The following is a 287,512-nucleotide window of genomic DNA, read 5'->3' as shown; positions in this document are numbered from 1 at the left end:
ACTGTGGCACAACTGGAAACAGAATAATATTTGCATTATAGGAGTCCCCGAAGAAGGAGAAAATGAGCAAGGGTTAGAAAATATATTCAAAGAAATAGTGACAGAAAACTTCCCTAATTTGGTGAAAAAAGAAGGCATTCAAGTTCAAGAAGCACAGAGAACCACAAGTATGAAGAACCCAAACAGGCCCACACCAAAACATATAGTAATTAAAATGCCAAAAGTTAAAAACAAAGAGAGAATCCTAAAAGCAGCAAGAGAGAATCAACAAGTTACCTACAAAGGAAACCCCATAAGGCTCTCAGCTGGCTTCTCACAAGAAACACTACAGGTCAGAAGGGAATGGCATGAAGTAATCAAGGTCATGAAAAACAAGGATCTGAATCCAAGACTACTCTACCCAGCAAGGCTATCATTTAAAATAGAAGGTCAAATAAAGAGCTTCCCAGGCAAAAAAAAAAAAAAAAAAAAAAAGGCTAAGGGAATACATGAGCACCAAACCAGCACTGCAAGAAATGTTAAAAGGACTGCTGTAATTAGCAGGAGAAATGGGAAGAAAAATAGAGCCACACTAAACAAAAATGGCAATAAATAAGTACATATCAATAATCACCTTAAATGTAAATGGATTGAATGCTCCCATAAAAAGACACAGAGTAGCTGATTGGATAAGAAAGCATGACTCATATATATGTTGTTTACAAAAGACCCACCTCACAACAAAAGACTCACATAGGTTGAAAGTGAAGGGATGTAAAAAAATCTTCCAAGCAAATGGAAAAAAAAAAAAAAAAGCTGGGGTAGCAATACTCATATCTGATAAAGTAGATTTCAAAATGAAGGCCATAACTAGAGACAAAGAAGGCCGCTACATAATATTGAAAGGATCTATCCACCAGGAAGATATGACCTTGATAAACATATATGCACCCAATATAGGAGCACCAAAATATATTAAAAATCTTCTGGAGGACTTCAAAGGAGAAATCGATAGCAATACAATCATTGCAGGGGACATCAACACCCTGCTGACATCACTGTATAGATCCTCTAGACAAAAAATAAGCAAGGAAACAGAGTCTCTAAATGAAGCACTAGACCAAATGGATTTAATAGATATCTACAGAGAATTACCCCCCCAACACTACAGAATTCACATTCTTCTCAAGTATACATGGGACATTTTCAAAGATAGACCACATGTTAGAGCACATACTAAGTCTCTACAACTTTAAGAAGACTGAAATCATATCAAGCATCTTCTCAAATCACAATGGCATGAAACTAGAAATCAATTGCAAAAAGAACATACAAAGACATTTGAACACATGGAAGCTAAATAGCATGTTATTAAACAATGAATGGGTCACCAAGGAGATCAAAGAAGAAATAAAAAACTTCATGGAAACCAATGAAAATGAAGACACAACAATACAAAATCTATGGGATACAGTGAAAGCAGTTCTGAGAGAGAAGTTCATAGCACTACAGGCCTACCTCAAAAAGCAAGAAAAATCTCTAATAGATTATCTCACCTCACAACTTAATGAACGATAGAGCAAACAAAAAGAAAACCACAGAGCAAGTAGAAGGAAGGAAATAGTAAAGATCAGAGCAGAAATAAATGACATAGAGACAAAAAAAAACAAAAAACACAATTCAAAGGATCAATCAAACAAGAGCTGGTTTTTCGAAAAGATAAACAAGATTGATGGACCCTTAGCTAGACTCACCAAGAAACAAAGAGAGAGAACCCAAATACACAAAATCAGAAATGAAAGAGGAGAGGTAACAACTGACACCACAGAAATACAAAAGATTGTTTAACAACTACTATGAACGATTATATAGCAACAAATTTGACAATCTAAGCAAAATGGACAAATTTCTAGAAACACATAGTCTCCCAAAACTGGATCAGGAAGAGATAGAAAACTTGAACAGACCAATAACAACAGAAGAAATTGAAGATGTAATCAAGACACTCCAGCAAACAAAAGCCTAAGCCCAGATGGCTTCATGGGGGAGTTTTACCAAACATTCAAAGAAGAACTAATATCCATTCTCCTCAATCTATTTCAAAAAATTCAAGAAGAAGGAAGACTTCCAAACTCGTTTTATGATGCCAGCATAATTCTAATTCCAAAACCACAAAAAGACACAGTAAAGAAAGAAAAATACAGGCCAATATCCCTGATGAACATAGATGCCAAAATCCTGATCAAAATACTAGCAAATCGGATCCAGCAATACACGAAAAAAATCATCCACCATGACCAAGTGGGATTCATCCCAGGGATGCAAGGCTGGTACAATATTTGCAAATCAATAAATGTGATACACCACATAAATAAAATGAAGAATAAAAACCACATGATCACATCAATAGATGCCGAAACAGCCTTCGACCAAATCCAGCAGCCATTTCTGATAAAAACGTTCAGCAGTTTAGGAATAGAGGGATCATATCTAGACATAATAAAGGCCATATATGAAAGACCTACAGTCAACATCATACTCAATGGGCAAAGACTAAAAGCATTTCTCTTAACAGGAAGAAGGCAAGGATACCCACTTTTGCCACTCCTGTTTAACATAGTACTGGAAGTCTTAGCCGCAGCAATCTGACAGAAAGAAAAAAAAAAGGATCAAAATTGTAAAGGAGAAAGTAAAATTGTCATTATTTGCAAATGACATGATACTATACATAGAAAACCCCAAAGACTCCATCAAAAGTCTACTAGACTTAATAAATGAATTTGGCAAAGTAGCAGGATACAAAATTAACATCAAGAAATCGATGGCATTCTTATACACCAATGATGAACTTACAGAAAGAGAAACTAAGAAAACAATCCCATTTACCATTGCAGCAAAAAATACCTAGGAATAAACTTAACCAAAGAAATAAAGGACCTATTCGCAGAAAACTACAGGTAATTGAAAAAAGAAATAGAGGAAGATATAAAAAAGTGGAAGCACATACCCTGTTCATGGATTGGGAGAATTAACATCATTAAAATGTCAATTTTACCCAAAGCAATCTATAGATTCAATGCAATCCCCATCAAAATACCAACGGCATACTTCACAGAATTAGAACAAGTACTTCAAAAGTTCATATGGAACCAAAAAAGACCTCAAATAGCCACAGTAATCTTGAAAAAGAAGAACAAAGTTGGAGAGATCACATTACCAGATTTCAGGTTTTACTACAAAGCCACTGTAATCAGAACAGCCTGGTACTGGCACAAGAACAGGCATATAGACCAGTGGAACAGAACAGAAAACCCAGAAATGGACCCAAGGCAATATGCTCAATTAATGTTTGATAAAGGTGGCAAGAGCATACAGTGGAGTAAGGACAGCCTCTTTAATAAATGGTGCTGGAAAAATTGGACAGCTACATTCAGAAAAATGAAACTAGGCCATCAACTTACACCCTACACAAGAATAAACTCAAAATGGACAAAAGACTTAAATGTGACTCATGAATCCATAAAAATCCTAGAAGAAACTGTAGGCAACAAAATTTCAGACATCATACTCAGCAGAATTTTCACTGACACATCACCTAAGGCTATAGAAACAAAGGAGAAAATGAACACATGGGACTACATCAAACTCAAAAGCTTCTGCACAGCAAAAGATACAATCATCAAAACAGAAAGGCTACCCACTGTATGGGAGAGCATAATTATCAATGATATATCAGATAAGGGTTTAATTTCCAATATATAGAAAGTGCTCATATGACTCAACAAAAGGAAGACAAAGAACCCAATTAAAAAATGGGCAGAGGAACTAAATAGACACCTCTCCAAACAGGACATACAAATGGCTAAGAAACATATGAAGAAATGCTCATCATCACTAATCATCAGAGAGATGCAAATTAAAACAACAATGAGGTATCACCTCACACCTGTCAGAATGGCCACCATCAACAAATCATCAAACCACAAGTGTTGACGAGGGTGTGGAGAAAAGGGGACTCTAGTGCACTGCTGGTGCGAATGCAGACTGGTGCAGCCACTATGGAAAACAATATGGTGTTACCTCAAAAAATTAAAAATTGAACTTCCATTTGACCCAGGGATTCCACTTCTAGGAATATGCACTAAGAAGTCTGAAACACCAATCAGAAAGAATATATGTACCCCCATGTTTGTAGCAGCACTATTTACAATAGCTAAGATCTGGAAACAGCCCAAGTGTCCATCAGTAGACAAATGGATAAAAAAGCAGTGGTACATATACACAATGGAGTACTACGCAGCTGTAAGAAAGAAAGATCTCTTGTCCTTTGAGAGTACATGGAGGGACCCGGAAAGTATCATCCTAAGTGAAACAAGCCAAACAGAGAAAGACAAGTTTCATGTGATCTCACTTATTGGTAGAATATAATGAACATAACAGTCTGAGGAATGAGGTAGTTCCAGAGTCGTGGGAGTTGGGTACAGACTAACAATCCCCAGAAGAGGGGGTGGTGGGGGAAAGATAAACCACAGAACTCACATGCATGTATGCATGAACAGTGGACATGGACAATAAATTGGGGAAAGGGCAGGAAGGGAGGGAGAGGGTAAATCAGTGGGGGAAAAAGGAGAAACATCTGTAACAAAAATCAATTAATAAAATTTTTTAAAAAATTTAATTAATTAATTTAATTTTTAAAATTAATCAATTTTTGTTACAGATGTTTCTCCCCTCCCACTGATTCCCATCTCCCCCCTCCCCGCCCTGTCCCCAGCTTTGTTGTTTATGTCCATTGTTAATGCATACGTGCATATAAGTTCTATGCTTTATCTCTCCCCCATGACCCCCTCTTCTGGGCATTGTCAGTCTGTACCCCACTTCCACGTATCTGGGAATACCCCCTTCCTCAGACTGTTATATTACACAAATAAGTGAGATCATATGATACTTGTCTTTCTTTGTTTGGCTTGTTTCATTTAGCCAGGTCCCTCCATGTTATCTCAAAGGATAAGAGATCTTTCTTTATACAGCTGCGTAGTACTCCATTGTGTATATGTACCACTTCTTTTTTATCCATTCATCTACTGATGGACACTTGGGCTGTTTCCAGATCTTAGCTATTGTAAATAGTGCTGCTACAAACATGGGGGTACATTTATTCTTTCTGATTGGTGTTTCAGGCTTCATAGGGTATATTCCTAGAAGTGGGATCACTGGGTCAAATGGAAGTTCAATTTTTAACTTTTTGAGAAAACACCATATTGTTTTCCATAGTGGCTGCACCAGTCTGCACTCCACCAGCAGTGTACCAGAGTCCCCTTTCCTCCACACCCTCGCCAACACTTGTTGTTTGATGATTTGTTGATGGTGGCCATTCTGACAGGTGTGAGGTGATACCTCATTGTTGTTTTAATTTGCAGCTCTCTGATGATTAGTGATGTTGAGCATTTCTTCATATGTCTCTTAGCCATTTGTATATCCTGTTTGGAGAGGTGTCTATTTCGTTCTTCTGCCCATTTTTAAATTGGGTTCTTTGTCTCCCCTTTGTTGAGTTGTATGAGCACTCTCTATATATTGGAAATTTACCCCTTATCTGATATATCATTGACAATTATGCTCTCCCATACAGTGGGTTGCCTTTCCATTTTGATGATTGTATCTTTTGCTGTGCAGAAGCTTTTGAGTTTGATAAAGTCCCATGTGTTCTTTTTGTTTTTTTTTGTTTTTGTCCTCACCCAAGGACATTTTTCCATTTTTCCATTTTTTGTTCAGGTAGAGTGGGAGGGAGAGAGAGGAACAGAGAGAGACAAAGAAACATCGATGTGAAAGGGACACATCGAGTGGCTGACACCCACACAACCAACTAGGGCTGTGGACAAACCACACCCGAGGCACGTGCCTTTATTGAGAACCAAACCTGGGTCTCTTGGGACAGCAGGCTGATGCTGTAACCGCTGAGCCAAACCGACCAGGGCCCATGTGTTTATTTTCTCCTTTGTTTCTGTTGCCTTAGGTGATGTATCAGTGAAAATTCTGCTGCAAATGATGTCTGAAATTTTGTTCCCTATATTTTCTTCCATGATTTTTATGTATTCATGAGTCACTTCTACGTCTTGTATCCATTTTGAGTCTATTGTTGTGTAAGTTGATGGTGTAGTTTCATTTTTTTGCATGTAGCTGTCCAATTTTCCCAACACCATTTATCAAAGAGGCTGTCTTTGCTCCAGTCTATGCTGTTGCCTCCTTTGTCAAATATTAATTGAGCATATTGCCTTAGGTCCATTTCTGGGTTCTCTGTTCTGTTCCACTGCTCTATGTGCCAGTTCTTATGCCAGTACCAGGTTGTTTTGATTACAGTGGCTTTGTAGTATAACCTGAAATCTGATAATGTGATCCCTCCAACTTTGTTATTCTTTCTCAAAATTGGTGTGGCTATTTGAGGTCTTTTTTGGTTTCATATGAACTTTTGAAGTATTCGTTCTAGATCTGTGAAGTATGTCATTGGTATTCTGATGGGGATTATGTTGAATCTATAGATTACTTTGTGTAGTATGGACATTTCAATGATGTTAATTCCTCCAATCCATGAACAAGGTATGTGCTTCCACTTTTTTTATATCTTCCTTTGTTACTTTTCCCCCCCAATAACCTGTAGTTTTCTGTGAATAAGTCCTTTATTTATTTGGTTAAGTTTATTCCTAGGTATCTTAATTTTTTTGCCACTATGTTAAATGGAATTGTTTTCTTAGTTTCTCTTTCTGTGAGATCATCATTGGTGTATAAGAATGCCATCGATTTCTTGACGTTAATTTTGTATCCTGCTACTTTGCCAAATTCATTTATTAAGTCTAGTAAATATTTCATGGAGTCTTTGGGGTTTTCTATGTATAGTACATGTCATCTGCAAATAATGACAGTTTCAATTCCTCCTTTCCAATTTGGATCCCTTATTTTTTTTTCCTGTCTGATTGCTGTGGCTAAGACTTCCAGTACTATTTTAAATAAGAGTGGCGAAAGTGGGCATCCTTGCCTTGTTCCTGTTCTTAAGGAAAATGCTTTTAGTTTTTGCCCCTTGAGTATGATGTTGGCTGTAGGTCTTTTATATATGGCCTTTATTATGTCTAGATATGATCCCTCTATTCCCAGATTGCTGAACGTTTTTATCAGAAATGGGTGCTGGGTTATGTCGAATGCTTTTCCAGCATCTATTGATATGATCATATGATTTTTATCTTTCATTTTTTTATGTGGTGTATCACATTTATTGATTTGCGAATATTGTACCAGTCTTGCACCCCTGGAATGAATCCCACCTGATCATGGTGAATAATTTTTTAATGTGTCACTGGATCCTATTTGCTAATATTTTCTTAAGGATTTTGGCATCTAGGTTCATCAGGGATATTGGCCTGTATTTGTCTTTCTTTGTAGTGTCTGTATCTGGTTTTGGAATTAGAATTATGCTGTCCACATAAAACAAGTTTGGAAGTCTTCCTTCTTCTTGAATTTTTTAAAGCAGTTTGAGGAGAACGGGTGTTAGTTCTTTTTTGAGTATTTGGTAAAACTCCCCCATGAAGCTATCTGGGCCTGGGCTTTTGTTTGCTGGGAGTGTCTTGATTACCTCTTCAATTTCTTCTGTTTTTATTGGTCTGTTCAAGTTTTCTGTCTCTTCCTGGTCCAGTTTTGGGAGACTGTGTGTTTCTAGGAATTTGTTCATTTCTCTTAGATTGTCGATTTTGTTGCCATATAATTGTTCAAAGTAGGTGTTAACGATCTTTTGTATTTTTGTGGTGTCAGTTGTTTCTTCTCCTCTTTCATTTCTGATTTTGTGTATTTGGGTTCTCTCTCTTTGTTTCTTGGTGAGTCTAGCTAAGGGTCCATCAATCTTGTTCATCCTTTCAAAGAACCAGCTCTTTGTTTCCTTGATTCTTTGAATTGTTGTTGTTGTTTTTTTTTTTACTCTATGTCGTTTATTTCTGCTCTGATCTTTACTATAGTCTATTAGAGATTTTTGTTTTTGTTTTTTGAGGTAGGCCTGTAGTGCTATGAACTTCCCTCTCAGAACTGCTTTTGCTGCATCCCATAAATTTTGTGTTGTTGTTTGTTCATTTTCATTGGTTTCCAGAAAGTTTTTAATTTTTTCATTGATCCTCTTGATAACCCACTCGTTGTTTAATAACATGCTATTTTGCCTTCGTGTGTTCAAATGTCTTTGCATGTTTTTGTTGCAATTGTTTCTAGTTTTATGCCATTGTGATCTGAAAAGATGCTTGATATGATTTCAATTTTTTTGAACTTGTAGAGACTTAGTTTGTGTCCTAACATGTGGTCTATCTTTGAGAATGTCTCATGTGCACTTGAGAAAAATGTGAATTCTGTGATTTTTGGGTGTAATTCTCTGTAGATATCTATTAAATTCATTTGGTCTAGTGTTTCATTTAGAGTCTCTGTTTTCTTGCTGATTTTTTGTTTAGAGGATCTATCCTGTGATGTCAGCGAGGTGTTGAAGTCCCCTGCTATGAGTGTTTCATTTAGAGTCTCTGTTTTCTTGCTGATTTTTTGTTTAGAGGATCTATCCTGTGATGTCAGCGAGGTGTTGAAGTCCCCTGCTATGATTGTATTGCTATCGATTTCTCCTTTGCAGTCTTCCAGAATATTTTTAATATATTTTGGTGCTCCTATATTCGGTGCATATGTGTTTATCAAGGTTATATCTTCCTGTTGGACAGATCCTTTTAATATTATGTAGTGGCCTTCTTTGTCTCTAGTTATGGTCTTCATTATGAAATCTGTTTTATCAGATATGAGTATTGCTACCCCAGCTGAAGATTTTTTTCCATCCCTTTACTTTCCACCTATGTGAGTCTTTGTTGTGAGGTGGGTCTCTTGTAAACAACATATATATGAGTCATGCTTTCTTATTCAATCAGCTACTTTGTGTCTTTTATGGGAGCATTCAATCCATTTACATTTAAGTTGATAATTGATATGTACTTATTTATTGCCTTTTTTGCTTAGTGTGGTTCTATTTTTCTTCCCATTTCTCCTGCTAATTACAGCAGTGCTTTTAACATTTCTTGCAGTGCTGGTTTAGTGGTCATGTATTCCCTTAGCCTTTTTTTTTTTTTTTTGGTCTGGGACGCTCTTTATTTGACTTTCTATTTTGAATGATAGCCTTGCTGGATAGAGTAGTCTTAGATTCAGATCCTTGTTTTTCATAACCTTGATTACATCATGCCATTTCCTTCTGGCCTGTAGTGTTTCTGTTAAGAAGTCAGCTGAGAGCCTTATGGGGTTTCCTTTGTAGGTAACCTGTTGCTTTTCCCTTGCTGCTCTTAGGATTCTTTCTTTGTATTTAATTTTTGGCATTTTGATTACTATGTGTCTTGGTGTGGGCTTGTTTGGGTTCTTTTAACTTGGGGCCCTCTGCTTCTTGAACTTGAATGCCTTCTTTTTTCAGTAAATTAGAGAAGTTTTCTGTCACTGTTTCTTCAAATATATTCTCTAACCCTTGCTCATTTTCTTCTTCTTCGGGGACTCCTATGATGCAAATATTATTCTGTTTCCAGTTGTCCCACAGTTCTCTTAAGCTGTCTTCCTGCTTTTTAATTGTTTTTTTCCTTTTGGTTTTCTGATTGGTTGATTTTTTTTTACCCTGTCTTCTAATTCACTGATCCAGTCCTCAGCTTCCCCTACTCTGCTTTTTAGACCTTCCAATGTGTTTTTCATTTCTGATATGTCATTCTTCATTTCTTCTTGGTTGTGTTTATTTTCCAACTGGTTGATTTTCAACAATTCTATGTGTTTACTCATGATACTCATGTCCTTACACATGCTGTTGAGTTTCCTCAACATCATGGCTCTAAATTCTAGTTCTGTTAACTTGCTTAACTGCACCTTATTTATCTCGTCTTCTGTAGAGGTGTCTTGTTCTTTCATTTGGCTTTTGTTTCTGTGTTTCACCATTTTGGCTATCACAGTGGGCTTTGGAGCCTGCCAAAATTTCTCTGTGGGTGTTGGTGTTCTGCTGTTTGTGGCTCCCTCTCCTGGGTTTGGATGAGCCGGGGAGGACCCACGTTCAACACCACTGTTGAGTTGCTAGCCCAGGAATGGTACAATTATCCTCTAGCTTTCTGCCTGGAGGCTATCAGTAGCAGTTAGTTGAAGAGCCTTGGCTTCTCAATTGAGTGAAAAACTCCCTCAGGTGTTCAGCATAAGGGGATTTCCTGAGGGTGGGGTTGATGCTGGTTGTTAATGGGCCTCAATTTGCATTTCAATGGCCACCAGGTTGGTTTGAATCTCTGAGGTAGGGGCCTCTGCCTCTCCCCAGAGCCCTGGGAAGGAGTAAGATGACCACAGTCCTGCATGGCCGCAACTCAGCTAATGCTCTGAGCGCCCTCCAATGCCTGAGTGTCCCCACACTGTTCCAGTCCAGTCTGCCCTCCCTCTGCTGGAGCCCAAGGAAGTGGCTCTGGCTATTTTAGCCTCTGTCCCGGCTCTGTGTTGTGGATCCACTTGGGAGTTTCACCCGAGGGCGCTGCTCACAGGTAAGGCCGCTGCTGTATGTGGTCTCCCAGCCTCACTCTTGTGCCTCCACAAGCCTACCAGGATCCATCAGTGTCCCTGGTTAATATGGTCCTCTAAGCTGCTATTCTGTTGCTTTTTCCTGAAGAGTTGTCTTTATTTTCATTGTAATTCCAGTTTGGTCCTGGAAGATGTTCTGTGTAGCTTCTATTCACTCTGCCACCATTTTGGAATTTCCTCCCTTTGTCGAATATTAATTGAGCATAATATCTTGGGTCTATTTCTGGGTTCTCTGTTCTGTTCCACTGATCTATATGCCTGTACTTGTGCCAATACCAGACTGTTTTGACTACAATGGTTTTGTAGTATAACCTGATATTCAGGGTTGTGACCCCTCTTACTTTGTTCTTTTTCCAGATTGCTGTGGCTATTCAGTGACTTTTGGTGCCCTATAAAGTTTTGAAGTATTTGTTTTAGTTCTGTGAAATATCTCATTGGTATTTCGATGAGGACTGCATTGAATCTATAGATTGCTTTGGGTAGTATGGACATTTTAATGATGTTAAGTCTTCCAGTCCATGAACAAGGTATATACTTCCACTTTTTATATCTTCCTCTATTTCTTTTTCAATGTCCTTTAGTTTCCTGAGACAGGTCTTTTACTGCTTTGGTTAAGTTTATTCCTAGGTATCTTAGTTTTTTTTTTGCTGCCATGGTAAATGGAATTGTTTCCTCAGTTTCTCTTTCTGTGTGTTCATTGTTGGTGTATAAGTATGCTGTCGATTTCTTGATTTTAATTTTCTATCCTGCTACCTTGCCAAATTTGTTTATTAAATCTAGTAGATTTTTGATGGAGTCTTTAGGGTTTTTTATGTTCAGTACCATGTCGTCTGCAAAAATGACAGTTTCACTTCCTCCCTTTTATTTTTTCTTCATGTCTAATTGCTGTGGCTAATCTTCCAGTGCTATGTTAAATAAGAGTGGCAAATGTGGGCATCTCTGTCTTGTTCTTGTTCTTAAGAAAAATGCTTTTAGTTTTTGCCCACCGAGTATGATGTTGGCTGTAGTGTTTTCATATATGGCCTTTATCATGTCAAGATATGATCCTTTTATTCCCACATTGCTGAGCATTTTTATCAGAAATGGTTGCTGGATTTTGTCAAATGGTTTGTCAGCATCTATTGATATGATCATATGGTTTTTATCTTTCATTTTGTTTATGTGGTGTATCACATTTATTGATTTGTGAATATTGTACCAGTCTTGCATCCCTGGGATGAATCCCACTTGGTCATGGTAAATAATTTTTTAATGTGTCGCTGTATCTGATTTGCTAATATTTTGTTAAGGATTTTGGTATCAATGTTCATCAGGGATATTGGCCTGTAGTTTTCTTTCTCTATAGTGTCTGTATCTGGTTTTGGAATTAGAGTTATGCTGGTCTCATATAATGAGTTTGGAAGTCTCCCTTCTTGAATTTTTTGGGACAGTTTGAGGAGAACTGGTGTTAGATCTTTTTTGAATTTTCAGTAAAACTTCCCTGTGAAACCATCCAATCCCGGGCTTTTGTTTGCTGGGAGAGTCTTGATTACATCTTCAATTTCCTTAGTTGTTATTGGTCTGTTCAAGTTTTTCATCTCTCCTGGTCCAGTTTTGAGATACTATGTGTTGGTGGAAAGCTGTCCATTTCTCCCACATTGTCCAATTTGTTGGCATATAATTGTTCATAGTATTTGTAAATGATCCTTTCTATTTCTGTGGTGTCAATTGTTACTTTTTTTTCATTTCTGATTTGGGTCCTCTCTCTTTGTTTCTTGGTGAGACTAGCTAAGTGTCAACCAACCTTGCTTATCTTTTCAAAGAACCAGATCTTTGTTTCATTGATCTTTTGAAAAAGTTTTTAGTCTCCATGTCATTTATTTCTGCTCTGATCTTTCCTATTTATTTCCTTCTACTTGATCTGGGTTTTTCTTTTTGTTTGCTTTTTAGTTCTTTAAGTTATGAGGTTAGACAATCAATTAGAAATTTTTCTTGTTTTCTGATGTAGGCCTTTAGTGCTATGAACTTCCCTCTCAGGATTGCTTTTGCTGCATCCCATAGATTTTGCATTGTTTTGTGTTCACTTTCATTGGTTTCCAGGAAGATTTTAATTTCTCCCTTGATCTCGTTAGTAACCCATTTATTGTTTAATAACATGCTATTTAGCCTCCATGTGTTTGAATGTGTTTGTTTTAATTGATTTCTAGTTTCATGCCATTGTGATCTGAGAACATGCTTGATATGATTTCAATCTTCTTGAACTCTGGAGACTTAGTTTGTGTCCTATCATGTGGTCTGTCTTTGAGAATGTCCCATGAGCACTTAAGAAGAATGTAAATTCTGTAGTTTTGGGGTATAATTCTCTGTAGATATTTATTAAATCCATTTGATCAAGTGCTTCTTTTAGAGTGTCTCTATCCTTGTTTATTTTTTGTCCAGAGGTGTGAGTGGGGTGTTGAAGTCCTCCACTATGATTGTATTGCTGTCAATTTCTCCTTTGAAGTCCTCTAGAAGTTTTAAAATGTATTTTGGTGCTCGTATGTTGTATGCATATATGTTTACCAAGGTTATATCTTCCTGTTGGATAGATCCTTTCAATATTATGTAGTGGCCTTCTTTGTCTCTAGTTATGGCCTTCATTTTGAAGTCTATTTTATTGGATATGAGTGTTGCTACTCCAGCTCTTTTTTCCTTTTTTGTTTACTTAGAAGATATTTTTCCATCCTTTCACTTTCAACCTATGTGAGTCTTTTGTTGTGAGGTGGGTCTCTTGTAAACAACATATATATGAGTCATGCTTTCTTATCTAATCAGCTATTCTGTGTCTTTTGATAGGAGCATTTAATTCATTTACATTTAAGGTTATTATTAATATGTACTTATTTATTGCCATTTTTGTTTATTGTGATTATATTTTTCTTCCTAGTTCTTCTACTATTTTCAGCAGTCCTTTTAACATTTCTTGCAGTGCTAGTTTGGGGCTAATATATTCCCCTGGCCTGTTTTTTTTTCTTTTTTGGTCTGGGAAGTTCTTTATTTGACCCTCTATTTTAAATGATAGCCTTACTGGATAGAGTAGTCTTGAATTCAGATCCTTGTTTTTCATGACCTTGATTACTTCATGCCATTCCCTTCTGGCCTGTAGCGTTTCTGTTGAGAATTCAGCTGATAGCCTTATGGGGGTTCCTTTGTAGGTAACTTGTTGCTTATCTCTTACTGCCTTTAAGATTCTCTCTTTCTTTAATTTTGGGCATTTTAATTATTATGTGTCTTGGTGTGTGCCTATTTTGGTTCTTCTTACTTGAGGCTCTCTGTCCTTCTTGTACTTGTATGCCCTTTTCCTTCGTCCATTTGGGGATATCAACTGTCACTATTTCTTCAAATATATTCTCTAACCCTTGCTCATTTTCTTCTTCTGAAACTCCTATTATATGGCTGTTGTTATGTTTCATGTTGTCCCACAGTTCTCTTAGGCTGTCTTCCTGTTTTTTAATTGTTCTTTTCTTTTTGGTTCTCTGATTGGGTGATTTTTTTCTACTCTGTCTTATAATTCACTGATCTGATCCTCAGTCTCTTCTACTCTGCTGGTTATTCCTTCCAATGTGTTCTTTATTTCTGCTATGTCATTTTTCATTTATGATTGGTTGGGTATATCTTTACTCATGTTTTTGTGCTTCCTCATGATTATTACTCTGAACTCTCTCTCTCTGATATTTTGCTCAATTTTCTTTCATTTATTTCATCTTCTGTTGAATTATTTTGTTCTTTCATTTGGTGTTTGTTTCTTCATTTCACAATGTTGGCTGTCTCAGTGGGTTTTGGAGCCTGCCCAATTTTCCCTGTGGGTGTTGGCATTTCTGCTTGTTGTGGCTCCCTCTACTGGGTTTGGATGAGTGTGACAAGACCCATGTTAAACACCACTGTCAAGTCTTACTTCCTGGGTAGATTTGCAAGCCCAGGAAAGGTTCAGTTATCCTTTAGCTTTTTAGTCTTAGTTACTTGATGAGCCTTGTGTTGCAGCCCTCAACTGAATGAAAAAAAATCTCTTGGGTGTTCAGGGTAAGAGGATTTCCAGAGGGTGGGGTTGATGCTCACTGGCTGTTAATGAGTCTCAATTTGCATTTCTCTGTCCTGGCCTGGTGGTGTTAAATTCCTGAGGGAGGGGCTGTTGCTTCTCCCTGGGGCTCTGGGAAGGGACTCTGAGTAATATAGCTACAGTCCTGTGAGAAAGTGAATCCAAAAACAAACAAACAAACAAACGAAATGCCTCCCACTGCTGTCCCAGCTCTCCAAGCTCCAGAGTCTCCACACAGTACCAGTGCAGTCTGCCCTCCCTCTGCCAGAGCCCAAGATGAGTGGCTGTAGCTAATTTAGTGCTCTGTCCTCACCCTCTGTGTTGTGGAGCCAGCTTAGGATTTTAACCCCGAGGGAGCTGCTCACAGCCAAAACAGCTGCTGTCTGTGGGTTCCCAGCCCACTCTCTCATGCCTCCACAGTTCCTACCAGGCTCAATTTAGTGTCCTCTTTTCTGAACATGATTATACATGTCCTCTCCAGCTGCTTTTTTTGTTAGTATTTCCTGATGATTTGTCTTTATTTTAGTAGTAATTCCAGTTTGGTCCTGGGAGATGGTCTGTGTAGCTTCCATTTACTCCACCACCATTTTCTAATCATCATGTGTATTACATTTTAAAATCATTTTTTATTTTTCAATTACAGTTGACATACAATATTATTTTAGTTTCAGGTGTATGCCCCAGTGATTAAACATTATATATAATCATAAGCGATCATCCTGATAAATCTCATACCTGTCTGATACCATAAATAGTTATTAGAATATTATTTACTATATTCCCTATGCTTTTTGTGACTCATCTTGTTTTGAACTCTCTGCACTTCCTGGACTTGTATGTCTATTTTCTTCACCAAATAAGGGAAGTTCTGTCATTATTTTTTCAAATAGGTTTCCAATTTCTTGCTCTTTCTCTTCTTCTTCCAGTACCCCTGTGATGCAAATGTTGATATGTTTGAAGTTGTCCCAGAGGCTCCTTACACTATCTTCATATTTTTGAATTCTTTTTTCTTTTTGCTGTTCTGATTGGGTGTTTTATCTTTTCTTTTTCTTTTTCTTCTCTTTCTTAACGAAGACCCTTTAACATTTCATGTAATACTGGTTTGGTGGTGATGAACTGTAGCTTTTTCTTGTCTGGGAAGCTCTTTATCTGTCCTTCAATTCTAAATGATAGCTCAGCTGGGTAGGGTAATCTTGGTTGTAGTTCCTTGCTTTTTGTTACTTTGAATATTTCTTGCCACTCCCTTCCGGCCTGCAAAGTTTCTATTGAGAAATCAACTGACAGTCTTATGGGAGCTCCCTTGTAGGTAACTAACTGCCTCTCTCGTTGCTTTTAAGATTCTCACCTTGCCTTTAACATTTGGCATTTTAATTATGATGTGTCTTGGTGTGGGCCTCTTTGTGACTCATCTTGTTTTGGACTCTCTGCACTTCCTGGACTTGTATGTCTATTTCCTTCACCAAATAAGGGAAGTTCTGTCACTATTTTTTCAAATAGGTTTCCAATTTATTGCTCTTTTTTTTCTCCTTCCAGTACCCCTATGATGTTGATATGCTTGAAGTTGTCCCAGAGGCTCTTTACACTATCTTCATATTTTTAAATTCTTTTTTCTTCTTGCTGTCCTGATTGGGTGTTTTTTACTTCCTTATATTCCAAATCACTGATTTAATTCTGATGCTCAGCATTCTCTTCTCTACTGTTGAGGTTTTTTTTTTTTTTTTTTCATGTTGTTGAAGTTCTCACTAAGTTCCTTGAGCATCCTTATAACCATTGTTTTGAACTCTGTATCTGGTTTTGCTTGCCTCCACTTCATTTAGTAGTTCTTTTTCTGGAGAATTCTCATATTCTTTCATTCGGGACCTATTTCTTTGTCTCTACATTTTGGATGCTTTCCTATGCTTGCTTCTATATATTAAGTAGAGCTGCTACATCTCCCAGACTTGGTAGAGTGGTCTTGTATAGTAGGTGTGCTGTAGAACCCATTAGCACAGTCTCCCCAGTCACCCAAGCTGGGTGCTCCAGGTGTGCCCTGTGTGGGCTTGTGTGCACTGCTCTGTTATAATTGGTCCTTGATTGCTGTGGGTGTTACTGGGAGCGATTGACCCCCAGGCCAATTGGCTGTGAGGATTGGCTGCAACTGCTGTACAGGATTCAACCCTGTGGAGCAGGACTTGCTTCAGAGGGGCTTTGTTACTCACTGAGTCTACCCCTTGAGTGTGTTGCTCATGGAGGTGGTAGAGTTCTAGTCCAGCTTGGTCTGAAGCTGTCCACTGGGTGCACTGACTTGGTCCTTTTGGGATGTTCAAAGTCAGCCCTGCCTGTGCCCTGCTTGGGGACACCTGGCATGAGCTACAGAGCAATCTGCAGATGGCTTCTACTTGTGTTGGGTTTGGAGGTGCCTGGGAGAATAGAAACTGTGAACCAAAGTAGGCCACTGCTAGTGCTAGGTCTGGAGCCAATTAACAAGAGGTAGGGGGTATGCAGAGGCCAGATGCTGCTTGTTTGAGAGATTTTTAGGAAAGTCCAAAGCATGAGACAAGAGAATACAGTTGTATGGTAAAACCACTGGAAACAGCTTGGATAAGCCTGAACGTTGGGTGAGGTGGGTTCTCAGGAAATCACCAGAGTGGAACAAACAGTGTAAACCAGGTTGATGGAGACTCAGATATGGCTCCTGCATGTTGGCTCTGTGTGTGTGTATCTCAGAAAAGGAACAATGGCCTCTGCCAGCTTTTTTGTCTGGATTAAAGCTGCTCTCCCAGCTCTTGCCCTGATGCCAGACAATTCAATTCCTCCTTGTATGTCCCTGGTTCCTTTCAAGCTGCTGCCCCAGTGCAGGAGCTCAGAGGGAGTGAGTCCGAGTAAGTCCATGCACAGGCCCTTTAAGAGGAATTCCCTGAGACTCTAGAAGAAGTCTGTCTCACTTAGCCACAACCCCCATTGGTTTTTACAGGCAGAAGTTATGGGGACTTCTTTTCCTGGCACTGGAACACTGGGCTGAATGGTCTGGTGTGGGGCTGAGACCCCTTGCTCCTCAGGGGAAACTGCTGCAGTCAAGATATCCCTCCTGATTTTAAGCCACTACACATGGGTGTGGAACCAGCCTAATCCTTGTTTCTACCTTTCCTACCAGTTTGGATGTGGCTTCTTTAAATATCTAGTTATAGGACTTTTATTCAGCTAGATTTCAGGTGGTTCAGAATGATGGTTGTTTTGTAGTTTAGTTGGATTTTAATGTGGTTATGAGAGGAATTGAGTTCTGCATTTACTGCCACCATATTGACCAGAAGTCCATGTGGTGTATTACATTGATTGACTTTTGTATATTGAACCATCCTTGCATTCTGGAAGTAAATCTCACATGGTCATGCTGTCTGACCCTTTTAACATGCTGCTGGCCTGGGTTTCCTAGTATTTTGTTGGCAGATTTCTGCATCTATATTCATAAGGAGTATTTATCTTTAGTTTATTTTTCTTATGATGCCATTTTCTTGCTTTGGTTAACAAGGTAATGTTGTCATCAAAATGAGTTAGAAGTGTTTCTTCCTCTTCAGTATTTTTTGGGAAGAGTTTGAGAGAGATTGGCATTAATTATTTATTTAAATGTTTGGTAGAATTCACAATTGAAGTAATCTGTCCTGGGCTTTTCTTTCTTGGGAGGTTTTTGATTAGTGATTTACTCTTCTTACTTGTTATAGGTCTATTCAAAATTTTAATTTAATCTTAAATCAGTTTTTGTATATTTTGTATTTCTAAGAATCTGTCTCTTTTATCTAGGTTATCTAATTTGTTAGCATAGAAATTTTAATAGTATTCTCTTACAATCTTTTTTTTTTTTATCCTCACCCAAGGATATATTTTTTTTTGTTCAGATAGAGTGGGAGGAAGAGAGAGAGAGAGAAACATTGATGTGAAAGGGACACATCGAGTGGTTGCCACCCACATGACCCAACAGGGCCGGGGACAAATTGCAACCAAGGTATGTGCCCTTAGCGGGAACCAAACCCTGGTCTCTCTGGACCGCAGGCCAATGCTCTAACCATAGAGCCAAACTGGCCAGAGTAAATCTTTTTTTTTTTGAAAAATCAATAGTAATGTCTTCATTTTTATTTCTGATATTGGTAATTTGAGCTCTCTCTCTCTCTGTCTGTCTCTCTCTCCCTCCCTTTATTAATATATCAGTTTCCAAAGCAGTTGCCATTATCTCATCTCCACAAGTCAAATGTGAGAATTTCTGTTGCTCTATATTATAGCAACTTAGCGCTGTCAGCCTTAAAAATGAGCTGTTCTATAATGAGAACCACATGTGATCTTAATTGCACTTTCCTGATGGTTAGTATGGTTGAGCACTCTTTCGTGTTTATTATTTGCATATTGTTTTATGTGAAGTATTGTTTTTCACACCTTTTTCTTTTCTTCTTTTTTAAAAAAATCCTCACCGGAGAATATTTTACCATTTATTTTCAGACAGAGTCGGAGGGGGACAGAGGGAGAGAAAGAGAGAGAGCCCTGGCCGGTTTGGCTCAGCGATTAGAGTGACGGCCCATGGACCAGAGAGGCCCGGGTTAAGTTCCCGCTAAGGGCATGTACCTCGGTTGCAGTTTGTCCCCAGCCCCGGTTGAGGTCATGTGGGTGGCAACCACTCGATGTGGCTCTCTCACACATCAATGTTTCTCTCTCTCTCTTCCTCCCTCTCTCTCCCTCTCGCTCTTTCTGAAGATAAATGGAGGAGAGAGAGAGCGAGCGAGCGAGCGAGAGAGAGAGAGAGAGAGAGAGACATCGATGCGAGAAAGACACATCAATTAGTTGCCTCCCACATAACCCTGACCAGGGCTGGGGACCAAACCGCAACTGAGGTGTGTACCTTTGTCTGGAATCAAACCCATGACTCTTTGGTCCATGGGCTGATGCTCTAACCACTGAGAAAACTGGCCAGGACTCACATCTTTTTCTTTTTGATTTATAGGAATTTTTTGTATACTCTGGAAATGAGCCCTTTGTCAATTCTATTTTTGCAAAGTACCTTCTCTCACCCTGTGGATTACCTTTTTATTCACTGAACTGGTGCCTTTTGTAAAACAGATCTTAATTTTAATGTAATTTAGCAATAATATTTAATTTAGTAATACATTTAATAATATTTTTATTTATATTTAATATTTTGTGTTAAAATTTTTTGGTTACCATAACATAAATAAATATTCTCTTGTCTTATTTTCTAGATGCTTCATTATTATTATTTTTATTGACATATTAGAGAGTCAGAGAGAGGGAGAAGGCGAGAGAGATGGAAACATCGATGAGAGAGAACATTGATTGACCATATCTTGCATGCCCCCCACTGGGGATCAGGCCCACAACCTGGGCATGTGCCCTGACTGGGAATCGAACTGGCAACCTCTTGTTGCATGGGTCGATGCTCAACCACTGAGCCACAATGGCCAGGCTCTAGATGCTTAATTGTTTTACCTTTCACTTGTATGTGTTAATTCTATCTGAGTTGTAGTCCCTTCTTGCACGAATACCACACTGTCTAAATTACTGTAGCCTTATACCAAGTTTTCATATCTGGAAGAGTAATTCTATTTTCTTCTTCTTCTTGATGCTTGAACATGGGCAAATGCCCCCTTAGATATATACCCAACATAAATGCACAATATGGGCACAGAATGGCCCTTACAAGAATGCCCCAATTTCCTTCACAAACTCATATGCAAAAGTTGTAATGAAAATATTAGCAAGGGGGTGATGGGAGGAGGTAGAAAAGTATAAAGGGAGGATAAATGGTGATGTTAGAACTTGATTTGGGTTGGGGAACACATAATACAATATACAGATGATGTATTATAGAACTGTACATCTGAAAGCTATATAATTTTATTAACAAATGTCACCCCAATAAAACCAATAAAAATATAAATAAATAAATAAATAAATAAATAAGAAAAAAATATTATCAAGCACCCAATAATGTATAATAAGGTTAATAGGCATAGGAAAAGGTGCTCAACATCACTAACCATCAGGTTAGTGCAAATCAAAACCACAGTGAGGTAGAACCTCACACCTGTCAGGATGGCTGTTATCCAAAAAACCCACAAAGGATAACAGGTATTGTTGAGGATGTGGAGAGATTAAAACTTTTGTGCACTCTTGGTGGAAATGCAAAATGGTGCAGCTACAATGAAAAACAGTATGGATTCAAACCTTTCTATCGACCACTCCTTCTTCTAGGTATAAACCCAAAATAATTGAAATCAGGATCTCGATGAGATACCTGTACTTACACGTTCATTGAAGCATTATTTACAAAAGCAAAAACATGGTAACAACCTAAGTGTCCATAAACAAATGAATGAACAAAAGGTAGTATATCCAGAGAATGGAATATCATTCAGCTATACAAAAGAAGGAAATTCTGACACATGCTATACTGTGGATGAACCTTGAGGACATTATGCTCAGTGAAATAAGCCAGACACAAAAGAACAAATATTGTGTGGTTCTACTTATATGAGGCCCCTAGAGGAGTCAGATCCATAGAGACAGAAAGTAGATGGTGGGAACCAGAGGCTGGGGCAGGGGGATGGGAAGTTAGTGTTTAATGGGAACAGAGTTTCAGTTTGGAAAGAAAATGAGTCCTAGAGATCTACTATACAGCATAATGCATATAGTCAACAAAACTTTATTATATACTTAAATTTTTTTAAAGAAGGCCGGTAGGCTGGTAGGTTAAATGTTCTTATCACACACAAAAAGGAAGGAAGGAGGAAAATTTTAGATGTGATGATTAAGCATGTAGCATTGATTATGTGAGTTTTACAGGTGTTTGCTTATCTTCAAATTCATCAAGATATATACATTAAATATGACCAGTTTTTTAAAACGTTTAAATTACAGTTAACATTCAGTGTTATTTTATACAGTTTTTATATAGTTTTAGGTATACAGCATAGTGGTTAGACATATATATAATTTACGAAGTGATTTCCCCAGTAATTCTAGTACCCACTTAGCACCATACATAGTTATTACAATATTATTGACTATATTCCCTGTGCTGTTATGTTCAGCTTTTTTTGGTTGTCAGTCATCCCTCAATAAAATATAAATGTAGGATGTTTTAACCACTGAAAAGAAAAGGGATTTCTCAGTTCTTTCTAACTTCATGATACTTGATTTGTTTTTGTTCCTTTTGGTTAGTAATTTTCATTTTGGGGAAAGTATGAAAATATGTTTTATTCTAAAATGTTCTTTGGTCAAACAGATGCTGCCTAAGAAAAAAATATGTAACCAAAATTTCACTTTGACCACTGTGCAGAGAACGACCTGAAGGGGGCGAGAGTGGATACAGGAAGAACATTTCTCAGGCTTTGGAACTGAAAAAGAGTGAACAGCCTTAGAGTTTGATAGATTGAACTTATAAATTAAAGTGTCTCCAGCCTGGCTGGTGTGGCTCAATGGTTGAGAGTCAACCCATTCACCAGGAGGTCGCTGGCTCAATTCCCGGTCAGGGCATATGCCCAGGTTGTGGGCCCAATCCCCAGTGGGGGTCATACAGGAGGCAGCCGATCAATGTTCTCTTTTATTGATGTTTCTGTCTCTCTCTCTCTCTCCCCCTAAAAATCAATAAAGAAAAAATAAAATGATAAAGTGTCTCTGGAAGTGTCCAAAAGAATAGGAATAAAGCAGGCTCATTTCTGAACTAAGTGGTAGAAGACTGGAATGAGAAAAAATAATAATCCAAAACAAAGCAAAGAAGGAGAGAAAAAGCAATAGGAAAAAAGAAGAAACAATCATAAAATACAAAATAAATCCATATGTATCAGTAATTGAAATTAACGTAGCTGGTATAAATCTACGCTGTTCCATGCAGTGGCCTGTGATGTCATGGAGTACCTGAAATGTGATGGTCTGAATTTTGAAGAGATAACATTTTGGATATGTTCCTAAATAAAATATATTATTAAAATTAATTTCACCATTTTATTAATTTTTTATTAATTTTGTTACAGATGTTTCTCCTTTTCCCCCCACTGATTACCCCCTCCCCCTCCCTCCCTGCCCTGTCCCCAGTTTGTTGTCCATGTCCACTGTTCATGCATACATGCATATAAGTTCTGTGGTTTATCTCTCCCCCACCACCCCCTCTTCTGGGGATTGTCAGTCTGTACCCCACTTCCACGTCTCTGGGACTACCCCATTCCTCAGACTGTTATGTTCATTATATTCCACAAATAAGTGAGATCATATGAAACTTGTCTTTCTCTGTTTGGCTTGTTTCACTTAGGATACTTTTCAGGTCCCCCCAATGTAGTCTCAAAGGATAAGAGATCATTCTTTCTTACAGCGGCGTAGTACTCCATTGTGTATATGTACCACAGCTTCTTTATCCATTCGTCTACTGATGGACACTTGGGCTGTTTCCAGATCTTAGCTATTGTAAATAGTGCTGCTACAAACATAGGGGTACATATATTCTTTCTGATTGGTGTTTCAGACTTCTTAGTGCATATTCCTAGAACTGGAATCCCTGGGTCAAATGGAAGTTCAATTTTTTTTTTTTTTAATCCTCACCTGAGGACATTTTTCCATTTTTTGCACAGATAGAGTGGGAGGGAGAGAGCGGAAGAGAGAGAGAGAGAGGGAAACATCGATGTGAAAGGGACACATCGAGTGGCTGCCACCCGCACGACCAACCAGGGCCGGGGACAAACTGCAACCGACGTACATGCCCTTAGTGGGAACCGAACCCGGGTCTCTCTGGACCGCAGGGGGATGCTCTAACCGCTCAGCCAAATAGGCCAGGGCTTGAAGTTCAATTTTTAATTTTTTGAGGTAACACCATATTGTTTTCCATAGTGGCTGCACTAGTCTGCATTCCCACCAGCAGTGCGCTAGAGGCCCCTTTTCTCCACACCCTTGCCAACACATGTTTGATGATTTGTTGATGGTGGCCATTCTGACAGGTGTGAGGTGATACCTCATTGTTGTTTTAATTTGCATGATGATTAGTGATGATGAGCATTTCTTCATATGTTTCTTAGCCATTTGTATGTCCTGTTTGGAAAGCCATCGATTTCTTGATGTTAATTTTGTATCCTGCTACTTTGCCAAATTCATTTATTAAATCTAGTACATATTTGATGGAGTCTTTGGGGTTTTCTACGTATAGTATCATGTCATCTGCAAGAAATGACAGTTTCACTTCCTCCTTTCCAATTTGGATCCCTTTTATTTTTTCTGCCTGTCTGATTGCTGTGGGTAAGACTTCCAGTACTCTGTTAAATAAGTGTGGCGAAAGTGGGCATCCTTGCCTTGTTCCTGTTCTTAAGGAAAATGCTTTTAGTTTTTGCCCATTGAGTATGATGATGACTGTAGGTCTTTCATATATGGCCTTTATTATGTCTAGATATGAATCCTCTATTCCCACATTGCTGAGCATTTTTATCAGAAATGGCTGCTGGATTTTGTCGAAGGCTTTTTCGGCATCTATTGATGTGATCATGTGGTTTTTATTCTTCATTTTATTTATGTGGTGTATCACGTTGATTGATTTGCGAATATTGTACCAGCCTTGCATCCCTGGGATGAATCCCACTTGGTCATGGTGGATAATTTTTTTGGTGTATTGCTGGATCCGATTTGCTAGTATTTTGATCAGGATTTTGGCATCTATGTTCTTCGGGGATATTGGCCTGTATTTTTCTTTCTTTGTAGTGTCTGTATCTGGTTTTGGATTTAGAATTATGTTGGCCACATAAAACAAGTTTGGAAGTCTTCCTTCTTCTTGAATTTTTTGAAGTAGTTTGAGGAGAATGGGTGTTAGTTCTTTTTTGAATGTTTGGTAAAACTCCCCCCGTGAAGCCATCCAGGCCTGGGCTTTTGTTTGCTGGGAGTGTCTTGATTACCTCTTCAATTTCTTCTGTATTTATTGGTCTGTTCAAGTTTTCTATCTCTTCCTGGTCCAGTTTTGGAAGACTATGTGTTTCTAGAAATTTGTCCATTTTGCTTAGATTGTTGAATTTGTTGCAATATAATTTTTCGTAGTAGTTGTTAACGATCTTTTGTATTTCTGTGGTGTCAGTTGTTACCTCTCCTCTTTCATTTCTGATTTTGTGTATTTGGGTTCTCTCTCTTTGTTTCTTGGTGAGTCTAGCTAAGGGTCCATCAATCTTGTTTATCTTTTCGAAAAACCAGCTCTTTGTTTCATTGATTCTTTGAATTGTTTTTTTTGTCTCTATGTCATTTATTTCTGCTCTGATCTTTACTATTTCCTTCCTTCTACTTGCTCTGGGCTTTTCTTTTTGTCTGCTCTCTAGTTCTTTAAGTTGTGAGGTTAGATAGTCTATTAGAGATTTTTTTTTTGTTTTTTTGAGGTAGGCCTGTAGTGCGATGAACTTCCCTCTCAGAACTGCTTTCGCTGCACCCTATAGATTTTGTGTTGTTGTGTCTTCATTTTCATTGGTTTCCATGAAGTTTTTTATTTCTTCCCAGGACTCAGCCGAGGGCATAGCACTCAGCCGAAGCCACAGGACCCAGCCGCAGCCGCTGGACGCAGCCGATTCGGGGGCAGCTTCCAACCGAGCCCCCTGGTCCCTGCCGAGTATGTGCGGCACCCAGCTGAGGGCGTAGCACCCAGCCGAGTTAGCAGGACTCAGCCACGGTAGCGGGACACAGCTGAGGTGGCAGCAGCTGCCAGCAGAGTCCCCTGGTCCCAACCAAGTCCGTGCAGCACCAGCGGAGGGCTTGCACCCAACCGAGTTCGCAGGACTCAGCCGCCGTAGCCAGATGCAGCCGAGGCGGCAGCAGCTTCCAGCTGAGTCAATTTCACCATTTTAAAAAACCTTTTAATTATGGCTGCTAGAAAAATTTAAATTACAAAGATGGCTTACGATACATTTCTATTGGACTGCGTTGATGTAAATACTCAAATGAAAAGACAAATATTGTCAGATTGGATAAGAAAAATTAAAATCCAGAAACATGTTTGCAGTTAAATATAAACAATATAACAAGTTGCCAATCGAAGATGTAAATAGCCATAAAGAAAGTTAGTTTAACCCTGCTATTATCAGATAGCATAGACTTTAATGTAGAAAGCATTACTAGAGATAATTAAGTCTCTGTTGTGGAAATATAACAATTCTAAATGTGTGTGTGCTTAAAAACAGTTTCACATCAATGAAGCAAAAATAACATGAGAGAACTACTCAAACATGTGGATGCTAAGGGTTGAGATGTGGTATTAGTGTAAAATGCAGTGTAGAATTTGAAGACCTGGAGTAGGGGGGAGGAGAAGAATGTAAAATACTGTCTTGGCAGGGTTGCTCAGTTGGTTAGAGCATCATTCTGTACACCAAAAGGTTGCTGGCTCGATTCCTGATCAGGGCACATACCTAGGTTGTGAGTTCGGTTGCACATAATGGAGGCAATTGATCAATGTTTCTCTAACCTCTCTCTCTCTCCCTCCCACCTGCTCTCTAAAACCAATTAGAAAACATATCCCCAGGCGAGGATTGAAAAAAAAAAAAAAGAATGTAAAATACTTTGCATTAGATCATTACACCACCAAAGAGAGAGGTTTTTTTTTTTTTTTTATCCTCACCCGAGGACATTTTTCCATTTTTTGTACAGACAGAGTGGGAGGGAGAGAGAGGAAGAGAGAGAGTGAGAAACATTGATGTGAAAGGGATACATCGAGTGGCTGCCACCCGCATGACCAACCAGGGCCGGGGACAAACTGCAACCAAGGTACATGCCCTTAGCGGGAACCGAACCCGGGTCTCTCCGGACCGCAGGCGGGCGCTCTAACTGCTGAGCCACACCGGCCAGGGCAAGAGAGAGATTTTTAAAGCACCTCTCTTGAGCTTGATAGCTTAAGCAGACAAAGTAAAGGTATAGATTTCAAAAATATAATGAACATGCTTGGTCTCATGGCCACATATATGGAACATTAACAGAGCTGCTGTAAAATACACAATAAAAAGGTTTGGGGAGCTGTTGGGAATGTTAAATGGTGCAGTCACAACAGAAAACGGCAGGGTAATTTCTCAAAAAATTAAAAATAGAATTATTATATGATCCAGAAATTTTACTTCTGGGTCTATATCCAAAAGAATGGAAAGCAGGGACTTGAAGTGATATTTGTACACCCATGTTCAGAGCAGGGTTATTCACAACAGCCAAAGAGTGGAAACAACCTGAGTGTCCATTGACAGATGAATGGATAAATAAAATGTGGAATATATCTACAATGGAATATTACCCAGCCTTAAAAAGGAACGAAAGTTCCTGACACCAGCTATAGCATGGATGAACCTTAAAGGCACTATGCTCAGTGAAATAAACCAAACACAAAAGGACAGATGCCATGTGGTTCCACTCATAGGAGATCCCTAGAGGAGTCAGATTTATAGAGACAGAAAGTAGATGGTGGGAGCTAGGGGCAGAGGGAGGGGGAGGGGATAGGGAGTTAAAGTTTAATGGGGACAGAGTTTCAGTTTGGGAAGATGAGAAAGTTCTGGAGGTGGATGGTGGCGACGGTTGCACAACAATATGAATGTACCTAATGCCAGTGAACAGTGTACTTAAAAATGGTTGAAATGGTAAATTTTGTTATGTTCGTTTTACCACATTTCACTTATTATGAAATAAGCCAGTCAGAGAAAGACAAATATCACATGATCTCAGTTATATATGGAATCTAATTAACAAGATAAACTGATGAACAAAATAGGTCTAGAGACATGGAAACATGGAACAGACTGACAGATGGCAGAGAGGAGGGAGGTGGGAGTGGGGGACTGGAAGAGATTAACCAAAGAATATATATGCATATATGCATAGCCCATGAACACAGACAATGGGGTGGTGAAGGCCTGGGGTGTGGTGGGGGCTGGGTGGAGGGAGGTAAAGGGGGGGGAATGGGAGACATCTGCAATACTGTTAACAATTTTAAAAAATTAATTAATATAAAAAAAATGCTTGGACAATCTCTTTCTCCTTCTTTCCTTTTCCTTTGTTTTTTTTTCAGTCCTCACTTGAGGATATTTTTCCATTTATCTTCAGATAGAATGGGAGGGAGGGAGAGAGAGAGAAACATTGATAGGAGACAGACACATGACCAGGGCTGAATCCCGCATAAGCCCAACCAGGGCTGGGGACGAACCACAACCAAGGTACATGCCCTTGACCGGAATCGAACCTGTGACTTTGGTCCACAGGCTGATGCTCTAACCGCTGAGTCAAACTGGCCAAGGCAGAAAGGACGTGTGGCTATTTTGCTCATTGGCACCAAGAACTAACAAACGGGCATGAGAAGCTCAAGACTTATAATATGGAAAAGGAAGAAGGCAGATAAAATTCATTAACAAAACAGAACACAGGAATGCAATGTTTTTCTCTCTAGAACTGAATATCATTACATATTAAACTTCTGACCTGTAGCCAGAGTAACACTTAGAGGAAAATGCATTGCCTTACATGATAATCAATGAACTAGGTATTGAATTCAGAGTGTTAGAAAAATGAGAAAAATGCGAACAACAGCAACAGAATAATGCCATAGAAAGCATGAGGAAGGAAATAGTCAAAATTAGGGCAAAAAATTTAGAAAACAAACACATAATATGGTCAAGTTTAGTTTCTTGAAAAAAAGAGAAAAAACTTCTAGTGACATTGATCAAGGAAAAACAAAGAAAAGATGAAAATTAAAAATATTAATGATGAAAAAAGGGGGCCTAATTATGGAGTCTGAAGAAGTTGAAATAAGAATACATGAAGAGCCCTGGCCAGTTTGGCTCAGCGTTAGAGCGTCGGCCTGTGGTCCAGAGAGACCCGGGTTCGGTTCCCGCTAAGGGCACGGACCTCGGTTGCACTTTGTCCCCGGCCTCATCGATGTTTCTCTCTCTTCCTCCCACTCTATCTGAACAAAAAATGGAAAAATGTCCTCGGGTGAGGGGAAAAAAAAAAAAAGAATACATGAAGAAAGACTTCTGGTCAAGATGGCAGCGTAGGTAAATGCGGTATTAAGTTCTCCCACAACCACATCAAAGTTACAACTAAACTACAGAAAAACCATCATTCAGAACCACCTGAAATTGAGCTGAATGGAAGTCCTACAACTCCGAAATTAAAGCAGCAGCCATATCCAGACCGGTAGAAGGGTCGAAGGCGTAACAGGCTGGCCCCACACCCACGTGTGGTGGATAAAAATCAGGAGGACACCTTGGCTGGGAAGGTCCTCCCTGAGGACTGAGAGGACCCTGTCCCACACCAGGCACTCCACTCAGGGTTCCAGTGCCAGGAAGAGAAGTCCCCATTACTTCTGGCTGGAAAAACCAGCGGGAACTGAGGCTCAGGGAAGTTGAGGTGGCTGGAGCCCCAGGCAGCTCCTCTTAAAGTGCCCGCACACTAACTTACTCGGACTTGCTCCCTTCAAGCTCAGAGGGGAGGCAGCTCGAGGGGCACCAGAGACATACAGGGAAAAACTGAGCTGTTTGGCATTGGAGCGAGGGCTGGAGAGGGGGCTTTCTCCTGGACAGATGTGCTGTTAGAGGCCTTTGTTCCTTTGGTGAGCCCTTCCCTGGGGCGGCAGATAGCTGCTATACCTGGGACTCACACTGGTTGCCCTGCCCTTGTGATTCCCTGAGGCCCCGCCCCACCCAACTTTCAGGCCCACCCAAACTGCTGCCAGTTGCTTTACCATAGGATTGGATACTGCTTCAGGTTTTCCTAAAGTCTTTCAAACAAGCAGCATCTGGTCTCAGCGAGCCCCATACCTCTCGTTAAGTAATACATAGAAACAAACACAGGGAGGCAGCCAAAATGAGGAGACGAAGAAACAGGTCCCAAATGAAAGAACAGAACAAAACCCCAGGAAAAGAACTAAGCAAAATGGAGATAAGCAACCTAACAGATGCTGAGTTCAAAATACTGCTTATAAGGATGCTCAATGAACTGAGTGAGAACCTCAGTGAACTTAGTGAGGGCCTGAGAAGCATAAAAAAGGACCAGTCAGAAATGAAGGAGGCACTAACTGAAATAAAGAATAATTTACACAGATTCAACAGTAGAGTAGGTAAAACCAAGACGTAAACCATCGATTTGGAATATAAGGAAGCAAAAAACACCCAATCAGAACAGAAAAAAGAAAAAAGAATCCACAAAAACGAGGAGAGTGTAAGGAGCCTCTGAAACACCTTCAAGCGTGCCAACATTCGTATCTTGGGGGTGCCAGTAGGAGAAGAGAGAGAACAAGAAATCGAAAACCTATTTGAAACAATAATGGGAGAAATCTTCCCTAACTTGGTGAAGGAAACAGACATACAAGTCCAGGAAGCACAGAGAGTCCCAAACAAGATGAACCCCAAGAGGCCCATAACAAGACACATCATCATCAAAATGCAAAAGGTTCAAGACAAAGAGAGAATCTTTTTTTTTTTTATTGATTAATTTTTGTTACAGATGTTTCTCCTTTTTCCCCCCACTGATTCCCCCCTTCCCCTCCCTCCCTGCCCCTTCCCCAGATTGTTGTCCATGTCCACTGTTCATGCATACATGCGTATAAGTTCTGTGGTTCATCCCTCCCCCACCTCCCCACTTTTTAGGAGATTGTCAGTCTGTACCTCGCTTCCGCGTCTCTGGGGCTACCCCATTCCTCAAACTGTTATGTTCATTATATTCCACAAATAAGTGAGATCATATGAAATTTATCTTTCTCTGTTTGGCTTGTTTCACTTAGGATGATACTTTCAAGGTCCCTCCATGTAGTCTCAAAGGATAAGAGATCTTTCTTTCTTACCGCTGCGTAGTACTCCATTGTGTATATGTACCACAGCTTTTTGATCCATTCGTCTACTGATGGACACTTGGGCTGTTTCCAGATCTTAGCGATTGTAAATAGTGCTGCTACAAAGATGGGGGTACATATATTCTTTCTGATTGGTGTTTTATGCTTCTTAGGGAATATTCCTAGAAGTGGGATCACTGAGAGAATCTTAAAAGCAGCAAGAGAAAAGCAGTGAGTTACCTACAAGGGAATTTCCATAAGGCTGTCAGCTGATTTCTCAAAAGAAACTTTGCAGGCCAGAACGGAGTGGCAAGAAATATTCAGAGTGATGCAACGCAAAAACCTACAGCCAAGGTTATTCTATCCTGCAAAGTTGTCATTTAGAATTGATGGCCATATAGAGAGTTTCCCAGACAAGAAAAAGTTAAAGGAGTTCATCACCACCAAACTGTTATTATATGAAATGTTGAAGGGTCTTTTTGAAGAAAAAAATAAAATATATGAACAAACAAAATGTCAATAAATACATATCTGTCGACGAGGGAATCTACAAACAAAAAAAACAGGCAGAACAGAAACATTGTCATGGATACAGAGAATGTTTTGTTGGTTGCCTGGTGGGAGGGGGGTTGGGGGAATGGGTGAAAAAGGTGAAGGGGTAAAGAAGTACAAATTGGTTGCTAGACTGACAAATCTCAAAGGGAAGGGGGTTGGGGGAGAGAAGAAATAAACCAAAGAACTTATATGTATATATGTATAACCAATGGATGCAGACAACAGTGTGGGAAAAGGCAGGAGGGGGCAAGAGTGGGGAGGAGGGGGGTCAATGGGGGAAATATGAGGAACATCTGTAATACATTCAACAATAAAGATAAAAAATTTTAAAAATTAAAAATAAATAAATAAAATAAAAAGATTAAAACAAGAATACATGAAGAATTATTTTATTTATCAGGGTGGCATCTATTCACCCATAATTGTGAAAATGTAGATAGAAAACCCAAATTTCTAGAAAAATATAGCTTTAAAAACCCAAAACTAAAAAAAAAAAAGTCTAAACAATTTAAAACTCATTAAAGAAATGGAGTAATAACTTGAAAACCTCCTCCACAAAACAAAAACAAAAACAAAAAACAACACTTCTCATAAATAAGAACCAGATTCAGATGTGTTTACCAATGAGTTCTCCTAAATCTGTGTAACCATTAGTGCTAACCATATACAAACTGCTCCAAAATATAGGGAAGAATACCCATACCCAGTTCCTTTTATGAAACAGCATTGCTTTAATACCGAACCCTAAAATTAGGATAGTATGAGTTGGAAAAAAATCTCAGTTGGAAAAAAATCTCCCTCCCAAATGCAGATACAAAAATCTTATATAAAATATGAGTAAATTAAATCCAGTAATGTATTTAAAAATACATCCAACTGTCCATCCGCTCATCCATCTATTCACCCACCCACTCATCCATCCGGACACTCATCCATCCACCCACCCATACATTCATTCACTTTCATTTATCTACCTATTTATTCATTCATCTCCTACCCATCTAACCACCCATCTAAACACCCATCCATCTATTCATCTATTCGTATTTTTGTCTGTCTGCCTGCCTGCCTATTTGAATGATTTTAGAAAAGGGATTTCATGGTCTATTAGTTACCTACTAATGCATAACAAAACACTCTGAAACTTAATCATGTAAAACAATAACTGTTCTATTTGCTCATAGTTCTGTGAGTTGGCCTGGCAGGGCTTGACGGGGCTGGTTTGTTCCAGTTCCACAGGAAGGAGCAGCTCATCTGGGGCTGGTGGAAGTACTACGTCTTCCCTCTCATGCCCTTCACCCTCCAGAACCTCTTTGTTCACCCATTCTCTCTCACAGGACAGCTACATTTCTCCACATGGCTGCTCAGGGCTCTGAGAAGGCAAAAGTGGAAGCTGCTAGACCTCCTAAGGCCCAGACCCTAAATTCATGTAATGTCACTTCTATAACATTCTATTGGTCAAAATCAGTCACAGTTCATTTATTCGACCATTATTGCTTGAGAACCTACTGTGTATTATGCAGTGTTTCGGGTTCTAGTGATTATAGGTGAACAAAACAGACAAATTCTCTGCCCCCATGAAGCTTACCTTTGGTTCTTGAACTTTCTGTTAAGTAGGACTCCATGTTCACTCTACTTAACATGTAACGCAGGTCTGAGGTCTTCATTTCTTCTGGGTGACATTTTTCCCCACCCGAATAGGGAGAGATTTTCTAGACACTCTTAATCAGAATGGACTATATTTCTAAGCCTCAGGCTCTGGATGGAGCCTCACTTTCCCTTCCTCTGTGTCCCATAGAGCTCTGTCAGCAGGGTTATCAGCTTTTCATCTCTTGCCCCAGAGAGTCTACTTCTGGGATTAAACCCCCTGCAACAACAGCTCATCAGTGTCACTCTGGCTTTAATTTCTCTCTTCATTTTGGCATTGAGGGACTTTTCTTTCTTCTTTGCAAGCTTGTTTATGTTACAGTATTTTGTTATACTTGACTCAGCACGTCTATGCATTTGTAGTACAAACTGGGTCTGTATGTGTCAGCTGAGGCCCCTCTAAATAGACTGGGTTTCAAGGAAACAGACTCTGAAATAGAGATTCGCATGCTGGAGGGTAATTGCAAAATGCTGTCAGGTCCAGCAACTGTAGGGAGGTGAGGGCGGCAGGACCAGGCAGATGGTGAACTTAGATGTGGTGCAGGAACACACAGGCTTCAGTGGATCTCATGGGCCCTCTGAGGCTGGACAGTTCTTCAGAATTATCCCTACTTATTCCCCCAATTCTGACCAAACCCCAAACCTCCTGATCACTTTAAGCTTTTGGAGATTGATGCCAGTAAGAGACTCAGAGGTTATTCCTGGTTTCCAACATCTCTCTTGGGAAGGAATGAACATGCAAAGTCAACTACTGCTTGAATGGGGAAAGGGATAATGGGAATAAATAATGATAACATTAACAATGGTGGTCAATGTTATTGACCTAGTCTATGCTAGTACCCATGTAACAAAGCACTTGGCATATCTTAACTATGCCCAGGTAGTGGGGGTTGTATTATAAGGTATGAAGTAGTGGAGATATTATTATCTACATTTTATAGAAAAAGAAACTGAGACAGAGAGAGATTAATTCAGCTGCTTAAGATCATTTAACCAGTAACTGACAGACTGGGGATTTATATAGACTCATTACGGTGAAGGGACTTGGCCAGGGTGACATATGAAAGCTCCCAAGGAGAGTGGAGAGCTAGCCCTCAGGGCCAAGTTTAGGTGAGAATGTCCTGAAGTAGGAGGTGGAGCAGAGTGTGGAGTAGAAAGGATGAGGCATACAGAAAAACTGGTTGGAAATCGTAGATTTAAAGTCCTTCAGGTCCCAGGATGGAGATCAACACACATAGGCTCAAAACCTTTCACCCAACTCTCATCTGAAGGCATCCAGAACCTGTGAGAGGAGGACCCTCTGCACCAAAAGACACACACGAAGATGTTCATTCATCACAGCATGTGTATAATACTATGAAACAAACAGTGTGTTCATTAGTAGGGGAGTGGATAATAAAATGGGTCTATGCATAGCCCTGGATGGTTTGGCTCAGCAGTTAAAGCATTAGCCAGCGGACCAAAGAGTCATGGGTTCAAATCTGGTCGAGGGCACGTACCTCAGTTGCAGCTTGGTTCTGGCCCTGTTTGGGAACATGTGGATGGCAACCAATTGATGTCTCCCTCACATCGATGTTTCTCTCTCTCTCTCTTCCTCTCCCTCCCTCCCTCTCTATCTGAAGATACATAGAAAAATATTCTTGGGTGAGGATTTTTTAAAAAATGAGTCTACTCGTAGGCTGGAGTACTACTTGATAGATTTAGGAGTGTGGTTTAGGGTAAGGCCTCTGAGACCAGAGGCCTCCACCACTTCCTAGGTGAAGGGCCTTCAGTTATTCACCTCCCTATGCCTCCGTTTCCTCTTCTGTGGTGAGGAGACAATCATTGTGTCAACATCATAGGGGGTTGTGAGGGTTTAGAGATGATGCCTGTTAGGCCCTTGGCACTTGCAAATCACTGAGCAGATCGGGTGTCAGTAAGCTTTTTCTGTGGATAAGGACAAGTGGGAGTTTCCAGAATTGCTACCCTACACATCCCTTGCCCACCAAAGTTGTCCATCAAATGCAATATGGCATCACAGTGGAATGGCAGAAATTAGTGTCACTCTAGAATGTCTAAAAGCTTGGTGATCAGAGTGTTAGATAACTCGGGGATGAGGAACTGGGTTACCCCATCAGGTAAGCTGCATCAATCAGCAGAGCACCAGCTGAGGGTGGAGGGACTTTAGAATAAATGGGTGGTGGGGGAGGAACGTGATGAGTATAAGCTGAGGTTACTAGATTCAGCTGCAGCTGTGGCTCATCCCATTTACATCCATTTTCTGGTTGGAATGAAGATGAACAGGACTCCTGCTGTAGCTTTCTCTAAATGAAGCAAACCTCTTTACAAAGCAGGTGGAACCAAGTGGCATGAGGGCGGACTGTCATGGAGCCGTGATGTACTACCCAGATCCCTGCCTGCTATGTGAGTTGCTTTGGCTCCTGTAACAAGTAACCACACATTTAGAGAAACCAGTTCTCTTCCAGCCCTAGAGGTCAGAATCCAAATCAGTTTCGTTGGACTAAAATCAAGGTGTCAGCAGGGCTATATTCTTTCTGGAAATTCTAGGGATAAATCTATTTCCTTGCCTTTTCCAACTTCCAGAGGCTACCTGCATTCCTGGCTTGCCGACCCTCCTCCCCCGGCAACTCCAACCTCTGATTCCACTGTGCACTTCCTCTGACTCAGCCTCTCTGCCTCTCTCTTTCACTTGTAAAGATCCCATCTCCAATGCCTCTCCCTACCTTCTCAGTCAAGAACAAGATTACCTAGGACAGGTGGAAAGAGAAGTCTTGTATTAATTTGCTAGGGCTAGTAAAGTACCCCTAACAGAAGGGCTCAATCAACAGAAATATAGTCTTTCACAGTTCTGGAGGCTGGAAGTCTGGGACCAAGGAAGGAGTCAGCAGGGCTGGTTCCTTCCGAAGCCATGACTTGTTGATGGTCGTCTTCTCCCTGTGTCTTCACATGACCCTCCCTATGTGTGTGTCTGTGACCAATCTCTCTTTTAAAACAATTTTTTTCTTTATTGATTTTAGAGAGAGAGGAAGGGAGAGGGAAAGAGAGATAGAAACATCGATGAGAGAGAAAATCAATTGGCTGCCTCTAGCATACCTTCCACTGGGGATTGGGTCCACAACCTGGGCATATGCCCTGACCGGGAATCAAACCAGAGACCTTTTGGTGCATGGGTCAATGCTCAAGCACTGAGCCACACCAGCCGGGCTGTGACCAATCTCTTTTTATGACACCAGTCATATTGGGTTAGGGCCAACTCTAATCACCTCATTTTACCTTAATTTTTCTTTTAAAGGCACTATTTCCAAATACAGCCCCATTCTGAGATATTGGGGCTTAGAGTTTCAACATATGAATTTTAGGGGGCACAACTCAGCACCCATAACAAGGAGGAAGTTCCTGTGTCCTGCTTTTGGGGGAAAAAAACCCAAAAACACTGGAAACATGGTGGGGTTCCTTGTTGCATAACCCAGAGGTGTTGCAGGTCTCCAAAGAGGAAATGACTCAGTGGTATCTCTGGGCAATTGAAGCCACAGAGAGCCTCAGAGAGTTTCTTGGCCCAAAATCAGCTTTATCACCAAAAATTGGCCAGGTTCAGTGATTGCACCATTCTCAACAGGTCACAAGTAGAAAATGGGGAGCTGATGGATTGGAAGCAGATTGACGCTGGCACACATGTGGGTCTGTAGATTGGGGATCAGATTGACCCCTCCTTCACCTTTGATGCCTTGGCATTTCCTGAGCTCCCTGGAATTTTGACACTCTTGGGAAAGGAGCATGTGGGGAGGGGTGGTTCCCAATTGACTGATATCAACTTCTTAGCACCCTGGTGCAAAGGGGTCTTTACATAAATTAAATTGTATTAGGAACAAAAAGGAAGTTAAATTATTTACATTCCTGGTGAGTTGAGAATCATGTGTCCTACACATGTGTGTTTGGGGTCCCACAGAGGAAGACTGGGAAAAGGATTTGGAGATAAAGCCTTCCTACTGACACCTTGATTTTAGTCCCATAAGACTCATGTCCGACCTCTGACTGCCAGAACTGAAAAATAATAAATTAGTATTGTTTTGCCCTGGCCAGTGTGGCTCAGTATGTTGAATGTAATCCCATGTAACAAAAAGTCACTGGTTTGATTCCTGGTCAGGGTACATGCCAAGGTTTGGGATCAATCCCCAGTAGGGGGTGTGCAGGAGGTAGCAAGAGATTTTTCTCTCTCATCGATGTTTCTCTCTCTCTCCCCCTCTTCCTTCCTCGCTCCCTAAAATCAATGAAAACATGTTTTTGTTTTTTTTTATCCTCACCTGAGGACATTTTTGCATTTATCTTGAGATAGAGCAGGAGGGCCCTGGCCGGTTTGGCTCAGTGGTTAGAGCGTAGGCCTGTGGTCCAGAGAGAACCGGGTTCGGTTCCTGCTAAGGGCTTGTACCTCGGTTGCAGTTTGTCCCTGGCCCTGGTTGGGTATGTGGGTGGCAGCCACTTGATGTGTCCCTTTCACGTCGATGTTTCTCTCTCTCCCTCCCACTCTATCTGAACAAAAAATGGAAAAATGTCCTTGGGTGAGGATAAAAAAAAGAGAGATAGAGTGGGAGGGAGAGAGGGAGGAAGAGAGAGAGAGAAACATTGATGTGAGAGAGACACATGGAGTCGTTGCCACCTACACGACCCCAACTGGAGCGGGGACAAACTGCAACCGAGGTATGACGTACGTGCCCTTAGCGGGAACTGAACCTGGACTTCTCTGGTCCACAGGACAATGCTCTAGCCACTGAGCAAACCGGCCAGGGCTGAAAACATTTTTTTTTAAAAAATTATTAAAATATATTAATATTGTTTTAAGTTACTAAGTTTGTGGGAATTTGTTACAGCAGCAATAGAAAACTAATGCAACCATGAACTCTTGTTTTTCTTTATTGATTTTAGAGAGAGAGGAAGGGAGAGGGAAAGACAGATAGAAACATCGATGAGAGAGAACATCAATTGGCCACCTCCTGCATGCCCCCACTGGGGATCGGGCCCATGACCTGGGCATGTACCCTCACTGGGAATCAAACTGGTGACCTCTTGGTGCATGGGTTGATGCTCAACCACTGAACCACTTCTGCCAGGCAGAACTCTCATTTTTCTTGAAACTCATAGTCATCTCAGGTTGTTTTCTCACCTTTGATGAAGCAGTGACTTAACCTCTTTGTACCTGGACTTCCTCATCCATAAAACAGAGATCATAACAGGATCATTGTGAGAATGAAATGAATTACTGTGAATTAATGCACTTAACAGTGTCTGGCACCCAGTAAGTACATTAGAAGCATGACCTATAATTAATGGTCATTATTACTTTAAGAAAAACAACTGTGCCTTGGCTGGTGTGATTCAGTTGGTTGGGTGTCATCCCATGCATCAGAAGGTTGCCAGTTCAATTCCCAGTCAGGGTATATACCCAGGTTGCAGTCTCGATCCCTGGGAGGGGGCATTCGGGAGGCAGCCTATTGATGTTTTGCTCTCACATCAATGTTTCTCTCTCTCTCTCTTGTTTCTGCTTTCTAAAAAAAAAAAAAAAAATCAATAAAATTTTTTTGGAAAAGAAAGAAAGACAACTGCATAGTCTGGTGAGAAAAGGCAACTGACATTCAGCTTCCATGTGGGAGACAACTGGGAGTGGTGGAAACTGCAGTGAGCTGGTGAGCTCATGCCTTCTCCAAAAGGGATAGCCACTACCTATCCCAACCTGGGTTGTTGTCACAGTTTGCAACTTTACAAGAAAATCCAGAAACCCTGTATTTGTCCACTTGCAAAGTTTTGTAATGTTTAAAATTGGCTACTTATTCCTGTTTTAAAAACACACCCAGTGACTTGATGTGGCCTATGAATGAGAGGTCACCTTTGATATAATAGCTGAAAAGAATATGAAATTTAAATGTGCAAGTGACTATAATGATGCTTACAAAAAGAGTATCTACTAAGGATTAAAGAGCTCCCCGTGGGCCAAGCTCTGGAAAAATACTTGAAGGCTCAAGTCATTTCATCTCACAATAACTAGGGTAACATAGGGGCAACTATTCATCCTGTTTTACAAATGAGGAAACTGAGGCCCAGAAAAGCCAAGAATAGATGGGAAGTGACATTGCAGGAGTATTTGAACCCAGGCACTCTGGCTCTGGCATAAGAACCACTCTGTTTCTCTGAGAGGATGCATCTCAGTGTTTGAATACAGTACTTTTAGCAGGAGGGGCAGAGCATCATAGTAGGAAATTAATAAATGACTTTATCATCATTATTTTCACTTCTGCCACCTTTAAGTCTTGACAAGAGATTAAGAGAACGGGGGAGGGTTTCCTGCCAAGGGCCTGAGTATGGTAAAATTCAGGTCCCAAAGAAGAGTTAATTGGGGTGGAGGGAAGGGTGAAATCTGTAAAGACACTGTAGCCCAGTAAGTAAAAGCGGAAATTAAGTAGATAAACTTCTAAGAAGTTGAAAAGTAGGTTAGTGGCCTGAGCTAAGGACTTCCTGCTCCCACACAGTATCTGAAACCCATCTGGGTGCCCTGCTGCAGCAGCCTGTGAGCCTGCAGGGCTCTCTCAGGCTCTTCCTCCTTCTTCCTCTTTGTCCTTCCCTCTTTTTTCATACCCCTCCTACTCCTACCTATCCTCCTTACCCCCTTCGCCTTCCTCTCTCTCCTTCACCTCAAGGTTGGGAGGCCACTTACAGGAATGATCTTTGAAGGCTAAACTTAGTGAAAGGTTCCATCCCCAGGCGGAAGTTAGTGGCTGAGATAAATGCTTTGGCCCCACACCTTAGTCTTCTCATGAAAGCCACAGAAACAGAAAGACCATGATGAGGGTAAAGGAAACTCCAGCGGGGGGTGGAACCAGGCATTTGGGGCTGTCCCATCTCCTACCAGCCCAGTAAGGGCAGACAGACATGAAGCCCTGTGTCCTTGCTGGGGATGGGGGTGGGGACAGCATCCCTGCCTCTGTACATCAGGAACATGGGGACAGCAATAACTCCTGCCCAGGTGTGTATATAAAGATGTGACACAAGCCCTGGCCGGTTTGGCTCAGCGGTTAGAGCGTCGACCTGCGGTCCTGAGAGACCCGGGTTCGGTTCCCGGTAAGGGCATGTTCCTCGGTTGCAGTTTGTCCCCGGCCCTGGTCGGTTGTGCGGGTGGCAGCCACTCGATGTGTCCCTTTCACATCGATGTTTCTCTCTCTCTCTGTTCCTCTCTCTCCCTCCCACTCTACCTGAACAAAAATATGGGAAAATGTCCTCTGGTGAGGATAAAAAAAAAAAAAAAAGATGTGACACAAGATGTCTGGCAGAGGAAAAGCGCCTGAGAAACACTCTTCTTGGTATTTCTAAATCACGTACGACACTCGCCCACTTACAGAGCTCTGACTGTGTATCAGGGGCTGTACCAAATGGCTTTTCCATGACTAATCTGATTCCATCTTTACAACACACCTAGGAGGCAAGGTCTGTTGTAATCTCCCATTTTACAGATGAGAAAACTGAGGCACTGAAAGGTGATAGGACTTGCTCAAAGACACACAACCAGGAAGTGGTGGTGTAGAACTGGAACCTAGTATTGTCAGAATGCAAAGCCTGTTTCCTTCACCCCGGTATCAGGCAACAATGACAACAACAATATCAACAGCAATAATAATAGTAGTAATTTATTCACCTCTGGGGTCTGAGTCCTCATCCTAGGGTCCTTGGAAGTAAGATTTCTCTCCAGCCACACCCAAGTATATGTTCATTTGCACAGATCATCTGTATGCATATTATTAGTTCCCTTCCCCCCACAATCTTCCCATGATTCCAATCATACTGAGCTTCCAGACTGCTACTCTGTACCAGATGTCTGCAATAAGGGTGCTGGGCAGGATGTAGCCTCCACTTCCTCAGGAATTGTGGATTTGAGGGGAAGGCAGACCAAGGCACTTATCCATAAAGTGACCTCTATGCATCATTCCATCTATTCCTCTGTCTCTACAAGCAATGCTTGCCTTAAGACTAGACAGACCCAGATACAACATTTGCCATTTATTCCAAGACCAGTGGTCAGGGGCTCAGGGGTTATAGACAAAGTCTGATCCTCAACCCAAGAAGTGTTTGTCTTGGCTGAGAGGAACTACAGGCTGTGTGTGTGTGTGTGTGTGTATGTGTGTGATGTGTTTGTCATCATGATGTTTATATGTGATGAGTCTGACTGTGAGGTGGCATGTGGAAGACGGATGTGATGATCATGTGTGTGACTGTATGGCTCATGTAGGTGCCGGGAGTTGTGATGATGACTTGTGTTATATTGTATGTGGTTATCATTCAGTGTCAGTGACTAAGTGTTTGCAATGCCTTGAATGCGATTGTGTGAGAATCTGATGCTTTGTGTCCTCGAGTCTGTGGAGCTGTGATTTTATAGGTTTCTGTTCTTTCTCTCTCTCTCTTCCTTCCCTTCCTCCCTTCTTTCTTCAAATATTTTCTGAGTGCCCATTGTGTGTCAAGCCTGGCCTGGGCACTGGAGCATAGCTGTGGTGTCCTAGCGAGATGTGACTGCTTAGCAGTGCCTGGATACAGCCAGAGACTGATAATATTTCAGTAGCCAGAAACCAGCCATGGTGGGAGCATTTACACCATGGAAATGGGCAAATGCTAGGAAGGCTCTCTCCTCTCAGAAGAGCTGGTTCTTAAACATTTACCAATACATCCCTGTGCCTGTGTCTTTTAGTGTAACTGGGTGACCAGGCTGAGGTGTGGCCACAAGCCTGTGGGTAGAACTTGAGTGTGACTGTGACTGTGAGTGGGGCTGGGCTCTCCACATAGATGAGTCTGGATGATAAATTCCCCCCACCTCCGCCCACATTTGTGAGGGTGGGGAAAGTGAGGTTTCCTGTTCTCAGTCAAGTCCCTGGACCCCCAAGTCCCACTTTCCTCAGAATCAGAAGCATACTCACCCCACCCTCCTTCCTAAATATCAGGCAGGTTAGCTTTATCCCGTTTGGAGGCCTCCAGACCCCAAGTCTGTGGGTCTTTGTTTCCAGCATTGTCTGTGGCAGGGTGTGCAATTTCTCTTGGTCCTCTCCAACCTCTAAGGGTGGCTGAGTTTTTGGCCCCTGGTGGTGCCTGATGACTCCCAAGCTGCCGAGTTTTAGGGTTCCTGGGATATCCTCCAAAGTCAGGTTTTCTGTCTCCTGAACCTCTGTGGTCAGGCCCCCATCCAATCCACCATCACGACTTCCTTCACACCATGAAAGCCCCGAAGTAGGACCGGGTGCCATCACGAAGTCGGATCAGGCGCTCCTCTGGCATACGGACGACCACCTCCTCCCCAGCATCAAGGTGAACCACGCCACCCAGAAAGCTGCTGTCCCACCAGATGCGGGTGCTGGTCCCTCGCGCACAGGGCGACCGCCGGCTGACCAGCAGCTCCAGCTCCTCTGGATAGCGAGGCGTGCGCTTGTAGAGGCCGTGGGTGATGGGCAGGCCGTTGGTCAGCCCCTGCGGGCAGCCCACACCACCCAGCTGCACCTTGGAGTAGATGTAATAGTAGCCAGCTCGCGCAACCACTAGGGCACCATCACGGTAGTGGAAGTTCCTCAAGAAAGCCAGGCCCAGCTTTGTCTCCCAGAGCAGCGGGCCCCCTCTGCTGGTCAAGCTGGAGTTGGCCCCTGGGGAGGGAGGCAAGGGGGACTGGTCAGCACATGCCCCACACTTGCTGTGTGAACTTGGGCCCATCACCACCCCTCTCTGTGCTAGGCTGTTTGAGAACTTTCTTTGTATTAATCCACTTTATCCTCTCTTGCAGGCTGGGAAACCGAGGCACAGAGAAGTGAAGTCACTTGCTTCTTACATCTTAACTCATCTTGTTGCCCTCTTGCAGGCGGGGAAACTGAGGCACGGAGCAATTAAGTAGCTTGACAAAAGCACCAAAACTTGTAGTGGAAGAATCAAGGAATGGAGGCAGAGCCCACCCCAGCCTAGCAGCCTTATACCTCTGTGTGCCTCAGTTTCAATCTCAATAAAATGGATAAATGGATTGTACCTGTTTAGGAGTTAATGAATTAATATGCATAAAGTGTATTATGGTGCCCAACATGTAGTAAGCCCTGTTTACAGGCTTATTCAATGAATAAAATTAGAAATACATGTGCCTGTGCTCTGGGCAACTCTGAATAGATATTGAATAAATGAATGAATACTCTGACATGTGTGTCTGTCTGGTCTTCTCAGGACACCCTGATCCCCACCCTGTGCCAAGATCCAGGGACCCCTCACCTGTGAGATGTGCTGCTGGATTGGCCTGGCGGGACTTCCGCCCTGGAGAGAGAGAGAGGTCAGAGCTGAAGGTAGTATAGGGGGTAAGGGCCAGCCTCCCAGAGGTCATCAAGTCCACCTCCTGGTGTCAACCTCACTCTTTCCGGAGTGACCCAAACTTCTGCTTCTCAGGCTTGGGGGAGGGGCACCTGTGGGACGTTGGGTCCGTTGTGCAAATCCCATTGGGCAACAAGGTTGGGAGCAGTGTGGGAACCATCCCACACCCATCCTTGGGGACCAGGACCCTGACTCACCTTGTACCAGCTTCTTCAAGGATCCTGCACCTTGCTCCTGAAAATGCAGAGGAGCCCAGAGTGAGGACCTGTGGGGCTCATGTCCTGGCATCACTCAAACTCACATGCAGACTATGGTTCATCATCACCCTCAGATACACACCCAGAGCCAGGTGTACCCCCTTCCCCCACCCATAGTAACCTTGTAACTACATGGTGGCTCAGTTTCCTCCTCTGTAAATGGACATATGAAAAGTGCCTGCTTAGGATTCAATGAATTCTTATGTGCAAAGCATATCATAGTGCCTGGCACTCTATAAGGGTTTATTCAATAAATAATATTCATGATATATAGACATGTGGACATAAATACCAACGTGACACTGGGCACTTAGGTGACACTGACAAGACACACATTGACACAGACATATAGATGCATGGTTTATGGAACCAGGTGGTTCTGTGACTCATAGAGACCCAAAGAAAAAGACAATGTCAACCCACGGGGCTTGGACAGGCAAAGGCATGGACATGTGGGTGTGTGTACATAGGACAGCAGCACAGTCCATGTGGACACGTGGACATGCACATGTGGCCACCAGATCCAGACACAAAGGGAAAGACCTAGAGACACAGTACACAAAGTCTTGACCGCATGGGCATGACATGGGACACACAGATGCACAGGTGATACCAGCAGACACACAGTCACATCCACGGCCAACTGAAACCGACACAGAGAGATTCTCAGTGATTTGGACAAAGTGATTAGCAGCAATCCCAATGATAGTGATTAGGAACGGCTAATAATAATTCACGATGTCAGAAGGTCGATTGCAGGGGCAAAAGACAACAAAACTGTTTTATAAACATTAAACTTGCTAAGAGACTAGATTTGTTCTCAAATTAGAAGAAATGATTATTATGTGACACCATAAAAATGCTAGCTAATGCTACAATAGCAATTATATTGTAATTTAAATGTATCATATCAATACGTTGTACATCGTAAACTTCCACAAAGTTGTATGTCAGTTATATTTTTATTTTATTTTATGTTTCATTTAATTTTTTTAAATATGTTTTTATTGATTTGAGAGAGAGACATCGATGTGTGAGAGAAACATCAATTGGCCATCTCCTACACGCACCCCAGCCGGGGATCAAGCCCACAACCTGGGCATGTGTCCTGACCAGGAATTGAACCAGTAACTTTTCAATATACAGGACAATGCTCAACCAACTGAGCCATACCAGCTAGGGCAGTTATACCTTAATTTTTAAAAAAGGAATGTTGGTTTTTATTGGTTGAACACTTGCCATATGCCAGCCACCACGGGCACAACATACACAATATCGTATTTTATTCCAAGATGGACACTCTCATTTTCTTTTTAAAATCCTCACCCAAGGATAGTTTTCTATTTTTCTTCAGATAGAGAGGGAAGGAGGAATGGGGAGAGAGAGAGAGAGAGAGAGAGAAACATCCATGTGAGAGAGACACATCCACTGGCCGCTTCCCGCATGACCCTAACCAAGGCCGCTATGAACCACAACCAAGGTATGTGCCCTTGACCAGAATCAGACCCACGATTTATTGGTCTGCGGGCCGACACTCCAACTACTGAGCCAAATCGGCCAGGGCTCGTACCCATTTTAAAGATGAAGAAATTGAGATTCAGAGAGGTGAGTGAATTTGCCCTGGGCTGCTACAAGTCTGTCCCCGACCCTGCATACCATGCACAGAGACACACAGGGACACTGGAGACTCGCCTGCTTCCAGCCTCCAGGCCCCACTCACCTGCAGTGGAGTGACCATTTTCCCCACGCGCCAGTGCAGCTGGAGCAGAAACCAGCCCTGCACCATCAGCCCAGCCACCATCATCAGCAGCAGGAGGCCCAGACTCAACTTGGCGGCACTGCAGGGCTGTCTCCGGGCTTTGCTCTCCAGCCTCCTGAATGGGATGTCCATCTGTCCACCCACCACGAACACTGAGGGCTGCACCACTGTCTCCTCCATGCCTGCGTGGATGAAGCCCTAGACACTCAGGCTAGGTTTGCACAGCTGGGTCCTGCGGGCTAGGAGGAAAACCACAATTGCCCAACACTCCTGGGCTTCGCACGCTGCAGACAGGCACTCGTGGGTCCTGGGCCTGCCTTTAGAGCTGGGGTTTGGCCCCTCCCCTTTCCCCCTTGTCCTCCTCTTCTTCCTGTCCCTCCACCCCCACTGGCCTCATCTCACTCTCACTCATAGTCTCTCATACTTTCCAGAGGCAGCTGAAGATGTGACTCAGGTGGAGATTGCAGAGAAAAGGTCCCAGCTTTCCCTTCTGGCTGCTTCATTCACTCCGTTGCCGCATATTAACTGAGCATCTCCTTTGTGTCAGGCACCATTCCAGGTGTGGGGGCACAGACATGAACAAGAGAGACAAAAAAAGTCCCTGGTCTAAAAGAAATCCTTTTCTAGTCAAGTGAGAAAGACAATGAATCCAATAAATAAGAAAGTAATACATAGTGCTTTAGACTGTGATAAGATTAATGGAAAACACAAGAGTGGCTTGAGTGTGTGCATGTGTAAGTTGGTGTGTATATGCGTGTGTGTACATACAGGTTGTGCATGGGTGTGTATTGTGTGCATGCATGCATGTATATGCTGTGTGTATGTGTGCATGCATCGATGTGCATGGAGGTGTGTGGGGGTGCAAGCCTGTGTCTGTGTGCATGTTCACACACATGTGTGCATGTATGTATGGTGTGTGTGAATGCAGGCACGTACAGGTTCAGGCATATGTGTGTGCCTGCATGTATTCATGTGTATAAGCATGTGGGCACTTTAAGTTTTAATAGGAACTTAAAGTCATGGGGTGGAACCACTGTCCATACAGTTAAATAAGCCCAAGGCCTGGGAGTCATTCTGGACCTTATCTTTATCTTGTCCCCCACTTCCCACCTTTCAGCAAGCCCTGACGATTCAACCACCAAGTCAAGCCTCAAATTCAGCCACCTGTTTCCATTCCGGCTGCTGCTGTTACCGGCTGGAGAATGAAAACTTGGTTCTTATCATTTGGGCTACTATAACAAGACACTCTAGACTGAATGGTTTAAACAACAGACTTTATCTCTCACAGTTCGGGGAGCTGGAAACCAAGAAGAGGGTGTCAGCTTGGTGGAGTTCTGGAGAGAGCTCTCTTCCTGACTTGCATATGGCCACCTGCTCACTGTGTCCTCACATGGGAGCCAGTCTCTCTATCACGTGTCATCTTCTAAGGGCACTAGTCCCATCATGAGGGCTTCACTCTCATGACCTAATATTCTCTCAAAAGTTCCACTTCCAAATACCATCACACTGGAGATTAGGGACCTACATATACATTTTGAGGGACACAAATATTCAGTCCTTAGCACTTAGCTATGGTGCTAGTGTTACCAGCGAGATGACGAGACCTCGGTTCTTGTCTTCTTGAAGGAAAGATTTCAGTCAAAGCAAAGCAAGCACGAATTTTTTGGCCACAGTTTCAAAAGCACAGTCTGGACAGTGAAACACGGAAGGGCTTAGCATAGAAGCAGCAACAGGAGAACCTAGGCTAGGCAGCTTTAGCTCGCTGGCAAGTCAGAGAAAGGGGGCCTTGGAGACAGGTTCAGGGGGTTGGCCCCAATGAGCTGCCACTGCCCATTGCTCCCCTGGTTGCAAGTCTCATGGGGTCTCTTAGAGGTAAGGGGATGCGTGCCTGTGGGAGAAAGAGCGGGGTAAGGGGAAGGCACAGGCGTGCTCCCCAGAAGGAGAGTGTGCGCTGGGTCCTTTGCATTGAGGGCATTTATCTTTCCCTTGCAGGCAGGAACCTTAGGGGAGGTCTTAGGGAAGGGTTTTAGCAGAATGCTCACCAGCTGCCAGGTGTGCTCCTTCAGGGCCGTGGTATCCACTGATGGGCTGGCACCAGGGCAGGGGATCATTAGTCATTGCCTGAGGCAGTCATGCCATCACTTACCTGGTTTTACTGCTTTTCTGGGCCTGGAGCTGAAATACAACGGCAGCTTTTCCTCTGTAGGGAGGAGAAGTCAGGGGGTCACAACCACGTGACTAACAATATGGAAGGTCAGGGGTTCCAAACTGCATGACCAGCAATATGCTAGCAGAGGAAGGTGACTTGGGGGGTGAGGTCCTTGTACCCCAGGTTTGCCCCTTGGTAGGCTTTCTGCCCCAATGACCTTCTGTACCTGGCCCATCCTCCTTGCTCTGCACATGTCTGACTAACTGCCTAGTACTTTCCCCCTCAAGAATCTTGGCTCTGAATTCTTTCAGAGGTCCTTGCTCTCTGTCTGAGGGATGATGAGGCCTGAGCACAGAGGAGGCTGTCTGCGGTGGTGTCTCGGGGCGGTATTTCCTGAATACAAGCAGTGCTGTAACTTGGTGAGGACAAGCTGTGTCACAGATCTCAGTGTTCCTGGGGCAAGAATTATGACGGATGGTCCGATAGAAGAAACCAGTTTTAGTTCTCTAAAATTCCAAGTCAAAGAATGGGAGTAAAATAAAACATTGGTTTGGAGGGCTCCAGACATGTATTTGAGAAAATCAGAAAAATTTAGGGTCCAGTTTAGTTCATAGGTGAAAAATAAAGCTCTTAACTGAACTGGAGACTAATATCCACAACTGGGTATTAAGGAGTCTATTGAAATACAATTACCCTAAACTCACCTTTATTTTTATCAAAGAGCCCTATTAAGACCAATGTATTTCCTGTAGTATGTCTCATTTTGATTTGGCCTGATTATTTGCATGAACACAAGAATGGCAATTGATCATATAGGCTTTCAAATCTGCTTTGCTGGAATCTCACAAGGAGTCTTCAGGTTGAGTTTTAATCGGCCGCTCTGGGTGCAGAAACTAAGCCACACAGTTGCCATCTGGTTTTGGTTGCAATAGCTATTGGTTTGGGTGCATTCTTCAAGTTCTTGAGGTCCCCAAAATGTCTTGAAGTTCCTTCCTTGCCATCTTTCAGGAAAGCGACCTTCATTCCTTAACGGGAAAGACTGTCATGAACCGTATGAATAAGCAAGGTACCAGGCTATTTCTGCCGTGGGCTTGTATTGGCTTTAAAGTCAGCGTTTATTCCTTAAGGCTTTCTGGTGACATCCAGAGTCTAGGCATGCCTCTTTCAGACATGACATTCCAGTCAAAGTCTTGGTTAACAAAATCACTTATTACCATGGTACACTCATTAAGAATTGCCAAATTCTAGGCTCTAGAGGAATCAGGTAGGGAGAAAAATACACAATTCACCAAATTGCTTTGAAATATAAGTCTCCTTATATCTAGAAAGCAAGAAGAAAATACTTGTCCTTTTAACAAAGTAGAAAAGAACCAAACTCGAATTCTGTATTAATTTCCTTTTGATCTTTAAATTCATTTACTAAATTAAGTTCAACATTTAGCTCACCTATATAATTTCCTTTCAAGATTTCTCTGAAGAAACCTTCTACAACTTTCAAAACATTTTTACAATTTTCATAAACCTTCTTACCCATTCAGAAATAACCAATTTTAGAACAACTCACTTTCTTCTTTTTCCTTCATAAAGTTTCTCCATACCTTATACTTTCTATCACCAAACCATACATTTTCTTTCTAACTTAATTTGAATTCTTACTCTTCGAAACCTTAATTTTTAGTAACTACTAAAAAGTAAGCAATTATTGTTCTTTAGATTAGCAAATATACTTCATAAATTCTAGAAACATAGGCTCCTCCATTGGCAAACACACTCACACTTTTAAGAGATATATTTCTCATAAAGCATAAGACATTTATTAACAGCTCCAAATCTCTTTTCTAGCTTTTTTTTGGTAATAAAAGGCCAAAAGTAGGTGAACTTAAGACTTGTCTAGGAATTCATGTTTAACAGCAGAAATAAGTTAATTTGATCTGCTTGAATAGCTAAGATTTTTTTCCCCCCTTTCAATAAGGATTACCTCCCAGAAACTTGCATTTTAAAAGATGACCTAAATAAGATTTGGTGGGCTTTGAATTGTTTTTGGAGCCATACTTCTGCCCTGTAAAGATTTCATTTATAAAACAAGGACAATGGTTTTTAACACCTCAAGAATTGGGTCACCACCCAGTGTTGTCAAAGGACTGATGAATTCACTCATTTTGGGGCCCTGGCAAGTAAGGGCACATATGGGAGGCAACTGATCAATGTTTCTCTCTCTCACATTGATGTTTCTCTCTCTCTCTCTCTCTCTCTCTCTCTCTCTCTCTCTTCCTCTCCCTAAAATCAATAAAAATATATTTTTAAAAAATCATCCAGGTAGTTTATAGCTTAGGGTCAGCTCTGAGAGCCATAAAGACAGGTATATGGGACTTCTGTCCATTTCCCTGGGACTGGCAAACAGGTCTAGCTGCAAGTCTTACAGAGGTCTGCATTGTCCTTAAGGACACAGAGGCTTGGACGTACAGGAATTCAGTCCATTTTCCCCGAAGATGGCAGAAAAGATTAGCTGGAGAATGGTGTTATAATTAAGGCTTCCATTCTTGGGCCAGGCCTCCTGGATCCCCAGTTTGTATTGGGGCCATGCTGGATTGTGAAAGAAGACGAATCTCTTTTTCTGTAGGTTTTGGGAATCAAATTTTGACCAGTTCTTAAGGATGCATTCTAGAGGTGAGCCCTGAGGAATGGCATGTTAGTTTCTCATCTGGAAAAGAATACAAGAGAATATGAGAGAAACAGGCATACCCATTTCTCCCCACCTGGAATGGGCTAGAAAGACAGCACCCCCTGCACGGTGACCATTTCTGCACTCAGCTAGCCTTAGTGTGTAACCTCAACCCTGTCTCCTGCCAGAGCCCATTCATTCCTAAACTCACCTTTGGGATCTCCTTCCTCTCTGACTCCCAATTGCTGGGGTTTGGGTATACACACTAGTCTTGAGCAACTGAGCTCACCAGTGTGTCTCTTGACTTTCTCATTCGTTGTGAAATTCCAGCAAAGCAGATTTGAAAGAGCCTATATGATCACTGCTATTCTTGTGTTCGTGCAAATAATCAGGCCAAATCAAAATGAGACATACTACAGGAAATACATTGGTCTTAATAGGGCTCTTTGATAAAAATAAGGGTGCGTTTAGGGGGGTAATTGTATTTTTTTTCTTTATTGATTTGAGAGAGAGAGGAAGGGAGAGAGAGATAAAATTATTGATGAGGGAGAACATCGATTGACCACCTCCTGCGTGCCCTCCACTGGGGATTTGGCCCACAACCTGGGCTGTGCCCTGACTAGGAATCGAACTAGCAACCTCTTGGTGCCTGGGTTGACACTCAAACAATGAGCCACACCAGCCAGGCAGAGGGGAAATTGTATTTCGATAGACTCCTTAATACCCAGTTGTGGATATTAGTCTCCAGTTCAGTTAAGAGCTTTATTTTTCACCTATGAACTAAACTGGGACCCTAAATTTTTCTGATTTTCTCAAATACATGTCTGGAGCCCTCCAAACCAATGTTTTATTTTACTCCCATTCTTTGACTTGGAATTTTAGAGAACTAAAACTGGTTTCTTCTATCGGACCATCCGTCATAATTCTTGCCCCAGGAACACTGAGATCTGTGACACAGCTTGTCCTCACCAAGTTACAGCACTGCTTGTATTCAGGAAATACCGCCCCGAGATACCACCGCAGACAGCCTCCTCTGTGCCCAGGCCTCATCATCCCTCAGACAGAGAGCAAGGACCTCTGAAAGAATTCAGAGCCAAGATTCTTGAGGGGGAAAGTACTAGGCAGTTAGTCAGACATGTGCAGAGCAAGGAGGATGGGCCAGGTACAGAAGGTCATTGGAGCAGAAAGCCTAGCAAGGGGCAAACCTGGGGTACAAGGACCTCGCCCCCCAAGTCACCTTCCTCTGCTAGCATATTGCTGGTCATGCAGTTTGGAACCCCTGACCTTCCATATTGTTAGTCACGTGGTTGTGACCCCCTGACTTCTCCTCCCTACAGAGGAAAAGCTGCCGTTGTATTTCAGCTCCAGGCCCAGAAAAGCAGTAAAACCAGGTAAGTGATGCCATGACTGCCTCAGGCAATGACTAATGATCCCCTGCCCTGGTGCCAACCCATCAGTGGATACCACGGCCCTGAAGGAGCACACCTGGCAACTGGTGAGCATTCTGCTAAAACCCTTCCCTAAGACCTCCCCTAAGGTTCCTGCCTGCAAGGGAAAGATAAATGCCCTCAATGCAAAGGACCCAGCGCACACTCTCCTTCTGGGGAGCACGCCTGTGCCTTCCCCTTACCCCGCTCTTTCCCCCACAGGCACGCATCCCCTTACCTCTAAGAGACCCCATGAGACTTGCAACCAGGGGAGCAATGGGCAGTGGCAGCTCATTGGGGCCAACCCCCTGAACCTGTCTCCAAGGCCCCCTTTCTCTGACTTGCCAGCGAGCTAAAGCTGCCTAGCCTAGGTTCTCCTGTTGCTGCTTCTATGCTAAGCCCTTCCGTGTTTCACTGTCCAGACTGTGCTTTTGAAACTGTGGCCAAAAAATTCGTGCTTGCTTTGCTTTGACTGAAATCTTTCCTTCAAGAAGACAAGAACCAAGGTCTCGTCATCTCGCTGGTAACACTAGCACCATAGCTAAGTGCTAAGGACTGAATATTTGTGTCCCTCAAGATGTATATGTAGGTCCCTAATCTCCAGTGTGATGGTATTTGGAAGTGGAACTTTTGAGAGAATATTAGGTCATGAGAGTGAAGCCCTCATGATGGGACTAGTGCCCTTAGAAGATGACACGTGATAGAGAGACTGGCTCCCATGTGAGGACACAGTGAGCAGGTGGCCATATGCAAGTCAGGAAGAGAGCTCTCTCCAGAACTCCACCAAGCTGACACCCTCTTCTTGGTTTCCAGCTCCCCGAACTGTGAGAGAGAAAGTCTGTTGTTTAAACCATTCAGTCTAGGGTGTCGTGTTATAGTAGCCCAAATGCACCAGCACGTGAAAGCACTCACCATTTCTTGCTTGACCTGTTGCAGTAGCTTTCCAGCCAGACATTCTGCTTTACCTCCTGGCACCTTATAATTCATTCTCTATCCTCTAACTAGTGTGACCTTGCTTATTTATGTATTTATAGTATATTATATTATATTATATTATATTATATTATATTATATTATATTATATTATATTATCTAAGGTGAAAGTCATATATCATAAAACTAACCATTTCAAAGTGAGCTGCTCAGTGGCATTAAATAATTTTGTGCAACTCTATCTAGTTTCAAAACATTTTCAGTGCCCCCAAAGGAAACCCCATAGCCATTAAGCAGTCACTTCCCATTCTTCAGTCTTCCCAGTTCCTGGCAACCACTAGTCTGTGTTCCTGCTCTATCAAATTACCTGTTTTGAATATTTCATAAAAGTTGAAACATGCAATGTGTGGTCTTTTGTGTCTGGCTTCTTTCACTGAGTAGAATGTTTTCAAGGTTCATCCACATTGCAGTGCTTTAATCCTTTATTATGGGTGAATAATATTCCATTGTGTGGCTGGACAACATTTTGTGTATCCATTCATCTGTTGATGTGCATTAAATTTTTTTTTAAATCCTCACCCAAGGATATTTGTGGGAGGGAGGAAGAGATAGATAGATAGATAGATAGATAGATAGAGAGAGAGAGAGAGAGAGAGACGTAGATGTGAAAGAGACATATTGACTGGTTGCCTCCTGCACGACCCCGACCAGGGCCAGGGACAGACTGCAACCAAGGTATGTGCTCTTGACTAGAATCGAACCCAAGACTCATTGGTCCTCAGGCCAATGCTCTAACCGTGGAGTCAAACCGGCCAGGGCTGTAGATGTGCGTTTAAACTGTTTCCACCTCTTGGCTACCGTGAATCATGCTGCTGTGAGCCTGTGTGCACATATACTTGGCTGAGGACCAGGTTGCAATTCTTTTGGGTACATAACTAGGATTAAAGTGGCTTGCATTTGCTTTTAAACATTTAAGGCAGCTCTCATCTCTCCCCTGCTTAAAATCTTCCGGTGGCCACCCATTGAACTTAGCAAATTATGGTCCATGGGCCAAATCAGGTGGATTTCCTACTTCTGCACAGCCAGAGGAGCAGCTCCCAGGTGTTGAGCATAGTGAATTGCAGAGACACAGCTGGGGTGTCCTCTTCTGCCCCCTAATCTTCACTTTGCCTCCTTGACCAGCAGCCAAAACCTGCCCGCTGTCCACAGTCTGTGCTAGTCACGCTGGCCACCACCTACGTGTTGGAATGTCCTCTGTTGGTGACTGTGAGGCACTGAGTGGATGAGTCTCATTGTGGGGGTGGGTGACTCAACATATCCCCTTTCCTCTGGCCAGCTAGTCCCGATGAGACGGCTGGGCCTTGGGAGAGATAGGCTGGCTGAGATCTGGAGCAGAGAGAAACTGGTCTTGGGTGTCACCTCTCACCCTCTCCCACCTGCTTGGACTGCCAAGCCTCAGACTGATCACTCTTATCCTTTGAGACGACATGGAGGGACCTGGAGAGTATTATCCTAAGCGAAACAAGCCAAACAGAGAAAGACAAATATCACATGATCTAACTTATTTGTGGAATATAATTAACATAACAGTCTGAGGAACAGGGTAGACCCAGAGATGTGGAAGTAGGGTACAGACTGACAATTTTCAGAAGGGGGGCGGCGGAAGAGATAAACCACAGAACTTATATGCATGTACGCATAACTGATGGACATGGACAACAAAGCTGGGGACGGGGTAAAGGGGGATGGGGAGGAAGGTGTCAATGGGGAAAAAAGGAGAAACATCTGTAACAAAAATAAATTAATAAAAAAATTAAATAGCTGCATAATGTTCCTTTGTGTATATGAACCACAGCTTTTTTATCCACTCATCTACTGATGGACACTTGGGCTGTTTCCAGATTTTAGCTATTGAAATAGTGCTGCTGTGAACATAGGGATACATATATTCTTTCTGGTTGATGGTTCAGGCTTCTTAGGATATATTCCTAGAAGTGGGATTACTGGTTCAAATGGCAGTTCCATTTTTAATTTTTTGAGGAAATTCCATAGTGTTTTCCATAGTAGCTGCACCAGTCTGCATTCCTACCAGCAGTGTACTAGAGTCCCCTTTTCTCCGCACCCTCACCAGCACTTGTTTGATGGCAGTCATTCTGGCAGGTGTGAGGTGATACTTCATAGTCATTTAGTGACATTGAGCATTTTTCCTAGGTCTCCTGGCCATTTGTATGTTTTCTTTGAAGAAATGTCTATTCAGGTCCTGTTTGTTGAGTTGTATGAGTACTTTATATATTTTGAATATTAGCCCCTGATCCAATGTATCATTGACAAATATGTTCTCCCATACAGCAGGTTCCTTTTTCATTTCGATGCTGGTTTTCTATTTAAAAAAAAAAAAATTTTTTTTTTATCCTCACCTGAGGACATTTTTCCATTTATTTGTACAGATAGAATGGGAGGGAGAGAGAGGAAGGGAGAGAGAGACAGAAACATCGACGTGAAGGGACACATCGAGTGGCTGCCACCCGCACGACCAACCAGGGCCGGGGACAAACTGCAACCGAAGTACATGCCCTTAGCGGGAACCGAACCCGGGTCTCTCCGGACCGCAGGCCGACGCTCTAACCGCTGAGCCAAACCGGCCAGGGCTGGTTTTCTATTTTTTAAAAATATGTTTTTATTTCTCTTTAGAGAGAGAGGAAGGGAGAGAGAGATAGAAACATCAATCAGCTGCCTCCTGCATGCCCCCCACTAGGGATCGAGCCCACAACCCGGGCATGTGCCCTGACCAGAAAGTCAACCTGGCCCTCTCAGTCCATGGGATGATGCTCAATCCACTGAGCCACACTGGCCAGGCTCAACACCATTTTTTGAAGGACTGTCTTTACTCCATTGTATGTTCTTGTCTCCTTTATAAAATATTAATTGAGCATAACATTTTGTGTCAGTTTCTGGGTTCTCTGTTCTGTTCCATTGGTCTATATGCCTGTTCTTGTGCCAGTACCAGGCTGTTTTCATTACAATGGCTTTGTAGTATAATTTCATATCTGGTATTGTGATCCTTTCCACATTGTTTTTCCTTTTCAAGATTGCTGTGGCTATTCAGGTTTTTTTGTGGGTCCATATAAACTTTTGGAGTATTTTTTCTAGGTCTGTGGAATATGTCATTGGCACTTTAATAGGAATTGCATTGAATCTGTAGATTGCTTTGGGTAGTATGGACATTTTAATGATGTTGATTCTTCCAATCTATGAACATTGTATATGCTTCCACTCTTTTATATCTTCCTCTATTTCTTTTTTCAATGTCTTGTAATTTTGTGAAAACAGGTCTTTTATTTTCTCAGTTAAGTTTTTCTTAGGTATCTTAATTTTTTGTTGCAATGGTAAATGGGATTTTTAGTTTCTCTTTCTGAGTGTTTGTTATTGCTGTATAAGAATGCCATCAGCCCTGGCCGGTTTGGCTCAGCGGTTAGAGTGTCGGCCTGCGGTCCAGAGAGACCCAGGTTCGGTTCCCGCTAGGGGCGTGTACCTTAGTTGCAGTTTGTCCCCGGCCCAGGTCGGTCGTGCGGGTGGCAGCCACTAGATGTGTTCCTTTCGCATCAATGTTTCTCTCTCTCTCTCTGTTCCTCTCTCTCCCTCCCACTCTACCTGAACAAAAAATGGAAAAATGTCCTCAGGTGAGGATAAAAAAAAAAAGAACGCCATAAAAAAAAAAAAGAACGCCATCAATTTCTGCTTTTTTTTTTATATCCTCACCCGAGGACATTTTTCCATTTTTTACTCAGATGGAGTGGGAAGGAGAGAGAGGAAGGGAGAGAAACATCGACGTGAAAGGGACACATCGAGTGGCCGCCACCCACACGAACCAACCAGGGCCGGGGACAAACTGCAGCCAAGGTACATGCCCTTAGCGGGAACCGAACCCGGGTCTCTGCGGACCGCAGGCTGATGCTCTAACCGCTGAGCCAAACCGACCAGGGCCGCCATCAATTTCTGAATGTTAATTTTGTATCCTGCTACTTTGCCAAATTCACTTATTAAATCTAGTAGTTTTTTGATGGAGTCTTTAGCGTTTCTATGTACAATATCGTGTCATCTGTGAATAATGAGTTTCATTTTCTCCTTTCCAATTTGGATGCCTTTTATTTATTCTTCTTGTCTAATTGCTGTAGCTAAGAATTCCAGTACTGTGTTGAATAAGAGTGGTGAAAGTGGACATCCTTGTCTTGTTCCTGTTCTTAAGAAAAATGCTTTTAGTTTTTGCCCATTGAGTATGATGTTGGTTGTAGGTCTTTCATATATGGCCTTTATTATGTTGAGATATGATTCCTCTATTCCTGCTTTGCTCAGAGTTTTTATCAGAAATGGGTGCTGGATTTTGTCAAATGCTATTTCAGCATCTATTGATATGCTCATATGATTTTTATCTTTCATTTTTTTTATGTGGTGTATCACATTTTTTGATTTGCAAATATGGTATCAACCTTGCATCGCTGGGATAAATCCCACATGGTCATGGTGAATACATTATTTGCTATATTGCTGGATTCGATTTGCTCATATTTTGTTGAGGATTTTTACATCTATGTTTATCAGGGATATTGGCCTGTAATTTTCTTTTTTTGTAGTGTCTTTATCTGGTTTTGGAATTAGGGTTATGCTGGCCTTATAAAATGAGCTTGGAAGTCTTCCTTCCTCTTGAATTTTTCCGACTAGTTTGGTGTGAATAGATGTTAGTTCTTCTCTGAATGTTTGGTAAAACTCCCCTGTGAAGCTGTCTGGACCCGGGCTTTTGTTTGCTGGGAATTTTATTGACTACTACTCAATTTCCTTCGTTGTTATTGGTCTATTCAGGTTTTCTGAGTCTTCCCGGTTGAGTTTTGCAAGACTGTATGTTTCTAGGAATTTGTCTATTTCACCTAGGTTGTGAAATCTGTTGGCATACAATTGTTCATTGTATTTTCTAACAAGCCTTTGTATTTCTGTGGTGTACTTTGTATTTCAGTTGTTACTTCTCCTCTTTTGTTTCTGATTTTGTTTGATGCCTCTATCTTTTTTTTTTTTGGTGAGTCTGTCTAAAGATTCATCAATTTTCTTTATCTTTTCAAAGAACCAGCTGTTAGTTTCATTTATCTTTTTTTTTTGTGTGTGTGTGTGTATGTGTGTGTGTATATATATATATTCATATATATATATTGAAACGAATATATATATATGAATATATATATATATATATATACACACACACATACACACACACACACACAAAAAAAAAGATAAATGAAACTAACAGCTGGTTCTTTGAAAAGATAAAGAAAATTGATGTTTCTATGTCATTTATTTTTGCTCTGACCTTTATTATTTCTTTTCTTCTACTTACTCAGGGTTTTTCTTTTTGATCACTTTCTAGTTTTTGAAGTTGTAGTCTTAGATAGTCTATTAGAAATGTTTCTTGTTTCTTGAGGTAGGCCTGTAATGCTATGAACTTCCCTCTCAGGACTGCTTTCACTGTGTCCCATGGATTTTGTGTTGTGTGTTCATTTTCATTGATTTCCGGGAAGTTTTTAATTTCTTCCTTGATCTCCTTGGTAACCCATTTATTGTTTAATGACATGCTATTTAGCCTCCACATGTTTGAATGTTTTTTATGTAATTGATTTCTAGTTTTATGCCATTGTTATCTGAGAAGATGCTTGATATGATTTCACTTTTCTTGAACTTGTAGAGACTTAGTTTTTGTCCTAATATGTGGTCTATCTTTGAGAATGTCCCATGTGCACTTTAGAAGAAAGTATATTCTGCAGTTTTGGGGTGTAATTCTCTGTAAATTTTAATTAAATCTATCTGATCTAGTTTGTTGTTTCGTGTCTCTGTTTCTTTGTTAATTTTTTGTCTGGTGAATCTATCCAGTGATGTCAGTGGGGTGTAAATCCTCTACTATGACTGTACTGCTGTCGATCTCTCCCTTGAAGTTCTCCAGAAATTTTAAAATATTTTTTGTTGTTCCTGTATTGGGTGCATATATGTTTACCAAGATCATATCTTCTTCTTGAATTGATCCTTTTAATATTATGTAGTGGCCTTCTTTGTCTGTTGCAAGGCCTTCATTTTCAAGTCTATTTTATCAGATATGAGTATTGCTATCCCAGCTTTTTTTTTTTCATTTGCTTGGAAAATGTTTTTTCATCCCTTCACTTTCATCCTGTATGAGTCTTTTGTTCTGAGGTGGGTCTCTTGTAGACAGCATATATATGGGTCATGCTTTCTTATCCATTCAGCTATACTGTGTCTTTTGATTGAAGCATTTAATCCATTGACATTTAAAGCTATTAAAGCTATTAATAGCTTTAAATGTCAATGGATTAAATGCTTCAATCAAAAGACACAGTATACTTATTTATTGCCATTTTTATTAATTATGTCTATGTTTCTCTCTATATATTTCTTCTGCTTGTTACAGCAGTCCTTTTAACATTTCTTGCGATGCTGGTTTGGTGGTGATATATTCCTTTAGTTTGTTTTGTTTTTGTCTAGAAAACTCTTTATTTCACCTTCTATTCTGAATGATACCTTGCTAGATAGAGTAGTCTTGGTTTCAGATCCTTATTTTTCATTACCTTCAATACTTTATGCCATTCCCTTCTGATCTGTAGTGTTTCTGTTGATAAATCAACTGATAGCCTTATGGGAATTCCTTTGTAGGTAATCTGTTGCTTTTTTCTTGCCGTCTTTCAGGTTCTCTCTTTGTTTTTAATTTTGGGCATTTAAATTATGATGTGTCTTGGCATGGGCCTCTTTGAGTTTTCTTGCTCGGGGCTCTCTATGCTTCCTGAATTTGTATGCCATTTTCCTTTACCGAGGTGGAGACGTTTTCTGCCACTATTTCTTCAAACAGGTTCTTCAACACTTGCTCACTTTCTTCTTCTGTTAGTCCTATGATGTGAATGTTATGTTTCATGTTCTCCCACAGCTCTCTTAAATTATCCTCCTGTTTTTTAAAAAATAGCTTTTTTCTTTTTGGTTTTCTGATTGAGTGATTTTTTTCTACCCTGCTTTATAATTTGCTGATCAGATCCTTCCTTGGCTTCCTCTAATCTGTTGTTTATTCCTTCTAGTGTGTTCTTTATTTCTGCTATGTCATTCTTGACTTCCAATTGGTTGTTTTTCATTGTTTCTATATCTTTACTCATGCTGTTGAGCAGCCTTTTAATCATTACTCTGAATTCTATACCAGATAACTGCTTAGCTCCATTTCATTTAGCCCTTTTGGAGAATTCTCTTGTTCTTTCATTTGGGACTTGTTTCTTTGTTTCACCATTTTTACTGCCTGTTTGGGTTTGTTTCTATGTATTAGGTAGATCTGCTGTGACTCTCCGTCTGGGTAGGATGATCTAATGTCATAGGTAACCTGTGGGACCCAATTGTGCAGTGTCCCTGAGCACCAGACCTGGATGCTCTAATATTGTCCCTTGTGTGCTTTGATTGGTATTGCCCATTTGTACATAAGCTTGACCTGCTGCCTGGCTTACAGTGATGCTCAACCCCCAACACAGCAAGCAGGCTGCTGTGCAGTTACTTATCATGTAAACTGCAATTCACCTTATCAGAGTTTGGAGCCAGCCAAAGTCTCTCTGAGGATATCAATGATGTGAAGTTTGTGGCTCTCTCTGCTGAGGCTGGATGTGTGGACCAGACCAAGCTGAACAAGATCTAGTTTAACTCTCCTGGGGCAGAGTCACAAGCCAGGGAAAGATTCAAATTACCTAGAGGTCCATCTCTGCCAGCATGGTGGCCGTTAGTCTCAGCCATTTAATGAGCCTTAGGCTGCATACTTCTGCTAGATATAAACTCCACCAAGAGGGCAGGGTGAAAGAAATTTCAGCATGTGGAACAATTGCTCCCCACCCCATGCTAAAGCTGCTTTAATGGAAAAACTCTTCCTGAGAAAGATGGCTTCTGTACCTTGGGGGAATGACTTAGCACAGGGCTCCTGGTGTCTGCCTTCCCAGCTCACTCCCTAGATGCCTGAATCCCAGACTCTTCTCATGCAGCTCCAGTCTACTCAGCCCTCCCTCTACTGGGGTCCAAGGTGAGTGTCTGTACACAAATTTATTGTGATGGCCTCAGTGAGGGTGCCTGTGTTTCCAACCATCTCTCTCTGCCAGACAGAACCTCTGGTGCTTTTCACAGCCAGATCTTATGTGAGCACCTTTACTGGTTCTAGGTGCCTACTCTGGACTAGGCCACCCAGCTTGGGGTTTAGACCCCACACTTCTCAGGGCAACCTTCCACAGCTGAGACATACATCCCTCTGGAATTCTAGCTGCTGCCTGTGGGCGCCACGTCAGCCCTCTTACACCTCTGCACTTCCTACCAGACTCGATGTGGGCTCCTCTTTACATCTTTGGTTATAAGGGTTCTCTCCAGCTAGTCTTCAGTTGGTTATTCTGAATGATTTTTCTATATTTTAGTTGTAATTTTATTTTGGTCCTGGGAGAAGGTCAGTATAGCTTCCATTCAATCCACTGCCATTCTTTTTCTCCTCTTGAATTCTTTTTTCTGCTGGAAACCTGATTTTTTTTTTCTTTATCCCTTCAATTGATTAGATGAGACCCACTCACATTACCAAAGGTAAAGTGCTTTTTTGTTTTTTGTAAATCCTCAATCGAGGATATTTTTCCATTGATTTTCAGATAGAGTGGAAGGGAGGGAGGGAGAGAGAGAAATATCAGTGTGAGAGAGACACATCAATTGGTTGCCTCCCACACGACCCTGACTGGGTCCAGGATCAAACCTGCAACCCAGGTACATGCCCTTGACTGGGAATCTAACCCATGACACTTTGGTCCACAGGCCAACGCTCTAACCTCTGAGCCAAACCAGCCAGGGCTCAGGTAAAGTGCTTTTAAAGTCAATTGACTATAAGTATGAATCCCATTAAAAAGAATACCTTTATAGCTACATTTCTGATATTTCACCAAACAGTTGGTGTTCATGGCCTAGTTAAGTCCACATATATGATGAACCACCCTTCCATCTAAATGACCTTTCTCGGTGACCTCATCCCAGGCAAGCCTTCTCATGTTGCCCTGTTCTTTCTTCCTCACTGTCTGAAATCTACTCCATGCTGTCTTCAAAATATTCACAGCCTAAAACCCTCATGCTCAAGCAAAACAAAACCCCATGTGTTAAAGAAATGAAGAAAATGGACCCCAGGGCCAGAAGAGGGGGAAATAAGCAAGATGGACATGGAGTAGGGGATGGAAGACAGATATTAGCTGGAGCACCTAGTAAGTGATGAGGGTCTTTGAGTCTCCCTTCCACAGAAGTCTCTGGCAGTTGGGGGCTGGAGGAAGCAGTGGTGGGTTGTGAATGTGTTTCTCCATAATTCTGGAAGTGCGAGGTAGAGGTTTCTAGGACCTGGGGGTTTTAGGGCAAGGGGGCTGTGTTGGGGTAAATTCTAGGCTGAAGGGCTTTTTCCGTGATGACCTGATCTAGAACCCTGAGCTTGGATTCCACCCTCAACAGTCTTCGAGAATCTAGTGGTTAGATGAGGCCTTTGGAGCCCCAGTTTCACTTGCCAACCAATAGTTCCACTCAACCTGGTGGTTATCATCGCTACCCCGCCACCCCATGCAGTTCTGGTGATGCTGTGACCGCAACAGCCCCTGCACTCTCTCCTCAACTGCTGACTCATGCCTTCCCCTCACTCACTCAGGTCTCCACTGGAAATATCACCCTGCCTGCCCCTTACTGCCCCCTCCTGGGCAAGTCACCCCACTGGGTACTACAGGAGCATTGAGGAGTCTCCTCAGGCACATCCAAAAGTGGTGACTGGGAAGGTGGGGTGAGCCTAGAAGACAAAAGAGAATGCAAGTGAGATAGCAAATGGAGATAGTGAGCTGCGAATGAGGCACAAACAGGAGGATGAAGAAAACAGGTGAAGATGCAGGTGAGAAAGGAGAGCAGGACTGTAGGATGGTGATGCTGATGAAAACACAGGTAAAGATGCTGCAGAAGGTGCAGGTGAGAAGGCAGGTAACTGTGCAGGTGGGACTATTGGTGAGAATGCTGATAAGAAGACAGGAAGAGATCCAGAGAAGGATGTATGTAATGATGCAGGTAATAACTCAGAGGAGGATACAGAGAAAATACACCTGCAAAAGAGGGTGAAGATAGAAAAACTAGTGAGAATCTAGGTAAGAATGCTGTTCAGCCAAAGATAAGCATACATTTCCAGATGAAGATGTAAATGGGAGCCAGGTCGGGAGGCAAAAAAGGGACAGTGGATACAGGAGACTGTACAGGTGAGAAGACAGTTGAAATATAGCTAAAGATGCTGGTAAGAAAACAGGAAGAGATCCAGAGAAGGATGTAGGTAAAGATGCAGGTGAGGACCCAGATGAGAATACAGAGAAAATACAGTTGAGGATGCAGGTGAAAAGACAGGTGAAAATATAAGTAAAGATATAGGTAAGTTTACAGACAAAGATGTAGGTGGGGGGCTGCGTGAGGATGCAAAATGTGCAGGTGGATATAGTCAAAGAGAAGAGAAGAGGTAAAGCTTCAGATGAGAATGTGGTAAAAAATTCAGGCGAGGATGCGGTAAAGAGGGTATGCAAGTAGGTGAGAACTCAGGTTAAGGGGCAGTGAGCTGCAGGTGAGAATGGTGAGGGTGTAAGGGCAAGAATGCAAATGAGATCTCTTGGAGATTTCAGGTAAGGACAGAGCTGAGACACAGGTGAGGCAGAGACCACGGCTGCTGCTTTCTCTCTCACAAAGACCTCCAGACTTTGGGAGATCACATGAAATACAAATGAAGCTTTATTGGGGGGACCATGCTGGGGGGTCAGTTGGGACAGCCAAAAACGACCATGCTCTCTTTGAATTTTTTCAGGTCATTGCACAGTGCCTCGTTCACCTCGTCTTGGCAGTCATCGTCTTCAGGCCACAGCTCCACCCAAGTGTCCTTCCCAATGATATACTTGATTCTGGGGAGAAGGGACAGTTGGCAGGTCAGAAGGGGCAGGTGAGGAGGGGCCCCGGGAAGGGTGGTGGAGTGAGCACACACATGCGCAGGGCCTGCACTCACTTGGATTTCTCTCCCCACAGGTCTGAGGAGACGCCCCACATGAGGTAGTGTTTCCCCTCCTGCAACTTCAAGGCTGCTCTGCACTTGATGTGACTGATGAACCTGCGCTGCTGATTAGCCTGCACCTCATCAGTGCCTGGAGGAAGGAGAATTAAGCCGAGGAGGAGTGGAGGAGAGAGGGGAAGGCAGAAAGGCAGAAGGCAGTGCAGGGCTGACCTGATTTGATGACCTCCTCGATGACCATTATGTACTCATCAAAATCATCTGACAGCTCCTTCTTGTGCAGCCTGGTCTTGTACACTGCAGGAGAGGGGAGGGCCAGCATGGGTCATGGGCAGGGTTGACAGCAGGGCACCCTACTTGCAAGCGTATCTGGGCACATGGCTCCCCCAAGCAGATACATACAGGATTGCAGTCCATCATGCTACAGTTTCTGCCTCCCCCAGTAACTCAGGCAGCCATATAGGGTCATACAACCACCATCTCACATACACAACCAAAGCCATGTGCACAATTACAGCAGCACACAACTCATCATATACACAAGGAGAGTTACTCCTATCCATTGTTACCATCTCACACAATCATGGCTACCCACAACCACAATCTCACAAATACACACAACCACATCTATTCACAGCCACCTTTCTTCACACTCTTACACATACCCAGTCCAATCATAATCATGGTTCCCCATGCAATCATGGCTGGGGAACAACACACACACACACACACCAGTCACCCACAACCATAGCCTGAAACACAGCTACATGCAGACATGGCTACTCGCAGCCAGTCACACACACAACCATGACCACACCTACAGTCTCACACACACCACCACAGCCATACACACCATCACTCACATACAGTCACACATGCACGTGCCTTCCCCACCCTCTCCTCACCATAGTCTACTCCTGGCTCGCAGGCCTTATCCAGCCGGTCTTCTGAGGTGACCTTGTCCTCCGAAAAGTGCATGAAGCAGTTCTCTGTGGGGTGGGTGGGCAGGGACATGATCTAAGCCCCCCTTCTCACCCAGGGCCCACTACCCATGGGTGTGGCTGGCCCCGGGGCCATCCCCCTTGGTGTCCACTGGGTGTGAGCTTCGGAGCCCCTTGCACCCCCCCATGGAAGTGGGGTCCAGTGGGCGTGGCCTGCCACTTCCTGGCTCCTGTGCACTCACCCTCAGCACAGCGGCACATTTCATTGTGGCAGAGTTTGCTCAGCATTCCTTCTTCCTTCTCCGGGTGGTAGAACCGGGTACATGACTCATCTGTGGGCGAAGGTGTTGTGGGGCATCAGAGAACTAGGGCCTCAGCCCAAGACCATGCCTGTGGGGCTCAGATTCCCAACTCCAGTCCCTCAAACCTGGAGATGCTAGGGCTTGAACACTAGGACCCCTAGGTTCCCAACTCAATGAGCCCAGGGACTCCCAGACCCCCAACTCATAGATGCTTGGGACATTCAGACCCCAGGCCCTAGGTTGGCCACTCACCTAGGTTGTAATAGGAGTACACCTTGACTGCCCCAGGCTGGATAAGCCCCACGTTAAAGAATTGGTGAATTTTGAAGACTAGACAGTCATCATGTGCGTGTGAGATCTGGAAAAGGAGGAGGTGAGTCAGTGGGGTGACATGGGAGGAAGTCCAGCATAGGGTAATGGGGGCTGGAGCAGTGGTGAAGTGAAGGAATCAAGGAGGGATCTGAGTGGGGAGGATGAGGGGCAGGAAGTGCAAAGATTAATGAGCAGTTCAACAAATCTGTTTTCTTTTTTTCCAAGGCTCATGGCTAGATTACTCTTCACAGCCTCCCTTTCCATTTGGTGTGGCCATGAAATTGAATTCTGGCCAACAGATTACTATCTGTACCCATAGAAACATCCCATGGAGCCCTGGCCAGTTTTGCTCAGGGGTTGGAGCGTTGGCCCGCAGACCTAAGGGTCTCAGGTTCAATTCTGGTCAAGGGCACGTACCTCAGTTGAAGTTTGGTCCCTAGCCCTGGCTGGGGTCGTGCAGGAGGCAACCAATTGATGTGTCTCTCTCTCCCCTTCTCTCCCTCCCACTCTATCTGAAGATAAATGGAAAAATATCCTTGGGTGAGGATTAAAAAAAAAATCCCGTGATCATCAATACTGCATTGTATGTTTGAAAGTTGCTAAGACAGTAAATCTTAAGTTCTCACCACACACACATTATAACTATGAGGTGGTACATATGCTAACTAACCTTATTGTGGTCATCATTTTCCAATATACATATATCAAATTATTACATTGTACACCTTAAACTTACACGATGTTATATGCCAATTATATCTTAATAAAGCTGGAAAAAAATAAATGAGGAGAAAAAAATGAAGGAAGGAAGGAAGGCAGACAGATGTGTGTCTATGTGATAGACATGTATATTTGGAGAAAAATGCTAACAATGAACTTGGGTAAAGGGTGTATGGAAATTTTTTATACTGCTCTATAATTTCTCTGTAAGGTTGAAATTACATAAAATATTAAAAGTACAAAATTAAAATACAAAAAATTAAAAAACCCATTTCATGCACAATCAATCCTCTTTTCTTCTAGAAAGAATGGATTGAGCAGAGGACAAAGACCAATGGAGAAGGAAAAGGCCAGCCACATGTGGGTCAAGATCCCAGTAGAAGCTTTACCTTGTCCAGGTAGATGATGAGAGTGTTCTTGTTGGAGAAGGCCTTGTCATCCAACTCATACTTAGAGATGTATCTGTCAGTGCCAGTGGCCAGCTGGAGAAGGGATGGGCTTGTGAAAACCCCTCCTGGATATCCTTCCCTCCCACAGCCTCTTCCAGACCCCAGGCTCTTTCTCACTGATCCCAGCCTGAGCCCAGGATTTTCACACCTTCTTGAGGTCAGCAGTGTCGGGAGCAAAGCCAGTCATCATGGATATGTCCAGGATGGACATAGTGGCATCCTCGTCTCCCAGGTACCTGGATGGGGCAGGGAGAGAGGGGTTGAGTCCCAGGCGGGATCTGCCCTAGGGATCAATGCCTGGACAAAGGAGTCTGATCAGGGACGGAGGCTTCTGCTTCTCACACAGCCACACCAAGGAATGTTAGATCTTAGGAAACACTCCCCCAAGGGGAATAGAGGAAAGGTGTGTAATGGTCAAGACAACTAACTGCTCAGCCTCTGAAGCCCAACTACATGGGTTCAAATCCCAGGTCTATGTGACATTTGATGAGTCATTTGACCTCTTTATGTCTCAGTTCTTCTGGAAAATGAAGACAAGAATACATGCAGGTCTCACTTTGCATGATTCCATATTGTGGTCTAGCTCAATAACACCAGTCCCTTAGCAACAAGGTTCTAATTCCAGTGCCACCATATATTAATCATGATGGATTGCCTAAAGGACAAATCTAGTTGCATGCTCTTCTGTCCACCAATCACTCCACAAACAAATGTGCACCAGTCAATGACCAGTCACATCACTTCTCCTAACTCTGTCGGTGATGGGTCACTGAGCACCAGCCAGTCAGCTCATGCAGTGGTTGTTACTTCCTTCTCTCTCAGTAAAAACCCATGTGAGATTTTACCAAAATGGATAATCGAAAGGGAATTGGCCAACAAAGATATAAGTGCAGCAAAAGAAATGAAGAGTGGTAACGCTGGGAGTGAAATTTCAACAGCACATAAATGGAGTCAAAGAAGAAATCGGCAGATTGTGGGAATGTGGTCATGGCTAGTCTCACTTGCTACTGGAGAGACCATAATGTAGCCAGAGGAACTCAGTGAAGTTCATAAGTGAAGAAAGTGGTTGTGATAGAAAAAAAAAAAAGAGGTCCCAGAGGAAGTGGACACTGGAAAAAAAACTTCACAGTGAAGAAACTCTCAACTACCTCGTGACTTTGAAAGCTCAAGGGATTAAATGTGGGACATTGACCCAAATTTAGAAGGGAAGAGGCACTTCAAAACATCATAGAAAAGAAGCTTGCTCCGCCCTGGCCGGTTTGGCTCAGCGATTAGAGCGTGGGCCCATGGACCAGAGTGTTGCAGGTTTGATTCCAGTCAAGGGCATGTACCTGGGTTGCAGTTCAGTCCCCAGCCCTGGTCAGGGTTGTGCAAGGGGCAACAGGGGAATGTGTCTCTTTCACATAGATGTTTCTCTCTCTCTCTCCCTCCCACTCTATCTATCTGAAGATAAATGGAGAAATATCCATGGGTGAGGATTACAAAAAAGAAAAAGATGCTTGCTCCATATCATAAGTGAAACAGAGAAGAAAGGAGGCACTGTTCAAACCAGAGGGCTTTGGATAAGTGCTTTACAAAATAAACAAAACCAACTTTAATCTCAAGGTTCTAATGTTTTAAATTACAGTGCACTAAATAAATACTCATCTTACTATACTTTTCATTACTTTATACTTTTATAGCCAGCAGTATGAGAGCTTTTGATGTTGTGATAAGAAATAATGTAAAATTCCCGAAGCAACTGTAATCTCCCTTGTTGATTATTAACATCACTTTGCACCGTCTCAGCTTATGTGGTCATGGCTAGTCTCACACCACTGTGCAAAGTACACACTGCTGTGCTGTCTACCTCCTGGAAGGTGCTCAGCACTGTACTGGGCATTTAATACATTGCTAGAAAGTGTTAGGTACCACAGATATTATTTATAAGAAGTCTTGCGAGAGACAGAGGGATGATCGTGATGAATCCCAGTGACCCATCTCTTACCTGGTACAGATTTCAAGGTACATGGTGCTCTTGGCGTCCTGAGGCTTCTTGACTAGAAACACAGAAGACAAAAGGATGGGAGGGAGCTGCGTCCCGAATCAGGAGCAGGGCAGATACTAGAATGGCAGTGGGGGAAGGGTGACAGATAGGGTCTTTATTCCTTCTACCTGATTCAGGGGCTGGTCGTATGTTAACCCTGAGGTCAAATTTCTTGCACTGGGCTTTGCCTTTTACCTTGGCGTGATACATTGTCACCACCTGGATAGATGGGAAGGGAGATGAGTTGTCAGCCTACTTGACTTGGGAAGAAAAGGATCCTTCTGGGTCAGAGGGGCTGAGAGAAGGTGGTGAGTCAAGCAGGTGTGAATTCCGTTCCTTACCGACAAGGTGCCTTGTCCTTTCCCTTTAGCTGTTAATGTGAAATCCTCGTTTTCCTTGGTCTGCAGAGAGTAGGGAGAAAGAAGAGAAGGTGTTGGGAACCAAGCCCTCCCTTGGCTGCAATGGTCACCTGCCTTCCCTCCTGCTTTCTGCAGACTCTGAATGGCACAGAGGATGAGAGCGAGGAGGATCTGGCCGGGCAGCTGTACCTCTTCTGACCGCAGGAGGCTAGCGGAGTCCCATTGGATTCGGTGTAACACCGGAGCGCTGCGGCTGGGCAGGTTAAGGGACACATCCAGATTCAGTTCCTCGTGGTCAGGGACATCCCTCTGGTATTGGGCCAAGGCTTGGAACACCATGAAAGTGGCCTAGAACCCATGAGAGAGGAAGAGGGTGATCTGGGAGACCTAGAAAGCAGTTATAACCCACTGGGGGATAAAGAGGCTCAGCTTAGAGGTGGGCCACTGAGACTGTGGTCTAAAACCCACCAGAGGGGTGAGAATAAGACTGGGGGTTGGTGAATACTAAGGACGTGTTCTAGAACTCTCTGAGTGAGAGAGGCTCAGACTAGGGCTTGGTGACACTGAGACTGTGACCTAGAACCAACCAGAACATAGGGTAATATTAGGAGTCATTAGACACTGAGGACATCTCCTAGAATTCTCCAAGGGACAGAGGCTTACACCAGAGTGTGGAGACACTGAATATGTGTATAATACACCAGAAAGTCCAGGCATAAGATTGAAGGTCTAGTAACACTAAGAATGTGGTCTAGACCCATCCAGAGAAAAGAATCTAAGACAAGGGTTTGGAGACACTGAGAATGTGTCTAGAACCCATTTGTGAAATAAGAATAAAGTCGGAGCCTGGAGACTGGAGTTGAGCATATGATCTAGAATCCAAAAGTGACACTGAGCCCTGACCAGGTGGCTCAGTTGGTTGGAGCGTTGTCCCATGCACCAAAAAGCTGTGGGTTCGGTTCTCGGTCAGGGCACACACCTAGGTTGCAGGTTCAATCCTCAGTCAGAGCGCATACAGGAGGCAATCAATCAATGTTTCTCTCTCTCTCTCTCTCTCTCTCTCTCTCTCTCTCTCTCTCTCTCTCCCTTCCTTTCTCTTTAAAATCAAGAAACATATCCTTGGTTGAGGATAAAAAAAAGTGATACTGAGAATGCCACCAGAGAGAAAGGGGATTAAACTGAGGCCTGAGATTGCTAGACTTGAGGTTGAAACCATGGTCTAGAACCCAGCAGGGAAAGAGACAGACTTTGACAATGTTCTAAAAAACAGAACAAGGTCTAGAACCCACAGTAAGACAGGTAACACTGGGAGTCTAGTAGAACTGAGCACATGGTCTAGAACCCACCAGAGGGAGAGATGGACTTGATGATTCCCTACAATAATTGAGAATTGGTCTAGAATATGCCAGTGAGACAGGATAAGATGAGAAGCCTGGTGGAAATAGGAACATGGTCTAGAAACTATCAGAGAAAGGCTCACACCTGAACCTGGGCTCTGAAAACAAATTCTAGACACCAGGAGGGAAAGGGAGGCTCAAAACACAGCTTGGGGCATCTAGAATTTAGTCTAGAATCCATGGATACATTTGCAACAACAATAAAAAAAAACACCAAACCTGATTTCTCAACTTCATTCCAATCAACTGCCTCTCTTTGTCTCAGCATCATATCCAGGAGGCCAGTGGGAGGCCAGGGGAGGTAAGGATGCAGTTGCCTGGGGGATGTGGAACCACTTGCCTGGGTGGAGCCATAGCCACCTCCATAGTATCTCTGCTCGTTGAGCCAGCGCACGACAGGAGGCACAGAGTCAAAGTCTCTGAGCAGCAGCAGAGCCAACAGGGCATAGGATGTGGCCTCCACATTGTAGAGCTTCTGGCCAGGCTCCTGCCAGCTGTTCTTATCTACAAGAGAGAACACCAGCCCCCATGCTCACTGCTTTGTCCAGCCTGGAGATAGCTCAGAGAAAGCTCAGAAAAGAGACTCCTACTAGACCTCTTGATGTTCAGGTATCCTAGCTCACATCTGTGGCTCTCAGTCTGCTGGTTCCTGCCTCACTCTCTTCCCTCATCAACCTTTACTGTTCCATTTGAATTCTGAACTGCAGCCCCACTGATCTATGGGAGGAGATTCCTAAACTTGCCATGTTCATTCTTACCTCTGAGACTTCGCATATTCTGTTCTCTCTATTTAGAACACTTTTTTCTCCATCTACCCCTGGTTAATTCTTACCCACCCTGCACAGTTTGGCTTCAATGGCACCCTAGGACAGAGTGAGGCCCTTCCTTCTGTCTCTCAAAGTATCCTGTGCTTCTCCCATCCCAGCACTATGATACTCTACAGAAATCTATTAACTCATTTCTTTCCACAACTGGAGTGTGAGGCCACGATGGCAGGGGCTGTACCATATTCACTGTGATGTCCCAAGTGCCTAAGAAAGTACTTACTGCAGAGACTGTCACCAAGAACCATTCCTTCCTCTTTCTGGGCACAGAGTTGAGCTACATCTCCCAGATGCCTTTGGAGGTAGGTATGGCTACATGACTGAGCTCTGGCCAATGGAATGCGCATGACAATTGACAGGGTCCCTTCCATGCCTAGTCCACCTCCCTTGCACAGTCTTCCTGACTGATTCCCCTTCTGCTTGGATAGAATGAATTCCAAGGCCCTGAAGTGGCACAGCCATGAAAAGATAGAGCCTGGGTCCCTATATCACCGTATAGAGGAGAGCTGTCCACAACTTGGGATACCCACACCATGCTAGTACACAGCAAAAAACAAACTTCTTTGTGTTAAACAGTATACATCCAGATATGTTACGGAAGTGCCCATAAACTTGATAAGGTGTCATCACTGGAACCAATGATTGAGTGCTCACTATGTGCTACTCATTGTGCTAAAACCCCTCTGCCCTTATCTTATCTAATCCTAATTACCCTTGAAATAATGATAATGTTATTAACAGTACTGAAGGCAATAACAACATCAGTGCTGGATCTCTTACCATGTGCTAGACCTTCTTCTACCTGCATCATTCATTTAATCTTCGCAGCCATCCTATGATATAGGTATCATTTTATACACAATGTCCACAGAAATGAAGTAAACTGTACAAGGGCACACAGTGAGAATGTGGCAGAGTGGGATTTAAATTTGAACTGTAAAGTGTCTGATGTCAGAGCCCATGTCCCTGCTTCTGGATCATAGCAAGTACTCAATAAATATTTATTTAATAATGCAGTGGACCTTCTTGTGTCACTTACAATGAGGACTTTTCACACCTAGAGCCACCCACCCCAGCGCAGCTTAGTGTGATCCATGCCAGCTCAGCTTGGAGCCATGCAACCCAGCTTAAGATGGCTACCTTCAAACCCCAGCCATGCATCTTCCCTTACCCTGCCAGGCTGCCTCTCACCTGTGGCTGTGTTCAGAAATTTGCTGAGGAGGGGCTCCTCCAGCTTGCCCAGCTGGGCCAGGGCATAGCCAGCAATGGCCACAGTATATGCTCTTTTCAAGTTCCTGTAGTGGGCTTCAAGGAAGTCTCCAGCCTTTTTGATGCTGCCCCTCAGGCTCTATGAGAAAAAAGATTGGGTACTCTGGTCAGGTGGGCATCGTTGTCACAGAGAGCTGGCAAGGATCACTTAATCACCACTTCCTGGGCACAAGATTTCTGTCCTTGGGACATATCTGTCTTGAATCTGTCTATATTTGAGGGTTTCCCAGACATTTTAGCCCCATGAACTGCTTTGTTGGTGAGTACCTATCATGTGCCTGGTACAGTCTGTACACCCAGTGTGCTAGTAAATGTTAATAGCCAGCTATCTAGTCAGTGCAGGGGCAGCAGCTAGTTTCTTGATTGCTAATTATTGTAGTGTAAATACTCCCAGTATGGCCAATTTAAAGCTACCAGTGTGACATACCTTAACACGGAGTGGGAAAGAGATGTCCCGAATAGGCATTCATGAGCTAGAATGAGCCAGGGTTAGCACACCACTGGGTCCACCTACTATCTAACCATCATTATCATCATAGCTAACATTTACTATGTGCTAGTCACATATCCACTTATTTTACTTCAAAATCCTATGAGGTAGTTTTTATTTTCATCATTATCCCTATTGTGCAGATGAGAATGCTGAGACCCAGAGAGATGAAGTGCAGAAGCAGACATGATTTGTAGTGTTTGTTGATTTCCATAGTGTAAATACTACCATTGCCGATTTCAACTTACCAACATGGAGTCACTGACTGTAGAACTGGAAAGAGATTATATATAGTATGTCCACCATATAGGTACAACAGATATAAATACCTTAAGAGCATGGATAATGATAAAAGGTAGTAAAATAACTAAGAAATGATTAGTTTTGAGTGTTTACTACCTTTGTTGTCGTTCTTTTTCTTTACTGATTTTTAGGGAGAAAGAGAGAGAGAGAAACATTGATTTGTTTTTCCACCTATCTATGCATTCATTGGTTGCTTCTTGCATGTGCCCCAACTGGAGATCAAACTGGCAAGATGGGACAATGCTCCAACCAACTGAGCTATCCAGCCAGGGCTGCTACCTTTGTTTTTATGTGTAGTGGTTAGTCTAATTTATTTAAATGTAAGTTTATATAATTTAATTTTTAATAACAATTGCATTCAACAACCAACTTGCAATATTTCTGGAATATTAACCATTGGTTTTCTCGTGCTAATTCCAGCAAGCTCTTTATTTGAACCCCAGCAGTCTGGTTCCACGGCCTATGCTATATTCTGTTATAAGGTTGTTGTGTTATAGTAGACAATGTCACTATGCTGTAATAGAAGCTAATCCTTTTGCCTGTTCTCTGTCTCTCCCATATTTACTGTTGACTTTTGTAGGGACTTCTCCTCTTTCCTTTCATTCACATGGCCACAGTGGAAACGATCATATTTGCCCAGGAAGACCTACTTCCTGGTCTCAGCTGATTGGTCCAGAAGTGATTACCTGACCCAGGCTGAGCCAATCAGAATCCTTCCCTGAGAATCTGGAAGCTCAAGCCTTGGTCTGGCTATCTCCCCAAGGAAAGCAGCTATTTTCTGCCAGACAGGCTGGGTGGCAGGAAAGCTGAATTACTGGGCAAGAAGAAAATGAAAGACACAGGAGGGAGGAACAAAGCATGATGGTAGAATCCCCAAGGCCACTTTCATCTTTGCACTTGATAAATTCTTAGATTCTTAAAATAATTCCCCCATTGACAGGGTGGGGCAAAAGTATGTTTATAGTTGTTCATATGGAAAATACTACAATAATTAATAAATAATTACACAAGAATAAACTCAGGTTGTGTGTACTCACAACTGTAAACCTACTTTTGCACCATCCTGTATTTTTGTATAATGTAAATCACATGTGTGTTACATCTAGAACAACTCAGAAAGTTCTAAAAATACAAATATTATTATACCCATTTTACAGATGCACACACTGAGGCCCAGTGAGGGGAAGTGCCTGAGAGTTATGATCTAAATTCAGATCTGTCTGACTCCCCAGCCCCAGGGCTGTCTTTTTTCTACCATAATTTATTTCAAATCTGCAAGGTTTGAACCAGCAAGGCCTGGGTTCCTCTTGGCCATTAAAGGTAACAGCCTTCTCCCCTCCATCTCTTTTCTGGGGTCCCATGGAGGGTGATGCAGCTGATGAAGCTGAGATCCTGAAGTTCTCTACTTGGAAAGTTAAAGTTCAAACAATCCAATCTCAAAATCCCGAAACAAAGCAGATGTGGCAATTATAGAACCTCCAAGGTTGCTGTGCCTGGGTAGGGGAGGGAAGGAGGGGGAGACAGGGCACACTTACGTTGACCTGTTCCTCACAAATATCTTTAGCCTCCTGCAGCGCGATGAGAACGAAGGCCGTGAGGGCCACATCTTTCTCCTCAGCATTCCTGACGCCACCCTAGGGTGTGGAGCAAGAAGTAAGGATGGAGTCACCAGTGTGTCCCCACATGCCAACCAACCCCCTGTAGGATGAGTGAGGCAGGGCAAGGCTGGGTCTCTCCCCAGAGTCTCAAAGAGGATAGAGGTAGCATGCCAAGCAGTGGGAACAGCGTGTGCAAAGGCTCTGTGCCTGGCAGAGCAAGGCTCCAACCAGTTCAGATGGAGTGTGAAGAGGGGGGAAGGCTGGGAGACTGGAAGCCCAAAAGGTCAGGCTGAAGCAGTGGTTCTCCAACTTGAGCACACAACAACATCACCTGGGGTTGGGGGGCTTATTACAACTCCAGTTCCTTGGCCCCACCCTCAAAGTTTCTGATAAAGTGCATCTGGGTTCCAGCCCGATAATGTAAGAAGCTTGCAGCTGATGCTGTTGGCCCAAAGACCACAGTTTGAGAACCACAATTCTAAGTAGTTCTCAATTTTGTTTTTTGTTTTTCAAAACAACGGGGACCCAGGGAACTTTCATTTTGTGTTGGACTCTGAGGTCTCTGGTTTTTGCAAAAAAGTGTCACTCTTGGCTCCTTTATTTCTCTGTCCGCTCCTATGCAGGGGACTGGGCACATGGCAGGTGGAGTCTTTCTCCCGTCCGTGCTGTGACACTTCGGGGCTCCTCTCTGCAAGACTGCCCTAAATCCCTGCCTCTTACAATCATTTCTTGGTGTATCACAGGTCCATCCTCCTGAAAGACTCCATCAGGCTTCTGCTTTTCCAGGATCAGCCACTTGACAGCCCCACAGAGGACATCAGAGTCGATGGCAATAAGGTTGGCAGCCAGGGAGAAGACCTTGACCACGTAGGCTGTCAGCCTGGGGGTGGACATGAACATGAGCCAATTGGCTCTGGGATCCAGAGGCTGCCATCTCAATCAAACAATGAGCAGAGAGGGGCAGGGCCTGCTCAGGTGTGCCCCGTTTTCCATGCCAGGGTTCAGGACCCAGTGCTGCTTGCAGATAGTGCTTAAGGACCACTCTGACAGCGGGCATCTTGACTCTGCAGGTGGAGGGCTCGCATAGCACAGGGCTGTGTGAGGGAGGCTAGCCTAGACCACCCCAGGCTGGGACCCAGGCCCTGTTCAGGAGGTGCAGGCTCACCAGGTGCTTGATGGCCGGTTTAGGAAGGCTGCAAAGGCCTTGTTGTTTTGCCGGAAGGCCAGCTGCTGGGTGTACCCTGCAGGGACGAGGAAAGAGGGAAGTGTCACCAGTGGAGGCAGCGGCTGGTGTGGGTATGTCAGGGAGGAGAGAGGCTTAGAGAGGGGACAAGAATTCTGTGACGGGTGAGACAGGGATTCAGAGAGAAAAGAGGGGGCTCTGGACCAGGAGGGATGTCTGGAGGAGAGGGGAGCTTAAAGGGGGGAGGGACTCTGAAAGGGTGCAGGGATCAGATTGAGGAGCGGTAAGGAGTTCTCAGTGGAGAGGGGCTTCAGAGAGGAAAGGGTCCTCAAGGGGGTTCAGTGGGGGAGGGAGCTCAGAGGGGCCAGGGTCCCAAAGAGGGGAGAGAAGGTGGTCTCAGAGGAAGGGCAGGGCCTCAAGAGGGGTGGAATCTCAGAGGAGAGTGCTCAGAGGGGCCCCAGAGTGGTGGTCTCCAAGAGGGGAAGGGGACATACCCTTCTTGATGAGCTCCAGGGCCTCCTGCCGCTTGTCAAGGCCAAGCTTTTCCCACTGCTCCGTGTGGTCCAGGTAATGCACCGCGATGACTGTGGGCGTCACTCCAATCATGTTCTGCTCTCCACAGCCCGAGGGCGTCACAATGAGGTGCTTCAGCCGCTCCCCATCAATGGCATCCTCTGCCATCTGGGCCACTGGGGTCCCTGCAGCCAGGAGGAAGGGTGGTGTTCAAGGATCAAGACCCACTATGGGGTGAGGAGGGTGGGGGCTGCCCTCGGCTTTCCCAGGTTCCAATGGGCCAGGGCCAGAGTCAAGGACAGCTGGAGGCTGGAGGCATGTTACTGAAGGGGGGTTTGTCCCTGGGTCCTCTTCTTCCACCAGTAGTAAAATAATTTCAGGAACAGCTGTCATGATTACTTCTATCATGCTTAATGCTGTTTGCCAAGCTCTCTTCTAAAAGAACACTATATATAGTATCTCATTTAATTTTCCCAACAACTGTTAGATACAGATACATTTGCCTTCATCACAGATGAGGAAACCGAGTATCTACCCGAAACCTAACAGCTCACAGGATGCAAGGTGCTTTTCTAGCTCCTTCCTGTGTCTTCTCGCCCCAGTCCTCTATCCTAGGCAATTGGTTCCAGAATTTCTGCTCTTGAATTCTATCCCTTCTCATTTAAACTTTTGTCAGCAGAAGTTATTTGCTGAACTAAATACTGCCTGGAGCCTTCTATGAACAGATCAAGGAGAGACTGTTCTAGCTAAAGTGAAGGAGAAAGACATCATAAATACTCCCAGAAGTAGATGGAACTGGGCTCCCTCCTCAGGGGTCATGGCTCCCACACCTTTCTGGGCCCCATGGGTTGGACCAAGAGCATCTCACCCTGCAGGAGGATCCTGGTTTCCGACTCTGTGTCTGGGACTTGGTCACTGAGGTCTGCAGCCTCGATCTCCTCGCGCTGCTCACCGTCTGTCAGTTGAATGGGAAACACCCTTGGCACCGGCCTCCTTCACCATTCCCTGCATCGCCACCCGGGCCTCACCCCTCTCCTGCAGCTGACTCACTTTGGCCCAGGTTTTCTGGATCAAGTGTGCGAACGGCCACAGTTTTATTCACTCTGATTCCTTCTGGCTGGACAGTGTTGAGGTAAGGAGGAGTCAGGTGAATAAAAAGGACAGAGAGAACAATAGCTGGTTAGCAGGGTACTGTTCTGGGGATTACTATAGCATAGGCATGATGGCATCCACCTGTCTTAGCTGTGTGATCGAGAGCTAGTTACTTAACATCTCTGTGCCTCAGCTTCCTTCCTTATAAGGAGGTGGCAATAGAAACATCTATCTCTCACACTGTTGTGCAATTCAGTAACAAAATTATAAATTAATAATAAAATGACAAAGACTTTAGAAATCTTCCTATGTGCCTAGAAACTTTCTTTATTCAGGTTAACTCATCTAATCTTTTCAATAGGGTGCCAATGTTATCATTCCCATTTTAAAGATGGGTAAACTGGCCCTGGCCAGTGTGGCTCAGTTGGCTGGGCATCATCCTGCACACCAAAAGGTTGCCAGTTCAATTCCCAGTCAGGGCACATGCCCAGGTTGTGGGCTCAATCCCCTGTAGGGGGCGTGCAGGAAGCAGCCGAGGGATGTGTTGCTCTCACATTGGTTTCTCTCTCTCCTTCTCTTTTGCTCTCTCTTTAAAAATCAATTTAAAAATCTTAAAACAAAACACAAGACACACAAACTTATAAAGATAGGGAAACTGGATAACAGAGAGGTGAAGTAACTTGCCCAGAGTCACACAGCTAGTAGACCAGAACTGCAGTATGAGCCTGGTAGTCTGGATCTAGAGTCTATGCTTAACCCAGTGCCTCTCAATAAGTTAAATAAAATAAAAATTAAATTAAATTAAAAAGTAAAATAAATTTAAAAATAAAATTAAACACAATAATTAAAAATAGCAAATGAAATAAAATACAAAAAGAAAACATTAAATTAAAAGTTTAATTAATTAACTAATTAATTATTTTTATTAATCCTCACTGAGGATATGTCTTTATTGATTTTTAGAGAGAGAGAAAGGGAGAGAGAGAAACACTGATATGAGAGAGAAACATTGATTGGTTGCCACTCACACTCTCCCCGACTGGGGATCAAACCCACAATCTGAGTATGTGCCCTGACTGGGAATTGAACTTGATACCCTTCGGTACATGGGATGACACTCTAACCACTGAGCACACTGACCAGGACTAAAGTTGACTTTTAAAACAAATGATTAAAATAAATAAAATAGCCCTGACCAGTTTGCTCAGCAGTTAGAGCGTCGGCCTGTGGTTCAGAGAGACCTGGGTTTGGTTCCCACTAAGGGCATGTACCTCGGTTGTAGTTTGTCCCTGGCCCTGACTGGGTTGTGCGGGTGGCAGCCACTTGATGTGTCCCTTTCACGTCGATGTTTCTCTCTCTCTCTTTCCCTCTCTCTCTCTCCCTCCCTCTCTATCTGAACAAAAAATGGAAAGATGTCCTCAGGTGAGGATAAAAAAGTAAATAAGCCCTGGCCGGTTTGGCTCAGCGGTTAGAGCGTCGGCCTGTGGTCCAGAGAGACCCGGGTTCGGTTCCCGCTAAGGGCACATACCTCGGTTGCAGTTTGTCCCCGGCCCTGGTTGGTCGTGCGGGTGGCAGCCACTCGATGTGTCCCTTCACATCGATGTTTCTCTCTCTCTCTGTTCCTCTCTCTCCCTCCCACTCTACCTGAACAAAAAATGGAAAAATGTCCTCGGGTGAGGATAAAAAAAAAAAAAAAAAAAAGTAAATAAAATAAAAGGCTGTGCATAAGTACTTAGGACAGTGTTAGGGGCTATTTTAATTAGTATCAAAGACCCAATTCAAGTTCTCATATATCTTCAGATAAACCTTTATTGTGGATAATGGATGATTTTGCCTCCCCAGAAGCCATTCTCCTTTTACCTGATAATAAATCCCAGATTTTTCTTTGCAGATCGAGTTTCTTCCCTTAGTGTGCTGATAAGTATTGAACATCCAGCTCGCCAGGAAGAAAAAAACCCTAATTTGCAATGCTGCCAATTTCCTTGGTGTAAATATCCACTGTGATGGATTTCAAGCTACCAGTGTCAGTGAGTGCAGAATTGGGAAGGGCTGCGCAGGTTCCAGCGATACTGGGTTTTCTTTCTTACCAGTGCCTATGCTGGGCCATACTAGGGCCCAGGGCAAAAGAAAAAATGTGTGCCCCTAAGTATATACTTTAATGTATTTTTTAATGATAATATTATTCCAGAAATTTAAAGTAATTGAAAAAAATATGAATTTGCTTCCTTTAAAGCCAGGAAAGAAAAATTATAACATTCTGGTTTGGTTACGAATAAAATATTTCAACATGAAATCACACTGTTTTAACACGTTTGCTTTTTGACGATTCAAGGTTTTTTTAAACTACTTTAACAATTTAGGGAAAAATTAATCATAAAAAAAATCCTCACAGGCACGTCTGTGGGGGCACTCACTTATCCTTTTCTAAAATATGTTTTTATTGATTTTAGAGAAAAGGAAGGGAGAGGGAGAGAGCGAAGCATCCATCAGCTGCCTCCTGCATGCTTCCTACTGGGAATTGAGCCTGAAACCCGGTATGTGTCCTGACCAGAATTGACCCAGTAACTTTTTGATGTACCAGACAATGCTCAACCAACTGAGCCATGCCAGCTGGGCTTAAAATATATTTTAATGAAAGAAATATATATTATTTATATATTATTTATCTTTATTGCTGAGGTTTCTGGCACTTCCTTAAAATTTGGTGCCCAAGAGGAATGCCTCACTTGTCTCACCCTGATCATGGCCCTACTTTTAAACTTCTAGGACTCCTAACTTTCCTAAGCTGGACATTAGACAGTATTAGTGTCTCAGCCTGGAGCTCAAAACTGAGTTGACAGCACGAGGAGAGCAGTCTTTCCTGAAGGACAAGAGTCAGCAGGTACCCCAAGGACTCACCACGACCTTCAGAGTCTTCTTTACACCGTCGCTGAAGAAGAACTCATAGACAGTGGCCTTGACCTCCACCTCCTGCAGGCCAATCTTCAGGGGCACAATGACATAAGGCACAGCCACCGAGGACATAGGAGGGATGTATACAATCTGCTGGTGACGCTTCTTGGCAGTGGCCACGCTGCAGAAGGCCGGATTGTAGATCATTTCTACTCTCACCTGCCAGGGAGAATATCAGGTCAGGGGCATGTGCCATGGTCCTCCTCTCCAAGACTCCCTTCGTGCCTCTGCTGCTCCAAGGACCCACCTTGAGCCTATCTGTTTCCCGGTAGTTGTAGAGGATGGCTCGGATCTCCACCTGCTCGTTACGCACAACAGAGTAGGGCAGCCGCAGGTCAATGAAGAAATCTTGCATAACTCTCACCTCATAGGGGTCAGCCACACAGATCCCTGCCCAGGGAGAACAGAACATGAGTGTCAGGGGTAGAGGGTGGACAGGATGGCTAGGGTCCAAATTCAGTTTCAAGTTCCTGCTCCTCTCAGGGTCTCAGGGCTTACCCCTGACCACGGGAGCTGTCTTGAGCTCAGCCTGTCTTTGCAGAAGCCCATAAACTAAACAGTGTTAATGGTGATGAATTACAGATGATAGTGGTGGCTGGCAGTTGCCGTGATTTAGTGATTTCTTTGTCATTTTACTCATCCATAGATGTGGAGGAGGAAAGTGAGCCAGCCTAACTGAAGGGCCCCTATCTGTGCTCCCCAAAACTGTGTCCCCAAGCCCCATGTGGTCACTGGAGACTTGAAATGTGGCTAGCTCAAATGGGAACTGGATTTCTACTTTTATTTCATTTTAGTTAACTCAGATTTAAACTTTAAAACTGGTGCTTGTGAATATACTGAAATCATATATTTTCCAAGGGTAACTTGGTAACTTTGATGCAATGTAAATTATATTTCAATTTACAAAATGATGCTTGATTCAGTGATTGGAAAACCTTTTAAAGTATGTTTGGAACAACTCAGGTATGCCAATCTTTTTCAACTACAAATTTTATGAATACTAAAATAGAGATAAAAGTATTTCCAATGAAAAGTTCGAATCCTAATTGGGATGCACTCTAAGTATAAAATGCATACCAGATTTTGAAGGCTTAGTACAAATAGAAATAAATCATTAAAATGTTTGACATCTTGCCCTGGCCGGTTTGGCTCAGTGGTTAGAGTGTCAGCCCATTGACTGAAGGGTCTCGGGTTTGATTCCCAGTCAAGGGCATGTACCTGGGTTTTGGGTCCGAACTCGAGAGGCAACCAATTTATGTGTCTCTTTCACATTGATGTTTCTCTCTCTCTCTCTCTCTCTCTCTCCCCCCCTCCATCCCTCCCTCTTTTCCACTCTCTCTAAAAAGCATTTTTTTAAAAAAGAGAAATTGCCAGAAAATTTCAATTCCTTCCATTAAAAATAAGATAAACAAAGAAGCAGAATTTTTAAATCTTGAAGCCAGAAAAGTACTATGATAATAAAGTGTAATTTTTAAATATTTTATAACTAAACAAAATGATAATACAGTATAATAAATTCTGACTGTGGTATAAATAAAATATTTACACTTAATATTGTGAGTTTTAATACACCTGCTTTTTAATGTTTTAATATTTAATCTTTAAAATACACATAGAACATGCATATGGGTCACACCTTGTTTTCCTCTTGCCTCAAACTCCAATATAGTTTGGCATGGCTCTGGTCTCTGTTTAAAATTTGGATATTTTATTCATTGTAGATTTTTTTTTTTTTTGCATTCACTTTTATTTTTTAAAAACTACTGCTCATGCCCTGGCTGGTTTGGCTCAGTGGTTAGACAGTTGGCCTGCGGACCAAAGAGTCATGGGTTCAATTCCAGTCAAGGGAGGCAACCAGTTGATGAATCTCTCTCTGTCTCTCTCTCCCCCTCCCTCCCACTCTATCTGAAGATAAATGGAAAAATATCCTCAGGTGAGGATTAAAAAGAAAACAAAAATTATTGCAGTGAAATGTTATTTATCTTGACTGACTTTCTGGCACCCACTCAGATTTTGCACTAAAAGTGCATGTGTTACTTTCCTCACCCACTCCAGGCCTTGCTACACACCATCTATATTTAGCTAGAGCTCCCCAGGGTCTCACCCCAGCTGTCAGTGGCCAGGGGCCAGGTACACCTTTTTATCATGCTTCACAATCTGACCACTGATGTTTCAAACCCCATTTCATCCTGCTTCTTTCTTTTTCTTAATCGCTTTATCCACTATTATGTCAACATCACCTCCTTAAAAGTTTTGTGGTTGCGAATTATTCTGTTCGATACTACAGTAGTGGACCCATGTCATGATACATTAGACCAAACCCATAGACTGTACACCAAGAGTGAATCCTAATGTCACCTATGAACTTGGGGTGATCACAACTGATTATAACAAATGCACCACTCTGGTGGAGGATGTTGACAGTGGGGAGGCTGTGCAGGGGGCTGGCAGAGGGTATATAGGAAATCTCTGTACTTTCTGCTCAATTTTGGCATAGATTTTTAAAACATTGATTTGAGAGAGAGAGAAAGAGAGAGAGAAGCATCAGTGTAAGAGGAACATGAATCAGTTGCCTCCTGCACTCTCTCTGACCCAGGATCGAATCTGAAACCTGGGTATGTGCTCTGATTGGGAACCACCACTATGGGATGATGATCCAACCAACTGAGCCACACAGGCCAGGGATTTTCTGCTCAATTTTGCTGTGAATGTAAAGCTGCTTTAAAACTAAAATTAATTTAAAAAATAAAAAGCGCTGACACCCACAGTCTAGACACTGATGCACTCTACCGCCTACCCAGTAACCTGAGGGTGGAGTGTCAGTCACCAAGAAACAGGGGATCTTTGGGATGGATGAGAAAAAGAAAATGCCCAGGGGCCTTGGGGGACTGCCTCTTGGGAACGAAGCCCCAACTCTCACCTTCCTTATTGGACAAGCTCACAGCCATAATCTCCCAGGTGGTGATGGAGTCTTTCAAAAACACCTTCACAATCTTCGTGGATACTCTAGAGGGAAGAGAAATGGGGGCATTAAGAGAAAATGTGGTGGAGTGGAAGAGTGGATATGGAAGGGCCCCAGGGAACAGATTAGAGGGGAACTAGGGGTGAGCACATGGAGGTAGCCCACCTCTTGGTTTTTCTAGGTTGGGTTGAGGAGTTCCACTGTAATTCCAGAAAACAGAGGAGGTTGGGGTGCATGCAAATTAAATGATCTGGTCTAGGGTGTTGGTAGGAACTGGCCTGGGGGTGGGTTGAAATGGGAGGTATCTCAGCTTTACCCATTTTTCTCTGGCTCCTTTAACTCCTCAATGGTCCACAGCCAGCTCTCAGGAAACTGGCTTCGGGAAACGATGTCTTCTTCCGGAATAAGGTCCTCATCCAGGTCACCTGGAAAGGTGAGGGGCAATCTGGGTTTAGAACAGACCCACTTGCTGTTCCCTGAGGGGTTCCTAGCATCGAAACACACACGATTACATGATGACTTTTGGGGTATATTGCCTTTGAGGGTTCCTGCCTCCATATAAATATTAAAAGTCATATCTTACAACTGTGCTGATATAAAGGCAAAGATAACCCAGGCCAGATTATATTCACTTCCCCTGATTTTCAAAGCAACAAAAGCATCTATGTAAGCTTCTAAAGGTGTCATGACCCCAGGCACAGTGCCTGCTATGTCTGAAGTTACATTGGTCCTGAGAGTGACCAGGTGAGCAGAGAGATTCCTGATTTGATGGGGACCTTGAAGAGTGGTTGCCACCAGCCCACCTGACACCATAGGACCAGTGGACACTCTGTGTCAACACAGACCAGTGCACAGTAGTGGAGCTCCCAAGGTGCTGGTCGCGGAAGCCACAGACAGCCCGGAGCCCTGCACCATCCCCCATGGTAGCAGCCTGATGAGAGTCAAGATATATCCCCAGCAACAGAGGCTGGAAAGCAGACATCCATCCCCAGGCAACAGAAGCACAGACCAGCAGCTGAGACCCATCCCCAAAAACTACAGCAAAAACTGAGCAGGAGTTGAGTCCCACGGGGCAGCAGCACTCCCCAGCCTCCAGCGGTGGGACCTAGGGCTCCACAGAGGCCTGTGAGGTCCAGTAGCCCACAAGAGCAGTGGGAAGCCGGAGCCCCAGAGAGACTGGTTCGATCCAGCTGCCCACCCACGAGAACTGCAGGGTGCGGGTGCACCAGAGAGGCCTGTGCGACCCAGCAGCCCATAACATAGGCATAGAGCCAGGTCCCCAAAGGGATTGTGCGATCCAGTTACCCGTGGGACCTGCAGGGTGCAGGGGCACCAGAAAGGTCTGTGCAACCCAGCTATGCACAAGATAGGCATAGAGGATGTGAAAATGGAGGCGGAGTGAGTAGAAGCTACCCAGATGATATCCCAGGACCGAACGGGAATTACAACTAAAATAAAGACAAATCCAAGGAACAAAGCAACAGGAAAGCAGCAGGATAGGACCATACAACCAGGGACACTGGTTGGATCTGTGGAGGTATGAGAGGGTGGCAGGTTGGGAGTCCACGGACAGCAGCAGTCTTAACTGTGAGCAGCACCCTAGGGGAATAAAGACCAAGCCCGCTCCACAGCTCAGAGAGCCAGGACAGAGCACTAAAATAGCCATAGCCACTCACCTGAGAGCTACGGCAGAGAGAGGGCAGACTGGGCTGGAAATCTGTGGGGACACCTGGGGTTTGGAGAGCACTCAGAGTTTTTGCTGAGTTGCAGCCACAAAGGACGGTGGCCAGTGTGCTCCTTCCCCGAGCTGTGGGGAAAAGCAGCAGCACTTCCCCCCACCCCCCCGCCGCCTCCGAGATTCAGTCTTTCCCAGTTGAGGCAAAGATATGCAAATTGAGGCTCATTAATAACCAGTATCTATTCCACACTCTGGAAATCCTCTTATGCAGAACACCAGGGCTACATTCCAAGGCACTGAGTAACTGAGACTACTAGCCACCAGGAAAAAGCTAGAGGATAATTGAACATTTCCTAGGCTTGCAAATCTACCCAGGAAAGTAAGACTTGACAGTGGTGTTTAACATGGGCCCACCCAGGCTCATCCAAACCCAGTAGAGAGCGCCACAAACAGCAGAACACCAACACCACAGGGAAAATTGGGCGGGTTCAAAAACCCACTGAAATAGCCAAAATTGTGAAACAAAGAAAGAAATCCCAAATGAAAGAACAAGAGAACTCTATCGAAGATGAGATCAATGTAATTCAGCTAAGCAAATGATCAGAGGTAGAGTTCAGGGCCATGATCTTGAGGAAGCTCAACAGCATGAGTAAGGACATCAGCACCATGAGTAAAGATATAGAAACACTGAAAACCAACCAAGTGGAAATGAAGAATGACATAGCAGAAATAAAGAACACATTGGAAAGACTAACCAGCAGAATAGACAAAGCTATTAGAAGAATAGACAAAGAATTAGAAGACAAGGTAGAAAAAATCAACCAATCAGAAAACCAAAAGGAAAAAACAATTAAAAAACAGGAAGATAGCTTAAGAGAACTGTGGGACAACTGGAAATGTAACAACATTCACATCATAGGAGTCCCCGAAGAGGAAGAAAATAGCCAAGGGTTAGAGAATATATTTGAAGAAATAGTGACAGAAAACTTTCCTAACTTGGTGAAGGAAGAAGGCATTCAAGTTCAAGAAGCACAGAGAGCCCCAAGTAAGAAGAACCCAAGCAGGCCCACACCAAGACACATAGTAATTAAAATGCCCAAAATTAAAGACAAAGAGAGAATCCTAAAGGCAGCAAGACATAAGCAACAGGTTACCTACAGAGGAAACCCCATAAGGCTCTCAGCTGACTTCTCAACAGAAACAATACAGGCCAGAAGGGAGTGGCATAAAGTAATCAAGGACATGAAAAATAAGGATCTGAATCCAAGACTATTCTATCCAGCAAGGCTATCATTCAAAATAGAAGGTCAAATAAAGAGCTTTCCTGACAAAAAAAAAAAAAAAAAAAGGCTAAGGGAATATATTAACACCAAACTAGCACTGCAAGATATGCTAAAAGGACTGCTGTAATTAGTAGAACCAATAGGAAGAAAAATGGAACCACACTAAACAAAAATGGCAATAAATAAGTACATATCAATTATCACCTTAAATGTGAATGGTTTGAATGCTCCGATAAAAAGACAGAGTAGTTGACTGAATAAGAAAGCATGACTCACATATATGTTGTTTACAAGAGACCCACCTCACAACAAAAGACTCACATAGGTTGAAAGTGAAGGGATGGAAAAAAATTTTTTCAAGCAAATGGAAAGCAAAAAAAAGCTGGGGTAGCAATACTCATATCGAATAAAGTAGATTTCAAAAAGAAGGCCATAACTAGAGACAAAGAAGGCCACTACATAATATTGAAAGGATCTATCCAACAGGCAGATATAACCTTGGTAAACATATATGCACCCAATATAGGAACACCAAAGTATATTAAAAATTAGGAGTTCTTCAAAGGAGAAATCAATAGCAATACAATCATAGCAGGGGACTTCAACACCCCGCTGACATCACTGGATAGATCTTCTAGACAAAAAATTAACAAGGAAACACAGACTCTAAATGAAGCGCTAGATCAAATGGATTTAATAGATGTATACAGAAAATTACACCCCAAAACTGCAGAATTCACATTCTTCTCAAGTGCACATGGGACATTCTCAAAGACAGACCACATGTTAGGGCACAAACTAAGTCTCTACAAATTCAAGAATATTGAAATCATATCAAGCATCTTCTAAGATCACAAAGGCATGCAACTAGAAATCAATTGCAACAAGAACATGCAAAGACATTTGAAAACATGGAGGCTAAATAGCATGGTATTGAATAATGAATGGGTTACCATGAAGATCAAGGAAGAAATTAAAAATTTCCTGGAAATCAATGAAAATGAAGACACAACAACACAAAATCTATGGGATGCAGCGAAAGCAGTTCTGAGAGGGAAGTACATAGCACTACAGGCCTACCTCGAGAAGCAAGAAAAAATTTCTAATAGACTAACCTCACAACTTAAAAAACTAGAAAGCAAACAAAAAGAAAACTCCAGAGCAAGTAGAAGGAAGGAAATAGTAAAGATCAGAGCAGAAATAAAAGACATGGAGACCAAAAAAAAAAACAAAACAATTCAATGGATCAATGAAACAAAGAGCTGGTTCTTTGAAAAGATGAACACGATTGATGGACCCTTAGCTAGACTCACCAAGAAACAAAGGGAGAGAACCCAAAAACACAAAATCAAAAATGAAAGAGGAGAAATAATAACTGACATCACAGAAATACAAAGGATTGTTAACAGATATTATGAACAATTATACAGCAACAAATTTGACAATCTAAGCGAAATGGACCAATTTCTAGAAACACATAGTCTCCCAAAACTGAACCGGGAAAGATAGAAAACTTGAACGGACCAATAACAACAAAAGAAATTGAAGATGTAATCAAGACTCTCCCAGCAAACAAAAGCCCAGGCCCGGACAGTTTCACGGGGGAATTTTACCAAGCATTCCAAGAAGAACTAATACCCATTCTCCTCAAACTAGTTCAAAAAATTCAAGAAGGAAGACTTCCAAACTCTTTTTATGAGGCCAGCAAAATTCTAATTCCAAAACCAGAAAAAAACACTACAAAGAAAGAAAACTACAGACCTCTATTTCTGATGAACATAGATGCCAAAATTCAGAACAAAATGCCTGCAAATCAAATCCAGCAATACATCAAAAAAATTATTCACCATGACCAAGTGGGATTCATCCCAGGGATGCAAGACTGGTACAATATTCACAAATCAATAAATGTGATACACTGCATAAACAAAATGAAAGATAAAAATCATATGATTATATCAATAGACGCTGAAAAAGCATTCGACAAAATCCAGCACCCATTTCTGATAAAAACACTCAGCAATCTGGGAATAGAGGAATCATATCTCGATATAATAAAGGCCATATATGAAAGACCTACAGCCAACATCATACTCAATGGGCAAAAACTAAAAGCATTTCCTTTAAGAACAGGAACAAGACAAGGATGCCCAGTTTCACCACTCATATTTAATATAGTACTGGAAGTCTTAGCCACAGCAATCAGACAGGAAGAAAAAATAAAAGGGATCCAAATTGGAAAGGAGGAAATGAAAATGTCATTATTCGCAGATGACATACTATACATAGAAAATCCCAAAGACTCCATCAAAAAATTACTAGACTTAATAAATGAATTTGGCAATGTAGCAGGATACAAAATTAACATCAAGAAATCGATGGCATTCTTATACACCAATGATGAACTCACAGAAATAGAAACTAAAAAAAAAAATCCCATTTAACATAGCGGCAAAAAAATTAAGATACCAAGGAATAAACTTATTCAAAGAAATAAAGGACCTAGACTTCTAGTAAAGATGGCGGCGAAGGTAAACGCGGTATTGTGTCCTCCCACAACCACATCAATGTTACAACTAAACTAAGAACAACCATCATTTAAAACCACCTGAAATCAAGCTGAATGGAAGTCCTATAACTACAGAATTAAAGGAGCAGCCACATCAAGATTGGTAGGAGGGGTGGAAGCGGAGGGGCTGGTCCCACACCCATGTGTGGCAGATAAAAATCAGGAGGCTACCTCGGCTGAAAAAAAATCCTCCCTGAGGACTGAGGCGCCCGTTCATGGTTCCAGTGCCGGGAAGAGAATCCCCATAACTTCTGGCTGGAAAACCAGCAGGAACTGAGGCTCAGGGAGGCTGATGCGGCTGAAGCCCCAGGCAGCAACTCTTAAAGGGCCTGTGCATGGACTTATCAGATTCACTCTCTCTAAGCTTGGAGGGGAGGCAGCTTGAGGGGCACCAGATACACACAGGGAAGAACTGAACTGTTTTGCATTGGAGTGAGGCCTGGAGAGGGGGCTTTATCCGGGACAAACATGCTGTCAGAGGCTTGGGGCAGTGGACAGCTGCCATATCTGGTTGCCCCGCCCTTGTGATTCCCTGAGGCCCTGCCCCACCCAGCTTCAGGCCCACCCAAGCTGTTGCCAGTTGCTTAACCATAGGATTGGCCTGTCTTGGATCCTGCTTCAGGTTTTCGTAAATTCTTTCAAACAAGCAGCATCTGATCTCAGCTAGCCCCATAACTCTCATTAAGTAATACACAGAAACAAACACAGGGAGGCAGCCAAAATGAGGAGACAAAGAAACAGGTCCCAAATGAAAGAACAGAACAAAACCCCAAGAAAAGAACTAAGCGAAATGGAGATAAGCAACCTAACAGATGCTGAGTTCAAAATACTGCTTAAAAGGATGCTCAATGAACTTAGTGAGAACCTCAGTGAACTTAGTGAGGGCCTGAGAAGCATAAAAAAGGACCAGTCAGAAATGAAGGAGGCACTAACTGAAATAAAGAATAATTTACACAGATTCAACAGTAGAGTAGGTAAAACCAAGAAGCAAACCATCGATTTGGAATATAAGGAAGCAAAAAACACCCAATCAGAACAGAAAAAAGAAAAAAGAATCCACAAAAATGAGGAGAGTGTAAGGAGCCTCTGAAACACCTTCAAGCGTGCCAACATTCGTATCTTGGGAACGCCAGTAGGAGAAGAGAGAGAACAAGAAATCAGAAACCTATTTGAAATAATAATGGCTGAAAACTTCCTTAACTTGGTAAAGGAAACAGACATACAAGTCCAGGAAGCACAGAGAGTCCCAAACAAGATAAACCCCAAGAGTTCCACACCAAGACACATCATCATCAAAATGCAAAAGGTTCAAGGCAAAGAGAGAATCATTAAAGCAGCAAGAGAAAAGCAATTAATTACCTACAAGGGAGTTCCCATAAAGCTGTCAGCTGATTTCTCAAAAGAAACTTTGCAGGCCAGAAGGGAGTGGCAAGAAATATTCAGAGTGATGAAAAGCAAGAACCTACGACCAAGATTACTCTATCCTGCAAAGCTGTCATTTAGAATTGATGGCCATATAAAGAGTTTTCCAGACAAGAAAAAGTTAAAGGAGTTCATCACCACCAAACCATTATTATATGAAATGTTGAAGGGTCTTTTTGAAGAAAAAGATAAAATATACGAACAAACAAAATGTTAATGAATACATATCTATCGGCAATTGAATCTACAAACCAAATGAACAGGCAGAACGAAAACTTTCTCATAGATACAGAGAACATTTTGTTGGTTGCCAGATGGGAGGGGGGTTGGGAGAATGGATGAAAAAGGTGAAGGGATTAAGAAGTACAAATTGGTTGCTAGACTGACAAACCTCAAAGGGAAGGGGATTGGGAGGTGGGAAGAAATAAACCAAAGAACTTATATGTATAACCAAGGGACATAGACAACAGTGTGGGAAAAGGCGGGAGGGAGGGGGGCGGGAGTGGGGAGAAGAGGGTCAATGGGGAAAAACGAGGAACATCTGTAATACATTCAACAATAAAGATTAAAAAAAAAGAAAAAAGAATACTTAAAAAAAAATAAAGGACCTGTTTTCAGAAAACTATAGGCTATTGAAAAAAGAAATAGAGGAAGATATAAAAAAGTGGAAGCACATAGATTGGAAAAATTAACATCATTAAAATGTCCATACTACCCACAGCAATCTATAGATTCAATGCAATCCCCATCAAAATACCAATGACAGACTTCACAGAACTAAAACAAATATTTCAAAAGTTCATATGGAACCAAAAAAGACCTCAAATAACCACAGCAATCTTGAAAAAGAAGAACAAAGTTGGAGGGATCACATTACCAGATTTAAGGTTTTACTACAAAGCCACTGTAATCAAAACAGCCTGGTACTGGCACAAGAACAGGCATATAGACCAGTGGAACAGAACAGAGAACCCAGAAATGGACCCAAGGCAATATGCTCAATTAACATTTGACGAAGGTGGCAAGAGCATACAGTGGAGTAAGGACAGCCTCTTTAATAAATGGTGCTGGGAAAATTGGACAGCTACATGCAAAAAAATGAAACTAGGCCATCAACTTACACCCTATACAAGAATAAACTCAAAATGGATAAAAGACTTAAATTCATGAATACATAAAAATACTAGAAGAAAATGTAGGCAACAAAATTTCAGACATCATACGCAGCAGAATTTTTACTGATACATCACCTAAGTCAACAGAAACAAAGGAGAAAATGAACACATGGGACTACTTCAAACTCAAAAGTTTCTGCACAGCAAAAGATACAATCATCAAAATGGAAAGACAACCCACTGTATGGGAGAGCATAATTGCCAATGATATATCACATAAGGGGTTAATTACCAATATATATAGAGTGCTCATACAACTCAACAAAAGAAAGACAAAGAACCTAATTAAAAAATGGGCAGAGGAACTAAATAGACACCTCTCCAAACAGGACATACAAATGGCTAAGAGACATATGAAGAAATGCTCAACATCACTAATCATCAGAGAGTTGCAAATTAAAACAACAATGAGGTATCACCTCACACCTGTCAGAATGGCCGCCATCAACAAGTTATCAAACTACAAGTGTTGGCGAGGGTGTGGAGGAAAGGGGACTCTAGTGCACTGCTGGTGGGAATGCAGACTGATGCAGCCACTATGGAAAACAGTATGGTGTTACCTCAAAAAATTAAAAATTGAACTTCCATTTGACCCAGCAATCCCACTTCTAGGATTATACCCTATGAAGCCTGAAACACCAATCAGAAAGAATATATGTACCCCCATGTTCGTAGCAGCACTATTTACAATAGCTAAGATCTGGAAACAGCCCAAATGTCCATCAGTAGACGAATGGATAAAAAAGCAGTGGTACATATACACAATGGAGTACTATGCAGCGGTAAGAAAGAAAGATCTCTTATCCTTTGAGGCAACATGGAGGGACCTGGAAAGTATTATCCTAAGCAAAACAAGTCAAACAGAGAAAGACAAGTATCATATGATCTCACTTATCTGTGGAATACAATGAACATAACAGTCTGAGGAATGGGGTAGTCCCAGAGACGTGGAAGTGGGGTACAGACTGACAATCCCCAGAAGAGGGGGTATTGGTTGAGATATAAACCACAGAAGCATGAACAATGGACATGAACAACAAAGTTGGGGACATGGCGGAGAGGGAGGGTGAGGGGGAAAATTTGAAACATCTGTAACAAAAATAAATAAATTAATTTTTTAAAAAAAAAAGAATGTGAAAGTCACAGAAAGACTGAAGAGTTGCTGGGGCTTGGACAGATATAAGGAGACTAAAGAGACACAACCAGACACACAAATGCAATGTGTGATTCTGAACTGGATTCTTTTCCTACAGAGGGAAAAAAAAGTGGCAAAATTTGACTGGAGCCTGTGAATTAGATGGTGGAAATGAATCAACATTTATGTCCTGATCCTGATCATTGTGCTGTGTTTTTTAGGAGAATATCTTTGCTTCCAGAAATGCACACTAAACTATTCAGAACTGTGGAGGCATCAAACAGTTCAAGGGGAAAAGGATTTTTAATCTGCACAACAGTTTGTCTCTAAGTTAAAGGTTGTTTAAAGAAAAAAGATAAGTATTTTTGCATTGGTCTGCCAACAAGTTTCCCAATCCTCCTTAGGTTTTAAGCAGAGGCATTGTTTTCTATTACTTTTCATCCTGTAACTGATACCGTAATTTCCCTCCGTTTCACAAGGCCACTCACACTTGCCTTTGCTCGTGGGACCACACTGATCAACACAATTTCTAGTGCCAATGACAGACTTTTACTTCCCCCCACGCAGTGCATTCCCCGGCCCCAGGACTCACTCCGGGCCAGCTCCAGGTCGCTGTCCCGGGTGTGCTCCAGCCGCAGCTGGGTGATGTAGTTGCAGCAGTCCAGGAAGGCATCTATGCAGGCCTTGTCATGAAGGATGAACTGTGTCCGGCGCTGGCACGTGTACTGCATGAGGTTCTCCCGCATGCCGTCTTCGCAGCACTTGCGCAGTTCCTTGCTCTGGTATTCACCGGCTGTGGGAGCACACACCCTGGTCATGCCCCTCTCAGGGCCTCCTCCTCCCACTTTGCTGGGATTTCAGTGGACAAGGTGCAAGGGTCGGGGAGGTGGATGAGGGCTCCCACCTTTGCCTATCCTCTTCTCCGTGAGCTGCGACTCTGCCGAGCGGCGTCGCCGAGCGGCTGGTTTCGGGCATGCCAAATCTGAGGGGCAGGTGGATGGAACAAGATGGATTAAGCACCAACCCTCTGTTATTGGTTTACTCCTCATAGTAGCCATGAGGTAGGAGTGTTATTGCCCCCATTTAACAGATGAAGAATCTGAGGCTCAGAGAGGAGAGCAATTTGCTAGTTGGTGGTAGAGGCAGGACTTGAACCCAGGGTCTCCTGATCCCATCTGGAAGGCAGAAGTGCTGCCCTTCCCTGGATATCCACTGGTTGACTCCTCACCTGACCTCAGGTCAGTCTTCAGGTCTTTGTTGGTCTGGAAGGCCAGCCCTGCATCCGTAAAGACGCCCGCATAGTTCTTTCCACTACCTGCTGTGCAGCCAATGTCTGCCTTCTCCACTGTGTCCCAGATCTGCAGGGTGGGGAGGGGGTTAAAGGCAGGTGGAGGCCAGGCCAGCAGTGCCTGCGTCAACTCACCAATACATCCACCCAAGCTCAGCTCACTGTCCTCATCCCTGTCTCAGACACTCCCCAGTAGATGATTCACAGTGTGCTACTGTTGGACTCAGCTGTGCCCATTGCCTTGACCATCCCCAATGTTGACCGTGTCTATCCATATTTCCATCTGCAACTTGAACTTCAACCCATCCCCACGTCTGTGTCCATTTTGACTTCTACACTCAACCCACACCCAACCCTATATCATTGGTTCTCCCCAGCGCCATTTCCACCTCAACCTAACACCATCTTTGCCCCTCTGCCATCTTTTACCCAACCTCAGTAACATGGGGACATACCTTACTCTGAGTCAACCTGTTCTTCTTATTCAGCACAAACACGCCCTTGTCCACGGCCACCAGCCCCACTCGAGCCCCTTGGTTACCCTCGATCTTGAGCGATAGCTGTTGTCCTGGTATATACTGCTGCTTTTCCTCCTTTAGGGCACTTTTCACCACCAGCTGTGAGGAGATTGGCGGGGCAGGAGGGAGAAGTTAGCCCAGCAAAGTCCCAGACTTGGTCAGTAGAGGACAGAGGTCTTGTCTGGAAGGAGAGAAAGGTGGAGACAGAGGGAAAAGAAGGGAGACACACAGAACCAGCACCAGGTAGAAAGTCAAGGAAAGAGAAAATTGGGAGCAAGAGAGATACCGAGACTAAGACAGGAAAGAAAACAAGATGGAAAATGAAAAGACAGAAGCAGGAACTCTACAAACAGGGGAGAGAAATGGATTCAGAATGATCGAGAGAGGCAGAGACAGAGAAAGCAATGGCCAGGCAGAGAGTCTCAAGATGGGCACAGAGACTCAGCAATGCTTACCTTGCCCATACACGAGTCCTTAACATCCACCCACACAGAATCGGCCACCACCTCCCACCGGCCATTGTTGATCAGCGTGTAATAGGCCACCAGGCGGAAGGAAGGAATAAAGTCTTTCGTGATGGGCAGAAGCAGCACCACCAGGTCCTGGCCAACTTCTCGCACCTGCCGTCCCACCTTCAGCAGCTTGCCCTTGTTCATGATCTGGGGGGGACAGATTGGCATAAGGATCAGGAAGACACGAGGGAGGATGGGGGGATCTGGAATGGGGTAGGGTTCCAGAAGTGCTGGAGGAGAGGAAAGGGGGACCTGGGAGTTGTAGGAAGCCACACACCAGGTAGGTGTAGTATCGGATATTGTTCTGCTGGTTGGGGTCCATTCGCAGGTGAAAGTTGACATTGAGCGTATCCCCTGGCTTGAGTTCTTTGTGGGAAATGGAGAGGTGCAGGTAGTTTTTGGAGTTGCCCATCGTACTGTAGGGTAGGGCCTGCATTGTATTGGTGGCCTGTCGTTCCCTCGGAATGCCATCCTTCACTGTGCGTACCTGAGTAAGGAGAGAGGGATGCATGCTGGTCTATCCGAGATGTCCACATCCTAATCCCCGGGACCTGGGGACATGGTAATTTTTATGACAAGAAGAACTTTGCAGATGGGATTGAGTTAAGGTCTAGATATGGGGAGACTATTTTAGGTTATCCAGGTGGATCCAATGTCATCACAAGGGTCTTTATGCTCATGAGCCCGGCAGCTGTGGCTCAGGGGATTGAGTGTCATCCCATGGACTAAGAGGTCCTGGTTCAATTCCAGGTCACGGCACAAGCCTGGGTTGCTGGCTTGATCCCCAGTAGGGGGTGTGCAAGAGGCAGCCAATCGATGTTTCTCTCTCTCCCTTCATCTCTCTCTAAAAAAAATCAATAAAAACATATATTTTTTAAAAAGACATGCAAATGACAGGAGGGCCCTGTGTAAATGGCAGGAGGACCATCTATCCAGATGGCAGGACCCCCCTGTGCAAACAAGAACTTCTCTATGCAAATGAAACATCTCTGTGTGAATGGTAAGATCCATTTATGCAAATTAAAGGACCCCACTATGCACATGACAAGATCCCTTTGTACAAACATTAGGACCCTGCTGTACAAATAAAGTCCTCTGTTTCCCTGGTGTGGGGTCCTGTGGTTGGTGCAGACTTACAGTGATGGGCAGGGGCTGCAACTCCTTGGGTGTGTTGATGATTAGCTTAGCCACACCATCATCCTGTGTCAGAGAGGGCACTTCGGAGTTCTGAGTCACCACAGGGACGTGGCGGGCTGGGGAGCCATCAGGATTCGTCACAAACACCTGTGGGTACAGGGGAAAGTGGAGAGGGTTCAGCAGACCCAGAGGCATGGCCAATGCTCAGGAGTGGGGTGGGGGGGGTGCAACCTCGCCCTGGGTCTCACCATGAGGTCAAAGGGCATGGCAGGTTTGAAGTACTTGGGTGTCTTGGTGAAGTGGATCTGGTAGGGGGAGGTCACAATGGGAATCCCGCTGCGCTCAGCTTCCACCATGTCGCTGCCTGAGGGAGCCAACTGTGAGGGTGGGCTCCTGGGCTACCTCCAGGACCAGGCCTCTCCCCTCAGATTGGACCCTTTCTTCATACTGGACCTCCCTCCTCAGACTGGGCCTCCCCATCAGATCGATCCCACCTTCATTCTGGGCGTCCTCCCTCAGGGCACCTTCACTGAGGGTCTCTCCCTTCTGAGCGGGCCTCCCCCATCAGACTGGACTCCACCTTTGTTCTGGGCCTCCTCCCTCAGACTGGGCCTCCTACCGCAGTTGGGCCTCCCTCTCAGACTGGACTGCGTGGTGGTACCCAGCCTCCACCTTCAGCCCAGACCTCACCTGACTGCAGGATGACGGTGACAGACACGTACAATGACTTTCCCACTAGGGCCTCCTTTTCAGAGGGCTGCACTCCATCCAGCAGAACCTTTCGGCTCAGCACAGCTTCCCCAGTGCCATCCTGGATCTGGGGTAGGAAATGAGGGCTCAGAGATGGGGAGGGGCTCAGGTGGAGAGGGGATTCAGAAAGGAAGAGGGAGGGGTTCAGGGTGGAGGAAGTTCAGGTGGGCCTCTGGCAGGTACCAAAACACGGGTGAGTGACTGAGACAGCGAAATCCTCTGGTCACCATCCTGGACCCCAAAGATGACGAAGGCTGTTCCATCCACATTCTTCCCATACAAGAACCTGCACAGCAAGGAGAATCTCAGATTCTCCTCTCCTGAAAAGCTGAGTCTCCCCCCAAATTTCCACTGGCCATGATGAGGACCCAGAATCCCCAGCCCCTCACCTCATCCTCACCTGGCCCTCACCTGGTCTTTCACCTGGCCCCTCACCTGGCTGTAATGGTGACCTCCAGTCCATTTGGGTCATCAATATAGTAGAATTTCTCTGCAGGCTCCACTTGGACCTCGAAACTGGGCAGCACTGTGGGGAGAGATAACACTGGTGTGTGGGGGGGCAGCCCTGGGCCCAGCATTATGGGGCCCCACACCCTGGCTCCCTCCTTCTCTTACCATATTCCTTCACCTCAAACTCAGTGGAGAAGACCTGCTGTGGCGAATCTTCATAGTGGGCTCGTATCTTCCATTGCCCCATGCTGTGGGGAAAGCAGGTGAGTGACCTGGTCAGGCCTGGCAGCCTCCCGCTCCTTCTTCTGGGATGGGGGAGCCCCAAACCCCCTCTTGGAGGGCCTGACATACTTGACCAGCTCCGGGATATTCCAAGACAAGGGCAAGATGCCATTTTTGTTTTGAGAAGAGAGGGGGTCCCGCTTGATGGGAATGCCGTCGGGCGTCTATGGATAGAAAGGGAGGGGGTGTGGCTCTTCAAAGACCAGGCTTAGCCCCTGGGCTCTCCTCTCCCTCTGTGTCTGGACACTCTCTGTGTGTCATGTCTACAGAAGCAGCAGTTAAGAACATGGTCCTGAGTTGGTCAGCTGGTTTCAAATCCCACTGTGCCACCTACAAGCTGTGTGACCTTGGGCAAGTTAACTTCTCTAGGCTCAGTATGCACATCTAAAAGCAGGAGAAAATTATAGCCCCTACAACAGTGGCTTGGGACATAGTTCATATAAGCAGGAGCTCATTATTATGAGTGTCCCCCTGAATGCTAAGGATCACTAGAATTTATTACCTACTTTGTGCAGAACCCAGGGCTAAGCATTTGATTTGTGCTAAGCCATACATAATTGCCTCTGTTCAATTTTTTGTCCTACAAGAATAGCCATTTTGTGTCCACATATTATTTCATTTCTTGCCAACAAGTAAACATTAGGAGTCATCAAATAAAAATCTGGTTTTCTGTCTTCTCTTGGAAACCGGGATAACTGTGGATACTACACTCCTGTTGGCACAGGTAACATTTTGCTTCTTCCTTTCTCCCTCCCTGCCACCTTTCTTCCAGTAAATTTTTATTAAGCCCCCCATATGCAAAGCGCTTTGTTGAATTCAGGAAACAAGACTCCAAGCAAACAGATAAAATTCCTTCCTGTAGGGAATTTAGGTTCCACAGAGGTTGGTAGAGAGGGCAATTAATGAATAAATCCAATTTACAGATGCCAAAAGGATGGCAGGAAGAGAGGAGAGTGAAGTGCATGTGTGAATGGAGGGGGTTGCAATTTTATAGGATGCTCAGAAAGGCCTCACTGTAAAATTGGGACATTGATGATATTTGAGCAAAGTCTTGAAGGAGATAAAGGGCAAGTGGTGTGGATATTTGGAGGAAGAGAGTTTTCTGGGCAGAAGGAACAACCTGGGGCAGGACCACGCTTCTTGTGTTGAGGAACAGCCAGGAGGCCAGTGTGGCTGGAGCAGAGTGAGTGAGGGGGAGAGAGGGAGGAGATGAGGACAGGGAGGGGACAGGGGAGGTCCTTCTGGACCTTGTAGGCCACAGGGAGGACTTGCACTTTTATCTGGAGGGAGGTGGGAGCCCTAGAGGGCTGTGGGCAGAGGAGGGGCTTTACCTGACTCAGGTGCTCACAGGTGCCTCCTAGCTGCAGTAGGCAGAACAAACTACTACATAGAATTATGTCATTTCAGTCTTCAGATGAGAAAACTTAGGCTCAGGAAGGTGAATGACCTGGCCAGAGTCACAGGGACCAAGGTTTTATCTGGAGCCGGAATCCACAGGAGCAAGCTTTGCTCCATGCCATCTCCCTGGGTCCCTGCCCATCTCTAGGTCTCTGTGTTTGTGCCTCTATATATTTCTTTGCTTTGGGGTCTTTTCTAGTGTCTCTTTCTCTGTCTCAAACTCTCTTTGTCTCTCCTTGAATCTCTGCCCCAAGTGTGTCTGGGGGTCCGCTGGCTGGTACCTCAATGCTGACAATGACTGTTCGGCCCACGGGCAGCAGCTTGTTGTCCACGGTGAAGATCCGATAGAGGACTGGGAGGTGGTGGGAGAGAAAAGGACAGCTCGGTGAGGCCCCGCCCCTCCCAATGACCCAACCCGAGCCCTCTGAGCCACCCACTAGCCTCCTACCTGTGGAGCCTGGAGTATAGATGGTCTTGTCTGTCTGGATGAAGAGATACCCGCTCTGAAGGCTGACTAGCACCTCCTTCTCCACCACAGTGGTACCGAAGGACGCATGGACAATCACAAAATTCTTCTTCTGTGCTTTTAACTCTTTGCTGGCCGGGATCTAGGCATGAATCAGGGTATCAGAAGAGGTTTGCTCCAGGGCCCTTTGCCCATGGTCCAGCCTCTAGGCTGGCTCCACAGCTGCCCCTCCTCACAACAGAACCTGCCCATTACTCCTGGTCTCTCTGTTTTGAGGAGAGGGGAGTACTAGGGGAGGAGGTAAGGGCAAGAGAGGGGCTAGGGGTCAGAGATAGGAATGGAAAGGGGGAATCAAATAGGGGTTCAGAGGATGGAGGGCTCAGTAGTGGAAGGGGCTCAGAAAGGAGGGGGCACAGAGATGCTCGGACTTGGAAGAGAAGGGACTCAGAGTGGGGGAGGGGCTCACAAGGGGCGGGGCCACTAAAAGGAGAGGCCCAAGCAGGGGGGAGACTCGAAGAGGGGAAGGGTTGCCTTGGCCAGTGTGACTTAATTGGTTAGAGAGTCGTCATTGTACACCAAAAGGTCTTTAGTTTTAATTTCCTTTCGGGGCACATACCCAGGTTGCAGGTTCGATCCTGGCCCCAGTCAGGGCATGTGCAGGAGGCAACAAATTGATGTCTCTTTCTCTTTCTCTCTCTCTCTCCCCCCTTCCTCTCTCTCTAGAATCGGTGGAAGCATATTCTCATTAAGGATTAAAAAAAAAAAAAAAAAAGAAGGGAAGCCCTGGCTGGTTTGGCTCAGTGGTTAGGGTGTCGGTGCACGGACCAGAGAGTCCCGGGTTTGGTTTCTGCTAAGGGCATGTACCTCAGTTGCAGTGTGTCCTTGGCCCCAGTTGGGGTCGTGCAGGTGGCAACCACTGGACAATGTGTCTCTCTCACATTGATGTTTCTCTCTCTCTCTTCCTCTTTCTCTCCCTCCCGCTCTATCTAAAGATAAATGCAAAAATGTCCTGGGTGAGGATAAAAAAAAAAGGGGGGGGGAAGGGCTGAGGAAGAGCAGGCTCATAGTGGAGGGGCTCATATGGAGAGAAGATCCATAGAAGGGCAGAGGGGCAGCAGAGCCGGGCTCCAGTGTGCACCCACCTTGATGTTGACAGTGTTCAGGTAGTCATTGGCGCTGGTCAGGATGGTGTTCTCTCTGGTCAGCACCTGCTTCTTGGCTGGGAAGTCGTATACGATAACCGTGACAGAAATGTCTTTTTTCAAATTGTGGGCCTCTAGCACCACTGTCTCCTCGTTCTCTAGCCTCAGGATGTTAGGGGTGATCAGAGAGAACCTGCCAGAGGAGTACACGGGGTCATCCCAGGGACCTGACATTCCAGCCCTCACTGAGGTCTGCACCAGTCCCCAGTCCTGGAGGGGATCCAGTGACCAGCAACAGCTCAGGGACTGCAGGCTCCATCAACCCCTGAAACTCAAAACCACAACCAGCAAGTCCCCCAATTCTCTAGACTTCCAAACCCACAATTGGACAACCCACATACTTACTCCTGAAATCCTAATCCCTAAATCTTTAAATACACCAATCTCTAAACACCCAGACCCTCAGGCATCCCAAACTATACATACCCAAACTCCCATGTACCAAACCTTTAAATTCCAAATTCTTGTACATCCTAAGACTCTACCTAAACCTCTATCACCCCAGGCCTATAAAAACAACAATCCACCCCCAGAAGCTGACATAAACCCATATCACATCTCTACAAACACTGAAACCCATCAATCCTAAAACTGCAAACAGCCAAATCCTCTAAAGCCCAACCACCTCATCCACAGAACCACCAAACACCACATGCACCCTAAACCTACAGATGCCCAGTTTTATAAACATCCACCCCCAATCCATAAACTTGCAAAGTCACAGGCAGCCCTCATTTATTTACATTCCAACCCACTAACTTCTCCTCCACAGACACACAAATGCACCCTGAATTCTACAAGGACCTGAACCCAAGAATGCCCACTCCCACCTCAGAAGTCGCCTTGTTTAGGGTGGGGTCATGACTACTCACATAGGGTCCCCAAGGGCCAGGGGGAGACAGGTCAGCAGCAGCAGCAGCAGCAGCCTGGGACCTGAGGCAGGCCCCATGGTACAGGGACAGTGGAGGGACAGAGGGACGGAGGGACGGAGGGAGAGGATGGGGAGGAGTGAGCAGAGGCTGTTGGAGGCCCCCTTTTATCTGGCTCCCGCCTTTCCCCCACTCAGCCCAGCCCTCTGTTCCCTGTGGCCTCTCCCCTCCCCGGGGCTGCCCCAGATTTCTCAATTCTGTTTCCTAAGTTTTTCAATTTCCTGGGCCAGCATGTGCTGGGTAAATAACCTGAGGACATGTCCTCTTCCAACATGAAAACCGTTGCCCCTGCCCTAGCCTTCCTCGGGGGCAAGGCCAGTGAGTGAACAGGGACCTTTCCCTGTTATACCCACTTTGTAGCAGAGGAACATTGAGGGCCAGACACACACCCCAATCCCGACCTCAGATATCTGGGCCTGGCCCAGTCTAGTTTTGTCCATGCGTTTATTAACCAAACACTTCCTACAAATCCATCTCCATGTTGGTAGCTAGAGTCCCACTTCCAGGGTCTTCCATGCTGGGGTAGGGGTGGTGACAGAGTCCAGCCCAGACACTCCTAGTCCTCTGGAGTGTTATCTCAGGTGGAAAAGAACTCTGCTTCTTGGAGGGTCGGAGGGGTCTTCTTGGGCAAAGGGACATTTCAGCTGGGCTTTGAAGTATGCATTGAAGTTCACTGTCTAGGTGAGCATGTTTTCTAGGGCAATTGGAGCCTGGAGCTCCCTTCTCCTACCCTTGTTAGGATGCCTGAATAGCTATGAAGATTTAAAAAGTCATCTTTGAGGAATGTATCCATTGATAACTTTTTTAAAAAAATATTTTTTCTTTATTGATTTTAGAGAGAGAGGAAGGGAGAGGGAGAGAGAGACAGGAGCATTAAAGAGAGAGAACACTGACTGGCCGCCTCCTGCGTGCCCACAACCTGGGCATGTGCCCTGACTGGGAATCGAACCAGCAACCTCTTGGTGCATGGGTTGATGCTCAGCCACTGAGCCACACCAGCCAGGCCCCATTGCTAGCTTTTATATTTGTCTTTCATCAGCATCCTCTTAGGATATTATTATTATTAAAAATTATATTTAATGTTTTATGTAAATAGGTAATATAATTCATATGATTTAACATTTAAAAGGTACAAGTGTAGCCCTGGCTAGTTTGGCTTAACGGTTGGAGCGTTGGCCTGTGGACCAGAGAGTCCTGGGTTCGGTTCCCACTAGGGGCACATACCAATAATAATATAATAATAATAAATAAAAGGTACAAGTATATATAGGGAAAAGATCATTTTCTTCCTGGGCCTGTTACGAGCCATCCAGGTCCCAGACATGACCATGTAATGAAGGATCATGTTTTTTTCCAGAGATATCGTTAACGTTTACAAATATTCACAAGTTGTAGGAACAAAGATTGGCATGCTCTCTCTATATTATTCTTCCTCGTTTCCTTATTAGCAGTTAGAGACTACTGATTACGAGTGCACACAGAATTTCCTTGTTCTTAAAAGGACTGCCTTATTTACACTGTGTGAAAGTCACCAGCCTCCATCTGATGGACAGACTTCCATGGTTACAAAACATACTTTTGCCAACGAGTTATAAGCCTGTGTCACTTTCCAGCTCTAATACTGATTAGTGGGATCAAGCTCCTGAGAACCACTCTGAGCCTGTTTCCCCATATCAAATGGGGTTATCACATTGCCCACTTCACATGTTTATTTGTAAGGAAAGGAGATGACCCAGATCAGAGTCTATGTGCATTGGTAATCTTACTAGATAATGCTGAGTTCCCCTCCATAATTGTATTAATTGATACTTTCTGGCCCTGCAGAAAACTATCAATGTCCCCACTGTAAACCTCACCCCTCCATGAGGTGATGTGAGCAAAGTTTGAACTTTTGCCTCAGTATCATTTTAATGTGCATCTATCTGATTCCCAGCAAGATTGGGCATCTGGGGTAGGGGGTGTGTGAAGTCAGGGCATAGTATTTGGGGATCCTCATTCCCGGAGGGCTGGTTTCCAAAGCCCCATTGAAGGGGTTAACGGGAAACCGGTTCTGAGTTCCTGTAAACCACGCTCTTGCTCTTTTCCTGGCTATGCCTCAATGCCCAGAGCTGGGGGGAGGCACTGAGAAAGAGAACAAATCTGGACTCTGTCTGCTGTGATTGCGACAAGCTTTCTTTAGAAGAGGAGACAGAGTGCAAACATGCTTGCTTTTTCTCAGGAACTGGGCTTGAACTTCTGAAACTAGGGCAGGGATGCCTGCTAGGATTCCCCAGCCTCCCAATGCTGCCCTTATTTTCCTCCCTTATTCACCTCAAACTCCTACCCCATTTCCTGATTTTATTACAGCCTTCCTTGTGCAGGCTTTGTGGTTTGACAGCTTTGAGGAGTTCCTGGCCTGCCCTGTCTCCCTGTGGGGCTTGGTTCCTCCTTTCTTAGAGCCTCAGTGAATCCATCTGAATGATGAGACTGCTGATAATTCTTGCTTTTTGGACAATTAAAGGAGCAGAGGAGAGATGTCTCGGACTAGAGGGATGGGGGGGGGGGGTGTAGCAAGGTACCCACTGGGAGGGACAGAGGTAGCTGGAGGAATGCTCCTTGGCTCTTATGTGTGAAGTTTGGGAGGGGGATGGTGGACAAGCTAAGCCAGAAGGGAGGGCGGAGGGAAGGTGGCTTGTGAGGGGACTTCCAATTAGTAGGCCCATCTGGCCCAGCATTTGGGCATGGAGAGCAGTAGAGCGAGGCTGCCTGGACAGACACTAAGTGGGCCACCTGGGACGTACTTGTACTAACAAAGCTTGTGTCATTTACCTGAAATTTAAATTTTACTGGGTGCCCTGTATTTTGCCTGATAACACTAGCTGGGCTGCAAGGAGAGAAGAGGAAGAAAGTGGAGATGACTTCTGGGTAGGCCGCCTGGGCACCCCTCCCCCATCCCACACCTGCCTGGGTGCAGTAATCTCCCTGCTGCGCTCCACCCTATCCCTACAGAGGCACCGCCAGGTCTGGAAACAGCAAGAAGCCCCCCTCACTCCTGGCCTCCTACTTCCAAGACAGGATCCTTGCTACACTGCTTGCCAAGAGTTCCCCTCCACGACCCACAGCCAGCCCTTCCCCTCCACCCCACCATGCAGCCTGGTCTTCCCCCTACCCCACCACCCCATTCATTACTCATTAACTGGTAAGTAACCTTGACCTGATTGAATCAATCCATCTGCCCTATGGCTCCTGTTCCCCATGCTTTCATGCTCACTCAGCAGAAGCCTGGGCACCAGGTACCCTTATCTTGGAAGGACGGAGTGGGCAGGTTTTGATTATAGCTTTGACTTCACCCAGCCTGTTCTGGAGCTGTACACTGGACGTTCACAGTCATGTACCTCCCTTCAAGCCTTGGGGTGACAAGCAGGTGGCATTAGGTGGCATCAGGCAAACAGAATGCTCAGCGTGGCATCACACACATAGCAAGCGATGGACATGCTTGAGCCGTAAACTTATTTGTGCCAATACCTGCTCCTCCTCCCTCTTGCCTGATTTCTTTGACAGCCCCAACAGGCCTCCCAGCCAGAGTCCTCACCTCCTCCCTCTCCCTCACCCTCTGTGCACAGCCCTCACCAACTGCTATACTGTCTCTTCAAGCCCATACCTTCTCTCCACCCCTGTGCTCCCTGGCCTCCTTGCTTTAGACTCAACTCCTCCAGTTCATTTACATCACATTAACTGGAGATTCACCCCTAAAACACACCTTTGTATTCCTTCTACAAAGTCATGATGTACAATAATACATGATGTGCAACTGACAAATGTCTCCATGAGGACTAGCAGCATCTTGCCTATTTCATGTATCTGCTTTATTTCACCTGCCATAGGTGCTATTTCTATCCCCACTTTACAAATGAAGAAGCTGAGGGCTTTGGCCACTTGCTCAAGATCCTCTAGCTAGCCCTGGCTGGTTTGGCTCAGTGGTTAGAGTGTCAGCCTGTGGACCAAAGAGTCTCAGGTTCAGTTCCTGCTAGGGGCACATACCAAAAAAATTTTTTAAATTAAAAAAAAAACCATATCCTCTAGCTAGTAAGAGCTAGGATTTGAACCCAGGCATCTGGACTCCAGATTTGTGCTCCTAAACTGTGAGCTTCTGACTGCTGCTAGAACAAATGACCACAAGCATGATGGCTTAAAACAACACCTATTTATTGTCTCATAGTTCTGGGGGGCAGAAGTCTGAAATCAAGGTGTCGGCAGGGCTAGTTCCATCTGGAGGTTCTAGAGGGAGAATCTGCTCCCTGCCTTTTCCAGGTTCTGGAAGCTGCCTGTGTTCCTTGGCTCATGGCTTTCTTCCATCTTCAAAGCACATCACTCCAGCCGGTTTCCATCATCACATCTCATTCCCTGACATTAATCCTTCTGCCTCCTTCTTATAAGGACCCATGTAATGACATTGGGCTCACCTGAATAATCCAGAATAAGCCCTCATCTAAGATCCTCAATTTAATCATATCTACGAAGTGTCTTTTGTCATGCTGAGTAACGTATTCACAGATTCTGGAGATTAGGATGTGGATATATTTGGGGAGCCATGACTGCCTACCCCAGAATGCATGTGGATAAAACATCGACCCTGTATGGCCATATCCCTTCCTGCTTTAAACTTGTCCTTGGTGTCCATGGGTCCCAGCACAAAGTCCAAGTGTGTCTGCCTGTCTTCAGGTTTCTGCTAGCTGCTTTTGTCCTCCATTGGTCCCAACCAACGTTACAGCAGGACTTGCAAGCTATTCTGGGCTTCTTCACCTTGCTCACCCAATTTCCTCACTCTGCAATGCCTTCCCACTTCCTTCTTTGGCTGGAGGATTTGTTCATCTGGGCCCCAGTTACACTTGTTTCCACTAGCAGGAAGCCTTGACCCCAGCCTGGTTCCCAACCCCTGTCCTGTGCCTGCAGCCCCCATTGGGAATGTTTCTCAAAGCTTCAAAAGGGGTCGTGGGTACTCCAGTTTAAGAGCGGGGGGGGGGGGGGACACAAAAGGCATTTTCGGAGTCTGTCCACAGGTGTGTGCACAAGTGCATCTGTAACCTTAGGTCACTCCTCGAGTTTCAGCAATCCACAGAAGGTTAGGCTACGTTGCTGGGCACTGCACTGAGCCAGACACTCATATGTGATACTCAATGACTCTCAGTTTACATGTGAGGAAACAGATTAAACCATTTATCCATTCTAGAGGAGGATGTCCATCTTCTTCTGAATGGGCTCTGGGAACACGGCTCCCAGGGAGTTGGGTGCCTTATGTGCACCGCCACCCCCCCTACTCACCCCCCACACTCTGGGTGAGAAGCTGGAGTGAAGAATGTGTGTGAGCAGAGAAGGAGGGTGAAAAAGCATGGTCCGAGATGGAGGGATGATCACAACAGCTCCTGCCCACTGGCTGTTTTGACTTTGGCCAGGTCTTGTGGAACCCAGAATCGGAACCCAGAATGGGTCATTCCAGAGGCGCACAGCAAAGCGGGCTAGGAGCTGAGGAGTGCCAGGCCCCGCCCCCGTGGCCCCCACCAAATCCAACCTCCAACCTTCTGGCCCCACCCCACTCCACCCCCAGGAGCAAGTGCCAGGCCATCCCCAGGATTGCCAGGCCCGGTCCACCCCACTTCTACCCAATCCATACCCAACGCCCCAGCCCCGCCCACTCCCCGCCCTGGGCTCAAGCTTGCTCAGGGTTGTTGCCTGCCTGCTGGAAGTTGTAACCTGTGGTGAACAAGGTGTGAGTGGAGCCCTCACAAAACGAGAGCTTGGGCAAGGGTGGGGGGCTCAGAGGCACTGCAGAAAGAGGGTTTAGGGAGGGTGTGCCAAGGGGCTATTTGTCCTCCCCTCAAAACGTCCCTCATGAATGAGAACGAGGTTCCTGCCATAGCATAGTAATGCCGAAACACCTTCAGCTTGGCCAGGTTCACTGCCACTGAGGGTGGGCACAGAGAGTGGGGGTCAGGGGCAGAGGCTGGCAGCAGGCCCAAGGGGAGAGGGATGGAGGTGGGCTAGGGACAGGGAGGACATAGGGCACAAAGTCTGAAGGGGGATGTCCAGCAAACAATGTAAGGGATAGAGAAGCAGGAGAGAGCAGTCAGAGGGGAGGGGAGGGATGTCAGGGGGTCAGCACGAAGGGCCTGGGGCAGGATGGGGGCTGGGGGCACAGCAGGTCCCAGGGAGCAGGGCCTCACCTTTCCTGTTGGGACCAGATGCCAGATGAACCTGGGAAGGAGTGGGGCACACAGGGAACAGTCAGTGCTGCCTCCATCCATGTCCATGGGGGGGCAGGGGGGCAGGGTCTGGGCCTGGGGGATGGTGGGGGCAGAGTCCTCAACAGACCACAGGAAAAAGGATAGCATCACAACAGATAAGATCCATCAGAAAGAGAAGTCCATAGTCAATGATGCCCTCCTCACAGGACTTGATGATTATGTAGCCCATGTTGGCCAGGACCTGTGGGGGCAGGAATGGGGTGGGTGGGCATTCTCCACATGTGCAGGCATGCCCACTTGGTGCCCCAGATGCACCAGTATCAGGATCATGATCCCAAAGATCTTCTCCTTGTCGGACAGGATGTATTTGACAAAAGCCCAGCCAGAACTGATCAGGGCAATGGTGATGAAGAGGAGGGCACCCTTCAGCCTAGAGGTCGGGGAAGGGGTGTGGTGAGATGGGGCACCCAGCCTTCCCCTGCCTGCTGCTCAATACCTTTCGGGCAGAAGTCACTCACAGGTGTGTGATGTAGTGCATGACAGCGAGGCCTTTGAAGGGGTGGCCCTGGCTGTTGTAGTTGTAGTAGGAGGTGGATGGATAAATGGACAGTGAGAGAGATGGGCAGTGGTTACAAATGGGTGGAGGGTGGTGGTTTAGGAATACGGACAATCATAGTCAGATGGGTGGCTAGAAAGTCAACTGAACTGATAATTATGATCAGGATGGTGAGTGGACTCAAAAAATGGACAGTCACATGCCTGGCTATGCAGGAGGCAGCCGATCGATGTCCTCTCTCATCAATGTCTCTCTCTCTCCTGCTCCCTTCCTCTCTCCCTAAAAGTAATAAAGAAAAATATTTTTAAAAATAAATGGACAGGCACAGCCCAATGGCTGGACTGAGGGATGGGCAGTCACAACCACAGGGAGGAAAGGTCATAGTTAGATGGATAGAGAGTGAAACAATTAGTCAGGTAGATAGTCACAGCTGTACAGATAGATGAAGTGGATGGACAGCTGGCCACAATGATAAAATGGATGGACACATGGAACTGCCAAGCCCAGGGACTGCAGTGATTTGGGGAGTGGCCTGTTCAGATCGCTTCCTGGACCCAGGGACCCCAGCCCACACCCTGCTCTGGGCCCAGGTTCTCACATATGAAAAAGGAGTGAGATACCCTTGGTGAAAGCCAGGGCTGCCATGAGCCAGTGGATCTTGAAGATGTTGTACCTGGCAGGGATGGTCAGGGACAGAAAGAGGTACGATACGTGAATGTAGAGCTAGAAAGGGGAATTTCTACTCTCAACAGAAAGCCCTCAGGTTTCTTCACCTGGATCATTACTGGGGAGGGGGCAGTGGGAGTGGGGTTCATGCTAGCTCTGGACTTGCAGAACCACTACTGGGCACCTCCAGCTCTCCCACACTCTAGCTAACCAACTCCCTTTCTAACTTTCCATCTCCCAAATGGGTACATCAGTGTTTTATTTCACAGCACAGCTACCAGGAAGATCTGATGAAGCTAAACTCAGCGTGGTGTACCTGGCCTGTAGTTAGAGCTCTGTGAACCTGCTGCCCTCTTGTCCACTCAATGTGTGACGTTGAATGGCTGCTCCTGTCCACGAATGGGTTGTAGCAGTTGTGGAAATTGAGGCTATATTGGCATTCCTTGGCCTTCAAGCCAATCACCACGTGGAACTGGGTGGTGGGGGCAGACGGAAGGGAAAGGAGGCCTCAGTTTAGGGTGAGGAGGAGCCTGAAGGCACTCACCGACACTTGGATGTCACTTCTTCAGGGAGACCTTCACCAGTCCTCTGAACCTAGCCCATCCCTTTTCCCCCCTAATTAAAATGTTTATGTAACCCGTAAGGTAAGGTGTGGCTCAGTGGACTGAGTGTCATCCCAGGGACTGAGAGGTCCTGGTTCGATTCCTGGTCAGGGCACATGCCTGGCTAGATCCCCAGTAGGGGGTGTGCAGGAGGCAGCCGATGGATGTTTCTCTCTGACATCAAAGTTTCTATTTCTCTCTTCCTTCCTCTCTCTCTAAAAAAATAAATAAATAAAACATTTTAAAAATTAAATAAAATGTTGATGCAAAAAAAAATTTTTTTAAATTTTAAATCAATAAAATGTTGATGGTTTCCTGTCTTGAACTCCGGAATCCAGCACACCTGGATTTGCATGCAGGCTCTGTCACTGAGCAAGCCACATACCTGAAGCCTGGGCAAACACCTGTAAAATTGGCTTTACAGGTGTGACATTTTTGCAGCATCCCCGAAAGGTGGCTACAAGGAAACAGACCCATGGGAATTGCTTTGCATGGTACATGGTACCCAGTGGGCATTTAATAAATGCTAGTTATTCGTTCTGACTGTGGGTACTGGGGCTGTCTTTTTTATTTTCTCTTTTTTAATTTTATTTTTGTTACAGATGTTTCTCCTTTTTTTCCCCATTGACAACCTCCTCCCTATCCCCCCCCGGGGGGGGGGGCTTTCTTATTCATTGCTATGCCCTTTCCCCCACCTCAACTCAGTGCCTCACACATATTGCATGAAATATTATTATTCCCATGTTCCAGATGAGAAAACTGAGGCTCAGAGAGATCAAAGGACTTGCCCAAGATCATATGGGTGAGATGCAGAGCTAAGATGTGAATCCAGAACTGGGGGGAGGTGGGCTTGGGCACCTGTGCACTTCACCCTCCTCCAGTAAACCCCTCAAAGCCCCTCACCACAGGGGTCTTCTCTTTCATTTCCTTAAGGCCCAGACACAGGAGGCTCTTAGGTTCACCTCCATGGAGCCCTTAGTGTAGAAACCGAAGCTGTTCAGCTGGTCGCTTCTCCCCCTGCAGGACACCAAGGAAACAGAAGCACTTTTGACTTCTCACCGGCCCAGCCCTAGGGCTCTGGTATGAGGCTCCCCAAGGGCCTCTGTCAGCCCCCTTCTGGCACCTCTTTATTTAGGACAACTCCAAAGGGGTGACAGCACAGGCTACGAGGGCCTCCCTGGAGGCTGTGTCCCCAAACCAATCCTAGGCAGGGCAGAATGGCTCCGGGTCCTTCCGCACTGTTCTGAAATTCCAGGAATAAGGCGTGGGGCACCTGGTAGTCCCTCCACTGGGTGAGTACCACCCTGAAAGCAGAGCTATTCATTCAGGTGTCTGGCCTTCAACTCCCGGACAACTTTTAGATCCCACACTGAGCCCTCAGAGTGCTTATTTCATCTGAGCCCCCAAGATCCCAATGAATGCCCAGAGGACCCCATTCTAGAACGAGTCCCCGGGGACTCTCCTGTATGGAGCCAAGGGTCATTAGCGCCCTCACAGCGATCCCAAGAATTTAGAGGGCTAAGAATCTGGGGGTCCGGGAAGATAAGGCTCCACCCCAGATGGGCGGGGCACGACCCCAGCGTGAGGCACCAGGCAACTCCTTCCGGAGGACTGAGGTGCTCCTGGGACGGGAACACTCCGGTCCTGGAAGGGGCGGGGTGGGGGTGGGGGACGCTGGACTGCTCCATCCCGCGTAAGGAGCCGGGGAAATAGGAAGAGACAACTCCAAGCCAGAGGCTTCTCTGGTACAAAACTGAGTCTCCCGCCCCAGATTGTCAGCGCCAGCCGGTGGAAGCGCCCAGAACAGCAGTCCAGCAGCAGCAGTAGAGGTAGCCTCTACTCCCACTCCGTGGCGTACCCGAGGCGAGCCCCCTCCTCGCGCTCTCTGCCGCCTCCAGAGCCACCGCGCCTGCCTACGGGTGAGCCAATCGCTGCACGGTTGGGGCCGACCTTGCGGCTTTTCCAGCCCACTTAGCCAGTCAGCGATTAGCTCCTTACAAATCCGCTCCTTCGGGACACCGAATGGACAGCACTGGCTCCCAATGGGAGTGCTGGTAACGCTTAACCCCGCCTTTACTTTCACCAATCACTAGAAAAATGGTCCCGGATGTTAATTTGATAAACAATCCATTAACCAATTGTAACAGATCTGATAGCCGACTCTTAAGGCATTCCTCCACCCACTCTTAACTGACAGACTGGCTCACGACTACCGTACCCAGAATGCAGAGGGAGCAGACAGCTCAACAAGGCATTAAGTAAACTACCTTTCCCAGGATTCCCAATTACGGGCTTTCACTTTCCTGACCTCGGGACGTGGCTCCTAGCCAGAGTTCAAGCTTTTGGTAAATAACGCGCATATGCTGAGGCCTATCCTGTTCTAATCTTTTTGATCAACCTAGAAGCCTAAACCTGGCCCCAGGCTAAATCTTGACCCTAAAATGACCTATGACCCCAGGCTGAGTCTCAGCCTCAGGTGAAGCTTCCTATCCCAGAATGAGGCAACTGGAGGCCCACCCCCAGATCCCAGGTTGGACTTGACTATGGGCTGAACTCTGACCACAATCTGAGTTCCCAAGCTGCAGCTAAACACCGACCTCAGCCTGAAACCCAAATTCCCCACACCCTTCTGACCTTCGACCTACACTGAACCTTCATCTGTGGTTAGGACCCTCACCTGGACTGAGAGCCCTGACCCCAGATGAGGCCAGACTGCTGAACCCTAGTTTGAGTGTTAGACCTCCAACTGGGTTGTTGACCCCTCTGTTAAGCCTCTGACCCATCTGAGATTTCATCCCAACTTCATTCCCAACCTGGCATAAGTCCCAATTCCAATCTGAGTTTGAGACGAGAGTTGAGACCCTAATCTTAGGCTGAGGTACAGTGTCCAGACCCCAGCCTAGCCCAAATTCTGGAGCACAGCCTACTTAGCAACTTGAGGTTTTCTAGCTCAGAAGCCACCAGCAGGTGGGGCCAGGTCCCCGTAGAGCAGTGGTTCTCAACCTTCCTAAAGCCGCGATACAGTTCCTTATGTTGTGGTGACCCCCAACCATAAAATTTTCATTGCTACTTCATAACTGTAATTTTGCTACTGTTATGAATCGCCATAGGAAATATGTATTTTCCAATGGTCTTAGGCGACCCCTGTGAAAGGGTCGTTAGACTCCCAAAGGGGTCACGACCCACAGGTTGAGAACTGATATGGTGTAGCGCCATCTCTCCCAGTTAGGGCTCCAGGAGCTCACTGGTATGTGTACCGGGCGTCTGGGAGTTCAGAGCCTAACTTGTCCCTTGGGCCAGAGCTCCTAGCCCCAGCAGAGCATCTGTAACTTCTGTATCCACAGAGAAAGCAATAAACGCGGAAGAGGATAAGGGTGGGAGCTGCTGGGATCTCTCCTCTTTCATCCCAGTGCCTCAAAGGGATTAACAAAGTGTAAACAAACTTTTATGAGGGAGCCAAAGACTTCCCAGCTCCAGGCCCAAGTATGGAGGGAGGGGCGGAATCGGAATCCCATTACAGACAATTAAACCTAATTGGGCCTTGATGGATGCGATTGAAAAATGGGCAGATGCAAACGCGAACAGGACGGAAACCGAGGAAAGGCCTGGGCCCGGTGTCCCAAGGACGGTCCGTCCTCAGTTTCCCAATGCAGATTTTAGGGGGGGGGGGGGAGGCAGGATGCGGTGGGGGAGCTAATGGACCCGGCCTTGGCGGAGGCTAGTCCTGGACAGATCGAAGTCCTCCTATCCGCCCTGTGGCCGGAGGGACAAGACCATTAGTGGGATGAGCATAGACGTCTGGAGCCGCGCCGGCCCGCAAGAGCTTAGCGACCTCAGGTTCTCCCTGCGAAAGGGTGGGGGAAGGACCTCTTGGATGGGGTTTTAGTGTCTTGACACTTTAAGGAATAGTTGAAGGGAAAGAGTAAAGTTAGAACGGGGCATGGGTAGGGGCCCGGGGATTTGGAAAAGGGGTGGTGGTCCTTTAAGGTGTCTGTCCAGTTCCATCCCACGACCCCGCCTTTGGGTTCTGTGCTGGAGATCCGCGCGGACCGGGGCGTGGCAGAGCCGAGAGTAGGCGGGGCCTTGGCGGGGCGGGGCCTTGGCGGGGCCGGGCCGGGCCGGGCGCCCAGCCTCAGGCTGAGTCTCCCCGCGGCGGGCGGCCGGGACCGGGCGAGGCAGGCGGCGGGGACCGGGAGCGGCGGCTTCGGTGGCGGCCTCGGCGGGAGCAGCATGGATTGGGGCACCGAGCTGTGGGTGAGTCCAATCGGCCTGGCTCCAAGTTCTTCTCTTACTGGGGTCCAGACACCCCCTTTGCCCCTGCAATACCTTAGTCGAGGCTCCATGCTTTCTCTTCCACCGATCCCTGTAGTCCCAGTTCCGCCCTCTCTTGGAGTTTCCCGGGGCGTCTCAGGACGCTCGGGGGCGAGGGGCGACCTTGCAAGTAGGGCGTAGGGAAACTGAGGCACGGGTTCTGAGTGAGGAGGAGGAAGAATTCCCAGGACCAGGCCGGAGCGGCCGAGCGAGGTCACCTATTTTGAGCACCCAGGCTGGGCGGGCGGCTTATCTTACGGCCCCTGGGTTCCTGCCCGCCGCCCGCCTGTCCGGCTGATGAGGGGGAGGGGACCCTCTGGCCTCTTTCGACCCCACGTGGGACCTAGAAGTCCTGACTGCCCTTTCCGTCACCTCCAATCAACACCTAGGGGCTTGGGACACTCTAGTGGGGGAAGGGGCGATGAGGCTCTGCCTCCATTCCAGGCACAGGGAGGGGCCGCCCCCAGACAGCCTCTAACCTCAGTTCTGGAAGCCCCAGGAATTTCCCCCTATTCTAGCAAGGACCTCCGACCCCTCCTTTCTTGGGGCGGTGGCATCTCTGAGTTCCCCGGTGCAGCGAGGTAACTACATCGCCCCCCTCCTCAACTCTGGGATTTCTTTTGGAGGTGCAGTGGAGTTAGTGGGGAAAACTGAGTACATCGGAGTACCCAGGGAGTATGAAGACCCGAGAAACTTGGTGCCTTCCCCCTGGCCATTCTGCTCTCCCTCCATCCCCTAGATGCGGGGAACCCGGCCCCTTTAGCCCTGACTCACGCCGGGCCGGCCGGATTTTCCGGAATCTGGGGGGATTAGGGGAGTAGTAGCAAGGGGAGTGGCCCTGCCCAGTTCCACACCCCTCTTGGCGGTCCGGAGACCGAGACCCTGCGGTCCGGCTGAGGCCCCGCCCCTGTTCCCTGGCCCTTCCCGGGAAGGGGAGGGGGTTCCCGCTGGTTTCCTGCCTCCCCTCCACCGCCTGCAGCCGCGCCAGGGCGGGTCGGGAAGCCACTCCTCGGAGCTCAGAGCCTTGAGGCTCCCTGGTGTCTGGCTTCGGGGTCTTGACCTGGTCCTCCCCCGCCCCCCACCCACCCCTGTCAGGATCAATTTGAGGTGATAGAGCGGCACACGCAGTGGGGGCTGGACCTGTTGGACAGATATGTGAAGTTCGTGAAAGAGCGGACGGAGGTGGAGCAGGCTTATGCGAAGCAGCTGCGGTGAGACCCTAGGGTGGACATGCCCTGGGGCTAGAGGGTACGGTTAGGGTGCTGGGGGCTCAGCTTTCCTGTCTCTCTCTCTCTCTCTCCCCTTATAGGAACCTGGTGAAAAAATATCTGCCCAAGAGACCTGCCAAAGATGACCCTGAATCCAAGTAAGGATGGAAAGAGAAAGGGGTATGGAGCTAGATTTGGGGGGGGGGGGTCAGGGGGCATTGGTCCCACTTTCTTTCCCTTAGTTGGGACTCTCAAGAGGTCCCTCACCTCTAATCTCTATTCCCACCCGGAGTTAGGAGCATAGGCTCTGGCCAGTGTGGCTCAGTTGGTTGGAGTATTGTCTCCTACACCAGAAGGTGGCCAGTTCAATTTCTCATCAGGACACTAGATTGTGTGTTTAATCCTGGTTGGGGCATTTGCAGGAGGCAACAGATTGATGTTTCTCTCTCTCTCTCTCTCTCTCTCTCTCTCTCTCTGAAATCAATTAAAAAAATTAAAAAGAAAATAAAAAGTATAGGTACAGGCTCCAGAGTACCAGGGCTGGAATCCTAAATCCACAACTTTCTACCCGAACTGCTTTGGGCACTTGGCTCAAGTTTTCTGCTTCATTTCCCCCCACCTATCAAATGGGGGAGGCTCCAGTAGTTACTAAATGAGTGACTCTGGGCAAGTGACTTAACTTTTGTGCCTGTTTTCTTCATCTGAGAAATGGACATGATGACCATGACTTTGTGGGGGCCTACGTGAAGATCAACTGAATTAATGTGTTAAAACAGTGCCCAGCCCACATGGGTTTCCTGTTCAGAACCCAAAAAATTGTATAAATTAAAAGTTTTTCTGGTAACTTATTTGGAGGCCACCTCTGACTTGAACTCAACTTGGTGTGGATCAGGTTAATTATGGGTTTGGTTTTTATCCCACTTAGTGTGAATATTAATACTTCTCTCTGCAAAAACATTTATAGTGTTTGATTACAGGGTGTTGCCCCTGACCCCACTGGGGTGATGCAGAAAAGATAGTGTAAGCATCATATCTCCTTTCTAAAACCCTCAAAATTCTGAGTTCTGAAATGCATCCCATTCAAGGGTTAGGGTTAAGAGAAATGGGCCAGAATTTGTCATTGCTTCAGGGGTGAACGTCTTGGCACTTACCTTTTCTCATATGGAGGTGGGTCCTGGGGTCTGACCTTGGCTCCCTTGCCCCCCCTCCCCCCCCCAGGTTCAGCCAGCAGCAGTCCTTTCTGCAGATTCTCCAGGAGGTAAATGACTTTGCAGGCCAGAGGGAGCTGGTGGCTGAGAACCTCAGTGTCCACGTGTGTCTTGAGCTGGCTAAGTATTCGCAGGAGATGAAACAGGAGAGAAAGATGGTGAGTGGTCTCCTCCCTGGGTCTGCCTGAGGACCACTGCCATGACCCAGGTGAGCCTATCGCTCCTCTTTCCACAGCACTTCCAAGAAGGCCGTCGGGCCCAGCAGCAGCTGGAAAGTGGCTTCAAACAGCTGGAGAATGTGAGTTTGTGGGTGTGGAGGGTGGCTCTGGTCCCAGGGAGCAGGGTTGGAGTTGCTGACCCACAGAGTTTCCCCCTTTGTCTGGCCAGGACACCCTCTCCCCTGAAGGTTTCCAGAATGCCCATTGCCCCCATTTGCTGGGTGACTTCCTGCCAGTCCCTGAAATCTTAGCTTCCTATATCCCCTTGCCTTCAGGGATGGCAGCTCCTTCATTCTGGTTCTGTCTTCACAGAGTAAGCGTAAATTTGAGCGGGACTGCCGGGAAGCCGAGAAAGCAGCCCAGAACGCGGAGCGGCTAGACCAGGATATCAATGCCACCAAGGCCGATGTGGAAAAGGTGATTGTGGTGTCTGGGACAGGCTTAGAGGGGGTGAGATTGGGTCATACCTGCCAGTGACCTCCACCTTTATATTCCTCAGGCCAAGCAACAAGCCCACCTTCGGAGTCATATGGCAGAAGAAAGCAAAAATGAGTATGCAGCCCAACTACAGCGTTTCAACCGAGACCAGGCCCACTTCTATTTTTCCCAGATGCCCCAGATATTTGATGTGAGTGCTCCAAACCCCCCACCTTCCTGAAAAAACCCCACTGTTAACCATTTGCTACACTTTTGTCAAAACCCTAGCTGCAATGTCCTAATCTCTAAATTTAAAAGGATTTACAGGCAAGTAGTAATAGTGAGCTCTGTTTTACTGAAGCTGCTCCTTTTGCCAGGGATGCCTTTCTTTGCTTTTGGACATCCTATTCTTCTAAGCTCCAGCTGTAACAACCCCTCTGAAAGATCCTGAATTTTCCCTCTTTTTTTTCAGCCTTATATTCCACTCTCTGTCCTAAACCTGGGATTGACAGTATCTGAGCTGTCTGCTTTTTCTTCAAAGCCCTGGCTCCATTGTCACCTCCTCTGAGAAGCCTTTCTTGACTCCCTAGGCAAGGGGGGTGGGTTTCTTTAAAGTCCCTTTTGAAACCACCCTGGCCCCTTGTCTCTCCCTTGACCACCTTGGGGTGGAATTGTCTGTGCTCTGGTCTCTCCATTAGTATCCCTGCCCTGTCCCTGTAGAAGCTGCAGGACATGGATGAGCGCCGGGCCACCCACCTGGGAGCTGGATACGGGCTGCTGTCAGAGGCTGAGCTGCAGGTGCTGCCTATCATCACCAAGTGTTTGGAGGGCATGAAGGTGGCTGCAGCTGCTGTAGACAGCAAGAATGTGGGTGCCTGGTCCTGGGCCAGTGGGTTGTGGGGTGGGCAGGTGGATGTCGAAGGCTAGGCACCTAGTCTTACCTCTGACTGCCCTCCCCCCTCCTCCCTACAGGACTCCCAGGTCCTAATTGAGCTGCACAAGTCAGGCTTCGCCCGCCCTGGCGACGTGGAATTCGAAGATTTCAGCCAGCCCATGAACCGAGCACCCTCGGACAGTAGCCTGGGCACCCCCTCAGATGGACGGCCTGAGCTGCGAGGCCCAGCCCGCAGCCGCGCCAAACGCTGGCCCTTTGGCAAGAAGAACAAGGTGGGGGCCGGGGCTCTTGGGAAGGGGATAAGAGTGAGTGGGGACTGCGGGGGGTGGGGGGGCACTGAGTCAGTCCCAGCCGCTGGAACGATGAGTCCTGGGCAGGAATTTTCCTCTTGGCTGCCGGCCCAGGCTAGAGGGAAAGTGGTGATTGGCCTGGGAGTCCCCTGAGGCTGACGGGGCCAGGAAAGGGGGGTGGCGGCTGTGGTATCTGTCTGCTGCTTCTCAGGATGCTAGGAGAAGACCTACTTGTGGGATTTAGGCCTGGGTGAGGGCTCAGATGCTAGCCCTGGGGACTCCCCCTGGGTCTCTCCATTCCACTTACGGGGCTGGGCCCCTACTTTCAGGCTGTTTCTTGGGTTTTTTGCTTTACAATGTCAAGCACATACCTGGTTTAGGACACTCCTGGTTTATACCTTCAACAACTACCCCTCCCTAGTTTATACCTTTGGTCTTTAATACCCCACTTCAATTTATGTATGGCATTCCCCCTACCCGGCTGAAACCCCACCTGTAATCCTGATATTTCATGCCTTTGACCCTTTTCTCAGCTTGCCCTTGACTTCTGTGGCCCCATATCTGTATGAGACCTTGATTTCTGCATGTACCTCTATCCACGTTCTAGACTGTGAACCCAGAAAGCTAGGGTCGCAGGGAGCAGAAACATGGGCTTCCCTGCACCCTCAGACCCCATCCTAGGTGCTGGACATGGGATGCAGGGGGTGTGGGAATTACTGGGGGAGGGAGGGGTCTGGCCTTCTGGTTCACAGTCTAATATCCTCCCTGCCACCTCCCAGATTTTTGTGTTCTTTGCATGCATTTTCTGTGTGTGATTGTTCATCTTGAGTTGTGGTTTTCTTACCGTTTTTTTTCTTTTCTCCATTTCATTTTTTCCTTTATTGCGTCCCTCCATCCGTCCACATTTGTACTCATTCTCTGTATTATCCCACCCCTCCTGACGCACCTCTTCCACGGTCCCCACCGGTAGCCGCGTCCCCCACCCCTCTCCCCCCTGGGGGGCCCCCTGCCCTCGGCATTGCCTAATGGACCCCCGTCCCCCCGCTCCGGCCTCGACCCCTTGGCCATACTGAGTGAGATCAGTAAGTCTGTCAAACCGCGGCTAGCATCCTTCCGCAGCCTTCGAGGCAGCCGTGGGGTAAGTGAGGCCTCCAGGGGAGGAGGAGGGGGCGGCCCCAGCCTGCCCAGCGGCCGGGAGGCGGGACCCTGGGCTCGCTTCCTGCTGCTGGCTGGACCCTCTCTTCCCGTTGCGTGATTCGGACCTGCTTTGCTCAGTGCATGGCCTTGCCCCCCAAGAGCCTTGGGTGGGGAGGAAGGTGGACTTGGTGTGTCTTATGAGTGTCTTAGAGCCTGGAAGCTGAGACTCCAGGATCCCAAACTCGGTTCTCTTTCTACCTCGCAGACAGTGGTGACTGAGGATTTTAGCCACTTGCCCCCAGAGCAGCAGAGAAAGCGGCTTCAACAGCAGCTGGAGGAACGTAATCGTGAACTACAGAAGGAGGTTGACCAGAGGTAAGGTGAGAGGGAGGCAGTAAAGAAGAAAATAAAATAATAATTACAGAGGCTCCTCGACTTACATGGGGTTACATCCAACAAACACATCATAAATTGAAAGTACCGAAAGTCAGAATGCATTTAGTACTACGTTGCATGGTATCGGTTGTTTACCTTCATGAATGTGACTGAATGGGAGATGTGGCTCTCTGCCAGCATCATGACAGAGTATCATACTGCATATTGCTAGCCCTAAAAAAGGTCAGAATTTGAAGTATAGTTTCTACTGAATGTGTAGTTTTTGCACCATTGTTAAGTTGAAAATCGTAAGTCTAACCGTGGTAAGTCAGGGACTGTCTGTACATTGAAATGGTACTCAAACATCTCCCCCAAAGCCCAAGCCCTGATGGTTATATAGGCGATTCCAACCCCACTTATAAGAAACAGTTACTTCCCATCTTATACAACTCCTTCCAACACACAGAAAATGAGTGAACGCCACCAGCACATTTTGGAGGCTGGTGGAATCTCAATTTCAAAATCAGTTAGCAAGGATTCAAGAATATAAAATGGTCTCGTTTTACTTCACTTTATGATCTTAGCAAAGTCCTAACCAAACAAATCCAGTGGTGTATTTTAAAACTAATACGTCACGCGGTGGTGATGGTTGCACAAGTGTGAATGTACGTCATGCTATGCAACTGTACATTTGCCATAAATGAACCAAAAATGGTTTAAATGGGAATTTTTATGTTCTGTATATTTTATCATAATAAATTTTTTTTAAAAAGACTTTTAAAAATCATGAGCAGTTGGGTGTTACCCCGTTACTCCATTAATGCAAAGATGGCTCAATAAAAAAAAAGTCAGTTTCATTAATTGACTAAAAAAGAAAAAACATGGTTATCTGTTTACTAACTCAGACACTTAAAATATTAACAATAAAAATATCTGCCAGATTAAAAAAAGAAAAATTTACTCATTCTTTCATTCTTTCCAAGCAGCAAGATTCTCTTCCCAGTCCTTACATAATAGAAATGACGTTTGCCACTTGCAGACAGGCAAATAAATTATATTTTGCCATCTTGTACAAAATGGCTTTTATTGGTGTAAATTCCATTAGGAATGTCATAGTTCCTGAGTTTTTATGGTGTAGGGGTTAAGGTGCATGCTCTGGAGTCGAGACAGATTGGCTTTGAATTCTGGCTGTTTTGCCTCTCTGTGCCTCCGTTTCTGCTTCTATAACATGGTTCATATTAGGACTGGAAAGAAGTTGAACCCAGGTTTGAATTTTCCAGAAATCTATGCTCATAACTATTACTGCTTATATATATATATATAGTCATGGAGGAGGTAGGGACCAGGAACTGATGATAATAACCCCTGGCATTTATAGAGTACTTACCGAATGCCAGGCACTATTCCAAACCCTTTACATGGATTCGCTGGAGTTCCAAGTTTTCCTGAGAGACCTTGTATGAGCAGAGGCAGGATCCTGACTGCCTTGCTTAGAACAGTGCCTGCCATGCAACCCTCAATGTGTATCTGAATAAATAAAGGCACTTTTCTAATCTTCATAACCATTCCCATGAGATGTATGTATTGTTATCCTCATTTTCAAGGTTAGCATACTGAGACAGGTTCAGTAACAACCCAAACTGAACAACGAGGAAATGCCCAGACTGGGATTCAAGGCCAGGCAGTGAAACACTAGTATGTAAGCTTTAACCATTGTCTTTTATTTTTTTAATCCTCACCTGAGGATGTTTTTCCATTCATTTTCAGACAGAGTGGGAGGGAGAGATAGAGAAACATCAATGTGAGAGAGACACATCCATTGGTTGCCTCCGCATGAGCCCATCCAGGGCCGGGCACCAAACTGCAACCCCGCAACCGAGACACATGCCCTTGACTGAATTGAACCTGAGACTCTTTGGTCCGCGGGCCAATGCTCTAACTGCTGAACCAAACCAGCCAGGGTAACCTCCGTCTTTGGCTATTGGATTCATGAAGCAAAGCCCATATTTTTTGCATGTTAAATCACATGTGGCTGTTTCTCATCAGTCTGGCTTGTCTGGTCCTAGGGAAGCTCTGAAGAAAATGAAGGACGTGTATGAAAAGACACCCCAGATGGGGGACCCCGCCAGCTTGGAGCCCCAGATTGCAGAAACCCTGAACAACATTGAACGGCTGAAATTGGAAGTGCAGAAATATGAGGTCAGGGAAGACCCTGGGGAGGGGCGGGGGCCGACCAGTCTGGCTGAGTCACTGCCTGGGGGACAGGGAGGTGTTGTGGGGAGGCTCCAGCTGTTTCTCATCACAGCTTTGGGTGTGCATGGGTGATCTTAGAAAACATCTGAGCCCAGAGCAGGCTGACCCCAGAGCCTTGCCCTGGAACTGACCAATGGTCCCCTCCTCTCAGGCTTGGCTGGCAGAAGCTGAGAGCCGGGTCCTGAGCAACCGGGGGGACAGCTTGAGCCGACATACCCGGCCTCCAGACCCCCCAGCTAGCGCCCCACCTGACAGCAGCAGCAGCAGCAACAGTGGATCACAGGAGAACAAGGAGAGGTAAGTGGGGTGGCCACAGTGGGTCTGTCCCCTGGGGCATGGGAGGCCTGTCTTCACCTTCTTTACTCTCCCCTACAGCTCTGAAGAGCCCCCCTTGGAGGAAGGCCAGGATACCCCCATCTACACAGAGTTTGATGAGGATTTTGAGGAGGAGTCTGCATCCCCTATAGGTCACTGTGTGGCCATCTACCAGTTTGAAGGTGAGCATCAGTTGCTTGGGTAGGGGTGGGGGTGTCTGTCTAGGTTCTGTTTAAATTCACATGAGCCCACCATCACTCCCATGACAGGGTCCAGTGAAGGCACCATCTCCATGGCTGAGGGTGAAGACCTGAGTCTCATGGAAGAGGACAAAGGTGATGGCTGGACTCGGGTCAGGCGGAAACAGGGAGGCGAAGGCTATGTGCCCACCTCCTACCTCCGAGTCACGCTCAACTGAACCCTGCCAGAGGTGGAAGGAGGGGGACTGTTGGCTGCTGCTTCTGGGCCACGGGGGGCCCTAGGACCTATGCACTTTATTTCTGCCCCCGTGGCTTCAGCTGAGACCTGTGTAACCTGCTGCCCCCCACCTCCACCCCACTCCTCACCTCAGATGGACCCGCTGTGCCTTCTACCATTGATGTACATACTCATGTTTTAAATCTTTTCTTCCTGCCACTTGGCTAGGGCTGTTTTGTTTTATATATAAATATATTAAAAAAAATTATGTAAAGTTCTTGGAGTCCATACTTTATTTGGAGATTTAGATACTGGGACTGGCTATTCAAATACCACCCTCCTTACAGGCCACAGAGGGAATGAGGAAGGGGAGGTGAATTTGGGCACACCTGGGATACACCCTGCCCCCTCCTGAGAGTTGGGTCCTTGTCTGTGACCAATGTAGGGAGACGGGTGCCAACCATCATCCCTTCCATGTTCATGGCAGCTTACCGAGAATAGGTAGTGTTTATTGAGCACCTATTGTGTGTTAGGCCTTCTCCACCCATTATCTCATTTAAATATTAAGCTTTAATTCCCAAGATAACCCCTAGAAAGCACAGGCTCATTTGTATGCTGAAGGCAGGCACAGAGGGTAAGTATCTGCTAACAGTCACACTTTTAAAAGGCATTTGAACTCTGGCCTCTTAAAGAGCTGAAAGTTCTCTTATCATTAGAAGCTACATGATCACTACTTGTGGGATACGTGTGGGGGTGGGGGCATGAGAGGGCAGCCAAGGCCTCCAGATGGTCTCCTGTCAGGGAGGAGGCTGCCCCTCACCCCAGGATTTCTGTATATTTTTTGGGGCAGGGTGGTTTCTTGCAAACCTGGCCCCTGGCATACTCAAGTCAGGGTGTGCGTCCTCACCCTGTTTGGCTGTGTGAGCAATCTGGGATGACTTCCTTGGTCTCCCACTGGGGTCACCAGAAGTCTGGGTGTTCCCGTGTGAAGAAGGAGGTCTGCACTCTCAGCAGTCAGGCTCCAGGCGCTGAGACAGGACACTGAGGACGTGCTGAAACTTCTCCAGACGTTTGGCCCATGGAGCCCCTTCTCCCCTGCTCCCCCAGAGCAACTTCCGCATGAAGTCAGTTGTCAGGGCCTCCTGCAGCTCAGGGTTAGGTTTGAATCCTGGGGGAAGGGCCAGGGGCGCTGGGGCCAGGACCCAGGCACCTACATTGCCCCTCCTCACTTCTGCCTTTTCCCCTGGGTACTTTGACCCCGCAGGGCCCTGAAGGAACTCTGCCCCCAGTACTCCGCACGACTGTGTGTGATTGGCGGGGAGCTGGCTCCATGGGCCTCTGCAGGTGCGGGGGAAGGGAGAGGGCGGGCGTGGCTGGCGGGGTTGGTGGAGGTGAGCTCGGCCAGGGTGCCAGAAGACAACTCTCTGTTCCGGGTTTGAGCTGCTAGGGGCCCCACCTTAGAGGCTGTGGCTGGAGATGGAGCCACCCCAGGATCAGGATTTGGGAGCCTGGGCCACCTTGTGTGACCAAACTTAGGAGGAAGTTGGGTGGGAATGGGACCCATAGGCGTGACCCTGGGGGTGGGCCGCCCCTTTTGGGTGTAGGGTATTTGTCATCATTGCAATGCAGTCTTGGGGGTTCCCAGAGGGGAGCTGTCCCAATTTGGTTGGGACTCTGGGAGGCGTGACTGAAGGCTATGGTACCTGGCTCAGTTTGGAGGCACCAGGTTCGAGCATGCAGGTTGCTCTTAAAATCGGGACCCTCTGGCACCCAGCGAAGAAGGGGCAGAGGGGGCGCTCACCTTGCAGGCGCTGGGCTGCGGCCTCACGGAATTTAAGTGCGTCCTGGGCTATCTGACGCGCCCCCTGCAGGGTGCGCAGCAGCTGCTCGCAACTCTCGTCCAGCGGCCCCAGCCCCGGGAGTTCCTCGCTCTCCAGCAGGCGCACTGCGGGTGCCACGTGAGGAAGCGCCACCTCACCAGGGTCGCAGGGTCCTGTGGGAAGAAGGGTCTGGGGTGGGCTTGGGACAGGGGGCAGGGCCTAGGGTGAAGAGGGTGGGGCATTGGGCCAGGCACCCTAGGGCTAAAGTAACCAGCAGGGTTTGGGTCAGGCAGGCTTGAGCCTAACAGAAGTGGATTGAGTCAAGGGCGTGGTATAGGGCAGGGGCGGGGTCTAGCGATTAGAGCCAGGACCCAGCCTAGAGCATAGGGTGGGGCTTAGGGTGCAGAAGGCAGAGTTTACGATGAAGGGGTGGAGCCTAAGACACAGTGAGGGCGGGGCCTAGGGATTGGCTCCAAACCCAGTCTAGTAAGGAAGACGGGGCCTAGGACAAAGGGGGCCGAATGTGGAGGGGGCGGAGCCTATGGTGAAAGGGAGGAGCTAAGGACAGAAGCAGGGACTTGGTCTAGGGACTAGATTAGAATTCTGATTAGAGTTGGTACGCGCCTCCAAATGATGCCACTCACCGGCGCCCTCATCCAGCGCCCGCATCAGCGGCTTCAGCTCCTGCTCGAAGGCCAGCGCGGCTTCGGTGTGGTTCCTTCGGAGCTGGCGCCATGTGCGTTCCAGCCGGGACACCTGGGGTAAGAACCCTGAGCGCACTTCCTCTTCTTCATCACCTACACTCATGCTTCCTCCCTATCCCTGCACCCCGTGCACCTGGGGCATGAGCAAGGCGCCCATGACAGCGGCCAGTCCAGGCAGGTCCCCCGCCGCCCCTGGACGCAGCGCCAGTGCCAGCTCTACCAGACCCCTCAGGGCGGCTGTGCGCTCCTCCAACGGCCCCGTGCAGCCCAGCACCGCCAGCGCACCGGCCAGCGCCAGCACCTCCTGCCTGTAGAGGCAGAGGGCAAGGGTCTGGGGGCAGCGGGGAAGTTTGTATTTCCGGGTGAGGAAGGACCGGGAGGTGGCGTTGCCCATCCACCTCCCCCTGAGTGGGGAGATTTGGAGATCTGGAAATCTTTCCAGCAGTTCACCTGGACTCACCTTTCCAGCAGTTCTGACCTCAAGCGATGGCCGTGGGGAAGCGTGAGTAGCTCCAGGCCAGAGGCAACCCCCATGGCATCCCACTTAGCCTTGGTCACTCCCAGTAGGCCAGCAGCCTGGGGGCAGAGGAGTTGAGGGGGGAGTGGGGAGGACAAGTGAACAGAGTAAGTATATGGGTATGAGGTGCAGTTGAGCCTCGCACCTGCCTGGGGAGAAGGGATCTGGTATGCAACTCACCTGACAGTCTGCCAATAGCAGGTGGAGGGCAGTGCTCTCAGGATGGTGTTCCAGGAACAGGCCACGGAGCGCACGCAGGACTTTGGGTTCCAGGGGCCGATTCTGGGGGCCCAGCAGGCCAGAGGGGTTGTCTGAGCAGCAGAAAGAGACATCTGCCCGTGGTCTGGCAAAACATCTCTCCTCTTCCTCCTCCCCCTGGGCCTTCCACCATGGGGCTTCTGGCTCTGGGCATCTGTGGCCAGGGGGTGTACCCTGGGCAGTGGACACTCGAAGCACTAGCTCACAGTACGTTGAGGGTTGTTCAGAGGCATCAGGCAGCACCAGTGAAGGCGTTCGAGGTGGCTTGGTTGGCGCCTTGGCATGAAGCTGCCCATCTGAGGCCCTGAGGCTGTCACCAATAGATCCCAGGGGAGCCAGAGTCTTCAGCAGCACAGGGTCACTACCCATGCTAGACAGGGCAAATGTGGGCACAGTGGAGGCTCCTGGGGGTCATACAAGAGGGGGTGCAGGAGGTACCCAGAGAAGACAGTTGGGTGGTTCCTGGTTCATTCACTAACTCAGTCAATACCCAGGTATCCCTACCTATCTTCATTTCACTTTGAACCTTAACATCTTCCCTAGTATAAATGCTACACACTTACCGATGGTTTGAAAATAAACTTTCTTTGATACTTAAGTAGTCTTGCAAATTCTGAAGACCACATTTTAAATGTGAATCCTTGGTTTTTGTTCCTCTGGTTGAAGATGGTAAAGCATTGACAGTACAAAATTAAAATGAAAGCATATTAACCAAAATTCACAAAACTACATTAACATCCAAGCAACAGAATTTATCAAGCCTTCAAATGATTTTGTTTGTTAAGTTTGTGTCATATTTCCTTTCAAGGTTATTAGAACTTAAAGATGCACCCAGACTTTTCGGAGATTCTGTACTTACAAAGCATTTAAATAGACCTTGTTTTAGGGGATTAACAACTTCCCATGGTTCACAGCTCACTCTGAATACCAGCCAAAGTCCTCACAGTAACCAAAAATGTTCTCAAAATTTGAGCCCCACATCTCTTCCTGATTTTCCCTTCACTCTCCCTGCTTCAACAATACTCATATCCTTTTGGTTGCATGAGTAGTTCAAACTCTTGTCCTGGCCCCAGGACCTTTGCACTTGTTCTTTCTGCCTTGGCTACTCTCACCCCCATTATCCACATCCTTCCCTTCCTTACCGCCTCAAAATCTTTCTCCATAGAGTCTTTCCTGACAAATGTTTAAAGTCTCCCTTACTCTGTTGTACTTTTAATTTTTAACCCAAATCATATATAATTGACTTATTTTTTGTTCTGTCTTCCTCTAATAGGATGTTAGCTTCATTAGGGCAGAAATCTTTTTCTTGTTCATTGAAGAATCTCAGCACCTAATACAGTGCCTGGCACACAGAGAGGGCTCATGTTGAATGGGGCAGGGATAGACAGGGCAGATGAGGCAGACAGGGCATGAGGGACAAGGATGATTAGGGTAAGCTGTTTTGAGGAACTCATATTGGGTGAGAAGGAATCAGAAAAAGATTAGGGGAATGGACTTTCTAATGGCACTAATAACTAGTGCAAAGGCCCTGAGGTGAAATTTGAAGTGTTCTAGAAACTGAAGGGAAGACTTTTGTGACTGAAGTGAAGGCATATGGCAGGGGTGGTAGAGAGGTCAGCCATGGTCAGAACACATAGGATTTCTTAGAATAATTGTAAACCCGCATTTTAAGCACCTATTAAGTTCCAATATGCTTTTTAACCACCATGACAACTTTGAGAGCATCATTTTCCAAAAGGTTACATCACCTGCCCAAGATCACTCAGGGAATGAGGGGCAAAGAAATCTCTGAGCCACAGGCTGTCCTGGCAGACTCTCTCACCTGGTTCAGAGTGGCCTTCTCTTGACTGCCCCACATGCTCCAAACCTGAAGGATGGCTGTCACTCCACTTCCTAGCCCTGGGGGACAGAGATGGGGTAGCTGTGTAGTCCCAGCCTAAGCAGGGCAGTCCCCGCCAATGCCCAGACCCTACCTACAGTCATTTAGGACCACTGGATCTCAAACAGGGTGCTCTTTCTTCAGGGGACTTGGCAAGGTCAAGAGACACTTTTTGTTTGTCACAACTAGGAAGTGGGATGGGGACAATTCTACTGGCATCTAATAGATAGAGACCAGGGATGCTGCTCAACATCCTACAATGCACAGGACAGTCCCCCCCCCCCCCAACCAAGAATGATCTGGCCTCAAGTGTCAATAGTGTCAAGGTAAAGACACCCAGGGGTTTTGGGTGTCGCCAGGAAGGTCAGGAGCCTGTGAGTACCTGAGTAGCTCTATCCGAGATGGGCTTTCTAAGAGGGTGTCCTCACTAAAGCTGCGTGGAATAGGTCCTTGCCGCATCACTGGCCTGGAGGCCACAGCCCCTGTAGCCTGGGTCAGTGGACGTTGGCCAGTCACATAGCTGCGAATCAGGTCAGGCAGGCTTGGGAAACGCTCATCCTCCAGCTGAAAGAGGGCTGTGGGCCGGCCTGGCTGGGGACGCAAGGCCACACGGAGCACCTCAAAGTGTAGGGCTGAGCCCCGCCAGCGACAGGAGATCACAGGTTGGCCCCCACGGGACCCAGATGTGCGAACCAAGAAGTCACCATCTCGCTGAAGAAAAGCCTCTGCCTTCTGGGGATGGAGAAGAGGGGGAAGGGGGTTTAGGCTTGAGCCCAGATCAGTAGTTCATGGTACCTCACCACCCCCACCCAAGGAAAGCCATCCCAGAGACTGGGCAGTTTTGTACCAAACCATTTACCCTTTTCTCATTGGCAAGCCTCTGGATTACATTTCCCAGGTGACAAGATCTGGCCAATGGGATGAGGGCAGAAGTGGAGTGGGGACTGTGCATACCTGGCCCATAAAAACCCTCCTGCAAAATCCTATAGGTTCTGTCCCCTATTTGTCAGCTGATGTCACCAAAGCCCTGGGGTAAGGCTGAGTCACAAGATGGAAAGAACTTAGGTTCTGACTGATTTCTGGAGCTCCACATCCTCACCCCTCAACCACCTTGGACTGTGACATAAACAAGCCCTTAAATGTGATTGTATTTAACCAGTGACATCTTGGAAATGTTTGTTATAGCTACTAGCCAATGCTGACTGGTACAACTTTCAATCTGAGTAAATTCACTGGCTTGCTTTGCAAATATGGCTTCAAAATAAGCCATTAGTTGGATTCTCCTCAAGTGTGGCCCATAAATCTTCCTTTATAAAAACTTCAAGCTGTCATTTGATAGCTGTGATGGCTAGTGTGAAAACAGGTGCTGAGGGCTCTGACACCAGAGTTGCAAAGCAGAGCTAGTGATAGAGGCTGGGGACTGGACAATATATGCAGTGGACACATGTATAGCCCTACTGATGCCAGGTGCTGCCTTAGGTGTAAAACATATGAACTCATTAATCCTTTACCAAAGTTCAACTGTAGGTACTATAATTCCCATTTTATAGATGGGCAAACTGAGGCCCAGAGAGGTTAACTACCTTAGCCTAGGTCACACAGAATGTAAATTGTAGGACTGGGATTTAATCCCAAGATGTCTGACTCTAGGATGTGGGATTTTAATAACTAAGCTATACTGCCTCTCATGGTTTTATTGTATGCCCAGGGTTCCAGGACTCCTGAAGTTGACACCTGAGTTGAAGATGAGGGTGGGGAGCCTTGAATTGAGAGGGAGACGGGGCCCTGGTGGCCACAGGTGCCTGGGACCCAGAGAGAGAAAGAGAGACAAGCAGAGCCAAGGAGTGCTTTGAGGGAGCTAGGGCCTTCTTTGATCTCCATTACCATCCTCAACACTATCACAAAGAAAGTGATAATTTAAATACAAGGAGTGATATGCCACACCAACCAAGCTTCAAGACAGTCCCAGTCCCCCAGCAACCCCTTCCAACAGCTCTTGATCCTAAATCCCTTATCTCAGTCCCAGGAGTCTCCAGCAGGACAAGGGTGGGAGGGACTCCCTGTCACATGGTGCCGAGACCCTGCAGAAGGCAGTACCTGGCGGGACAGGGGGCCGTGGTACCAGGGTTGGCTGGCAAAGTCCTCTCCATCCCGTGGCACCTGCATGGAGCTTTTGGGGGCAGTGGATGCTGGGGCTGAGCTCTGCACTTTCAACAGGCCTTAGTCTTCCATGTCTGTAAAATGGAAATAAATGTTCCTGCTTCTTGAGTGGTTAGGTTGGCCCTTCCATGCTTTTAGTTTTTTCTTTTTTTATTTGTTTTTGTGTCACTCTTAGTATTGGAGACAGCAACCCCTATCCTATCAAAACTTAAAATGCATTTCTCTCTCTGTATATGTATATATTATATGAATATATATTATATTCTAAATTAAACAAGTTACTCATATATATATATACACACCAGAGATATAGATATAAATATATAAATTTATGCTAGGTTACAGTTGACCCCTAAACAATGCAGGAGTTAGGGGCACTGACCACTGCACAGTTAAAAATCTGTACATAACTTTTTTCTTCTTTCTTTTTTTTTTTGAGAGAGAGAGAGGAAAGGAAAGAAAAGGAGAGGAGAGAAGAGGGGAGGGGAGGGGAAGGGAGAGGAAGGGAGAAAAACAAAGAAGGAAGGAAAGAAGGAAGGACAAGGGAGGGCAGGAGAGAGGGGGGGAGGGGGGAGGGAGGGAAGAAAGAAGGAGGAAGGAAGGAGGGAGGGAGGAAAGTGATAATTTAAATACAAGGAGTGATATGCCACGCCAACCAAGCTTCAAGACAGTCCCCAGTCCCCCAGCAACCCCTTCCAACTGCTCTTGATCCTAAATCCCTTATCTAGGTCCCAGGAGTCTCCAGCAGGACAAGGGTGGGAGGGACTCCCTGTCACATGGTGCTGAGACCCTGCAGAAGGCAGGGAGGGAGGAAGGAAGAAGGAAGGCAGGAAGGAGGAAGGGAGAAAGGAAGGAAGGAAGGAAGGAAGGAAGGAAGGAAGGAAGGAAGGAAGGAAGAAAGGAAGCAGGAGGAAGGAAAAAAGGAAGGAAGCAGGAGGAAGGAAGGAAGCAGGAGGAAGGAAGGAAGGAAGGAAGCAGGAGGAAGGAAGGAAGGAAGGAAGGAAGGAAGGAAGGAAACATAACTTTTGACTCCCCTAAAACTTAACTACTAATACCTATGATTGACAAGAAACCTCATCGATAACACAGTCAATTAACACATATTTTGTATGTTATATGTATTATATATTGTATTCTTACAATAAAGTAAACTACAAAAAAGAAAATTTATTAAGAAAATTATGAGAAAATACATTTACAGTATTTATTGAACAAAATCCACATTTAAGTGGACCCATGCAGTTTAAGCCCATGTGGTTCAAGAGTCAACTGTTTTATATATATATAAAATCAGGCTACGAGTAACTTTAATTTAAAATTGGCTATGATTTATTAGAAATAGCCATGCATTCACTGGGGATTCTTGTAAAGGAAGAAGACCTACGCACTGCTTTCAAATGTAATGGCATTTTATGCAGATGGCATAATGCTTTGTTGTAGAAATTTAATTAATTCACTCAAACCACTATTTATGTGGCACCCACTGTGTGCCAGGTGCTGTTCTAGGTGCTAGAGACCTAGCAGTAAACAAAACGGACTGGAGACCACTGCCGTTCTAGTGTGGGAGACAGTGATTAAGAAAATAAACAAGTAGATGAGTGTGTAGGTAGGTCAGAGAGAGCCAAGCAGAAAGATGTAACCAGGGATGGGATGTGAAGACCCTAATGGTAGAGTTCAGATTTTCCATCTGGTAGCCTGGGAAGGTCTTGGTCAGTACAAATGGAATGATTTGAGGAAGCAAGCTTGGTGGTTTTCAGGGTGAAAGAACATTCCAGGCCAGAAGTAATTCAATTTACTAGTGTCCATAGCTTCTAAGCAATCCTTGTGCACACAAAAGTATTCTTATGATGTAAGGAAGTCTAACCTATGCATGGCTTTCTGATGTAACATGACATTTAAGGATGTTGAAAGGTCACATCTTTTTTTTTTAAATCCTCACCCAAGGATGTTTTTGCATTTATCTTCAGACAGAGAGGGAGAGAGGGAGGGAGGGAGGGAGGGAGGGAGAGAGAGAGAGAGAGAGAGAGAGAAACATCGATGTGAGAGAGACACATTGATTGGTTGCCACCAGCACTATCTGAACTGGGGCCAGAAACTAACCACAACCGAGGTATGTGCCCTTCTCCAGAATTGAACCCAGGACTCTTTGGTCCACAGGCCAACGCTCTAACCGCTGAGCCAAACCGGCCAGGGCAAAAGGTCACATCTTTGTAGAAATGTCAGCAAATACAATTTTGGAGCTGATACATTTCATTATTACTTCGGTCAAATTTAGGTCTCAGACACTTTGGGACTCCCTTGATCAACATGCAGGACTGTCTTAAATATCTGGTGGAGAAAACCCGCCCTAGATAAGGAGGCAAGGGGTCTGCTTCTCACTCTCCCTACCCTACAAGGTCTTCAGGGCCTGGTCAGGGTCTGCAGGAAAACAGCACCAGGATTTTTACATCCTGAGTCAGCCTAGCTGAGGGCCTGAAAAGGACAGGAAGTTCCCAGGCCAGCCCTAGGTGACTTTAGGGGTGGGGAGCTGGCTCCAGGCAATGCATACCTGAACACCAGGTGTGTCTCCTGAATGCCTGTGCACTTCCTGTTTATCACCTGGGCCAGGCCTAGCTTCCATCTTAAGAGTCCCCCAACTCCAGGTTCCTCTGTCTCAAGTCCCCCTTAGTGGGCATCCAGGTGGGTCACTGACAAAACTCTGGTTAGTTGGGGGTGGGAAAGCTCAGGGTAGACCCTGGTCAGCCACAGGCTAAGTCATCCTCCTGCCCTGAATCTTTTGGAATAATTTCTGGATATTTGGGTGAGAGGAAGTGACAGAATCAGGAGAGGGGGTGAGGTAGGGGCAAGCATGAGGAAAGGAAGGAGGGTGTGTTCATGCCCTATACACCATCTACACGTGTACACATCACAGGGAGCAGCCACCAGCCCAGAGACACATGGACACAGATGGACAAACCTGACAATGAGCAACCACCAACTGGTTGAGCACTTACCGTGTGCTGTTCTAGACCCTGGAAATACAGTGAAGATAGAGACCTGCCCTTGCCCTTCACTGTGTGGTGGACAAGACACAACAAAACAAGAATAAATTCTAAGAGTATAAGATGGCTGGAGGGGGCAGGATACTTCAGGGAGGTCTCTACCAGAAGAAGACATTGAAGCTGAGACTTCAGTAACAGGAAGGAGACAGTTATGCAAAGATTTGGAGAAACAGCAGTTCGGGGTGTGTGTGCGCGCACGCGCAGCGAGGGTTACAGCAAATGCAAAGGTGAGATGGGGCTTCTTTTTACATTTGACATTATCAAGGTGGCCAGTGTGGCTGGAATGCAGTGAACAAAGAGCTACCTGGAGAGCAGTGAGGTAGGCAGGGGTGAGACCATGTAGGAACTGGTGGACCCCAAATTTTCATTTCAGTAGGATGGAACAGGAGCTATGGGTTTTGAGTGAGGAAGGGGCACAGTTTGGTTTGTGGTTTATAAAGATAGGTCAAGCAAAAGTGGAAGCAGTGAGAATCTCCGTGTTGCAAAGGAAACACTCTTAGAGGAGCACTCCCAGGTACACGGACACGCGTCATGCACGGCAACCGAGTCAGGCTCTCGGCGACCCATTCTACGTCCGCGGACGCGCGTGGATAGACACCCAGATCCTCCCTGCGTGCCCCCACCTGGAAAACAGAGGACTCCCCACCGGAATAATCCCCTGGTCCTGGATCCACTTGGGGCCCTTCACTTACCTGGGCCCGGACCCACGGAACTCCCTAGAGGCTGGGGCGGACCGCAAGCCTGAGGTTCTACGGCTCAGAGCACCTCCCACCAGGCCAGGTGGGAACCGAACCCAATCACCAAGCCCAGGCCCCGGACCCCGCCCCCTCAAGGCACGCCCCCTGTAGACCCCGCCCCCAACAGTAGCTTTCTAGGCTTTCGCCCCGCCCCTCCTCCCGCTCCGCCCCCTTAGAACCATTTTTGTTCTAACTGTGTCGCCTTGGATCACACCTCCATCCTCACAGACCACCCACCTTGGGAAACTCCGTTCTTCCCTTCCAGCGTCCGGTCCCCTTAGGACGTCGCCCGCCTCCTCCGACGGTCACGCCCACTCACCTCCCGGTCTCTCTGTCCTGCTTCTTAGAATTGGGCTTCTCACCTTGGCTGGTTTGGCCCATGGGTTAGTGTCGGCCAGCAAACCGAGGGTCGTAGGTCCGGTTCTCGGTCGGGGGCGCTGCCTGGGTTGTAGCTTCGATCCCCGACCCACTGGGCCCATGTGGGAGACAACCAATCGACGTGTGGCTCTTACAGGATGTTTCTCTCTCCCCCTCCCTTCCACTTTATATTTAAAAATCAATGGGGGGGGAAATATCCTCGGGTGAGCTTTAATAAACATAAACTTAGAATTGGGCTTCTCCATTACCCTCATTATCTCTCTCTTGGCCCCTCAGGGTTCCGGGAAGGGGCGGGGCGGCCCCTCAGTTTTCTCGTTCGGCGGGGGCGGTGGCAGCTGTGACGTGAGGGGTGCGCTTCCTCAAGACCGCCCCCTTGGGTTTCCGGGAGTGGAACCCCAGCTGGCTGTTGGGTTTTGTGGAGAGACGCAGGAAAACCTGACAGCCTCCCCCAGTGAGGACGGAGTAGAGCTAGACTCTGGAAAGACCCGGTGGTTTTCCGGGTGGGAGCTTCCATCGTGATGCTTGGAGACAAGCATGAGAAGGGGGGATCAGGAACTAGAGAGAGCACCCCTGGCCAGGTTTGTGGAGCGGGGAGGAAGGGAGGAAGGAAAGGAAGAAAGCAGTGGGCGCAGCTAACATTTCGTGAGCACTGGCTGTATACCAGGACTGTACGGCTTGTTTGACCTGCCCCAACGCATTTAATTTTTACCTAGGCCACTCAGTGAGGTAGGTACCAGTTTCATCACCCCCATTTTCCAGATGCAGAAACGGAGGCACCGGACAGCTAAGCCATATGCCCAAATTGAGCCGGTTTGTGAGTGGTCGATTCAAGCGTGGAGCCCTGGAGGGCCATCCTGTCTTCCTCCCTTTCACCGTGGCAGCCCCACCATCTCTGATCCCTGCCACAATTCTAAATGGTCACCCATTTTTCAGATGAGGAAATTGACTCATGGAAAGCCAAGGATGCTTGGGGATGAAGAGTTTTGGTAACTGTAGGATCACAAAGCTGGAAATTTCCAGGGTAGGCTGCCCTGCCCTCCCCGCCCTCATGTGGAAGAGAGACTCAGGAGGGGCTGAGGGCAGTATCTTTTTCCTTGACCACCCCCTCTCCCCTAATTTTGATGCAGTCAGAGGGTAGAGGGTAGGTCCAGGAAAGGGACATAGCGCCCCCTAGTGGTTACAAGATTTAAAAATGCAACCTGCCCTGGCCAGTTTGGCTCAGCGGTTAGAGCGTCGGCCTGCGGTCCTGAGAGACCCGGGTTCGGTTCCCACTAAGGGCATGCACCTCGGTTGCAGTTTGTCCCCGGCCCTGGTTGGTCGTGTGGGTGGCAGCCATTCGATGTGTCCCTTTCACGTCAATGTTTCTCTCACTCTCTTTTCCTCTTTCTCCCTTCCACTCTATCTGAACAAAAAAATGAAAAAATGTCCTTGGGTGAGGATTAAAAAAAAAAAAAATGTAGCCTGGCCAGTGTGGTTTAGTGGTTAGAGTGTCGGCCCACACACTAAAAGGTCGCGGGTTCGATTCCTGATCAAGGGCACGTACCTGGGTTGCATCAGGTCAATTCCCGGCCCAGGTCGAGGCACATGCAGGAGCCAACTGACATCTCTCCCCTCACTTCGTTCCACTCTCTAAAATAAAAGTCAGTAAAAAAATCTGTGAGGCTTAACAACAGCAACAAAAATGCAAAGGGTGTCTAGGGAGATTGAGGTGGGGGGAAGGGAGGTTACTCACAACTTAGTGGGGCGAGAGACTGCATGGACAAGGTGACTTCAGGTGGTAAGGGCCATGAAGACAGTAAATGTTTGCTAAATGAGTCAATTAATGAAGGACACTAGCAAAGTCAATAAGGAGAGAGATGATAGTGACCAGGGCCTTGGGGATGCATGGATGGATTTGGGATAAATGTCAGATTAGTGCCAATAGAGCTTTCAACCATTTATTAGTTCATTCATTCAACAAATATTTATGGAGCATGTATATGTACAAGGGCTGGGGGAGAGGGGTGTCATGTCCAGCAGTACATAAGAGACAAATTTCTAAATAGACAATAAAGAAATAGGATAATAAAATATCAGTTTTGACAATCATTAGGGCTTAAAGTAGAGATAGGGTGTGATGGGGTGGATAAACAGCTGTGATTTGAAATAGGAAGGTTTAGGAAGACTTCATGAGAAGGTGACATTGAACCAAGACCTGTAGGTGGTGAGGGAGCTAGCCATGAAGTTGCCTAAGGCAGAGGAGAATCATGTGCAAAGATCCTGGGGCAGGACCACGCCTGACTTGTGGGAGAAACAGCAGGTGTCCTGTGTGGCAAGTGAGAGAAAGGAGTGTGGAGGAGCTGAGGGCAGGGAGGGGAGGAGAGGGCAGGTCATAGGGCCTTGTGGGTTGCATGGAACACTTTCACTCCAAAGAGGAAGATAAGTGACATCCTGACTTGACTCTGCTCCTAGGCGCCCTCTGGCTGCTGTGGGGAGAATAGGCTGTGGAGGAAGAGGGCGGGAGCGCAGGGACCAGGGCAGAGGAGACAGCGCTGGTCCAGGCTAGCGATGATGGACCAGGGTAGAGGCAGAGAGGGGAGGGGTGAGCAGAGGGCGAATTTTGAGTGCTTTCAGGTGTTAATGCTCAAGGGTTGGATGGAGAAAGGCAGTCGGCCTCTGTCAGTTAGCCTGACCACTGGCAGCCCCTGCCTGCTCCCAGGTGCCCAGGTGTTGTGTTGGTGGGGGCAAGAGAGGTCTCGCACGGAAGGGGCTGGGCTAGGCGGGGCTGGACAGCAGGTGCTACACCCGCCCCTCCACCCCCACGGCTCCTCCTCCTCCACCCCCTCTCCCGGCGACAGTTACAGGCAAAGAAGAGGAAGTGGTAGCTAGTAGCACAGGCAGGCAGACGGGCGGGCGGGCGGGCGGCGGAGGCTGCGAGGGTGCGCGGGCCGGCCCGGGAAGGCAGCAGCCATGGAGCTGTGGCGACAGTGTACCCACTGGCTGATCCAGTGCCGGGTGCTGCCGCCCAGCCACCGCGTGACCTGGGATGGGGCTCAGGTGTGCGAGCTGGCGCAGGCCCTTCGGGATGGGGTCCTTCTCTGCCAGCTGCTTAACAACCTGATGCCCCACGCCATCAATTTACGCGAAGTCAACCTGCGCCCCCAGATGTCCCAGGTGAGCCCACCGCGGGCTGTCGGGCCGAGGGTTGGAAGTGGGGGGCATCCTAGGCTGGCTTAGTGCACCGTGTCTCTGGGCCGGCAATGCAGAGGGGTAGGTGCCAACTCCACGGCTGGCTTAAGGGACAGGAGGATGTGTGGATGATAACACCGAAATTCTGGGGTGACCCACTCCAGGTTAACAGGAATGGGTTCATAGGCTCGCAGTGAACCCAAATCTAGGCTGAGAACTGGCAAGCTGGAGGTTAACTGCTCCTTAGTCCCAGGCTAACTTCACTGGGTGTCCAGGCCCCAGGTGCCATCCTCTGGGAGTCTTGAGGTAGTGTCTAGGAATGTCCTGGATGGCCAACGGGGTGCGGAAGATTTTTTTAGACCCCCCTCCCCCAGATTCTGGCTATGGGGGAGGGGCCTCCTCCACCTCCTTCCCCACATGTGCCCTGGGCCCCTTCCTTCCCCTCACATCTCCTTCCCCTTGGCTTCCTGCCTGGGCCTGGGGCAGCTTGGGTCAGGTGGGGGGCTGTGACCCAGGGCTCTGCTTTTCCTAGCTCCCTCCATCCCCTGGGGGACATTGAGTCAGGACCTGGTCATGATCCCCTGAGAGTGGGTTTTGGGGTTTGGGAGCCTAGAAATAGCTGCTCTTTCTCAGTAGCGATTTCTGTAAGGGCTAAGGGTCCAGTGGAAGCAGATTTGACTATGACCGCCCCCGGCTCAGGAAATACATTCAAGTCCCTATTTGAATGTGGTTGGGTGGGGGAGGTAACAGGACTGGATGCTCTCTCTGGTGCACCTTCTCTGGTTCTCTCTGGCTGCTGGAGTGCTGGGTGAAAATGGTGTATGCTGCTGTGTTGGGGCTGGGAGTCCCCTGCCTGCCATGGGGGTGAGGGGATCCACAGGCCAGCCCTTAGGCTCAATGCCTAGATGAAAGGCTTGTCCATGGGAGATGTAGGCTTGGGGGTGGGGGGAGCAGTTGGAGCATCCATTGCCTCCTCTCTGATCTGAGGTACCATGTGCAGATGGGGGGAGGGGAAGTGACTGCTCAAGAAGTGGGGCCAATGGGGGTCCTTGGGAGCATTTCCTGGGGACAGAGCCATGGGTGGAGAAGTGGGCGGTACCCCCATCTTAGCCCAGGCAGGATTCTTGATGGAATGGGGAAGCTCCAGAGAACCCCCCCCACCCCCCATGGCCAGCCCTTCTTGCCACAGGCCATCCTGAATTTGCCTATATTTGCTTGTCTCCTTCTGGCTTCCAGCACCTGTCCGGCCCCAGATCTACAGGGAGGCAAGGTCCCCACTGAGGCTTCAATAGCAGCTAATGGGAAAACTGGATAGACTTAAGGATGAACTTCCACCCCTGTGTGCATCTTGCCTAAAGCTGGTTCTCTGATGAAAAGCAAGGGGCTGTGGCATTAATGTTTAGGAGGGCAGCTGCAGGGACTCCAGGGACCACCCCAATTCTGTGATCTGGGCAATATCATGGACGCAGGCCTAGGCCTGGCCCTCAAGCTGCTCCCAGTCTGGGGGAGATGGAACCGGACATCTGCAGCCCCTGTTGTCAGGACTGTGGTAGAGAGACAGATCTCTGGGCTGGGGGTACTGGAGCCAAGACAAGACATTGCCTGAGGAAGCCTGGCTTTCTGCAAGAGAAGACATTTGTACTGGGTTTTGAAGAGTGAGTAGGAGCTTTCTCTGCTCTGGCTTCCTGCATCCAGCTGTGTCAGGTATATTCCCTGATCCCCTGTGCCCTCCTGCCCCTGCCCATATTGTTTCCCTTCAAAGCTCAACCCCATGCCCTGTTCACAGTGGGGATGTGTGCGGAAAGCTAAAACATTAAACTAGAGGGCCCTGGCCAGTTTTCTCAGTGGTTAGAGCATTGACCTGCAGGACAGAAGAGTCGTGGGTTCGATCCCCTGCCCTGGACAGGGTCATGCAGTCGATGTGCCTCTCTCACATTGATGTTTCTCTCTCTCTCCCTCTTCCTTCCACTCTATCTAAAAAAATCAATGGAAAAATATCCTCGGGTGAGGATCAACAAACAAACAAACAAAAGCATTATGCCAGAGGGCAGTGCCACAAAAACAGTCTCACTGGATTTGCAAGTTCCTATCTGTCAACAGATGTAAGCCAGGGCCATGGAATGTAGAAGGGCAGAGAAAAAAGGGAGGGTGTTTTTGAAGGGTGTAGGAGGGGAAGGGGGCCATGGCATAAGAAAGGTATGGAGGCCGGAATTAGGCTGCTTCCCAGTTTCTTTTGTTTCCTTTTCATAATTCGTCTGTTTTTGCTCATTTGTTTCCAGGGAAGAGGATAGGAAGAGCGTATTTAGACATTCATTCATTTGTCAATAATTACGATGTTTGTCGCACCTGTTCATGGTGCCAAGCCAATGGTAACAGGACACATGCAAACCCCTGTTGTCCTGGAGCCTGCATTCTAGTGGGAGAGACTGACAGAAAACAAGAAAAGAAACAAACTGTCAGAAGGTGTTATGTGCACTGGAGAAAACAAAGCCGGAAAGGGGACTCAGGTGTGGGGCTGCACTTTTGAATAGGGGGTCTGGGAGACCTCACTCATAAGGTGACATTTCCGCAGACACCTGGGGAGAGTGAGGGAACGAGCCATGTGGATCGGGGAAACGGTGCTGCTGGTAGGGAGTACTACCAGTGCCAAGGGCCTGGGGTCAGAAAGGGTGAGCGCCAACATAGGCTGTGCTGTACTGCAGGGCAGTGGATGTCCTGGCTGATGGAAATGGTTCATGGGTGAGGTCAGATTAGAGGGAGTCTTCAAGCTGGAATGTCCCTCAGATCTGAGGCCCAGAGAGAGTGGATGATGCTATCGCAAGCCGCCACAGTGACAACCAGACAACCCAACTCTTTTCACTGTTCTCTGGGGCTCCAAATTCTGGGTTGAAGAGACAAAACTTTAAGGCTCTGGGTATGAAGAGGAAGGGACAAATATAACAGTCATTGTGGGAAAGACCCACCAGGACATGGGAGCTGATTAGACTTGGGGTGGGGACAGGCGCTGGGGTGGGATGTCGAGGTCTCCAGCTCAGTGAATGCTGGTGCCACTGGCAGAGGCAGGAAAGGGAGAGGGCAGGAGAGTTCCGAACAGGAGGGTGGCTAGGGGGCGGTGGCTTGCAGGAGCCAGACCTGGGTTCAGATGCTGCTGCCACTACTTCCTGGCTTCACCTCCCTGAGCCCTGGTTTCCCTATCTGTGAACTGTAAATGAAAACATCATCTTTTTTGGGTGTATTCTTGTGATATTTTAGTACTGCTTAGCACATGTCTGATACCTGATAAACCCTCACTAAAAAGTCTTTTTAGAAAGGATGGGGGGGTAGCGGGAGGGTGGACAGCAAAACACGGTGGGTAAGAATTGGGCAAGGGCAGTAGTTCTCCACCAGGGCAGTTTTGCCCCTCAGGGGACATTTGACAAAGTCTGTAGACATTTTTGGTTGTCACATCCAGGAGATGCTACTGGCATCTAGTGGATAGAGGCCAGGAATGCTGCTCAACAGCCTATAAATGCCACACACAACAGAGAATCATCCTGTCCCAGATGTCAACAGTGCTGAGGTTAAGAACTCCATGCTAGGGGACAGAGAGCCCAATATAATCTTTAAATTATGTAACTGTTTGGTAAAATAATAAATTCATATCATTCAAGTATTAAAATGCATAAAAGGGCATACATGGAAAAATTAAACTTCTAGTCCTGTCCCTCAGATACCCAGTTCCTACCCTCCCCCATAAGCGACCACATCTTTTTTTAAGTTACTGTATATTCTTCCTGAATTTCTTTATGCAAATATAAACGAATGGGAATTTATTTTCTTACTACACTCCTCCCTTAACACAGAAGATAGCATATACTACCCACTGCTTTATACCTTGCTTTCCTCATTTTAATAATCGCCTTGGGGATTTTATCTAATCAATACATAGAGATTGTCCTCATTCCTTTCCAAAATGGCTATGTGATGTTCCAGACAGTTCATCTATTTACAAACCACTTGTATTGTGCGGTGTCAGGTTTTAGTCTTAACCAGGGGTCAGCAAATGACAGTGGGCTGAATCTGTCCATAACATGTTTTTACAAATAAATTTTATTGGCACACAACCACGCACATTAATTTATGTACTGTCTATGGCTGATATCCAGCTACAATTATAGAATTGAGTAGTTGTGACAGAGACTGTCTGGCCAGAGGAGCTGAAGGTATTTACTCTCCAGACTTTTGTAGAAAACGTTCTCTGATCACTGGTCTAAATGCTTTCTATACATTAACTTGTTTAATTTCCACAACAACCGATGAGGTAAAAAGTATTATTATCCTCATTTTTCATATGGGGAAACGAGACAGATAGCTGTTAAGTAACTTGCCCTGGGGCACCCAATTTGAATACGGCAGAGTCGGGGATTTGAACCAGGCAGCCTGGCCCAGGATTTTTTTTTTAAATATGTTTTTATTGATTTTTTTTAGAGAGACAGATAGAAACATCCATGTAAGAGAGAAACATTGATCTGCTGCCTCTTGCACGCTCCCCACTGAGGATTGAGCCCTAAACCCAACCATGTGCCCTGACCAGGAATTGAACTGTGACCTCTCAGTCCAGGGTACTGAAGCTCAGTTCACTGAGCCACACCGGCTGGGCAGGATCTTTATATTTAACAATTACTCTAAACAGCTTCTATTTCATTGCAAGGTTGGGGGATCATTTATTTTACACCCCCCTCCCCATCAATGAACACCTGGCTTTTGTTCTGACAAGCTTACTGCAATCAATAACCTTGTCCATGAATAATTTTCAACTCCTGTACTGTGCGACCGTGGGCATATTACTTAACCTCTCTGTGCTTCAGTTCCATCATCTGTAAAAGGGGGATAATACATCTGCATCTTAAAACATTGTTATGAGGGATAAATGAGTTACTATAAAGAACCTAGAAAAGTATCTGGCTACATGTAAATGTTACTATTCTGGCCTTACACATGGGCAAGTCTATCCATGGGATAAATTCTCAGAAGGGTTTGCTGGCTTAAAGCAAATGAGTGTGTGTTTTGGAGAAGAGGAAATTGTTCTCTATATGGGATTGTTCCCATGTGGATTGTTCCAATTACACTGCCACTGGCAATGCATGAGAGTGCTTGTTCTCTGTCACCTTGCCAACAGACTGTTCTGTCATCAAGCATTTGGGGGATAAATGGAGCTCGTTATAGCTCAATTTATAGTTCTCTTTTTCTGAGTGAGGTTGATCCTCTTTTCCTATGTTTAAGAGCTATTTTTATTTTCTCTCAGTGAAATATTTGTTCATATCACTTGCCCATTATTTTTTTCCTTCAAGTACTGTTGACCTTTTTTTCTTATTGATTTTCCGGAGCTCTCTATATATTAGGCTGGTTTGAATTACAAGTCAGGTACTTATTAGCTTTGTGACCTTAGAGAAAAAAAATTACTTAGCCTATCTGAGCCCTTATTTCTTACCTATAAAATGGGGATGTGGATATACCTTTATCTCAGGGTTGTGTGAGCACTAAATGTGATAAGATAAATTTCTGTCATGGCAATGGACATATAGCAGGTGCTAAGTTAATGGGAGTCATTCTTTTTGTTAATTTGATTTCAGTGGGTCTGAGTTGGCTGCAGGATGTGGTATAGTCAGGGTATGTGAGGCTAGCTCCTGTGACAAATTGTATCACTTCAATGACAATAAGTATTTACTTGTTGCTCACATAACAGTCCAGTTTGGGTCAACTGAAGGGTTGAGGGGATGACCCTTCTTTACAGTTTTTCTTTGACCCTGGCTCCATCCATCTCATGGCTTCACGCTCCCTTCCGCCTTTGGAGTATCCTCTGTTCATCCAGAGGTCTAGGAAGGAGTGTGAGAAAGGAAACCATGGGACGCTTTCATGGGCCAGTCCCAGAAGAGGCGCCATCACCTCCACTCTTGTTCCATTGGCTAGAACTCAGTCACAGGGTCCCATCCAACTGCAACAGAGGCTGGGAATGTAGTTTATCTGAAAGCCAAGGAGGACAAAGAAATGGGTTGGGTAGATATAGAGAAGGTAATGCCCCCAAGAACCCCAAGGTGAAACCTAGCTAGCTTCAGAGGAGCAGGTCTGGAGGAAACCTTGGTGGGATGAAGAATGAGGAAGACCAAAACCAAAGCCATGAGAAATGGGTTCAGGTAAGGATGGAGGGCCTGGGTGCAAGAAAATCAAAGTGGGTTGGGCTGTGTTGGTTGGAAGAGTTTATCTCAGCATGTCTGCTAGGATTGATGGGGATGGAAGCCTGGGAGGGTCAACATTTGACGCTGTTCCTTCTTTTCCATTTCATTCTGTTTCTTTTCTCTGCCCTCGTCCCAGGCCCAGTACTGGGAAATGTTACCCTTCAGGGCTTTCACAGAGGATCCTAGAAAACCCTATCCCTCCTCTGTTCCCAGACCTCTCACTGCTCCCCATTGCCCTTGGATCAAAAATACAAAGTCCTCACCATGGCCCAGAAGATTTGTCCTCTGTTTAGCTCTCAGCCCTCATCTCTTCCCTCTTCCCCCTTCACTTATTTCTACTCCAGCCATGTGGGCCTTCTCACTGTTCCTAGAACCCACCAGGGGCAATCTAGCCTCGGGGCCTTGGCAGGTGATATTCTTTCTTCATGGATCCCTCTTCCCCCAGATAAACGCCATGATTGTTTTCTTACCTCCTTCAGGTTTCTTATCAGGGAGATCCCTGGTATCTAAAATTATACCCCTTTCCCCTCCTTGCTGCACACGTACAGTTTTCATTTTCTTCCTTGTTTAATTTTTCTCCATAGCACTTAGCACCCTCTGACCTGCCATAGTTTTTACTTATTTGCTTATTATCTGCTTCCCCCACTGGTATGTCAGGGCAAGGCGTTCTATTTGGTTTACAAACTGTGTCTCCAGTGCCCAGCACATAAATAGGTGCTTAATCAATATTTATTAAATATTCATTCATTCATCATTCACCATTCATTTAATACAGGGGTCAGCACACTGTAACTTGTGAGCTGGCTTCCTCTCTTTGTAAACAAAATTTAGTTGATTGACAGTCACCCCCATCTGCTAACATTGTCCATGGCTGCTTTCACTACCTGAATAGTCACAACAGAGACCCTATGCCCTGCAAAGCCAAAAAATGGCTATCTGTCTCTTTACAGAAAGAGTTTGCCAATCGAGCCCTGATGTAATAGGCATTTGTTGAGTGCTTACTGATTATTGACTAGTGGTAATTGGTTAGTGGTGGTTGACTATGGATTGCCTGAGATCAATCCTGCCCCTATGAGTTCCTAGTTATGTGACTTTGGGCAAGAGTCTAGGTTTTCTCATCTGTAAAATGGGGAGCATGATGATGATAATAGTAAAATAATAATAATAATGATGATAATAGTAAAATAATAATAATAATAATGATAATAGCACTCACCTCATAGATATTTCTTTGTATTAGTCCATGCGCTGGGTGATGGAGAATGTTGTGATAAATGAGACACAGATTCTCATGCAGCTCGTGGAAATAGACAAGGAAATAAGCAGTTACATCACATTCAGTGATGGGTAGGTGGAGCCTAGGGCATTGTGGGAGCAGAGGGGAGGGAAGGGTAGGCTTCCTGGAGGAGGTGACATACTAATTGAGTGTGGGAAGTTGGGGTTTTATTTTTTTTAAATATGTTTTTATTGATTTTTTTTTTTGTATTTTAGAGAGAGAGGAAGGGGGAGAAAGAGAGAGAGATAGAAACATTGATGTGAGAGGAAAACATTGATCAACCGCCTCTTGCACACCCCCCACTGGGGATCAAGCCCTCGACCCCAGTATGTGCCCTGACCCGGAATCGAATGGGGACCTCTAGGTCCATGGGGCGACACTTAATCCACTGAGTCACACCGGCCAGGTGGAAGTTGGGGTATATTTAAGGAGCCAAAAGAAGTTATGTTTGTCTCCTTTGCTAACACTAATGGTGCCAGGAGTGGGGCAGGACCTGAGTATGTGTTGGATGGGCATAGTTGACCTTCTAAAGATCTTACCATACTGCAGAAACGGACTGTTCCCCTTTGACATCAGGGACGGCGTTTTGTGACCTGGGCTTTAGGAGAAAGTTGGGAGTCGGGTCCCTTGAGTAACAGTGGAAGAAATAAGGGATGTTCAGATGGAGAAATTTAAGGTTTGAGGGAATTATGAGCTGTTTTTTTAAAATAGTCTACTAAAGTTTAAATCGAGTATCTTAGATCTTGTGACAAGAATACCCAATTGAAACTGGCATAGTAAAAAAAAATATATATATATATATATTAGTTCACATAACTAAAAATATTGGGAGAAAAATGCCTCTATGTCCGGCTGGATCCAGAGGAGGTATTATACCAAGGAAACTGCCCCTGCCCCCACCCCACCCTTTATCTCTTAACTTTGATCTTTTGGGTGGTTTTCTCCATTCTCAGTAATTCTGTCCCTAATGGAGGCAGACAAGGATACCCAGTTGCTTCAGATTTGTATTCCTACAATTCTATGTCTAATGGAAAGTGAGAGGGTCAATTTAAAGCCGGCCCCCCAAGCCAAAACCTATTTTTCATTGGGCATGATTTTTCTGGTGGGGTCACATGTCCATTCCTGAAACAATTGCTGTGACCAGGAAAAATATAATGCTCTGATTGGCCAGGCTGAGGTCACATGCCCATTCCTGAACCAATTGCTGTGTTCAGGAGCACACGATACTCTGATTGGTCAGGCCCAGGTCACCTGCCCCTTTCTAGAATTGGGGGCTGACTGGATTCTACCCAAAGGAGTTAGACTGAGAGAGGAGGAGGGGCAGTTACAAAGGGGAAACTGAGGGACTGTTAGCAGAAGAAGGGGGAATAGATGTTAGGAGGCCATTAATATTTATATTGGCATTAAGGACTAAATTTAGTCATTCTTTGTTCTGGAGAGCACCCTATGTGTTTTAAGATGTTGAGCAGCATCCCTGGTCTCCACCCATAGATGCCATGGCACTCTTCCTTCTGGAGTTGTGACAACAACTTGTTCCCAGACATTGCCAGATGTCCCTCTGGGGAGCAGAATCACACCTGGGTGAGAGAAACCCTGTTTTGGATGGAGTGAATGTCCTGTCTCGGGTCCCAAAGAAATATAAACACTTAATGATTGGTGATGGTAAAGAACAGATTGAGAGCTTTTTCAAGTTAGAATATTTGTATTATTATCAGCAGCAGGCACAGTGCTGATTGCTAGGCTATGGGAAAAAACACAACAGATTAACTCTCCTCTCTCCGGAGTTCATGGCCTTGTCAAGGACAAGGGGAGTGAGTGTATTTGTTTCCTGTGGCTGCTGTAACAAGTACCCCAAACTGGGGCTTACAACAACAGACATGTATCATCTCACAGTTCTGGAAGCCAGAGGTCTGAAGTCAAAATGTTGGCAGTGCCATTGTCCATCAGGAGGCTCCTAGTGAGAGTCTGTTCTTTACCTCTTCCAGCTCCTGGTGGCTCCAGGGTTCCCAAGCGTGTGGCTGCATCACTGAAACCTCTGTCTCTGTCTTCACGGGGCTGTCTTCTCTGTGTCTGTCTGTGCGGCAGTTATTAAAAACGCTTGTCATTGGATTTAGGCCCCACCTGGATAATCCAGAATGAGCTCCTCATCTCCAGATCCTTAACTTAATTATTAATTACATCTTGCAGAATCCTTTTATTTCAAATAACATCACATTCAGAAGCTCCAGGGATTTGATGTGGACATTTTGGGGGGTAACCACAATATGTAAACAGGCAGATAGTAAACACAGATAGTAAACAGGCAAATCAATGAAACGTAGTAAATGCTATGGACGAAAGTCAGGGTCAAGACGAGGAAAAACAGAAGGGGCATGGTTTCTGGAGGATGGTCAAGGAAATCTGAACTGAAGGAGGAGGGGCCAACCCTGGGAAGAATGGGGCAGAGAAGACAAAGGCCATGCAAAGGCCCTATGGTAGGGAGGATCTGAATGAAGGATCTACTGATGGAAGGTGAGTGAGTGAAAGGAGTGTGAGGGGAATGAGGTTTGGGAGTAGCTGTGGGATGTGTGCAGAATCGAAATGTGATGGGAAGTCCTTGGTGGGTTTAAGTAGATCGGTGGTTTAGGAGGTCCCTCTAGCTGCTCTGTGGGGCCTAGACTCTAAGGGTGATGGAGGTGGCAGCAAGGAGACCTGGGAGGAAGAGGCTGATGAAGGTGGCCTGGACCAGGAGTTTGAAACAATTAATCTGGCTCACATTTTGGTGGTTGAGCTGACCAGACTTGCTGCCAGACTGGTTGAGGGAGAAGGGCAGGGCAAATGAAAGGAGACAAGATGATGTCTAAATTTGTAGCTTAGGCACCTGCATGAGTGGGGGTATTGTTTGCTAAGATGGAAGGCTGGGGAAGGAACAAGTTCTGGAAACTTCTGATTGGACCGTGTTACACCAGAGATGAAAGGCAGCTCAGAGTAGTGGTTACCCAGTGGTTCCCAGGATGGGGGAGAGACTTTGCCCTCCCAGGGGTCATTTGGCAATGCCTAGAGGCATTTTTGGTTGTCAGCACTGGAGGGAGAGATGTGCCATTGGCATCTAGTAGGTAGAGACCAGGGATGCTACTAAATATTCTATAATGCCCAGGACAGCCCTCCAAATATCAATAGTGCTGAGACTGAAAAATCCTATTTGAGAGACATAGAATCCAGTTGTATGGGTGTCTGGATTCCAGTCCTAATTGCAGGATCTTGGATAAGTTACGGAACCTCTCTGTAACTCAGTTTCCCCATCTTTCATATGGGGATAAGGATAGTCCCCCCGTTCCCCCCCCCCATTCACCCCCTACTGCCTTCCCCACACTATTGTCGGCTTCCATTGGTTATGCTTATATGCATAGAAGTTCCTTGGTTTATCTCATTCCACCCCCCTCCCCCCTTCCCTTAGAGGTTCATCAGTCTAAAAAACCCATTTGTATTTCTTAACTCCTTCATCTTTTTCACCTATTCCTCCAGCCTCACCCATCTGGCAGGCAACAAAAAATTCTCTGTATCTATGAGTCTGTTTCTGTTCCATTTGCTCATTTTGTTTGTAGATTCAATTGTTGATAGATATATATTCATTGCCATTTTATTGTTCATATTTTCTTCTTCTCCTTCAAGAAGACCCTTCAACATTTCATATAACACTGGTTTGGTGGTGATGAACTCCTTTAGCTTTTTCTTGTCTAGGAAACTCTTGATATGTCCATCAATTCTAAATGATAGTTTTGCAGGATAAAGTAATCTTGGTTGTAGGTCATTGAATATCTTTTGCCATTCCTTTCTGGCCTGCAAAGTTTCTTTTGAGAAATCAGCTGAGAGTCTTATGGGAGCTCCTTAGTAGGTAACAAACTGCTTTTCTTTTGCTGCTTTTAAGATTCTCTCTTTGTCTTTAATCTTTGGCATTTTGATGATGATGTGTCTTGGTGTGGACCTCTTTGGGTTCATCTTGTTTGGGACTCTGTGCTTCCTGGACTAGTATGTTTGTTTCCTTCACCAAGTTAGGGAAGTTTTCTGCCATTATTGTTTCAAATAGGTTTTCAGTTTCTTGCTCTTTCTCTTCTCCTTCTGGCATCCCTATGATGCAAATGTTGGCATGCTTGAAGTTGTCCCAGAGGCTCCGTACACTATCCTCATTTTTAAAAATTCTTTATTCTTTTTGCTGTTCTGATTCGGTGTTTATTACTTCCTTATATTCCAATTTGATGGTTTGCTTCTTGGCTTCACCTACTCTACTATTGATTCCCTGTAAATTATTCTTTATTTCAGTTAGTACATCCTTCATTTCTGACTGGTCCTTTTTTATGTTGTTAATGCTCTCACTAAGTTCCTTGGAGGTCTCCTTAAGTTTCCTGAAGGTCTCACCAAGTTCCTTGAGCAACCTTATAACCAGCGTTTTAAACTCTGCATCTGATTGATTGCTTATCTCCATTTTGTTTAATTCTTTTCTTGGAATTTTGTTCTTTTCTTTCATTTGGGACATGTTTCTTTGTCTTTTCATTTGGGCTGGTTCCCTGTAATTGTTTATATGTATTAGGTAGAGTTGCTATGTCTCCTAGGCTTCGTAGGGTGGCCTATTATTGTAGGTATCCTGTAGGATCCAGTGGCACAGCCTCCCTGATCACTCCAACTGGACCCTCAAGGTGAACCCCTAAGTGTGGACTGTACACCCTTCTGTTGTAATTGAGTCTTGATTGCTGTTGGCACATCAATGGGAGGTATTTACTCAGGCTGATCAGCTGCAAGGACTGGCTGTGCCCACTGACCTCTGGCCTCTGACTACCTTGGAGGATCAGCTATGTAGGGGCCACCACACAGAGCAAGACTTACTTCATCAGGACTCTGGTACCCAGAGTCTGCTCATTGAGTGTGTCGCTTGTGGTGGTGGTTGGGTGGTGATATTTTGATGTGTCTAAAGCTGTCCACTGGGTGTGTTGGCTCTGGGGCAAGATGAGCCACTGCCTGTGTTCTACCCGGGGACACCTGGCATAAGCTACAAAGTGATCTGCAGATGGCTGCTTTTTGTGCTGGGCTTGGAGGTGCCCAGGAAAAGCCAAGCTGTGAACCAAGGCTGGCTGCTTCGAGAGGTATGGGACTCACTGACACCAGATGCTGCTTGTTTGAGAGATTTTAGGAAACTGAAGCAGGATCCAAGACAGGCTAATCCTATGGTAAAGCTTTTGGAAACAGCTGGGTGGGCCTGACTGTTGGGTGGGGTGGGGCCTTAGGGAATCATCAGGGCGGGGCAAACAGTGTGAGCCAGGCTGCTAGAGTTTCAGATATGGCACTGTCTGCTGCCCAAGGGAAGGGCTCTCCAAAGGAACATCAGCCTCCACCAGCACACCCGTGCAGGAGGAAGCCACCTCTCCAGCCCTCGTCCTGAGGCCAAACAGCTCAGTTCTTCCCTGTATGTCTCTGGCTGCCTGCAAGCTGCCTCCCCTCTGAGCTTAGAGGGAGCAAATTAAGAGGAGCTGCCTGGGGCTCCACCAGCCTCAACCTCAGTTCCCGCTGGTTTTTACTGCCTCAGGGAGGATCTTCACAGCTGAGGTACCCTCCTGATTTTTATCCACCACACGTGGGTGTGGGACCAGCCTGTCCGTGCCTCCACCCCTCCTACCAGTCTTGGTTTGGCTGCTTCTTTGATTTCATAGTTGTAGGACTTCATTCAGCTCGATTTCAGGCAGTTCTGAATGATGGTTGTGTTGTAGTTTTGTTGTAATTTTGATGTGGTTGTGGGAGGAGGTGATACCTCGCTACCTATGCCACCATCTTGTGTCACTCCAGCCAGTTAAATGTTATCTTAATTTTGCTCAGCCAGTGTGGCTCAGTGGTTGAGTGTGGACCCATGCACTAAGAGGTCGCCAGTTTGATTCCCGGTCAGAGCAGTGCCCAGGTTGCGGCCTGATTACCATGAGGGGCACGAAGGAGGAAGCCAATCAATGTTTCTATCTCTCTCCTTCTCCCTTCTTCTCTCTCTAATATCAATAAAAAAATTTTTTTTTAAATAAAATAAAATGTTATACTAATTTCACAGATGAGTAATGGAAACATGGGGAGTTTAAGTTGCCAGTGTGAATAAGTGGCTATGCTGGGATTTGAACCCAAGTGTCCAGGCCCCCAAAACTTGTGACCATATACACTATATAAATACTACCTCTTTGAGGGGACATATGAGCCTTTCAGGTGGTTATGGAGATAGTCTTGTATTCAGATTTCTGGTTCTCCCAGTCAGGGTTCAGCCAGGAAGGCAGAAATAATTTTAGGTTTCCCAAACAGAGAGATTTTAATTCAGAGAATTGCCTAATGGGGGAGGGGGAAGCTGAGAAGACAGATGGGGAATACTAAGAGAGGAGCCACTGGACGGCTGGAATAATAGAAGGAAGGGGTGTGACCAGAATTTAATGAGAACTAGAACCTGGGCCCTGGCCGGTTTGGCTCAGCGGTTAGAGCGTCGGCCTGCGGTCCAGAGAGACCCTGGTTCGGTTCCCGCTAAGGGTACATACCTTGGTTGCAGTTTGTCCCCGGCCCTGGTTGGGGTGTGTGGATGGCAGCCACTCGATGTGTACCTTTCACGTCGATGTTTCTCTCTCTCTCTCTCCCTCCCACTTTATCTCAACAAAAAATGGAAAAATGTCCTTGGGTGAGGATAAAAAAAAGATAATGAGAACCTGGAGCAACAGCTGTCTTCAGGGAACTGAGACCATGGTACAGACAATATGCTGCTAGAATAGGCAGAGCAAGAGAGGGAGAAATACCCTGGCGTCTCTATTCTTCCCGCCCTCTGATCTCCTGACTGGGCCTCCCACTGGCTGAACCTACCTGGAGGCTATGTTGCAAAGAAGCCTGGAAAATGTAGTTCCCTTTGCCACAGAGCAAAGCAGAGGAAGGGTGCAGAATGGATCTGAGAGCAAGCAGGCCAGTCCAGATCCTCTTTCGTAGGACTCCTTGTCATGGGCCACTAGCACACAGCTAATGAGCCATCCTCCATACAACCCATCAGCGATCTGCCTACCAAAATTTCGTCCCTGGTTTCCCCAAGTTGACTGTAGAGCAGGCTGCATCAAAGGACAATGTTTCCAGAACCACTTTGGGGTGGCTGTCTTGTGCCTGTCTGCCCTGGGGACCTAGAATGACTCCCAGATGGGCACAGGATCCAAGCATCCCAAGAGATGTGGGTCTGTTACTTTCAGTCTGATCTATGATTGAGCATGGGACTAGAGAAGTTGGAGAAAATGCTTTAAAAGGTACCAACCATTTGTGCTTCTCTTGCAGGGATTCTGGGAGATATGGCAGAATGATTGGATGTTTAGGGTGACAACCACTTGCCCTTTTGATTACATGGCCTGTTTTGATAAAGAAGCCCCTGAGGCCACCCTTGATTCACTCCCTCTGACTCCCCCTTTCTTACTCCAATTTCTTCAGACACACCAGGCAGGGTCCAGCCTCAGGACCTTTGCACTGACTGTTCCCTCTGCCTGGAATGCTGTCCCTCTTGACACACAACCTGGATCTTTTCCTCCCTTAAGCATTAACTCAATGTCACTCTTTTCAATGAGGCTTCTTGGACCTCCTTATTTAGAATTACACCCCTTCCTGGCACTCCCCACCCCCTCTTCCTACTTATTTTTGTCTCTTAACACCACCTTCTAACAAACTATATTCAGATTCATGTAACGCATTGCCTCCTTCTGCCAGAATGTCATCCTCAGCAGGGCAGGATGTGCACTTCTTTTGTTCACAGCTGTATCTGCAGCACTCGGATGAGTGTCTGGAGCATAGTAGATGCTCAATAACTATTTATTGACTACATAAAGGTGGTTGAATGATCAGCACCCCTCACATGCTGTCCCCTCTGCCTGGAACACTTTCACCCCTCACAGTCCTAAGATTTATTCAGACAGAAAGAGCACATATTTGTCTCTAATTTAGTATGTTTTATCAAGGGTAGGAACAAAAATTGACAGGAGAGTACTTTTGCATTCTTGACCAATGATGATTTGCATCATTCCTTCTTTCCCACCCTACCATCCCCTAAAAGCTCCTCCAAAGCCCCTAGCTTTAGGGGAAAGACACAACAGGTACCTGGTCTCCCACTGACTTTTTATTTATTTAAACTTCATTGTTAAAAGTACTACAGATGTGCTGTCTCCCCCCCTCCTCCCTGTTCCTGCCCTCACCCCCCCCCCCTTCACTGCAGCATTGTCTGTGTCCATTGGTTAGCATCTATGCACATAGGGTCTTTGGTTTATCTCCTCCTGCCCCCCTCCCCCTCCCTCTGAGGTTTGTAGTCTGTTCTCTACTTCCATGTCTCTGGATCTATTTTGTTCATTATATTCCACAAATAAGTGAATTTATGTGGTATTTGTCTTTCTCTGGCCCACTGGCTATTTAAAAAACAGCTTTATTAACATACAATACATGATTTAGTTAAAATACATAGTTTGATCAATTGTGATGTGTGAAACCAGCCCCACCAGCCCCATGCAAGAGAGTGAACATATCATCCTCCAAAGTTCCCTTCTACCCTTTTGAACCCCCCACCCCCAAAAATAAGTAAATAAAAAGAAAGAAAGGGGGGGAGACAGCACATCTGTAATACTTTTAACAATGAAGTTTAAATAAATAAAAAGTCAGTGGGAGACCAGGTACCTGTTGTGTCTTTCCCCTAAAGCTAGGGGCTTTGGAGGAGCTTTTAGGGGATGGTAGGGTGGGAAAGAAGGAATGATGCAAATAAAAAAAAAAAAAAGAAAGAAAGCCCCGGCCGGTTTGGCTCAGCAGTTAGAACGTAGGCCTGCAGACCAATGAGTTGCAGGTTTGATTCTGGTCAAGGGCAAATACCTCGGCTGCGGTTCATCCCCAGCCCTGGCCGGGGTTATACAGGAGGCAACCAATCGATGTCTCTCTCACATCAATGTTTTTCTCTCTCTCTCTCTCCCTCCCTCCTTCCCACTCTGTTTGAAGATAAATAGAAAAATATCCTGGGGTGAGGATTAAGAAAAAAACAAATTTCTCCCACCCCTCTTGGTGCCCCTGCCTGCCATCCCCAGGCAACTGCTTTGGGCCACTATAGATGTGTATGCATCTTCCAGAGTTTTATGTAATTGTATGTAATTGGGTAGTCATTTTATTTTATCCTCACCTGAGGACATTTTTCCATTTTTTGTTCAGATAGAGTGGGAGGGAGGGAGGGAGAGAGAGAGAGACATCAACGTGAAAGGGACATATCGAGTGGCTGCCACCCACACAACCCAACCAGAGCCAGGGACAAACTGCAACCGAGGTACACGCCCTTAGCAGGAACCGAACCCGGGTCTCTCTGGACCACAGACAGACGCTCTAACCACTGAACAAACTGGCCAGGACCAGAGTTTTATGTAATTGGAACTGTCAACGTAAAAAACGTTCAAACCTTAGGAATGAAGAATTTTGTGAGTTTATTTGAGCCAAACTGTCGACAAATGCCAAGAAGCAAAACCTCAATAGATTGAGATAATGCTCCGGAGCATGGCAGGTGTGCACCTTAATTTATATGTCACAATTAAAAGAGAAGGCATAGCGGGTCACATGAAATCCACTGGTATAGATCAGGGAGGGGGGAGAAAACAAAGGGAGGAAATCTCTGGGATTGGATAAAATGTAAAATGATGGACACATCTTTCTTTCATAAACATGGGTACAGGATAGTTAACAGTCAACAATTAACATGATAATAACAATGAGGGGATTTGTGTTTCCACCTGGTGCATAGATTGTGCCCTAAGTGGTCTGGAAAAAAGGAAGTTTCCCCACATTCCAAAGGTATGTTTTCTTAGATGCAAAAAGAGAACAGAGTCTGTTAAGGTGAAAATTGACCTTTGTTAGGGAAGATGCCGGCCTAAGATATGACTACCTGCCATAAACTGCTTTTAGTTAAAAGTTCAAATTTCAGACCATCCTTTGTGGGTACTTTAGGTCTTTGGTCTTTGAGTTTGCAAGGCTGTCACATAGGCCTTGCCTGAGCTTGTCAGGTTAGCATGTGGCCCCTTTGCGTCCACAGAATGATACAGTATTTTGCTTTTTAAGTGTAGTTCTTTCACTTGGCTTAATTCTTTTGCAATTCATCATATTTGTTTATCAGTTCTTCAGTCCTTATTATCAGTCTGTTCTGCAGATGTAACACAGATTGTCCTCTCTTAATGCTCTGCACCTGCTAACAACCTATATTCATATGCGTATGGTATGTTGCTTATGTCCTTCTGCTAGAATAACAATCTGGCAGGGGCAGAGATCTGTGCCTCTTTTGCTCACAATTGTATCCTCAGCACTTGGACCACTGCCTGGATGAAGCACAGTAGATACTCAATAACTACTTGTTGAATCCATGAAGGGGTGGTTGTGTTATAGGCAGTTAGACAGACACGAGCCGAGCAAGGATGATGGGCCATGTGCAGAAACCCACCTGGGCAGAAAGCCCCGGTTGCCTAGCTAGAGGCAATACTGGGAAAACAAGGACCTCGGTCCCAGCGTAACCTTCCTGCCTTAGCATACCGCTGGTCATGTGGTTTAGACCCCCTGAGTTTTCCTCCCTAGAGATAACATCTAGGCCTCAGTTGCATTTCAGTTCCAGGGCCAAAAAGGCAGCAAAACCAAAGTGACACCATGGCTGCTGCAGGACCAGCTGCACTGACCAGACTTCCCCTGAAAGAGCACACCTGGAAAGCTGATGAATATTCTATTGAGACCCTCCCCTGAGAACTCCCCTAAGATTCCCACCTGCAAGAGAGAAATACTTACCCTCAACACAAAAGACCCAGTACTCCCTCTCTTCCAGGGGAGCATGGCTGAGCCATTCCCTTCCCCCTGCTTTCCTCTAAGGGACCCCCTGAGACTTGCAACCAGGGGAGCAATGGGCAGCAGCAGCTTGTCCCAGGCTAACCCACTGAACCTGGTTCCAAGGCCACCTTTCCTGTGACTTCTCAGTGAGCACAGCGGCCCAGTCTAGGCTCTCCTGTTGCTTCTTCTATGCCCTTCCTTGTTTCACTGTCCTAAGTTTGTTTTTGCTACAACCAATAAATTCTTGCTTGCTTTGCTGCACTGTGTCTCTTGATTGAAATCTTTCTTTCAAGAAGACAAGACCCAAGGTCTCATTGTCTCACCTGTAACAGTTGGATGCTCAGAGTTCCCTCACATGCTGTTCCTTCTGCCTGGAACACTCCCCATTCTGTTGATGGACCCTTGGGTTGCTCCCACATTTTGGCTCTCACAGAGAAAGTTGCGGGAACATCTGTGTGCCGGTCTCCACATGAACATTTGCTTTCAGTTCTCTTGGGTAAGAGACCAGGCTACAAGGTAATGCACGTTTAACTTTTTAAGAAACTGCCACCCCGCTTTTTCTAAAGTGCTTGCATCATCTAGTATCCCACCAGAAGTGTGCCAGGGTTGCCTGGAATGCTCCTCCTCTTGGCTTTGCCATCTCTTAATCCTCGGCTTTAGTAGGCACATCTCCCGTTGAACTAGATCCCAGGGCCCTCTGTGCTTTTATGCACACTCCCTCACCACAGTGTGATATCTGCGGAGTGTCTGTCTCCCCACTAGACTATAGAATCTGTGAGCACAGGGTTCTGTCTTGGCTACCACCAGGTCCAGAGTTTGGCACACAGTAGGCACTCAATACATGCTTATTGAAGGAATGTACGACCCTGCCAAGTGGGCCAAATGCTGGAGGGGGGATTCATTTGCTTGGTGTTTTCATTCCCAATGTGAACGTGAGGAAACTGAGGCACTAGAAGGTGCAAAAGACCTGTCCAGGTTTCTGCAGTTTGCAGTGGCTGGGCCGGGAGTCTGTTGAGACTCTTTTGACTGACATAGAGATGTTGGGTGTGTACTGGGGTAGGCGGCGAGGGGAGAAGAGAGAGAGGCTGGTACAGGGAGGGTTTTGAAGACCAGGGTGAGGAGTTGATGCTTTGCTCCTCTGCTTACAGGTTTTGAGAAGTGTGCACAGCACACCCACCCTCTCTGGTCTGCAAGATGAATTCTTGCAGCTTCAAGATTAAGGGGCTGCAAGGGCTGAAGGCAGAGAGCCCCCCTTTCTCTGTCTCCCCAGCAAGCCCTGGTAACAGGCATTTCCTGTTTCCGGCCGCTCCCTGGGGTGGGGGGGGGGGTGGGGGAGCTGATTGCAGCGGTGTGCTCAGCTCTGGGTCCCTTCTCCCACTCCCTGCTGCAGCCACCAAAAGGGGTCTGTCCCTGCACACTGGTTTCCTGAAGGGCAGTGAACTAGCTAATGTTTCCAGCTCTTTCTTTGTTTGGGATGGAGGCTATGCTGATGGGGGAACTCCAGCAAGGGGAAGTGCCAGCGTGCTGATTTGCATGTGGGTAAGATGCTGAACTCTGGTACTCTGGTGGGAACAGGAGAGGAGCTGAAGGGGTTGCTCTCCAGTAAGGAGGAAATGTCCTCATACACCCCACTTATGTTTGTTTGAAGGGTCTCCTGTCCTTTGCCACCTTCTCCCATGCCACAGGTACTGGGAAGTTCTTCTGGTGATCTAACTTCAGTCACTCCAGCTGTCTGAGGTAGCCCCTTTCTTCAGCTGGCCCAGCTCCAGTCCAGAGGGCTGATGAGTCATACCCCCTTCCCCCCTCTGAAGTGTCACATGACTGGGGAAGGAGTCTCAAGGCTCAGCTGATCTCCCTGAGGTCTGGAAGGAACTTCCTCCCCCAGGCCAGATGAGACCATCTGTTCTGTTGCCCTTGGTGCCTGCAAGCCCTGTTCGGAGTCAGCCCATGACCCCACAAAGGCTGCTGGGCTGGAGAGTGGTTAATGTGGTTCTTGTCACATGCTGAACTCTCCATTATGGTCCCATGTGGCACCAGGAGAGGCCTGGTGTGGTTCAAAGAGAAAATGGTGCAGTGGTTAGGGACATGGCCTGCGAGCCCAGAAAGCTGGTGTGTGGCTTCTCATTCCTACCTCTGTGGCCTCTGGTAGGTAATGTCTCCTCTATGAGCCTCAGTTGTCTCATCTGTCAAATAGGGATTCATTTGTCCATTCACCAACTTTTATTGAGCATCTATTACGTGCCAGTCATTGTACTAAGTGCTGAGGTCACAGCAGTGAACAAAATACAGAGAGAATCTGCTGTTGTGCAGTGATACTCTAGCGTGTAGGGGAGGGTGGCTGGAGGACAGACAGACTATAACAAAATAAGTGACAGGTACAGTGCTCCAGACAGTAAGTTGCATGGGGAAAAAAATAAAGCAGAAAAGGAGGTTGGGGAGTGCTGTGTGCATGCATGTGTGTTTTAGAGTCCTTCTAGAGTCCTTGGGAAGGTCTCATTGAGAAGTGACATTTCATCAAAGGTGTGAAAGACACAAGGAATGGAGGCACCAGGTTAATTATGGGTCTAGCAGTAGGAAACAGCTAGTGCAGAAGTCCTAGGGCTGGGTTATCCCTGACATGTAGCAATAGCGAGGAGACCATGTCGCTGGAGTGGAGTAAGCAAGGTGGAGAGAGGGACTGATGGGGACAGCTTGGGCAGTGCCTGCAGGCTGTTGGTAGATCTTGGGGCTGCATATGGGTGGGAGGGAAGTCCTGGGAGAGTTTTGACAATATTGTTCTGCCTACTGTATTGAAAATAAATTATAGGATTTCAGGGACAGGAGCAAGGAGTCTAGCGAGGAGGTCAGTGCAGTAATCGGGTGAGCAGTGATGGTGGCAGTGGACATAGAGAGAGGGGTGGGATTCTGGATGTATTTGAAGGTGGAACTGACAGGATTTGCTGATGGGTTGGAAGTGGTGTGATAGAGAAATAGAAGAGTCCGGGCAACTCTAACATTTTGGGTCCAAATAACTGGAAGGACAGATATTATTAGAACCTGCCTCCAATATCTTGGTAGTAACTCTGTTGGGAGAATTAAAACTCTGCACGTCAGACTCTTTGTATAAGGTTTGGAAAAGGATAAGTTCTCAGTAAAAGGTGCCTCCTCCCAACAAGTGCTGGGGGTGGTGATCATGATGGTGATACTGCAGATGGTGATGATGAGGATGATGATGATGGTAAAGGTGATAATAACAGTGATGTGATAATCATGACAGTGGTGATGGTAATGATGGCAATAATTGTGGGGATACTAATAATGATCATTTTCAGGTATTGAGGGCTCACACCATACCAAGCCCTTTACATGTATTATTGTACTGAATCATAACAACAGGACACAGTAGGCATTATGATGGTCCCCGTTGGGTACGTGAGAAAACAAAGAGGGGAGGTGACTGGTCATAAGACATAGAGGTAGGAGGATCTTTCTGTGTCTTTTTGTTTTTGATTTTTTGTTTTAAAGTGTTTTTTTTCTTATTTATTTTAGAGAGAGAGGAAGGGAAAGGGAGAGAGAGAGAGACAGAAACATCGATGAGAAAGAACATCGACTGGCCGCCTCCTGCATGACCCCACTGGGGGTTTGGCCCACAACCTGAGCATGTGCCCTGACCGGGAATCGAACCAGCGACCTCTTGGTGCATGGGTTGACGCTCATCTACTGAGCCACACCAGCCAAGTTCTTTCCGTGTCCTTTTGGATTAGGAGCTAGTGGGTGTTTTGTTCTCTGTCCTGTTCCCAATCTTCCCACCCCAGGACCTACCCTGCTGAGTCCAGGAGCTAAAGGGAGCAGGTCGGAGGGATAGCTCTGGAGTTTAGTGATGGTCACACCAAAGGTGCTATGACCCTAGTCAGGAGTGAATTTGCTGGTGGGAGAAACGTGTCTGGACCTCCTTCCACTTGCTGTCCTGCCCCAATACCTCAGGAAAGCTCTCCCTGATCCCATACTTCTCACCTGGACTCTGTGAAATCTCAGTTTCTTGGAGCATTTGTGTGGCAGTCATTCTTGCAGTGGACATAATGTGAAGCTCTGGGAGAGGAGCGGGTAGGGCAGACGGAGGAGAATTGTGCAGGACTCTAGCCGATATGGTGGGAGCCCCATCCTTAAGTTCTTAGCCTGCTCTGGGGTCACCTACAGAGGGTTCCTGATGGTCCCCAGAGTCTCTGACTGAGAACACTCTCTGGCTGTAGGAAGATGCTCAGCCTGCACAGGGCAGCCTAGAAGTGCTGGGAAGTTAACCTGAGAGGCACCCATAATCGAGCTGGAGGGGAGATGAGGGATCAATATCATGGCGTTCTTGTTTCTCAGAGGGGATGATTCTGGGCAATGTCTACCTCATCTCCCATAGGTCCTCCGAGGATCAGGCTGCAGTTGACAGCAGCAGGTCCTAATGAGCAGCTCCTGGGTTGTTTTCCTTCTCCTCATCCCACTGCCCTGCTTCCCTGAATCCTTCTTGGATCACCTCCTAGATATACTACGTGTACCCCAAATCCTTTTCAGGGGCTTCTTCCAGGCACTCAACTAGAATAGGGATGCAACCTTAGCATGCTGTTCAAATTGTAACATAAGTAACACCCAGACAACTGTAACCTTGTGCAAAGACAAACATGAGGGTAATGTATGTAATGTTAATTACCACTGGTGGCATCAGTTACTACAGGTGGCTATACCACAAAGAACATCACTCACACTCTGGTGAAGGCCGTTCGTTCTCCCCTTGGTTCTTTTTTAATCCTCACCAGAGGACATTTTTGCATTTATCTTCAGGTAGAGTGGGAGGGAGAGAAGGGGGAAGAGAGAGAGAGAAACATTGATGTGAGAGACACATTGACAGGTTGCCACCCACACGACCCCAACCGGGGCAGGGGACAAACTGCAACGAAGGTACGTGCCCTTAGCAGGAACTGAACCCGGGACTCTCTGGTCTGCAGGCCGATGCTCCAACTGAGCCAAACCAGCCAGGGCCTCCCTCTTGGTTCTTTTTCAGCCTTCTCATTTCTCCGTGGGGTTCAGCTCTATTGTCATATATTCTTCCTAACGTGAAATCTTTCACATACACACGAGGATCTGGAAGGCACATAGGAAATGTTTAAAGAAAAATAAAATGAGCCCTGGCCGGTTTGGCTCAGCAGTTAGAGCGTTGGCCTGTGAACCAGAGAGACCCGGGTTCAGTTCCCGCTGAGGGCATGTACCTCGGTTACAGTTTGTCCCCGCCCCAGTTGGGGTCGTGTGGGTGGCAAGCCACTCGATGTGTCTCTCTCACGTTGATGGTTCTCTCTCTCTCTTCTGCCCTCTCTCCCTCCCACTCCATCTGAAGATAAATGCAAAAATATCCTTGGGTGAGGATTAAAAAAAAAAAGAATAAAATGAGCAATGCACCCATCACTCCAGTGAAGAATTGGAACATTACCATTTTTTGGGAATCCTTAAAACAGTGTTTTTCAAGCTTTTTTGACTCCAATTATAGTAAGAAATGCATTTTTTCCCATGACTCCCCAGCCCACAAGAACACATGCAACAGAAATGAAAAATTTTCATCCCTACCTCTTTTACATGGAAAACATTGCAACATATTTTATTCCATTCTAGTGGTAACTGCTAAGCTCCTTCTGGGACCTGCTGATGGTTCATGATCCATGGTTTGGAAAACAGCCTTAGAAGTCCCTTTTTGCCCTTCCTTGATTACACACCCTTTCCTCCCCCTCCCTTCCCTTCCCCCAACCCCCCAAAGCAGCCAATATCTTGAACTTTTGGGCAATGACTTCCTTGATATTTTTTATAGTTTTGCTATATGTGTAACTCTAAACATTTTACTGCTTAATTTTGTCAATGCCTGTACTTGATATAAATGGAATTATATGTATGAAGATTGTTTATTTATTTAACAGTATGTTCTTGAAATTTATCCATATTTATGTCTAAGGCTGTAGTTTATACTTTTGTAACACTGTATTGTATTCCCCTGTATGAATTACCCCATTTTGTCTATTCATTCCACTCTTGATGGATATTTGGGGTGTTTGCATTTCAGGACTTATATTCGTTAACTATAGCTATGTAACAAATTACCCCAAGATTTAAGAGAAAATAAAACATTTATTGTCTCATACAATTTCTAAGGATCAAGAATCAGGGAATGGGGAGGATTCAGCAAGGTAACAATGGCCTCTGCCAGCACTTCTGTCTGGGAGAACGCTGCCCCTCCAGCCCTCGCCCTGAAGCCAGACAATTCAGTTCCTCCCCTACCCCCCCTGTGCCTTTCAAGCTGCTGCCCCAGCATTGGAGCTAAAAGTGAGTGAGTCTCTCAGCAAGTAAGTCTATGCGCAGGCCCTTTAAGAGAAACACCGGGGACTCCAGAAACCCTCCATCTCACTCAGCCTCAATCTTCACTGGTTTTCACAGCCAGAAGTTATGGGGACTTCTCTTCTAGGCTCTAGAACCCTGGTCTGGGGGGCCTGATGTGGGTCTGGGACCCCTCACTCTTCAGGAAGGACCTGTGTAGCCGAGATATTCCTTCTGGCGTTTATCCACCATACGAGGGTGTGGAACCAGCCTGTTCTGTCTCTGCCCCTCCTACCAGTCTGGACATGGCTTCTTTTTATGTCCTTAGTTATAGGGCTTCTGTTCAGCTAGTCTTCAGGCAGTTCTTTTTTTTTTTTTATCTTCACCCGAGGACATTTTTCCATTTTTTGTTTAGATAGAGTGGGGGGAACAGAGAGAGAGAGAAACATTGACGTGAAAGGGACACATCGAGTGGCTGCCACCCACACAACCCAACCAGGGCTGGGGACAAACTGCAACCGAGGTTCGTGCCCTTAGCGGGAACCAAACCCGGGTCTCTCTGGATCGCAGGCCAACACTCTAACCACTGAGCCAAACCGGCCAGGGCTCTTCAGGCAGTTCTGCATGATGCCTGTTCTGTAGTTAGTTGTCATTTTGAAGTGGTCATGGGAGAAGGCAAGTACAGCATTCACCTATGCTGCTGCCCTGACCGGAAGCCCTAAAATGCCTTTTTCAGTGTTAAAATTTCAGACTTTAATTTGAGAATTCTCTGGAGGTCTACCCTATTTCCTCCCAGAGCCAAATATGCGTCAGAATTAAGTGGGGCACCAGGTAAAATGCGGATCCCTGGCTTCCCCACCACTCTAACCAAATCAGGATCTTCAGGGTCTGGAATCTTGGAATCTGCATTTTCAACAAATGCCCCCAGGTGGTTCTAGTGCACAGTGAACTTTGGAGCTGGCCAGCCCAGCCTCTGCCCCTGTGTAGTCGCTGGGATGTACCACCCGTACAGCCTTTAAATTCTCACCTGCTCACACACAGGGAAACAAAGGACAGAAAACTTGCAGTCTTTTTTTTCCCCATTGATTTTAGAGAGAGGAAGGGGGGGGGGGGAGAGTGAGATCAGTCAGTTGCCTCCCACAGGTGTCCCAACCTGGGATCATATCCACAACCTGGGAACCTGGGTATGTGCCCTGACTGGGAACTGAACCTGCAACATTCTGGTATACAGGACAACGCTCAAACCAACTGAGCCACACAGTCCAGGGCTACAGTCATTTTTTTTAATCCTCATCTAAGGATAGAGTAGAAAGGGAGGGAAGGAGAGGGAGAGAAACATTAATGTGAGAGAGACACATCGATTGTTTACCTCCACCACACTCCCCAACTGGCTGGGGATCAAACCTGCAACCCAGGTACATGCCCTTGACCGGGAATCGAACCCAAGACCCTTTGGTGTGTGGGCCAACGCTCTATCCATTGAGCCACACTAGCCAGGGATGCAGTCATTTTTAAGTTCAGAATTTATAACCCTTTTTCCTGCTTTTACTAAATTCTTCCTAGATTTTAGAGTCTCCTTGCTTACTTGTACCTACCTGCTCTTACTGGCACCTGCCCTTTGCTGCCTTCCTGGCCTTTTAATGTGGGGGTTTCACAGATAGAAATATTCAGGCACTAAACTTAGACCCCTGGTTGCCTCCTCTTCCTTTCCTGCCCTCCATGCTTCCACCCTCTGGGTGTTTGGTTTTATTTTCATTTAGTTTAAAAATATCTATACATTTGGAAAGCTCTCTATGCTAAGAACTGGAGTTACTCCCCATGCTTTGTTGCTTTCTTAAATATGTTTTTATTGATTTTAGAGAAAGAGGAAAGGAGAGAGAGAGAGAGAAACATCACTGTGAGAGAAACATTGATCAGCTGCCTCCTGCACACACCTGGACCAGGGTTGGAGCCTGAAGCCTGGGCATGTGCCCTGACCGGGAATCGAACCGGAGACCAGGTTGGGACAGTGCTCAACCAACTGAGCCACACTGGCCAGGGCCCCATGCTTCTCTATGAAGTGTATCATAAATGTCACTCATTCCATGTATAAACATTTGGGGGTAGGAGGTAAGACTAAAAATCTGGGAACAGCTTTGCTGGATGGTTCTGGCTCAGGGTATCGCAAGAGGTTCCTCAAGGTGCTGGGCTGGGCTGCCACCATCATCAGGAGTTTAGAGATGGAAGGTTAGTTTTCAGGATGGCTTTTTCTCCTTTAGACAGAAGACATCAGTCCTTGCCTTGTGGGCCTCTTCATAGAGCTGCTCGCAACATGGCTTCACCCAGGGTAGGGGGGGAGAGAGGCAACACTGCTTTAATGGACCTTTGAGTCCCACACTGTCATTCCCATCTAATTCTATTTATGAGAAGCAAGTCACAGTACTGCCCACACTCCACTGGAAGCAGAAGTACAATGGAATGAATATTAGGAGGTGGGGATCACTGGGCCATCTTTGTTGTTGTTTTCTGTTTATTGATTTTAGAGAGAGAAAGAAGGAGAGAAAGAGAGACAGAACATCGATTTGTTGTTCCACTTATTTATGCATTCATTGGTTGATTCTTGTATATTCCCTGACCAGGGATCAAACTCAACCTTGGCATATTGGGACTATGATCTAACCAACTGGACTACCTGGCCAGGGTACTGGGGCCATCTTGAAAGTTGGCTACTATGGGATTCCTTTTATTTATTTTTTCCTTTATTGATTTTAGAGAGAGAAGAAGGGAGAGGGAGATAGAACTAGAAACATTAATGAGAGAGAACATTGACTGGCCGCCTCCTGCATGCTCCCTGCTGGGGATTTGGCCCACAACCTAGGCATGTGCCCTGACTGGGAATCGAACCCGGCGACCTCTTGGTGCCTGGCAGTGCTCAACCACTGAGCCACACTGGCCAGGCCTACCATGGGATTCTTAAAGCATTCCTGCTGTGGAAATCCTTGTACACATCTCTTGGCTCATATGCAAGTGTTTTTTTTATCATTTAAACCTAGGACTTTTAGGGTCAGAGGGTAGATCATGCCAAACTGTTTCCAGAGTTTTTAAACCAATCACCCTCAAAGAAGTAGTGTATGTTTCTGGGATCCTGCCTCTTTGCCAGTACTTGGCATTTGCCTGACTTAAAACTTTTTGCATACCAGGTGGGCGGAAAATTATATTTGTGATTGTAATTAGCATTTTAAAAATAATTTTTGAGGTTGATTGTCTTTTCACGTGTTTGGGGGCAGTTGTAATTCCTCTTCAGTGAAACACCTGTTCACGTCTTGCCCAGTTTCTGATTGAATTGTCTCGAGTCATTAGGAGTTCTTTGTATATTTTGGGTACAAAGGTGTAACAAATATCCAATAGCACTTTGTAGCTTGTCGTTTTTCCTCTCTTCATGATGCTTTCTGATGAATAGAACTTTATTTTCATGTAGTCAAATCTTTCCCTTTATGATTTGGGCTTTCTGTGTATTATTTCAGAATCCCCCCCAATTCCGAGGTCATACAGTTGTTCTCCTAAATTGTCTTCTAAAAGTCTTGCCTTTAACCTGGCCAGGTTGTTCAGTGGTTAGAGTGTTGGCCCAGTGAACCAAAGGGTTGTGGGTTTGAGTCCCAGTCAAAGGCTCAAGGGTTGCAGGTTCGATCCCCAGCACTAGTCAGGGCGCATGCAGGAGGCAACCAAATGATGTCTCTCTCATATTGATGTTTCTCTCTCTCCTCCTCCTCCCTCTGTCCCTCCCTTCCACTCTCTCTAAATATCAGTGGAAAAATATCCTCAGGTGAGGATTAAAAAAAAAAAGTAAAACGTCTTGCCTTTAGCATTGAAGTCTTTAATCTATCTGGATTGATTTTAATTTTGAGGAGGATATGAGGTAGGATTTTGATTTAATTTTTTTTTTTCTCTTATGGATAACCAGTTGGATCAACCATGATTATAAGGTAGTACCTCTTTTTACCTTGCATCTGTAGTACCTGCTCAATCATAAAATGCATTTTCATACCTGTGGTTTATTTCTGGGCCCTCTGGTAAGGGTTATTTGTCATTGCCCCTGTATTACTTACCTATTGTTGAGTAACAAGTTATTCTAAAACTTAACCATTATGCACATGAATGGTTTGCGTGGGGATTTCTGACACCAGCAGTCAGGTGTTGACTGGGGCTGGGGGGTGCACAGGCGGCTCCGTCCGCAGGACCTTGGTTCCCCTCCACATGGGCCTCTGCACGGGACAGACCGAGCGGCTTGCCACAGGGCAGCCGGCGAGTACCTCAAGGCCACAACGGAAGCCGCAATGCTTTTTATTCCTTAGCCTTGAATAGTAGCCACAAAGTGTTTCGCCTCCCCTACTCTTGTCAGTCACACAGGGCCAGTCTCGGTTCGGTGTGAGAGGGGATTACAAACAGGGCGTGAAATCTGGGGTTCGTGGGCCACAGGGACTATCTTGGAGGCTACTGCTATAATTATGGTGTTTTCATTACTGTAGATTTATGATAAGTTGATATCTGATAGGACTAGAACTCCCACTTTATTTTTTCTTTATAGAATTGTGTTGGCTATTTGTGACTGTGCTTTTCTTAAAAAAAAATTTTTTTTTTCTTTATTGATTTTAGAGAGAGAGAGGAAGGGAGAGGGAGAGAGATAGAAACATGGATGAGAGAGAATATCGATTGGCCGCCTCCTGCATGCTCCCCACTGGGAATATGGCCCACAACCTGGTCATGTGCCCTTACCAGGAATTGAACTGCAATCTCTTTATAAGTTCAGGCTCAATCACTGAGCCATACTGGCTGGGCTGACTCTGTGCTTTTCTACACAAATTTTTACATTCATATGTCAAGTTCAATGAAAAACCCAATAAACTTAATAAAAACAAAGCAAACTATCTAAATCCTTAAACCTCAAAATGAATGAATATGATCTGGCTTAGAATAAATCTTATTTAAAAACACTTTGGAATTTTATTTTAAACAATCTTTTTTAGTTTAAAAATTTTTTATTCCCCTTTATTGATTTCTACAGAGAGAGGAAGTGAGAGGGAGAGAGAGATAGAAACATCAATGAGAGAGAACTTCCATCAACCGCCTTCTGCATGACCCCTACTGAGGATTGGGTCCACAACCTGGGCATGTGTCCTGACGGGGAATTGAACCGGCGACCTCATGGTGCATGGGTCAACGCTCAACCACTGAGCCTCACCGGCTGGACCATTTTGGGATTTTAATTGAAGTTGCACTGAACCTGTAGCTCAGTTTTGGAGAGGGTTGAAAGTTTTTCAGTATTGAGTCTTTTCTAGATAAAAATTAGTATATATTTCACTCTGTTTATTTGGATCTTCTTTTGTCTCTCAAAAGCATTTTATAATTTTCTGCATAAAGGATTTGTACTTTTTGTTAGATCTGCTGGAGATTACTAGTTTTTGTATTTGTTTGTTTTACTTCTTTTTAAATATATATTTTTCTTTATTGATATTTAGAGGGAGAGGAAGGGAGAAGGAGAAAGAGATAGAAACATCAATGAGATAACATTGATCGGCGGCCTCCTGTATGCCCCCCACTGGGGATTTGGCCCACAACCTGAGAATCGAACCAGCGACCTCTTGGTGCATGGGTCGACGCTCAACCACTGAACCACACCTGGCTAGGCTGTTTTACTTTTTTTAAAAAATCTTCACCAGAGGACATTTTTTCATCTTTTGTTCAGATAGAGATAGAGTGGGAGGGAGAGAGAGGAAGAAAGAGAGATTGAGAGAGAGAAACATCGACATGAAAGGGACACATCGAGTGGTTGCCACCCGCACAACCCAACTAGGGCCAGGGACAAACTGCAACTGAGGTACATGCCCTTAGCGGGAACCGAACCTGGGTCTCTCTGGATCACAGGCTGACGCTCTAACCACTGAGCGAAACCAGCCAGGGCTGTTTTACTTTTTTTTAGGCAATGGTAACTGGTATCCTTTAAAAACCAAAGTTCAATTTTCATACAGCAAAACGTGCAAGTCTTCAGTTTACTGTTCAGTCAGTTCCAGCACATCTACCCTTGTGCAACCCACACCCTTAGCGACACACAGAGCGTTTCCATCACTTGTGGGATTTCTAAGTCAATCTCCACCACCCTCCCCACCCCAGAGGCAACCACTGATCTGATTTCTATCGCTGTAGGTTAGTCTGTTTATTCTAGGATTTTGCATGTGTTAGCTTTAAAATAAAAAGCATTTTCTGATGGATTGTTGCTGATGTACGAACACAGTAAACTTGGTGTGTTGATATTATACTCAGTCACATTACAAAATTATTTTGTTTATTTCCTTTATTGATTTTTGAGAGAGAGCAGAAGTTAGAAGAAGAGACAGAAACGTCGATGAGAGAGAACATTGATGAAAGAGAACATGGATTGGTTGCCTCCAGCGACCTCTTGGTGTATGGGTTGATACTCAACCACTGAGCCACACTGGGCGGGCCTATTTTTTATTTTTTAAATAGTTTTTTACTTTTCAATTATACTTGGCATACAATATTATATTAGTTTCAGGTGTACAGCATAGTGGTTAGACATTCAATAACTTATGTAGTGTTCACCATGGTGAGTCTTACACCCACCTGCACCATACATAGTCATTACAGTATTATTGACTATTTTCCCTGTGCTGTACTTTACATTCCTGTGACTGTTTTGTAACTGCCAATTTGTACTTCGTTTTTGTTGTTGTTAATCCTCATTTGAGGATATATTTTTTTTTCATTGATTTTGGATAGAGTGGGAGGGAGAGAGAGAGAGAGAAACATTGATGTGAGAGAGACACATCGATTGGTTGCCTCCAGCATGACCCTGACTGGGGTCAGGGATTGAACCTGCAGCCCAGGTACATGCCCTTGACTGGAATCAAACCCGCTACCCTTTGGTTCGTGGACTGATGCTCTAATTGCTGAGGCAAACTGGCCAGGGCTAATTTGTACTTCTTAATCCCTTCACCTTTTTCACCCAGTCCCCCAACCCCCCTTCTCTCTGGCAACCATCAATCAATCTGTTCTCTTTATCTATGGGGTTATTTCTCTTTTGTTTGTTCATTTATTTTGTTTTCTTAGATTCTACATATAAGTGAAATCATATGGTGTTTGTCTTTCTCTGACTTATTTTACTTAGCATAATAGCTAAATTATTTTAGTAATGCTAGTTATCTATTTACATTCCTTTGGGCTTTCTATGTTGACAGTCATATTATCTACAAAAATGACCGTCATATTTCTTTCTCAGTCTCGTCCTGCAGAGCAGGCAAAGGTCCTCAGTACACTGGTGAATAAAACAGTAACAGTAGGCACCCTTGGCTGGTTCTGATTTCACAGGGAATCCTCTTAACATTCCACTATTAAGTTTCTCTTTTTATTTAAAACAAAGGCTTAAGGTCTTTTTTTTTTTTTTTAATGTTTTTAAATAGATTTTTTTTAAATGTTTTTAAATTGAGAAGGGAGAGGGAGAGAGAAACATCAATCGGCTGCCTCCCGTAAGTACCCCGACTGGGGATTGAACATGTAACCTGGTATGTGCCCTGATTGGGAATTAAATTGGCGACTTTTAGGTGTATGGGATGACGCTCCAACCAACTGAGCCTCCTGGTCAGGGCAAGGCTTAAGGTTTTTTGAAGATGCTTTTTATCGGGTTACAGCAGTTTCTTTCATCTCTACTTTGCCAAGAGTGGTTTTTCCTCTTTCTTTCTTTATCAGGAATAGATGTTGAATTGCTGCTGTGACTCTTATGTGTCTCTTGCTGTGGCTAATCTCTGTTGACAGAGAGAGAACAGGATCCAGCCAGAATCTAATAACACCATTCATATCATTTATTTTACACTGGCTTTGGTTTACAGCCAATGATCCTAGTTTCTTTTGCTAATAGGATGCAAAGTTCTCTTCTTAAATACATCTGTTTAAGGTAAAGTTAATTCCAAGTCCATGCTCCGTGGAGAATGGTTAAGTCGACAGCATGTGGCAATAATCAGGAAGAATCTGAGGAGGGAATTGTGAGAGACACGACACAAGAAACAGCGTGTGTTCAGTTGACTCATATGTGCTGTTAAGGCCCAGGCTCGAAGTCATGCTGCCTGGACTTGCACCCTGGTTGTCTGGTCTGCCTCAGTTTTCTTATCTGTAAAGTGAGGGTAATAATAGTACTTACCTTGCAGGACTGTTGTGAGGATTCCATGTCATCTATCAATGGATCGAGAGAGAGAGACAGAGACAGAGAGAGACTCACAGAAGCAAAGGGTTCACTGGTGGTTGCCAGGGCAGGGTGGCGGCGACCTGAGGAGATGTGAAAGGGGACAAACTTGCAGTGATGGAGGATGATGCAGTCTAGAGATGTAACATCCAGGCATGGTGACTGTTCTTCATAACACTATTGATAGCACTGGACATGTGCTAAGAAAGTAGGCTTCAGGGGCATTTATCACACACACACATGGTGACTGTGTGCAATGATATGTGAATTAGCGCGACTGTAGTCATGTCACTGTGAATATCCAGACATCATGTTGTGCACCTTAAATATGTATAATTTTTATTTTAAAGTATATAAATTGGAAAAAAATATATAGATAGAGTACTGGGGGTTGAGCACATGACGGGTACTCATGTGAAGCAGAGAGATGCTGTGGTCCAGAAAGTCTTATCTAGATTCACAGCATCCTGGAGTTTAATTTCAGCTCTTCCACAGATTTCCTCTTGCTGTTAATAATCTTGGGTAGTTTTCCATCCTCCTCTGAGCCTGCTTCCTCATAGGAAAAATGGACATTAAAAACTCCCAGGGTTGCCTGGCTGGTGTGGTTCAGTACATTGAGCGTCGTCCCATGGACTGAGAGGTCCTGGTTTGATTCCTGGTCAGGGCACATGCGCAGGTTGTGGACTCCATCCCCAGTAGGGGGCATGCAGGAGGCAGCGATCGATGTTTCTCTCTCATGTTAATATTTCTGTCTCTCTAAAAAATCAATAAAAACATATTTAAAAAAAAAACACAAAAAACAGGGCTACCCTGGCTGGTTTGGGTCAGCGGTTAGAACATTGGCCCACAGACCAAAGGGTTGCAGGTTCAACTCTGGTCAAGGGCACATATCTTGGTTATGGTTTGATCCCCAGCCCTGGTTGAGGTTGTGCAGGAGGCAGCCAGTGGATGTGTCTCTCTCACATCGATGTTTCCCTCCCTCCCTCCCTCCCTCCCTCCCTCCCTCCCTCTCTATCTGAAAATCAATGAAAAAGTGTCCTTTAGTGAGGATTAAAAACAAACAAACAGGGTTGTCATGAGAACAGAATAAATCTGAGTGTCCAATCACAGGTATCAGACATTTAAAAGTATAAATGTTGTTATTGTAGAATCAAAGAATTGGGTTAGCAGAGATGTAGGAATCACCTGGAGAGCTTGCAAAAAGGCAGATTTTCAGGCCTCATTGCCTTCTACCCATTGAACATATTTACGGTGTGTCTATTACACTATTCTAGGTACTGGACATCCACCAAGAAGTGGAGCAGTGGCCCTGCCCTCCTAAAAGTGGCATTTTATTTTGGGGAGGTGAACAGGAAAGCACAATAGAGGGGATAGAAAATGAAAATGCCACAGTGGGAGAGGGTTGTGATTTAAAATAGAGTGCTCACAGGGGGCCTCGTGGAGAAGGTAACCTTTGAGCCATGACCTGAAGAAGGTGGCAAGGAACTCTGTGGACATCAGTGTGCCCGAGTGTGCCAGGGCTGCCACAGCAAAGTCCCCCAGACTGGGGGCTTCAACGACGGGATTTTTTTCTCACAGTTCTGGAGGCTGGAAGTCCAATTCAAGGCATAAGTGGATTTGGTTTCTTCTGAGGCTTCTCTTCTTGGCTTGCAGATGGCTACCTCCTCCCTGTGTCATCATGTGATTTTTCCTCTGTGTCCTAATCTCTTTTTATTAGGACACAAATCATAGTGGATTTAGAGCCCACCCTAGTGATGTCATTTTACCTCAATTACCTCTTTAAAGCCCCAATCCCCAAATACAGTACCACTCTGATGTCCTGGGGTTAGGATGTCAATATATGAATTTTGAGGGGACACAATTCATCCATAACACAGGGAAAAGTACATTCTAAGAAGTGGGCATTGAACTTGCTAGTGCAAAGGTCCTGGGGCAGAACTATGCCTGAAATATTGGAGGACTAGTGAGGAGGCCCATGTGGCTGGAGTGAAGTGAGCGAAGGGGAGAAAGAAAGGAGATGAGAGCAGAGAGGTGATGGGGGCAGGTTGTGCAGGGTCTTGTGGGCCTTGGGGAGAACTTAGGCTTTTACCCTGAGGGACTTGGGAGCCCTCTAGAGCTGTGGGCAGAAGAGAGACTGGACCTAACTCAGGTGTCCACAGACTGAGTACGTATAAGGGGAAAACACCTGGAAAATGAATTTTTTATTGAGATAATTTATATATCATAAAATTCATCTTTTATGATACAATTCAGTGGTCTTTAATATATTCACAAAAATGTACAGCCATCACTACTACCTAATTCCAGAACATTTTCATCACTCCCAAAAGAAACCCCATTCCTATTAGCAGTAACCCCCAATTCTCCCCTCCCCAGCCCCTGGAAACCACTAACCCATTTTCTGTCTCCGTGGAGTTGCCTGTTCTGGATTTCACATCAGTGGAATTACCCACTACGTGGACTTCGGTGTCTGACTTCTCTCACTGAGCATCATAATTTCATTGTAGCAAATGTTAGTGCTTCACTCCTTTTCATGGCAGAGTAATATTCATGTGGATTTGCCTATTCTGGACATTTCATATGAATGCAATCACACATTATTTGGCTTTGGGAGATACATTTTAACCAGCTCTCCTAATGAACCTGTTCCAGGAATCTTGGTCAACACTGACTTCATTGAGAGTGCTGGGGGCCATAGAAGAGGCCAGATCTGCAGGCTGGGGGAGGCTGTTGGTCAAGAGGTTGGTTAGAATTCTTTAGGATCTGAGAGACCTTAGAGAGCTGAGTGTATTGGACATTTGAATGAGCTGATATTGAGCAAATGCAAGGATGTGAGAGCTTGTTTATATCAGAGCCAAATAGCTCCAAACCAGCATGACATCCTGTATGTCTGACTGTGGATGTCTTTTGGTTGCAAGTCACAGCAACGAAACCAAAACTAGTGTAATCAAAATAGAAATATGTTTGGCTTAAGAAATGGAAAAGTTCAGGGGTATTTCATATAAATAGAAACATAATATGTGACTGACCATTTGTGTGGATCATGTTTTTGAAGGTATCCACTTTGTGTGTCAGTACTTTGCCCTTTTTTATGACTGAATAATATTCCACTGTATGGATATACTTTGTTTTATTTATCCATTTATCAGTGGTTTGTCATAGGTAAATTCATAGAGACAGAAAGCAAACTAGTAGTAGCCCTGGCTAGGTAGCTCAGTTGGTTAGAGCATCCTGATACACCAAGGTTGCAGGTTTGATCCCCAGTCAGGGCACATACAAGAATCAACCACTGAGTGGATAAATAAGTGAACAACCAATAGATCTTTCTCTTTCTTTCAAATTGAAAAACAAATAACAAATCAGAACTAGTGGTTGTCAGGGGAAGGGAGAATGGTGGGAATGGAAAGTAACTGCTTAATGGGTACAGGGGTGATAAAAATGTCTTGGAACTAGATGGAGTGACAGCTGCACAATATTGTGAATGTACTAAATGCCACTGTGGTGTACACTTCAGAATGGTTACTGGTTAAATTTTTTCAATGTAGGAAAATATATATAATACTGCTCTGGCCGGTTTGGCTTGGTTAGAACGTCGGCCTGCAGACCAGAGAGGCCCGGGTTTGGTTCCTGCTAAGGGCATATACTTCAGTTGCAGTTTGTCCCCAGCCCCTTTTGGGGTCATGCGAGTGGCAACCACTCAATGTGTCTCTCTCACGTCAATGTTTCTCTTTTTCTCTTCCTCTCTCTCTCCCTCCCGCTCTATCTGAAGATAAATGCAAAAATGTCCTTGAGTGAGGATAAAAAAATATATATAAAATATTTTATATATACATGGGTGAAGTGATATATATATTTTATAAATATAAATAAGATTTATATCAAATATATTAATAATATATAAATTAAATTATCATATTTATATATTTTGTTGTTGTTAATCCTCACCCAAGGATATTCTTTCCATTGCTTTTTAGAGAGTGGGAGGGAGGAAGACAGAGAGAGAGAGAGAGAGAGAGAGAGAAAGAAACATCAATGTGAGAGATATATCAGTTGGTTGCCTTTTGCACGCACCCTGACTCAGGCTGTAGCTCAAATCTGCAACCCAGGTATGTGCCTTTGACCAGGAGTTGAACCTGTGATCCTTTGGTGCAAGGGCTGACACTCTAACCACTGGACACCACCACCCAGGGTCATATTTATCATTTTAACCCTTTGTAAATGTACAATTCAATGGCATTAAATACATTCACATTGTTGTGTAACTGTCATTCCATCTCTAAAATTTTTTCATCATCTGAAACTGAAATGCTGTTCTCATTAAACACTGACTCCCCCTCCCTCTCCCCTGCCCCCTGGTTCCCACCATCTACTTTCTGTCTCTGTGGATCTGACTCCTCTAGGGACCTCATGTAAGTGGAATCACACAGTATTTTTCCTTATGTGTTTGGCTTATTTCACTGAGTATACTGTTTTCAAGATTCATCTATGTTGTAACATAAATCAAACTCTCATTCCTTTTTCATGGCTGAATAACATTCCATTATATGTATTATAACACATTTGGTTTACCAGTTAATGGTTAATTTTATGTTATGTAATTTCACCTCAATAAAAAAAGATTGAAGGGTAGTTCTGACTTCAGGTACAGCTTCATCGTCACCAGAAGAGGGTGCAGTTTACAGAGGGGGCTGTGCGTTACCACCCCCCCCCCCCCCACCCATTGCCAGTCTCCAAGTCAGACTGTGGGGCTCAGCTTCTCCCCTGTCCCATTATTTCCTGACCTCGTTTCTGTTCTGTCCACAGTTCCTGTGCCTTAAGAATATCCGTACCTTCTTGTCTACCTGCTGTGAGAAGTTTGGCCTCAAGAGGAGTGAGCTCTTTGAGGCTTTTGACCTCTTCGATGTGCAGGATTTTGGGAAGGTGAGCCCAAAGATTGGATTTCAGTTTATTTCCATGAACATCTGTCCCAGGCAGGCTAAGAGCTGTTAGGGGAAGGACCGATGTGCCGTACCAGGCCATCATCAAGTGCAAAGAGCCTGGTTTAGGATGTGCGGAATTGGGTTCGAGTCCCTGCTTCATCACTTGATGTGTGACCTCAGATATGTGGCCGTGCCAGTCTGAGTCCTAGGGAATGTCATCCTATCCTTTTTGAGTGGTTATGAGGATTAACTAGATCAACAGGACTAAGTGGTGGGTGCTCAGTTAAGGAACACTGGCATGCTGACATGGAGGAGTGGGAAGGTGGAGAAAATCTTGAATTAGGCTCCCAGAGGCATGGGGGTCTAACTTCTAGGTGTAGCCTCAGCTGTTTGGAGTCCAAAGCTGTGTTCTGGTATGTGGGTGAGTGAGGGGATTGCTGAGGAAAACACGGCCCTTGTCATAGGTCATCTACACCCTGTCCGCTCTGTCCTGGACCCCGATTGCCCAGAACAAGGGGATCATGTGAGTAACCATTGAGGTGACAGACAGCTTTGGGCTGACCCCATCCTCCCCATCCTTGAAATGCCCCTGCCCCTTCAACCTGGCCCTCAGGTCTCTGGCTCATACCATCCTGGTTTCCCCAGGCCCTTCCCCACTGAGGAGGAGAGTGTGGGGGATGAAGACATCTACAGTGGCCTGTCCGACCAGATTGAGTGAGTATCTGGGGCCAGGCCCTGCCCTGGGAGTCTGGGGGGACAAGACTGCCCTGGGGATCTGAGGGGGACATGATCCTGCCTTTGGGATCTGAGGGGATACCACTTTGATCTAGGATGGGTCTGAGGGGTCCCTGGCCTGGGGGCTCCCGTGGCCCTGCCTGACTCTGCATCCTGTAGTGACACAGTGGAGGAGGATGAGGACCTGTATGACTGTGTGGAGAACGAGGAGGCTGAGGGTGACGAGATCTACGAGGACCTCATGCGCACAGAGCCGGTGCCCATGCCAGTGTGTGGGGGCAAAGGGCCGGGCCTGGGTGGATGCATGGGTGGGAGGCAGCCCCGCATCCCCCAACACCAGCCTCTATTCTCTGCTCTCAGCCCAAGATGACAGAGTATGACAAACGGTGCTGCTGCCTGCGAGAGATCCAGCAGACGGAGGAGAAGTACACAGACACGCTGGGCTCCATCCAACAGGTGCGATGCTCCCACCCAGCCCCTACCAGGTGCATGCGTGGAGCGGGCCGACAGGTGTGTGTCCACCTGTCTGCGGCCTATGGGGCCGCCCTGAGAGGCCCCACTGTCCCCCTTGCTTTGTGTTTCTTTGTCTCTCTTCCTCCCTGATTTTCTATGTCTTTCACCCTCTCTTGTTTCTCTCTTTTTCTGTCTGTCTCTTTTTTCCCTCTGTGTATCCTTATCTCTGTCTGTCTCTATTATTGTCTTTGATTTTATATTTTCTTTATTTCCTTTGGACATTATTTTTATTTTTTAAATTTTATTTAATCCTGACCTGAGGATATTTTTCCATTGATTTTTTTATTTTTATTTTTAGCAGAGGGGGAGGGAGGGAGAGAAAGAAAGAAACTTTGATGTGAGAGACTCATCGATCGGTTGCCTCCCATGCGACCCTGACTGGGGCTGGGGATTGAACTGACAACCAAGGTATGTGTCCTTGACCAGGAAACGAACCCGAGGCTCTGGTCTGTGGGCCAAGGCTCTAACCGCTGAGCCAAACTGGTCAGGGCTAGCCATTGCTTTTTATAATAGCTTCATTGAGTTTTAATTGCTATGCCACCCATTTAACATACACAATTCACTGGCTTTAGGTATATACACAAAGTTGTGCAATCATCACCACCACCATTTAATTTTAGAATATTTTCATCATCCCCCAAAGAAACCGGATATTCCTTCTCCATCATCCGCTAAGTCCCCATCCTCCCCCAGCCCCTGGCAACCACTAATCTACTTTTTGTCTCTTCGAATTTGCCTATTTTGGATATTTCATATAAATGGGATCATACAATAAGTGACCTTTTGTGTCTGGCTTTTCTCCCTGAGCATCATGTTTTCAAGGTCTATCCACACTGTAGCAAGTAACAGAGCTTTACTCCTTTTCATGGTTAAGTAATTTTCCACTGTGTGGATGGAGGACATTTTGTTGTCTATTGATGGACATTTGGGTTGTTTCCACTTTTTGGCTGTTGTGAATAATTCTACAGTCATATACTGTACTCATTTGCTTGTGGACATTTTCCATTTCTGTCGCTCATTATTTCCTTCTCTCTGACTCTCTTTTCTTTCTCCATCTTTCCCTCTCCCTTTCTCTTGGTTTCTCTGTTTGTTCGCCTCTTTCCACCTCTGTCTCCCTGACCCAGTCTCTTTGGGACTGGGTTGGAGGAAGGGGTCTCACTTTCTTCCATCCTTCTCTCCCCTCCCTGCAGCACTTCATGAAGCCCCTGCAACGGTTTCTCAAACCTGAAGACATAGAGATCATCTTCATCAACATCGAGGTAAGCTGGCCTGTTCCCAGCCCTCCACCTTATCTGGTCTCTGATGCCCTCTCCTGGGCCGCTGTCAAGTAGAGACCATCTGCTGGTCCCATCTGTCCCTGGAGTGTGGGGGTTGGGAATTGGGCAACATAGGGCAAGTGGATAACTCTTCTCTTGAGCCCCAGGCTTCCTCCAACCCTCATCCCTCTCTCTGACTAGGACCTACTTCGTGTGCACACTCACTTCCTAAAGGAGATGAAGGAAGCCCTAGCCACCACCAGTGCACCTACACTTTACCAGGTCTTCATCAAATACAAGGAGAGGTGAGACACAGCTGGCCTTCCTGGACCCCTGAAGGTCACCATGTCCTGCCTGGGCTGGGCATTTGAGAGATCTTGCCTTTACAGACCACTGTAGCCCTGGTTGGTTTGGCTCAGCAGTTAGAGCATTGGCCCATGGAACAATGAGTCATGGGTTCAATTCCGGCCTAGGGCACGTACCTTGTACCTTGGTTGCAGTTCATCCCCGGCCCTGATTGGGATTGTGCGGGAGGCAACGAGTTGATGTGTCTCTCATATCAATGTTTCTCTCTCTCTCTCTCTCTCCCTCCCTCTCACTCTATCTGAAGATAAATAAAAAACATATCCTTAGGTGAGGATTTAAAAAAAAAAAAAAAGAGCACAGGCTACTATACAGGGAGGGTTTTTCCTTCTTTGCTCATGGGCAGGGGGCTACCCATCTCTGGTTCAATCCCTAGTTTTGTCTTTTGCACGCTGGGTATGGCTCTGGGAAGTCAGTTCACCTCTGTGCTTCTGCTTCCATATCTGTGAAGTCAGTGTGATACAGGACCTACCTTCTAGGGTTGTGGTGAGGACAGGGCCTGGCAGACAGTATGTACTCAGTAAGTTTGGTAAATAAATGAACATTGAGCAGAAATGATTTGCCAAGTGCCAAGAGCCTCTTGTGCATTACTCATTTAATGTTATAATAACCCCATATTGGAAATGCTATTGTTATGTCCATTTTATAGATGGGAAGACAGAGGCTCTGCATCACCCAGCTGGGAAGAGGTGGGCCAGGACTGACACCCAGAGCTGCCTGACCTTGGTGCCAGCCACCATTACCTGTTCAGCTACCTGTCCTCTTCCTGCAGGTTCCTCATCTATGGTCGTTACTGCAGCCAGGTGGAGTCGGCCAGCAAGCACCTGGACCGCGTGGCCAGCGCCCGGGAAGACGTGCAAATGAAGCTGGAGGTCAGGGCTGGGCCCTGTGCGGGGGGCTCTCCCACCCCTTCACAGGCCTCAGGGGCAGCAGGGAGGACACTGAGTTGGAGATGACATCATTTTCTGCTGCAGCCCAGCCAGGGGTTTTCTCATCAGGAGTTTGGGGAGGGAGGTACTAGAGCAGAAGGAAATGGACTGAAGCACTGAGCCCTGACCCCAACTGAACCCCGACTCTGGCTGAGCCCTGACGCCAGGCTGAGGTCCTAACCCTGAACTGAACTCTGGCTCCAAATAACCCCTACCCCAGGCTGAGCCCCAATCCTGGCTGTGCACCAATTCTGGGCTGAGCTCCGAATTCACACCGAGCGCCAATCCTGGACTGAACCCCAACCTGGACTCGTGTGTCTAGTGGAAGCACAGAGAGGGCAGGGGTGATGAGGAATCACCTGTGTGCACCATACATCTAGCCTGTCCCTCTTCCAATCTCCAGCCCCCCTCAGGTGGTGGGTCCTGGGCCTCCACCCCAGGCCACCGCCTTCCAGCTGGGTCTTCAACCTCCCCGTATCCCATGGCATTCTTCCTTCCTTATTTCCTCAGGGGAGATAAGATGCTTCTGGCTATAGAAAAGTGCACACCTGTCTCCACCTCATCTTGCTTACCTGATTCTCTGATCCCCCAGGAATGTTCTCAGCGAGCAAACAATGGGAGGTTCACCTTGAGGGACCTGCTGATGGTGCCAATGCAGCGAGTGCTCAAGTACCACCTCCTCCTCCAGGTGCACAAGCAGGAACCTCCTGGGTCCAATTATTATGAGCTTGGCACCTCTACCTCCCTGTATCATAGTGGGGGTGGGGCTGGCTTCTGAAAACTGGACTCTAGGACCCTGTGGGAGGGGAATTGGGACCTTGTCCTGGCCTCCTGGGACAGCAGGAGAAGGAGGAGCTGGTGGGTCAGGCTTGTTTGGAAGGCCCCCGAGAAGAAGAGGCCAGGCCCAGGTGATGTCTGTCTCCTTGGGTCATGCAGGAGCTGGTGAAACACACGCAGGATGCAATGGAGAAGGAGAACCTGCGGCTGGCCCTGGATGCAATGAGGGTGAGGAGTCACACACAGGGTGACAGTCACACACATCCAGGGCAGTGCTGCACAGTGCCACACAGACACACAGTCACACCCATGGGCAACACCTCCCCCCACCACAAGGCAGCAGCCTGTATAACAGGTTATTCACAGCACCCCCTTGAGGACACTGACATGCTGTGGACACCATCTTTATAACTCTTGCCAGCCCCTGGTGGGAGCTGACCCCTATCCCTGCCAGTTAAGGGGTTAAGCTGCTGGGGGTGCCCAGGCTCACACCTGGCTAACCCCCAGGACCTGGCGCAGTGCGTGAACGAGGTCAAGCGAGACAATGAGACCCTGAGGCAGATCACCAACTTTCAGCTGTCTATTGAGAACCTGGTGAGGAGATGAGGCAGGGAGGGCCAGGGGCGTGGCCATGTGGGGAGGGTGTTTGGTCTCCTCCTTGGTGGCCCTTTGCCAGATTCCCTGCCTGCTGCCTAGGACCAGTCTCTGGCCCACTACGGCCGGCCGAAGATCGATGGGGAGCTCAAGATCACCTCGGTGGAGCGCCGCTCCAAGACAGACAGGTGGGCGGGCCCTGGGCAGGGGCGGGCCCAAGTTCTTAGATAGGCGGATGGGTGAACCCAACCCAAATCTTGGCATGGGTGGAGCCAGGTTCCCAAAAAGGCATATGGAGGGGCCAGGGGGTGGAGTCTAGATGGATAGGGGAAAGTCAGCATGGTTGTGTGGGTGGAGCTAAGACCAGCAGATGGCAGGATCAGCACGGAACATTTGGGTGAGTGAGTGAGGTCAAGAGGCGCAGGTGGGTGTGGCCACCGAGGGGTAGAAGGGCAGGAGTCTTAGATGGACAGCAGAGCGGACCCAGAAAAGGGAAGGAATCAGGTAGACAGCTGGTAGGGACTATTGGATGGAGCCAGACAGAAGCACCTGACCCACCTGCTCCCAGGTACGCCTTCCTGCTTGACAAAGCTCTGCTCATCTGTAAGCGCCGAGGGGATTCCTACGACCTCAAGGACTTTGTGAACCTGCACAGCTTCCAGGTTCGAGATGACTCTTCTGCAGAGCGTGACAACAAGAAGGTGGGGTTCTGAGGCCAGAACTGGGAACCCTATTGCTGGGAAGCCCCAGTGCTTAAGACACTCCACTTGGCCTTTGGAATGCCTGTGCGCATCTGTCTCAGACATGAGTGTGTGTGTGTGGATTTATGACTGTGTATTTGGTTCTCCTGGGCTACCCTTTGCAATGGTAAATGCATGGTTTTCCTAGGGGCAAAGAGGCAGTTACTGGCCCCACCGTTTTCTCCTTACAGGGGGAGGGGTTGGTGGGCATGTGGCCCCACCCTCTGCAGGGTGGGTACTTTCATTCTGAACTCTGCTTTCGGCAGTGGACTCACATGTTTCTCCTGATCGAGGATCAAGGTGCTCAGGGCTATGAGCTGTTTTTCAAGACACGAGAACTGAAGAAGAAGTGGATGGAACAGTTCGAGATGGCCATGTGAGAAACTCTCCTTCTCCATCTTTATATCCTCAGAGGACTCTGTCATAGGCACAGGGGCTGAGAAGCAATTCTGTGCTCTAGTCTCACATCTGCTTTGCATTCTGTGGGACTATTCTGAACCTCAGTTTCATCATCTAGGAAATGGGAGGCACAGGCTTAAGGTTGTCTGCATTCCCAGAATGTCAAGGTTCGGTGCAAACTTTGGTTACCAGCCTAGAACTTTTTCCTCCAGTTCCTCCTATTTCTTTTTCTTTACCTTTTTTTTGTTCTTCCTACGGAAGTGAAATTAACATAACAAAAATTTAGCCAATTTAAAGTGTACAGTTCAGTGGCATTTAGTACATCACATTCTTGTGCAACCATGACCTCTAGTTCCAAAACATTTTCATCCCCCCAAAAGGAGACCCTGTACCCATGAAGCAATCACTTCCCAAGTTCCCCTCCCAGTCCCTGGCAACCACTAATCTGCTTTCTGTCTCTCTCCATGTTTATTGCAGCATTGGCAAAAAGTATTCACAGTGGCCAAAAGGTGGCAACAACCTAAATGTACATCAGTGGGTGAATGGATACACAAAATTTGATATATCCATGCAATGGAATGGTATTCAGCCATAAAAAGGAAGGAAGTGTTGATACAGTCAAGTTGCAGCATGCATGAACACTTTATTCTTTTTCGTGGCTGAATACTATTCCATTATATGGAATTTTCTTCCCTCTGTAGCTCCAACATCTTCCCTGAGAATGCCACAGCCAATGGGCACGACTTCCAGATGTACTCCTTTGAGGAGACCACGTCCTGCAAGGCTTGCCAGATGCTGCTGAGGTGGGAGCCTGGGAGGATGGGTCTGGGTCCTGGGCTGGGTCAGCACTTCCTCTGTACCGGGGCTCCTCCAGTTGTCAGTCCCCTGAGTTGGGAGGTGGGAGGCTCTCCTTTGATATTCAGCTTTTCCATCTCTTTCCTGCTCTAAAGAGAAACCAGCCCTTCCCCTTGTTGGTAAAAGGATTGGCTTTGTTCATCAACATCACTGACTCTCCTTTATCTCACCTCCTACATGCCAGAGGCACCTTCTATCAGGGCTACCGTTGTCATCGTTGCCGGGCACCTGCGCACAAAGAGTGTCTGGGGAGGGTCCCTCCCTGTGGCCGCCACGGGCAAGGTACTAGTGGGAGAGAGGGCAGAGGTGGGCTTGGTTCTGCGTGGAATATTTCCCATCCTAACTTTTTTTTCCCCTCCCGTAGATTTTTCTGGAACTATGAAGAAGGTAAGACTCCATACTTCTTTCTGTACCTGGAAATTATGATGGGTAATGATAGAAGGCCCAGGAGACCCTAGCAGTGAGCAGGGCCCTTTGCTGGCTGCTCAGATAGGGGCCGAGGAGTCCCCAGGCTGGGCACAGGTAGCCACAATGACTTTCTTGGTCTCTTCCTCCAGGATAGGCCACATCGCCGGGCTCAGGACAAAAGGAGGAATGAGCTGGGTAAGTCAGCAGGGGGCACTGTTTGGGGCAGGAGGAAATCTGGTCTTGATGCTGGCCCAGGGACAGATCTCAGCAATTATATCAATGACCACATAATGTCCTGCTTATAAAGCATTTGTTTCCGTACTAGAAACCCAAAAGAATTAGAAAATAACTAACTTCAGTTTTTTACGTGTTTGCTCAAACACTGTGATGGGAATGCATGGAACAGAGCAGTCCTGTTAAGATCATCTTTCTCTGCCAACCACCTTTCTTATTCACTCCCTCTTTTTTTCTTGCTGACAAACTCCTGTTTAGAGCCGACTGGGCACACCTCTCTAGTTCTCCTCGTGCCCTCTTCTACTGACTCTGCATCACAGAATCTTGTAATATGGTGGTGCCAGCGAAGCGTCCTCCACCTGGAGGATGGGGGATGGAAGACAGTTTGGCCTAGCCAGAATTCATTTTAGTCGAAGGGCAGGGGAAAAGGCTGGATTCATTCATAAGTCAATGATTTTTTGTGGAATCGTAGCAGTGATGAGTGACTTTTATTCAGCATCTATTGGACCATTTGGGGGCAAATGATAACTAAACAGTTGTGCTTCTTGCCCTCAAAATCCCAGACTGGTAGCGGGAGACAGATTTTGGTTAAGTTGTTATAGTTGTGGTAGGTTTTTTTTATACAGTTGTCTGGAGCATAAAATTGGGGGATGTGATGAATCTGAGCCTTCAGGGAAGGCTTCTCAGAGGAGGAGACATTTAAGTGGACACTTGTGGCATGAGGAGGAGTTAGGTGAGAAGGAGGGTAGACGTGTTCCAGGCAGAGGGAACAGCATGTGCGAAGCCTAGCAGGCAGAAGGGCAAAGCATTATGAATGAAGACAGTTTAGTGTGGCTGAGAAGTAAACCATTTGCAAACAGTCATACTGAGTCAGTGTAAAGGCTCAGATTTCATGTCTTTTTACCTATTTATATTGATATATCTACATATTTCAGCTTTATTTGTAATAGTAAAAAATTAGAAATAACTCAAATGTCCTCAATGGGAGGAAATACATATGAGTGTGTGTATGTATGTATATATCAATTATATATACATACCCTATATACATCATATCTGTGTGTATATAAGCACTTACATATACCTATCATATATACATTTAAAAAAAATTTTCTTTACTGATTGCAAAGAGAGAGGAAGGAAGAGGGAGAGAGAGATAGAAACATCAATGAAAGAGAACATCGACTGGTCACCTTCTGCATGTCCCCCAGTGGGGATTTGACCCACAACATGGGCATGTGCCCTGACTGGGAATTGAACTAGTGACCTCTTGGTGCTTGGGTCGATGCTCAACCAGTGAGCCATACCGGTCGGGCCATCACAGAAAGTTTTATGGGATGGCACTGGTACTCATCCATCCTGCTAGTCGGTACCCACCTACCTACCATAGGGAACCACCATCTGATTCTATCACCATAAATGGTTTTGCTTGTCCTTGAACTTTATAAAAGAGAAATCAAACTATGTACTCTTACTGCATCTGGCTTTTTTTATTCAGCACAAAGTGAGAATCATTGATGTTGCTTATAGCAGTAGTTTATTCTTTTTCATTGCTGTATAGCATTCCATTGTACAATTATATCCACACTTTGTTTATTTCATTGAGAACATTTAGTTTGTTGCCAGTTTTGGGATGTTGTAGACCAAGCTGCTATGAACATTTTTGTCTATGACTTTCTGTAGACGTGTGTTTTTATTTCTCTTGGGAAGTTGCTGGATCTCCAGGTAGACATCTGTTTAGTTTCAGCAAATACTGCCAAACAGTTTTCTAAAGTGAATCCCCACCAGCAGTGTAGGAGAGAGTTCCAGGTGCTCCCCATCCTGGCCACCATTTGGTATTATCAGTCCTTTTAATTTTTGCTATCCTGGTGGGTGGTGAGACTCAGGTTTGAAAATCCCTGAGTACCAACCCCACTGTGGAAAACAGATGGCTTTTTTTCCCTCCTTCCCTCCAGGGCTGCCCAAGATGGAGGTTTGCCAGGAGTACTATGGGCTTCCTCCACCCCCAGGAGCCTTTGGATCTTTTCTACGGCTCAACCACGGAGACATCGTGGAGCTCACCAAGGCCGAGGCTGAACAGAACTGGTGGGAGGTACAGGCTGGGGCTGTCCGAGTGAGGAGTCCTGGTGTAGGTGACCCTGGAAAGTGGGGTTGTGGCCTCACTGCGCTCTGGTGAGGGAAGGCTGGCCTGGAAGAGGCGCCTGGGGAGGGTGGTGTAAGTGGAGATTTCTGAGGCTGGCCTGGCCCTTCTGAGCTGGCTGTCTTCCCAGGGAGTTGATACTGCTTGGCACATCCTTGGGTCATCCAGGTCACAGAGATAGAGATGGACGGGCGGAGTGGCCATTAAGTAGAAAGGTGGACACACACATGCGAGCAGGTGCCTGTAACCTCTCTCTCCATGTTTCTCCCTCCTGGTGTTGTAGGGCAGGAATACAGCTACCAATGAAGTTGGCTGGTTTCCCTGTAACAGGGTGAAGCCCTACGTTCATGTGAGTGTCTCAAGACTGGACAGAGTGAGGGCAAGGGAGTCCTGAGGGGGTTCTGAGAGGGCAGGCAGGCTTGGGGAGACCCCTGAGATAGGGAGGGGGCTGCCCAAAATGGCAGGTCATTCTCATACTCAAGGTTCTGCTGACCTTGTCCCCATTAAGCACTAAATTCTCATTCCCCCCTGAGTCCTTGGCACCCATCCTCTGCTGTCTGTCTCTATAGATCTGACTCCTCTAGGGACCCCATGTGAGTGGGTCACATAGCATCCATCCTTTTGTGTCTGGCATCTTTCACATAGTATGATGTATTTAAGGTTCATCCATGTTGTAGCACATGTCAGAATTTCCTTTCTTTTTAAGGCTAAATTGTATTCCATTGTCTGACGGACCACATTTTGTTTGTCCCTTCATTCATGGATGGACACTGGGTTGCTTCTGCCTTTTGGCTACTGTGAATAATGCTGCTGTCAGCATGGGTGTGCAAATACCTATTTGAGTCCCTGTTTCCAATTCTTTGGGTGTGGACCCATAAGGGGATTGCTGTGTCATGTGGTAATTCTCTTTTTTATTTTTTTGAGGATTTGCTATCTGTTTTTTTCATAGAGGCTGTACCATTTTCATTCTCGCCAGAAATGCAGAGTTCCAATTTCTCCACATCCTCATCAACACTTATTTTTTCCTTTCTTTCTCCTCCCTCCCTCCCTTCCTTTCTTCCTTTATCTTTCTTTTCTCTCCTTGTTCTCTCTCATTCTCTTTCCCTCTCCTTCTCGCCCCCACCCCTCTCGTTGCCTCTGTCTCCTGGGTAGCCCTCCTCATGGGCCTGAGGTGGTAGAAATGCACCGTCTTACATTTATTTAGATCAGGGACTGGCAAACTTTCCCTGTAAATAGACAGTAAACATTTTCAGCTTCTTGGGGTGAGATACTCTCTTTTGTGACTACTCAACTCCACCACAGTAGTGCCAAAGCAGCCAGCAGTGATCTGTACATGAGGAGCATGAGCGTGTTCCAATAAAACTGAACTATGGATCCTCACCGATGAATTTCATATTGTCTTCATGTGCCAAGAATATTAGTCTTTAAAAAACATTTGTCAACCATTCAAGAAATGTAAAAACCTTTCTTAGCTTGGGGGTCATGCTAAAACAGGTGTCTGGACAACCCCTGATTTGTTTGATAGGGGACCAGCTTCTCCTATTAGATTCCCAGTGGACAGCACAGTGCTTGGCACGTGATAGACACTCAGTAAGTGACAGTGGAATGATCGAACGAATGTTGCCAAGTGGGGCTCTTTGCCCTAAGTCTCGGTCTTTATGTCCCTAGGGTCCCCCTCAGGACCTGTCTGTTCATCTCTGGTGAGTAGAACCACCTTTCTTACTTTCAAGTTGGGGTTTCTCTGGAGTGGGTGCCTGAGCTGGACATGGGAGGGGCCTCCAAACCAATCAGTTATCCATTCTTTGAGCCCTGGGCATTGAAGGCTGGGTCTAGCCCAGCACTGGAAGCTGCTGAGGAGAGAGCAGATAAAAGAGGGTCCCAAACTTTAGAGATTATGGTCTCCTGGCAGGAAAATGATGGTGGCGATGGTAATGGTGGTCCCCATTTTTTGGAAGGACTTCACTGCGTACAGAGCAGTGAGGGGTGAAGGTTTACAATGTTGCTTTTGGAGCCCACTGACCTGGGTTGAAATCCTGACTCCAACATTTCCCAGCTGTGTGACCTTGGGCTAGTAAGTTGGTTTCTCTCTGCTTCAGCTTTCCTCTCTGGAAAATGGATTAACATCAACATTTACTTCATAGGGTTGTCATGAGACTTCACAACTGGCACACAAAAAGCACTTTATTATCTGTTGTTATTACTAATAGCTATTATTATGACAAATCATCAATCCTAAAGTGTTCATTCCCTACCCCCCACCCCTCCCGGCCACACGTACACATTTTTACATCTTTTACAATCAGTGGAGTTTCAGTTTTTGCCTTATTTTATAGGTAGTGGTTTTTATTTTGTAATGGCCCATAAAAGAACGGTGCATTTGACAGTCGTTGGCATCTTAGACCTGACATAACACAGAACTGTTCTTATGACCGTGTGTCAGCACATTGAATTCTCGTAACAGCCCTTTGAAGTAGGTGCTATTCTTAACCTCCTTTTTGCAGAGGAGGAAACACGCGCGGGGAGAAGTGATTTGTCCCATGTCCCACAGTGAGGAAGTGACCGAGATGGGATTCTACCCAAGTAGGCCTGACTCTACAGCCGACTTGACTGCTTCTGAAAGTCATAAGAGCACAGTGGGCTTAACACACTCTTGTTTTCACATACAAAGTGCTTCAGCTGCATTATTACCATTTGTCAAAATGTTCCTCTGGCCCTGGCTGGTTAGGCTCCCTGGTTAGAGCGTGGGCTGATGGACCAATGACTCGCGGGTTTGATTCTAGTCAAGGGCTTGTACCTCAGATGCGGTTAATCCCAGCTCTGGCCAGGGTTGTGCGGGAGGCAACCAGTCAATGTGTCCCTCTCACATTGCCGTTTCTGTCTCCCTCCCTCTCTCACACTCTCCCAGTCTATCTGAAGATAAATAGAAAAATATCCTCGGGTGAAGATTAAAAAAAAAAATGTTCCTCTGTCCGGGGTGGACTTATCACCCTCTTTTTAGAAGAGGAAATTGGGGCTCAGAATGGAAAAATCAGTTCCTGAAGTCACAAAGCAACTAAGTGGCAAAGACAGGATTCAAACCGGTCTCTCCAGATTGTGCTCACTCTGCTGTTGCCCACTGGGAAGTGGTCACTGGGGCCAAAAATGGGATGAGGAGAGCGAGGCAGTCACTGTGGGTGCAAAATTTAAAGGGGTGCCAAAAACTCAGGCATTGAGATCTATAACATTATAATACTATATATATATAAATTTATTTTAATCTTCACTAAGGGATATTTTTCCATTGATTTTTAGATATAGTGGAAAAGAGGGAGGGAGAAGGGGAGAAACAGAGAAACATCAATTGGTTGCCTCCCATACAACCCCGACCTGGGGCGGGGATCAAACCTGCAACCCAGGTACGTGCCCTTGATCAGGAATCAATCCCAGGACCCTTTGGTATGAGGGACGATGCTCTAATCACTGAGCCAAACTGACCAGGGCAATAAGATAATATTTAAAAAAAATCAAAACAAGGTATCAAAATTGTAAACAAAGAGGCTATAACAGGGCTTGGAGTAGGAAAAGGTGAATTTTGTTGCATCAGACCTAGTCTGTATTTAACATTTTGACATTTTGTTCATGAGGTTTTTTACATTCATTAAAAAAATGTATGTTTGTATTGATTTTCGAGAGGAAAGGAGAGGGAGAGAGAGAGAAACATCAGTGTGAGAGAAACATTGACCAGCTGCCTCTGGCACACACCCTGACCAGGGATAGAACCTGCAACCTGGGCATGTGCCTGACTGGGAATTAAATGGGCAACCTTTTGGTGCATGGGATGGCGCTCACCCAACTGAGCCACACTGGCCAGGGCTGCATTCATTTAAAAAACATTTTAAAAAAAATTGATTGACCTTAGAGAGAGAGAGAGAAACATTGACTTGTTGTTGTACTTTTTTACTCATTTACTGGTTGCTTCTTGTATGTGCCCTGACTGGGATTAAACCCACAATCTTAGTTTATCAGGATGCTCTAACCAATGACCCATCTGGCCAGGGCTTCATTCATGTTTTAAATTGAGGTGAAATCATATAACATAAAAATAACCATTTTAAGTATAATTTATATTAATGTTTACATTAATATTACATATTTAATATTTATAATTATAATGAATACATATTAATGTTATATATTTACATTTATAGTGTATATTACATTCACATTTATATATCATCTATAATTATATATGTGTAATTAACATTTATTACATATTCACATTTGTAGCATAAATATATTCATATTCACATTTATGTATTTATAATTATATACTATATTTATTATATATTTATATTCACAACATAAATATATTCATATTGACAATTATATTCAGTGGCATTTAGTACATTCAGTGTTGTGTACCATTACCTCTTTCTTGCTTGAACATCTTCATTACCTAAAAAAGAAACCCCAACCCCATTAGCAGTCACCCCCATCCCTTTCCCCAGCCCCTGGTAACTACTAATCCACTTCCTGTACCTGGATTTGCCTGTTCTGGGCATTTCACATAAATGGAATCACATGGGAGGACACTCACTCCACTGAGCAACATCAGCTGGCTCAGTGTTATGTCTTTAATAAACATTCTATTTATGTCTTTCATCCATTTTGAGTTAATTTTTGTGTATGGTATGAAATAGCAGTCTAGTTTTATTCTTTTGCCTGTGGCTTTCCAATTTTCCCAGCACCATTGTTGAAGTGGCTTTCTTTTCATTATATGTTTTTGGCTCCTTTGTCAGAAATTAGTTGCCCATATACATGTGGCTTTATTTTGTTGCAATGGTCTGTGTGTCTTTTTTTCTGCCAGTACCATATTGTTTTGATTATTGTAGCTTTGTAGTATACTTTGACGTCTGGGAGGCTGATACTTGTGGCTTTGTTTGGCTTTTTGGGGTCTTTTGTGGTTCTATACAAATTTGACAATTTTAATATGGCCATTTTAACTATGTTGATTCTTCCAATCCATGAACATGGAGTATCTTTCCATTTCCATGGCTTCTTCAATTTCTTTCAACAATGTGAAATACTACTTATTTCTTATTATTTATCTTGATGGCTGAATTTTTTTGCTCGCCTCCCCCCATTTAAATTGCCCACTTCTGGCCCTGGTTGGTTTGGCTCAGCAGTTGGAGCATCGGCCTACGGACCAAAGAGTCCTGGGTTCGGTTCCTGCTAGGAGCATGTACCAAAAAAAAAAAATTTTAAATTGCCCACTTCTGGACTGGCCAGCCACTGCCTCCTTAGGACTTCTGTTGGTGTCTAAAGGCTGTTGGACCCAGGCTGTCACTAACTTAAAAAAATCACAAGGGTTAAGAGAAAAAGTGGTCCCCATATAGCCATGTGGGGGCCCAGGCATGGGAGCTATGCAGACCTCTCTCTTTGGTATCTTGGCAGGTACGCTGGCCCCATGGAGCGTGCTGGAGCAGAAAGCATCCTCACCAACCGCTCAGACGGGACGTTCTTGGTGCGGCAGAGGGTGAAGGACGCAGCAGAATTTGCCATCAGCATTAAGTAATACCTCCCTCCCTGACCCATCTCCCCTTGTGACCTGGGTGATGCATGAGCCTAGGAGGAAGGGAATGTACAGTCATGATAGCCACCTTTTATTCAATCCCTGGGGTCCTGAGTGTTTAAAAATTTTTTTTTTATTTCCTTTAAATGACTGACAACCCACAAGAAAGATATGCTTCCTAAGGAGGCTCCAAAAGGCTTTAGTGCCCTCTAAAAAGAGATAGAAGTCACCTGAATCCGCAGACCCTGCCTCATGCTTCTCCGTTTGCTGAGTGCAGCTGCTAGCTGGTGGTGACTCATTTCCTCGTAGGTTTTGTAATTTTGTCTTCCGATCCTAAATGGGGTTTCCCCTGTGGGAATCTGGGCTGCCTTCATCTCCAGAGATTTTGCATTTGTTTCTGCGGGATTTACCAACAGGTTGATATCTTTTTTTAGGTTGATTCCTTAGTTTCCCAGACTACACAGGTGGTTTAACCCCTGATAATGGGAAAAAAGAAAATGGAATAAGCATTGCTAAAACACTCAAAACAGGGTTGGGAGGCTCTTAGGGAAGTGGGGCCTCTGCAGTTCTTGTACCTCAGTTCCCAGAGCTGCTACTAAGTTGCTAACCTGCTGCTTAACTCCCCTCAAGGCGGGGCCATAACCATCCTGGAACAACTGCTGCTAACCTCCTCTGTGTAGTTTTCACCCCCTCCCTCTCATACTTAAATGAATGCAGTTCTGGTAACCTAGCCAGCAGTCCATTTGCAGGAAAGAAAGAATCACACTTAGGGGTTTTTGCCTTTACAGACCCTGCCTTTGTTTGTTCTTCCCTGGAGCACAATTTTGTCTGATACCTGGATAATCTGTGTCTCCAGGGCTGCAACAAGATAAATGCCTTTTGTTCTTTATTGCAGCCTGAACCTCTCCTTGGTTGACACAGCAAACCTTCTTGAGGGCAGGCTGAGGTTATGAATTTTGCAAGGGTGACTTTCTGTTTTGGGGCTGAGACAGACAAGCTTCTTACTGCGCCAGCTGTGCTGATGGGTGGCATTTTTCTAGCCCACCTCTTTACGTGAAGGCATATCTTTTCGACAGTCCAGCCTTACAGGGTATGAGTGGGTCTCAGGCCAACTCTCCACCTATGGCAACCCAGTAACTCTTCTCATGTTTCTGTGATCATGGAGATATAAGCTCTGGGTTCCCAAAATCAGCCAACTCCTTAGGGTAGCAGTTCATGCTTACTGCTTAGTTTTCACTTACGTCCCCATTTTTGGTGTCTGGGCATTTCCCTTTTTTTGAGAATTCAGCACTTTTCTCCGCAGCATTTTTAGGGGTTTTCAGTAGGAGAAGGTTTGGTTTTCTGGTTTTCCATACTGGCAGAAGTGACCACCTCTTCATGTCCTTATGGCTCTGTGGACCACCATGTGGTTTAAGTGAGACAGTGTAGGTCTCGTCCTGACTATTCCACAGCAGAGATTTTCAACCTTCTCCACCCCATGGCACACATGCACTAATTAGTAAAATTCTGCCCCACACCAAAAATATACTTTTTGCTGCTCTTACAAAAAAGTAGGTATAGTTTTGATTCATTTACATCGGATGGCAGTTGTTATGTTGGCTGTTGTCATTTTTTTATTTGATAATCTAATGGAAAAGAAGTCAGTGCCCCGACCAAATCGCCAGGTATCGCACGTTTTAGAAATTCTTGCGGCACACCAGGTGGAAATCACTGTCGTAGAACATGCCTTTCTTTGCTGTCTTTCTGATTTCTCGACAACCCTGGAGTCCAGGAAGAGGATTCCTGTTATCACAGGGAGATCTGAAGGGTGAGAGGAAGAAATGCAGGCATAGAGCCGAAAAGGCCCAGGACAAGAACCCGGTTGGGACAGCAGGAGGCAGTTTCAGTCCTTCGGCTCCAGTGGTCACCCCCTCCCTGAAGTAGCCAAATTTGCTCTCTTCATGGTTGGGGGTGTAGCCTGGGGCTAAGGCTGGGCTGAGTGTGGGCCTGGGTCCCCAGCCTCAGGGTTCAGTAGCCATGTCCTCTCTCTCGCTGCTTTCAGGTATAATGTTGAGGTCAAGCACATTAAAATCATGACAGCAGAAGGACTGTATCGGATTACGGAGAAGAAGGCTTTCCGGGGGCTGACGGTAAGGGCCAGTCTTTCCCTAACTCCAGCCTCCCAGAATTTGGGCAGGACCCTCCCTGAAGCTCAGTCTTGGGACTACCTCCCCTCTTATCCACCTTCACAGTGATCCCTCCAAGGGCACTTTGGATCAGTTGGCCTTAAATTCAATCCCCTAATGACCAATGAGAATGATGGTAGTGGTGATGATGGTAATAATAATAATAAGTAACAGCAGCAAACATTTACATTTTACTTACTGTGTGTCAGACGTTATAGATAGGACTCCAGTTAATCTCCTCAGCTCACTCTGTGAGTTCCCATTTCGCAGATGGGTGAAATTGAGGTTTAGATCTCATTTAGTGTTGCAGAAGAGCAGAGTCCCTGTTTTCGCTGGACTTTAAGATTTAGCTCTGCCTAATCTGCTTTATGATCATCTGGCTGAGAATTCAAATGCTTTTCAAGTGGCTTAGTTTCTATTTGGAATCCTGTAATTTTGGACTGTCTTTTAGGCATTTTAAGCCTCTGGTCTAAGGTGCATGGATCTTACCCATGGTCTGTGGAGTCTTGAAATCAACAAAGTCCAGAATCTTGCACATATTTGCATTTTTGGAGGAGGTCGTATCTCAGATTTCACTTGATCTTCACAGGGAGACTTAACTCTCCCAGAGGTTATGGATTGTTCATTTATTCCACAAATCACCCCCACCTCCCCCAACTTTTTATTCTTAAAAATCACTGCCCCCATTTCTTATTTCCGAAAAGGTACTGGAAAAATGAAATGGACTTCATAAACCTTTCACCTAGATTTATTAATAATTAATATTCTGTCTTTTGTTTTCTCTTTCTACACACACACACACACACCTCACAGAAAACCTTACACATTTATTCTGCACTTTACTTAAAAGTAACTTAGCTCTTGCCGGTGTGGATCAGTTGGTTGGAAGATTGTCCCATACACCGAAAGGTCATGGGTTCAATTTCCTGGGCACATCCTCAGACTGTGGGTTCAATCACTGGTTGGAGTGTGTATGGAAGGCAACTGATCGATATTTTTTTCTCACATCAGTGTTTCTTTCTCTCCCTCTTCCTTCCTCCCTTTCTCTCTAAAATAAATAAAAACATATCCTTGGGTGAGGATTTAAAAAAAAAAGAGTAATTTACAAGTATTGAGATCCTTCACCCATAAATACTTCAGCACGAGTGTCCGGAGAGCCAAGACACTGTCATACCTCACCACACTATTAGCATCACACTCAGGAAGCTGAACACCAATGCAAAATTATCTAGTCCATTTTCCAAACTCCTTGATTGCCCTTTTTATGTCTTTTCCTGTTTTTCCCCAGGCTATAATCAGAGTTTACACATTATATTCAGTTTTTAGCTCCTTGTTCTTTTTTAGATGGCAGTAGTTCCCCAGTCTTCTATACTTTTGGTCTTTCATGACACTGGTGTTAACTGATGATAGTTGGTGCCAATTCAACACCAACAGGAATCCCCAATTTGGGGTGCGGTAAAGAAGGAAACTTTATTCAGTGCAAAATGACTCAAACTGTGATACAGCACAGCTGTGAAAATAGCAGGGCCATGAACAGCACAATTGTGATGCAGTCCAGCTGTGATACAGCACGCAGTCCTGGCCAGGCCCTCCCTTCTCCAGCTAGACAGCTCTGCCATGCTCCCAGCCAGTCTCCAGTGTTTCAGCTCAGCCAGGGAAAGGCAGTCTTCAGTGGAAAAGGAAAGTGTGCTCCAGAGCCAGGGCGGGACTGGCTTATATAGACAGAAGCCACTGCCCCTGGTCTCTAATTGGTCTGTCCTCATGTAAATGAGGACTTCAAATCCTCACAGTTTGATTGGTCCTAACGGCACTTTTCTTCTGATTGGTTGGAATAGAGCTGTTCTGGTTGATTGGAGTTGTGCAGCTCTGGTGGGATGGGGAAAGTCTCAGTTGTATTGGTTGAACTAGGATTCTAGGAACTCCTTTATAAGGGCTGGCTCTGATGGCAGAAACACAGTGCAGACAGGAAGTGCAGTGCAGAGGCAGGGAGTTCTCCTTGAAGTGCAGTTAGTGTGAGAGGCCCCTGTGTAGAGAGCGGTGCTTGGCTCTGTTTTTGTTTTTGAATTTGAGCCCAGTTAGCACCAGGAGCCCTTCTTAGTAGGTATCTGTCTTCTCAGGGTCCAGACTGGCAACTTTGTAGTCTAGAACTCTAAAATGCAAACATTTTATTTTACAGAATGTCCCTTAGTTGTGACTTATCTGGTTGTGTACTTATTATTAGAATGAGCTTGAACATTTGTGTAATAAATATTCATAAGTGCAAGCTGGGGATGGGGTGGGGGGATGGGGAGGAGGGTGTCAATGGGGAAAAAAGGAGAAACTTCTGTAACAAAAATTAATACAAAAAATAATAAAATTTTTAAAAATTAAAAAAAAAAATCATAAGTCCAATAAATCTGGGGCTTGAATTCAGATCAGTCATATGTCAGAAGCCAGCTCTTAGCTGCCATATCCCACTGCCTGCCCTGGGTCTGGATTCTGGATGCACTCTTTTCTAGCTATGGGACCCTGGACAAGGAACTTGGCTTCTCTGTGACTCCGCTTCTTTTTTTATAAAACAGGGGTACCATGAGCATATTCACCTTCAGGATTATTAGATTTTCATGATGTGTGGCTACACTCTGGCCAGTACATATTAAGTGCTTAATAGCATTTATTATTATAATTAATTGTAAAACTAAGGCTCCTGACACCCACAGGGGTTTGGGTTTGATTTTGGTGAGCTGGTCATCAGGCAAGGTGATTTTTGTGTAAATGTATCATGAAGCAAATTGGTTATTAGAGAAACTGGCTTAGGCAATATGGTCTCTTCCCCATGAAATGGTCCTGGTTGTGCAGAAATGGAATGAGATTCCCATGATGGGGAGCATTCAAGGAGTCACTTGCCAGGGAGGCCTTGTTGCATGTGAGAAGTTGGATGTGGCTCCTTCCAGCTCTGCCCCCTCGGGTTGGCCGGAATAGCATTTGTCCTCTGTCCCCCTTCCAGGAGCTGGTGGAGTTTTACCAGCAGAACTCCCTAAAGGATTGCTTCAAGTCGCTAGACACCACCCTGCAGTTCCCCTTCAAGGAGCCTGAGAGGAGAGCCATCAGCAAACCCGCAGGTAGGACACCTCAGGCTGGGGGCGTGCAGCCCCAGCTTCTTCCCATCATGGAGAGAAAGTTTGGGAATACCATGGACATTGCTTCCAGTGGGCATGCAGAGCTCATATCTGTAAATCAGCAGGGACACTTCCTACTCCTGCCTGTCTCTGTGCTCTTGAGTGGTTTGCATACTCATTTGCTTGCATGGAAAGTGAGTCAGGGGTTATTTTTTTATTTAAAAATTGTTTTTGTTAATGCTCACCAGAGGATATCTTTCGTTTTCGATAGAGTGAAAGGGAGGGGGAAGTGATAGAGGAAGGGGGAGGGAGAGAGAAACATTGATATGAGAGAGACACATTGACTGATTCCCTCCTGCATGAGCCCTGACCAGAGCTGGGGCTTGCATGTGCAACCCAGGCACGTGCCCTTGACCAGCCAGGGCATTATTTTAAAATACATATATATTGGAGAAGATGAGGACACTAAGAACCGAAAGAGTCCTCACCTGTACCATTTAAACCTATAGGTTGGTAACAATATCAAGGATTAATTCATATCTACAGCCTTCTCCTACAAAAAAGCAAGTCCTTTGGTGCACTTTAACTTCCCTTTCCTTTGCATCTCTCACCCACTGGATTTGTTGAAATTATCTGGCATGTTGGATATAGTTTGCTATAATTTATAATAATTATGACATATATATTTTAGGACTTTTTTTTGTAACAGTTGTATTAAACTCGAAAATACCGTATTATTTAGACTATATTTCTTATTCTCCTTTTTTTTTCTTTATTTTTAAAGTTCTTATTTTGATTCAAATTTTATTTTTCTGGAGTGCATTCTTAAGTATGTTTTTCAGAAAAATCACGTGGGTTGTGTAGTATCTGAATTTTTTATGTCCGACATTTTTTCAAAGAGATATTTAAAAATTATCATTAAACTGTTTTATTACTGGAAAAGCAAAACCACCACAACATGAGGATTCCAAGACAAAAATTATTTCTATTTACATTACTGAAGTTTCTATCTACTTGCATGTTACTAATTTGTACTGGCTTAGATATGAATGTTCAATCCTAGCGTATTTGCAGAAATACTACAAGTTAATTCCAGTACACTGGCATTGTACTATGAAAAGTTTTCTGTGTCTTTTCCCCCCTGCTTTTTTTTCTCCCATTTCCTCTTTTTTGACCCTTGGTCCTTCTTAAAATAATTAATATTGAACAGCTTACAATGAATTTTTCCACATAATCTCTGTTTCTTTTATTATAAATATATAAAAACCATTTTTTAAAATTATAAATGGCCTGGCCAGGGTGGCTCAGTGAATTGAGTGTTGCCCTGTGGACTGGGAGGTCCTGGTTCGATTCCCAGTTGAAGCACATGCTCGAGTTGCAGGCTTGATCCCCAGTGGGGGGCTTGCAGGAGGCAGCTGATCGATGTGTCTCTCTCACATTAATGTTTCTATCTCTCTCTCCCTTCCTCTCTCTCTAAAAAAATCACTAACTAATATATCTCTCTATATATCTATATCTCTATATATATAGATATATAGATACACACACATGCACACACACACACACACACATACATATATATATACTTTTTAAAAAAATTATAAATGGTATTATTTTCTAAATTTGAATGCTGGTTGGGCTGCAAGGATGATTTCAAGACTATAACTGTGTCCCCTCAGAGCACAGAATACCCAACACTCTGTATGAAGAAGCGTTGAAGGACCCTTCATTCTGGTGTTACCCTCCTGAAAGCATTATTCACCTACTGCCCCTGCATAGTGGGCTGGTGTCTGCCCCAGGCCTTTTTACCACCTCTATTCTCCCCTTTGCAGCAGGAAGCACCAAGTATTTCGGCACAGCCAAAGTTCGCTACGATTTCTGTGCCAGGGACCGATCGGAGCTGAACCTCAAGGAGGGTGACATTGTCAAGATCCTTAACAAGAAGGGGCAACAAGGCTGGTGGCGAGGAGAGATCTATGGCCGGGTGAGTCACGGTGGAGCTTGGCATCTCAGGCATCCTGGCTATAGTAAAGCTGTTCTGGAATTGTGGGCTGGAGAAGTTCATGTGGAGGTCTTCCCTAGGTAAGGGGAGGGAGGGACATAGAGATTTCATTCATTCATGCAACTTGCATTTATATAAATACATTTATTTATTGAGCACCTACTATGTGCCAGATATTCTGCTGAGTGCTGAAGAGACCAAAAAGAGCACAGTACAATCACCGTCCTCATGAAACTCATAGTCTAGTGAAGAGGACAAACCTGTAACTATGTAGTTGCAAAGCTGAGTGGTCAGAATTGTGATGGGGAATCACAGGAGCAGCATGAGAGCCCCAAGGGGATCCCTGACCCACCTTAGGAGCAGATCAGGACAACATATAGGATGCCAAGCTGATTGCTGAGGGTTTTGTGTCTATCTTGTTCATTGTAGTATCACCAGAGCCTGGAACAGTGCCTGGCACATAGTAGATGCTCAATAAATATTGAATGCATGAAGAGGCAGAGCTAGGATTAATAACTTTTCCTTTTGTACTTTTTTGCCTGCCTGAATTCAGACTGTCAGAAGGGACCACAAGATTTCTCAAAAAAGTTTGTTTCTGCCTGGGTTATATTTTTGTTTTACAAAGGCAGAGAGTCTTCTTTATTTCATGTGTTGATGAATTCCTAGCCTCTAAAATACTGCCTCACTTATAATGGTTTCTCAGAAATAATTGTTGAATAAAGACAAAGAATAGGTTAGGGGCTTACATTCTACTGAGGGGAAACATATGTGAAAGAGTGACCTGGATAATTACTTAAGTGAAGAGTTTTGTTAAGAACCATGAAGGGGCCCTGGCCAGTTTGGCTCAGCGATTAGAGCGTTGGCCCACGGACCAGAGAGTCCTGGGTTTTGTTTCCACTAAGGGCACGTACCTCGGTTGTAGTTTGTCCCCGGCCCCGGTTGGGGTCATGTGGGTGGCAACCACTCGATGTGTCTCTCTCACATCGATGTTTCTCTCTCTTTCTCTCTTCCTCCCATTCTCCCGCCTGCTCTATCTGAAGAGAAAAACAAAACAAAACAAAACCAAAAACCATGGAGGGTAAATTTAGTGTGCAGTAGAAGACAATTAGGGTTCGAGAGAGCCTAAAGCATTTATTCATCCATCCATTCTTTTATTTATTGAATTGATTTTTTAGGGAGAGAGAGACAGGAACATAGATGTGAGAGAGAAACATCAATCGGCTGCCTCCTGCATGCCCCCTACTGGGGATCGAGCCCACAACCAGGGCATGTGCCCTGACTGGAAATTGAACTGGGACCTCTCAGTCCCTGAGATGATGCTCAGTCCACTGAGCCACACCAGCTGGGCCATTCTTACATCCATCCATCCATCCATCCATCCATCCATCCATCCACCCACCCACCCATCCATCATTCCATCTATTCATCCATCCATCCATCCATCCACCCACCCATTCACCCATCCATCATTCCATGCATCCATCATTCCATCCACCCACCCACCCACCCACCCATCCATCATTCCATCTATTCATCCATCCATCCATCCATCCATCCACCCACCCATTCACCCATCCATCATTCCATGCATCCATCATTCCATCCACCCACCCACCCATCCACCCATCCATCCACCCACCCATCCACTCATCCATCCACCTACCCCATCCATCATTATATCTGCCCACCCACCTACACATTCATCATTCCATCCATCCATCCATCCATCCATCGATCCATCCATCCTTTCAACAAATATTCTTTATTTGTCTACTCTGTGCCAGGGGCTATTTTAGGCTCGTAGCACTTGGTGGTGAATGAAACACAAAAATTCCTGCCTTGTGGAGCTTACATCATAGTATGTTTATGTGTGTGTGTGTGTGTGTGTGGGGACCAATAACAAGTCCATAAATAGTACATATACAATCAATTAGATGACAGTAAGTGCTGTTGAGAAATCAAATTGGAAAAAGGGCTAAGGAGTGTTGGGATGGGTGGGGTTTGCGATTTTAAAGGAAGTCCTTGCTGATAAGGTGATATATAAGTAGAGAACAGTAGGAGGTGGCGGGGGTCAGCCATGTATGTTATCTGAGGGGTATATTTTCTGGGGTGGAAGGTATGGCAGTGCAAAGGCCCTGAGGTGGGAGGAAACCTGCCTGGTATGTCAAGGAACAGCAGGAGGAACAATGTTGAGTCTGCTCTGACCCCTTCTTCATCTCTTTCCAGGTGGGCTGGTTCCCCTCTAACTATGTGGAGGAGGATTATTCTGAATACTGCTGAGCTCTGGCACACCAGCAGGAAGATGAAAACTGCAGGCTGCGAGCCCAGGATGAGTAGGCTGCGTGGCCAGGACTGTGACAGGTCCCGTGGGCTGAGAATCTGAGACGGACTGTGGAGGGCCTGCGTCCACTTGACAGGGCTTCTGGGGTGATGCCCTGCCATGGTTAATTTATAACACACTTGATTTCCCCTTGGGTCTCCTCTGGAAGGTAGGGCTCAAGGCATCTGCTTCGAATAAAGTGATGAATGAAGGGACTGGTGTTGTTGAGAGACCCTGGAAGGGGAGACGGGGGGAGGGGCACCGGGGCACAGACAAACCGACCCAGCAAACCCTTCCCTTCCAGCTTCATCACTTTTCTCTACCCTTTAAAATAAGACCTGAAGAAAGAAATGGACCCCCACATAACAGGAAAGTTTTATGCTCACAGATTCTAGACCACAAAATGTTACTCTCATTTGCTTTTTCTATACTAGAAGTTAATTACTGTTTAGCTTCCCTCCAATTCTGATGAGTGGTAGACACTTCACCTCAGTTGAGTCTGGGTCTCCTTAGTTTTCCCCATGATCATGTTGACATTTCAAGGGCTTTGGCGCTGGGGTGCTGGGGGGGACTGCTGGGATCTAGTGGTTGTTTCTGTCTCCCTACCATCTGCCGAGATGTCTTGGTTTCTGCCTCACCCCTGTTTCCTCTGTGTCTTCCACATCCCTCTTAGCACATCCAAGACAGCTGGCTGTTTTTCCTGAATTGTTGGGTGGAATGACTACATCCCGGGTTACCTGGGCAGCCCTGGCTATTACCCTGGTGTGCTTATTCACAATCCTTTTCATTCTCCAAAACATCCTGGTGGTTGGGATGATAAAATTATATGTTCACTGTCTTAGGTTGGACTTTTCAGAGGCAGAGCCTGAGACAAGGATTTGGGTTGGTGGGGGATGGATGGTGAAGTTTATCCTGGAGGTGATCCAGGAAGCATGTGGAAGGGAGTGAAGCAGATGAGGAAGTGAAGGAGCCTATACAAGGAGCACGGATGAGCAGGTGACAACTTTGGGCAGCCAGGGGGCTCACGCTCATTGAGGACCCCTGGCGGTTGGTAAAGAAAACACCTGGGAGTTGAAGGGCAAGGGAGCTGGGGAGTATTTGGAGCCATTGACCTGTATAGGTGTCATTAGAGCTGGGGAGCTATGAATAGAGGTGCCAACAGGGTCTGCTACTCCCTCCCTAAGAACAGAGAAACTGTGTGCACACCCCTTTGCAACCGTCTCTACACAGTGGATGCTGCCATGTGCAAGGTGTGGGGAAACCCGGTAGAGTTTGCTATAGCCTGGGGTCCAGGGGCTCCAGGGAGCGTTATTTCATATAACTCTGAAGCCTGTGAGATGGGGTGGGCTGGTGGATACGGGGATACACCCATGTCTGACTTGAATGTCCTTTACTCATCAGCCCTTCCCCTCCATGTGGGGGACCCTGATCTATTTTGTTAAGACTTGTTATTTTTCTAAATTGTGGCAAAAGACACATGAAATTCCTCACCCAACCAGCTTTATGTGTACAGTTCGGGAGTGTGACATGGGTTCACACTTGTGCCCCCAAACACTTGTGCCCCCAATCTCCAGCAGGCATGGAAACACCCCAAACAGCGCTACTTCCATGCATAACAAGCACCCTCAAAATAGATGGACAGACAGACACACCTTCCCCTTCCCTGAGGACTTACATACTCATGAGGACATCCACATTAGATAGACTTCACACAAGGGCAGACCGTCACCTGTTGGAACAGACACATTTATAAACATCGCAAAGATACACATACAGGCTCGAAAGCAGGTAGCAGTAGTGCCCCACATCCTAGGCTGATACCTGGGTCCCTGCTTGGGGAAGGGAGGAGGGAGAGAGCAGAAAGAGCATGTGTTTGCAAGCCTATCTATGTGAGCCCAGGTTTTGCCATCAGAAGTGGTCCTAAAACTTTTAACTTCACAGTGGACACTATCATTACTCTGCCCAAAGATACCTCCCCCGGCACTCACCCCAAACCACAGGGAAGGACCATGCAGAGGGATCCATAGAGGCCTCATTCCAGAGTCTTGCTGGATACAAATACTCATGAGGCCAGGACAGGGTAAGAGGATCCTAGGATAGTGATTTTCAACCTGTGTGCCACAAGAATTTTTAAAACAGTCAATACCTGACTATTTAGTCAAGAGCACTGACCTCTTTTTCCTTAGATTGTCAAACAAAAAAATGATGCCCTGGCTGGTGTGGCTCAGGGGATTGGGCATCGTCCCATGCACTGAGAGGTCCCAGTTCATATGCACAGGTTGTGGGCCCGATCCCCAGTGGGGGGCATGCAGGGGGCAGCCAATTGAATGTTTTCTCTCATCGATGTTTCTAGCTCTCCCTTTCACTTCCTCTCTCTCTAAAAGCAATAAAAGAAAAAAAAAAATTGTTTTAATTAAAATTAAGCCCGGCCTGTGTGGCTCAGTGGTTGAGCATTGACCCATGCATCAAGAGGTTGCCGGTTCGATTCCCGGTCAGGGCACATGCCCAGGTTGTGGGCCAAATTTCCAGTGTGGGACATGCAGGAGGCAGCCATTCGATGTTCTCTCTCATCAATGTTTCTCACTCTCTCCCTCTGCCTTCTTCTCTGTCTGAAATCAACAACAAAAATAAAATTAAAAATTAAAAAATTACAACAGCCAACACAACAATAGCCATCCAGTGTGAATGAATGAAAATTATACTTAATTTTTTTGTCAGATAGCCAAAAAATATAAGAAAATTTTTGGGATATCAGTAATTAATTTATGTGCTATGAGATGAAAAAGATTGAAAATTGCTGTTCTAAGGGGCTGTTTTGTTCTTTGCAGTGGCTGCAGAGGTTCCCATCCTGTAGAAGTCACATGAGGCATTATTCGATCCCCTAAGGATTGACAGCCACTTGTTTTGCCATTATAAGCCACGGTTCACGGAGCGTGTCTGAGTTAGTCTGTGGCCCCCTCGAGGGCAGGATCAGACTGAGCAGGGGTGGGAGGGCACACAGACTTCAGTGGTCCCCCTAGCACAGTACTTCACTTTAGGGTTTGTTTAGGAGTGAGGACAAAGGAAGAAAAACCGGAGGAAGGCGTGAGATGAGAGCCAGGGAGGGAGAGGAAGGGCGGAGCAGAACTGTGGTCCCAGCATGGGCGAGGGAGACAGGCAGCTTGGGCTTGAACCCACTCTGTACCACCTCCTGGCTGCAAGACCATGATAGGCAGCTAACCTAGCCTCAGATTCCTCAGGAGTGGATACAATCACAATCTCCACCTTGCAGCACTTCCGAAGATCAAGTGACTGATAACTGCAGACGTGCAGGGCTGGGCACACAGTAGGTTCTCAGGAGGTGGTGGGTAAACAGAATTCCTGTTGGTGTTATTTCTATCAGTGTTGCTATTTGACTTCTGAGTAGCTGGAAAGAAGTCCAAAGTTCCCATTTTACAGGTGAAGAAGTTGAAGGAAAAGGCCCCCTGCCGGGTCACATAATCCATAACTCACACATGGCAAACAGGAGCTCGTTCAGGGTGCACCTCATTCCCCGGCTCCCCCACCTTAGCTTCTCCCAGGGCATCCTTGCCTTGAGGAGATACCCGGATGTTCAGGATGGGCGCTCCCAGCTTTCCCAGTGAGCCAGCAGTCCAGTATCCAAAGGCTAAGTCAGACTGCCCACACTAGACTGGCATCTGTAGGCACAGTTTGACCATTTCTACTCAGGGCAGTTATGTGCCACCAGTTGGAGGCATGAAGAAGCAACAGAAAACTGAAGCAGGAGCCCCAATGCCACGAGAGGCAAAGCAAGAGACGGTGACTGAGATCTGGATCCTCGGGAACTGCGTCTCCCCGCCTTGCTCCAGATCCTGGAGGGCTTGAGGACTGGCCATGGGTGAGCTGTATGGCCAGGACTGGGATCCAGGACCCTCCTCTAAGGAGACCCCCAGGCAAGGCTACTTTGACCAAGACATCCTCAGAGTCTGACAAGACCTCAGCAGATATTTCGGGATGGGTTCTGAGATGCTCGGATGAGGACAGTGGTGGGATTCATAGCAGCACCCTCAGTTGCTTATCTGTGCTTTATTATAGTTGTGAAAAAAAGCCTTTCTAAAATTTTCTGATAGAAGTAATATATGCTCATAGCACCCCCCCCCCACACACACACACTTTCCCAACCCAGAAATGAGTGTGGTTAACATTTTTCTACATTTTCAGACACATACACTTCCCACCCCCATACTGTAACATTGCTTCTTATTCTACATTTTTTACACTTAAAATATGTCATGAACACTCTGCATGTCAGTAAATATAGCAGAATGTCATCCTTTCTCCTTATATATAGCATGTATATATAAACATAGATACCTCTTAATAGACCTCTCAGTTGATTGATATTTATGTCTGATGATAAGCCATTCTCTATTGCTATTCTTACATCTCATCTGACTGCTTTTTAGAATTAACTCATAGCAGTGCAATTGTGGGATAATGGCACTCTTTACAGAGATTGGATGCACAGAACCAAAGTGCCCTCTGGAAAGGTGCTAATTACACACTCACTCGCTATGTATGATGTTATCCCACACCCTCACTAAAACTGTTACTTGAGAGATTGAATATATTTCCAAAGTGCTTTTTAGCATTTTTATTTCTCCTCGTCATCATCATTCTTGTATTACACTGCACATTTCTGCCATTTTCCCATGTGAAAAAAAACCTGGCAATATATTAGTTATTTTTGCAACTAGATTACAGGTATTTTTCCAGTTTTCTATGTCTTTAACTGATTTCATTTTTTATTGTGGATATATATAAATATATATTTACAAATGTACATTTTTTTTAGTGTACAGCTCAGTGACACTAACTACATTCACATTGTTGTACAACCACCACCATCATCTATTCCAGAACTTTTTGTCTTCCCAAACTGAAACTTTGTACCCATTAAACACAAATTCCCCATTTCTCCCTTCCCCCAGCTCCTGGTAACCTCTATTCTTCTTTCTGTCTCTATGAATTTAACTATTCTAGGAACCTCATATAAGTGGAATCATACAATATTTGTCCTTTCCGACTGAATTATTTCACTCAGCGTAATGCCTTCAAGGTTCATCCATGTTGTAGCATGTGACAGAATTGTTTTCTTTTTTAAGGCTGAATCATATTCCATTGTATGGATATACCACATTCATCCATCAATAAACACTTGAATTGTTTCCACCTTTTGGCTACTGTGAATAATGTTGCTATGAACACGAGCATGCAGATATATTTGAGTTCCTACTTTCAATTATTTTGTGTATATTACCAGAAGTGGATGTCCTTAACTTTTAACTTTGTTTATGACTCTTTTCACATGCAGAAGTTTTACAATTTAATATATTTATCAATATTTTCTTATTGCTTTGGCTCTCAGGTCATTTCTATATTATTTAAAAATGTCTCTAGATAAGGGCTTTGCTTATTCATTCCTGTGAAACAAACCTGTGGCTTGAAAAAATGATAATCATATATTTTGCTCATGAATCAGAAATTGTGGACAGGACTCCGTGGGTTCAGCTTGTGTCTGCTCCATGGGGCATCAGCTGAGGCAGCTCAACTGGGGTGAAAAGATCGCTTCTAAGACTCATATGGCTGGTGTCTTGGTGCTAACTGTTGGCTTGGAGCTCAGCTGGAGCACAATACAGAGGACGTTTGTTCCTCTCTATGTGAACCTTTTTAAGGGCTATTTGGGCTTCCTCATAGCATGGTGGCTGGGTTTTAAGTGTGAGCATCCCAAGAGATCAAGGCTGAAGTATATCGTATTTTTGTGACTTAGCTTCAGAAGCCACACAGCCTCAGAAACCTCACTTTTGCTATACTCAATAGGGTCCAGACAGTCATAAAGGCCAAGTGAAGTTCAAGGAAATGGGACATAGATTCCACCTCTTGATAGAGAAGTTGCAAAGTTCTAGAAAAGCAAATGGGGTGGGAAATGTTGAAGCCATTTTGGGAAAATACAATCTTCCAAATCTACTCTCTGGCCATAACAATTTATGTCCCTCCCACAGGCAAAATCACCCCACTTCAAGACCTCCCAAAGTTTTATCCCATTACAGGATCAGGCTCAGTATCAAAACTCAGGATACTATTTAAGTGAGGTTCATGTACAGATGAGGCTTCTCGGGAGCAATGCCTTGGGCACACAGCTCCTTGAGTACCTTTATTCTTGACCTGAAGACTTGTGAACTCAAGAGCAAGCTGTCTGCTTCTAACATCCAACATACAATAGGGAGACAGGCATAGGACTATTAATATAGACACTCCCATTCAAAGAAGAAGGAAATGAGAGGTATCCAGCCATCATTGATCCATAGCAATTCTAAATCCTGCTGAATAAATGTTGGTAAGTGTTGCCAATTGCTTGATTAGGACCCAATCTGGCTCCCTAGATAGAATTCTGAATAATCCTTCTTTTCCCATAAAATAGAGCCTGGTTGCAGTCAAGTGCTTTTCTCAGCTTGCTTCCTACCCTTAGAAGTTTGGGGACTTCTTTTGTAGTGTCTCTTCCTTTTAGTCCCAGCTGGCACTGTTTTCACCAGAACAATGCTGTTAAAACTTTGTGGATTTTCTAGGAATCATACTGAGGTTCACACCATTAAAGAAAAGTCAAAAGAACACATCTCTTCAAGATAAACCCTTCTCTGCTCCACTGGTGTGGCTCAGTGGTTGAGCGTCCACACATGTACCAAGAGGTCACCGGTTCGATTCCCGGTCAGGACACGTGCCCAGGTTGTGAACCTGATCCCCAGTGGGGGGCATGCAGAAGGCAGCCAATCGATGTTCTCTCTCATCGATGTTTCTATCTCTCTCCCTCTCCCTTTCTCTCTAAAATCAATAAAGAAAAAAAACATTAAATAAAAAGGAAAGCCCTGGCTGGTTTGGCTCAGCGGTTAGAGTCGGCCCATGGACCACAGAGGCCTGGGTTCGGTTTCCGCTAAGGACACGTACCTTGGTTGCAGTTTGTCCCCGGCCCCAGTTGGGGTTGTGTGGGTGGCAACCACTTGATGTGTCTCTCTCACGTCGATGTTTCTCTTTCTCTCTCTCTCTTCCTCCATCTCTCCCTCCCGCTCTATCTGAAAATAAATTAAAAGTGTCCTCGGATGAGGATTACAAAAAAGATTATCAGAAGCCTTGTTGTATAATGGAAAGTATCCATGAAGTACAGTATGGCCTTTAGGGCCTCAGAGGGGCTTTCTCTCCTTGACAGGTTCTATCAGGTACTGTCTTAGATCCTTCAGGTGTCTTGGCAAAGGAATCAGTCCCACCTGGATTTGATATTTGATCTGAGGCTCTTCTTTCCTTAATTATTTCCCTTTCCTTTGCTTCCCTTCCCTTTCTGTTTTTTGGTACATTTCTCACTCCTTCTTTTACTAATTCTGATTTATTGAGGTACAGTTTATGCATAGTAAAATTAACCCTTTTGGGGATACAGTTCTATTAGTTCTAACAAATGTATTCAATTGTGTAACTATCAGTACAATTTAAGTGTAGAATTCTTTCACCCCCAAAAGTTCTCTTGTACCCCTTTGTAGTCATTTCCATTACCACCCCAGCCCCTCAAATTCCTTTTTTATTTTTAAATACTCACCTGAGGGTATTTTTCCATTTATCTTCAGATAGAGTGGAAGGGAAGGAGAGAGAGAAACATTGATGCAAGAGCGACACATGGACTTGTTGCCTCCTGCAAGACCCTGACCAGAACCGGGGACAAACCGCAACTGAGGTACATGCCCTTGCCCAGACTTGAACCCGAGACTCATTGATCTGTGGGCTGACACTCTAACTGCTGAGCTAAACTGTCCAGGGCTGAAATTCCTTTTATTTATTTATTTATTTATATTTTTTATTTTTGTTTTCTTTGTTGATTTTTAGAGAGAGAGGAAGGGAGAGGGAGAGAGAGATAGAAACATTGATGAGCAAGAACATCGATTAGCCACCTCCTGCATGGCCCCCACTGGGGTCTGGGCCCACAAGATGGTCATGTGCTCTGTCCGGGAATCGAACTGGTGACCTCTTGGTGCATGGGTCGATGCTCAACCACTGAGCCACATCAGCCAAGGCTGAAATTCCACTTTTATTTTCTGTTCCTCTGGTTCTGCCTTTTCCAGAAGGCCATATAAGGGGAATCATACAGCATGTACAGTGAGTAGGACTCCATTGCATGGATAGTACATAATTTGTTTATTCATTCATCTGTTGATGGCTATTTGGCTATTCCAAATAAAGCTGCTATGGTCATTGGTGTACAAGTCTTTACATGGATATATGTTTTATATTAGCTTCCTATAATTGCCATAATAAATTACCACCAATGTAGTGGCTTAAAACAACACAAATTCATTATTTTGTCGTTCTGGGGGTCAGAAGTTCCCCCCAAACGTTTTTCACTGTGCTAGAATCAAGGTGTCAGTACATTTGCATTCATTCTGGAGGCTCTAGGGGATAATCTGTTTCCTTGCCTTTCCCAGCTTCTAGAAAGCCACCTGAATTTTTTGGCTCATGGCCCCTTCCCCCATCTTTAAAGGCAGCAAAGGCCAGTCAAGTTTTCTCACACGGCAACACTCTGACACACTTTTGCTTTTCTCTTTTATTTACAGTGACCCTTGCGGTTACATTAGACCACCCGGATAATCTAGGACAATCTTCCCATCTCAAGATCTGTAACTTAATCACATCAGCAAAGTCCCTTTTGGCATGTAGTGTAATGTAACGTAAAGTGTTTATATAATCCTCATCACTTTCTAATTATTTTATACATTTTGCCGTTATCTATACTCTTGTGGTTAATCTATTGTATCTGCATGGCAGAATTACTATATAATGCTGTAATACTGTGCATCTGTTCCCAATTCCATGTTTGGTGACTTTGTATTGGGTGAGCTTGTGATTGCCTGGATCAATACAGTATGGTGGAAGTGGCTTCCATTTATATGTCACTTCCAAGACTAGGTCATAAAAGGTGGTGCAGCTTATTTCTGGTAGCTTGAATTTGGCCACAGTGGGAATATTTACACCATGGAAATTGGCAGTTGCTAAAAATCAGTGTTTTGTGTGGTTGATTATCTAGCCCTGAGACAGAAATATTAATAATGCAGATTAAGCCCTGGCTGGTTTGGCTCAGCGGTTAGAGCGTCGGTCTGCAGTCCCGAGAGACCCGGGTTCGGTTCCCGCTAAGAGCATGTGCCTCGGTTGCAGTTTTTCCCCGGCTCTGCTTGGGTCGTGCGGGTGGCAGCCACTTGATATGTCCCTTTTGCATCGATGTTTCTATCTCTCTCTCCCTCCCACTCTATCTGAATAAAAAATGGAAAAATGTCCTCGGATGAGGATTAAAAATAAATAAATAAATAAATAATAATAATAATAATAAAATAATGCAGATTAAACTTTACAGTGCATTGTGTTGTACCCATTTTATTGTGAACAGCACTAAAATTGGGGGAAATAATCTCCCAGTATTCAAGAACTATAATTCAGTCTAGCAAAGAAGTTACTCACATTACTGGTAGAGGAGAAAAGTTCTAACACGTCTTCATTGTTTTACTTTCACCTTACTCATTAATGGAAACAAAAAATCATCCAACATTTATCTCGGAACTACACTCACAGTTGAGGTATAACTCCGTTTGTCAAATTGTGGTTGACTTGCCATCACAGACGAACGATAAATACATAGTTTGCCAAAATCAATAAAATTTTTTTATTTATTCTAAAATTTAGTATTTATTACAACTATTATTAGTAAATTTTGGTAATGTATCCTTTATATTGGTAAAATTCATGATAAAATATTTATATACTTATAGTGTGTTTTTAAGGAGAGCCAGTTGTTACCAGCTCACCACTGATCAAATTCCACCATTGAAAGAATGATAGTTTTCATTACCAAGAAGTTAAAGTGTCAGAAAATAATAATAGTGAACACTGATTGAGTGCTAGCTCTGTGCCAGGTGCTATTCTAAATCCTCTACCTGTCTTACCTAGTTTAATCCTCACAAAAACCCAGTGGGGGTTTGGGGGCTATTATTATTACCATTTTTAAGATCAAACAATTAAGGCACAGGGAAATAGAGCATTTGCCCTAGGTCACAAAGCTAAGAAATGACAGAGCCAGGATGGAAAGCCACAGATCCAGAGCCTTAGCTCCTACTCCTTGCTGCTTCTCCAAGGGCAGTGTGCTAAGTGCCCTGGAGAGTCATAAAATAACTAATGATTTTAATGGCAATAACAACAACAAGGTAAAAGGTCTGAGCCAGCGGGAGATCACATCCACAACACAAGGCTAATGTAGAAAAATGGCTTTATTGCATGTGCCTGGGGGCAGGCGGGCAGAGCTGAAAAGGGGTCAGCCCCAAATAACAGTTGGGGTATAGGTTATATGCTCTACTTTTAGCTTTTGGCAATTCCTGCTGACCTCCTCTGCATGGCCCATTGTCTACTTTGCAGTTGGACTGGTCTAGTGTCCTTCTGCTGGGTGATTCATTGTCTTGCAGATAACCCAATAATCCTCACTCAACAGAAGGCTGAGCAAAGGACATGCAAGCAACACATTTTTCACAGTTTCCGCCTTTGCAAGCTTTTACCTTTACCCTTTAAGATGTTGCTAACCCTATCACAATGCTTTGCCGCAAGTTCTATTCTAAGTGATGTGTATGTCTTGTCATGTCTCAAACATCCAATTTCTGCCGTTACCCCCATTTTGTAGGAGAGGAAACTGAGACACAGAGGTTGTCACTGGCTGGACATTGGTGGGCTGGGACTGGAACCAAGGTCTGTCTGAATGTAGAGCCTCAGCTCGTTCCCACACATTTTTAGCCCAGAATCATGCTATTCACCAATAATATGCTCCCAAAAAGTGTGGCTGAAAAGGGGTCACATGCTAACCTGACAAGCTCAGGGAAGGCCTATTGTGACAGCCTTGCAGACTCAAAGACCTAAAGCAACCACAAAGGATGGTTTGAAATTTAAACTTTTTTTTAAAATCTTCATTTGATTATATTTTTCTATTTATCTTCAGATAGAGTGGGAGTCAGGGAGGGAGGGAGGGAGAGAGGGAGGGAGAGCGAGCGAAACATCTATGTGAGAGAGTCACATCAACTGGTTGCCTAACCCTAACCCTAACCCCGACCAGGGCTGGGGACCAAACTGCAACCAAGGTACGTGCCCTTGACCGGAATCGAACCCGAGACTCTTTGAGGGCCGACATTCTAATTGCTGAGCCAAACTAGCCAGGTCTGAAATTTTAAACTTTTGAACTAAAAGCAGTTTATGGTAAGTAGTCATATCCTAGGCTGGCATCTTCCCTGATAAAGATCAATTTTCACCTTAATGAAGACTATAGTCTTTTTGCATCTAAGATAACATACATTTGGAATGTGGGGTAACTTCCTTTTTTTCCTAGACCCCTCAGGACACAACCTATGCACCAGGGCGGAAACCACAAATCCTTTCATTGTTATCATGTTAATTGTTGACTGTTAACTATCCTGTACCCATGTTTATAAAAGAAAGATGTGTCCATCATTTTACTTTTTATCCAATCCCAGAGATTTTCCCCCTTTGCTTTCTCCCCCCACCCTAATCTGTCACCAGTGGATTTCATGTAACCCACTTAGGCCTTCTCTTTTGATTGTAACATACAAATTAAGGTGCAAAACTGCCATTCTCTGGAGCATTATCTCAATCCATTGAGGTTTTGCTTCCTGGCATTTGTCAACAGTTGGGCTCAAATAAACTCACAAAATTCTTAACAGGTTTGAACGTTTCTTTTTTTTTGGTATATGCCTCTAGCTGCTGGGGCCTAGCGGGAACTGAACCCGGGACTCTCTGGTCCGCAGGCCAACGCTGCAACCGCTGAGCCAAACCAGCCAGGGATGAATGTTTCTTAATCTGACAGTAGGAAGCTGGCAAGAATGTACCCTCAGCCAGAGTTCAGACCTTATCATTGACCTTGACCCTGTTCTGGAACTGCACTTTGGAACCTCTGCCTGTGGGGGTTGATCTGGAGCAGAGGTCAGGCTTGGCACAAGGACTTTATAAAATTGAGCTTCAGTGAGACCCAGGCCTCATTGTCAGGGCTGCACAAATCCAGATGGGGTCTTTTGTCCTCTGTCTCTCTCTCCAGCAGCGGAGCAACACCAGAGGGCAGGCTGAGATATCGTGCAATGGGCTGGGCCCCAGGGAGGGAAGACAGGATCTCAGCTGAGAGGGGGCGAAAGGGAAGCAGCAGAATCCACAAAGGAAGCCACCCCTCTGTCTTGAGTTTATGGGTCATTTTCCCAGTGGCAGTTCAGTTGCCTCAAAGAACATAGGTTTGTTACCTCCTGATGAGCAAAGACAGCCCCCAAGGCAAACCAGGGTCTGCCCCCTCCTGGCTTACGATAGAATTTCCTCCCAGACTCCAGGGGCTGGCTGTGGTCAGGGTGGAATGGTCCCAGTGGGCTGCTCTGGAGCCATACTGCTGATTTGAATTTTGTGTCCACTGTGTACTGGCTGTGTGACCTCAAGTGAGTGAATTGACCCTTCTGTGCCTTTATAGCCTGTCCTGTGAATGGTATATCGGTACCTTCCTCTTAGAGTTGGAATAAGGATGAAAATGCCTGAAATGATGCCAGATACATAGTGAACATTCAACAGCTGGTATAGCGGGTCCTCCATACCTTCAGGTTCTATATTAGTGGATTCAACCAACCACTGATTGAAAATATTTGAAAAAATGTTATTTTGTTGCTGACATCTACTATGTAGTATTAGACCTGTGATGGTTGCCTCTGTATTGAACATATACAGATTGTTTTTTGTCCTTATTCTCTCAGCAATACAGTGTAACAGCTATTTACAAAGCATTTACATGGTACTAAGTATTACAAATAATCTAGATATGATTTAAAGTATATGGGAGGATGTGCAAAAGTTATGTGCAAGTACTATACCATTTTATCTAGGGGACTTGAGCACTCATGGATTTTGGTATGCACAAAATCCTGGGAACAATCCTCTATTGTCATCATATACTACTAAAGAATGGAATTCTTGGTCCTGGGAGAGAGAGAAGAAAGAAAGGAGCCTCAGTTTACCAGTGGAATCCACATTTGACCCAAATACCAGTGGGGAGTGGGGATGTGGTCAGGTGCCACCGATAAAAGAGAAATGTGGTGGGAGGGAAAGTTATGTTGGACTCTATGCACTATGGTCGCCCACAGACAGCACATTCCTCTTCTTCCTTGCAAGAGGCAACATCTGGGGGATTCCGAGAAAGTGTTTCTTCCCCAGAAGAGGACAGCATGTTATAAAAGAATCTTTCTGCTCTAAGGCTATGATTATTTCCTTCTCTGTATGCAGTTGTCTGAGGATGTGATGCCTGGAGCTTTGGCAGCCATCTTGTGACCATGAGGAGAGGGCCAAAAAAATAACAAAGACACTAGCCCGGTACTTTGAGTATTTCTCAGTCACCACACAAACCCTAGGAGCCTTCCTCTCCAGATTTATTGTTATATGAGAAAAACCAACCTGTTTGTTTAGGCCAGAGCTTGGCAAATGTTTTCTATAAAGGAACATATTTTAAGTTTGGAGACCATATGGTCTCTGTCGTGATGATTCAACTTTGCTGCTTTATCAGAAAATCAGCCATAGTCAATATGTTAACAAATGTGTGTGGCTATGTTCCAATAAAAATTTATTTTCAAAAATTCACATAGGGCCCTGGCTGGTTTGGCTCAACAGTTAGAGCATTGGCCCTCAGACCAAAAGGTCTCAGGTTCAATTCCTGGTCAAGGGCACATACCTGGGTTGCAGATTTGACCTCTGGCCCCAGTCAGGGTTGTTCAGGAGGCAACCAATTGATGTGTCTCTCACATCGATGTTTTTTTGTCTCTCTCTCTCTCCCTTCCTTTCACTCTATCTAAAAATCAATAGAAAAATATTCTCTGGTGAGAATAAAAAAAAAAATTCACATAGGGCCAAATTTGTCCTGTGGGCTTTAGTTTGCCAAGCTTATTTCTGGCTAAGTTAGCTGAATTTACTGTTACTTGAACCCAAAGTATTTCTAGTAGAGCGTGTATGGACTGTCTTGAAAGATAGTCTCTCACTCATTCAACATTTACTGAGCACCCGCTATATAGCAGGAACTATTCAAATGTTGGGGCTACAGTAGGGAATGTTGGATCCTGCCAGGAAGGCTTCCTGGAGGAGGTGTTAACTCCAAAGGGTGAGTAGAAGTTGAGAGGGTAAAGGGCAAAGCATTCAGGGATAGGTGGGTAAGAGAACATTCCAGGCAAAAGTCTTAGGGTAGGAAGGAACCTGGCACAATGTTTTTTTCCCAACATCTGGCTCTTGTGCTCAGGGTTCTTTGTGAGCAGGAGTCAGGAAATTGACAGGTCATTCAACTTTCTTGGGACTTGGCCATCTTTCGTTCAGGACTCCCGTTTAGGCTGGCAAATAACATTAATGGCAGCTACCATTTCTTGGGCACCATCTGGGTGCCAGGCACAAGCACTTACATACAGGATTTCATGTGATCTGTGAAGCAGCTCAGTGAATTTATCGCCTTGGGTGGGCCACATGCCCACTCCAGTGAGGCACCAGTCCCAGGATCCTTATTCACTTACTTCCAGCTTTATTAACTTGCCATATATGTGTGGGACCCCTTCAACTCCCCTCGAGGGAAGATTATGTCTTCAAGTTCCAGAGGGAAGACGACCTGGCCACAGTCATTCAGTCTCTGTGGCCTCCTGTGGCAGCCAAAAGCCCTCATCTTGCAGGACTGGTCCCTCTTTCTTCTGTGTGCTGAGTGTGATGACAGCTGTGAGGGAGTCAGGCATTTGAGGTGGGAAGCCTTCCGGACCTGAAGAGGGGTTTAGAATTCACTGCTGCAAAGCTCCCTGGGCTGATTTATCTCAGAATCATTTCCTCAGAGATTCATGCTTCCCCGTAAGGACCGTTTGAGTCACCTAGCATGTGTCTGGCCCTTTATCAGGCAGCAGAGCATCTACTCCACAAGGTCACATACCTCTGGCATCTTACTTCTCATGTGTTTCCATCCAGTCATGACCCAGCTGCCTGCAGCCAGGGACAAATGCTGTCCCATCTCAATCTACACACTTTTAGTGAGCACCTACTCTGTGCCAGGCATCAGGTGTTATTCAGCAACCACAGTCATTAGAGTGTCCCTTCACAATTTTTGGAAGTTCCAGCTGTACTATTTTTGACCTAATATTTTTCTTTAAATTGGCTCCCTTTCTACTTCAATAAATTTGATTGGAAAAGGAACTTTAGATTACTGCCATCAATGGAAAATATACATGCCACTTGCCAAAAGCAGTAACCTTAAAAATAAAAACCTAACGTCCAGCCGGGTGGCTCAGTTGGTTGGAGCATTGTCCCATACACAAAAAAGGTTGTGGGTTCGCTTCCCTGTAAGGTCACATACCTACGTTGTGGGTTTGATCTTTAGTCAGGTCTGTTCTGGGAGGCACCCGATCAATGTTCCTCTCTCATGTTGATGTTCTCTCTCTCTCTCTCAAATCATTAAATATATCCTTGGGTGAGAATAAAAAAATAAAAAAATAAAAGTAAAATAAAAACATAACTGTTAAAATAAAATCCATTAATCTTTTTCCAATTTATAATCACCTCTAGTACCCCCCAATTACATAGCTAGCCAGGGTGATGGTACTTTATCTCCTTATACCCATTAGGTGAATCCCATTTCACAGATGTGGGAACTGAGGCTCAGAAGGGTGAAGGGACTTGCCTAAAAAAGAGTGCTAGGAAGTGGTGGGACTGAGATTCAAATCCAGGTCTGTCTCAACCACAAGGCTTGAGGCCTCCGAGGCTCAGTCCTGGGTCTTGAGATGCCTTCATGGTTTTTTTTTTTTTTTTTTTCCCTGTCTTCTTGGCTATTGCTGTCATAGCAAATGAGATTCCTCAGGGCCAAGAGAACCTGCTTGTATACCCGTAGGGCATTTATCTACACATGTAAGAGGTCAAGCATGGTCCCTGAGAGAGCTTCCTGCTGACATAGGGAAGTTTAGTTTCACATCACATAACCCAGACTGGTTCTCTACCCATCCCCCCAACCACCATCTTCACTAACTTCTTCAGGGAACCCTCTGTTCTCTGGTTATTCCAAAAGAAGTTCATTAACTTCAAGGAGGTGGTGCTGGTTCAAGGTGCATAAGATGCTGCATCACTTATGACTCCTTTGGTTGCAAGTGTCAGAACCCTAATATCAATGGCTTACATAAAAAGGAGATTTTTGACTCACATAACTGAGAAGTTCCAGTGTGAAGTACTTCAGGCATGGCTGGATCCAAGTTTACACTATGTCATCTGGACGTAATCCTTCTCTCTGTTTCACTGTCATTCACTCATCTCTTTACCTGCTTCTCCTCTCTTCCCTCTCCTTTCTTCTTTGTTGGGTCTCCTCTTGCAACGGCAAAAGTGCCCACCAGCAGCTCCAGGCCAACAATTTACCAGTTCAGCAACTCCTGTAGAAAAAGAACATTTCTTTCCTAATAGTTTCAGTAAAAGTCTCAGGTCACCTCTTATTGGTCCAGATTAGATCAAACAGAGGTCCCTCCCTGAGACCATTATTAAACCAACTAAACCACCTGGACCAAGAGTGGGAGAGGGGTGGTGTTGCAAAGGAAATTAAGGTGCTGTTGTCAGAGGAGAAAAAAGAGATGTCCTGGAGGTCAGACAACAGATAGCTCCCATGGATATAAAGTTGGTATTTGAAAAACAACGCAAGACCTCAATGTTCCAATTAATAGAACAACCACGAGCTGGACTGCCATCTCAGATCCTCAGACACCATAGTGTTTTGGACTGGAGGTTACCAGAGGCCACAAAGGCTGTTTTCCTTCAGCTGCCCTTCCTGGTGTCCTGAGAGCATTGGCCTCTACCGTCTCCATCCCAACTGGGAAGCAAGGAGATTCTGTCCAGTCATACTATCTTTTGGCTGATTAACCCAGAGATCTTGAATGGGTTCCTTTTCTCTCACCACAAACTTTCAGCCAAGAAACAGCCTTCAGGCCAGAATAATTTAGACACATGGGTAAGAGGGTAGCTCAAGAGGGAGAGAGATTAAGAACAAGAGGTTGGCAAAGATGGTAATTCATTCATATTCATTAATACTTCTTCCCTCTGTCCTCCCCTCTCTTTCTCTCTCTCATTCGTTCTCTATCTCTTTCTGCAGCCCAGATTCTCTCCCTCTCCAGGCACATGGCCCAAAAAGGCTTCCCCACTGCCCCCTCGTTTCCTTTCTTTAAGGTACCAGCACAGCCTGAGTAGCACCCATTCATGGACAGGAGAATCTGATTGGACCAGCTGCAGCCAGGCAGCCCCTCCTGAACCAATCAGCTCCAACCAGGGCAGGATCATGTGATCTCAGGCCCCACCCATGGGGAGGAGCCCAGGTCTCCTGCAGAAGAAGGTGGGAACCAGGGCCCCATCTTCAATGAATCCATTAAGATCCACCAGTATTCAACTTAAATCTGGTGACTTTTAAAATTTTATTTAAAAATCAGGCCTCTCTTAGGGTATTTATGAGGTTGAGGGTGTGAGGTTTGCCAGCCTAGTGATAGCAAAGAGATTTAATAACACTGTTAAACATTTGAAAACCTATGCAGTCCAGGCAGCCGCCCTTCGGAGAAGACAAGGCTGAGGGAGCCACCGTGCTCCCTTGCTCAGCACTGCTGCAGCCTGAGAAAACATTTATTTGGGCGCTTGCATCACACATAGGCAGTATGACAAATTGCCGGATGTTGACGGCATGGCCCCGAAACCAGCAACATAGTACTGCTCGTGGAATGCCTGGTGTGGGGCGGAAATCTCGGGCTGCAAATGGCCTTGTGTGATTCACGGGATTTGTAAGCCTCCCCATGTGCTTCTTTGCTCATTCTTCAGACGTCAGCCAGACATACTCCCGAGCCTCTCGTTTTACAACACAGATCCGCCCGTGGGTGTGGGGAGGGGAGACAGCGGAGACCGACCCCGCTGCCAGGGGAACTAAAAAATAATTGGGGGAGAACCTTCAGCGTGTCAGCGAGGACAGAAACACGCACCGCAGGAAGCCCAGGCGAAGCTGGAAACAGGCTGCTGGTTTCCTGGGCCCCCGTGGAAGGCCAGGTTCCTGAGGAGACCTCTGGAAAGGGCTGTGTTTCGTTTTTGCCTGAACCTCAGGTCTCACAATGGCATTTTGGTTCAACCTGGATTGGCCTTGTGAATGAGCCAGCAGGTCAAATGTCAAGGTATTTAGGCACTTGATTACATTGTCAAGGTATTTAGGCACTTGATTACATCGTCAGCCTTTCTTGTACAGACTGATTCATGTCACATTGCAGCATTGTGTGGCAAAAAGAGGTTCCATTCTGCTCACGTCCTTTGGCAGTCGTGGCTGGGACACACGCATGTCTCCTTGGCCCATGAAGGGGTCTTCTGCACACAGTTTTGGTATAAGCCGAGGCTTTCTTCATCTGCCTGCCTGGTGGCCTTGCTTTGGAAGCCAGGGCACACGTGGATTGCATGGATAGGATAGAGTGCCAGGGGGCTGACACTTCTAGGAGCTACCCTCAACCAACAAAGGGGTGTGTGTGAACAAATACCCCAGCTTCTCATGCCTCATCAGGCAACTCTGAATTGTGTTCTGCATTGTTCTCCAGGGGGTTGAGCCCCAGTTGCCACATCATAAAATTTACTTATTACCATACCCTTTATTAGCACATATTTTCTTCTCTAACTTCCTCTACTGGAACTTCCTAGGATCACTTCCCAAAATCTATTCGCTTTCAAGTTCTTGCCCCAGGATGTGCTCTTAGGGTAACCAACATTATGACACAGACCGCCTTTCATGATTCCCCAGGCCCCTGGATTTCCTCTTTTGTAGCATTGCTCATATTTGGTTGTTGTCACTTGTGTAATTGTCTCTTTCTCTGACACTCCGCAGAGACAGGGACACTTATTCCCCATTGCATCCACAGTGCCTGGCACCTGTAGGTGCTTAAGCACTTGCGGATATCCTCCTGGCTTTCACACTCACCATCTATAAGGTCTTCGGCAAGTCACTTAAAACCTCTCAGCCCCTCCGTTCCCTCAGTCGTAACAAGCGGACAGTATTAGCTGTCTTGTCTACTGCATGGAATTGTAGTGAAGAGTAAAAAGAAAGATGATGGAGGAAAATCTGATTAATTCCTGAAATGATCAACCAAAGTAAGGATCTACTAGGTCAGAGTTTCTAAAAGTGTCAAACTCCCCTGGTTTATGTGAGTCAATTTCAGATGGTACCCAAGAGCAATTCTATTTGAATAATTGTATGTTTACTCGAATCAAATTAGAAAAAAATAAGCAGACCATCAAACGTAAATGTATTAGTTGGGGATGCATTTGGTTTCAAATAAGTGAAAACTCAACTAGTGACTTATACAAGTTAATTTTTTTTGTCTTAACAAGATTTTCAGACATTAACAGTCCAAGGCCATTGCAGCTATCCAAGGATGTTGTAAAAAAGCCAGGCTCCTTCTAATTTCCTACTTTCATCCTGGCCTGAGGCATTTATCCTCATGGCCTCAAGAGGATTGCTGTCCTCCAGGCATTGCATTCTCATTCCAGGCAGGAAGAGGGAAAGGAGGGGTAGGGAAAAGGCTGTACCAGCTGAGTCTGTCTACAACCATCACCACCACCACCATCACCACCACCACTGTCATCATCATCATCATCATCATCATCAATTTTTTAATTAGGAAAGCAAAAAGTTTTCTGGGAACTTTACCCAACAGACTTCTGCTTATATCTCATCAGCCAGAATTAAATTCCTTGACCACTCTACGTGGGAGTCTGAGAAGGCATTTTTAGCTGGGCACATTGCTCCCTTGACAAAATTAGTAAGGGCACTGTGACTTCAGAAATAGCATATTCAGTAAAATAAAATAAATGAGTTCAAAGAAAAAAATCAAATAAATAATACTGATGGAACCAAGTTTGAGAAACTTCCACTCCCTTTGTTCTATTCTTCTCTTTATCACTCAGAATTATACTTTTTGTTTTGACTCTTTCCTTTCCTAGTGGCCAGGGTACCTGTGACCTTCGTGAAGGTAGGTCTGTGCCCTGTTCAACATCGTATCCCAACCACCCAGCAGGTAGAATAGATATTACTAGTCATTGTTTTGTTTATGTTATTTATTTTTTTCTCAGCTAGCACATGTCGGACCAAGTCTTAAGGCTGTCTTAAAATAAGAATCAATACAGGCTGTTGGCAGCTTTGAGGCTAAAGCTCATGTGTGCGGTGGCGGTGGCTGCCGCGATGTCTCACACCGTTTTACCGGTACAGCCCAAGAGGCCAGAAGGCAGAACTTATGCTGACGATGAATCAGTGAATGAACGCATGGAAGGCGCTGGTGAAATGTATGAAGAACATCTGAAGAGAATGAATCCCACCAGCCCCTCTATTACATACAATATCAGCCAGTTGTTTGATTTGATTGATGATCTGGCAGACCTCAGCTGTCTTGTTTACCGAGCTGATACCAGACATACCAGCCTTCTAACAAAGATTGGATTAAAGAGAAGATCTGCGTGCCCTTTCGTGGGCAGGCCCAACAGGCTGGGAAATGGCTGTGTTGGAAGCATTGTGGGTTGGGAGTGGCCTTCAACACAGGGGTGGACAGCATCTGTAGTGGACGTTTTTGTTTTATAGTAATTCTGTTTCCATTTTGGAACATTCTAGCCAGAATCAAATGTGCTAGATGAAATGTGAGGATCTTGTTCAGTCGGGATTTCCATCACCCCCTTTTTTCTTTCTCTCTCTTTTTTAACTTAAACATTATGAAGTTGATTTAGAAGGAAGTTTTTCTTTGTCAGTTAATGTTGGGTCCAATCTTTTAAAAACTGTTCCTATCTGCTTTATAACATTTACTGTACTAACCCTTCTGTAAGTTAGGTGGGGGGTGGCAATATAGTTTAATTATGTCCAAGATACAGTCTTAGTGGAAAAAAAAATGATCTTTAGTTATATTTAAAAAGGAGGAATCAAAACAAAATATCATATTGTGTGAAAGAAGCCTTACACAAAATGAGTGCACACTGTGTGATTCCATATAGCGGAAGCTCTAGAATAGGCTCACCTGAGCTATACTGAGAACAGTCAGAACAGCAGTGTCCCCTTGGGAGAGCAGGGCTGGGAGGGACATGAGGGACCTTTCTGGGTTTGGTGATGGTCTGAACCTTGATAAGGGTTTGGGTTACAAGGCATTTGCCAAACCTCTTGAAATAATATACAAAAGATTTGTGCATGTCACTGTATTTCAATTTCACTGAAAACAAGGAAAACACATACTGAATTCTAGTTAATGATACACAAGTTGAAGTGTTTAAGTGTGAAGTGTGTGATGCCTGCAACTTACTCTGAAGAGCATAAAGAAAAAAAGAGATGGATTAATAGGTGGGTAGAAGGACGGAGGAATTGATAGCCATATAATAAAACAAACACACACACAAAATAACAATGCTAATTGTAGATTGTTAGGTACATGGGTGTTCACAACTCTTTCTACTTTTTGTATTTGAAATTTTTTATAATAAAATATTGGGGGGGAAAAGACCCCCTCCCCCCACCCACACACACCTGACAACAACTAAGTAACATTGAAGAAAGGCGCTTATTAGTGTGCTAAGGTTGCCATGACAAAGTAATATTAACTCGGTAGCTTAAACAACAGAAATGTATTGTCTCTCAGTTCTGGAGGCCAGAAGTCTGAGATCAAGGTGTTGGCAGGCCCTTCGGGAGAATCTGGTCCATGTCTCTCTCCTGGCTGCTGGTGGCTTGCTGGCAAGCTTTGACATTCCTTGGCTTGTAGGTACAGGACCCCCATCTCTGCCAGCACGTTCTCATGCCATTTTCCCTGAATGTGGGTCTGTCTCTGTGTTCAAAAATTTTTTTTTTATAAGGACACCGGTCATACTGGATCAGGACCCACCCTAATGACTTCATTTTAACTTAATTACCTCTGTAAAGACCTCTCCAAATCAGCTCACATTCTTAGGTCCTGGGGTTCGGACTCCAGCATATGTTTTTTAAGGAGAGGGTAATACAGGTACCCTCTGAACTCAATTTAAGTAAAAAGTAACTATGAGGACCTGGTCAGTTTGGCTCAACAGTTAGAGCATCAGCCCAAGAACCAGAGTCACGGGTTCAATTTTGGTCAAGGGTGCGTACCTCGGTTGTGTTTCACCCCTGGCCCTTGTTGGGGTTGTGCAGGAGGCAACCAGTTGATGTCTCTCTCTCACATCGATGTTTTTCTCTCTCTCTCCTCTCCCTCCCACTCTATCTGGAAAATTGATGAAAAAATATTCTGGGGTGAGGATTTAAAAAAAAAGTAACTATGTGGATCCACTAAGAGATTAGCAATGTGCTTGGCAAAAACTCACACTCACATATCTCCTCCTGAACAATCCCAATTTTGTTGTTTTAGAGAAGGGTGACAATTGTCACAGGGACTTTTACTGAGGCCCTTCTCGGTGCCTGGTACAGTGCTACTCACGTTACATGTAGAGAATGTCAGGCATCTCAGCTGTGAGCAATAGACACCCATTTGGGCTGATTTATTAGTTAAGAAATTGATGGAAAGATGTGAAGTAGCTGCAGACTCACCAAGGAGAAGAAGCAGAGTCAGGAAGGGGAAGAAACAACCGGAGACTCTACTTTCTGAAACACAATCAAAACCACACCCCAGAAGCGGGCTGGTGAGGGCTCCCTGCTCTCACCACTGACACAGGCAGCTAGAACCACAGGTGCTGGCCCTGCTGGCCACTGCCCCCACCGTGGCTTTGGGGGCCGGATGTGGTGCCAGAAAGTATTCTTCTCCATTTGGTTTCTTTGTACCTCAGCTCCTAGTTCGAAGTCTGGGACAAGAGCACCTGATTGGCTGAGCCTATGTCACATGGCCTATGATATAAAACCTCTAGCTGCAAAGGAGATGGGCAGAGGAAAAATCTGGCTTCCAATGCAACCGAGGGAATAAAGCTCCTTACCACCCTCCATGACTGATACAGCAAGGAATTCCCAAAATGTAAAAAGGGACTGCAAATGCCAAGTGACAAGTGCCTTTTACATAAGTTCTTTTTTTAAAAAAATTATTTTTATTAATTTGTTTTTGTTACAGATATTTCTCCTTTTTCCCCCATTAACACCCTCCTCCCCATCCTCCCACCCCTTCCCCAGCTTTTTTGTCTATGTCCATTGCTCATGCATACATGCATATAAGTTCGGTGGTTTATCTCTTCCCCACTAACACTCCTTCTTCTGGGGTTTGTCAGTCCATACCCTACCTCTATGTCTCTGGGTCAATTTTGTTCATCAGTTTGTTTTGTTCATTATATTCCACAAATAAGTGAGATCATGTGATATTTGTCTTTCTCTGCTTGGCTTGTTTCACTTAGCATAATACTCTCCAGGTCCCTCCATGTCATCTCAAAGGATAAGAGATCTTTCTTTCTTACAGCTGCGTAGTATTCCATTGTGTACATGTACCACAGCTTTTTTATCCACTCATCTACTGATGGACACTTGGGTTGTTTCCAGATCTTAGCTGTTGTAAATAGTGCTGCTATGAACATAGTGGTACATATATTCTTTCTGATTGGTGTTTCAGGCTTCTTAGGGTATATTCCTAGAAGTGGGATCATGGGGTCCAATGGCAGTTCAATTTTTAACCATTTAAGGTAACACCATAGTATTTTCCATAGTGGCTCACCAGTCTGTATTCCTACTAGCAGTGTACTAGTGTCCCCTTTTCTCCACACCCTCACCAACACGTATTGTTTGATGATTTGTTGATGGCAGCCATTCTGACAGTTGTAAAGTGATATCTCATAGTTGTTTTAATTTGCATCTCTCTGATGATTAGTGACGTTGAGCCTTTTTTCATATGTCTCTTGGCCATTTGTATGTCCTGTTTGGAGAGGTGTCTATTTAGGTCCTCTGCCCATTTTTTAATTGGGTTCTTTGTCTTCCTTTTGTTGAGTTCTATGTATTTTGAAAATTAATCCCTTATCTGATGCATCATTGGCAATTATGGTCTCCCATGTGGTAGGTTCCCTTTCCATTTTGATGATTGTTTCTTTCGCTGTGCAGAAGCTTTTTAGTTTGATGTAGTCCCATGTGTTCATTTTTAACTTTGTTTCTCTTGCCTTAGGTATGGTATCAGTGAAAATTCTGCTGTGTATGATATCTGAAATTTTGTTGCCTACATTTTCTTCTAGAATTTTTATGGATTCACAAGTTACATTTAAGTCTTTTACCCATTTTGAGTTTATTCTTATGTATGGTGTAAGCTGGTGGTCTAGCTTCATTCTTTTGCAAGTAGCTGTCTAATTTTCCCAACACCATTTATTAAAGGGACTGTCTTGACTCCATTGTATGCTCTTGCCACCTTTGTCGAATATTAATTGGGCATATTGTCTTAAGTCAATTTATGGGTTCTCTGTTCTGTTCCATTGATCTGTCTGTTCTTGTGCCAGTACCAGGTTGTTTTGATTACAGTGGTTTTGTAATATAACCTGATATCTGGTAATGTGATTCCTCTTACTTTGTTCTTCATTTTTAAAATTGCTGTGGCTATTCAAGGTCTTTTTGGTTCCATATAAACTTTTGGAGTGTTTGTTCTAGTTCTTTGAAATATGTCGTTGGTATTTTGATGGGGATTGCATTGAATCTATAGATTGTTTTGGGTAGTATGGGCATTTTAATGATGTTAATTCTTCCAATCTATGAACAAGGTATGTGCTTCCACTTTTTTTATATCTTCCTCTATTTCTTTTTTCAATGTCCTGTAGTTTTGTGCAAATAGATCTTTTACTTTTTTGGTTAAGTTTATTTCCAGGTATCTTAATTTTTTTGCTGTGATGGTAAATGAGATTTTTCTTTTTTTAGTTTTTTTTTCTGTGAGTTCATCATTGGTGTATAAGAATGCCATCTATTTCTTGACGTTAATTTTGTATCCTGCTACTTTGCCAAATTCATTTTTTAACTCTAGTAGATTTTTGGTGGAGTCTTTGGGGTTTTCTATGTAAAATATCATGTTATCTGCAAACAATGACAGTTTTACTTCCTTCTTTCCAATTTGGATCTCTTTTATTTTTTCTTCATGTGTAATTGCTGTGGCTAAGACTTATGTTGAATAAGAACAGCGAAAGTGGGCATCCCTGTTTTGTTCCCGTTCTTAAGGGGAATGCTTTTAGTTTTTGCCCATTGAGTATGATGTTGGCTGTAGGTTTTTCATATATGGCTTTTATTATGTTGAGATATGATCCCTCTATTCCCACATTGCTGTGCGTTTTTACTAGAAATGGGTGCTGAATTTTGTTGAATGCTTTTTTCAGCATCTATTGATATGATCATATGGTTTTTATCTTACATTTTGTTTATGTGGTGTATCACATTTATGGATTTGTGAATATTGTACCAGCCTTGCATCCCTGGGATAAATCCCACTTGGCCATGATGAATAATTTTTTTGATATATTGCTGGATCTGATTTGCTAATATTTTGTTAAGGATTTTTGGCGTCTGTGTTTATCAGGGATGTTGGCCTGTAATTTTCTTTCTTTGTAGTGTCTTTATCTGGTTTTGGAATTAGGATTATGCTGTCCTCATAAAATGAGTTTGGAAGTGTTCCATTTTCTTGGGTTTTTTGAAATAGTTTGAGGAGAAAGGGTATTAAATCTCTTTTGAATGTTTGGTAAAACTCCCTTGTGAAGCCATCCAGGCCTGGGCTTTTGTTTGCTGGGAGTTTCTTAATTACATCTTCAATTTCTTTTGTTGTTATTGGTTTGTTAAAGTTTTCTATTTCTTCCTGGTTCAATTTTGGGAGGCTGTGTGTTTCTGGAAATTTGTCCATTTTTCCTAGATTGTTCAACTTGTTGGCGTACAATTGTTCACAGTATGTTTCGATGATCCTTTGTATTTCTGTGATATCAATTATTACTTCTCCTTTTTCATTTCTGATTTTGTTTATTTGGTTTCTCTCTTTTTGTTTCTTGGTGAGTCTGGCTAAATGTCCATTGATCTTGTTTATCTTTTCAAAAACCAGCTTTTTGTTTCATTGATCTTTTGAATTATTTTAGTCTCTATGTCATTTATTTCTGCTCTGACCTTTACTATTTCCTTCCTCCTACTAGCTCTGTGTTTTTCTTTCTGTTTACTTTCTAGTTCTTTAAGTTGTAGGGTTAGAAAGTAAATTAGGAATTTTTCTTGCTTCTTGAGGTAGACCTGTAGTGCTATGAACTTCCCTCTCAGGACTGCTTTTGCTGTGTCCCATAGATTTTGTGTTGTTGTGTGTTCATTTTCATTGGTTTCCAGGAAGTTTTTAATTTCTACCTTGATCTCATTAGTAATCCATTTGTTGTTTAATAACATGCTATTTAGCCTCCAAGTGTTTGAATATTTTTATTTTAATTGAGTTCTAGTTTCATGCCACTGTGATCTGAGAAGATGCTTGATATGATTTCAGTCTTCTTGAATTTGTAGAGGCTTGCTTTGTGTCCTAACATGTGGTCTATCTTTGAGAATGTCTCATGTGCACTTGAGAAGAATGTATATTCTGCAGCTTTGGAGTGAAATGTTCTGTAAATATCAGTGAAGTCCAACTGATCTAGTTCATCTTGTAAGGACCTTATGTCTTTGTTAATTTTTTATCTAGACGATGTATCCAGTGGTGTCCGTGGTGTGTTAAAGTCACCCACTATAATCATATTGCTATTGATCTCTCCCTTAAAGTCCTCCAGAAGTTTTTAAATATATTTTGGTGCTCCCGTATTTGGTACGTATATGTTTACCAGGGTAATATCCTCTTGTTGGATTGATCCTTTTAATATTATGTAGTGACCTTCTCTGTATCTTATTATGGCCCTCATTTTGAAGTCTATCTTGTCAGATATAAGTATTACTACACCCGCTTTTTTTCATTTCCATTTGTTTGGAAAATTTTTTTCCATCCCTTCACTTTCATCCTGTGTGAGTCTTTTGTTGTGAGGTGGATCTCTTGTAGACAGCGTATATATTACATAAGTTCTTAAAGTAGTTCAATGAAGTAGGCATTACCATCAACCCTGTCATAGCTGAGAAAATCGAGGCTAACCACAGGTAAATCACCTGTCTCTGGGTCCCACAGCTCAACAGTTCTGACCAGGATTGCATTCCAGGCAGTATAACTACATTTCCCATAACACTTTGAGTGCTGGAGCTGTACAACTTGGCAGCCCTAATCCATCTTCCAGCCCCAGACACCTGACAGTTTCTGTCCATCATCTTGACATTATGAATCAAAACACCTTGAAACTCAAGCAGAAAGTGTGTCATTTGAGGAAGTGTGTTACACACCCAATCTCACCTTGCTATGTCTTTCCTGGCTCAGCCTATGTGGTTGGCATCCAGAGCCTACTAAAAAAAAACATATACATCATTTCCCCATTGTTCCAGGTATCTCTCACTATGTAAGAAACTATTCCAAAACTTAGTGGCTGAATACAGCAACCATTATATTATATTGTATTAAATTGCATGATTCTGTGGGTCAGCAATGTAGGCAGGACTCAGCTGGGTGATTCTTCTGTTCTACGTGGTGCTAACAGGGATCACTCAGGAGCATTCAGAGAGCAGGTGTATTGGTCCAGAAGGCCCACATTCATGTCCTGCGCCTTTCTTCAGACACCTGGAGGGCTGAGCTCCTCTGAGTTCCCTCAACTGAAGCTCCAACATGCAGCCTCTCCAGCATGGTAACCTCAGGCTAGTAAGACTTTTTACATGGTAGCTCACATCTCCAAGCTTGAGGGCTCCAGCAAATAAATGAAAGCGGATGATGTTTTATGACCCAGCCTCAGAAGTCACAGTGTCACTTCCTCCAGACTCCATTGGGTCAAGCAGTCCCAGCCCATCCAGATTCAATTGGAAACAACAGACCCCCCCCCCCACCCCATCTCAATGGGAGGACTAAGAACTCATCGTTTTGTACCGCCAATCTTCCATCTAGCAGGGGTGGGAAACATCTGGCCCACGGGCTATATAAGACCCTCAAAATCAATACCAGCTAGTGTCACATACCTCACCAAATTAGCCTGACCAAATATAGTAGGCTAATTTTTTAAAATCCTCATCTGAGGATATTTTTCCATTGATTTTCAGGTAGAGTGGGAGGGGGAAAGAGAGAGAGAGAGAGAGAGAGAGAGAGAGAGAGAGAGAGAGGGAGAGAGAGAAACATCAGCGTTAGAGAGACACATCATTTGGTTGCCTCCTGCACGACCCCAATCAGGGCCAGGGATTGAACTGCAACTGAAGTACGTGCCCTTGACTAGAATCAAACCTGAGACTCTTTGGTCTATGGGCTGATGCTCTAACTGCTGAGCCAAACCGGTCTTCTAAATTGATAATTTCGTATGGCCTGAGAATGATGTTATAAATACCCAAATGGCCCTTGGCAAAACAAAGGTTTCCCACCCCTGATAGAGAGATCATATCTGCTACCTAGCTGGTCCCTCTAAGCAAGAAGGAGAAAGAAGTTTCTCGTCTCCGTGTTGACAAAGAGAAAAACAAAATTGGGTCTTTACTCAGGGAACACATTGCTCTGTAACCTGCTTTTACCCCACGCAGCAAGGGCATCCTTTGGCACAGGCTGGAGCTGGGATGGCAGGTCATCACTGGACATTGTTACAACTGACTCTCCCCCCTACCCCCTCTCTGTCCCTGACCTTTTGACTTGGAGTCACTCCACCCTTCCTCACCGTCTTCCCAACCCAGCTCAGCCCAAACCTCTCACTCTTCTGTCTCAGGACTGAATACATCCTCTTACTTGGGACAATGGAAGCTTTTGTCATTTTTTTCCTTCCTCAGGTGGGCCACTGTCTGTATGAGAATCCAGATTACCCCCTGAGAATTTCCCTCCTGGCTAGCTCTCCTGGCAGGCTGGGGCAAATCAGGGCTGCCCGCAAGGGGGAGAATGTTATCACGTAAACCGGCCAGGCTGGGTTTGGCGCCATTGCAGAAAACACACTTCATTCATGCAGAATGGGCCAACTTGAAAAGATCGTGTGTTAATCAAATCCCTTTCTCCTCAGTTTTTGCTAAACTCAAGAGGGTCTGGCCTATTCATTAGAGTGCTTTTTTCATGTAAAACACAGGCACTTTGGAGATAAGGAAGGAAGATCCTTGATTCTAGAGTCACAAAGATGTTACAGTTATTTCACCACAAGGCGCCACATTCCCTGCCGGCCAGTGGACAGTGCAGGCCTCCCATCACCCTCACGGGAAAAACTCCCTGAGACGCAGAAAGTTTCCCCACCAGCAGACAAGGGCAACCATTTCTTTTTTGAAGTCAGGATGCACTGAAGACCTGGTGTTTCTATACAACACTAACAGAAGTCAGCAGGCTTGGATTCTGTGTTATCCAATTACACTAGCCAATATTCGCCTCCTGTGGCTATTTAAATAAAAAGTAATTAAAATTTAACACTTGGCTTCCTGGTCCCACTAGACACATTTCAAGTGCTCAGTAGCAACACTGTAGCTCCTGGACCGCACAGATAGTTGGTCTGTCGCCACAGAAAGTCCCGGTGGACAGGATGGCCTCTCCCAACAAGCTCACAAAACCTCCCATTTCTCATTTGGGAGAAATAGGACAACAAAGTCAGGATAGCTCAAAATCATCTGTCGCCTGTACTGGAAAACAACCCCAAACCCCACTTTGTTTCTGTGGTGATACTGTTCGTGTTTCCTGCTCAGCACCCACTCCCTTCTTTTGGCAAAAGCACAATGACTTTCCTTCTGGGAGTCACCCCTCTCCTACTCACTCCTCACTCACTGTCTGTGGTTCAGATGAGGCTGATCCCACCGCCCAGTCCCCGCCAGGCCCAGCCCCTAAGCCTGACCAATCAGAATATTCCTTTCCCTTGGCTATGGTGATCGGTTCAGTCATGTTGGCCCAATAGAAGTCAAGTCTTAAATTTTGGCTGGAATTGGTGGGAAGGGGGGGTCCTCTTCCTGCTGGGGTTGCCAAGGAAGTACAGCCCCGGACAGGAGCTGCTGGCAGCCGGCTCACGTTACCCTGGAGAGGGGCAGCCTGCAAACGACTTCATTACAGAAGAAAGCAGAGAAGAGAGAGGGGAAGAGAGCCCCTGGACGCTGTTGACTTCTTGGATCCAGCCCCTGAACTTTCCAGTTACATGCAGCTCTTACTATTAACACGTTGGTGCTAATGATTCTCGCAACACTCCTGCTTAGGCCTGTTTGAACTGGGTTTTTGTCACTCACAACCGCAAGAATTCTGGTTAGTCTATGTTCTGAGAATGGCAGTCCATTTGCAAAGGAAAAGGAGGCTATTTTTTCTCTACAGACACATTTCTATTCTCAAACTATTATTCAGATTCACTTCATGTGATAGGAAGTTACCGATTCCAGGTGGGCCTCTCTGCTCCTACCTGGTTCGCGAAGCCCCCTGGCCCCGGGGAGCCAGTTCGCTAGGCTTGGACTACACCGAGCAGATTCCGTTTCTTGAGAACTGGGATAAAGTTGAAACAGACTGACTGAGTTGATTGATGATGGAGTCACGTCAGAGGGAGCACAGAGACTGACAGACCAGGTGGTTAGCTGCTGAGAACCCCGAAGTTGCTCCACTCTCACCTGCCTGAGGCCCGTGTCCTTTCAATAAACCTTTAGTTTGAGCTAGTTCAAGTAGGTGTATGTTCCTGGCAATCAAATATGCCTGGTTAAGAGAGTGTCAGAAGCCCGCAAGGTTGTTTTTTTTTTTTCTTTCTGTAATCCTCACCTATAGAGTAGGAGGGAGAGGGAGAGAGGGACAGAAACATCATTGTGAGAGAGACACATCTATTGGTTGCCTCCCAAATGACTCCAGCCCTGGGGAGCGAACTGTAACCGTGGTACGTGCCCTTGACCAGAATCAAACCTGTGACTCTTTGGTCCACAGGCTGACACTCTAACCACTAGCCAAACTGGCCAGGGTCTGCGAGGTGTTTTTTATTTGGACCAGGCAATTCTTTTTCTAGGAATTTATTTCCAGAAAATAATCAAAGTATGTAATCAAAGATTTAGAAGATTTCTTCTTTTTGCTTGTTTGCTTTGTTTTCATTTTGAAATTTGGTGTACATTGCTCTTACCATAAGATACTACCAGCCTTCTCCTTTCTCCTATAAAATAGTGATGTTCATTTCAAAACAGTACTAAACCTTCAATGGAATTCAAGTGCGGGGACTACCAAGTAAGGAATTTTACCTACTCTTGATAATTATTGGATGAATGGCACTCTTGGAAGGAGGGTCTTACCCACCTCCCTTCCATCCTACCTCCAACCACCACACCATGTGATTTGGGAGGAAGGCTGCCTGTAGCAGAGCCTCTGGAGTTCAAATCCCTGCTCCACCTCTTGCTAGGTGTGAAATTTGGGGAAAGTTGCAGGACCTACATAGGCTTAGTTTCTCCACCTGGAAAATGGAGGTAATAAATGCACATACAGCAGGAAGTTGCCAGAGGCTTTGAGAAGCTGATGCAGATAAGGGTCCTAGTATGGTGCTGGCATAAGGCCAGGGCTCCATAAACAATGCCATTGTCACTTGAAAGTAGGGGGATGGGACAGGAAACAGAATTCCCATATGATCCAGTAATTCTATTCCTAGCTATATACCCCAAATAATTAAAAAGAGGAACTCCAACAGATACTTGTATGCCAGTGTTCACTTTAACATTATTCACAATTGCCAAAACGTGGAAACAACCCAAATGTCTGTTAACTGATAATGGATAAACAAAATGTGGTATATCCATTCAGTGAGATATTATTCAGTATTAGGATGAGTCTTGGAAATGTTATGCTGAGTGAAAGAAGCCAGACACAAAGGTCACATATAGTATGATTCCATTTATATGAAATATCTAGAATAGGCAAATTCAGAGACAGAAAGTAGATTAGAAGTAATCAGGGACTTGGGGGAAGGGAAATGGAGAGAATTATTACTTAATGCAGTGATTTTCAACTGTGTGCCACAAGAATTTTAAAAATATGTAATACCTCACTCTTTAGTTAGGGACACCAACCTCTTTTCTCTTAAATTGTCAAATGAAAAATGACCACAGCCAGCACAACAATAGTCCTCTGGTGTGAACGCCCTGTCTTGAACCATAAATACATAGGTCATAATAGAGTTGCATATCATCGGTCATGTCACATAATAAGATTGTGTCTGATTGGTTAAATCTTGGTACCAGAAATCCTTATCTACAATTATAAGCACCTGATTTATTATTATTATTTAAAAAATATGTTTTTATTAATTTTTTTAGAGAGGAAGGGAGAGATAGAAACATCAATGTGAGAGAGATAGAAACATAGATTGGCTGCCTCCTGCATGCCCCCTACTGGGGATCGAGCCTGCAACCCGGGGAAGTGCCCTGACTGGGAATCAAACCGTGACCTCTCAGTCCGTGGGACAACACTTAGTCCACTGAGCCACACCAGCCAGGCAAGCACTTTGAAGCGAAAAAGGTAGGTGATTACTATTATTGTTATTATTTTTGTAAATCAATCAAAATTATACCTATTTTTGGTCAGATTGGCAAAAAATATATTTTGTGTGTGTGCCACAGAGTTTTAATAATTAGTTTATGTGTGCCATGAGATGATAAAGGTTGCAAATCACTGGCCTAGAGGGATGAAAGTTTTCCCAGGAAGAGGAGATTGGATCTTTCCAGGGGCCTCCATGTGGGCTGTTGAGTCAGTACCCTGTATCTTCTGGAAGAGAAATATTTGATCCAAAGGAATGACTCTCTAATGGTGAAATTTCAATGAAGTAAAATATGGGACAGATTTCTTTCTTTTCTTTTTTTTTTTTGGTTAATCCTCACCTGAGGATATTTATTTCATTGCTTCTCAGAGAGTGGAAGGGGGGGAGGGGGAGAAAAACATTGGTGTGAGAGAGACACATTGATTGGTTGCATCCCACACATGGGATCAAACCTGCAACACAGGTATGTGCCCTTGACTGGGAATCAAACCTGTGACTCTTTGGTGCGTGGGTCAAGGCTCCAATGGCTGAATGAAATCATCCAGGGCGATTTCTTTTTCTTTTTAACGTCAGTTTATTGAAGTATGACTGACATAGAATGCTATACATATTGAATGTATACATTACGGTGAGTTTGGGATAAGTATTTACTTGTGAAACTGTTTCACTACCATCAAGGCCATAAACATATTCATCACCTTCCAATGTTTCCTCCTGTGATGGATTTTCATGTAGGGCCATATTATACTTTATGGGGACTAGTGACTCGAGGAGAGTTTGTCCTCGTAGACACAGCACGCTCTCTTTCCCCGGTGTATTTTGAGACTGGGGCTCAGATTCCCTGAGATCTTCCGCCTTAGGGCTTCACAGCACCAATCCGAAGCTGTATGCTGCCCTCTAGTGACCATTGCTGACTTGGCTTCAGCACCCACAGCATTCTGTTTAGACTGTTCTTGAAAAGACCAGAATGTGAGGAGAAGCTGGCAGTCAAATTTACAGGTTTGAGCGTTAAGTCCGGTTGGTGTGGCTCAGTGGTTGAGCATTGACCCATGTACCAAGAGGCCACCGGCTTGATTCCTGGTCAGGGCACATGCCCAGGTTGTGGGCCCAATCCCCAGTAAGAAGCATGCAGAACGCGGCCAATCGATGTTCTCTCTCATCGATGTTTCTCTCTCCCTGTCCCTTTCTCTCTCTCTAAAAATCAACAAAGGAAAAAAACACCTTTAAGATGAAAATGGGAAGAGACCGAAAAAATGGCGGCGGAGTGAACGGAGCTACACAGACCGTCTCCCAGAACCAAACTGGAATTACAACTATAACACAGACAAATCGACAGGAAAAAGCAACAGAAAAGCAGCTTGCGAGGACCATACAACGAGGGACACTGACTCCATCCCGGTAGGCTTGCGAAGGCGCGAGACGGGGCTGGGAGCCCACGGTCCGCAGCTTCGGCAGCTCGGCAGCGGCCTTAGCTATAAGCGGCGCCCGCAGGTTACACTCCCAGGCGGCCCCGCAGCGCAGAGCCCGGACAGAGGCTGAAACAGCCACAGCCACCCACCTTGGGCTCCGGCAGAGGGAGGGCGGACTGGACTGGAACTGTGTCGGGACACTCGGGGTTCGGAGGGCGCTCAGAGCTTTGGCTGAGTGCAGCCACTCAGGACGGTGGCCACATTGCTCCTTCCCAGGGCTCTGGGGAGAGGCAGCAGCCCCTCCCTCAGAGATCCAACCCCACCCTGAAAATAAGCCAAATGGAAATTAAAAACCAACAAGAAGAGATAAAAAATGACATATCCGAAATGAAAAACACATTGGAAGGTTTAAAAAGCAGAATAGGGGAAGCTGAGGACCGGATCAGTGAATTAGAAGACAGGGTAGAAAAAATCAACCAATCAGAAAAACAAAAGGAAAAAACTATTATAAAACAGGAAGACAGCTTAAGAGAACTATGGGACAACTGGAAACGTAATAATATTCGCATCATAGGAGTCCCCGAAGAAGAAGAAAAGGAGCAAGGGATAGAGAATATATTAAAAAAAATAGTGAGAGAAAACTTCCCTAATTTGGTGAAGGAAGAAGGCATTCAAGTTCAAGAAGCACAGAGAGTCCCAAGTAAGAAGAACCCAAACAGGCCCACACCAAGACACATAGTAATTAAAATGCCACAAATTAAAGACAAAGAGAGAATCCTAAAAGCAGCAAGAGATAAGCAACAGGTTACCTACAAAGGGAACCCCATAAGGCTCTCAGCTGACTTCTCACAAGAAACACTACAGGCCAGAAGAGAATGGCATGAAGTAATCAAAGTCATGAAAAACAAGAATCTGAATCCAAGACTACTCTACCCAGCAAGGCTATCATTCAAAATAGAAGATCAAATAAAGAGCTTCCCAGACAAAAAAAAGCTAAGGGAATACATTAGCACCAAACCAGCACTGCAAGAAATGTTAAAAGGACTGCTGTAATTAGCAGTAGAAATGGGAAGAAAAATAGAACCACACTAAACAAAAATGGCAATAAATAAGTACATATCAATAATCACCTTAAACGTAAATGGATTGAATGCTCCCATAAAGAGACACAGAGTAGCTGATTGGATAAGAAAGCATGACTCATCTATATGTTGTTTACAAGAGACCCACCTCTCAACAAAAGACTCACATCGGTTGAAAGTGAAGGGATGGAAAAAAATTTTCCAAGCAAATGGAAAGCAAAAAAAAGCTGGGGTAGCAATTCTCATATCTGATAAAATAGATTTCAAAATGAAGACCATAACTAGAGACAAAGACGGCCACTACATAATATTGAAAGGATCTATCCAACAGGAAGATATAACCTTGATAAACATATATGCACCCAATATAGGAGCACCAAAATATATTAAAAATCTTCTGGAGGACTTCCAAGGAGAAATCGACAACAATACAATCATAGCAGGGGACTTCAACACCCCGTTGACAGCACTGGATAGATCCTCTAGGCAAAAAATTAGCAAGGAAACAGAGACTCTAAATGAAGCACTAGACCAAATGGATTTAATAGATATCTACAGAGAATTACACCCCAAAACTACAGAATACACATTCTTCTCAAGTGCACATGGAACATTCTCAAAGATAGACCACATGATAGGACACAAACTAAATCTCTACAAGTTCAAGAAGATTGAAATCATATCAAGCATCTTCTCAGATCACAATGGCATGAAACTAGAAATCAATTGCAACAAGAACATGCAAAGACATTTCAACACATGGAGGCTAAATAGCATGTTATTAAACAATGAATGGGTCACCGAGGAGATCAAGGAAGAAATTAAAAACTTCCTGGAAACCAATGAAAATGAACACACAACAACACAAAATCTATGGGATGCAGCGAAAGCAGTTCTGAGAGGGAAGTTCATAGCACTACAGGCCTACCTCAAAAAACAAGAAAAATTTCTAATTGACTGTCTAACCTCACAGCTTAAAGAATTAGAAAGCAAACAAAAAGAAAACCCCAGAGCAAGTAGAAGGAAGGAAATAGTAAAGATCAGAGCAGAAATAAATGACATAGAGACCAAAAAAACAATTCAAAGGATCAATGAAACAAAGAGCTGGTTTTTTGAAAAGATAAACAAGATAGATGGACCCTTAGCTAGACTCACCAAGAAACAAAGAGAGAGAACCCAAATACACAAAATCAGAAATGAAAGAGGAGAAGTAACAACCAACACCACGGAAATACAAAAGATCGTTAACAACTACTATGAACAACTATATGGCAACAAATTCGACAATCTCAGCGAAATGGACAAATTTCTAGAAACACACAGTCTCCCAAAACTATTCCCGGAAGAGATAGAAAACTTGAACAGACCAATAACAACTAAGGAAATTGAAGAGGTAATCAAGACTCTCCCAGCAAACAAAAGCCCAGGCCCAGATGGTTTCACAGGGGAGTTTTACCGAACATTCAAAAAAGAACTAACACCCATTCTCCTCAAACTATTTCAAAAAATTCAAGAAGAAGGAAGACTTCCAACCACATTCTATGAGGCCAGCATAATTCTAATTCCAAAACCAGAAAAAGACACTACGAAGAAAGAAAACTACAGGCCAATATCCCTGATGAACATAGACGCCAAAATCCTGAACAAAATACTAGCAAATCGGATCCAGAAATACATCAAAAAAATTATTCACCACGACCAAGTGTGATTCATTCCAGGGATGCAAGGCTGGTACAATATTCGCAAATCAATAAACGTGATACACCACATAAACAAAATGAAGAATAAAAACCACATGATCATATCAATAGATGCTGAAAAAGCATTCGACAAAATCCAGCATCCATTTCTGATAAAAACGCTCAGCAATGTAGGAATAGAGGGATCATATCTCAACATAATAAAGGCCATATATGAAAGACCTACAGCCAACATCATACTCAATGGACAGAAACTAAAAACATTTCCATTAAGAACAGGAACAAGACAGGGATGTCCACTTTCGCCACTCTTATTTAACATTGTACTGGAAGTCTTAGCCACAGCAATCAGACATGAAGAAAAAATAAAAGGGATCCAAATTGGAAAGGAGGAAGTGAAACTGTCATTATTTGCAGATGACATGATATTGTACATAGAAAACCCTAAAGACTCCATCAAAAATCTATTAGACTTAATAAATGAATTTGGCAAAGTAGCAGGATACAAAATTAACGTCAAGAAATCGACGGCATTCTTGTACATCAATGATGAACTCACAGAAAAAGAAACTGAAAAAACAATCCCATTTACCATCGCTCCAAAAAAATTACGATACCTAGGAATAAACTTAACCAAAGAAGTAAAGGACCTATTTGCAGAAAACTACAGGTCATTGAAAAAAGAAATAGAGGAAGATATAAAGAAGTGGAAGCACATACCCTGTTCATGGATTGGAAAAATTAACATAATTAAAATGTCCATACTACCCAAAGCAATCTATAGATTCAATGCAATCCCCATCAAAATACCAACGACATATTTCATAGAACTAGAACAAATACTTCAAAAGTTCATATGGAACCAAAAAAGACCCCGAATAGCCACAGCAATCTTGAAAAAGAAGAACAAAGTTGGAGGGATCACAATACCAGATATCAGGTTATACTACAAAGCGACTGTAACCAAAACAGCCTGGTACTGGCACAAGAACAGGCATATAGACCAGTGGAACAGAACTGAAAACCCAGAAATGGACCCAAGGCAATACGCTCAATTAATATTTGACAAAGGTGGCAAGAGCATACAGTGGAGTAAAGACAGCCTCTTTAATAAATGGTGTTGGGAAAATTGGACAGCTACATGCAAAAAAATGAAACTAGACCATCAACTTACACCATACACAAAAAAGAAACTCAAAATGGATAAAAGACTTAAATGTGACCCGTGAATCCATAAAAATTCTAGAAGAAAATGTAGGCAACAAAATTTCGGACATCATACGGAGCAGAATTTTCACTGATACATCACCTAAGGCAACAGAAATAAAGGAGAAAATGAACACATGGGACTACATCAAACTAAAAAGCTTCTGCACAGCAAAAGAAACAATCATCAAAATGGAAAGGCAACCCACTGTATGGGAGAACATCATTGCCAATGATGTATCAGATAAGGGGTTAATTTCCAATATATACAGAGTGCTCATACAACTCCACAAAAGGAAGACAAAGAACCCAATTAAAAAATGGGCAGAGGAGCTGAATAGACACCTCTCCAAACAGGACATACAAATGGCCAAGAGACATATGAAGAAATGCTCAACATCACTAATCATCAGAGAGATGCAAATTAAAACAACAATGAGGTATCACCTCACACCTGTCAGAATGACCGCCATCAACAAATCATCAAACAACAAGTGTTGGCGAGGGTGTGGAGAAAAGGGGACTCTAATACATTGCTGGTGGGAATGCAGACTGGTGCAGCCGCTATGGAAAACAATATGGTGCTACCTCAAAAAATTAAAAATTGAACTTCCATTTGACCCAGTGATCCCACTGCTGGGAATATACCTAGGAAGCCTGAAACACCAATCAGGAAGAATATATGTACCCCCATGTTCATAGCAGCACTATTTACAATAGCTAAGATCTGGAAACAGACCAAGTGTCCACCAGTAGACGAATGGATCAAAAAGCTGTGGTATATATACACAATGGAATACTATGCAGCGGTAAGAAAGAAAGATCTCTTATCCTTTGAGACGACATGGAGGGACCTGGAAAGTATTATCCTAAGTGAAAGAAGCCAAGCAGAGAAGGACAAATACCACATGATCTCACTTATATATGGAATATAATGAACATAACAGTCTAAGGAATACAGTAGACCCAGACACATGGAAGTGGGGTACAGACTGACATCCCTCAGAAGAGGGGATGGGGGGTGGGGGGGGTGGGAAGAGATAAACCACAGAACTTATATGCATGTATGCATGACCAATGGACATGGACAACTAAGCCGGGGACAGGGTGGAGGGGGTGGGGGTGGGGGGTGCCAATGGGGTAAAAATGTAAAATATCTGTAACAAAAAAATAAATAAATAAAAAAAATTTCAAAAAAAAAAAAAAAAAAAAAAAAAGATGAAAATGGGAAGTCATGGAATCAGTGGATGTTGGCATAGCATTCTCCAGCAACTCTCATGGTGTAAATACACTCACTATGGCTGATTTCAAGTCATTAGTATCGTCACCACCTCTATCTCCATCTCCCTCATTTCCACTTCACTTGAGAAAAGCACAACTAACTTCAGATAGCTGGATCCTTAGGATGGCCCACAGGGCCGTACATCATTTGCATCTTTCGTCCTGTCCTGGCTCCACTCCACCCTCCTTTGCCCCAAGCAGGAAGGGGCAGAAGAAAAAGCTGAGTAAAGATGTGGCCCCAGCTTGAGTTTACTTTGAGATGAGCTCCATGGAGAAAAACAAGGCAGACTGGCAGGCTAGAGGGTGTCTTGATGGTGGTAGGTGGTCATTATTGATTGGGTGGCCAGGGAAGGCTTCTCTGACCTGAGTGAATGAGGAGAATGTGCCGAGGAAAAATGTATTTCAGGCAGAGTGAACAGCAAATAAGTGTTCAGTCAGTTCCCTGTATTTTCTAGAAGAAAAATGCATTTATCCAAGAGAATGACTCTATAATAGTAAAATTTCAGGCAATGAAGTCAGACATTGAACATATTTTCTTTTAAAATTATTTCTTTATTTCTTTATTAATTTTCGAGGAAGAGGAAGGGACAGGGAGAAAGAGAGAGAAACATTGATGAAAGAGAACATTGGTTGGCCGCCTTCTGCATGCCCCCACTGGGGATTGGGCCCACAACCTGGGCATGTGCCCTGACTGGGAATCAAACTGGCGACCTCTTGGTGCATGGGTCGATGCTCAACCACTGAGCCACACCAACCGGGCTCCTTTCTTATTTTCAAAACACTTTTTTTAAGGTATGAGGAATGAGCTTGATGAGATCAAGGAATAGTAATAAGGTCAGAGTGGCCTGAAGTGGAGAGAGCAAGGAGAGAAGTAGAAAGGGAAATCGGCAGGAATGGGCCATGATGAAAAATATTGTATTCTAACCACAACTGGAAGCCAGTGTTTCTGCATAGAGCTGTATTCTGTGCAGAGGCGCCTGGCTGGGGCATAAGTGGGGACTGTAGCTCATCCCCAGCTAAGCCATACCACTTGGGGAGTGGGGTTGCATCTGTGGTGGGGGGCACCTTTTTCTCATTCTCACAAAGACTTTGTGTAGTTCAACAGTGGCTACCATAGGAAGCTGTTAGAGAGTTTCAAATAACTTTATTATTTTTCTATGCTGGTAAATACACATAACTGCTTTTAAATCTACAGTTTAGTGGCATTAAGTACATTCACACTGTTGTGTAACATCCCCAGGACTTTCTCATCTTCCCAAACTCAAACTCTATCCTCCTCCCTGCCCCTGGCTCCCACCATCTACTTTCTGTCCCTATTGATCTGACTCCTCCAGGGACCTCAGAAACACTCACACAATGTATGTCGTTATTTTGTTCATCCTTCAATAGACACTATACTTGGGTTGTTTCCACCTTTTGACTATTATGAATAATGCTGCTTTGGACGTTGGTGTGCAGATTTCTGTTTGAGTTCCTGTTTTCAATTTTTCTGAGTATGTTCCCAGAAGTGGAATTTCTCGATCATATGATAACTCTGTATTTACTTTCTTGAGGAACTGCCATACTGCTTTCCACAGTGGCTGCACCATTTTACACTCCCATCAGCAACGCACAGGGGTTCCAGTTTCTCCACATCCTCACCAATACTGCCATTTTCTAGTTGTTGTTTTAATAATTGCGTCCTAATCGCTGTGAAGTGGCATCTCATTGTGGCTTTGATTTACATTTCCTTAATGATTAGTGATGTTTAGCACCTTTCCACGGATTGGAGGGTTTTGTGAGAAGATTCAGATTCAAAAGTGAAAGTGGTTGACATGGAAATAGTATCAGATGTTTGATCTATGGTTTCCAGGGGTGGTCTTTGAAAACTGGGGGCTCTGCATTGAGCAGTGTGGTTCAGTGCATTGAACATCGTCCCATTGACTGAGAGGTCCCGGTTCGATTCCGAATTCAGGGCACATGCCTGGATTGCAGGTTTGATCCTGAGTGGGGGGCATGCAGGAGGCAGCCGATGGATGTTTCTCTCTCACATTGATGTTTCTATTTCTCGCTCCCTTCCTCTCTCTTTCTAAAAAAAAAAGTAAATGAAATTCAAATTTCGGTGTCCATAGATCAAGTTTTATTGACACGCAGTCATTCCCATTCGTATCATTTTTGGCTGCTTTCACACTGTGATGATAGAATTTCTACAAAACCCCAAGACTTGCAGAGTTAAAAATAGTTGCTCCTAGTCTTTTACAGAAAAAAATTGTTGCCCCTTGAGCTAAGGGATCACAGAGCTGGTTTACAGCCATCTCCTTTGCAAGCTCTGCTTGGATGATATCATAAAGCTTTGTTACTGACTTTTATTGTTATGTTCTCCCATATTTTGGGGCTGCAACCTAATGGAGAGAGAGCCCCATTGTAATCCTGTAGAGACAAGATATGTATTTGTTTGTATGCATAAGTATGCAGTATATCGTAATCAGGATAGTAGCTGATGTGTCGTTACTGTGCACTTGTCTCTATGCTACGTGCTTTCCATGTATTACTTCATGTAGTCCTCATGGTAATTATGTCAAGTAAATATGTAGTTTTCAGTAAATGAGAAAACTGAGGGTCACAGAGGCTGTCAAATCTCAAGGTCTCATATTAAGTGGCTGGAGCTGGAATGTGAATGTAATGGGCTGACTTGTGTCCCCCCCCCAAATGCATATGTCAAAGTTCTCACCCCCAGGACCTCAGAATGTGGCTGTATTTAGATATCAGGTTGCTAAAGAGGTGATCAAGATAAAATGAGGTCATTAGAATGGGCCCTAATCTGATGTGACCGGTGTCCCCATCAGAAGAGGAGATCGTGCCCGACTGGTGTGGCTCAGTGGACTGAGCGTCAGCCCGTGGATTGAAAGGTCCCGGTTCCATTCCCAGTTAGGGCACATGTCCAGGTTGCAGGCTAGATCCCCAGTAGGGGGAATGTAGGAGGCAGCCAATTGATGTTTGTCTCTCATCGATGTTTCTATCTCTCCTTCTCTCTCTAAAAAAATCAATAAAACATATTAAAAAAATAAAAGAGGAGAGCAGGCCTTGGCCAGTGTTTAGAGCATCAGCCCTTGGAACGAAGGGTCAGGGGTTTGATTCCCAGTCAAGGGCACATAACTGGGTTGCAGGTTCCATCTGGGCCCTGGTGGGGGTGGGTGCAGAAGGCAGCCAGTTGATGTGTCTCTCTCACATCAACCTTTCTTTCTCTCTCTCTCCCTTCCGCTCTATCTAAAATCAGTGAAAAACATACCCTCAGGTGAGGATTAAAACAGAAAAAAAAAAAAAAAAAAAAGAGAGAGAGAGATCAGGACCTTCACAGAGGGAGAACCACGTGAGGACACAGGAGTAGACGTCTGTCTACACGCCAAGGAGAGAGGCCACGGGAGAAACCAACCCTGCTGACCCCCTGATCTGGGACACCCAGCCTCCAGAATTATGAGACAATGCACTTCTGTTGTTTAAGCCACGGAGACTGTGCTATTTTGGCAGCCCCAGCAAACACAGGCAGTGAAACCAGTACTGCGCTACCTGCCAGGAAAGCCCGTCCTGGAGGCTCACAGAAGAGCATGTGGTCCCCGCTGGGACAGTACCCTTTTGAGGTCCCGCTCCTTCCAGGTCCATCCTCTTTCTCCGAGGCTTAGTTCCGAGAGTCCATTTTCCTCCTTCCCTAGATTCTTTGAAACCTACTTCCCTCCAATTCCGGTCCCTGATGCGGGGGCCCTGTGCCTGGGGAGCAAATGTGATGAGAAGTTAGTTTTCTCTGGAAGGTTCTCACTTGCACATCCTCTTCTGGCCCTACGCCCGAGGTCCAGGGCAACGGTTCTTCCCGCCGTGTCTTCTGAGAGGCAGTGGCCAGGAAAGCCCTTCCGGACGAGTTTCTGCGGCCGTTCGCAGGAGGAGAGCACGCGGCGCTGGCCGCACACGGGCACCGCCGAGCATCCAAGGGCAAATCACCCCGAAGAGGTGCCTGCGGAGACCCGAAGGGCGGCCCGGCTCTGGCTGGACGAGGAAGGATTTCTAAGAAATACTTCTTATCAGTCAGGGTGCGATTGGGAAACTACACCGATTTTGTTATTTCATTTTTATTTTTAAGGAAGTATAGATTTAGAAAGGGTTCTTAGCTTTTTAAAAATAGTCTCTGTAAGATGAGATCAGCTTTCTCAGGACAGATCCAGAGACCAGCTTCAGCGGAGAAACTCAGAGGCGCGTGATCTGGTCCCTGCACAGGGCGTCAGGCCGTTTGGTCCCTTAACGCACAACACTGGGCGGAATCGCAGGGACTCTATGTTGGAGCCAGTCTTACAGCTTTGTCCAAGAGTGATTTTGGCTTCTTTTCACAGGGTAACACTTGATCAGTTTTGACCACTTCTGTCACAGTCAGAACGCAAACATTTCCATTACCGCCTGAACTTTCCCAAACCCTTTTATAATCCATCCCTCCCTCACTCTGGGTCCTGGGCAACCGCTGAGACTTGCCTCTGGTTTCCTCTGGACCTCAACCCAGACACTTTTCCCCTTGTTGATTTGCTTGTAGACGTTGTTGTAATAAATCACAGCTGTGAGGATGACTCCGTGCTGAGCCCTCCTGGTGCATCCTTGAACCCGGGGCTGGTCCTAGAGTCCTGTGGACAAACCACCTCTGCTTGCCTGGAGCCGCAAGCCCATTTGGGGTAACTGAGTTCTGAGGAGGAAAGGGCCCTGCTCCTCAGTAACCGCTTCCCTCCCAGGACTCTGCCCCTTGTCCCCAGCAGGAGTGTGGCTGCTGCTCCCCTCCACCCCCCCAAATCCCCAGTCTTCTCTCCTGATGCAGGGGAGGGTCAGTAGGTCAGGAGATTCACTAGTTTCTCCTTCTTTCTTCTTCCTCATTTATTCTTTTATTTTCTAGGATACACAGGCAACAAAATTCCTTCCCTGTCCCCAGGATTCTCCCAGTCTTTGGGAGGAAACAGACATTCAAACAAGTATAGATCAGACTGAATGTTGGTATGGGAGGAGAGCAGAGGAGGTCCCTGACCCTGGGGTGGGGGTCAAGGAAGGCTTCCTGATGGATGTGCTATTCACACTAGATGGTTCCTGTTGGAGTTGATATTCACACTGGATGGTTCCTGTTGGAGTTGATATTCACACTGGATGGTTCCTGTTGGAGTTGATATTTACACTGGAAGGCTTCCTGGTAGATATTTACATGGAAAGGATGCATAAGATTTAACCCATATCATCTTATGTCTTGGGGGTCCAGAGACAACTAAGTGTTTAATGGCTGGAAAGGGTTCTTAGGCCACGCCACTTTCCTCTCCCTCCCCTCATGAGGATTCTTGCGCCCCAGCTTACTGAGGGAGGGAGTTTAGCAGAAAGGAGTGTGGGAAGCAGGGTAGGACAGAAGCAGGAGGTCAGCCTCCCTCCATGGGCAATCTTGGAGCCTGAATAACACCACCATGTTGATCTTCCTTTGGAGTAAGGACTGGCCTTTTACCCCTCTGTGACTGTCTGTTATGATTATGGGCTATGTCTGGGGGCTTGGGCAGCTACCAGACTGGAGGGCAGTTCTCTGGAGAAGGGAGAGCTCTGGACTGTTAGCAGCAACACTCACAGCTGCTTGGGATGGGGGCCCAGTCGTCACAGGTGCCTGCATAGGGCGTCAACAGTGCCCACAACAGGGGCATCGATTCTTCTGTGGCTGGATGTTTATGGGTGGGGGGAGGTCGGGTGCAATGAGGCCAGAGGAGGAGACCAGTGTAAGACTAAGCAGGGTCTTGATGTATTAATGAGCCTGAGCTTCATCCCAAGGTAATAGGGAGCCATGGGAGGATTTAGAACATAAGAGGGACATGGTCAAGTGGGTAGGGTTGCCCTGGAACTCCCCCACATTCAGTCTAAGGATGAATGATATCTCTGGACCTCCTCCAGGCTGACTTCTTCAATCTGGAGTGTCCCTAGATTTCCCCTTTGTCGGAAAAGGCACAGGGGGTTAGGTTTCTGCAAGCAGTTGTGTGTTTCCTCTACTCTGGTCTTCCCCTTCTTTCCCCTGATGCCTGCCCTTGTCCCTGCAGGATCTCTGCTGACCAGATCTTAGTTTATTATTTGTTTATTTTTTGCTAATCCTTGCCTGAGTATATATATTTCCATTGATTTTCTTAGAGTGGGAAGGAGAGAGGAAGGGGGGAGAGAGAGAGAGAGAGAGAGAGAGAGAGAGAGAGAGAGAGAGAGAGAGAGAGATTGGTTGCTTCTTGCATGACCCTGACCAGAGCCGGGGATCGAACCTGAAACTCTCTAACTGTTGACCAGATTTTATAGCCTTGGTCTCCTCTTCTGGGTTGGAAGGGTAACTGGCATATCTGTCCTCAATCACTCACCAGGATCCCTGACCTCATCTGAGACAGGTAAAATAACGAGGCCCCCACACTCCAAGTTGTCCACATCCTAATCCCCAGAACCTGTGAATATATGAACTTACATGGTGAAAGGGACTTTGCAGATGAGGTTAAGTTAAAGGGCTTGAGATGGGGAGACTCTTCTGGACCATCCATGTAGGCCTAATGTAATGTCAAGGGTCTTCTTAAGAGGGAGGCAAGAAGGTCAGGAGAGAATGACAGAGATTGAGGGGGGGGGGAGAGAGAATGAGAAAGATTAATAGAGATATATCTATCATCTATCATCTATCTATCTATCTATCTATCTATCTATCTATCTATCATCAATCATCTATCTATCATCTATCTAATGAGGGAGAGATTGATAGGAAGATGCTACACCACTGACTTTGAAGATGAAGGAAGTAGCCTTGAGCCAAGGAATGTCCCAGTTGCTACAAACTTCTAAAAACTGGGAAAGACAAGCAAAGGGTCTCCCCTGGAGCTGCTGGAAGGCATGCAGCCTGCCGACCCCTTGATTTCAGCCTCAGAAGACTCATTAGGGACTCTGACCTCCAGAGCTGTAACATCATAAATTTGTGTTGCTTCAAGCCTCTGAGTCAGTGGCTTCTCTTATGAGTCGCCACAATCAGTTAGCAAAGCAGATAATCATATAACTAATATTATTGAGCATTTCATTTGTGCCAGGCAGGGTTTTATGACTTATCACATTAAGCCTCAAACTGTATGAAATCATTATTACCTTCATTTTACCAATGGGGAAAATTGCTTTTGGTGTGTTTGTTATTTCTTGTTGTGTTACTACTCTAAAAATCTTAACAGCTTTAAATGACAAGTTTATTGTTTAAATGTTTTTATTGCTTTTTTAGAGAGAGAGGAAGGGAGAGACAGAAACATCAATGTGAAAAACAGCGATTGGCTGCCTCCTGCAGGCCCCCTACTGGGGATTGAGCCCACAACTCAGGCATGTGCCCCGACCAGGAGTGGAATTGGGACTTCTCAGTCCATGGGATGGCACTCAATCCACTGAGTCACACTGGCTTATAGTTTCTGAGGGTCAGGAATCTGGAGGTGGCTTAGCTGGATGGTTGTGGATCAGGGTCTCTCATGAGGTGGCAGACAGGCTGTTGTCTGGAGACCTTAGTCCCCCACACATGGACGTCTCTGCAGCACTGTGTATCCTTACAGCACGGTGCCTGGCTCCCTTCCCCCGCCCTCGAACGATCCTGGAAAGGCAGAGCAAGAAGGAAGCCACAATGACTCTGATGACCTCAGATGTCCCAGATGCTACAATCTCAGATGTCACATCCTCTTTATCCTGCTCATTTGACACAAGTCTTAAGTCCCATGCACACTCAAGTAGAGAGAATTTAGGCTCCTCTTCTTGAAGGGGGCAGGATCAAAGAATTAGTGGACATATGTCAAAATGACCACGTTGGTCTGTCTGCCTCTGAGGTGCACACTCCTGAATGCACTGAGCAGGATTGTAGAAGAAAGTGCAAGCCCAGCAGCCCCTCCCAGTTGGCAGTATTACCCCTCATTATGCGTCCCCTCTACAGTGACACTCAGGAACAGAGCCTATTGTTATTCCCATTCTCCAGATGAAGGAATCAAGGCCCAGAGAGGCAAGTCATCTCCCAAGGTCACTTTGGGAATACCTTGCAGAGTCACATGACTAGGAAACGGTGAAGATGGGATTTGAATCACATCCCTGGTGGGGTGGGGGTGGGAGTTGTCAAACTGGTTCCAGAATCTGCGTTTATCCTCCAGAGCCTTTCTTTTTTTTTTTTTTTTATCCTCACCTGAGGATATTTTTCCATTTTTTGTACAGATAGAGTGGGAGGGAGAGAGAGGAAGAGAGAGAGAGAAACATCGACGTGAAGGGACACATCGAGTGGCTGCCACCCGCACGACCAACCAGGGCCGGGGACAAACTGCAACCGAAGTACGTGCCCTTAGCGGGAACTGAACCCGGGTCTCTCCGGACCGCAGGCCGACGCTCTAACCGCTGAGCCAAACTGGCCAGGGCACTCCAGAGCCTTTCTTAAGCGTCACACAGCTCTGTTAACCTCCTTGGTGCAACTTGCTGTATTTTCACCCTGGCTTGTAATTTCAGCTGCTCGAGGCAGGGGCCCTAGATGCACAAACAGGAGACCACTGATGCATCTTCTTCAGTGACCATAACTCCAAGGTGGCTGTTCTTTTGCAGAGAACAAAAGGGAGAAGGCAAGAACCAGTGGCACCTTTCTTCCCGGGAACTTGGGGTGGTCTTTGCACCTCGTTTCTAGCTTGTGGTGGATGCTCTTGGTGCCTCTCCACACCCCTCAGCGCACACGAGATGGATATCTGTCTCTGGAGCTGATCCTGTCCATCTGGAGACCAGGCACGAGGTGCCCTGGGTTGACGCAGGGCTCAATGCACGACTGACAGCAGCTGGTGGATAAATACTACAGTTCCCTCACCCTTCAGTTGGAATAACTCTGAAGAGCAGGTGCTAGCCCGGCTGGTGTGGCTCAGTGGGTGAGCATTCACCCATGCACCAAGAGGTTGCTCGTTCGATTCCTGGTCAGGGCACATGCCCAGGTTGTGGGCCCGATCCCCAGTGGGGGGCATGCAGGAGGCAGCCAATCGATGTTCTCTCTCATCATGTTTCTCTCTCTCTCTGTCCTCTCTCTCTCTCCCCCCCTTTCTCTCTAAAATCAATAAAGAAAAAAATGAAAGAAAAGAAAGAAAAAAAGAGTGGGCTCTATGCCGCCTTTGGGAGGTGCCCAGTGAAGTTAAGTCCAGGTTTTCATGTGTATGTGGCTTGATAACACACCCGCTGTGGGCTCATTCCCTGCCCTGTCTCACTTACCTCTTCTCCAGATAGTTTTCTGGGGTCACCTCCCTGAGAAACTATTTTCACTAGAATTCTTGTCTCAGCGTCTGCTTCTGGGGAACCTTAACGAAGGCATTCCTCGACCTCCACATGAATGAGATTGTGCATGTGTGCACGTGTGTGTGCATGTGTGCACGTGTGTGTGCATGTGTGCTTGGGTGTGGGGCTGGGCAGGGGTCAGAGTGTTGAGAGTGTTGCTGTGCACAGCAGTGGTGGTGAGGGCAGGTCTAGTGGAGAGCTGAGGAAGATGGATAGTTAAATCTTGACACCTTGGCCGAGGGTCCTGGATTCAAATCTCAGGCCTCCAAGCAACCTTGGACACATCACATCTCCTCTCCAGACCTCAGTTTCCTTTTTCATTTTATTGTTGTAAAATAGGTGGAGTCAAAATTCCTACTTTGTGATGTTGACATGGCGATGTACGTAGTTAAATTTTGTTAGCAATGTGTCTAGCTCAGTGCTGGGTGTGTGATAATGGAGAGGCTTGTTTTAAGGGGTCAGTCAGGCTGTGAAGAGGCCTGGAGCTTGCGGCTCGCTTCTTTGGGGGGCAGGTGGTGGAAGATCACTTAGTATTGGCTGCAATACAACAGGCGATAAGAAATGGGAGATAGGTGTTGGTTGGAAAGCAGAAAAGAACAGGAGGGAAGCAGAGAGAGGGCAAGAACATAGTGGCCCACCAGCCAGACCAACTTCTCTTCACCGTGGAGAACGAATTTCAAGGGTTTGCCACACTGTCCTCATTAGTGGCAGCAACTCAGCAAAAAGGTCCACTGGGCATCTGGCAGCAATTGAGCAACTCTGGCTCCACCTACCTCCCGCCCCCAACACCCTCTGTTTTATTGCTCACCCCGAGGATGCAGAAAAGGTTCTCCTCTTTGACAGAAAGAGCACGATGTGGACTTTCAGCTTGCTCCTCTTCTGGGGTGAGTGTGAGTGTGAGTTAGATTCTGCAGAACCCAGAAGGCGCATCAGGGGAGGCTCAGCCACAGCCTGATCCACAGGGAGTGCTGGAGAGAGTGGCCCCAGGGAGGTTGACCTGCTCAGAGGCAAAGGGGCCAGGCTATACCCCTGCCTCTGTCAGTCATTGCATTTAAGTCAGTGAAACAGCTGGGGGATGGCTGTGCCAACCTGGTAGAGTGGATGGAGGGCGGTGCCAAGGGTGACTACCGGCCCACCCCTCCTGACCTGGCAAAGCGTAAAGAAATCACAAGCTGATGTAGGTAGCACCCCAGGAAGAGACTGCGTTTTCCTCATCACATATCCACTCCTGCTTTCATCACCACAGAAATCATTGACACTGAGGGAAATATGGGGACTGGCTGGGTGACAGGGTGGGTCCTGGCCGGACCTCAGAAGCATCTAACGACTTCTCTTTTCCCTGTTTGCAGGTTGGCAGCCCTGGTCAACACAGGCATATTTGGGTAAGAGACACCCCCTGACTGAAGGCAGTTAGACTTTAAGCAAGTGCCTCCACCTCTCAGTTTTGTCATCTGAGTAATAGGTTTTGTGATGACTCCTACCAAAAAAGATAGTTGTGAGGATTCAACTCCATGTGGGGCTCTGCAGTCACACTCCCTGGGTTGAAACTTGGTTTCATCGCTCATTGTCATGGGGACCTCGGGGTTTCAGTAAATTCCAGGGACTTCAATTTCCATGAAGATGAAAGTAAGAGGAGTGAATCCCACAGGGTTAGATAAGGACAAAAGAAGGTAAGACACAGGTAGTGCTGAGAATGGAATACAGTAAGTGCTCAATTAAATTAGCTCCTTCCCTACCTCATCCACCCCACCTCCTCCTGCCTCTCCTTTTCCTTCTTCCTCTCCTCCGTCTTTCCTCCCCCTTTTTCTCCTCGTCTTCCATCTCCTCTTCAGAGAAATATAAACTATCTGGTTCTTATTGGCTGGGCTGCAGGTGAGCCAAAGCTGGTAGTCAGTGAGGGGCACAGTCATGGTAACTACCAGGTCTCCTGGACTCCTTCCCAGTATTAGTTCATCCTCTTTGTCCTTGTCTTGCATTCTGACCTGTGGTGTGACCTGGGGCAGGTTGAACAAATGCTCTTGGACATCTCTTCCCACATCCGCACAATGTAGTCATAGCATGTACCAGAAGTAGGCTGACTGACAATCCTGACTTACCCCAGACCAGGGCGGCAGGAACCCCGGAATCTGGACTTTGAGTGCTAACACCAGCAAAGTCCTGGGAAAACCAAGACTTGTCACCTTACGTTGATGTGCTATTGTGGGGACTGTAGAAAATACATGGAAGGGACGGACCTATGAATAGAAGTTCTAGTTATACGTTAAAAACTCTTTGCCTCTCTGAGTCTCTTTTTTTTGCTTAGGTCAATTAAGTGACTCTTTGTTAAATTGTTTTGCTCATGATTGAGCATTATGTGTGTGCCTCACACGGACTGTTGAAGTGGCCTTTGGCCTGGTCTGCTGGTTCCCCGCCCCCCCCCCGCCCCAGCAGCAGCCAGACAGCACTTTTGAGCACCTGAGTTGGTGTTATCTCTCCTCTGCCTAGAGGCCTCCAGGGCTCCCACCTCCCTCAGGGTAGAAGCCAAAGTCTTCCCCGTGGCCCACAAGACCCCGTACGACCTGCTCCGAACTCTTCCTGTACTCACCTCCTTCGGCTCTGCCCCTCCCTCACTCTGCTCCAGCCGCACGGACCTCCTCGCTGTTCCTCCGACACTCCAGGCATGGTCCTGACTCAGGACTTTGCATATGCTGTGCCTTTTGCCTGGAATGTTCTTGCTTTACATAGATACATGGCTCCATCTATCACCTTCTTTAGTTTCCGCTCATGAGTCAGATTCTCAGTGACTATCCTATTTCTGACATTGTATCCCTCACCCTAACCCCTCCAGACAATCAGTTCTGTGAAGGTCGATAATTTTGTGTGTCTTGTTTCACTGCTGAATCCACGATGCCTAGAAGAGTCCTGGCATGTGTGTAAAGATATATTATAAGGAGTTGGCTCACTTGATTACAGAGGTTGGCAAGTCCCAAGATCTGCTGGGTGAGGTGCAGAGAGAGAAAAGGACTTGGGGAACTGAGCAGAGGTGAGCATGGCTGATGGGACAGCACAGGAGATGAGCTGGAGAGGTTGACAGGTGCTCAGGCACAGGGGACTGTTGTTCTGGTTGGGGTGGGCTTGAGCTGTGGCAGATAAAGCTAGAGGAAGAACACACCGGGAAGCTCAGAGTGGGGAGACCAAAAGTGGCAATGTGCCAGACGTCTGCAAAGAAAAAGGCTGGCTTTGCACATGAAAGAGGAAGCTGGAAATGAGAAGAAAAATACAATCTAAGTGCAGGGAAGGGAAATAAATAAGAAATTTGTAGGGGGCAAAAAGCCTTGCTTTCAAGATCCTAACCATGATAATTCATCCAATATATTTTTATGGCATGTTTTGTAAAGAGCTTTGCCATGGTATTCCATCCTACCAGCTGATGTTGGCAATATTGCTAACCCCTTTCTTTCTTTCACATGCTCCCCAATCCATTGGCAAATCCTGTTGGCATTACCTTTAGAATAAGTCCAGAATCTCATGCTTTCTGCTGCTCCTCTTGGGTAGTACCCACCATCATTGCTCACCTGGATGCGGCTCCAGGGAGAGAATCTGCTCCCTCCATCCTCCCGCTTCTGGTGTGGACGGCATTCCTTGGCTTGCAGAAGCATCATTCCAACTTCTGCCTCCACCGTCACATGGTCTTCTTCCTATGTCTCTGTCCCTCTCCTCCACTTCTTTTTTTTTTCTTTTAAATTAATCCTCATCCAAGGATATTTTTTCATTAAACCTTTATATAGAGTGGAAGGGAGAGAGAAAGAGAAAAAAAATATTGATGTGAGAGAGACACATCTATTGGTTGCTCCTGCATGACCCAAGCTGGGACTGGGGATCAAACCTGCAACACAAGTACATGCCCTTGACTGGGAATCAAACCCAAGACCCTTCGATCTGCAGGCCGATGCTCTAACTACTGAACCAAACCAGTCAGGGCTCTACTCCATTTCTTATAAGGACACCAATCATGTCAGATTCAGGGACCATCCTACTCTAGTATTTCTTCTTAACTTACATCTTAATGGCAGCTACAAAGAAGACTCTATCTCCAAACAAGGTCCCATTTTCAGGGACCAGGGTTTAGAACCTCAAAATATTTTTGTTTTTTAACTCATCTTTATTGTTGAATGTATTAAAGATGTCCCACCTTTTTTTCCCCATTAACCCCCTCCTCCCCAATCCCACCCTCCTCTAGCCTTCCCCACACTATTGTCGGTGTCCATTGGTTATGCATATATGCATAGAAGTTCTTTGGTTTATCTCATTCCGCCCTCCCTCCCCCGTTCCTTTTGAGGTTCATCAGTCTAACAACGAATTTGTACTTCTTAATTCCTTTATCTTTTTCACCCATCTCCCCAGCCCCCACCCATGTGGCAAGCAACAACAAGTTCTCTGTCTCAATGAGTCTGTTTCTGTTCTGCTCGCTCATTTTGTTTGTAAATTCAATTGTTGATAGATATGTATTAATTGCCATTTTATTGTTCATATTTTTGTTCTTCTTCTTCAAGAAGACCCTTCAACATTTCATATAATACTGGTTTGGTGGTGATGAACTCCTTTAGCTTTTCTTGTTTGGGAAACTCTTGATATGTTCATCGATTCTAAATGAAAGCTTTGCAGAATAGAGTAGGCTTGGTTGTAGGTCATTGCTTTTCATCACCTTGAATATCTCTTGCCACTCCTTTCTGTCCTGCAAAGTTTCTTTTGAAAAATTAGCTGACAATCTTATGGGAACTCCTTTGTAGGTTACAGACTACTTTTCTCTTGCTGCTTTTAAGATTCTCTCTTTGTATTCAACTTTTGGCATTTTGATGATGATGTGTCTTGATGTGGTCCTTTTTGGGTTCATGACTCTCTGTGCTTCCTGGACTTGTATGTCTATTTAGAAAAGTTTTCTGCCATTATTGTTTCAAACAGGTTTTCAATTTCTTGCTTTTTCTCTTCTCCTTCTGGCACCCCTATGATGCAAATGTTGGCATGCTTGAAGTTGTCCCAGAGGCTCCTTACACTATCATTTTTTTTTTCTTCCCCTGTTCTGATTGGGTGTTTTTCCTTCCTTATATTGCAAATCGATGGTTTGCTTCTTGGCTTTACCTTCTGTACTATTAATTCCCTGGAAATTATTCTTTATTTCAGTTAGTGCATCCTTCATTTCTGACTGGTCCTTTTTTATGTTGTTGATGTTCTCACTAAGTTCCTTGGAGCTCTCCTTAAGTTCCTTGAATGTCTCACTAAGTCCCTTGAATGTCTCACCAAGTTCCTTGAGCAACCTTATAACCTGTTTCCTGAACTCCGCATCTGATTGATTGCTTATCTTATTTTGTTTAATTCTTTTCCTGGAGTTCTGTTCTTTTCTCTCATTTGTGACATGTTTTTTTGTCTCCTCATTTTGGCTGGTTCCCTGTGATTGTTTCTATGTATTAGGTAGAGTTGCTATGTCTTCTAGGCTTCGTAGGGTGGCCTACTGTTGTAGGTGCCCTGTAGGATCCAGTGGCACAGCCTCCTTGATGGCCCCAGCTGGGCCCTCGAGGTGCACCCTTGTGTGGACTGTACACCCTTGTGTTGTAATTGAGTCTTGATTGCTGTTGGCATGTCAATGGAAGGTATTTACTCAGGCTGATCAGCTGCAAGGACTGGCTGTGCCTACTGACCTCTGGCCTCTGACTACCTTGGAGGATCAACTGTGTAGGGGCCCACCACACAGAGCAAGACTTACTTCATCAGGACTCTGGTACCCAGAGTCTGCTCATTGAGTGTGTCACTTGTGGAGGTGGTTGGGTGGTGGTGTTTTGATGTGGTCTGAAGCTATCCACTGGGTGTGCTGGCTCTGGGGCAAGGTCAGCCACTGACTGTGTTCTATCTGGGGCCACCAGGCTTAAGCTGCAAAGTGATCTGCCAATGGCTGCTTCTTGTGCTGGGCTTGGAGGTACCCAGGAAAAGCCAAGTTGTGAACCAAGGCTGGTTGCTTCTAGTGCCAGGCCTGGGGCCACTTAATGAGAAGTATGGGGCTTGCTGAGACCAGATGCTGCTTGTTTGAGAGATTTTGGGAGTCTCTGAAGCAGGATCCAAGAGAGGACAATCCTATGGTAAAGCCTTTGGAAACAGCTTGGGTGGGCCCAAAAGTTAGGTGGGGCAGGGCCTCAGGAAATCACCAGGGTGGGGCAAACAGTGTGAGCCAGGTTGTTGGAGTCTCAGATATGGCTGCATCTGCTGCCCCAGGGAAGGCTCACCAAAGGAACATCAGCCTCCACCAGCACATCTGTCCAGGAGAAAGCTGCCTCTCCAGCCCTCGTCCTGAGGCCAAACAGCTCAGTTCTTCCCTGTGTGTCTCTGGTGTCCCTCAAGCTGCCTCCCATTTAAGCTTATAGGGAGCATGTCTAAGTAAGTCTGTGCACAGGCCCTTTAAAAGGAGCTGCTTTAGCTGCCTCAGCCTCAGTTCCTGCTGTTTTTTCCAGCCTGAAGTTATGGGAACTTCTCTTCCTGTCACTGGAACCCTGAGCTGGGCTCATGGTGTAAAACGTGGACCCCTCACCCCTCAGGGAGGACCTTCCTAGCCGAGGTAGTCTCCTGATTTTTATCTGCCACACGTGGGTGAGGGACCAGCCCGTCTGAGTCTCTGCCCCTCCTACCAATCTCAATGTGGCTGCTTCTGCTTCTTTAATTTTGTAGTTGCAGGACTTCCATTCAGCTCAATGTCAGGTAGTTCTGAATGATGGTTGTGTTGTAGTTTATGTTGTAACCCAGGAGAATCAGCCTCACTCGGACACAAAGTAATTTTGAATATTAGGAGCTTTATTACCTGCACAGGGACTGCAGCCAACCTTCACAGAGGAGAACTGCAGCCCCAAGCTCAGGGGGAGGGTTGCTTATATAGGACAGGGGTTACTCAAGAGTCTAGCAGAGCAAGCAAGCTATGTGTACAGAAGCAGATATCAGCAGTTAGCAGCTGTACAAGTTGTTTATTTTATATTTCTTAACATTCACTAGACCCCAGCCTTGAATGTCTCATTGCCCCGTCTGGCATCTCCTGATTAGTTAAGCTCATGGTCAATACCCTTGTGGTCATGGCTGATGCATACCTTCCTCTTCAAGAGTTTTTGCGAAAACAACTCGGGTTCACAGAACCCAGAAGAGGTTCCTTCTTCTAGTGGATGGAGAATTACTGGGTTATAACAATTTAGTTGTAATTTTGATGTGGTTGTCGGAGGAGGCGAGTACATACTGCGTTTACCTATGCCGCCATCTTGACTGGTCACCATATCTTTTTTTTTTTTTAATTTTATTTTTGTTACAGATGTTTCTCCTTTTTTACCCCATTGATACCCTCCTCCCCATCCCTCCACCCCGTCCCCGGCTTTGTTGCCCACATCCATTGGTTATGCATACATGCATATAAGTTCTGTGGTTCATCTCTTCCCACCCACACCACCCCCTCTTCTGAGGGTTGTCAGTCTGTACCCTACTTCCGTGTTTCTGGGTCTACCCTATTCCTCAGACTGTTATATTCATTATATTCTATATATAAGTGAAATCATGTGGTGTTTGTCTTTTTTCTGCTTAGCTTGTTTCACTTAGGATAATACTTTCCAGGTCCCTCCATGTGGTCTCAAAGGATAAGAGATCTTTCTTTCTTACAGCTGCATAGTACTCCATTGTGTGTATGTACCACTGCTTTTTTATCCATTCGTCTACTGATGAACACTTGGGCTGTTTCCAGATCTTAGCTATTGTAAATAGTGCTGTTATGAACATGGGGGTACATATATTCTTTCTGATTGGTGTTTCAGGCTTCTTAGGGTATATTCGTAGAAGTGGGATCACTGGGTCAAATGGAAGTTCAATTTTTAATTTTTTGAGGTAGCACCGTATTGTTTTTCATAGTGGCTGCACCAGCCTGCATTCCCACCAGCAGTGCACTAGAGTCTCCTTTTCTCCACACCCTCACCAACACTTGATTGATGATTTGTTGATGGCGGCCATTCTGACAGGTGTGAGGTGATACCTCATCGTTGTTTTAATTTTCATCTCTCTGATGATTAGTGATATTGAGCATTTCTTCATATGTCTCTTAGCCATTTGTATGTCCTGTTTGGAGAGGTGTCTATTCAGCTCCTCTGCCCATTTTTTAATTGGGTTCTTTGTCTTCCTTTTGTTGAGTTGTATGAGCACTCTATATATTTTGAAAATTAACCCCTTATCTGTTGTATCATTGGCAGTGATGTTCTCCCATACAGTGGGTTGCCTTTCCATTTTGATGGTTGTTTCTTTTGCTGTGCAGAAGCTTTTGAGTTTGATGTAGTCCCATGTGTTTATTTTTTCCTTTGTTTCTGTTGCCTTAGGTGATGTATCAGTGAAAATTCTGCTGCATATGATGTCCGAAATTTTGTTGCCTACATTTTCTTCTAGAATTTTTATGGATTCACGGGTCACATTTAAGTCTTTTATCCATTTTGAGTTTATTCTTGTGTATGGTGTAAGTTGATGGTCTAGTTTCATATTTTTGCATGTAGCTGTCCACTTTTCGCAACACCATTTATTAAAGAGGCTGTCTTTACTCCACTGTATGCTCTTGCCACCTTTGTTAAATATTAATTGAGCATATTGCCTTGGGTCCATTTCTGGGTTCTCTGTTCTGTTCCACTGGTCCATATGCCTGTTCTTGTGCCAGTTCCAGGCTGTTTTGATTACAGTCACTTTGTAGTATAACCTGATATCTGGTATTGTGATCCCATCTACTTTGTCCTTCTTTTTCAAAATTGCTGTGGCTGTTGGGGGTCTTTTTGGGTTCCATATGAACTTTTGAAGTATTTGTTCTAGTTCTGTGAAATATGTCGTTGGTATTTTGATGGGGATTGCATTGAATCTATAGATTGCTTTGGGTAATATGGACATTTTAATGATGTTAATTCTTCCAATCCATAAACAAGGTATGTGCTTCCACTTTTTTATATCTTCCTCTATTTCTTTTTTCAATGTCCTGTAGTTTTCTGCACATAGGTCCTTTACTTCTTTGGTTAAGTTTATTCCTAGGTATCTTAATTTTTTTGCCATGATGGTAAATGGGATTGTTTTTTCAGTTTCTCTTTCTGTGAGTTTATCATTGGTGTGTAAGAATGCCGTCGATTTCTTGACGTTAATTTTGTATCTTGCTACTTCGCCAAATTCATTTATTAAGTCTAGTAGATTTTTGATGGAGTCTTTAGGGTTTTCTATGTATAATATCATGTTGTCTGCAAATAATGACAGTTTCACTTCCTCCTTTCCAATTTCGGTCACCATATCTTTATAGGAGACACAGTTCAACCCACACAGTCACCTTCATGCTCTCACATTGGCTTTCCCTGCTGCCCACTCTGGAGCTCTAACCCAGGCTCTTCCCTCTATGCTGCCTAGATGAAAATGAATGTTGGAACACCACCACGTGCCCAGCTTACGCCAGCTGCACCAACACAGTGGGAAGTTACTACTGCACTTGTAAACAAGGCTTCCTGTCCAGCAATGGACTGACGCATTTCAGAGGCACAGGAGTGGAATGCAAAGGTGAGTTCTTCTCCCTCCCTCCCTCCCTCCCTCCCTCCCTCCCTCCCTCCCTCCCTCCCTCCCTCCCTCCCTCCCTCCCTCCCTCCCTTCCTTCCTTCCTTCCTTCCCTCTTCCTCTTATCTTCCCTTCCTCTCTCTCTCTCTCTCTCTCTCTCTCTCCCCCCCCCCCCAATGAAGATGATTCCTGGTCACTAAAATTCCCAATGATTAGAGACAATATTATAATGAAAATAAAAATAAAGATCATGCTATTTATCGATATCCAGAAATGACCACTGATCTCATTTTGGGGCCCCTCCTTCTCCCTCTCCTTGCAGATAGTAAGATTTTCTAACATTTATTGAGTGCCAGACCCTATGTGAAGGGCTTTAGGTGCATTTTCCCATGGAATCAAGTGTAGAAGTGAGATGCTTCTCCATTGGACAGATGAAGAAACTGAGGTGAAAGAGATGAAATGACTTGTGTAGGGTCATGCAGTCGAATTGGAATTCAAACCCAGGTTTTTCAGACTTTAATGGTGGTATCTCAACACATGACCTATTTGGCACACTCTAGTTATGAGGTTTTGGGAAAATGTGTTTAATCTCTCCAAGTCTCAATGTTTCTATTGGGTGTTTGAGAGCATCTACCTCCAAGGATGGTTTGAAAGATTAAATACAATAATGTTTGCAGTGTGCTAGGCACATACACAATCCCAAGAGCTACTATTAACATAAATAATATAAACTCAAATAATTCTCAACAAGCTAAGTTCTTTGTCTGCATTTCTTATATCTAGACCGCAATTCTCCTCTTGACAATAAAGATCTATCTGTGTGTTTGAATAAGATCAGGAGTCAGCAAACTTCTTCTGTCAGGGGCCAGATAGTTATATGATCTTTTTCATGACTACTCAGTACTCCAGCTGTATTGCAAAAGCAGTCACAGATGATACATAAATTAATGGATGTAACTGTTTTCCAATAAAACTTTATTTACACAAACAAGTGGGCCAGATTTGACCCATGGGCTGTAGTTGGTTGAATAAGATAATTCATTTCTATCATTGTAGTTCCCAGGGAGCCATAAACATCCTTCTTTGGGCTACAGTTTATGGGGTATTCAGTAAGCTCAGTAGCGCTGGTGGCTTGGGTTTTAAAATTTGGGGTGAAAACAACATTCTCCATCTAGAAAATGATGGATACTACAACCAGGATTTTGTCTACTCTATGTCTTTGACCCACCACTACAGTGCCTCAGTATCACTAGATATTTGTCACTGAAGGAACATGTGTTTCTTTATGTCAACTCCAGATTTAATCATCCTGTTATTGAAAGACCCTTAGGTTGTTTCTAATGTTTTACAACTTTAAGCAAAGCTGGGATGAATATCCCCATGATCTTATCTTGGTGGACAGTGGAACGCCAGATTTCTCTTTAAGAGAGGTGCAATTTGCCAGGAGAGAGCTGTAGGAGACTTGCCTTGAAATTTTATTTGCATGACAGGTACATAGCAAGTGTTTATTTAGGGTGGCTTTATGGAGTAGTGCTGAAGGAGACTTGGGGTGGACCACCCATGGTACCATGATTGCATAATTCTATGGGTGCTTCAATGAATATGTTCTTAGAGGTGGTTTTGCAAGGTGTTCTTGACCCATTAACAGACCTCTGCAAACTTAGTGCATAAAAAAAATAACAATAATTTATTTTGCTCATGAATAAATCTACAATTTGGTCTGAGTTTGATAAGGACAACTTGTCTCTGTTCCACACAGTATCAGTTGAGTTGGCTCATGTGGGACTTAGAGGATCCACTTTGAAGAGGGCATACTTACATGGCTGGCAAGCAGGTGATGGCTGTTGGCTGGTTGCTCCACCAGGCTGTGGGCTGGAGGTCTTAGTTCTTCTCCATGCGGACTGCTTTGTCATGACTGGTTGAGTTTCCTCACAGTATGGCGGCTGAGTTCTAAGAATGAGCATCTCAAGAGAACAATGCATGATTTTTTATGACATTGGTGTCACTCCCACCATAGTCACAAGCATGCTTAGATTCAAGGAGAGGGAACATAGACCCGCTGCTTAAATTCACATTGAAGGAAGGATATTAGGAATGGAAGACATTACAATCATCTTTGGAAAATACAGTTTTTTATATAAGATGAGGCAAATTTGTAACTGTTTCTCTGTCTAGATATAGATGAATGTTCTTCAAGCTTCCTACGATGTGGTCCTAACTCAGTCTGCAAAAACCTGCCGGGGAGGTACAAATGCAGCTGCTTGCCTGGTTTCTCTTCTTCCACTGGGAATGATTGGAGCCCGAAAAAACCAGGTCATTTCTTCTGTACAGGTAATGCTCCTGGGCTCCGCATGGGTGTTTAGTGGACAGCTACCATGGGCATATGTGTATCTAACCTTAGACAGCCAATATTTTGTCTGCTAACTCTCTTCCACTGCTCCTCAGACATCAATGAATGCCTCAACAGTGGAGTCTGCCCAGAGCATTCTGAGTGTACCAACTCTTTGGGAAGCTACAGTTGCCACTGCCACGATGGGTTCATCTATAACAACTCCCTCTGCGAAGGTATGGAGGACTTGCTCTTCTTCATTTATCTACTTAATGTAGTATCACCTCACTTAATGATTCTATGAAATAGGGATGATGAGCTTCATCTTAAGAATGATAAAATTGAGCCCTGGCCGGTTTGGCTCAGGGGTTAGAGCATCAGCCCATAGACCAGAGATGCCCGGGTTTGGTTTCTGCTAAGGGCACCTACCTTGGTTGCGGTTTGCCCCAGCCCCAGTTAGGGTTGTGTGGGTGGCAGCCATTCAATGTGTCTCTCTCACATCAATGTTTCTCACTCTCGCTTCCTCCTTTTCTCCCTCCCACTCTATCTGAAGATAAATGCAAAAATGTCCTTGGGTGAGGATAATAAAAATAGATGAATAAAAATGATAAAATTGAGGCTCAGAGAGATGAAGTCACTTGCTTAAGGACACACAGCTATTAAAGTGGGATTTGAACTGTTGAGATCTTATTATGAGTTAAGCATTGGGGTCAGAAAGTACTTGAGAGCATGGGAGGCTCTGTCCCTAGAGTGATCTTTCTCCCAGGGGAAATTGGCCATGTCTGGAGACATTTTTGATTGTCAAAACTGGAGGTGGTGGTGGGGTTGTGTATGCTGTCATTTAGTAGGTAGAGGCAAGAGATGCTGCTAAACATGTTACAATGCACAGGACAGCTTCCCACAATAAAAACTTGTCTGATGGCCCAGCCGGTGTGGCTCAGTGGGTTGAGCATTGTCCAATGCACCAGGAAGTCATGGGTTTGAGGGGATATGCAGGAGGCAGCCATTTAATGTTTTTGTCTCATTGATGTTTCCATCACCCACTCCTTCTCCCTTCCTTTCTCTCTGAAATCAATAAAAACATTAAAAAAAAATTGTTTGATGGTGGGCAAAGGTGTACTGGCCACCACAATGAGAAATTAGCTTCAGACTGAAAAACTACCCGACTCTTGTTACTGTGCTTTTTTATTGTATAACTCAGGTGCGAATGATGGATAAGACAAAGGGACAAAGAATGCAGTGCAGTAGTGCCAGGGTCCATATCTCCTGGTGGTCTTGTGACAGATAATCAGTTTGATTTTATCTTGGTTGTCATGGCATTCCAGCCATTATTAACAAAATATTTGTGGCTACATTTTAAGGAACACAGATAATCATCAACTTTAGAAGGCATTTTTTTGGTATGTGCCCCTAGCGGGAACTGAACCCGGGACTCTTTGGTCCGCAGGCCAATGCTCCAACCGCTGAGCCAAACTGGCCAGAGCCAGAAGGCTTTGATATGCTTGCTAAGCACAGTGAGGTTGTTCACAGCACACTCACAATGAAATGAGATACAGACACAGAAATGGAGTGGGTTTTGTTCACATCTTCATCTATGCAAAAATGATCCCATCCCAAATGTCAGTAATGCTAAGGTAGCAACACTGTCCTAGGGAGACCCAAACTTCAGAACTTTCTCTTAAAAGGTATTTGAACTAAAACCTTGCTTTACTGATCTTGGTTGGGGTGTCCACATGTCTGGGGGTGATTCCTCTCTCTTCCACATTGTCTTTCATTCTTCACTAGGCCAGTCTAGGGTTTGTTCAGTATGGCAGAAGCCCCAAGAATAAGCAGAAGCAAACAGCCCTCTAGAGGTCTAAGTTTGCTAGTGGCATTACACCACTTTCACTGTGTCTGTTGGCCAATGCGTCACAGGGCCAGCTAGGTTCAAGGGGCCGCAGAGCGACTCCACACAGTAGAAAGAGGGGTGGGGAGCCATGCTGCACTGCACAGTCCACACCCCACGGTGTGGGTGCCGGGAGGAGTGAAAGACCATGGACTCCTCTGTAATCTGTGATCATTATGCTTTGAAATGATTTGCTACCCTTTTGCTTACACACTGTTGCCTAAAGTTTGTTCTCCCTGGCCACACCTCACTGCAAGGGAGGTTAGGAAGAAGGGGGGAACATGGTATTGGGGTGCAGCAGCACTGTGTGTCACCAGTTAGGAACATGTAGAGGAAATCCTGTTTGCAGTCTCCTGCCCTCAGTTCCTTCCCTGCCTTGACCTGGGTTTTCATTTCCACTCACCAGATATGGATGAATGTGCCTATCCCGGAGCTTGCCCAGAGCACGCGACCTGCCACAACAGTTTTGGAAGCTACTCTTGTGTCTGCAGCTCAGGATTTGAACTCAGCAGTGGAGACATGAGTTTCTATGGCTCAGGAGCGATGTGTGAAGGTAGGTGAAGGAGTCTGTTGGGGACTCAGGTCCAAGCCTGTTTGCAAAGACAGCTGTGGTGGGGCAAGGATGGGGTGGATCTCAGCTGAGTTCAAGGCCCTCATCTGCAGCGCTGAAACAAAAAATCATTCATTTATTTTTTCATTCATTTATGCACTCATTCAACAAATACTTACTTACTTTACATGGGGCACTATTCTAGGGCTGGCAGACACAGTGGTGAAAAACACAGGCAAAAATATTTGTTCTCCTGTAACTTATCATCTAGTGCGGAGGGAGACAGATAACAAAGAAACGAAGCATGAATGCGTTGTGTGTCTAGGACAGTTAAAGGAGATCAAGATGAACAAGGCAGGGGAGGCAGATAGAGCATGCTGCAGTGAGTTTCCAATTTTTATAGAGCAAAGGTCACACCAAGCAGTTGATATTTGAGAATGACCTTGAGGAATTGAGGAAATGAGATGTTGGGTATCTGAGGAAGGGTGCGCCAGGAGGAGGAAAGAGCAGGTACAAAGGCCTGGAGGCAGCATCTCAGCCAAGGACCAAGCTCTTCCGCAAGTGACCTCCTTTGGTCCTCCCAGCAACCTGGTAGTATTGGTGATATTTTGTAGTCTTTTTCTGTTGTTGTTAATCCTCACCTGAGGATATTTTTCTTCATTGATTTTTAGACAGAGTGGAGGGGAGGAATGGAAGGGAGAAAGAGAGAGAAACATGATGTGAGAAAGACACATCGATTGGTTGCCTCCTGCACATGCCCCAGTGAGAGCTGGGGATCAAACCTGCAACCCAGGTATGTGCCCTTGACCGGGAATAAAACCCGAGACCCTTCAGTGCCTGGGCCATTGCTCTAACCACTGAGAAACACTGGCCAGGGCTTTTATACTTATTTTTGAGATGAGGAAATGGAGCCTCCATTGTGGTGGAGTCACTTTTCTAAGGTCTAACAGACAGGAGGTAGGAGGGTCAGCATCTGAACCGTGCCTAGGTGTGACTTCACACCTATGCTCCCAACCACCATGCTATTCTGCCTCCAAATCAGGCTGCAAACTTAGGCAACTCAGGGTGGGCATGCATGGAGCAGACATCGATTCTATCACTGTATTTCCGGACTCTGAGACTCAAGACATCCTGGGAAGCAGTTATTTAAACATTTCAGATCCAGACAGAACCTACGTTTAAATCCTCATTGTGCCTTTCACAAGCACCGTAATAATGCACAATTTTGAAGGCTCAGTTTCCTTCTCTGAAAAATGGAGATAACATTTACATCCACCTCATAGGGCTGCTCTGAGCTTTCATTGAGCTGATGCATGTAAAGCATCTACCACAGTGCCTGCCACAAGAAAAGCTCAACATGTTAGCAGATAATTTTTTATTTTAGTTAACAAATCCTGACCTAGTCCTCGCTATGCCCAAGATCCTGTTCTGAGCATTTTACAGATATCACATTACTGTATCTCCTGAACAGCCTTATGGGGTGGGTTCTGTCATTATCTCCATTTGACAGAAACGGAGACACAGATAAATTCTCTTGTCCAGTGTATTAGTCAGCTCAGGCTGGCTAATGCTTCGGGCTGGGGGCTTAAACAACAGACATTATTTCTCACAATTCTGGAGGCAGGGTGCTGGTGTGGCCAGATTATGGTGAAGAGTCTCTTTTTGGCTTTCCGGGGACTGCCTTCTTGCTGCACCCTCGCATGGCAGAGAGAAAGAGCTCTTGTGTATCTTTCCCTTCTTATAAGGGCACTAACCCCATCATGAATTCCCCACCCCCATGGTCTCATCTAAACCTAATTATGTTCCATAGGGTCATGTCCAAATACCATCCCATTGATTTAGTGCTTCAACATATAAATTTGGGAGGACATAATTCAGTTCACAGCACCCAGTAACACAACTTATGAGGGACAGAGCCAGGCTTACAACCCAAGATGTCCACGCCCTCCAGCGCTCCACTCTGATACATCTCAGTTGTTATTTATTAATAATATAGTGATTCCTTGGAGAGGTATTGGCATTAACCAGGGAAAGAAGGGAGTAAATGTGTCTGAGGCTGAGGGGACACAGGCGAGAAAGAAGAGCCTTCACGAACCTACAGAAAATCAACAAATCTGGACCACGAGTTATGTAGGGTTAGAAGCAGAAGATGAGGGAAGTAAGCACAGCTGAGAGCAGACCTTCTGAGTCGCACAGGTTCTAGTGAGGAGTTTGGGATTTACCCCGAGCCATGGGAGCCTCTTCAGAAGATTTGTGTGGGTCGTAGACATGCCTCTCAGTGCTTCCCTTCCACAGCAATGAATGTGTGTAAGAAGGTGGGTGGGGGCCAGGAAACCCCATGGCTTCTGTCCCTGGTGGGCTGTGTACTGCTGTTACAGCCTCAACATCCTGCATCCTTATGACTTAGACCAATTTTCTGTTTAGATGTGGATGAATGTTCCAGAAACTTGACTCTTTGTGGTCCCAATACTGTCTGCACCAACCTCCCAGGAGAATACAGTTGCTCCTGCCTGCCGGGTTTCATTTCACCTAATGTGTGGACCCCCAAGCAACCAGAGACATTCAAATGTACAGGTAATTCTTCCAGCCACGAGGAGGACTTCTCAAAGGAGGTCGAATGACCCTGAAAAGCAGTGGCACATGACAACAACCCTTTTTTCTTGCTCATGATTTTACAGGTTGACCACGTGGGTTTTCTGGGGCACCAAGATGGCTGGCAGATCTGAATCAGCCTTGTTTAGATGGCTGGTAGTTGGTGCTGGTCTCTGGCTGGAAGCTTAGTTGGGGCCCCCAGTTTTCACTGTGGGCCTTGCCGCAAGGCTGCTTAGGTTTCCTCATGGCACAACAGCTGGTCTCCAAGAAGGAAGGTTTAAAGAGGTAGAAAGCAGAAATGCCAGTCCTCATAAGACCTGGGCTTGGCAGTTTTCTATTACATTCTATTGGTCATAGTCAGGACCAGCCTAGATTCAGAGGAAGGAGAAATAAACTCCCCATCCTGCTTGGGGAACACGTGTGTACAAGAAGTGGAAGGGTTGATGGAAGCCGTCCTCAGAGTATCTACTACACTACAGAACACATTTTATATTCCTTATCCCCCAGGGGAAATCATGCTTCTTTTTATTAGAAATGATCTATTTCTTCTTATTGATCTACACTAGCTGCTGACATTGTTAGAAGCAGAACAATAGAGTGATAAAATTGAAAGGGACCTTAGAGAGAATAATACGGCTCTAATGGCTCCTGGGATCCTATTCAGAATCCTGGTCAAGGGCAAGAAAGCAAAACCATGGACTTGCACCCCACTTTTCATCCCACTATCCTTTCTTTCATTTGTCTTACCTATTCAGGTTTCACTTCACACGAACAAATGTTTTCTTGGCCAAAAAGTTTTGAAAATCATGCATGAGTCCAGCTCTATATACAAAAGATAAATTCCATCTCTGCTATTTCTGACAAGAACTTGCCTAGTTGATGCTTAAATATCATCCCTTTCCCATTCCATAAATGAAGACTAGTCACATTGATACCAAACCCAGGTTCAGCTGCTTGCCACTTGAAAGCCAATAATCAAGAGACAAGGGTTGGTGGAAGGAAAATGGGTTTATTTAAGAGCTGGCAGCCTGAGAAGATGTTGGACTAATGTCACAAAGACATATAACAGCCCTGGCCGGTTTGGCTCAGTGGTTAGAGTGTTGGCCTGCGGTCTGGAGAGACCCTGGTTCGGTTCCAGCTAAGGGCACGTACCTCGGTTGCAGTTTGTCCCCGGCCCTGGTTGGGTCATGTGGGTGGCAATCACTTGATGTGTCCCTTTTACGTCAATGTTTCTCTCTCTGTCTCTTCCTCTCTTTCCCTCCCACTCTATCTGAACAAAAAAAATGAATAAAAGTCTTCGGGTGAGGATAGAAAAAAAAAGATCTTAAAAAAAAAAGACATATAACAGTTGGATGCAGGCAGGGGTTTTATAAGGAGGAAGGAGGAAGAAAAAAAAAACCAGAATAAAGGAATTGAAAGGAGGGGGTTGAGAGAGTTCTCCACTGAGGGGACTCTGTACCAGTCCATACAGTATGTTCAGATAACCGCTTGAAGGTCATCAAATCTCCTGGAGCTGGAAGAGCTGGAGATTAGAGTCTACTTCTTTTGAAGTTAGTTCCTAGAATTCTTAAGAAAATAGGCTGTTTATCTGAAGTTACATATTAGTTAACAGGTCATCATTTACAGAGACAATGTTAAAAGAATGTTGGGGTGGATTGTAGCATGGCCCCACCCTAGAGACAGAGGGTTCTGGGAAATGTAATCCCTGGTTGGGCTGCCATGATTTAAATGACAACTCTATGCTTCAGAATGGGAAGCATGACTTTTGTTGGATTGTTGGCTAACTCAGCTTCACACCCATTCTCTACTACACAGATATTGATGAGTGCCTGGGTATATGCCCTTTCAATGCAACATGCACCAATACCCTTGGGAGCTACTATTGTACCTGTCACCCTGGCTTTGCACCAAGCAATGGACAAATGAACTTCACAGAGCAAGAAGTGGAATGTAGAGGTGAAGGGAGGGTTGTCTGGACATCCCTGGGAAAAAAAGATCTTCTCGTTCTTTTGGTTGTTTGATATTCTCAAGTTCTTTGCAGATATTGATGAGTGCGTTCAAGATCCATCACCTTGTGGCCCCAATTCTGTCTGCACCAATGCCCTGGGCTCCTACAGCTGTGGCTGCATTGAGGGCTTTCGTCCCAAGCCAGAAGGCTCCTGGAAATATGGCAACTTCAGCTGCAAACGTAATAATCTCCTTGTGTGTCTTGGCAATGGAATCTGTGTCTTGCTCCCTCTACCCAACCTTCAGATCCTTTCCTTACTTTCACCTCATCTACATGTTCTCTCTTTATTCATTCATTAATTTATTAATTAATTCACTCATTCAATAAATTATTTGGGGGGCATCTATTAATTAGTTAATGAATCAAAGAGGCTCCTGTGCTACGTACTGAGAAGTCAGTCCTCAATATGATGGGCATGATACTTGCCTTCATGTAGCTTATAGTCTAGGGAAGGAAGTAGAGGGCATATATATAGTTACTTAATGACCACAATGAGTGTGATCATTGCAAAATCTTAGAACATTTTGGAATGACTAAAATGTTTAATATGCTCTGGGCAAATGACATTTATTTATTTATTTATTTTTATTTATTTATTTTTTATCCTCACCCGAGGACATTTTTCCATTTTTTGTTCAGGTAGAGTGGGAGGGAGAGAGAGGAACAGAGAGAGAGAGAGAGAAACATCAATGTGAAGGGACACATCGAGTGGCTGCCACCCGCACGACTGACCAGAGCCTGGGACAAACTGCAACCAAGGTACATGCCCTTAGCGGGAACCGAACCCGGGTCTCTCAGGACCGCAGGCTGGCGCTCTAACCGCTGAGCCAAACCGGCCAGGGCTTGGGCAAATGACATTTAAACTGAAGCTTGAAGGAAGAGTAGAAATTATTCAGATGAAGAGTAGAGATCACAGGCGAAGGCCCTGAGGCTAACACCGAGGGAGGGCAATGGGAAATGGCATTAGCCGCATCTGAGAAGGTGGGTAGAGGTCAGATTCTGCAGGACATTGTGAGCCATGTAAAGAATTTAGGAGTCTTTTTGCCAAGAACAATGGGAAACCATAAGAGGTTAAGAATTGTAAATTATGGGTTATTTGAGATGTTGAAAATATAGGTAACTTATGTGGAAGCAGTGAAGTACAGTAATACGACGACTCTATCTGAGGCCCTTGCCAATATAAGCAGTAGAGCCCTGGCAGGTGTGGCTCAGTGTTTAGAGCACTAGCCTATGCACCAAAGGTTTTCGGGTTCGATTCCCAGTCCAGAACACATACTTGGGTTGCAGGTTCGATCTCTGGCCCTGATTGGGATTGTGTAGGAGGCAACCAATTGATGTGTCTCTCTCACATCCATGTTTCTCTCTTTCTCCCTCCCTTCTACTCTCTCTAAAAATCAATGGAAAAAAAAATATCCTCGGGTGAGAGCTAACAACCACAGAAAAATTCTCCCCTTGTATGTATTTCTAAACAATATCTTGCTTAGTTTATTTTTGCAATGGAGCTTTATAAAACATCTCAGAGTACCTGATGTCATAGTGTATAGTTTATTTTTACTGTTGTATAATATGGTAACGGATGGATTTTAGGCAGGGGGTGATGCAATCAGACTTGCTTTCAGTCCTATCTTGCTGTGGTTAAGCTTGATTTGGTTGCTTTTGTTTTCTTCCTAGGAGTTCCCTTCAAGTGTAAAGAAGATGTGATACCTAACAATAAACAGGTCTTGCTATGCCAAGTGGGAGCAGCAGTGGAGCCTGAAGATGTAAGTATTTTTTTTAAGGTTTCCAGTTCTTGAGGTTTTCCTAGAAGCCAATTAGGTATAGGATATTGTTTGAACATCTAACAAATGTAAAACTAACAGTGCCCTAAGAAAAACAGCAAGTTATTCCTCTCTTTGTACCAGTCTGAGTGTAAACTGCTGAGAGCTGATATGATGGCTCCATGATGCTCTGCCATCATTAATACAAGACTTCCTCATTGTGGTCCAGTATGGCTGCTGCAGCCCCTGCCACCACATCAGCATTCCAGCTGGTGGGCAGGGGAGAAGGGGAAGTGAAAGGCACTGTCCTTTCTTTTAAGACTATGACACAGTATCACTTCTGCTTATACCTCATTAGCCAGAAATTAATCATATGGCCATACAACCCAAAGGAAAACCGAGAAGGAAGGACATTCGCTTATTTAAAGCTTGAGGATTCTTTTACCAGAAGAAGAAAAGAGGTTGGAGTCTCACCACCAGTGAAGGTGTTGGGGCTGTGTGTGTGTGATATACATAGGATGGGTGTTATACAGCCCTCAGGCCAGACAAAGAGGAATGTGGATGTCTTGGTTCTCTAATGAAGTCAATGTAATGAGTCAAGTCTTCATGAGCATCTTCAGGAATTGAGGTCACTATTTTAATCTGAGCATGGAAATTAGCTTAGGAATTCCCATGCACTTTGGACCACTTTTTTTTTTTTTCTTTATTGATTTTTAGGGAGGAAGGGAGAGGTAGAGAGAGATAGAAACATCAATGAGAGAGAACATTGACTGACCACCTCCTGTAAGCCCCACACTGGGGATCGGGCCCACAACCAGGGCATGTGCCCTGGCTGGAATTGAACCGGTGACCCCTCAGTGCATGGGTCAGCACTCAACCATTGAGCCACATTGGTCGGGCAGCCACACTGGCCGGGCTTAAACTGTGGTAAAACACACATAAAAGATTTGCCTTTTAAACCATTTTAAAGTGTACAGTTGTTAGGCAAAATGATTCCTGGTACTTAATATGACAGTCACTATCTAATGAAGCAAACTGACTACCAATTAATTCATCCCGGGCTGCGGCAGGGAAGGGGCGGCGTTTCACCTGAAAGGAATGTTCTTGTGTAGATGAGAGGGCTGTGAGGTTGTTTCCTGCTTTGGATTAAATGTAGCCACTGGCTACGAGTCACCTGTGTTCTTGGAGACTGATGTATCAAACTCCATCCCCTTTCAGCTCTGAGAGCTACCAGCTTGCTGCTGCCAACACATGCTGCTTCTGTCCATAATTTCTATTAATAAACTCTTGATGCCATTCTGGAGTTTTCAGCCTCTTGGCCCCAGGAAATTTCCCCAAGAAATGGCGAGCCAGCCAGGAGACCAGGGAAATAGGAAAGGGAAAAGAAGCTTCCTGGGGGCCATCCTGGGTTGGCCATTGGCCTGTATGTGGAGAGGGGTGGCCCCTATGTGTGTGGCCACTGCATGAGTACAGGGGCCACTGTGTGAGTACAGGGACCCCTGCAAACGCTGGCTGAACTGGAGCCTTTGTTTGGGTGCACTGTCTGGCCCATTGTGGTACAAAAGGGTCCTGTACAAGAAACTTTAAACAATCAGAGAATCCTCCCTGGTTGAATAGCTAGATATTGTGGTTAAATCTCTACAAAAGCCACAAAAAAGCCTTTCAACTTGGATGGTGAGGCTTTGGGACACGAGCTGATGGGATCTCTTGAAGCCTGAGGAGAAAGAAATGAGTAGATATCACTGGTCACTCAGCAGTGAGGCATATTGTACAGGGCCAGGCCCAAGGAGATCATTCTTTAATGGACTGAATGATAATTGGATGGGGCCTGGCCAAATGAGGGAGACCTACTGGGATAAGCCAGGCCCTGGAAGTCCAACGAGGAACCTGAATACTTGCTGTGGGAAGTAGGAATGAGTGGCTTTCTATGCCCAGGTGTTTGAGGGGCCCACACAGCCGTATTAATTACTAGAAGGAACGATCATCTGTTTTTTTTTTTTTTATCCTCACCCGAGGACATTTTTCCATTTTTTGTTCAGGTAGAGTGGGGGGCGGGGGGAGAGAGGAACAGAGAGAGAGAGAAACATCGATGTGAAGGACACATCGAGTGGCTGCCACCCGCACAACCGACCAGAGCCGGGGACAAACTGCAACCGAGGTACATGCCCTTAGCGGGAACCGAACCCAGGTCTCTCAGGACTGCAGGCCGATGCTCTAACCGCTGAGCCAAACCGGCCAGGGCAGAACGACCATCTTTTGCATGCAGTCCCCAAAGGATGGTATGACCCTTTATTTTCCCTTTTAAGTCTGATCGTTGAGCAAGGTGACTGATGTGGGGAATTCATGGCAGATTTAGTTGAAAATGAGCAGGGCTGAGATCGAGTCTGCCTTGTAAATAAAAAGGAGACCAAGGGCACCTGCACCCCAGAGAGTAAACCTAAACATAAGGGGCCCACCTGTGTCACAGGTAAACAGAGGTGGCCTGATTAGTAACAAGTGGAACGAGACAGATGGACTGATGCAGTTCTGGTGGAACTGTGGAAAAAGCAATTCCACTTCTCCCTTTGGCCCTGGTCCACCACTGAATTTATCAGCTGAGTTCCGAGAGACTAGGGGCGGGGCCAAGCTTACCCACAAAGAAGGGTGATAGGGGGTGGCCAGAGGCCTCCACAGAAATCACAATATATGTCCTCCTAAAACAGGGAGAAGACTGTTGCCCTTGTGGAGATAGATGCAGAGTGCACCCTCATACATGGCAGCCCTGAAAAATTTTGGGGACCCTGGGCTGCCATAGATGGGCATGGCAGAAAGGCAGTAAAGAGTAAAAGTTTTATTACCCATCCAAATAGGGTGCCTTCCCCTTATTTCGTGTCCATTTCCCCAATTCAGGAAAATACGTTGTGAGTAGATGTTCTCCTGGGAAAAAAGCATTTCCTGGGGGAATTTCATCTCTGAATGCAGGCTGCAACAGCCACCTGAGACGCAAGGCCCTGTGGGAAGCTGCCAGCTTATTTCTTTGGTTTCAGGAAAATTTCACAGCAACTGAAGTGCATTTAGTATATGTACAATGGTGCCCAACCACCACCTCTGGCTCCCAAAACATTCTCATCGCCCCCAAGAGAAGCCCTGTACCTATTAAGTTATGGTCATTCCTTCCCAAGCTCTGGTAAACATTAATCTACTTTCCATGGATGTGCCTGTTCTGGACATTTCACATCAATGGAGCCACACACTGCGGCCTTTTGGGTCTGGCTTCTCTTGTCAAGCATCATGCTTTCAAGGTTCACACATGTTGTAGCAAATGTCAGAGCTTCACTCCTTTTTATGGCTGAGTGATATTCAGTTTAGACACAATTTTTTCCCCACACATTTCCCCATCTTTTTACCGTACTATATAGTTTTGCTTTTATGTTTGTTTGATTCATGGAATAAAAAAGTGCTGTGATTTCACTTTTGACCATATGGTGAGTTTTTATTTCCCTGAGGATTCTAGAAACTCATGGCACCTCAGGGACTGAGGACCGCCCCATGTGGCAGGCTTGGTGGCCCAATTTGTACCTGAGTGCTTGGGGGAGGGGTAGATCAATGCTCACGAATGCTCTTCCTTCTGAACACAGGTTTCGTTTTGTGCACTAATGAACACCACCTTCAGCATTCTGGACAAGACCTGTGCAAACAAAACCACAGTCGTTTCTCTGAAGGTAATGATGATGTCTTCGTAATTGTATTTTGTGTTTTGAGCATCCCAGGGACACTTTGGGTGCAGAAAGTCCTGTCCATAACTGAGTTATGAGTTAACATTTAGTTTATGAAAGTTGTAAGGTTTTAAACTTTAACATACAGCCCTTGCTGAATTGGCTCAGCGGTTAGAGCATCAGCTTGAGGATCGAAGGGTTGTGGGTTTGATTCCCGGTGAAGGGTTTGAACCCTGGTCATACAGGAGACAACCAATAGATGTATTTCTCTCACATTGAAGTTTCTCTTTCTCTCACGAGGATTAACAACAACAAAAAAATAATAATAAATAAATAAATAAATAAATAAATAAGAAAAGGTAACAGTAAAATTGCCCTTTTCTGGACAGTTTTATAAGTTTTATCACTACCTGAGTAGATTGGTGTAACTACCACCACAATCAGAATACAGAACAGTTCTATTCCCTGCCTCCAAACTCCCTTGGCTTCCCCTTTATAGTCACATACTCTGTCCACCACTAGCCCCTGTAAATCCCTGATCTGTTCCGTCATTCTAGTTTGTCTTTTTTTTTTTTTTTTATCCTCACCCGAGGACATTTTTCCATTTTTTTTGTTCAGATAGAGCGGGAGGGAGAGAGAGAGGAAGAGAGAGAGAGAGAAACATCAATGTGAAGGGACACATCGAGTGGCTGCCACCCGCACGACCAACCAGGGCCAGGGACAAACTGCAACCGAAGTACATGCCCTTAGCGGGAACCGAACCCGGGTCTCTCCGGACCGCAGGCCAACGCTCTAACCGCTGAGCCAAACTGGCCAGGGCTCTAGTTTGTCTTTTTAAAGCATTATATAAACGGAGTCACACAGTATGGGCCCTTTGAGTCTGGCTTTTTTCTTTTTTTTTTTGACATTTTCTCATGGATTTTTTATTTTTATTTTTAAATTTATTTATTATTTTATATATATATACTTTTATTAATTTTTGTTACAGATGTTTCTCCTTTTCCCCCCACTGATTACCCCCCCCACTCCCTCCCTGCCCTTTCCCCAGTTTGTTGTCCATGTCCATTGTTCATGCATACATGCATATAAGTTCTGTGGTTTATCTCTCCCCCACCACCCCACTCTTCTGGGGATTGTCAGTCTGTACCCCACTTCCACGTCTCTGGGACTACCCCATTCCTCAGACTGTTATGTTCATTATATTCCACAAATAAGTGAGATCATATGAAACTTGTCTTTCTCTGTTTGGCTTGTTTCACTTAGGATGACACTTTCTTGGTCCCTCCATGTAGTCTCAAAGGATAAGAGATCTTTCTTTCTTACAGCTGAGTAGTACTCCATTGTGTATATGTACCACTGCTTTTTTTTATCTATTCGTCTACTGATGGACGCTTGGGCTGTTTCCAGATCTTAGCTATTGTAAATAGTGCTGCTACAAACATGGGGGTATATTCAATCCATTTACATTTAAGGTGATTATTGATATGTACTTATTTATTGCCATTTTTGTTTAGTGTAGTTCTGTTTTTCTTCCCATTTCTCCTGGTATTTACAGCAGTCCTTTTAACATTTCTTGCAGTGCTGGTTTGGTGCTAATGTATCCCCTTAGCCTTTTTTTTTTTTTTTTGTCTGGGAAGCTCTTTATTTGACCTTCTATTTAGAATGATAGCCTTGCTGAGGAGAGTAGTCTTGGATTCAGATCCTTGTTTTTCATGATCTTGATTACTTCATGCCATTCCCTTCTGGCCTGTAGTGTTTCTTGTGAGAAGTCAGCTGAGAGCCTTATGGGGTTTCCTTTGTAGGTAACCTGTTGCTTATCTCTTGCTGCTTTCAGGATTCTCTCTTTGTCTTTAATTTTTGTCAGTTTGATTACTATGTATCTTGGTGTGGGCCTGTTTGGGTTCTTCTTACTTGGGGCTCTCTGTGCTTCTTGAACTTGAATGCCTTCTTCTTTCACTAAATTAGGGAAGTTTTCTGTCACTATTTCTTTGAATATATTCTCTAACCCTTGCTCATTTTCTTCTTCTTCAGGGACTCCTATGATGTGAATATTATTCCATTTCCAGTTGTCCCACAGTTCTCTTAAGCTGTCTTCCTGTTTTTTCCTTTTGGTTTTCTGATTGGTTGATTTTTTTCTAGCCTGTCTTCTAATTCACTGATCCGGTCCTCAGCTTCCCCTACTCTGCTTTTTAGACCTTCCAATGTGTTTTTCATTTCTGATATGTCATTCTTCATTTCTTCTTGTTAGTTTTTAATTTCCAACTGGTTGATTTTCAACATTTCTATGTCTTTACTCATGGTGCTCATATCCTTACACATGCTGTTGAGCTTCCTCAACATCATGGCTCTAAATTCTAGTTCTGTTAACTTGCTTAACTGCACCTCATTTATCTCATCTTCCGTAGAGGTCTCTTGTTCTTTCATTTGGCTTTTGTGTCTGTTTTTCACCATTTTGGCTATCACAGTGGGCTTTGGAGTCTGCCAAATTTTCCCCGTGGGTGTTGGTGGTGTTCTGTTGTTTGTGGCTCCCTCTCCTGGGTTTGGATGAGCCAGGGAAGACCCACTTTAAATACCACTGTCTTAGCTTTTCTGGTTAGTGTTGCTAGCCCAGGGAATGGTAGTTATCCTCTAGCTTTTTTTGCCTGGAGGCTATTAGTAGAGGTCACTTGAAGACCCTTGGTTTCTGAGTTGGAGTCTGGCTTTTTTCACGTAGCACAGTGTCTTTGAGAGTTGTCAGTATTGTGTTTAGCAATAGTTCTGTGCCCTTTTTTGGTAACCATTGGTGACATTTAGTACATTCACAATGCTGGGCAACTATCACCACTATAGTTCCCCAAAAGGAAACTGCATAAGCATCTCTCCTCACCCCTACCCAGCCCTTGGCAACCATTAATGTACTTTCTACCTCTGTGAACTTGCCTGTTCTGGACATTTCACATCACTGGAATCACACACTGTGTGGCCTTTGTGTCTGGCTTCTGTCACTGAGCATCATGTGTTCAAAGTCCATCCACATTGCCATGAGTACCAGTGCCTCATTCCTTTTCATGACCAAGTAATACTCCCCACGTATGCATAGAACATAGATTGTTTATCCATTCATCTTTGAGCAATGTTTGAATTGTTTCCACTTGAGCAGCATCTCTTAATTTCTTCACCCACCCCAGCTTTTAGCAGTTATCAGTAGAGCTGCTGTAAACATTCATGTACAGTTGTGTGTATATGTGTGTGTGTGTGTGTGTTCCTGAATTTATATTTCTCTAGGGTATGTACATAGAGGTTGGATTACTAGGTCATCATAATTGTAAATGGAAAACCTAGTTTTTCCTTAGTCTTTAAGTTGGACCAACGGATGTTGTTATTTTATTTATAAATTTTTGTGTGAAAACAAGAGTAACACTTTCATTTATAATTTGATTAATTTAAAATTAATTTATTATTGTAACATTCCTTGAATGTACATTTATTCACAGGGTTTTAGATTAAGCTTCTATAAATAATTAAGCATTTTTACTAATTTAATTAAATTCCCTCAAACATTTTTTCCTATGTTTACAAATATTATTTCTTCCCAAATTTCAAGTACCTAATGAGGAAATTTACAAATCTAAAATGCAAAGTCACTATGTCCTTAAAGTATTCACAAATATAATCAAATGTATAAATATAATAATTTAGATTTTACATGTTTAATGCAGTTTACAAACAGTTACATTCTCTTTAATATGTTAAAATCACAAGTCTAATTTTCTCAGTGAAATCACATGGTTAATTGGTTAGCTTCTCAAGTGTGTCAAATTGTTCCAAACCCTTCAAACAATAGATTTCCTGATTATGCTAAAGATTACAAACCCTTCTAAATGTAACACAAAAGTATTACAATTGTCAAGTGTTTGCCTAAATCAAAGTTAAAAACTAAGCTAAATTAGTTTTATTTTTACTTTCCTGAGGATACAAAATAAACTTCTCAGCTAAGAAGAATAGATTTAACATTTCAAAGGGAGTTCTGATGCGATTCATCAGCCACATTTTTCCGGGGCGACTCTAGTTCAGATTTTTTTCTGCTGTGTGGCTGGGGAGGGACCCCGACTCCTTGCTTTCGGTTGAGAAATAGTTACAGAACTCAGTGCACCCTGTTTCTCCTGGACAATCTCTCTCGAATTGTATCCTGACCCAGTTTTTATTAAAAAATGTTCCCACTTTTTAAAAAAAAATCCTCACCCGAGGATATTTTTCCATTTTTGTTCAGATGGAGTAGGAAGGAGAGAGGGAGAGAGAGAGGAACATCAATGTGAGAGAGACACATTGACTGGCTGCCTCCCTCATGACCCCAACCAGGGCCAGGGACAAACCACAACTGAGGTATATGCCCTTGACTGGAATCAAACCCACAACTCGTTGGTCCATGGGCCGATGCTCTAACCGCTGAGCCAAACTGGTCAGGGCTGTTCCCACCTTTTTTTTTTTTTATCCTCACCCGAGGACATTTTTGCATTTTTTGTTCAGACAGAGCGGGAGGGAGAGAGAGGAAGAGAGAGAGAGAGAAACATCGATGTGAAGGGACACATCGAGTGGTCGCCACCCGCACGACCAACCAGGGCCGGGGACAAACTGCAACCGAGGTACGTGCCCTTAGCGGGAACCGAACCCGGGTCTCTCTGTACCGCAGGCCGACGCTCTAACCGCTGAGCCAAACTGGCCAGGGCCCACCTTTTTTTTTTTTTTTTTCAATCCTCACCCAAGGACATTTTTTGCATTTATCTTCAGGGAGGGGCAGGGGAGAGAAATATCGATGTGGAGAGACACATCAACTGATTGCTACCCACAAGACCCCAACTGGGGCCAGGGACAAACTGTATCCGAGGTATGTGCCCTTAGTGGGAACCGAACCAAGACTCTCTGGTCCACAGGCCAACGCTCAAACCACTGAGCTAAACCAGCCAGGGCTGTTCCCACATTTTTATAACCTAATTTCAATAAATAGAAATTAATGTTCCCTCTAAGATTTAGGTTAATGTCCTCCACCTTCTACCTGGATTCAGTCACTTTCTTCCCTGCATTTATTGGGTTGTGAATCCTTATAATATATGTAAGAATTTTTATTGGGGTCAGAGTCACATTTTATAGTCATTTATTGATGATAATAATCATAGGAATAGTATCAATATTACTATTATTACTATTGTTATTATCATTATTATTATTATTGGTCTTTTCTTAACTCTATTCCACAGATATAACCAATGTAGCATTTACATGTGTATTTTCCATATCTTTTTACTTTGTGAGTGTATCACAGACACATACAAACTTTGAAGCCATTTATTGAGCACCTACTGTAAAAAGATTAGAGCAGTAGTTAAGGATTCAGCCTCTAGTTTCAGATTGTCAAGGTTCAAAACTTGGATCTACCACCTGTTAGATATGTCCTTGATTTCCTATCAAAAACTAGAAATAATAATAGCCTGTACTTCATCAATCTCTTTCTAAAATCAAATAAGTTAATATGTGACACTAAAACAATACCTGGCTCATCTTAGTTATTTTTACTTTATGTTCCAGAAACACAAATACCATAAATATAACATTTTAAAGTTGTTGCTTTCTGAACTAAATGAGATAATATATGGATGTCATTCTGTAATGTGCTTTACTTAACAATAGCTCATAGAGCTTTCTAAATCCATGCTTGTTAAATCAGTGATACACTGCATCATTCTTTTATTAGCAGCTGCACTGTAATTTGATTTCATCATTTACTTCAACCAATCTGTTGGACATTTAGGCTCTCTGACTGCTAGCTATCACAAACCACACTGAAATGATCCTTGCACAATTTTAAAGTATTTCTGGAAGGATTAATTCCTGGAAGGGAAGTTTCTGGGTCACAGAGTATGTACAGGTTATACTGTTACAGGTGCTCACTTATTGCATGCCATATAGGCTACATCAATTTGCATTCCTAATGGGGCCTCTTGAATGGGAAAAAGAGGCTGAGTGGATGCTTTTTAAATTCTTTATCCGTTTAGACTGTCAAACCACTCTCTTGATGAGAGAGGACACCTGCCATTTCATGAGGGGGGGGGGGGAGGAGAGGAGAGAGAAAGAGAAAAAGTGAGCAAACACCCTTTTCCTTGCAGAGTACCGCTGAGAGCTTTGCCTCTGTGCTTGGAGAAACATCTGTGTGGTCCAACTTCACCAAAGATGAGAAAGCCACCCTGGCCACAGTCTTACTGGAGAGCATGGAAAGCACCACATTGGCAGCTTTTCTGAAACCCTCAGCGAATGACAGTCAGACTATTCAGATGGAACACTTAGGTAGGACATACCCTTCATGGCAAAGTCACACCTGGGTGTTGATTTTGAGGAGTGACTTTGGTGATGTGATTCTCCATATACCATTTCCCCAACCATATCAAACCTCTAAACTCACAACAAAGTACCTCGAATCATATTATCAACATCTTTCATGAGTTGAGTGCTGGGCCCTGCATTTGGAGTATGTATTATTCATTCAACAGATGTGTTGAGTGCCTACTCTATGCCAAGTGTTAAGGCATGATAGTCATTTGCTCTGTTCAAATATTTCCAACTCTCTCTTCTGGGCCCATGGTAAGATGGTACTTCCTGGCTTGGAGTTAGGTGGAATTTTATGACTAGTCCCCATCAGTGGATTGTGAATGGAATAGTTGCCTGTGTGAGACCTTCTAGAATTTTCCTTCCCTCTGCCCTAGTGACAGGTCACAGTTTCTCCATCTGTGAAAGTCTCAATGTAAGGACAAAACAGAGGGCAGTCCCAAGTCATTGCACTGATGAGAAATAATTGCTATTTTTAATCCCCTAAGATTTGAGATTGATTGTTACTGAGGCATAACTGAACCTCTCCTGACTGATACACTCTGAACATGTGTGATCTGTGACTACTTGGGAGTCCTGGGTGCTGTAGACTTTTTATGGCAGCACCCCATTCATGGTACTCATTCTAGGATCAGTCACATAACCTTAGGAATTTCTATCCTAATAGGTGCCTGGGAGGCTAAGATGTGGACATAAAGTATTTGGTGGACTACCACCAGTAGTGAACAAGACTAACCTCATGAAACACATTTTAATGATTTGAGTCAGACAAACAGACATCTGGTATACCAGATAAAGCTAGTGCTGTAGAGAAAAATGTAATAGGATGAAGAGGCTAGAGAGGGTCAGGATGAGGAGGAGTGTTGCTATCTTACACAGTGTGCTTAGGGGAAGTCCATTGGGGCAGGGACCTGAGGGAAGGGAGCCATGTAAACATTTGAAGAAAGTGCAAATGTGGGAATACTTAGTGAGTTCAGGAAACACAAAGAAGGCCAGTGTGACTGACATGGAGGACGGGATGGTAAAAGCTGTAGGAGAAGGAGTCAGAAAAGAAAGAGAGAGGCAGATTTTTAGACAAATATAGGGACATGAAATTTTATTTGAAGTAAGCTGAGAGGCAGAATTGGAGAGTCTGAGAACAGGCATAACATTGTTTATATTTTAAAAGGATACCTCTGGTTCCATTCTCTATTGTGTTTTCATGACGGGGAGAAGTCTAAAGCCCAGAGAGGTTAAGACTTTGCTCAAGTTGACACAGCTGGTGAGCAGCAGAGCTGGGCCTCCCAGTTAGCAACATCTGACTGCAGAACCTGAGCCCTTGTCCACATGCTGGGCTTATCCAAGTCCCTTCCTATTCTCTTTGACTTTGGAAAACTTGTCTAAATTTGGAGTAGCAAGAGGGCCACAACTCTGTAGGCTTCATCACTGTTGACTTCAACCCCATTTTTCTCTGATGCATTCTCTAAGATGTGAGAGCTCACTCCTAGGGCTCTGACTGGGTTTCTCATTTGTTTGCTGCTCCCACCCACCTATCATTCATGAAGGGACTCAAGTTCATTCCCAGGATCAATTGACCTTTCTGTTCTTTCCTTGGCTTGCAACCAGAGATAAGAACTTGTGTGAAACAAACCGAAATCGACCCACTTTCTGGGTGATGGTAATGCAAAGTCTCCCTTTATCCTTTTAGATATTGAGAGCAAAGTTATCAAGGAAGAATGCAGTGAACAGAACGTGACCTTTAACTTGAAAGCCAAAGGGGATACGATGAAGATTGGCTGTTCCACAATTGAAGAATCGGAATCCACAGGTACAGATGTATCATGAGAGTCAAGGAGGGTGGCTTGGGTGCATTCAATCAGCAAACATTAATTAATCACCTCCTAGGTTCCAAGACCTGTGCCAGGCAGTGAGGTAATCATGATGGTGGAGGAAGAAGTAGTCCATGGCCTCAGGAAGCTTTCTATCTACTAGGGAAGGTCAGACATTCAATGAATACTCTCATAATACTGGAGTATTGAGACCTTCACTATCCAAGCTTTCTATCTACTAGGGAAGGTCAGACATTCAATGAATACTCTCATAATACTGGAGTATTGAGACCTTCACTATCCAATACAGCAACCACTGGCCACATTTGGTCATTGAGCACTTGAAATGTGGTTAGGCTGTGAGTGTAAAATACATACCAATTCAAAAAGGTTGGTGAAAAAAAAAAAAAAAAGGATGTAAGATATCTCATTAATAGTTTTTTATATTGATTGCATGTTGAAATGTTATTTTGCATGAGTTAAAAGTTATTATATTGAATTTTACCTGTCTTTTTCTTTTTCTAAAATGTGACTACTAAAAAATTTAAAATTACACATGTGGCTCATACTATACTTTTAGCAGACAGTGCCATTCTGTATTGATTTTAGCAAACTTTTCCTGTGGATAGCTGGTTGGTAATTATTTTAGGCATTGAGGGCAATATAATCTCTGTCCCAGTTATTCAACTCTGTCATTATAGTGCAAAAGCATTCATAGACAATACGTAAATGAATGCATGTGGCTGTGTTGGAATGCAACTTGTATTTAAGAAAAAATTAACCAATTCAGGCAATGGCTCAATTGGCCTGTCAGCCATTGTCAGCCACCCCCTGATCTGTGTGCTCTCTGAGGGGCACAGGAAGCAGGCCTAGTACACATCCCTGAAGACAACATTGAAAGGGGAAGTCTACCCAGGAGATGGAATGAGAATGTCTAAAAATGTGGGAGGGGAACTTAGTTCCCACTACTGTGTCAAATTGTCCCTTAAAAATACAAATTCAAATTTATTTTTAAAGGTAGCCCAGATTTCTCGAGTGATAGCACCTCAGGATTTTCTTTTTGTGGTTCTGCTGAGGGTCACCTGGAAATCCACTGATATGTCAATCCTCAGAGCAGGCCAGCGCAGGTGCAGAGGAGCATGGGGTATTAAACATATATCTGAATGCATATGTTGGGCCATCCGTAATACCACCAAGTAAATGATTGCTTTTTTTTTCTTTTTTTGTGCACTTGGGGGACTTGCAGGGACCACTGGGGTGGCTTTTGTCTCCTTTGCGGGTATGGAGTCTGTTCTAGATGAGAGCTTCTTCCAAGACCCTCAGTCCTCCTTGGCCAACTCCAAGCGGAAGTTGAAGATGAATTCTCGCATCATTGGGGGCATCATGACAGGGGAGAAGAAAGATGGGTTCTCTGACCCAATCATCTACACCCTGGAGAATATTGAGGTTTGTGAAGAGGTCACCACTGGGTCCCCATCTACCTACTGACAGGCTTGACCCTCATTTCTTATGGGAACCCAGTTACTAGCATCTCAAGCTAATTCTAGAAGAATGAGCTCTTCTACTTCTTTTTTTTTCTTTAATACTCTCCCAAGGATATGTTTTATTGATTTGAGAGAGAGAGGAAGGGAGAGAGGGGAAGGGAGAGAGCGAGAGGATGGGAGAGGGAGAGAGGGAGACAAACACTGATTGATTGCCTCCTTGCCTCCTGTATGTGCCCTGACTGGGGATCAAACCTGCAACCTTTTGGTATATGGGACAACACTCCAACCAACTGAGCCATCCAGCCAGGGCTGAGCTCTTCTATTTCTATGTGGAGTTTTTCCCTTCCTCAGTGATAAGATTTAAGTTAGATGATGTAACATTGATGCAGAAAATGGATTTATTTTCATTAGCTATGACCAAGCCAGTGGTAGAGACAGGTCTGGCATCTAAGACACTTCCTTTCATCACTGCACATTGAAATATCAGCATTTTCTTTATTCCCTACAGAACATACCTGCATCTTCTTGCCCCAAGTGACTCTTGAGTGGTCACATTGAATCTATTCAACAGGGACTCTCAGGTGACCAAGGTCTTTGAATTTTCAGCTAAAGAAGAAGTTTGAGCAGCCCATCTGTGTTTCCTGGAACACAGACAAGGGGGGCGGTAGGTGGACATCATCTGGCTGTGCGGTCCTTGAAGCCTCTGAGATGTATACTGTCTGCAGCTGTAATCGAATGGCAAACCTGGCCATCATCATGGCCTCCGGGGAGCTCACGGTCAGTGCTGATACTCTGTGCTCTGCTTCCCTACATCTGATTGGAAAATATTGACTAAACATCAGTGTGTGCCTCTCAAGGTGTTGTGTGTTGTATGAGTGAGTCATGGGGAGAAACAGGGTATACATGCCTCGGCCCTGGGGGAATTCATTATCCAATTGGGAAACCATGCCATTCATATATCAAATGAGAAATGACCCTAAACAAGTGCAGGCACAATACCAATCACAGATCCTATGTAATGAGCACCTAATATGTATTGGACCCTTTATTTTAAGTTGTTATTTTTAGACCCATTTTATAGGATGGGAGACTGAGGCTCAGTAGTTTGCCTAGTCAGGAAACTTGTAATTGGTGGAGGTGGGATTTGAACCCAGGACAATCTGGCTCCAGAGGTCTCTTTTCACTAAATTATAAAATGGTGCAAGAGGCTGTGCTGTGGGAATTCAGAGGTATTTCAGTGAGATCTGGTGATAGGTCAAGAAGGAAATAGAACATAAAATGGGACTTGGTGAGTAGGTAGATTTTGCAGAGAGGAAAGACACTCTCCTTAGTCCCTTGGTGAGTATCCTTGCCTATCAAGCCAGATCTGAAGTTAAACTTTTTGCCAGGAGGGCCCTGACAGCTATTTAGAGAAATCTGATGCTTAGTACTTAAGAGAATTGGATCCCAAGCAAGACTGACTTAGTTTTAAGTCCCATCTCTACCACTTCCTGGCTGTGTTTCCTTGGGCAAGTCTTAGCCTCTCTGAGCTTGAACCCAGCCAGTTCTTTCATCTCAAAATTGAGAACAAGAAAAAAATGTTGACAACTAATATTTCTATAGGACATAATATGTTTGTGGCACAGTTGTAAGTAATTCCAATACTTTCATTGAAAGCTCCTAAAATATTAAAACAATCCTATAAGGTTTACTATTAGTAAACTTTTGAACAGATGAAGAAAGTGAGGCACAGAGCAGCAGGTAAGTGTCTTGTCTAAGCTCACACAACTAGAAACCAGCAGATCTGTAGTCAGTTTTCTTAACTACTGTGTCATAATATTGTTGAGAGGAGCTCATGAGATGGTGCCAGGCATATCTTTACTATCTTTAATACATGGAGAGTACTAAAATAAGTTTAAAATTAGTTTAAAAATTAGTGGAAAATAATGTTATATGGGAAGGATTCAGCTTGTCATTTTCATTCCCAGAAGCTGGAATGTCTCTAAACACCTATGTATCAATCCTGGTTCAGTGCAGGAAACAGGAACCACTCTAGGCATTTCAAGCAGGAGGATTGAACACAGGGAACTGGGTGCTCCCAAAATTGCTGGAAGGCATGGAGGAGTTGAAGTCAGGGAGCTGCTACTTGGATTTTGGCTTCACAATCACCCCTCTGCAACTGCAATCAGAAGATAAAAATTGCTACTATCAGGCCAGTCTCCATTCACTGGAATTAAAGACAGGACAGTTGGAATTTGGAGTCCAGCCACAGCTCACTCTTGTCTGCAGAAAGTTGGTATCTGCCTCCATTCTGCCTTCCTAAACTTCCATGCATGCATCTCATTGGTGAACCTGAATGACACCCAGGGCCTTAGCCTTAAGAGATTTTGGGAAGTGTAGTTTGTAGACATCATGCCCTAGTAATACATGGGGTGGGGCATGGGACAGGAGTGGGAATGAGTGCTGATGGATGCTAATAGATGCCAAAGAATGATGATGGACAATATCTAGTTTACTCTGAGTGTCAGAGGAAGAAAAGGTCCCCAAGCTCTTTCTGCCCAAGTCAGGAGTGTATAATTCTTTTTCCTGCCCAGGGAAATGTTTTTTACTTTCTGAGTGGTGTATTTCTTTCCTGACAGATGGATTTCTCCTTGTACATCATTAGCTATGTGGGCATGATCATCTCCCTGGTGTGTCTCATCTTGGCCATCGCCACTTTCCTGCTGTGTCGTGCCATCCGAAACCGCAACACCTACCTTCATCTGCACCTCTGCGTGTGCCTCTTCTTGGCCAAGATTCTCTTCCTCACCGGTGTAGACAAGACTGACAACCAGGTGTCACATTGCTCAGGCTAGGTCCCCATCCAGCCCCATCATCTTTACATCTGCCTCTGCTCATGCCTATTCAACTCACTCTATGGTAGTGCTCACCTCAGGACCTTTGCACATGTTGTACCCTTTTCATAATACGTATCCTCCAGCACCTCACTTGGTTGGCTCCTTCTTGTGATTGGTCTCAGTTTAAAATAATCTCCCTGACCATGTTATATATTGTGGTGCTCCCTCCTATTACTCTTTAAACTACTGGTTTTTACCCGGGATGATTTTGTCCCCTAGAGGACACTTAGCACTATCTGGAGACATTATTGGCTGTCACCACTGGGAGGCGGTGCTGCTGACCACTAGTGGGTAGAGGCCAGGGATGCTGCAACACAGGACAGTGCCCCCACAAGATAGAAAATAGTCTGGCAATAGTTTTACAAGTGTCAGTACTGCTACAACTGAGAAACTCTTCCACTTCATTTTGCATTCCTTCCCAGCACTTACTTGAAACCATATTGATTGTTTGTTGTTTGACTGTGTATCTACTTCTGCCACTAGCCTTTGTGCCCTGTGAGAGCAAGAACTTTGGCAGGTTTACCCCCAGAACTGTGCCAGAAACAAAGAAAGCTCTCAGAGTTCTCTCAAAAAGAGCACTATTGACATTTTGGGTGGGTGACCTTTCCTGTGCAGACTTACCCCTCTTACTATGGAATGTTTGCCTTTCCAGTCCCTTTGGGGACTAAATGCTAGTAGTTCACCCCACTCCCATCATTTGACCAGTGTCGGGCGTAATTCTATGAAGACACAGATAGAATATTTTTGGCTTCACAGACGCTATGATTTCTGTTGCAACTACTTTTTTTTTATCCTTACCTGAGGACATTTTTGCATTAATGTTCAGATAGAGTGAAAGGGAGAGAGGGAGTAAGAGAGAGAGAGAAATATCGATGTGAGAGAGACACATTGAGTGGTTGCCACCCACAGGACCCCAACTGGGGACAAACCACAATGGAGGTACATGCCCTAGCTGGAACTGAACCCAGAAATCTCTGGTCTACTGAGCCAAACCGGCCAGGGCTGTTGCAACTATTTAACTCCACTGTTCTAGCATAAAAAGAGCCATAGAGATATATAAATGGGTGTGGCTGTGTGCCCCTGAAATGTTATTTATAAAACAGGCAGCCAGCCCAGCTGTAGTTTGTGAAACTCCCACCCCCATATCTTCAATTATCTTCTAAAGTAGAGTAATCATCTACCCATTTTTACTCCCAGTTTTAGCATTGACAGTCACATGTCCTGGGAAAACTTAGTCCCAGGCAAACCAGGATGACTGGTCACCCTACCAAAGGGATGGCACTGCCTGTGGTGAAGAATATGTCTATAAGTTTTTGTGGTATGAATGAATGAATGGGCTGTGTTTGGGGAACACCCATCAGAGGAGTCCATCTCCTGCCTTCCTCCTCTGAACCTGACCCTTGGGAGAGGGAGGGGAGTCCTAAGTGCGTATGCTTCTCCTCTCCAGACAGGCTGCTCCATCATTGCGGGCTTTCTGCACTACCTTTTCCTTGCCTGCTTCTTCTGGATGCTGGTGGAGGCTGTGATGCTCTTCCTTATGGTCAGGAACCTGAAGGTGGTAAATTACTTCAACTCTCGCAACATCAAGATGGTGTATCTCTATGCCTTTGGCTATGGGCTCCCAGGGCTGGTGGTGGTGATCTCCGTCAGTGTGCAGCCGCAGGGCTATGGGATGCACAATCGGTAAGTGACACCTCCCTCTCTCCCTGAAGACCCTGCTGCCAGGGTTCATGATGATCACTACACGAACCCCAAGAAGAGTGGTGACAGAATCAGGAGTGTGGCTACCCTTTAGGGAGCTTTTTGTGGACTGCTGCTCTCGGGGCTGCCACATACAGTACACATGACCATGTACACATGACCATGTACACAGGTTGTGCACTGCAAAATCCAGGACTTACTGCTTGCACTAGAGTCTAGGTAGATGGCGGTGATGTAAACAGTGGACTTGATGGTACAGTTTTAAAATCATGGACTCTGGAGCCAACTTGCTTGAGTTTGAGTCTTGGCTCTATTACCTCCTAGCTGTGCTCCGTTAGGAAAGTTACTTCACATCTCTGTGCTGCCACATCCTCATCTACACAATGGGGTCTAATAACAATGCTTACACTATACATTGTAGTGTGATTGTGAGGGTTACATGAGTTATCTGTAAAACGTCTGAAAGTATCTGGCACAGCCTAAAGCATTACACATGTCGTTATCATCACCACTATTACCACTATTGTGTTTTAAGTGAGGTATGTGTATCACGTGTTC

General features: G+C 45.1%; 7 protein-coding genes and 1 pseudogene across 11 annotated transcripts in view; 4 read left to right on the top strand and 4 right to left on the bottom strand.

The window, feature by feature from the left end:
• Nucleotides 1-40,291: 40,291 nt before the first annotated feature.
• Nucleotides 40,292-45,173, bottom strand: TNFSF14 (TNF superfamily member 14). The gene is made up of 4 exons (XM_036241004.1): nt 44,955-45,173; nt 43,175-43,211; nt 42,882-42,923; nt 40,292-42,274 (listed from the first exon to the last, which is right to left on the bottom strand). Exons 1-4 carry the CDS (start codon nt 45,171-45,173, stop codon nt 41,847-41,849), a joined length of 726 nt encoding a protein of 241 aa, XP_036096897.1. The 3' UTR covers nt 40,292-41,846.
• A 17,800-nt stretch (nt 45,174-62,973) lies between these two features.
• C3 (complement C3) lies at nt 62,974-101,211 on the bottom strand. The gene is made up of 41 exons (XM_036241151.1): nt 101,092-101,211; nt 100,160-100,352; nt 99,000-99,159; nt 98,833-98,903; nt 97,223-97,317; nt 97,037-97,119; nt 96,857-96,947; nt 96,605-96,707; nt 96,362-96,488; nt 95,920-96,035; nt 95,672-95,818; nt 94,812-95,021; nt 94,478-94,681; nt 93,960-94,121; nt 93,445-93,574; nt 93,121-93,198; nt 92,809-93,009; nt 83,271-83,379; nt 82,913-82,998; nt 80,240-80,382; nt 79,939-80,151; nt 76,999-77,065; nt 76,817-76,903; nt 75,930-76,133; nt 75,418-75,493; nt 74,973-75,132; nt 74,190-74,288; nt 71,784-71,940; nt 70,109-70,272; nt 68,561-68,719; nt 68,354-68,413; nt 68,141-68,231; nt 67,974-68,025; nt 66,135-66,222; nt 65,927-66,019; nt 64,758-64,863; nt 64,446-64,535; nt 64,168-64,251; nt 63,476-63,559; nt 63,260-63,395; nt 62,974-63,158 (listed from the first exon to the last, which is right to left on the bottom strand). The coding sequence occupies exons 1-41, from the start codon at nt 101,166-101,168 to the stop codon at nt 63,017-63,019; spliced, it is 4,998 nt and encodes a 1,665-aa protein (XP_036097044.1). The 5' UTR covers nt 101,169-101,211; the 3' UTR covers nt 62,974-63,016.
• A 5,623-nt stretch (nt 101,212-106,834) lies between these two features.
• On the bottom strand, nt 106,835-108,707 carry GPR108 (G protein-coupled receptor 108). The gene is given in 7 exon segments (XM_036282233.1): nt 106,835-106,950; nt 107,349-107,379; nt 107,497-107,610; nt 107,685-107,799; nt 107,888-107,964; nt 108,526-108,656; nt 108,659-108,707. Coding segments are annotated over 7 exon segments (633 nt in total).
• A 4,631-nt stretch (nt 108,708-113,338) lies between these two features.
• TRIP10 (thyroid hormone receptor interactor 10) lies at nt 113,339-122,506 on the top strand. Of its 2 annotated transcripts, XM_036241248.1 has the most exons (15): nt 113,391-113,447; nt 114,600-114,715; nt 114,814-114,870; nt 115,931-116,078; nt 116,156-116,218; nt 116,451-116,555; nt 116,638-116,766; nt 117,276-117,422; nt 117,528-117,722; nt 118,711-118,878; nt 119,143-119,252; nt 121,319-121,451; nt 121,657-121,802; nt 121,881-122,002; nt 122,090-122,489. In XM_036241248.1, exons 1-15 carry the CDS (start codon nt 113,424-113,426, stop codon nt 122,236-122,238), a joined length of 1,812 nt encoding a protein of 603 aa, XP_036097141.1. In that variant the 5' UTR covers nt 113,391-113,423; the 3' UTR covers nt 122,239-122,489. The 2 variants fall into 2 exon arrangements, with proteins under 2 accessions (XP_036097140.1, XP_036097141.1); XM_036241247.1 differs by lacking the exon at nt 118,711-118,878 and having other exon boundaries at nt 113,339-113,447; nt 122,090-122,506.
• A 60-nt stretch (nt 122,507-122,566) lies between these two features.
• SH2D3A (SH2 domain containing 3A) lies at nt 122,567-134,019 on the bottom strand. Of its 3 annotated transcripts, XM_036240626.1 has the most exons (11): nt 133,980-134,019; nt 133,716-133,822; nt 129,513-129,649; nt 127,798-128,147; nt 127,359-127,435; nt 125,459-125,940; nt 125,222-125,337; nt 124,895-125,069; nt 124,702-124,813; nt 124,039-124,230; nt 122,567-123,405 (listed from the first exon to the last, which is right to left on the bottom strand). In XM_036240626.1, the coding sequence occupies exons 3-11, from the start codon at nt 129,579-129,581 to the stop codon at nt 123,245-123,247; spliced, it is 1,734 nt and encodes a 577-aa protein (XP_036096519.1). In that variant the 5' UTR covers nt 129,582-129,649; nt 133,716-133,822; nt 133,980-134,019; the 3' UTR covers nt 122,567-123,244. The 3 variants fall into 3 exon arrangements, with proteins under 3 accessions (XP_036096519.1, XP_036096520.1, XP_036096521.1); XM_036240627.1 differs by lacking the exons at nt 133,716-133,822; nt 133,980-134,019 and adding an exon at nt 133,309-133,367; XM_036240628.1 differs by lacking the exons at nt 127,798-128,147; nt 133,716-133,822; nt 133,980-134,019 and having other exon boundaries at nt 129,513-129,565.
• A 2,589-nt stretch (nt 134,020-136,608) lies between these two features.
• Nucleotides 136,609-200,153, top strand: VAV1 (vav guanine nucleotide exchange factor 1). 2 transcript variants are annotated; one of them, XM_036282089.1, is made up of 27 exons: nt 136,609-136,884; nt 174,587-174,703; nt 175,167-175,225; nt 175,348-175,416; nt 175,597-175,705; nt 175,798-175,893; nt 177,141-177,209; nt 177,408-177,511; nt 178,342-178,441; nt 179,091-179,186; nt 179,435-179,503; nt 179,783-179,869; nt 179,972-180,057; nt 180,438-180,570; nt 180,876-180,985; nt 181,710-181,811; nt 182,048-182,145; nt 182,228-182,250; nt 182,421-182,466; nt 184,461-184,597; nt 184,929-184,994; nt 186,314-186,345; nt 190,079-190,195; nt 192,238-192,325; nt 195,348-195,462; nt 197,292-197,443; nt 199,688-199,963. In XM_036282089.1, the coding sequence occupies exons 1-27, from the start codon at nt 136,681-136,683 to the stop codon at nt 199,739-199,741; spliced, it is 2,538 nt and encodes an 845-aa protein (XP_036137982.1). In that variant the 5' UTR covers nt 136,609-136,680; the 3' UTR covers nt 199,742-199,963. The 2 variants fall into 2 exon arrangements, with proteins under 2 accessions (XP_036137982.1, XP_036137983.1); XM_036282090.1 differs by having other exon boundaries at nt 136,648-136,884; nt 197,295-197,443; nt 199,688-200,153.
• A 19,957-nt stretch (nt 200,154-220,110) lies between these two features.
• On the top strand, nt 220,111-220,924 carry LOC118643885 (annotated as a pseudogene).
• Nucleotides 220,925-255,570: 34,646 nt separating this feature from the next.
• The window catches only part of ADGRE1 (adhesion G protein-coupled receptor E1), a 58,058-nt gene continuing 26,116 nt past the window's right edge, over nt 255,571-287,512 (top strand). The window contains exons 1-16 of the mRNA XM_036282232.1: nt 255,571-255,592; nt 257,772-257,918; nt 260,088-260,243; nt 260,358-260,477; nt 262,533-262,679; nt 265,101-265,250; nt 267,084-267,224; nt 267,310-267,456; nt 268,948-269,036; nt 272,651-272,734; nt 278,869-279,046; nt 280,773-280,892; nt 282,140-282,339; nt 282,984-283,154; nt 284,996-285,190; nt 286,701-286,936. Coding sequence (XP_036138125.1) covers nt 255,571-255,592; nt 257,772-257,918; nt 260,088-260,243; nt 260,358-260,477; nt 262,533-262,679; nt 265,101-265,250; nt 267,084-267,224; nt 267,310-267,456; nt 268,948-269,036; nt 272,651-272,734; nt 278,869-279,046; nt 280,773-280,892; nt 282,140-282,339; nt 282,984-283,154; nt 284,996-285,190; nt 286,701-286,936 — 2,303 coding nt within the window. The remainder of the gene's footprint in view (nt 255,593-257,771; nt 257,919-260,087; nt 260,244-260,357; nt 260,478-262,532; nt 262,680-265,100; nt 265,251-267,083; nt 267,225-267,309; nt 267,457-268,947; nt 269,037-272,650; nt 272,735-278,868; nt 279,047-280,772; nt 280,893-282,139; nt 282,340-282,983; nt 283,155-284,995; nt 285,191-286,700; nt 286,937-287,512) is intronic.

The sequence above is a fragment of the Molossus molossus genome, unplaced genomic scaffold, assembly GCF_014108415.1.
Source record: "Molossus molossus isolate mMolMol1 unplaced genomic scaffold, mMolMol1.p scaffold_m16_p_4, whole genome shotgun sequence".
Classification (NCBI taxonomy): Eukaryota; Metazoa; Chordata; class Mammalia; order Chiroptera; family Molossidae; genus Molossus; species Molossus molossus.
Note: the sequence above shows the minus strand (reverse complement) of the source record. Positions and strands in the feature narration are given on the sequence as shown.

Bases quoted from the DNA above. Each gene is read 5' to 3' on its own strand.
- C3 (XM_036241151.1), bottom strand. From the start codon at position 101,168: ATGGGGCCTGCCTCAGGTCCCAGGCTGCTGCTGCTGCTGCTGCTGACC. The intron at 96,948-97,036 runs GTAAGAGAAGGA...CTCTCCCCACAG, and splicing joins GTTTGAGGTGAAGGAATATG to TGCTGCCCAGTTTCGAGGTC. The intron at 93,575-93,959 runs GTATGTCCCCAT...CCCACCCTGCAG, and splicing joins ACAGGTTGACTCAGAGTAAG to ATCTGGGACACAGTGGAGAA.
- TNFSF14 (XM_036241004.1), bottom strand. From the start codon at position 45,173: ATGGAGGAGACAGTGGTGCAGCCCTCAGTGTTCGTGGTGGGTGGACAG. The intron at 42,924-43,174 runs GTGAGTCAGGGT...CTCTCTCTCCAG, and splicing joins CTTGAAGAAGCTGGTACAAG to GGCGGAAGTCCCGCCAGGCC. The intron at 42,275-42,881 runs GTGAGGGGTCCC...CTCCCTCCCCAG, and splicing joins TCCAGCAGCACATCTCACAG to GGGCCAACTCCAGCTTGACC.
- VAV1 (XM_036282089.1), top strand. From the start codon at position 136,681: ATGGAGCTGTGGCGACAGTGTACCCACTGGCTGATCCAGTGCCGGGTG. The intron at 180,571-180,875 runs GTGGGGTTCTGA...TGCTTTCGGCAG, and splicing joins CAGAGCGTGACAACAAGAAG to TGGACTCACATGTTTCTCCT. The intron at 182,146-182,227 runs GTACTAGTGGGA...CCCCTCCCGTAG, and splicing joins CTGTGGCCGCCACGGGCAAG to ATTTTTCTGGAACTATGAAG.
- SH2D3A (XM_036240626.1), bottom strand. From the start codon at position 129,581: ATGCAGGTGCCACGGGATGGAGAGGACTTTGCCAGCCAACCCTGGTAC. The intron at 125,338-125,458 runs GTGAGTTGCATA...CTCTGCCCCCAG, and splicing joins TGCTATTGGCAGACTGTCAG to GCTGCTGGCCTACTGGGAGT. The intron at 124,231-124,701 runs GTGAGTGGCATC...TTCTTCCCACAG, and splicing joins GGCGCTGGATGAGGGCGCCG to GACCCTGCGACCCTGGTGAG.
- TRIP10 (XM_036241248.1), top strand. From the start codon at position 113,424: ATGGATTGGGGCACCGAGCTGTGG. The intron at 113,448-114,599 runs GTGAGTCCAATC...CACCCCTGTCAG, and splicing joins ATTGGGGCACCGAGCTGTGG to GATCAATTTGAGGTGATAGA. The intron at 116,079-116,155 runs GTGAGTGGTCTC...CTCTTTCCACAG, and splicing joins TGAAACAGGAGAGAAAGATG to CACTTCCAAGAAGGCCGTCG.